The sequence below is a fragment of the Trichomycterus rosablanca genome, chromosome 26 (assembly GCF_030014385.1).
Source record: "Trichomycterus rosablanca isolate fTriRos1 chromosome 26, fTriRos1.hap1, whole genome shotgun sequence".
NCBI classification, from domain to species: Eukaryota; Metazoa; Chordata; class Actinopteri; order Siluriformes; family Trichomycteridae; genus Trichomycterus; species Trichomycterus rosablanca.
In genome coordinates, this window is record NC_086013.1 from 2662534 (window position 1) to 2906090 (window position 243557).

Sequence of the window (243557 nt, forward strand, 5' to 3'; positions counted from 1 at the left end):
AAACCATGCGGTCGAGGGTGAGAAAAAAGCCATTAGAAAGCATTTTCCTCCTTTTGGTTGCTCATTATGAGTCTATGAGTCTCTTTGTGAGGATAATTTACATGACTTTCTCAGAGAGAGTGTACATGTTCACTACAAAGCATGTCCCCATGACCTGGGTCAGCAGGAGGTTTCTAGCAATATAGTAAGATCAGCTGTTTGAACCATTATGAAAAATAGGAACACTTTGCTTTACTAACACTGCTTGTATATTTGTTTGTATGTTTGTTTACATGCAGATTTGGGACTCGTCCTACTGATATTCCATGATCAGTAGCCACCTCGCTAACAACTAACAAATAATGCTGTAGCAAACATGAATGAAATTACTTTTCTGTCGCTTTACATTGTCCTCAATTATTTTTAATATTTAGCAACCTTATTGTCAGATGTCTACATATTTTTGGCAATATAGTGTATTAAAATGTCTATAATACAAGTTTTTCTTTATTATTTATTTCAGTGTTCAGTCAGTTTTTATTAAGCGTGTAAACTGTCGTTGAAGTACTGAGACATGCTCATCCAATCATTTTACAGCAACCTGTTAAATCTGCCCAGCAACAGCTATCCTATTGGTTGAAGGGCAGTTTACTACCGTACCTTTCTAATATGCTGATTGGCTGATATGAGACATTCACTGAATTGCACAGAAACAGCTTTATTTATTCTTTATTGTTTTGACATTATCATTATTATTCTTTTATAATCATAATAATGTGACACCACGTTTAAATAACAGATGTCGTGTACATTCTTAGACACTTCTTAAAATGCTGCCTACTTTGACGCTTTATTCTGACCGAATAACGAGGGAGCGCCGTCGAGTGCAATCCCAGCATATTTAATAAATTAAAACAATATTTAATTTATTTATTTTCAAATGCAAGTAATTCTCATTCATATTAAATTTTTTGGGAATTTTGGGTTCATCAGTGACAGTTTAACAGTTTTCCATACAGAGAGATGTTAGCTGGCATGCTAACGGGTTATGCGCCTCAGCCCATTGGTTTGTATGATCTAATGCTAACTGTGTTAGCTTAGTAAGCTAAAACTGGGTGGTGGGTAGGGACAAACAATGATGCAATCACTGCCTAAGTAGAACGTCTAAATAATCGGCCTAAATAGGCAGCAAGACGGCTGCTAGGTTTTCAGACAGACCCACTGAATAAATGAATGAATTAATGAATTAATTAATAAAACGTGAAGTAACAGCACGGAGGACGGCGCCCTAGCACCCCTAGTTGATGAAAGTAGTAGTAAAGATTATGAAACATGAGCTGATTTTTATCCACTGTCTGGTGTTCATAACCCTGAACCACCGAATGCTAATCCGCGCCATAAGTGCACGTGTGGTCTGTAACGATACGCCGTCGAGTCCCGTAATTTCATGTCCGCATGGATACGTACTGATTAATTGGCATAATACAGGAGAGCATTCCCTCCGAAACGACTCCAGCGGAGCTATTTATTCCGACGCCGGGCTGAACGCGGGTCGATCCGGGCCCTGGTGCCGCGGTCGATACGGTGATTGTATCTGTGTAGCGGTAAGCACCTGAGCAGTCAGGCGTGAATTACGAGAGCAGGCTGCACGCTGGAAATTGACAGAATGTGTCGGATGCAGATAAAATGATGCATTATGGGCTACGTGTGTGAGTGTGTGTGTGAGTGTGTGTGTGTGTGTGTGTGTTAGAGCAGAACATAATGCTCATGATTTATCTGTTCGTACAGAGCGTGGTAGCTGCATTGAGACAGTTCATCATCATGTGTTCACGCGTGTGTGTGTGTTATGTGTTATGATCAGACTGTTCATGGTGCATGACAGCGAAAACTCAACTTCATTATGATTGATGGAGGTCGCTGATGGTCCACGTGAGACGATGTGGTGCCTCTATACCATTCTCGATATTCTGTGGTAAAGAAAAGTCCAGGTATGGCACGTCCAGGCTTGACCTGTCCATTAGCTGGTGTGGGAACTCTCTTTTTTTATCCCACCAGACCTTGGAGACATGTAATAAACCTGTAATAATACAGGTAAATAATAATGTAAATGTATAATGAATAATAATAATGTAAATGTAAATAATAAGGGATTTCCATCATGTACAGATTCTGCAGCCTCTGATGATCCTCCGTCCTCGTCTCTGCTCTCTCCTGCTAGGTACAAATGCTAATGAAGGTGAAGGTGGAGGTAGAGGCGGCGGCGGTCACAGACGTACTCCTGTCAGGTCATTACCATGCATTAGCCTCGATTCATCTCCACACTAATTCCTCATCTCCATAATCACATTTGGGATTTCCCCTCCCATGAATGGAGATTCGGGATCTTTCGAGTAAATATAATCTAGCCTGATTGAATATGAGACACAGAAGGTGTTAACATCAATCCGACTGCTAACGAGGATTATTCTGCTCAGGAACGGAAACTTTAAAATGAGGAATTAATTCCAGTAAGGATTTAGATTTTAATCATTTCTTATAAATGTAAAGAATTGTTAAAAACTCAATTTTCTTTTATTAATTTAAGTTCAGAAAAAATCTGTATGTTAAAACTGATTCAGGAGCAGGTCCACTGACAGCTTCAACTCCCCGGGTTTGAATCTCAGCAGTGCTGAATAATGCAGTCAGACCAGATATTACATACCACTGATCAGATTTTCTCATACATTCCTAAATGTAGCTCATAATTTTCACCACAGCTGAACTAATGATCTGTAAATGTGAATATAGATCTGCATATTTCAAATGTTAAACTTTATTCATAATAAAACAGGGATTTGTTTTTAAAGCATTAAAATAAGCATCCATAGATAATAATACATTTATTAATAATAATAAATAATAATAATAAAAATAAAAATAAAAATAATAACAAATATAATAATAATAATAATAATATAAACATTAACAAAAAATAAAAACAACTACAATAATGATAATAATAATAACAGTAATACAAACAAACAAAAAATAAAAATAATAACAAATATAATAATAATAATAACAAACATAAAAAAATTAAAAATGACAACTATAATAATCATAATAATAATAATAATAACAATAACAATACAAACATAAACAAAAAATAAAAATAATAACAAGTATAATACTACTAATAACAATACAAACAAAAAACAATAACAAATATAATAATAATAATAATATAATGATTAATAAAAATAAAAACAATAACAATAATAATAATAATAACAATACAAACATAAACCAAAATAATCATAATAATAATAATAAAAATACAAATATCAATAAAATAATAAAGACAACAACAATATAATAACATAATAACAATAATAATAACCATTCAAACACACTCTATACAAAACCAAAATATATACAAAAAAATCACCCAGCTGTCGTAAAAAAAACATCAGTGAGACGTATGTGAAAATGTTTGCACTACAATTGATGCTGAGATTTTTATTATCTACATGATAAATATTATAGTTCAGATAAAGTGCTTATTGTTTACTCTTTTACTATTTTACTATTTTAAATCGTCAATTTCAATACTTAAAAACTCAAAAAACGAAATCTAATATAACATTTCTGTCAAGAACAAAGTAAACCTCTTGACTTTATGATGACTGTTTGGTCCGTCTGGTTCACGGGGTTAAAGAGGTCAGCTCATTATCTCCCTGAACTTCTATTTTTAGCATGACATTGTGAATCAGGTCTTTCCCTGATCACAAAAAGCATCTGTCAAAAGCACAAACGTAAATGTAAACATGCTTCTGTATCTCTGTATGAGAGACAGACAGGTGCCCAGCTGCTGGCTCCGCCCCCTGCTTGAAGAAGACCCGCCCCTTTCTTTACAAGAGCTCATTTTTGAGTGGCCATCTGTAATCCATTCATCTCATTCAAAAAGCCCTGAGAGTCACACACACACACACACACACACACACACACACACTCACACACACACCTCACAGCATGGTCATTAGCATAAACTCACACTGACATGCGCACACACACACACACACATGCACTAATACACACATACATAATCATACTCACACCTCTGTAAGCACCCTCGCACTCACAAAAGTAAAGGTACCCTGGTGTGAAAAAGTAATTGCCCCCTTACTGATTGGCTTTATCTTTGTATATTTGTCACACAAACACGATGAGTAAAAACGTAACATATTTTAAATATTAGAATTTATTTAGTTATATGGCTGAATGTCTAAGGACACGTCTCTGAATTTCTGATTTTAGGAACTCTACACAGAAAGGACCCGAACCGCTCCACCTAGGAATCGAAACCAGGACCCTCTTGGTGCTACCCACCAAGCCATCAAAAAGCCCGGTGTATGATGGAGCACCGGGTTCTCTGGGTCCGTACGGAGCCCTCGGGGTTCAGCGCCTCGGCTCGTCTGTTCCCTCAGGAGTTCACGTCCTAATCTGTTTTCTGCTGAACGCTCGTCGTGGCCGAGGGCACAAACCCTAATGAAACGCTCTTTTAGCCGGCCGTCATTAATTGGTCACAGTTAGAAAGTGAATGTCAACACGGCTGCCATTATTGGCTCTTAATCTTTAGGGAGCCGGAGGGTTTCACACCAGTGTTTAGGGCTTTTTAGCAAGAACTGTGGACCTGACAAAACAAGACGTGAAGAAAAGCTGGTTTAAGAAAACCATATTGGCCTGCACAGAGCATTGGAACATCAACTGAGGATTTCTTGACCAACATCAGTACCAGCATTGTTTTTGAAATGGAACGTCCAACAAGCTTTGGTCGGGTGTCCAAACACTTGGCCGTTCGATATATGAACTTAATATGTATTAAAATAACAAAGTGATCGAGTGAATAGAGTTTTTATTCCAGATTTATAAGCTTGGCCCAACCATAAAAACGACTCCCCAAAATTCTCCCACTGACCTTCTCATAAATGTATTCATAATTTAAAACAGGAACATAATTCAGTTTTAATTAAAAGTTCATTTATTTAGCGGAATGGAAGCTTAACTTCACGAGCGAAAGTAACTCAGTTTTAAAGGCTCTACAAATTGCTTACAAATGACGGGTAGAAGTCCGTCACCGCCGCGCTAATAGAGCAGCGTAATTACTTTCAAAAGTGAATTATCTTTTACGGCCGGTTATCAAAAGTTTCTGGCCAGGCCGGTGATTATTAAAGCCTTAATCAAATATGGACGGTCATTTGTTAATTGAATTATTCCAGCCCATCAGAGAGCACTCGCAAGTGAAAGATGAGGAAGGGAGATGAAGGAAGGGAGACAGGTAATAGATACGAGAGTAAATCTGACTAATCTGAGTGCAGATAGATCAAATATAGCTGATATACACTACATGGTCATAAGTATGTGGACACCTCATTCTGAAAGGGGTATAAAATGATATAAAATAAATAAATGCCTTCTATTTTGTTAGCAACAGTTTGGGGAAAGTCACGTGTTCCAGCATAACCCATAAAAACATGGACTGACAGGTTTGGTGTGATGGAACTACAGTGGCAAATACTCTTTCAACTGAATGGCCACAAATTCCCACATCCTCCCCTATGGCTGAAAAGGGGGATTTGGGACAAGAACATGTTTTAAGATTTCCAGTTCAAAAGTGTAGCATTAATCAATCAAATCAATCAGCCAACCAATCAGCCAATCAATCAATCCGTTAATCAGTTAATCAATCAACCTGTACTGGTGCTTTTAATGACATGATGTGATTTAATGTGATTTAATGAATGAATGAATGAATGAATTTATAATTTGGTGTTTGTTCTCTCACCAGCTTGTTATTCTGTGGTTGATTTATTCAGACGTTCATGTGCTGGGTACACAGTTAGTCCAAACCCTGTCTGATGATGCAGATGTAACATTTGTCCTGTCAATAACACTATTTGTTCTTCATCGATTAGCTGTAGACCAACAGAAGGAGGTGGCTGGAAGCTTCCTGACAGATCAGGAGTAAGAAAAAGAGAGAGAGAGTGAGAATGAATTAGCTGTAGTGTAGTGTAGCTGTAGTGTAGTCGGCAGTGTAGCCTAGTGGTTAAGGTACTGCTCCAGTATTCAGAAGGTTGCCGGTTCAAGCCTCACCACTACCAGGTTGCCACTGTTGGGCCCTTGAGCAAGGCCCTTAACCCTAAATTGCTTAGACTGTATACTGTCACAACTGTAAGTCGCTTTGGATAAAAGCGTCTGCTAAATGCCGAAAATGTAAATGTAAATGTAAATGAAGGAGAAAAAGAAAATGAGAGAGAGAAAGAAAGAAAGAAAGAAAGAAAGAAAGAAAGAAAGAAAGAAAGTGAAGTAAGGAAGGGATAAGGAGATAAAGAAAGATAATAAGGAGAGAAAAGTGAAGAGTGAGAATTAAGGAGAGAAGAAAATGAGAGAGAAAGAAAAAGGGGGAAAAGGGCGAGAAAGAAAGAAAGAGAAAGAAAGAAAGAAAGAAAGAAAGAAAGAAAGAAAGAAAGAAAGAAAGAAAGAAAGAAAGAAAGAAAGAAAGAAAGAGAGAAGCGAGAGAAAGAAATTAAGAAAGGACGGAAGGAATGAAGGAAGAAAGATAAAGTAAGAACAATAAAGAGAAAAAAGTGAAGAGAGTAAGAATGAAGAATAAAGAGAGAAAGAAAAAACGAGAGGGAAAGAGAAAGAAAGAGAAAAAAGAAAGAAAAGTGAAGAAAGATTGAGAATGAGGAGAAAGAAAAAAACGAATGAGAAAGAGAAAGAAAAAAGGGAAAAGGGGCGAGAAAAGAAAAGAAAGAAAGAATGAAAAAGATAGAGAGAGTGATTTTTGATTGTTGAGTGTGGATTGTGTTGGTCTGTTGATGAATGAGAGCAGATTCATTGAGGGATTGTATCAGCTCATACTGACTGGCAGGATGATGCTGTGCTGTGTGTGTGTGTGTGTGTGTGTGTTAGTATTACATGGGAGGCTCAATCACCAGACTCTCGCCTGCAAATCTCCAGTATTTGGGGCTAAATCCCAGTAATCCTAACTTTGGTTTTGACTGTTCTAGACTTTTTTTTGGCCTCATGTGTGAATCCACCAGAGACTGTGACAATACACACATCGGAGGGAGCGTGTGTCAGGCGAATATTTACCCTCCTCGGATTGGCTATGCTAAATTATGCATAGAGAGAATGCATAATTAAATGTTATTTTTGGACAAACGAGCATCTTTAAGCTGTTTATGTTTCTTTATTTGTTCCTTTTCCAAACTTGCTCATTAATTGTTCTTGTAATCGAACCATCACCCATCACACGGCGATTTCACCTCAGCACGAAGGCTTGCACCTTCAGCCTCGTCCTACGTACCTCACGCTAAGCTACCTGCATCACCATCAGTCAATACAAGGCTACGATCCATAACTCGCCCATTATCACCCCTGATTAAACGCACCGCGGGAAAATGTCCATCTCTGCCGGGTTTGACAGTTCGTAATAGAACAAGCAGCGTCAAGGTGAGCGAGAGGACGGCGCTGATAGCGCGAGCAGGCCTGTCCGCCCAACTTCATTACTTAAGAGAAGTGGCAGAAGTGACCCGTGGCTGAGCAGGATACGTCTTCATCCACGATCGCGCGTAAGATCCAGGGTGGTTGAAAGAACCGGCCCGCCCTCGGCTCCCCTCGGCTCCCGTCATCCGTCTGCGTATTAATAAAGACAGGCCAATTCCTCCTCTTAACTGGGCAATGTGTGCAAATGAGCGGCTGACTTTGAATTTAGAGTGTTCATTAATAGGATATTACGGCCGGTCGAGGATCGGAGGGGGAAACGGGGTCTGAGGACGAGGACGACGTCTGACACGGGTGTCACCAGATTTCTTAAATAGGTGTGGAGGAGGAGAATATTCAGGATTTATCATCTTCTTATTGCTTAGGGTTTTATCAAAAAATCTGATAAAAATCCATAAAGGTGGACACTGGGTGTTAAAAAAGTAATCACGCCTTTCTGATTTCTGATACTTTATTATAAATTGTAATTTAGTTTATTTATGATACAAAGATGTAAAATACCCTTATCACCCTTGTTAAAAAAGAAAATCATCAGTTCATTACTTGGTTAACCAATTGATCACAATGGACAAGAGCACCATTCTGACCGCTTTTCCAAACTTGCTTGGCCGTGATGACCCTACAAGAAGCATTAAGCTCCTGATTACACAGCCCTGTGGTTCACAAGATCACAGATAGCTATGATATGAAGCTCAGATTAAAAAAAATTGGGCACTTGGTTTTATCTAAACTAAAGAAATCACAAGCACCTACATCAATAAGCAACTGGTCAACCTGTGTGGCATAAAGCACCAAACCAGTGGACTCTGGAGCAATGAAACTCGGGAAGTTCAGAATCCCAGTGCTGGTGTGCTAGAGGAAGATCCGCTGTGCCACCTGGGCACACCAGTAATGTACCAGATGGCTACGAGAGTCCTCCGAAGAGCGCTAGCTGGATCTGTATTCATAGCCCCGGCACACCTTTGATTCTGAAGAGGATTAGACCCCGTGTTCAAACACGCCGGGGCCCGGGATGCCACGAGGAGCTCGCTTAAGGAGGTCTACATTCTAGCTTAACTCCTTACGCCTCATTACGCCTAATCCTTATTAAAGAAGGAGTAAGGCAGGTCTGAAAGCCCACCAGCGGATACGAGGACATGTGTTACCATTGTGGTCGGGTGTAGCGGGTTAATCCCGATTCAGACGCGCCGAATCCGGTCCCCCCCTCTCGCGCCCTCCCCGGGGGTCTCGGGAGGGGCCCCTGTTGGCATGGAGACGTGCGGTGCGCGGCTCGTCGGCGACCCGCTGGCACCTTTTCTGGCCGTATGCAAATCGACGAGCTGAGGAAGACGTAAATGCCACGAGAGCTTTTGATTAAGATACAAAAGCAACAAAATGACTTTGAATAAAGCTGGGTGACCGGGGACATGTCGGGCGAGGTAGACTCAGTTCTGGACCTTTTGGATCTGTGACACTTGATTTAGGGTAATTACTAGGTTTCCAGGAGTAAAGTTTTTACCCCCCCCCCCCCCCCGTTTCCTTCTAAGCTAGTATTTTAAATTCCTTCCTACAATTAAAAAAACATGTGTTTTTGATCTTTCCCCAGTCTTACATTGCTTCTGTCCTGTTTTTTTAAAACTTTTTAATTAAGTAATTAATGTATATTAACAAAATAAAATCAATAAAGTCCATAAAACAAAAGGGTGATGGAGCAAAACATAAATACATTTTCATTGTGCTGAATTCAATTAACTAGCTGTACAAAACAGTTTACAAATCGCCGCTTTCTAGTTTCCCTTTAAATCCGGCTCGTCGACTCTGATCTCGGCCCTAATGAGCTTGAAGTTCACTTGCAGCACCTCAGCGTTCCAGATCGGAAATTAGCGCCTGGTGTTAAAGCCTATGGCCGGAGTGTTAATGGCAACCCTGGCAACCCAGGATCTCTAGCTCAGGCTGTGTGAGCAATTGCTGATTTATGCACTTTATGGTCAAAACTATCTGGCTGCCTGAACATGAGTTGTAGGAATTTATACGTAATCTTGGGAGGGTCTTCTACAATATTTTGGACAATGTTTTTGGATCGTGGACCTTCCACACGGGCACCCGGGTGGAACAGTGTAATATTCCGCTACCACACCAGTGCTGGTACTCTAAACTTTCAGAGTGTGCATCTCAGCGCCCCATAGCAGGCACAACTGGCAATGCCTGCAGCAGACAAAATTGGCCACTTGTCTGCTGGTTCAGATGGGTTTTCAACATTGTGTAAAAACCCTGGTTAGTAGCCCAAGGCGCCTGCACAGAACTGGAGATACATGGAGACTGGCGCATGACTCTCCATGCATGAGACTGACCCCAGGCACAAATACACCAGTACAGGCGAATAAAAAGGGGTCGGTGGTCCCCAGCAGTGGAAGACTAATCGGCTATGCTAAACTGGGGGAAATGGGAGAAAATGCATAGATAAAATAATAATATAGACCTAAATTAGTTATTAGAAGGGGTGTCCTTATTCTTTTGGACATACTGTATAGCTCTGTGTCTGCCATTGCTGCTTACTAGCCTATGAACCCAATGCACACGTCAATGTCGTTGAGCCGGTGCTTTCTGAATGCCAAGTGTGACGATGTGAACAGATGTGATTGTCATAGATGTGAGTCTCAGCGCGCCACCAGTTTATCAGGAGCATGTTTGACTCCGCTGGTGCTGATATGAGCGTGAACTGAGGATAGTGTCATCTAGTAAGGTCATCAGTCACACAACAAAAAGCATTAGATGCATAAAAAGGGACGTACGGCCTATAACTCCTCGTCTGTCACTCAGGGGGCTGAGGGTTCATCACCTACTAGATGACATGTGATCGCTGAATGATTTATGGAAAACGTACGTCAACGTCTACTGTAACTTCATCCATTCATTGACTTTTAAAAAAAGATGCTGTTTGAAACCTCACTGATGGCTTCTTCTCAAAACCGACAGATCACTTGATCATCTGGTACGTTATTTTTGACAGATATTTGGTGCCTGGAGAAGAATCACCCCCGCCAGGGTTTAAACACACACTGCACCACATTAAAATGTAATTAAATTACAATCTGATGATACACGCCGGAGTGGCGCCGCTTGTTTGTTTCTTCGTTATCAGAGCAGAACCGTTTCACGCTGAGAATACGATGACAGACGTATGATTTTCACCCCTCGCCTCAGCGGGCAAATGTCACTTGCCGGGAAAAGGGGGTGCAAGTGGGTTTTTTGGATGCAAGTTGGCTTGGTGGATCCCCAGATCTCTGCAGTAGTGGGCTTATGTAATTTACTGCTGCTTTATCTGATCGCCTACAGTTTTACCATATATGGCATAGTTAAAATCTATTGGTCGATGCAGTAGTTTCAGCCAATCAGAGGTCCTGTATAGTCGTACAGGACCTCTGATTGGTTTGTAGATGCCACAACAAACTGTTTATTGAAAACGGTTTTCTGAGGTAATGACAGAAGCAGGTTGGTTCTGTAATACAGTTCAGTCTCGGGGATCAAAGGTCACAGATATTCAATACCGGATTTTGGATTCTCTTAATCTTTTAATAATATAATGGACTGTAGATGGTGAAATTGGCAAGGATTGTTTTTAAACTGTTGGAATATTTACTCAGACAGTTTTTCCTAATCTAGTTTTGCTCATGAGCTCCTTTTATACTTAATCATAATAGGATTACATTGGCTAGATTTTTTACTATGATTTCACAACAATTCTGGTCTCGATTCACCCATGTTTCATTTTTTTTGCATGTGTTGCAAGCATCAAATGTAAAATTACCATATATTTATAAAACATAGAATAGCTTTTTTTGCATTTTGTCCACCATCCCATGGACAAAAGTCATGTTCCTTCACCCTGGATGTGGAAGACACAATGGGACGAACTCAGTCTCTTAAAATAGAAAACATCCCCATAATACGTCTTCGCTAACAGAAAACAAGCCTCACCACTTTTTACCAGGTTGACACAACAGCCCCTAAAATGACCCACTTAAATTCTACCTGCTGCGCCGATTTCCGCTCCGCAGTCGCTCGCCCGCTTTGTTCGCCTTTTGTACCGGACCGGTCTTTGTTTCGGGCCGATTTGCCGTCGTATTTCTTCTCTCTTTTGGGGGGCATTAGGAGTGTAAAGGAGGCACGGCGAGCGCTTTCGGGTGAGGCCGAGCTGTGCTGCGGATTCACTTTGGTGACGCGGCTGATAAGTGGGCGTAATTGGGCATGGCGGAACATTGTGGCTGTGTAAACAGTCATTATGATAAAACAGGTCATTGTGAACCACGTGGTGGGGAAGGTACAGGTGAAAAGGAAACACACGGCACAGGAGAAGCAATCTGTCGTAATAACCGGACAATTTCGTAAGCGCCGAACAGCTCTCAATTTTGTTATTTTGAGTGTGTGTGTGTGTGTGTGTGGGGGGGGGTGATTTGCTGACTTGTAAACACATTTTGTGGTGTGTCGGTTCTTTTTATTAAGCAACAGTTGTTTTCCTTTATGGTCACAAATAATGTGCGGCTGTTTATTAAATAATAATAATAATAATTTGAGTTATTAATGGAACAAAGCTACCCAACACCTGTATCACCCTCAGCTAAAGAACCCTAGGTGGTTGCACCAAGTTCAGCAGTAATGATTTTAACTAAACACTTTTTTAATTTAGTAGAACTGGCATCCATGTGATTGGCACAGATGCACCCTGTACCATACATTTTTATGTTTTAGCATCGTTTCATCCTGCCTGGTCAGGTCATTTCTGCAGTATTTAGACGCCCCATATCAGACACATTTGTCATATTAGGTTAAATATAGTTAATATCAAAGTGGGATCTACTTTTATTGTTTTGGTCATCTTTTTTCTGTGTATATAAGCTTGTTTTGGAAGCTGGGATCAGAGCGCTGGCCCAGCCATTATGTGGTAGTACAACATCACTGGAGCAGACAGGGTTAAGGGCCTTGCTCAAGGGCCCAGCAGTGGCTGCATAGCCCTGGCAACACAAACAATGCATCAATACAAAACACAAAACGAAATATACTTCATTAGTAAAAAGGTGGCAATCTGGTCCCACTGTGCAAGAAGGTCCGGGGTTCGATTCCAAGATGGAACCATCTGTGTCCTTTCTGTGTGGAGTTGTCTACGTGAGCTTCCTCCAACAGTCCAAAGACTAGCAGTCTGTGATGGACTGGCGACCTGTCCAGGATGTTTCCTACCCTTCACCTGGTGAATCGTACCCACCGTGACCCTCAATAAGATACAGTGGTGGTAAAACAGACAATGAATGGGCCAGTGAAGCTATATGACCGTGTTTTAACCTCCAGATTTTGGTGAAGCCGAAGAACTGGACGAGGAATCAGAACCATTGATTTAGTCCACAGCTCCCCTTTAATCAAACTAGCCTGTTGTGCCTATTTCTCAGCAATCCGTTCAGTATCGGTTCTTCCCCGAAAGTCCTGAAAGTCTTTATCCCGGCGCTGTGTTTACCAGCTGATTAATACATTAACCTGCATGACAAACAGTTTGACGGAGGACCCTCGTCATCCCGCTCGCTGCCTCAGAGGTACGAGGAGCTCAGACCGGCCTTCATCAATATCCCTGACCTCTGCCTTCATCCCTCCATCCCGTGAAAGCGCTCATAACTCTTCCGTGCAGCCTTCGCCACAGAGGACGGCCATATTTCCTGCTTAAGTCATGTGACCCCCGGCCCGTGACAGGTCCCTCAGCCCGGAACGGTCGCTGAAGGACACCGTGAGGTCAGTGGCAAAAGATGCAACATAATGATGCAGAGATCTTATCGAATTCTAACATGAATTGGCGTTTTTGGTTAGAAAAAGGTTTTTATACCCAGGTCATATTTACACCAAACGCTGAACAAAGAATGGCATAAATGGGAAGTGAAATTAAGGGTCTAGGTCACTTTGCGTTGACTTAAGAGTTGACTAGATACGTCCCAGCGTTGGTGAGCTAGCGGAATGTCCTGCTGTGCCACCTGGGAGCCAACAGTCTAGTTTAAAATACTGTAGTTGTGGTATTGAAACTGAAACTGGAACTTTTGCTTATGGACTTGAAACAGTTACCTATTGTACTTAAATTGAAACCCTTGTTTCTATAATAATAATTGTTATTATTATTATTATTATAACAGATAACAAATCAGTAAAAGGAGTCACATGATCAGCTTAAGCAGATCTAATATGACAGAATGAGGGTGTTTGCATCAATTAATTGATTCTTCCTAGCTGAAAAGAGTCCAACACGGTGTTCCACAAGGTGCGCTTCTAGGACCTTTATTTTTCTTGCTATATAGCCAGATGCTGGGACTGTATCCAAAATGTAATGTTTAGTTTATTAAGTTTTTTTATTAATAATAATAATAATAATAATAGTAATAACAATAATATTAACAATAATAATAATTATTATTATTATAACAATAAGAATAATTGTAATAATAATAATAATAATTATTATTATTATTATAATTATAACAATAATAATAAATGGAATAATAATACCAATAATAAAATAATTAATAAGAATAAGAATAAGAATAAGAATAAGAATTAAATCCAACATTGCCAAATAAATAATAAAACATAATAATAACACAACATAAAACTTAAATATATAATTTAAATATATTTATATAATTAATGATAAATTATATAATTTAAATTAAATCTTAAAACATTTAAAAAAAAAAGTCTCATTAGACCTGAAATAGTTTCCTAATTTGACTCTTACACGTAACGCCAGTGCTCAGTCTGACCGCGCTCGGTCTACACTCAGGAAATGGTTGTTTCTTCTGCCTCCATGTGGTCTCTCTTGTCCCATTTAGCTGACTGACTGATTGGAGGGTGATAATGAGCGATAGAAGGGTTAAATAGAAGGACGTCTCCTGATGGAGCCGTCACGGACCCCTGCTGTCGCAGCCCATTAAGGACGGAGGGAAACGGACGGCTGGAGGGCCCAAGCTTCTCTGGGGGGCCACTAACCAGATTTACTCTTTTAGTTATTCTCCATTAACCTCAGCGTGGCGTTCGCAGCCGCGCTCGTTTATGGGAGCCGCTGTACCGGCGTGTTGTGACGGCGGGGGTGGAACATTTTGGGCGTCGAGATGCTGATTAGTGTGAAGCTTAACAAAACTGATCCAGCCCAGTTTGTGCATTATTTTAATTTGTCCATGGATTGTGGTTGTGGTCACAGTCCCAAAAAGTGCTTGTAGGACATTGGCATAATTAAGAGAAGCCAATGCACCTACCGACAGAGCTTTTTGAGACCCTACTGTTGCATAATGTTGGTTTTGGAGCACAAAACCTGAACCCCTGAACAATAAAAAAGTTATTGGCTTTGTATCTTTGGTACTAAAATAACAAATTAGCTATTCAAAGTTCTTGCCTGGTTCAGATCTAATTTGACAGCCTAAAAAGTGTAATATGGTGTTCCACAAGGTTCGCTTTTAGGACCTTTATTTATATATATTTTTTTTTTGAGTACTGCTTTTTGCCAGCATTGAAAAGGTAAAAGGGGCCAGAAAAAAACATGGACCCAAGGGGCTATGTGGAAATAACAGACCCTCATAAATCAAAGCGGAGGCACGGAGTCGTCGACGAGAGTTAATCGATACGAGAAACTCAGATCCGTCACGAAGAGAACCAATCATATTTCAGCTTGTTTTCCGATTTGCGATTGTGAGCAGCTGGGTGATGCCGTATGTTGGCTGTTTACGGTTGCAAAAAGTTTGTGAACCCCTCAGAATGACCTGGCTTTGCTTTAATTGTGCATAAATATTTTATCTAAGTACTTCGGATTCGGATTTCGTACAATCCTGAACCGAATCGAACATTAAATCCAAGCTGTCACGACGTGCCCTCGTCCCTGTCGGCCTGACCCCCCCCAGACCATTAGCTGCATTAGCCGTTTCACGCTGTGGTCACACTCCCGCCGACACGGACTCAAATTGGGCCGGGAGAGAGGCCAGAAGCTACAGCCATTAGTCTCCCACACCTCCGGCACTTAGCGAGGCCGGGCACCGACGCCAGGGCACGTGGTAATTGGACACGGTCACCTTTGAGTACCTCGCTTTACATTGATCTGTCTCGCTCACTCGCATTTGAACTGGTAATGGGTAGAGGCAGGTAGAGAAGCTAAAAATCAGGTACAAAAAATAAAAAACAAAAAAACTAGGTTCATGTTACATGGCTGCTTGTATGGAGTTGCCCACAAACCGGCCATAAACATACTACAATGCTGAACGACTGATGCAAAAACACTGAATTAGCGTAGCATTTTATATTCTCACATATAAGCTTATATTTCACTTTATGTTGTCGTTTTGTTGGATCGTAGGGTCCCAGTGACCATAGTTTCACCTTATCTATGAATACTTATCATATCGCCTGATACACTCTAATCAATACCTACACACACATACAATTATTTGAAATCATAAAGTGTGCTGATTTTCTGTCTTTCTACCCAAAGACTGACATTTAGCCAGACTAACGCATAGCAGCGTTTATGAGATCAGAACCGGTTCTCTCCACAGCTAGAAGGGAACGTGAAGTGACGCTGATCGATAACACAGACACGTTTCCTCATACAGCCGACAGATGAGCTATTACAGAGCAGTGGTCCCCAACCAATGGGCCACGGAAGCTAATTTACTTCATATTTTCTTTTAGTTTTGCATGTTCTTCATTTTAGTTCTTAATAAGGTTAATGTTTTAATGATTTTAATGGTTTTAATTGCCACTGTGTATGAAAGATGCTACACAAATGAACTTGCCTTGCCTTCAACACATCGTTAATCGAGGAACCGTGCTATTATGATCTGGCTTCGTTTCTGCTACAGCAGGAGTCATGTGCCTCTTAAAGTCTCTGTTATGATTATTGATCAGGTCAGTCATCGATTTGTCAAACACCAGTCCCCTCTGTAACCACCCAGCAGACCGGAGAATCGCTCCTCTTGTGATCCTGTACAGTTAAACGAGACCTAATGGGCGTTGGATGCACGGTAAGCATGACATTTTTAGCATGAAGTTAATACAAATGCTCATATTATTTAGATGGTCTGCGCTGGTTGAGTTAAATCTGAAACCTTGTGCACTCACATTTGAATTTAGGGACACATGGAGGGGTCTGGTGGGTTTGCTGGCAGATATCTCTGACAACTCTGTTATTGTCATTACAACAGAATTGAACTAAATGGGCAAAAGTATGTGGACACCAAAACGCAGCTTGTTGGACATGCTGTTTTAAAACCACCTTTCTGCAGCTTTAACAAGCTTTTCACAAATGTTTGGTGTGTGCCTATGGGAATTCAGTCAAAGCAGCATTTGTAAGGTCATTCCAGTTCATCCCAGTTCATTTACATTTAAATTTTGGCATTTAGCAGACGCCTTTATCCAAAGCGACTTACAGTATACAGTTTAAGCAACTGAGGGTTAAGGTCCTTGCTCAAGGGCCCAACAGTGGTACCTGCCAGGGGTTTGAACCAGCAACCTTCTGCTTACTAGTCCAGTACCTTAACCACTAGGCTACAACTGCCCTAGTGGTTGCCCTAGAGTTCATCTGTGAAGATCGCTGAAGTTCCTCCACAACAGTATTTTAAGGGGCCTTCCTTAACATGTTGCTGTGACTAAGTGTGTAACTCTCTATATTCGAATGCTGTGTTTCCAGCACAGGCCCCTGACACACTGCATCCTCGATCAGGATGTACCGGATGCTGACTGGGACCAGCGGACGTGATGAGGCGAAGACAGCGGCGTGTAAAAGCACGCACTCTAAATACTAATCAAACATCATTTACGCCGTGCGGCGTTCGCCCGCCGTGGGGGTTTCTGGCTCTTCGCCATGGCAACCAGCGCCTCATTTCGGAGGTGTCATGCTGCATTATCGTCTAACCATCACACACACGCACACACACTCGCACTCACACACACTTTTGTTTTATGCTGTGTCTTCAATGCTCAGAGACACGGCTGGAAATGTACTGACTCAGAGCTGAATAAAATACTGTAATAATTACACTATATGGTCAAAAGTATGTAGACGCTCCTCCAAATGTTTGAATGCAGGTGTTTCAGCCACGCCCATTCCTAATCAGTGTATAAAATCAATTATATGCTTTCAACGTTGTAATAACAGTGAAGATAAGGTGTTTTCCTGTTTCATTATTTTATTATGATACAGCGGTACCTTGAAACTCAACGTCAATTGGTTCTGGGAGTGGCGTCGAGTTTTCAAGACGTTGAGTTTCAAGGTATTTTTTTCCAATAAGGATGGATGTAAAACCTGTGAATGCGTCTCATGGTCCAGTGGGACTGGATATATTTTAGGCTTATGTAAAATAATGAGGTTGTTTTGACACTTATACACTGAAAAACAAAACTATAATATAAAAACCACAAAAAAATCAATATAGAAATACAACAAAAGCTGCACGTTAGCTTTACTTCTTTATTGTTTCCTTATGCTTCTTAATCGTGGAGATGCTTGCTCTTGGAATACCGTATTCCTTACCACTTTTAACAAGTTCTCGCACACACGTCGAGTTTAGATTTTGAGTTTAGAGGATGTCGAGTTACAAGGTACTACTGTAATTTGTTTGGCCAAAAGTATGTGGACGCCTGTCCATATTAAGAGAACATGTTGTACACGCTACACCACAAAAGCTGAAAGCCTAAAATGCATTATATGAACTTTTTTTTAATATACACAAACCAAAAATAAAGCCAATAATTAGTTGGGGTGTTTACATACTTTTGGCCATGTGGTGTAAAAGAAAAGTAAAGTAAAAAATAGTAGACTAGGCCATTTATTTTATTAATATATAATTCAGATGTCTATTAATATGTAATAAAACGTTCCCAGTGTAGAAATTCATTTCCAGCAAATTCTGACAAATCTGAGGAGGATCCGCCTGCAAATCATTCTGCCTTGTAAAAATCACAGAACGGGTCATTACATTAAAGCGTCTCCTCTAATGTCCCATTCTCCCCGAGCTAGCCCCGGGCTAAAAAGGGAGAGGGAGACGGAGAGGTCTAATGGTCTATAGCATTAGCGGGTTAATCGTCCTGTCCCGCTCGCCCGTTTTACTTTAATTGTGAACCGTCCCGTTCTGGAGCGCCCTCGGTTCGGCGGAGGATTTGGTTCAGATTCAGACCGAATCAGTCTGGGATCATCCTTAACTAAAGTTTACATTTTACATTTGCGGCATTTAGCTGCCTCTTTTTATCCACAGCGACTTACAATCACGACCGAATACAATTTAAGCACAGGGTCCAACAGTGCCAACTTGGTGGTGGTATGGCAACCTTCTAATTACTAGGCCAGTGCCTTAACCGTTAGGCTACTCCTGCCCTGGCGAAGAGTAGGAAACACCCTGAAGAGGTCGCCAGTCCATCACAGGGCAAACACACACACGGCAATTTTTTTTTATCTCCAATGAACCTAAGTGCAGGTCTTTGGACTGTGAGTTAAGACCAGAGCTCCAAAAGGAGAACATACTTGGTTCTACCCACCAAGCCACCATGTCGCCCATGTCTCCGTGTTGTCTATGTTTAAAATCAAATGACGGACAACAAATATGTAGTTAAATATAGACACAAACACTGACAAAAAGGCTATAGACTGGTCTCTCTCAGTAACAAAACCTATAATATTTATAGGGGATTCAAACTTGAGTCGCATACCAAAAATCAGTCCTAAAAATGTACAAGTAGATAGTTATCCAGGTGCCAACTTTCTCCACATCCCTAGGGTATTACAAAAACTAAAACTCAACCCACAAACAGTGAAAGTTGTTCTAGCACGAGGTATTAATAATAGAGAACAACATCCACGCAAAACAGCAATTAAGCAATTACAGGGTCTATGGAGAGCAGCACTTCTTTCTCTGTCTGTTGTCTAAAAATAGTAATAATAATTTTTAAACACAAACAGGATCAGAACACTTTGGTCTGAAAGGCAACAGGCAGAAAAATATATTAAACAAAAACTATATTTAATAAAATACTCATAGCAACAAGCACCACTGGTTATTTTTTTAATGTTTATTTATTTTCAACAACTTTCATCAGTCCGTTCTGAATACCAAAGGTTTCTGTCCGTTGACATAGGATGTGGAAAGGCTACTATTGGAACTTCCCTCTCTTGCTCTATAAAATCCCTACAAACTTCTTAGTCCTTAGTCGTATTGTTTAATTAGCAAACTTTAAAACTGCATCATTTGTTCTCTCTGCGGCAGCGACGCCTCCAACATTTCCTCATCTGTTCATTCTTCAAAGAAAAGTCTAAGCGTCGCCGAACTTCGGATCGATGCTCTCTCGCGGGTCAATTAGCTGATGGCTAATTGATGATCTAATCCAGTCATTAAGCACCGCGGGGAGCAAATGGGACACGGTGCGAGTAAATAAACCATCATCATCATCATGTTCTTCCACAAAGCAGAGAATGCAGGAGGATTCCTGAGAAGAGAGGAACAGAATTAGGATTAAAGCATACAGCATTGTGGTTTGTTCGGGTGGTAGTTCTGAGCCCACCTGTCGCCACCGAGACGTTGAGCGAGTCCACGGCAGGGTGGAGGTCACTTCTGGCAGGGACGGTTAGAAAAACGTCACACAGCTCACGCAGCTCAGGACTCAGACCAGAACCTTCACCACCTACACATTCAAACAGCAGGGTCACCTGGGTCAACATTAATTCCTTCATTCGCTTTATCTTATTCAGGGTCACTAGGGTCAGGTGGGTGAAAGATTGGAAACACCTACCAAAGAACTAACACAGACTACCTTAAATACACATACCCATCAGGAGCAGGGTGGGTTTGGACATCCTGAAATCAGAACATGGAACGACAGAAGCTCCAGGGCCGGCCTCCTCACATCCAACAGTGCCAATCGCCTGCCATCCCTGTCTGAGTTTCACCTACAAGGTAAAAATATGGTTTCACCATTAGGTAAAATGATTATACACATAAGGCCAAAAGTATGTGGACACACACACACTTATTATCAAGACACATAAGGCCAAATGTATGTGGACACACACTGTTATTATCAAGACAATGTGTTTCAGTCACACCCAATTGCTAACAGGTGCAAAATAATAATTAATGAACTCAGTGTATGTTTTACCACGGCTTTATACTATTCAGGATTGTGATGGGTAGAATTAACTGGGCGAAAGGTAGGAAACACACCAGACAGGTCGCCAGTCCACGCCACACAGACCGCTCAACCTGGGAATCAATCCCAGAACCTTCCTGCTGTGAAGCAACAGTGCTACCCACCGAGCCACAGTGTTGCCCCAAAATATTATTTATATAAATTAAATGACATGCTTTTGGATGAGAATTATGTAAAGGAACTCCAGTGGATACCCATTGAACACCTTTGGGATAAACTGGAACGTTGATTGCGAGCCAGACCTCTAAAAAATGCTCTTGTGACTAACACTCCAATATATTTTGGAAGCCATTCCAGAAAAGTGGTGCCTGTTGATGCTTTTGGAATGGAATTCAGGCGTCCACATAGATTTGGTTATATAGTACCTCACAGGCGGAGTAATACAGAAATGTATCACTGATGTGTGTCTGCCCTCTAGAGGAGAGATCTGTTGACTGAAGCAATTTCCATACCTTTAACATTTCAGCTAAATTGTGGTAACCATGAACTTCCATCAGCTCCATCACACCAGAACTGGCTTTGCTCACTACAGGGGATAATGGACAGCTGTAACACACAGAAAAATAAAAATAATAGTATATTTAGCAGCTTTTTAAGGTAGCCAGGCCACCTTTACCAGGGTTTTGGAAAAGAAACCCAAACAGACAGAAAAATATGTGAAACATCTGGATGAAACCAAGGTCTCCAAGGCCCATGTTGCTGTGCCACCCCAGGACTATAAAATGCAAATCCAGAATTAAAATAGCTAATTTAAAGATCATTAAAAAAAACCTGTCAATTATAATTGTAGGTACACGTCAACCGGCAAAATAGCAAAAACTTGTCCAGTCAAGCCAATGTGGGACTGTGACTGTGGTAGTTGTGGCAATTTTTAAGTCAACTCCAGAGTTATAACTTTTTAATAAATAATATACTTTCTAAAATCTATATAAAGTACTTAATTAAGCCAGACAGGCACAAATGTGATGGAAATTTTGGGGATTTGAAGATTCCCCAATTGTCAATTGGAGTTTATTACATAGAAATTTCTTACTTCTTACATAGAATGACCAAAGGCAAGGTTCCAGGTTCAAGAATCCTGGTGCTGTGTGACACCCTGAGGATTTAGCAAATTTAGAACTTAATTTACAGAGATTTTTTAACCTTCAGGTCTATTTCAGTATTAATGACTTCCCGAAAGTGACCACTTACTACAGATTTAAATAAGCAGACTATGAAGTTCACCTGTTGCGAATGCTACTCGCCACTTGGTCCACTCCAAGAAAATACGCTGAACGCAGGATGGACCCAAAGTTCATTGGATCTTGCACACCATCCAAAACAAGCCACAATGGACATGAATTTCTGCTGCCCTTATTTCTCTGCTGACTGTTTAACCTCTCCTTGGTGACAAAGCCTAGTGGACTGGCCTGAAGGCACAGACCTTGATGGACCGCACCATTGGTCATGTTCTCCAACTCTTTCTTGGTAACGTGCTGGATAGGAACACCGTGCTTAACTGCCTCCTCGCAAACTCTTTCAATGGATTCCCTCTGACGGCCTTCCGAGCGCTTCACGAAGAGGCGAGCGGGCTTTCGTCTACCCTGCGCCAAGGCAAGTAGACAAGGGGTCACCCCAAACACCATCTCTGTATGAGTGAGACTGCTGAGACTGGTATTCATATCTCTTTGCTTCTGGGATTTCTTATTAAGTTTCTGCAATTTGGGATCTGGCTTTCCAAGGTCTTCCAAGCTGAGCTTCTGGAGCTCTGATGAGACTCTGCCTTCAGTTTCAGATCTGATCTCAGGTCCTGATGTCTTCGAGGCAGGATGGGCGAACCTTGAACCTTGGCCAGATGACCTCAAGGTACTACGTCTGACCCGTTCAGCTTTAAAACCAGTGTCTTTTGGTTTGAGGAGGGTTTTGGTAGAGTGGTAAGGTGCATGATCTGTGCCCCTAAAAGTTGGCAAGGTTAGTAGGTCCAAAAACCTGTGGCTTCTGATTGCATTTGAAGATCTACAGACAGTTCTCCACATTCTTGGAAATAAGATCACTAATATGCTGCAACAAGAACTGATTCCTTATATTTTAAATTAAGAAAGCATTAACTGGCACTTTGACATCTGCACATACACCAACACGGTACAAAGCATGTGCCTTTTTATATCTGCAAGAAAAACCTTTCGACATATAATGACATCTAAAACAAAACAATGTAAATCATTTAATACCATTTAAAAGCCTAGGTGCGATCATAGTTCTGATTATAACCTAACCAACCCACTTTCTAGCTAACTGGCTAACACTCCTATCAGTTACAACCTACAAACGTGTGTGTCTGTGCGTGGTTTTGGTTTGTCCTTGGCTGTGTCCCAATTAGCACCATGTTCACTTATCACTACACACTCCAACGTTTACTACTGGTAAACTCACAATCTTTTATAGTATATTATCAGAACAGCAGCACACCGCTGTGCAAATTTGGATTTCGAGAGTGCATCCGTTGTTGTATATTATGGTGAACTTGATAGTGAACTCTCAAAATAGTGCACTTTGTAGTGATGTTATGTGATTCCGGACGAACAGCTTTGAATCATTAAGACGCATGCGCATCAAACGCCTTAGTGGTTGCGTCCAAAAACGAATACATTAGTACTACATAGTATGCCAAATTAGTGCGCTACTGGTAGTGTGCGGTTTAGAACGCAACCAGCATAAGCCGTTACCACGCAACAAGACGCCGTTAGGATGCACTGTTTATGTGAACTCGTTAGCGTTAGCCAACGAATAAAATTAACTATTTTATATCTTAACCAAATTATAAAGGTGAAGTCTAAAATGCAGTTAAAATCAGAATATTAAATAACTACGTTTTAAATGTAGACATTTTTATGCTTAGGGCGGGAATATTAACTTTTGCTAATGAACACTTAGCAACATTAGCATTAGCTAAAAGCTGGGTACCGTTAGTAGCTATGGCTGATGGATGGTGCACCGACACCGGGGAAGCCGTGTACCGTTCCCGCGATGCACTCAGCCATTTAAAAATAAGGTATATGTATAAGTAATTCTATAAAATATAGTTATGTGTTTGCTGTATAGTTTACCACACCGTATAGTTGATTTAAGGTTGAGGTCGTATAAGGATTATATTATGAATATATCAATGATTTATGCAACTTTAACTAATTAAAAATAACTAATTTCCCCCCCAAATGTTTGTAAAATGTGTTCTATAACTATGCCATGGATATAAAGTATACTCATAGGAAGAGAATGCTGTATTTATATGGTGACTTTATATAAATAGGGTTAGTTTGACTGCACCCATTAAAAAGTACATGGAACAGTGGTCTCTTGGTAAAATTGCAAGGAATACCCAAACTGTCTCTTTAGGCTGATGGGAGTTTAGTCCAGATGGTCAGGTGTAATTCAAAACCATGGAAAACATGTCTGCTGTGAATTAGAATCTGCTGGAACACGGGTGACACTGTCCACAGTCAAGCAGGTTTTACATCACCATAGGATTACATGATGCCGCACTGTGTCCAAAGGAAAAGCAGGAGAAGGGGCTTCTGGTTTGTGCAGGAGCTTCTTCACCTTTGCGATGTAAAGCTCACTCAGATAAAATACACCTCACCCTAAGGTGACAGGTGGGGTTTTCTTCCAAACCTTGGTAAAAAGACCATTGTTCCATGTTCTTTTTATGTGGGCACAGAGAAATTACTGTTTATAGTCAATCATAATTGCTAATAAGGAATTACCAGGTTGTAACACAAAGTTAAATGACTATAGAACTTGTACATTACCAAATTAATAATTTTAGTAGATGTATTTATGTTTTGACTCAACAGATGACATACATCCATGACATACATAATCCCAACAGGTGTATCCAAACTTTTGACTTCAATTCGTATGTAATTTAATTTAGTTTATTATATAAAATGGTCAACAAAATACATTTAGTGATGTTGATTAAATGTCTTCTGCTTTGTACGCACCAGTCTGTTAATATTCTCCAGTCAGTTAAAAGTTTGGGATTATCTGCCATATGGATCGAGTATTTTAACACCAGTACAAGTCCAGTATCTGTTTTTGTCTCGGTTATTGTTTAATAATGCGTGTATAGGTACTACATTCATGACTAAATTCTTTAACAATACTTTGTCTTGGCTGCCTATAAAACATGTCTCATGTGTTTACTAATTAATTAGCTCTGTTTGCTATGTTGTAGAGTCCGAATTGAAAGAGTCACTTCAGCAGCAGCTCTCACCCGCCACTTACAACAACAACAACCCGGGCTGAGCCAATCAGATAGAGGCTCCCTCGAGCTTGACACCTTTATCTCCCAAACACGATCAGGTGCCAAAATGAACCCTTGATAAGTGCATTTCCATTTGGGCTGCACCCATTATTTTAGAATAATAGCAAAACTAAATGCATTGTGTGAGTTTTATCTCTTCTTGTTCTTAGTTGGTGATGAGGAGGAGCTGGTTGTTGGCTGGCAGGAGAAGTTTTTCAGTCAGGTATGAATTTACGTAGCTTTGTATTTTATGTTTGTTGTAGAATATTCGGTGTGTCATTGCTATCATGTTCATGTGCAGTATGAAGTGGACCTGTACCAGACCGAATCAGTTTGCCAAACCCCACTGGAGAAACAATATCACACAGAAATTGTGGAAATGGAAAGAGCCAAGAGAAGACAAAATCGGCGTATTTTTACCTACACAGACTTCGATCGCTTCACCAACTGGGAGGAGGTGAGCACTGTCTTCTATATAGGTCGTTTTTGGAAGATTATTACATGATTGCACAGTGTAACTGTCTCCTCTGTCTTGTTAGACATTCAGTTTAACCTAATTTGGGAAGCTCCTAGAAACAGATTACGTTTTAAATAGATGTTAAATATGGGTAGGGTGAAGAGGGATCAATGATGAGCATATTTGAGTTCATTTGTTGCCAATATTTAAACAAATTTAAAAAGTGTGATTCAATTTACTAGCACAGACAGTAATATTAGGTTCTCTGCTATGATGTAATCCAAAATCTTGTTTTTATTGTGGAAAAATAGGAAGCCATTAATACAATTTTACCATTAGATTGAGTTTTTTTAATTTATTTACCACATTTATCCATATGGTCACCAAAAGTCTTTATTGACCTGATAATACACTTACAATAGACTTGTATTTGATAAACCAAAGGCTTTGGAACAAAAATTGTCATTTTTTTGTTCACAACCGGCTAATGAGAAGTCAGCAAAGTTTAGTATTGTACTAATCAATCAGGAGGCTGCATCAGAAAACATGCATGTTAAATATTTACACTGTTCACAGTTTGTAAGCCATGTTTTCCTGTATAAGCAGCAGGCTCAGAGTTTGCTGACTCCAGCCCCGAGCAGGCCAACCTTCCTAGCCGAGCGCATGGCAAACGTCAGGCATCGGCGCCAAGAGAGACGGCCAGCGTAAGAATCAAACTCTTTCAACAAGTGCTTTCAAATTGAATGTAAATGACATACATTAATAAATGCATGTACTGTGATGTCACTGTGTTTTATAGAGACGCCACCATTCCTAAAGCTCGTTTGGTGGTATGGGAGCCATCCAGAGAGTTCATGAAAAACAGCCATACTGTCAACACATCGATGCAGACCATGCACGTTATGGCAGATCTGGGTCCTGCTGGAAAGTGAGTGATGTAACAGCATGCGATTATTCCACTGTGCGTTTAGTCCAAGGGTAATTCTGCTGCGTCATGGTCTTCACTGATTCAGGAGCCTTTGTATTTCCTTCTTCGGTGGGGGTGGGCCATTCCAAAATACTATTTCTTCTTCTTTTTATTACCGTATTAAATTATATATCCTAAATCTGCAATAAGATCAATGTGCAGGACACTTTGCTTAATTGAAAAATGCATTTTAAAGTTAATTTTTATATACATGTAATGGCCCGGGTACTTTGCTAAAGGCCAGGATCTATTAAGTGGGACTGAACTTGGAGTCCCAGTATTACAGCCACTAGTCATGGTGCAGTTGCATCATATCACATCAAAACAGCATCACATTGTATTACAAGCTCTAGTTCTTTCTCATTACTGAGACGTGCAAAATACAATGTAGGTGATTTTCCACAGTGCAGATTTGGTTGATGGGTAATGGTTGAGTTTGTTGCATTGTACAGACTGGGATTAAAGGAGAACGAATACCTGCTGTGCACCATAAGGGCCGACAGCAATGGAGTCATCACAGTAAAACCTGACTTCAACAACAGACGAGGACCCTACAGGTGAGTGTTGTGAGTGATGAGTTTCTCACTGTTTAGAAAACTCATCTTGATCTTGAACAGCCCAGTCATTGGGAGGTGCACTTGTCAGTGTGCGCTCAGTGCTGGTCAAAAGCCTGGATTAAAGTGTTTTTTGTGTTAATTCCCAAAGAGGTTCATTATTTTTCTTATTTGGGTGTAACAGTTCATTTGTAAATCTTACAAGCGTGCGCAGGCTTTGGTTACCTTAGCTGTACATGTCTTGTTGACACCAGGCTGGAGACAGAAGGAGGAAGGAGAGAAGTCTGGCGTCTCTTTATAGAAAACGCCTCCCTGCCTATCAGTTCAGAGGAGAAGCAGCGGGAGCAGCGCATGTACAAAGATGTGAGCATCAGTTTCTTACTCATAACATTCAAGCACAGCACTGTTTTTAACTCTAACCCTAAAATAAAAGCATTGCTGATGTGCTAAAGTGATTCTTACTCTGATGCTTCCCTCTTTAGCTCTACAGTCGGCATAAAGATTATCTCAACAGCCTTGTCGGCCAGGACTTTGAGATGGTAGGGAAACGATTGGTTTGCATTTGTAAATGAACAGTTTGTTGAATTAAAACATGCATGATAGTTTTGTGTTCATTATTTACCATCTCAGCCACCTCCAGGATTTCTTCGCCTGATTGTTAATGGGGAGATAGGTAAGTCATTATCTTTGGAACCCAGACAAACATTAGCACTTTATTCACTTACATGATCAGTAATACCTCTCCGTATCAGCTCCACTGCACGTCTTTCTTCATCACCAGTGACCTGTAAGTCTTGTTTTTATTACAGTTTCTGCACAGGGCTACGAGTACGATAACCTATACGTTCACTTCATCCTAGAGTTGCCAAACAGTAAGTAAACCAAACCTTACATTAACATTAATAGAACCTTTTCTGTATCACAGGATATGAGCTTCACTGGTAATACGCCGCAATTCCTTTTCAGACTGGTCCAGTGTGCCGTCCCAGAGCTTGTCCGGCGTAACACAGACGTGCCGGACACGGGCGGTGGGCAAGGTACAAAACAGACACACATGTAATGACTTTGATCAGGTTTGAACACGTTTTAAATGGACTAATGCACAATGGAAACATGTATTGTAGCCCAACGAATAAGGTTTAAAACATAGAATAGATAGATACTAATGGACAGTTTAAAAGCCACGGCCCATTAGTCCATTAGTGTCTTCATTCCCCAAACTATTAAGTGCTGTTAGAAAGGAAAGGTGATGTAGATGATTGTGACATTTGGAATGCAATGTGAGCATTAAATATGGAATGATGTTTTATTAGCATTAAGTTATAAGTTTATTTTTCACATACAGGGCATATATGCTATAACGAGCAGTGAAATTACACTAGTAATTAGTCACATTAGTACCAAAAGAACAAAGGTAAAAAAGAAAACTATAATGTACAAAATAGAAATGTTTAACTGATTAAACATACTGTTGGAATTGTTTGTGTCACTTTAATGTTAGTAATTCTGTGATGGAGATTGCTAAGCCCTGTAGCCTTGTGTTTTGTATCCAGGACAACGTGGCTTTCTTCTCTTACCCCTTCAGCTTCGAGTCCTTCTTCAGAAAAGAAGACGAGACAGAAGGTAAGGTCGATGAATTGAGGTTGCTATAACCTACTTTGCTATGAAGTGTATTTATGTTGGGTTTTGTTTGTAGAGTCGGTGCCGCAGTGGCCCGTGTTGTATTTTAAAGTTCTCTCCTTGGACTACTGGCTGCGCTACAGAACAGAAGGATATGGATACCTGGTCATACCTTCAACACCAGGTATTCTTCTGTTCCTCTGTTGTATCATAATTATTAAGGTCTGAATGGATGAATAAGCACTCAGTAATTCACTCTGTCGTAATTACAAAGCAAAGGTTATGACGGCCTTTTTTGGGACGGTGGGGGGTTAATCGTACAATCTTGCGTGTGTTTGTACTATTTAAGGATGTCATAAGGTGACGTGCAGCACGTGGAGGCCCCTGCAGCCCGGAACAGCGGCCGAGCTGAGACGCTTCTTTATCGGAGGAGCTCCGGAACTCGAGGACGTCAGCGATGTCAGAATACCCGGAACATTCAAGGTAGGCTGGTTCTCCATTTTTCTTCTTACTATTGCAAGTTAAGAAACAGACCTCCATAATATGGAGCACAATGACCTGCAGTTTGTGTTCGTCACATTATAGGTACCTCCATTTTTACCAAGAGCTATTTTGTTCCTCTGACCACTTTTCAAGTAGACCAATAGTTGTGTCATTGGTAAAAACAGATACTACTGTAAAGTCCAAGTGTTAAAGTCAAACTGTTGATATGATCATGTGATTTATTTCATTTATTAGGGGGATCGACTGAGTCGGTTTGGCTTCCGCACCCAGACAACAGGGAGCGTCACCTTCAGCCTAAACTGCATCCAGCACGCCCGGTCAGCCCGGTTATTAATGAAATCTAGTCCTGAACACATCATGCTCTTATTATTTCTATTTCCAGAATATTAATTCCATTGATTAAGTGTTTGTGTTTTATTACAGAGCGTTTGTTGATGCGAACACCCTGAAGAAGAGGCGACAGACCGTTTTGGACCAGCTGGGTGGCCACAGTCAGCAAGGATCTGTTTATAACGTGCTAGGTAAGGCCCGAGATACAAATATCTCCCCACACAAACATACACAGCACATCAACAAAACAGTTCAAGAAACCAAAGCACTAAAAATAATATATGGTTAAACTGTGAATGCTGGCTCGGTTTATCGATCCATTGAACAAGAAAAAAAGGTTTGACATTTTTTACCTCACCATCAGGTGGCGGGTGAATGTCAGAGCAATTTGAAAGTCAAGCGATGGAGAAAAATTTAAGCTTGAGGGACCAAATAAATAAAAATAAAACCAAAAGTTGACACTAAATGCCGAATATTCAACAAATAAGACATTTTACTTGCTAGCTAGTTTTTTTTTAATTTGAAAGGCAGATTTACTTTGACAGCATAGGCTTTTATCCAGAGCAGTTGAGGGTTAAGAGCCTTGCTCAAGGGTCCAACAGTGGTAGTTTGGCAGTGATGGAGCTTAAACCAGCAACCAGGATTATGTGGATACAAATATATGGATGGCAAATAATGTGTGTGTGTGTGTGTGTGTGTGTGTGTGCGTGCGTGTGCAGAAGCATTCCAGAGGGCTCGTAAGCGGATGCAGGAGGCCAGAGAGAATCTACCAAGCGATTTGATCACAACCACTGGAGCACTGAACTCTGAGTCTTCAGCCTGAAGTACATTATCAAGGCCAGAAATATGTGGACACCCCTACTGATTATTGAGTTCCAGTGTTTCCGCCACACTCAGAAAATGTATTTTTTTGTATGTTTTTAATGTTGTGGTAACAGTCTGAGGAAGTTCCTCTCCTGCTCCAGTTCCCCTGGTTAATAAAGGGAAGATTTAATGAGTTTGGTGAGGAGGAACTTCGGTGGTTTGCATAAAGCACTGACCTCAGCACTACTGAACACTCTAGGAAGAAATCAGGACATCATTTGTGGGTTGAACCTCAACTAATAGGCACAAATTCCTACAGACACTTCAAAATGTTGTGGAAACGTTTGCCTCCTAGAAGGGGCAAACACTATACTTATGCACATGGGTTCATGGTTATGTGTCCACATACTTTTGACCATGTAATGTATGTTACTTTCATTTGTATTTTCCCCCGTTTTCTACCAATCTAGTCATATCCAATTCCAAAGGCATATTTTCAGATTTGGATTCTGGCAGGTCACTTAGATACAGTGTGTATGTATTTGAATAAAAACTATATCTTTATGTTATATATTTTTTGGTTATGATTTTTTATATAGCACAAATAATCACAGTTAACTAAGAATAAAGAAACAAAACCAAAACAATAATTAAATGCTTATTGTTTGTAATACACACAGTGCACGACAGAGGGCGCCATTGAACTGAAATCGCCTTTATCCAAAGCGACTTACAATACTGTGACTACACAGTCTAAGCAATTGAGGGTTAGGGGCCTTGCTCAAGGGCCCAACAGTGGCAACCTGGCAATGGTGAAGCTTAAACCAGTGACCTTTTAGTTACTAGTCTAGTACTTTAACCACTAGGCTCATGTTATCACCAAACACATAATTCTGATCAGAACTGCCATGCGTCTGGAGCCATCCAGAAACACTCAGTTTACTGGCAAGTCCACATACTGGCATGTTTTTTGGGAGTGAGATAAAACTGAAGTAGCTGGAGTGAGACATTTTGCCCCCCGTATGGCCAGTATCACAGTCATAACACTTTTTAGAAGGAATGCATTCTATTTAAGATGTTATTTTTCTTATGATCATGACTTGTATAGTTTGAGATCCAAAAAAAAATCCTCTCAGACTCCAGTACAGAAACTTAAATCTGTCAACTCGGCGTCGTTTATCAGACTGTTACGAACAGCACAACAGCTCTGCACTTGGACCCTCGCTCACGGCCGTGAGAGTCCGGTGTTGACGAACACACGCTCCGTGTGTTTATTAGTGCGTTTAGGGTGGTGAGAGACCGAGAGTTATGGAGTTAAGAGGGGCTCAGGAACAGCTGTTCGGGGCCCAGAGAGGATCACACAGCTGTGGCTGACGGCTGTGTTCCTTATTTGACACACGACAGCTCTTCTGAGAGCCGGCTCGGCCTGTTAGTCTCCAGAGAGGACGTGACAAGACAGAGGCATCTCACAGTAATCTCATGACTCTGAGGTAGACTTTTATTGATACTGGGGAAACAGTATGACAAAATTGTGACTGTTGTTCACTCTGTTATACAAATATTTAAATGTACAAATTTGACGTGTATGTTCTGTATATATGCCCTGCGATGAACTGGCACCCTGTCCAGGATGTTTCTGTGTGCCTTGTGCCCATCGAGAGCTGGGATGGGCTCCACCATCTTAGCTTGGAACCGGCACTGACAAGTGCACTTCCCAAAGGCTTGGCAATTGTTTACTGCCCATTTGGCATCATCTACAGTTACTTTCTCCATAGAAGCATCATCTACAGTTAGTTTCTCCAGAGCTCCATCATCTACAGTTGCTTTCTTGATAAACAATTGATTATGTCTGTTTACTTTCTGCACTGATAGATACATAACATACAATAACCTTCTCCTGTTGGTCTTGACCTGCACCCGGTTCCTCTGTAGATTTCTCGCTGGTGGCAAGTTTTCCTTTCAGACGGTCTTTCCAAGGTCAACCAGAATAAAAGCATGGATAATTGAAAGCAAACATTGATGATGTCTCAGGGGTGTGAATTCCTGTCTTGAGAAATCAGTGCTAGCAAATAAGCACCGTCGGGTCGTTCTCAGGATAAACAAGCAGATTACATCTCAGCCTGGTTTGGATTAGTGCTAACACTCTGTCCTGAGGCTTTTCAATCTGACCTGACCTGCCCTGCCAGCGTTCTGTAGAACTGCATCATGTTTTGATGGCTCTGTGATCCACGGCCAAAAGTATGTAGACACCTGAAGTGTGCTTGATGGATGTTTTATTTTAAATTCATGGGAATTATGAGTAAAGCCTGGACCACAATCATTTCAGTTCATTCAAAAGGTGTTTAATGAGGTTAAACAGATCAAAGCATTAATTGTAAAGAAGTACACTGTAAATTCTAATTAAGAAATACAAATAATTATAACTATAATAAGTATTAGTAAACAGCCACTCTTAAAATAGCCCGTGCTGGTGTAAAACGGCTTTACTCTGAATGCCAGGTGACCCTTAGAGTGACTTCATCCTATTTTTGAAAGCAGAACACACACACACACTATCCCTTTCCCTTCATGCACACACTCACTTGGAGGCTCGTCATGCAATACCAGACGCTCATATTCATTTTCATGCATGACGGTGAGTACGGTGGCAATGTGACCAACATGAGTGCCAAGAAAAATCCCCCTTGTAGTGTGTGTGTGTGTGGGGGGGGGGGCGTAAACTCTACGAAAGGGGCATCCGAACCTGCCGTCCACCTCCTCAGAGACTGGTAAAAATAAAAATACAAATGATGACCGGAACTATGCAGAGCTTCAATTGCATACTACTCTACTAACTAGTATTCCACCAGTGTTGACTATTTTTACGATGAAATTTGTGACGCATTTTCTATTTACAGAGCCTGCAAATGCCGTATAACAGATCATTTTAACTACATTTCCCGGTAGCATGGTATTAGCATAATGAATATTTAAATCGTTTAGTTTGTGAGGATCATTGTATAGACGTCCATGCACCATAAAGCCTCTATTTTGGCCGTGTGTTTTCCTGGGTAACTGTACTTTTAATCCTAGTTATCTGAAGCGAGTCCTCCAACCTTCCCCCTCGTCCAGCATACCTGCAGCTCATCGCCATGTGATTTAGCTACCGAAGCAAAGCCTCGAAGAATTTTAGGGAGAGTGTTAAAATTGGTAAAGTATGAGACTCTGCTGTCCTCCCTCGCGATAAAATACATCTCTAAAAAAATGTTTAGCCAGCAGCTGTCTGGCAACACGTAGCGCAAGAAGAGAGAAGTAGAACCGCCAGCTGTGTTTTTAGTGTCGACTGCTACTGTTTTAATACAGGATTAATGGGTTTATTTTTACAGTTTTATTTAGTTATAGTGTTTAGATAGGAATAATCTTATTCAATCCATATTTAAATGACTAAGATCACATTTCAGGCTGTGACACCCGGTCCCAGGTGTCTGTTTGCTTGGATTTGATATTAGTAAAATAGTTAACTACAAATAATGCACCTTTTATATTAGGATTAATTTATTTGCAGTTACCTGAGTGCTATAATCGTACACCAGTGTAATATGATGTATCAGTGTTAAACACAGGACTATAAAGAGGTCACATCTGTATGAATTGTATTTCTTAAAAATAGCCAGTGTTCTAGTAACTAGACATGAGTTGTAGCAATTGGCACAGAGCCCATGTCCCCTCGGTGCCCCATCATGACTTAATTCTCCTCACACTATCGCTTTTAGTGCCAGGCTTGTTAAAACGCGTACAGCGCACAGTCTTTTTATTTTCATTTTTATCAGCAGCTTTATCTTGATCATGGTCACGGCAGGTTCGGTTCCACTGAGCAGAAAGCCATCGCAGATTCAAACCCGGATCTCAGAAGCAGTGGGCACCTGTCAGAACTTACAGTGTATCACAAAAGTGAGTACACCCCTCACATTTCTGCAGATATTTAAGTATATCTTTTCATGGGACAACACTGACAAAATGACACTTTGACACAATGAAAAGTAGTCTGTGTGCAGCTTATATAACAGTGTAAATTTATTCTTCCCTCAAAATAACTCAATATACAGCCATTAATGTCTAAACCACTGGCAACAAAAGTGAGTACACCCCTTAGTGAAAGTTCCTGAAGTGTCAATATTTTGTGTGGCCACCATTATTTCCCAGAACTGCCTTAACTCTCCTGGGCATGGAGTTTACCAGAGCTTCACAGGTTGCCACTGGAATGCTTTTCCACTCCTCCATGACGACATCACGGAGCTGGCGGATATTCGAGACTTTGCGCTCCTCCACCTTCCGCTTGAGGATGCCCCAAAGATGTTCTATTGGGTTTAGGTCTGGAGACATGCTTGGCCAGTCCATCACCTTTACCCTCAGCCTCTTCAATAAAGCAGTGGTCGTCTTAGAGGTGTGTTTGGGGTCATTATCATGCTGGAACACTGCCCTGCGACCCAGTTTCCGGAGGGAGGGGATCATGCTCTGCTCAGTATTTCACAGTACATATTGGAGTTCATGTGTCCTTCAATGAAATGTAACTCCCCAACACCTGCTGCACTCATGCAGCCCCAGACCATGGCATTCCCACCACCATGCTTGACTGTAGGCATGACACACTTATCTTTGTACTCCTCACCTGATTGCCGCCACACATGCTTGAGACCATCTGAACCAAACAAATTAATCTTGGTCTCATCAGACCATAGGACATGGTTCCAGTAATCCATGTCCTTTGTTGACATGTCTTCAGCAAACTGTTTGCGGGCTTTCTTGTGTAGAGACTTCAGAAGAGGCTTCCTTCTGGGGTGACAGCCATGCAGACCAATTTAATGTAGTGTGCGGCGTATGGTCTGAGCACTGACAGGCTGACCCCCCACCTTTTCAATCTCTGCAGCAATGCTGACAGCACTCCTGCGCCTATCTTTCAAAGACAGCAGTTGGATGTGACGCTGAGCACGTGCACTCAGCTTCTTTGGACGACCAACGCGAGGTCTGTTCTGAGTGGACCCTGCTCTTTTAAAACGCTGGATGATCTTGGCCACTATGCTGCAGCTCAGTTTCAGGGTGTTGGCAATCTTCTTGTAGCCTTGGCCATCTTCATGTAGCGCAACAATTCGTCTTTTAAGATCCTCAGAGAGTTCTTTGCCATGAGGTGCCATGTTGGAACTTTCAGTGACCAGTATGAGAGAGTGTGAGCGCTGTACTACTAAATTGAACACACCTGCTCCCTATGCACACCTGAGACCTAGTAACACTAACAAATCACATGACATTTTGGAGGGAAAATGACAAGCAGTGCTCAATTTGGACATTTAGGGGTGTAGTCTCTTAGGGGTGTACTCACTTTTGTTGCCGGTGGTTTAGACATTAATGGCTGTATATTGAGTTATTTTGAGGGAAGAATACATTTACACTGTTATATAAGCTGCACACAGACTACTTTTCATTGTGTCAAAGTGTCATTTTGTCAGTGTTGTCCCATGAAAAGATATACTTAAATATCTGCAGAAATGTGAGGGGTGTACTCACTTTTGTGATACACTGTAAAATATCTAATTGAGACACTTGGATTTAAGCCCAGTAACAGAGTTATGTACATGTATGCTGTTAAACTAGTATTTTTATTGTATGTTTGTGCATGTGGGAAATGCAATGGCACTGCTCCAACATTCCAGGTTCGAGCCCTAGTGGACTTTCTTATCTGGGAAAGTTCTTTCCTTATGGTGTCCTCCCTAATTCATTTAGTACCACAGTTAAACCAGTACAGAATGGTATGGAAGGTTGAATAATCTGTCTAGAGTACAGCAACCCAAACAAAATATAATAGAACACATAAAAATTAAAAATCATGCTAATCTTCTCATAGTCAGTGACCAAAATCCTTAAGACTCACATTAAGGACCAAGCTAGCAAACATGAAGAATTACAAGTGTGGAAGAGTGTGGAAAAGGAGAGGAAAAAATAATAAAGAAAAAAAGAAAAAAAAATTAACTAATCTTCCCTACATACAACAAAACATTCTACATCATCCCTCCTTCATTTAGCCTAACTGAATCACTGACCACACAGCAGCACTTATATAGCCGCCGATCAGACCACTCACACAGAGCGGGTGACACTAACACAATAAACTCTCATCTACATTAAAAAACAACAACACAGACGGGCAGTGAACCAACAGCTGGACTTATTTACACATCAGCACACAAAAAAAATGAAAATCTAATACATTTCAGAAAGAAATAGTCTGTAATACAAACTACACATATCACTCCTCCCCTGGTATGGTGGGTACATGGTAGAGTCCAATTAAGCACTTAATTGATTTAGCTGGTCTGGTTCCTGGAGCTCGTCCTTTGTTTCAACCTGGCAAGCAGCAGCAGTCAGTATTTTACCTCAGCAATAGTAATTTAAAAGAAATATTAATTAAAATAATCTTATTATAGGTTATGAAGTGTGCATGTTACAAATAGCAGAGATGTTAAGAGATGTTGAAGAGATATTAATTCATTTAACTATGTTTATTCTTTATTGTTTTATATTGAAGAATGTGAACTCTAAATAATGTAAACAACTAAAATGGTAAATATATTATGTGGCTGCATATGCGGCCATCAGGCTTTTGAGATTCTACAAATAGCAACTAGCAACTACCAATGTCCTGTAATCAGTGTACTGTCAAACTATCAAATGAAGTAATAATCATTTATATAACAATTATTATATTCTTCTATAGAGATTTTTTATAAAATATGTATTAAATAATGTGAACTCAATGTTTAAAACCTAAATATGAGTACTGTAGCCTGCACATGTGGCCATCAGGCTTTTAAGACTTGAGCGATCACATGATTTAAAACTGCAATAAACCAAGAGTCACATCCAATCCCACTTCTATACTGGTATCACTGATGATGTTACATTAAATATATGTGGCTAGGTTTGACTTCTCTATTAAATGTTATTATAAATTATAGACTAGTTGTACAATAGTTAAGTGTGCATGCTACAAATAGCAGCTAGCAATGTCCTGTACTCCGTATACTGTCAAACTATTAAATGAAGTAATATTGATTTATATAACAAAGTGTATAATCTTTAAATATGGTGGGGCTTGAACCAGCAACCGTTAGATTACTATTCAATTCCTGCCAGCGGTGGGGCTTGAACCAGCAACCTTTAGATTACTATCCAATTCCTGCCAATGGTGGTGCTTGAACCAGCAACCTGCCCTTACAACTGCTACCAGTAACAATAAACCAAGAGTCACATCCAATCCCACTTCTACACTAATGTCACTGATGATGTTACATTATACTGTATATATGTGGCTTGTTTCAACTTTTTACTAAATGAATTTCCTGGGAGAAAACAACACACAAGGGGGGATGAGTACCCGGTACGAGGAGCTAGTTAAACCAGGCAGGAGTATTTTTAAAAACAATGAGTTTTGACGTTTTAGGAGCCTGTGCTTCGGTATGGACACTTCAGCAGAACGGTGCCGGTGCCAGCTGTCCGTACGTATACGTGCAGGGTGAAAGTGACAGCGCAACAAACAAGACCTGACCCCTGCTCTCTTAATCTGGTTCAGGCGTCCCCGTTGACAGATGGGTTAACGGGAAAAATGCAGGCACGGGGCACTGGCGCCAACCCGTTTTATTGCCCGCTGGGTAAACTCGTAAGCTTTCATTGGCACGTGCGGAGGGGAGGGTGGCCGGCGGAGAAAAACGCTTGACCGGTCGGTCTCCTGGGACGCCGGCGCACATGCTCCGTTCTCGTAAACACTTAGGCATATGGGCTGGCATTGTGGTGTTAATGGCATGCGCTTTGTGATGGGGAAGTCGGCATGTGACCGTGTCTGTGCGGTCGAATAAAGACAAATCTGACTCTGCCCTTGCTGGCTGGCGTTTGTTCTCATGGTGGAATGTTTGCTGCTTCTTTATTATCCACCATTAGCTCTGCTAGGAGTGTTTAGCATACCAGCTGCCTCATAAGACAATTTAATGCCATCAGGGCCAACAATCCCTTGGATTAAAAACAGTCTGGGATGAAATGAAACTAGTGTTTGCAAACAGGACCCATTTTTCCCAATGCAGGTTGATATTTAACTCTGTTACCACTTAAAAAGTGTATAAACCAAAGAAAAAGGTGGGACAGCATGAAAATGCAACCCACAATATGACCATAAGTTGGCTATGTTGGTATCTGACCATTGGTTTGATGGACATCACGTTCCAAAATCATTAGCACAATAGTTGACCCCCAAAGCCCTTTAAGTTCCAGTCTATACAATCCTACTCTTCTGGGAAGGTTCTTCACAAGATTTTGGAGTTTATGTATAGAAATACTGTATGTGCCTATTCTGTACAAATATCTGGATTTATTCTATAAAATTGTCAAATTATGTCTTTTTAAACCATATCTTTGTAACATCATTATTTAAAACATCTATTTGCAATGAAGGTGTCTAAAAAGACTCAAACTCAATCATTTTGAAGCCTTCCATATATGTTTGGTCATTTAGACCATACTGTGTTTTATTACTAATTTTTAATGTGACTAAAACTGCTCAGTGAGTTGCGGTCTGTAGCAATTATTTGCTCATCGATGCAGCTCTTGCTGGTAGACGAGCTTCTGACCCTTAAGGAACGCTGAGGTTTTCATTTTTGTTGACACCGACTATCCATTCCCACATGAACATACAACGTGCTGTAAAATGAGCTCTTCTAGGAGAACAATCTGTATTATTCAGAGTGAAAATATTAAAACAGTAATTCTAGACTAAACCGAGTATTGTTAAACTGGGCCGGAATTCATGAGGTCAGGACAGGGTGGACGGCTATTCGGAATTATTCTGTAAATTGTTTATAAGAAGCTTCTTCATTAGGTCAAATTATAAAACTGTTCCTTCTTCAGCTAATAAACTGAGTACAGTGTTACACCAAACACGCCAGTGATAATACACCCCAACCGTACAAATATTGGTATTATAAACTGTATTTTATTAAATTTTAGTGTTTTTTAATTCAATATGCCGCTGAATATCTGACCACTGAGAAACTTCTTCCATAATACAGCAGTGAACCTCTGCTCTGTGTGCTCCCTGGTACGTATAAATGGGTAACAAATAAATGGTGTGGCGATGAACCATTAGAATAGTGCTGCTCTAAACTCCTGACCCCTACAGCCAAAACAGCTGAGGTGGGAGAGGCTTCTTTCAGACTAAACAATTTCGTAAAAGATTCAATTCAGACAGGAGTATGATAGTCCACCATCCACAGGTCAAAAGAGGTCATCTGATGGTTTGTTGATTATGAAAAACAAGCACTATAGATTTGGAAGTCAACTGATCTTAACCCAACTGACCACTGTTTGGAGATTTTGGACCGACAAGTGTGACCGTGCTCTGATCTTTTGAAAGAATGGCGTCCCTGTATTAAAACCACCTCCTTGTTTTTACACTTACTGTCCACAGCTCCACTTATCATATAGAAGCACTTTGTAGTTCTACAATTACTGACTGTAGTCCATCTGTTTCTCTACATGCTTTTTTAATCTGCTTTCACCCTGTTCTTTAATGGTCAGGACCCCCACAGGACCACCACAGAGCAGGTATTATTTAGGTGGTGGATCATTCTCATCACTGCAGTGACACTGACATGGTGGTGGTGTGTTAGTGTGTGTTGTGCTGGTATGAGTGGACCAGACACAGCAGTGCTACTGGAGTTTTTAAATACCGTGTCCACTCACTGTCCACTCTGTTAGACACTCCTACCTAGTTGGTCCACCTTGTAGATGTAAAGTCAGAGACGATCGCTCATCTATTGCTGCTGTTTGAGTCGGTCATCTTCTAGACCCTCATCAGTGGTCACAGGACGCTGCCCACGGGGTGCTGTTGGCTGGATGTTTTTGGTTGGTGGACCAGCAGGGACAGTGAGGTGTTTTAAAACTCCAGCAGCGCTGCTGTGTCTGATCCACTCATACCAGCACAACACACACTAACACACCACCACCATGTCAGTGTCACTGCAGTGATGAGAATGATCCACCACCTAAATAATACCTGCTCTGTGGGGGTCCTGTGAGAGTCCTGACCATCGAAGAACAGCATGAAAGGGGGCTAACAAAGCATGCAGATGCATAGATGGACTACAGTCAGTAATTGTAGAACTACAAAGTGCTTCTATATGGTAAGTGGAGCTGATAAAATGGACAGTGAGAGTAGAAACAAGGAGGTGGTTTTAATGTTATGGCTGATCAATGTATATATATATATAGAGAGAGAGATTTCATCTCTGAGAGCGAGGTGAGATTCTGACCATGTGGGATTGATTTATCCAAACCAACTGCTGCCCTGGCTTTTTTGAACCTGGCTTTTCCTTCCATTTTTCCCAGCTCGTCAGCACTGTTCGTACCTTGTAGTGAGGCGAGAGCAGTAACCCACATCCTGTTGAAGCTGGAGCAACACCTACAAGACTCCAGTCATCTCCAAAATCATCACTGCCTCCTTTCTTTAAGTCTCACTTGTGCGCACACATATCAGGCTAAAATAAATCATAACATTTAAAACATCTTGTACAAATACAGTACCAGTACCAGTTCTGACATCCTATGACGGCTAATTATTGGCACCCCCAAAATGTTAAACGTCTTACCAAATAATCATTTAAAATGCCATTACATTTCACTGCCAAATAACAGCAGAGGCAATTCCCCACAATCCTCTCTGCTGCCTTTAAACTGACCAGTCGGCTCGTTCTGTGACACCTCAGTTACCTTTACGAGCTTGGAAATGCTATTCGAGACATCGTTAGCATGATCAACCGATACGCGTGAGTCATAGCCCAGGCTAGGTGACGCCAGCCAAGCCCAAACAGAGAAATTCTGGAAGTTTGTGCCTATAGCATGGCTAGCGTGAGGGGTACTAACTAGCAGCACATGGCTTGGTTGGGGGCACTGCGTTTAAATAGCCCTGCGCGTCTTATCTCGTAAACAGCGGGAACACCAACATGCCACGGCCAGTTTACAAGGCCAGCAGTTGAGCCGTAAACAAACTGCGATATATATATATCCATATATATATCCATATATATATATATAAAACTCTAATGAGGTGTATTTTCCTCTCCCTGGACTGCCAGGCCTGTGCGAAAGCAAGGTCAGCCTCCCGTATATCTGCACGCTGGCCGGGCCAAAACGTTTTTACAGGGTCTGTAGGCTTTTCCCAGCAGCACCAGCAGTAGGACTCCTATTGAACACGACAGCTGTGTAAAAACAGCCTGATTAAAAAGGATGGTGCAGACTGGCCAGAGGGACCTGACAGTTTGGACAGCAATGAGACGGAGCGAGCGTTCAGCCAGACCACAAAGCCGTCTCTGTGCTGCCCGGTTCTGTGCCCTGGGCTCAGTAAAGGCTCTATTGTCAGGTGGAACCGTCTGGAGGTTTGAGGACTGACTGAATTAGACAGTCGACCTGCTCTTAACTGTCACGTCCAAACAAACGAAGGTAGAAAAGTGGAGACTCACGAGTCTTACAAGGAAACGCTATAAATATACAAAATGTGTTTCCTGGAACGCTTCCTCCAGAGACTGATCTGGACAGTTGGGTGAGTCCCAGTGCTAATATACTTAAGTATGAACTCATCTTAAAATGGAACCATTAGTTACTCATCAATCCTAGAAATTACTCAACAATACGTGTTGCTTTCTTTGGATATGGTATCGGGAGGAAGAAGGCTAGGGTTATAAAGACGTTTATTTAGGTGGATTCCTATACATAATCTTTAATTAATAATGAAGGGCAGTGGTAGCCAGTAACTAGTAATCAAAAGGTCAGAGGTTCAAGCCCCATCACCTTTAACCCTACATTGCTGGGACTGTATTCAGCCACAAATGTCAATCACTTCGGATAAAAGCGTCCGCTTGATGCTGTAAATGTAAATGAAATGTAAAGGGATGGATGGATGGATGGATGAAGGGATGAATGGTTGGATGGAGGGATGGATGAGTGGATGGTTGGTTGGTTGGTTGGTTGGTTGGATGGGTGGATGGAGGGATGGACGGATGGAGAGGAAACTGGAATTCCTGGAGGAAACCCAAAGGGCATGCCAACATGTCAAACCTCTCAAAGCAACTGGAGACAATTCTAACCCAGGACTCAAGATCCCTGGTGCTGTGCAGCACACACACTACTGTATGTCCCACCATGCTGGCCATTAAAAAAGTTTTTTCTTGTACACTTAGTATTTTATAATGTTTGTGGTCTAGGGTTAGACAAGTACACCCAACTAGCCAAAACCGAAAGCCCGGCCCCCCCCCCCCCAAACCCCCCCCCCCATAAATAAATACATTAAAGTTAGGTAACGTTTGGTTACACACCAACCCAGCTCCACTAACTCCCCTTGGTGAAATATTATTGGATGTTACACATTAGCAGGTTGGCAAATACGCTCACCCTAGTCTTACCTTACATTTTCAAGTCCAATGTCTACTATTTATCAAAAAACAAACAGTGTGTGCATGTGCGACCTCGAATAAAAGTAAGTGCGTCTGTGCAGGTAGGACCACAGCCCAAACCGAACCATCTTGGTAACGTAAGGTTCTCAGTGTTCTTTTACCATGGTCCCTCATTTCCACTTCAAACATCCAGGAAAAGGGATCCTACCCGTGGGGTAGGGGTTAATGAGCACTGCTCCTTTCTTCCTACGCTCTATTCCTCTGGCTTTCTTTAGAGGAGCAGGGAAAGTCCCCGACGCCTTAATGATCCTCCTGTTAAATGGACTCACAATCACGGCACTATTTTATCTTGTCTCATTCTCAAGCTCGTTTACAATGCCATTAACATTAACATTCACTTTAAAATGGGGTTGAATAGCAGAAAAAGAGGTTTCTTCTTCTTCCAACAAAGATTCATTAAAACTGCATCCAGGACATTAAACATCAAGCTACACAATGGAGGCTTTATGCTCAGTGCTCCTGATGGACGAATAATGAAGCCTGTTGCTGTATAAACTAAACGCTCTCGAGGCACAAACGCTGCCGTGTCAGACAAACACTTCAGCCCCGGCAGCGCTGTTGATCTTGGTCAAATTGGCATGACAAATCTCTTTTCTCAGGCTAAACGTGAGCTGCAGCCGAGAGGAAAACTTCCACATTTCTGGAGCTGCTAGTGTTTCCAACTGGCATCCAGCAACTGTAAACCTTCGCTGTTTTTATAGTACTTTTGGGCAGCATGGTGGCTCGGTGGGTAGCACTGTCACCTCACAGCAAGAAGGTCCTGGGTTCGATCCCCAGGTGGAGCGGGCCAGGTCCTTTCTGTGTGGAGTTTGCATGTTCTCCCCGTGTCTGCGTGGGTTTCCTCCGGGAGCTCCGGTTTCCTCCCACAGTCCAAAGACGTGCGAGTGAGGTGAATTGGAGATACAAAATTGTCCAAGACTGTGTTTGAGATTAAAGTGTGTAAAACATGATGTTAAAATCCTAATAAATAAATAATAATACATTTTTAATACTAGGTTTTATAAATTTTAGATTTATGTTAAACCATTTTATTTAACAAATTAAAATTTTTTATTAATTTTAGAATTTCATAGAATTCAGTCTGGTACCATAGTCATACCAGTTTGGTAAACCATAGCACGCAACAAACACATATGAATGAAAATTTATTATAAAGAATAAAACACAAGAAATATCTAATTGCCCTAAAATTCATGGTATTACACATTTAAATTGCTTTTAATTTGTGGTTTTAAGCTTCGATAACACGTGACCTACAAGTACAAAACAGTAAAGCAAATTCTGACCCAACACGTCTGACTTCAGGCTTCACATCTTTCCTATCAGCAGGTCAAGATCAGCATGATTTAAACTGATTTACTCCATTTACTCAGTAATTCTACTTACCTTAAATATTTTACCAGTGCTCCTCTTCTCCTGCACAACAATTAGTGTAAAAAACTATATAAGCACCTCAAGGAGACACCAGGCTGGCGCTGGCTATGTGGACCAGTCACAAGTTTGGTGAACTTGACCTGAGCTGCCAAAACGACCCTACAGTAGCCAAGACTGTGATCAGCTGACAGCAAACCTGGGAAAGACATACAGAGTAAGAATAACAGTGATGTCACTTCGGAAAATGTGACTGAATTTTTTCGGTCGGGTACAAAATAAGATTACCGTTTTCAGGGCGAGCAGAGGGTCAGTTTGTTATGGATGACACCAATCCAGATTAAACTTTAAAGCAATGATGGTTATGGTTAATGACAGGTTGGGTTGATTCTAAAAGCCCTGATTAGTCACGGGCTAATATATACTAACGATGCCAAGGATACACTCCTGAGGTATCACCCACTGACAAGCACGTGTGTCCTCTACTAAAAAGTACAGTTAGCTACGCATAAGGAAAGAAGGGGGTGGCAGAAGCCTCGTCATGGACTGGCATTCTGTCCAGGGTGTTCCCGCCTTGTTCCCAGACCTGCCGCGACCCTGACCAGGGAAGAATGAAATACGACCCAAATTTAGATTCAGTCTGAGTCTATAATAAAAAGAATAAATCTTCTAAAAGGAAGAAAAAAAAATTTACAACCCACTTCCACAATGAAAGGAAAGTCCGTGGACATAATGTCTTCTCCACAAGAATGTCGGACAATAAATGACCTTTCCCAGCAACCTGCAGGTCCGAGGTTGGGATATATGGAAAATGTATTTTATTGTACTATACACATGTAACTGTATATATGACAAAGGCATTCTATAACCCATCATGAATAAACAATATAGCGTCGAACACAAAACCCTACAATAGAAAATGTAAAATACCCTCAGAGGTAATACAGTTCTACCAAGGATCTGTTTTTAGACACCAAATTGAATTCATTATGGTCAGAGCGACATTCTAATGGTGCCAAAGATACACCCCTGAGGTATGATAACTTAAGAGAACCTTCTTTTAAATTATATTTATCATTTTACTCATCATACTCATTAAATTCTTGAGAAAGCATCATGAGAGGTTCTTTAAATACGGCAAATGTGATGAGTAGTGGCGCTTAGTAGACAGTGGGTCCAAGCCAGGGTACCTTAGAAAACAAAATCTGTCCAAAACTCATATGGAAGCAAATAATTCACCTTTGGTGACCCGGATTTAAATAATAATTTTTTATAAACACTGTTTTAATATGAAAATGTAAGAATATGCAAAAAAATATAGAACTTTATTGGTCATCCATACAGAAAATTGTAAGAATATTTACCACCCATCATTTTTATAATAAACCACACTCTGCTCAGGATCAGTTCTTCTGTACACTATAGGACACAATAAATAATAAATCCATTCATCTCTCCACAGAAATAAATCAGCATGCTTAGCTACAGTGAAAATAATCCCCCTACGAGGTGTGTTTTGTCTATATCTGGCAGCAGCTCATGTCAATTTCAGTTCGAAACACATCACACACGTGTCAGACTGTCTGCGTAAGGGTCCGTTTTGACGGCGTGGAGCGCCGTGGCAGCTGCTTTGTAATGGCAGTGTGAGCTGCAGCTGACACTCGGACAGGGCTTAGGCGTCGTCCTTGTTGACAACCTCCTGGAACACAAACCCTGCCAGGTCTGCAAAGTCTTGGAGCTCCACACCCACACACCGCTGGTGATGCCCACCACCAGGGACATGAATATCTTCAGCATGAACACGGCTACGTTGGGCACGGAAAAGTCCAGGGTGCAGTCTTCGGTCCTTCGGCCTGGAAAGGAGACGCACTTGCTCTCCAGCGCGTGGTAGGTCCAGTAGTCCATGTTAAGCCTCTCGTAGAAGTAGCAGATGATCACGCAAGTGGCCGGGACGGTGTAAAGGACGGAGAAGATCCCGATCTTTACCATGAGCTTCTCGAGCTTCTCCGTGTTGGTGCCTTCCGTCTTCATGATCTTGCGGATGTGGAACAGCGCAACAAAGCCGGTCATGACAAAAGAAGTGCCAACGATTAGGTAGCAAGCGAGGGGAATGAGAACAAACCCGGTCAGAGCGTTGGTGTCCATACTGCCTACGTAACAGAGTCCGGTCAGCTCGTCGCCAGCCACCTTGCGCATGGTCAGGATGACTATGGTTTTCATGGCCGGGACGCCCCAGGCGATCATGTGAAAGTAGCTGCTGTGAGCCTCGATGGCTTCGTGTCCCCATTTCCGGCCTGCTGCGAGAAACCAGGTGAGCGTTAAGATGACCCACCATATCGAGCTCGCCATGCCGAAGTAATAAAGGATGAGGAAGACTATGGTGCACCCAGTGCTCTCTAAACCCTCTTGAATGATATACGGTTGCCCGTTTTCCCTGTCGCAGGCGATGTTCTCGGCTCCAGCCACGGACCTAATGATGAAGGCCACCGAGTAAACGTTGTAGCACATCGAGAGGAAGATGATGGGCCGTTCCGGGTACTGGAAGCGCTGGGCGTCTAACAAGAAAGTGAGGACCGTGAACGCCGTCGAGACGAAGCAAAGAGTCGACCAGACGACCATCCAGATGAACGCGAAGTCCTTGTCCTGGCGGGACCAGAATACGTCCACGGTAGGGGAGCATTTCGGGGCGCAAGACTCGCTCCTTTCGACGTACTGGAACTTCTCATGATTCTCACAAGACCCCTCCGGTGTGCCATGCCCGCTCCCAGGCTGCCTAGGTCTGGCGGGTACGGGAAGCATCCCTTCGCCTTTCTTAGTCTCGGGCGCGGTGTCGTTCTCCGGGGCCTCGATGCACAGGGAGTTGGGGTCATTATTGGTGGGCAGCTTGGAGCAGTCCAGCGAGTCGGGCCAGCCGAAGCTGAACTGCTCCATGATGGGCGAGCATCTCTGCCTGGCTTGCTCGCACATCGGGCGGCACGCAGGGATGGTGGTCGACACCTGATCCGTGCACATGGGCACGTAGAGCGAGCACAGGAAGAAACGGAGGTGCACGTCGCAACCGTATTCCACCAAGGGTCTGAATTCGTTGAGCTTGATTTCGGCTTCTTGTTGACTTTCGTATTTCAATAAGTTAGGCATCCGGGTCATGTTGTAGCCGATCCCTTGGCACATGGGAATGGTGATGGGTTCACATCTCGCAGGTCTGCCCCATTCGCCATCGTAAAGTCCGATCTCCAGAGATAAAGTGCTCGCTAGCTGGCAGAGTAAGAGCACAATCTTGACATGGCAGGCCATATTACTGACCCTCCAAAGCGTAGGTGAACATTTATAATCAGATGTTTTTAATGTATCCAAGTTTCTTCCATGCCAGGTAATAAATATTCACCCCCTTTTAAAATGAAAGCAAATTGCATCTTGTCCCAAAATCCACATGTCCCGAGTCAAACCGAGCGCAAGACGGTCCGGTAAACTTCACCGGGCGCGCGCGACTCCACACATTAAGTCTCGTGCTGTCTGAGTGCAGCGCGCGGCGCACTGAACTGCACTGTTTATGTCTCTCACTGTGTGTGTGTGTGTGTGTGTGTGTCTCTCTCTCTGTGTGTGTGTGTGTGTGTGTGTGTGTGTGTGTGTGTGTGTGAGCGGGGCGGAGATGACACACGGCTCCTCCTCGCACGCGCATTGAGCCAAAATACGGCTCAAGAGAAGTCATTATAGTAAACGGCAATCCGACTCTTAAGTGACTCATGAACCGACTCGCAGTTCAACAAGAAGAGTCGACTCTTTCAGCTATCAATTGGCTCAGTGACGGAGAGTGTCGTCAAAAGCCAAAATGAATCATTTATGAACTTTGATTGTGTAGAACTTACTTATCTAATTTTATTTTAGATAAATCTGTCTGTCTGCCTGCCTGCCTGCCTGCAATGAAGACAAAGCATTATCAACATGCAAATGGCCAGTATAAATGTGATTGTGATTTGTTCGCTATAAAATTGTCATTATTGATACAAACACAGCCTTGTAATATTACAAAATATAAATACTATAATTTATCAGAATAAAATAAGCTTATTTACATTCCTGAAAAGTAGCCAATCTAAGCTTTCAAATGGTACCTTGTTTGCTGAGACTGTAAAATAAATGTGTGTGTGTGAAATGAAAATGTGTGCGTGTGTGTGTGTGTTAAATGAGAGTGTGTGTGTGTGTGTGTGTGTGTGTTAAAAAACAATGTATGTGTGTGTTAAATGAGAACGTATATACTGTAAGTGTGTGTGTGTGTGTGTGTGTTAAATGAGAATGTGTGTGTGTGTGTGTGTGTGTGTTAAATGAGAATGTGTGTGTGTGTGTGTGTGAGTTAAATGAGAATGTATATATGTGTGTGTGTGTGTGTGTGTGTGTGTGTGTGTGTGTTAAATGAGAATGTATATGTGTGTGTGTGTGTTAAATGAGAATGTGTGTGTGTGTGTGTGTTAAATGAGAATGTATATGTGTGTGTGTGTGTGTGTTAAATGAGAATGTATATGTGTGTGTGTGTGTGTGTGTGTGTGTGTGTGTGTTAAATGAGAATGTATATGTGTGTGTGGTGTGTTAAATGAGAATGTATATGTGTGTGTGTGTGTTAAATGAGAATGTGTGTGAGTGTGTGTGTGTGTGTGTTAAATGAGAATGTATATGTGTGTGTGTGTGTGTTAAATGAGAATGTATATGTGTGTGTGTGTTAAATGAGAATGTATATGTGTGTGTGTTAAATGAGAATGTATATGTGTGTGTGTGTGTGTGTGTGTGTGTGTTAAATGAGAATGTATATGTGTGTGTGTGTTAAATGAGAATGTATATGTGTGTGTGTTAAATGAGAATGTATATGTGTGTGTGTGTGTGTTAAATGAGAATGTACTGTATATGTGTGTGTGTTAAATGAGAATGTATATGTGTGTGTGTTAAATGAGAATGTATATGTGTGTGTGTGTGTGTGTGTGTGTGTTAAATGAGAATGTATATGTGTGTGTGTTAAATGAGAATGTATATGTGTGTGTGTTAAATGAGAATGTATATGTGTGTGTTGGGAGAGGGAGCTGAGTCTCAAGAGTCACAATTCAATACTGATATTTATATTCAGTGTGTCTAGTTTCACAATTTTAAATTTACAAATCTATAATTCATTTTATTTTTAATTATTTAAATACTCACCCTGCTTTAACAACTTTAATACCTTTTAAAGACTCTGTCCTTTTGATGTTTCCATGTTTGCAAATGCTAACAACCCTATACAAAGTACTAGAGGTATAAAATTATAGGATTATACTGTGAGGTAGATCTGCATCTTACTTCATCCCTCAAATAACTGAAAGATGTCCTGCTTATTGAATAAAAGCATTCCAACAAGGATTAAATCATTCCTGGTGAGGTGTAAAGTGTGGTCCTATGGATATTGGCACCTTTAAATTGATATTAAATAAATTGTTATTAATTTCTGTCAGCATAAGATGGCAGTTTGTGTTTTTTTTTTTACTTTTCAAGTTATTAGAAGGCCATGCCACAAACAGATCAGCAACCTGTTTCCCCTTTATTTCAAACAAATATACCTAAAGAAATGGTACAAGAACAACCCCCATCACGTCACCCTAACAATGCCTTTTTGTTTGGAGTTAAGTTTAATGTTTGGAGTCACGTACGTCCACCCTCAGCAGCCCGGTTTCATTTGCCCGGACTTGTTTAGTGCAGCAATGTTATTTTCATATGAATCCTTCTTTCATACCAAACCTGCCAGTTCAGCTTTTTATTAGTCTATTCCATTAGTATTCCATCTATCCAGATTGGTACCTGCTGGCAGCGCACCAGTGTGGGTTGAAGGTGAGGACAGCAGCACTTCTGTCACATCAGCTCTTCATTTGTATTCCAAACATGACATAAGTGGTCCTGGACCACATGTTACGCTTTCATTAGTCCTCAAGTCGAGGTCGTAGCAGGTCATGTCATGTCGTTTACACTTATGCCAGAACAGAGGATCGATTGTCGGATTTTCTCCCGACCGGCCGGTTGAATAAATGAAATGAGATTCCTTTAACCGTCTGTTTTTGTTTTGGCTGAGAGCTGCTTGACGAGGACTTTCCGAGGTTCGCTGCCGTGAGTCTCTGTCGTCTCCATGTGAAAGAGCCCATTCTTCTTGCTTAGTGAATGTAGCGAAAATAAAAGCAGTGTGGGCACATCTACAAGGCCGATCAGACAGAGTTACAATTGTGGGCATTAAAAGCAAGGAAACAGCTTTTCAACAAATCCAGTGTGCCTTGGAGGGGCGAAGATAAACGGTCAGGATGGCACAAGTTTTGAGATCTGATGTTCTTGAGAATGTGCCTTGTCTGTTCAGAACTAATAACAGTAAACACTTGTAACTATTGTCTTAATATAAATCAGACCATGTTTAACAAGGACTTAATGCAAAAATCAAGCTAGCCAGGTTTTTTTTTTTTGCAGCTGTATACAAATGACAAACAAGGAATTAAAACGTTTGTGACGGGTTACAGTATGTGGATGGCTGCAGTGACAGAATACCCATCATGAATATTCCCAGTATAACCAATAGCCAGGCCGAATAGGCCTGTTACCTTGGCATGCCTCTGGTTCTGACGCTGAAATGACTGCAATAACCCGTCAGCCCCGTCCAAAAGTATGAGCACAGCGTGCAACGCCAAGCAAAGCAAACAGTTTATGAAAATAAACGGCCCGGGCTGCGGAGCTCAATTCGCTCCATTTCAGGATGTTCCAAAAAGCCAGCATACTGGAGTATTCAAACCAGAACTCAATATTACTAATTCATGCTTGCACAAACCTTGCAAAGACATGAACAACTTCTCACAGTGACCAGAAGCAAGGATAGAACCATTCTGTTGGGGCTGTCATTGCTGTGCAGCACCCACTCTAACAGCTGTGACACACTGACATCCTTTAACCAAATCTAGAACAGACATTTGACCATATGGAAAGTACCTAAAGGAAACCAACACAGATGAAGCAAATATATACACAACGTCTCACAGAAAGTGACCAGAAGTGAGGCTAGAACCCTTCTATTTAGGCTGCCGTTGCTGTGCAGCACCCACTCTAACAGACCCCTGTTCAATTCTCACCTCTAGTAATTGCCTATGAGGCAGAATTCCCTGATTCCCTCTGATACTTTATACCATTAAACTGATAGCCCTAACAATATACTCTCAACCAGCCAAACCCGGGTCCCTCAGGTCACAGCGAGGCAAATAAGGGGTTGACAGGGGGTTCAGTACAACATTTTTAACATGACTACACCGTGTACCCCAGAGGACACAAATTATAAAACCAATAGTCCGACCGATGGCATTCCCTCTCGAGGTGGTATCTCAGTCATCTGATCCAGACCAGACCCGCTAGACCGTCGAGGCAGTTCTGAAGGAAGCGCCACTTTGAGGTGCATTGTCGAGATGCCTCGCAGTCCTTAAGGATGTGATATTCGAGTGCCTCCTTTAGCTGGTCAGAACGTAGGAGCCATAGCCAAGCGTTTCAGTCCTGAAAATGCCTACATATTGAAGACAGTTTGCGAGTTCGCCATCCTTTGATTAGGTTTCAGCCAAGAGACGGTCTTCAGAGTCACAGACAAGGAGAATGTCATTCATGTCCAAGTGGAAAACATACTTGACCAGTAACTGATGGAAAATTGGCTTGAAAATAAGCGTGACCTTCAGATCGTCTTTTTGGCTATGTACTCTAAGGCTATGGTGATTATTATTATTGTATATGGCAACAACTACTGAAATTCACCTTGGACAGGAATTAGCAGGAGTTCAAAGCTGGCAATCCACTTGCTGGTATGTCTTTGATTGGCAAGACATACACTGATGACTGAGGTGAGAAAGAAGCCAAGGGTTCGAGCAAAACACTCATAAGAAGGATTGTGGTTTTGTATTGAATTGGTAGCTCAGTGGTTAAGGTACTGGACTAGTAATCAGAAGGTTACTGGTTCAAGCCCCACCTGTGTCAAGTTGCCACTGTTGGGCCCCTGAGCAACCCTCAATTGTTCAAAAAATGCTTTATATAAAAATGTCTTGGGATGCTTTGCTGCCTTAGCTTCTTGATAGCCTGTAGTCACGTCAGTGAAGGTAGCTTAGATTTAAAAGCTAATCCAGAAATTTTGGAGAAGGTTGAGGTTAAACGTGTGATGCTAACTGCCTTGAAACCAATGAAACAATTACAAACAATCAGGATCTCAGCCTCATTCGTAAAAGAAATTCCAAAATGGTCTTTTCAAGCCTGCATGGTTAGCAGCTACAAGAAACAGTGTTGCTGCTAAAGGCCAAGGGTTCAACCAGTTATTAAATCAAAGGTTTCATACAGTTTTCCTGTCTGGACTGTTGGATGATCAGTGAAGGGGTTTAAGAACAAGTTATTATTATTATTATTATTATTATTATTATTATTAAGAGCTGAATAAAGATCAGACCACACTGTACAAGCAATCAATACAGAAACAAAAGATATCCCAAAGGGTTCACAAACTTTCTCCTTCACCCGTTAGCCGCGGTCACAAACCACCAAGCTGATAGAAATAAATCAGCAACAATTTGTTAACAGCATTTCTGTCAGTTACAGGATAGAGGACACCGCTTTTTACTGGCTGATTGAAATAAATAACGCAGCAATAACCCACCGCCCGGGCTCAGGTTACCGGCGGGTCATGCGGATCTAACGAGTCCTATTAATACAGCCGAGCTGACAGAGGAGTCGAGTGGCATCTTGCTGCTTCGGTCCGGTTAAGTTCACTGGGAAAATATGAGGACGGACACGGATTTAGTGCCAAATATGTGTCACAGCTGCGTTAATCACTGAAGGTTGCACCCCGAGCTGTCAGCCTTTTGAAGGAATGGATGAAATCCAAGACGCAACTGTAGCACGTCTCGGAGAAGCGAATGGAAATCAAAGTGACACGCGGTATCAGATCTAGCGGCCAAAATAGAGCCGGGATGAGAGTTAGAGCAGCGTGCTACCTACAGCAGGCTTTGGAATTATTGACACCCTTGGAGAAACATAAAAATACTTCTTGAATAAAATAGTCTTGTGTTTATTTTTTTCCCCAGTTTTTCTTCCTTTTCTCCATTCTGCTGACCTCCACTCCAGACCACACCTCAGACATATGGGTTAATATGGAGATCCGTATTGCGCACGGAGAGTCTCCATTATCTCCTGTCTCTGTGCAAGTGCCATTGATCAGCCCACTAAGGTAATAATTGCAGCACTTATGAGGAACTCCCACCCTCAGATCGTTGTTAGTATAGGTGCTGAGCCTGCCAGGTTAGATTTATTATCACACATAAACAAAATAAATGTACAGTACATTAAACATTAGAAGAGTGGCTGTTGTTCTAGCTGAAAAGATCACACAGTGGTCGGTCACCATTTCTTTATAAAATGGGACATCCAACAAGCAAAGATCCAGTTTTTGGGATCTAAGACTAAGACGTCTTCGTTCTACAAGTTGCTTTTGGGGAAATAATACAAATCAAACAAACACAGGATGACTAAGTTGTCCGTACTGACAGCAAATAGGACAAAAAGATGAACATTTATATTATCTATTCAGGTGGAACAGCGGGATGTGCAGAAAAAAAAAGATCTCAGACATCAAGACGACGAGAAACTAGACAGACAGAAACCACCCACAAAGGACTAGAAATATACAGAGGAAGAAAGATTCTACACATGATGGAGAATATACGGACAATAAAAGCTGATGTTTCCTGTCCAAACATGTCTCAGGTAGCACCGATGGCTTCCAAGTATTTAATCTTTCTGGGATGAAGGTGGTATCAGACAAGCTGGTATTTTAGCTCTGGTTTGACTGACGAATACACAGTAAACTGTAATCGATTCAGTTGATCAGGCTGATTTAGTATTATTATCAGAAATCTCTTTTAACTAAGCAACACTACAGGACAAGTATGTGGAGCAGAAATACAGTAGTTAGATTGGTTGCTAACACGCAGTTTGGATTAAATTTAAGACAATGTTTGCAACTGTATAATACTATATCCTCAGTGGTGTTATTCTTGGACATGGTGGTGTTTATATCCAATATAATAATCAATCTACATTTTCTCGAGTTACAGCAATAACACAAAGCTATTCATTCGCCTCGTGCCAGTAGCGCAACAGAAGACACATAAACGCCCCATTCACGGTTTATTCTCTCATTTGCTTCGTTCTCAGGAAACCAGATCTACTTTGCCAACGTTAAGTATCACAAAATGATGGCAATTAACTGGAGGCAGAATTCGGCTTGAGCGGGCGCCAGACAGCGGTCTCCGCTGGACGATTAAACCTCTGCAGGGTAGCTGTTTTCTTGGCAAAGTGGCCGTTAGCTGGACTCATTAAAAAAGTCTTTTCATTCAGGCTTGGTGCATTGTGAAAGACATGTTTTTATTGCTCCTACATGCAGGATTAACACACTTAAGTTGTTTTAATAGCACTTTTAATAGCCACACTCTTGTGGGCGGAGTCAAGGAATTAAAATTAACACTATTTTTCCTCTGTATTAAAAAAAAAAAAACATGTTTGTTTTTCCAAACATGGAATACGTGATGGAGGAAATTATTACATCAGTATTTGGAACCACAAATGATCATCACATCCAAAGTGTCAATATACAGTGACAATTAGGGGGTCACAATTTCTGGTCTCATCTGCATGCCTTCACTCCTGGTAATGGTTGCATCTTTATTAAAGTAGCATTGCATAAGCCATTGCAAGCCAATCACAAGACCAGACACCAGCGTAGAGTTAGTGGAAATCACAAGTTATTGGTTATTTAAGAGTTACGCTTATTTCCTCTGCTATGTTTTCCCATTTCCTTTCACACTAAATGAACTTTATGACGTCAGCCCACATTTACTGTAAGAATAATGTGATTCTGGTTCTGTCTACAGCTCCACTTTTCTTAATCAGATAGCTAATCAGAAGAATTTTTCCATGGAGAAACAAGATATGGCAGGTAGGTCCAAACGCTATCTCACACTATCTTTATTCTGAGATGCTATCGGACTTGGGTTTGCACGCAGGCCTTACTGAACAAGACTGCTGTACCTCTGCTAGGTCATCTTAACATAATGATCTCAGAAACGTTTCCTTAATCTTGATAATGATCTTCCTTAAACATTTATCCAATCAGGGTTGCGGGGGGTGCTGGAGCCTATACCAGCTTTCAATGGGCGCTAGGCACACAGTAACACCCTGGACAGGGCACCAGTCCATCGCAGGGCAGACACACATACACACACAACCATTCACCTATAGGGCAATGTCTCCAATTAACCTGACTGCATGTTTTTGGACTGTGGGAGGAACCCGGAGCTCCTGGAGGAAACCCACACAGACACGAGGAAAACATGCAAACTCCCGGGCCACCCCACCTGGGGATTCTTGCTGTGAGGCGACAGTGCCACCCACCGTGCCGCCCCTGACATGTACAGTCCAATCTTTTCATGAAAGGCTGAGCCTAGTTAGCTAGCTAGTTTAAAAAAACAGCACCTGATAAACCACAACAAGCCGTTTAGACCATTTTCTAGAGTCTAGCACAAGTCACAACTACAAGGAGCTCTACAAAGAGACGTGAGCCAGCTTGAAGTGATTACTGATGCATTAAGCTGCTTTATAGATATTGTAAAACAGGGATGGTGATTGTTTCTGTGATGTGTTAATGTGCAGCACCAGTGAACACCAGAGCTGTATATTTTTCTTACATAGTTTCTACAAATTATTCGAATAAATAGGCCGACGGGACGACCAAAAAGCCAGACTGTGGCTTTTCTTTTAAAAATGAGGCATTTTTACAAAGACAGCTGAACAAATTTCAACTTTTATTTAAATACACAAAATTATTATAATGAACACAAAAAAACATGTAACACACAGCTTCTTTGTAATGCTGGAAACTTCATACACATCAATACGATGCAAAAACACAAACAAAGAAAAAAAAACACGTTTGTACAACAAAAAATTTTTAAAGTAAATGAACTTTTGTACACTATATGGCCAACAGTATCCAGACACCATACAATGAGCTTGTTTAAACCCCATTCCAAAACCACAACACTTTTTTTAATTACAATGACAGCCTTTCCACAAGATTTGGAAGTGTGCCTGTGGGAATATATGCCTATTCTGTGAGGTCAGGTACACATGTTGCGATGCAAGCAAGGCCGCTCGTTCAATGTTCCACTTGTTCAACGTTTCTCCACACCAAACTGGAGACAAGGGAAACGACCTTTCCCAAACGGTTGCCACATATTTAGAGGCATATAACGTATTTCACAGAATTCTTTTCATATTGGTGTGTTCGAAATATCTAAAGTCAGTACTTAGTACAGGTGTCCCAATTCTTTTGTCCTATAGTGTATACAGACTATTCATTGATTAAACTTTTACTTTATAACAAAACTTATTTGAACCCCTGTGTCCTTTAGTCTTCACTTTTCTTTGCCTCCCGTCGGCTGTTCTGAGTTGTGTTGTACTGCAAAACAAATAAAATAAAAAATAAGACATTATTGATCTCTTTGGGGAAATTAACTATACATAAATAACTATAAATAAGTATAAAAACTATGAATATATATATATATATATATATAAATTACATATAAAGGTAAGCTGCAAATACTAAAGCCGAAAATATAACACTATAACAAATACATCTGAAGTACTGGCTAAGACAGATAAGGATCTTCCCCAAACTGTTGTCACAAAGTTAGCAAGATTATTGTTTATTTAAGTGTGTCCAGGCCACGCCTTTAACTGTTATGATAAATTATTGCTGTGGCTTGGTGGGTAGCACTGTCACCTCACAGCAAGAAGGTCCCGGGTTCGATTCCCAGGTGGAGCGATCTGGATCCTTTCTGTGTGGAGTTAGCATGTTCTCCCTGTGTCCGTGTGGGTTTCCTCCCACAGTCCAAAGTCAGGTTAAGTGGAGATACAAAATTGCCCTAAGTGTGCGTATGTGTGTCATGTGATGGACTGGCGGACCTGTCCAGGGTGTTTCCTAGCTTTTGCCCACTGAACTGCATCCACTGCGACCCTGACCAGAATTAAGCGGTGGTAAAACACATTCCCCAGTCCCACATTTCTTAAAATAGCCCCACTTACTTTCACTTCTCCTCCCGTGCAGGGGAAAACATCCTGGCGTACATGTGCTTCTCTTTATCCAGGTAGTCCTTGTAACAACTGCAAGCGTGAAAACAGGTTCAGGTTCAGACATCCTCTCCACATCAACATAGTTCAAAAGTTCAGCTCTGTATTAAGAACTCACACTGCCAGCTTCTGTAACAGACTGTTGATGTCGGCGTCGAACGGCTTCTTGGCTTGAGCCATCGTGAGGTAGTCGTGTGCTTTCTCGTAGTCGAACATTTGCAGGTAGGCCTAAAAAAGGAGAAGGGAGAAGAATCCAGCACACTGCTCTTCTAAAAACACAAGTTAAACTGATGCACTACGTAGGACCTATGATGTAATTTGGGACACAGCCAAAAATGTATAGTACTGCAAAAAGTAACCGCCACCTATCTCATAGCTGCTAAGGCTTATTTGCCACACAGGTTGGTTACAATGAATTAAATATGGGCAAAAGTATTGGGACACTCCTTCTAATTACTAACAGGTGTAATAAATTAATTATTGAAAGAAAATTACATGCTATATGATGTATTATATAACTCCAGTGGCCTGCACAGAGCCACTGACCAGCTTTGGAATGAACCGGAACATCAAATGAGGCTTTCTTGCTCAGCCATGCAAATGCTCTTTTGACTCACTGGGCACAAATTCCCACAGACATGCTTTAAAGTCTTGTGAGAAGCCTTCTCAGAACAGTGGCTGTTGTTACAGCTGAAAGGATCAGATGTCCAACAATCTTAGAGTCATAACAAATGATGTTTTATTCCATATAAATGATTTAGACAGCAATGCCAGTAAATGTCAGTATGTGGCTTTGTTACTGACCTGCCCACAGCGGAACAGGGCTTTGGTGTTCTCGGGGCTGATCTGTAACACCCTCTGGCTGTACTGCAGGGCTTTGTGGGGTTTTTCCAGACGCAGGTAGGTCAGGGAGAGGTTGAGAAGGAAGGGCAGCCTGGCTTCCTCCACGGCCTTCTTCTCGTCCCCGTCCACGGCCTCGCGGTTCCTCAGGAGCGTCATGGCCTAAAGCGGAGACAGTTAATAAGGAACGTTAGAAGAAAGAGTCCTGACCTGCAAGGACCGACAATTCCTGTCAGCTTTATGAGCAAGACGTCCACTCAATGCAAGGTGCTATCGATCGTTCGGGTGCCTGCATGGACATGGGTGGAAAATGGGCAAAACAGCCTAGCCACTGGAAAGTGCACTTATCAGTCAGGTATGTGGACCTGCGCTGACCCCTAATGTGTTTGTGTGAGCACCCAAAAGAAATAAAAATTCACAGATCGTGTATAAAACTGAATGTTTATAAAGATAAAAAAGAACCATTGTTACTGTTTGTACCTGTTTGTAACGGTCTCTAGCGTCTTCGTATCGGCTCTGGTTGAAACAGCGGTTGCCGAAGCTTCGCTCTGTTTCGACGACATTCAGAAGCGTGGAGAGCGGGGCCAAATTCTGCTCCTCCTGCCAAACAAATTTAAACAAACGTCTTAACTAAGTTACTTGTGTGATTTGAGACACAGCTGCTTGGAATGCTGTTGTTGGTTGCTTTTAGAGCAACAGGGCATCACACACACTCTCACTTACACAATACTGAAGTGGCATCGTGAGTGTGAGTGCGAGAACCTGGTTGTGGTTGCAAATGAAATAATAATAATACAAAATACTAACCAGTGTCAAGGAGAAGAATTCATCGACTTGGGCGGAGTCGAAGAAGTCGAGCACCTGCACCTCGAAAAGCACGGAGGCCATCGGCGGGATAAGAGGCGGGCAGCCCATTTCTCCGTAGGCGTATCTGGGTTGGAAGAGAAAACGAGAGAACTCGCCCTTTCTCATGGTCAGCATGCCCAGCTCCAGACCGTACAGAGCCATTTCTGATAAATGGAAAGCATCGAAGCTGACACAAGAGTAACAAACAATAATAAATACACGACTGCTTCAGAAATCCACTCACTGCTCACCTTTACCCAGCTTCATCATTCGGGGAAATTTAAGGTGCCTTGTTGACTCGAACGGCCGATCTGAATACTCCAGGAATCCAGAAAAATGAACTGTACAACATTTAAAAATGAAGGTATTAAATGTTAATACAAGTCTGAGCTTAATAAGGTATCAGGTGATAACAGCTTTGAAATGATTTTGATTCATTTCCTGCCCCTTGCTTTACTAACACGCTGGTGCTGCACTCTAACAAGCATAACACTAAAACTAGCAAGTTTTGATCATTTTAATACATATTTCATCATTCCTTCACGTTTTCGTATCAATGCTGTAGTTAACGCTAACGTATAACTTACTGGAGACTGAAGCGTCTCTTGGTATAGGTGGACCATCTCCTGCTTGCACTACTTCCTTCAGAATACCTCCATCTCCTAAAATATCTTGCATTTGCTGAGCAAGACGCTGGAAAGGAGTCTGTAACGTTACAACAAACAAAGATTTAGCAGCTTGGTGTCAGCTGTTTAAATGTACAGTCATCAATTTATTCTCAATTTAGAATTAGTTAGCTAGTTACTATCAGACAATGCCAATGTATGTGGCCAAAAATAATTGAGACTCAAAATTTAATCCATAATTGTTTGTTATGGATGGAGCACAGAGATCTGATTAATTTATTTAATCTCATAATTTACTGATGTTAGCAATATTGTTGTGGCTAAATCAGGTGAATTAAAAATATTAGAAGGGGTGTCCCTATACTTTTGTCCATATCGTGTACTTTTGGTCGTTTAGTGTACATGTTCCTTGTAAGTATTGTAAATTTGAACGTTTGGAAATAATTTTAGGTCTATTTATACAGTATTTACACCCTAAATGTACTAGTTTAAACCACTCAAGGGTGTAAACAAAGCGTCCTTCAGGAGCTCAGGGACAGAAATCCTGCTATAAACACACAGATAAATTCAGACAGGGTGTAAAATGCTTTATTAATTTCACAAAATCTTAATAAATCCGCATTTATTAGCGACTTTGTGTTAGTTTTAGCTTGAGCTTGGTTTACCTGTATTCCGACACGATGTCGCTCATCTGGATCAATAAACTGCATGATTCTGGAAGTTACACCGTTTGAAGCCATAATGATAAAAACATTAAGTCTAATTTAGTGACTAAATTCGTAAAGGAATTTTGATTTGATTTAAATGAACGTGTTGAAATGTGGTTTATATACAAACTCAAGCTTGGTTTTTTCCATAAACCATTCACAACACATGAAGTGAAGTTTAGAGAAACAGCAGCAGCGCCGCTCGGTGGTAGGTTTAGGGATGTGCGGATCAATCAAAATGTCAATATTATCGATACCAACGTTGGTATTGGAATCTAATCAATACTAGTGTGATGTGATCGACACTTTAGTTTTACTTTTTCTCCGCAACATTCAGTACATTTCTCCTGTTTTATCAGAAAGTAAAGACCATATTTCAGAAACATGCAAAAGTTTGTGTACAACATATCTAAGGTTCAACTGATCAGTTAAATAAGGTGAGTAAGTTCAACCAGGAAACAAAACCAACAACAATAGTCTTTTTCTGTCTTTTTCTTCTTCATTACAATCACATACAAATACATTTTAGAGAAGTAAATTTTACATTATTGATCACTCTTTATGAGATAGTCCATTATATACAGGTGCTGGTCATAAAATTAGAATATCATGAAAAAGTTGATTTATTTCAGTACTTCCATTCAAAAAGTGAAACTTGTATATTATATTCATTCATTACACACAGACTGATATATTTCAAATGTTTATTTCTTTTTAATGTTGATGATTATAACTGACAACTAATGAAAACCCCAAATTCAGTATCTCAGAAAATTAGAATATTGTGACAAGGTACAATATTGAAGACACCTGGTGCCACACGCTAATCAGCTAATTAACTCAAAACACCTGCAAAGGCCTTTAAATGGTCTCTCAGTCTAGTTCTGTAGGCTACACAATCATGGGGAAGACTGCTGACTTGACAGTTGTCCAAAAGACGACCATTGACACCTTGCACAAGGAGAGCAAGACACAAAAGGTCATTGCTAAAGAGGCTGGCTGTTCACAGAGCTCTGTGTCCAAGCACATTAATAGAGAGGCGAAGGCAAGGAAAAGATTGTGGTGGAAAAAAAGTGTACAAGCAATAGGGATAACCGCACCCTGGAGAGGATTGTGAAACAAAACCCATTCAAAAATGTGGGGGAGATTCACAAAGAGTGGACTGCAGCTGGAGTCAGTGCTTCAAGAACCACCACGCACAGACGTATGCAAGACATGGGTTTCAGCTGTCACATTCCTTGTGTCAAGCCACTCTTGAACGAGACAGGGTCAGAAGCGTCTCGCCTGGGCTAAAGACAAAAAGGACTGGACTGCTGCTGAGTGGTCCAAAGTTATGTTCTCTGATGAAAGTAAATTTTGCATTACCTTTGGAAATCAAGGTCCCAGAGTCTGGAAGAAGAGAGGAGAGGCACAGAATCCACATTGCTTGAGGTCCAGTGTAAAGTTTCCACAGTCAGTGATGGTTTGGAGTGCCATGTCATCTGCTGGTGTTGGTCCACTGTGTTTTCTGAGGTCCAAGGTCAACCAGGAAGTTTTAGAGCACTTCATGCTTCCTGCTGCTGACCAACTTTATGGAGATGCAGATTTCATTTTCCAACAGGACTTGGCACCTGCACACAGTGCCAAAGCTACCAGTACCTGGTTTAAGGACCATGGTATCCCTGTTCTTAATTGGCCAGCAAACTCGCCTGACCTTAACCCCATAGAAAATCTATGGTGTATTGTGAAGAGGAAGATGCGCTACACCAGACCCAACAATTCAGAAGAGCTGAAGGCCACTATCAGAGCAACCTGGGCTCTCATAACACCTGAGCAGTGCCACAGACTGATGGACTCCATGCCACGCCGCATTGCTGCAGTAATCCAGGCAAAAGGAGCCCCAACTAAGTATTGAGTGCTGTACATGCTCATACTTTTCATGTTCATACTTTTCAGTTGGCCAACATTTCTAAAAATCCTTTTTTTGTATTGGTCTTAAGTAATATTCTAATTTTCTGAGATACTGAATTTGGGGTTTTCATTAGTTGTCAGTTATAATCATCAACATTAAAAGAAATAAACATTTGAAATATATCAGTCTGTGTGTAATGAATGAATATAATATACAAGTTTCACTTTTTGAATGGAATTACTGAAATAAATCAACTATTTCATGATATTCAAATTTTATGACCAACACCTGTACTGTAAAACTGCTAAGAATTTCTGCAATGATCTGACCAATTTTATCCTGTCCTTACAAACAACTTTGACAATACTTAAAATACTTCATTCATTGTTGAATTCACATTTTAAAGTTAATTTACAGTACACGTGATGTCAAAACCTGTTATTGAAACATTCAAATCAGACTGTCCGAGCACAAACAACCAAGTTACGGTCAAGTTCACCCACATCTGTATGATTTTAAATGATCAGATGGACACATGTTCCCAATAAAGTGGTCAATGACCAGTACAAGTGACTTAAAAACACACAATGTCAAAAAAGTCAGACAATGACAGCCTGATTCAAGGAGGCACTCTTTACACTCTGAGATTTGCCCTTGGGTCTCTGGAGCTCTCCAGGAGGAATGAGTATATCTGCAGGTTTACTAGACGCATCAGGCTTGAAGCTTCTTAGAAAGTCTATGGTGGCGTACTCGGTGGTGGAGTCGTGGTGTTCCACGGGTTTCTGCTTGCTGATGGCTTCAGACTGTAGCACCTGAATCTCGGCATAGTGCAAGTTATCAGTGTCGGTCTTCTTTCGTTTATTCACTCTGGCGTATTGAGGCTCGGATGCTACATGGTCGTATATACGCACGTCTTTAGCCTGATGCAAAGAAGATAAGAGAGAAATTAGGACCTAGACAGAGTTAAATGGGAACTGTGGTACATTCCAGTATCTAATGAAGTAAATTTTCAGGTTTGCCACTTGCAGGACAAAATAATACACAGTGGCAGGGCTGGTACGCCCACCACTAGTTTCATGTCCTTGCAGTTATTTTTGCTAGTCAATTTCATTTCATTTTTCATTTCATTTCATAAACTCCTTTATTCTGACCAGGGTTGCAGCAGATCTGGTACCACTGAGAATACTCTACACATCAGAGAGCTATGGCCACCCCTATCTCTCAGACATAGCCAATCATATCTGTGTAGAAGCCCGGCCAGACAGTAGCACAGCTGAACTTGAACTTGTATCTATTTAAGAATAGAAGATGGCACACAGGAACCATTTACTATAATTGTCCAAGTGTCCAACTAGGGTGGCACTTGGTGGCACAGTGGTAAGTTATCCTTAGTAATTCTATCATCTGGTCGCACTGTCCAGTGATTCTGGGGATGCCAGACCCACGTGACCCTGACCGGCATAAAGCAGAGATAAAAGCTTTAATACAAATGACTGAAAGTGTCTTTTTAGAGGAATTAAAGTGGTTTTAAGAAGCAAATACCTTGTAGGATGAGGCAGCATGTGGAGCTGTTAGGAAAAAAGACAAACATTATTCTTGGGGTGGAGCTGTGGACGTGTAATGTAATGTAAGTTATAGTTACAGTTGGCCAATGTTTATCTACCGTAATGTTTGCCGCACTGTCTGTTCTGTTTGTTTAGCACCTACTTGTCATACGTCTGGCTCAGCAGTCAGTTTATGAAGAGGTTATCTCCTACAATCTGCTAATTAGCTCACTAGCAGGCTACAGCAAGGCAAAGCTTAAATGTTTTCTGACTCCTCCTGGTGGTATGACATCTAAACCTCACTGAATAGAATAACTATTTGGATTTAAAACTAATTAAAGTTCTTCTTTCAAGCTTACTTTTGAGATACGCTAAAAGTTGTCTTACCTTTGTTTGTTGATCTCTTTCCTTCAGGTTTCCTTGTATTTAAACCCCACCTTGGAGAGACATTTAAACAGTTAATCCCCTTCCAGTTGTAAAAAGGGTCACAAGGTTCAATTACAGTAACTTAACCACAAATTCTGACTTGCTGCTGCCTTTTATGTCAAAAATAATGTTTTACACAACACGTTGTGCCTTTGATGCACTGTGTCTGTATGTGAAACAGTGGACAATATTTTAGCTGGTTTGTATGGTAAGCTCTTGGTGTCACGTTTCAGAAATTGTTTTTTATAAGTGACCATTGTAAAACCGGTCTACTTCCAAACAATGGGCAGGGATTGATAAAGAATAAACTGCAGAAGTTATTGTTAGAATAGAATGCAACCAACCTTGAAAAGCATCCAGTTCAGTTTTTATTGTTTGCTAGGAAAGAATGGACTGTGAACTGGACTTCTCGAACATATAAATATATTGTATTTCTGTACGTTAGGCCGTAGGTGGAGACTATGCACTTACGGCATGCTGGCACAGCTCTTAGAGTGGGTTCTGCACAGCAGCATATATCCTAATCTGGATTCTCCTGTTTGATCAAATTCTTCCCAGGTTTGTGTTCTCTGGTTTTCTCCAAGCTTTCCCACTAAAATACCCCCCATGACCCATGGTGTATTCCTGCCCTGTTACCAGTGTTTCTGGGTGGTTCCAGACCCCAACCTTGTTTTTCTTCTTTGTTTTGAATAAATGAATGATTCCTTGTGTAGTTACTAAACAGTTTTACAGAAGACAGCTCATCTCACATCTGAAATTATCTTTCTATTACCAAACCTTTATTTATGTGCAGATTAACAGCTGGATTATTGTGGAAACATGCACCAAAAACATTATGAAGTTGCTTCAGGCTTCATGACAGATTCATTTCCAAACTATTCCACCAGTTTTATTGCAAGCTGAAACAACTTCACATTGTGTGACAGTGAACATGAAGTTCTTCCGCATATGCGTTCGGTGGTGTTCCTGTTTAGTGACTAACAGAAGGGATGTGACAAAACAAAATACCATTATACATATGATGCTCTTGCTTTCACGTAGGAAACGGTGATGGGCAACGTCTACACACTGATTTTATTAAATGTATTCTAAAGTAATTAAAAACTGAAAAACACAATAATAAAAACAACAAGAACAATAGGGTGGCATGGTGGCTTAGATACCAGCCTCTGATTACATGGTTTTGCATGTTCACTTTATGTTCGTCCAATGGATTGTTGTAGGGTCCATCTAGTAGATGTACTGGCTGCTGTTCCCACCCTGCGCCCAGTGTTTCTGTGTAGGTTTCTTACTGATATCTGGTCATCTGGATTTGGCATCCTCATAGCAACATTTTACATAAAATATTTCCTTGTAACTCAACCTGAGTCAAACATTAACCCCAAATCTAAGTATTTATCTGCTCATAAACTAATCAACCTTATTTTTTTATACTTCCCTGTTTTAAAATACAAACCACAAAATATTGTGGCAAAAATATTTGACTTTATTGTTTCTGCTTCAACAAAATAAGGAATTGTATTTCAAGAGGAATTACATTCTGTTTAAGGCAATGAAATGTGTTTATTTCTAATGCTATTCAATAATTTAACACAATCTATATGATTGTAAGTGTAATTTAACAATGCACTGGTCAATATTTTATACAAAGAAGAAACAAATACACAGAATTGTTCAAACAGTGCAATAAAAACAAATCTGAAGAAAAAAACCCAAAAAGCCGGTTTGGCTTGTTTCCGTTTCTCCTGATAGTTATTATTATTATAGTCGTGCTCTGAAGGGCCCTTCACTACAGAACATCCATCACCGCACACAATCACCGTTTTAATTAATCCCGGGTGTGTTAAGATCTAGACTCTTGGGTTTTCTTCACATTAAATTAATTAGAAGCTATTTAAACTGGACTCATTATTGTTGTTATTAATATTTGTGTTACACATAAATAGAAGTCATTAAAGTATGTAAATGACTAAATACATATACTCACTTCTGCAGGGTTTTGTTGAGCCTGTTCCCCATTGCTGCGCATATTTGAAGGTACAAACAAGCGGCCTCTTTGTTTTATTTCTCTCTACGTTTCCGTGTTCGGAGGGAAGCGAAGTGAAGTAAAGCTGCTACTTGGCAGGTGTGTGTGAGTGTTATGTGTGTGTGTGTGTGTGTGTGTGTGCACCTTTGTTCCTGAATGAAACACCTAAATAGCAAGAGCGTCTCTGTTGACCTTGAGCTGGTAACAGATTAACCAGTTCGTGTACAACAGTTCGATCCATTTATATTTACATTATCAGGATTTAGCAGACGCTCTTATCCAGAAGGACTTACAGAAGAGCTTCCACAGTAAACGTTTTCCTACTGTGGTTTAAGTAGACGACAGTTCGAGGAGAAAGAAATTATTTTTAACAGGATACCAGAACAGTTGGGGAACCAAATCCACCTGGGATGGGAACTGAATATTGGGGCTGGCAAAATCTATGGGGCGTGGTGGACAGGGGTTCCTGCCGTTCTAAAGCTTTTCTGCCATATCAATAACTATCGGGAACACTGATGGATCCTAACATTACGCAAAGCTATTGAGTGGAATATGTTGATTTATAATTTTTACATCAGTATATTGTGGGGGGGCATTTTAAGCATATCTGAATATTATGGTTTATCTGCTTCCCAGTTTGTCATCAGAGCAGCTTTACAGACCGGCGTTCACATACTTTTGGCCATATAGTGTATGTATTCCAATCACAGACAGAAGCAGAACAATAGCAGAAATCACTGAAATCCCAAACCTGTCATGACATTCATACATGTGTACATGGACTTTTTCACATCAACTGTGAGCATAAGTGCTCATCTATCAAGAAAGTCTGAATATGATCAGTTTTCTTTATCACAAACAGCCTTAAACCCTTTAATTTTGAGTAGAGACCCAGTCAGCATGAACGTTTCAGATGTAAAAGCAGCTTGGGGATGTGCCCAGATCTGGAAAATGCCTTGCTATCCTAAGAAAAATGGCTTGAACCCCACAGTCCATTTCAGCTGCTCTTCCCTCCTTTCTGATCCACGTTGATCTTGAGCTCCTTGACTTTAGGTTCCAGATCCTGGATCTTCCTCTGTGCCTGGATGCACAGAATCCCGTCGTGAGAGAGCGACACCTGAAGCAGCAGCGGATCCACGCCGATCGGAAGGATGTAGGTTCGAGTGAACTCCCGGGACACGAAACCGTGCTCGTCTGTTTTCTGACCGTGTCGGCCGGTCACCTCCAGCAGGTTGTCCACGGTCCGTACGCTCAGCTCGTCCGGGGCGAACTGGCAGACGTCGAGCTGGACGCGGTACCAGTCGTCCTCGCCGTCCACCTGCGAGAAGCCTCGCTCCAGCTGCTTGTTGATGCGGGGCCGGATGTAGTAGCCGTGGTACAGCACCGGGGCCATCAGGTCCTGAGGACTCAGAGCTGGACGGACAATAAAGTGACCGATAAGTGTCATGGCGAAGCGTGCTATAACACAATCAGCAAATTAATGTCATTTATTAAAGAACATTTGTAGTTTAAAGTATTTTTTGTATTATACTTCAATGGGGGCACTCAGCAGAGTCACCAGCCGGGCCACGTTTAAGGGAGGGAAGGTTGGATGGGGTCTTATCCCATTGCTGGTGCAATTTGTGATCTACAGGCTGGTCCAGATGCCTGGGCGAGCGGTGGTGGTGGGATCACATAGAGCATAGTGTGGCTCTCTCTATGTGATACGGCTGTGTGGAAACCCAACACTTGCAGGTGAAAAGAGGTGGTGATCCGACTGGGTCATGCAATCGGGAATTGGAAATGACTAGTCTGGGAGATAAAGGGGAAAAAATCCCAAAAATAATTTCATAATTGTTAGTTGCAGCTGTTGTCACCACTAAACCGTTTGCATTGCAGTGGACGTTGGGTTATTTTGGTTAAGTGGTGCTGGACTCTTTGTCATGCGTGGTATTCTAAATATAAGTCTTAGCCTGAGCCTTGGATTTTACTCCGGTTTGATACGGTGGGTGGTGCATTAGGAAATCGCTTCGTTTGGCAGTTTAGCAGATTCATTGGCAACAACTTTAAGTTCTTGTTGTTGTAGATCTATGCCAGTTGGCATTTCTATACAACTCTCATGTATTTGAGCAACATTAGCAACTGCTCTTCCTCCCGGGACCTCACTTACCCTCTGCGAAGTTCTGATCGTAGATCCGAGCCGGTGTGCACATCTCATAGTTCAGACTCATCGGGTAGGCATGTGGAACGGTCCGGTCGGCCATCCCAAAGGTATCTTAGGTATCCAAGATGAAAAAAAGAAACAAGTCAACCGTTTTTGTTGGTAGGATTTCAGTAGAGTAGAGACGAAATGGTAAGAAAGAGACAGAGAGGGTACAGAGAGGGTACAGAGGGGGTAGAGGCACAGAGACGTGTGTGCGTTTGCCTGGACTAGGTTGACAAATAGTTCCAGAAATAGTCTGTGGCACACGTGTTTTACTGCTTGGCCTGAACTGGACACACACAGGGTGCATTAGGAGGCGTGTTGCCATAATGGAGCCACATAGTGTAAACTTCAGTGTAAACAGAAGCGGACTGAGGATCGAGCCTGGAGGTACTACAGTGCCTTTAAAAGTATCCAGTCTGCAAATCCTTTTCACCAGAACTATTGTGACTATTAAACGTCGTCCCTCTGACCTCTCATATAATCCCTCAAATAATAAATACTTTTATTTAATTTTACATATTATACACTGGATTTACCATACTGATAGACCTCATAAGGAGATGTTATATTTATTTATGTAAAGGAATAAAAAGAAAAACGCTCATCCTGACATTTCTTTTAGAAATTAAGGTGAGCAAAGCTAGTCTAACAATTACAAAGAGTAATAAATAATAATAATAATAATTAATAAATAAATAAATAAAAATAAATATGTATCAATAAAATAAATAAATATGTAAATAAATACATTATTATTATCATTAATAATAATAATAAATATAATATAATATAAATGAATAAATAATAATGAATAATAATAAATAATAATAAATAATAATGATAATAAATGTATTTGTCATTATATACACTGGTTTGTAGATTAAAATCAAAGCTGACTGGGCATTAGGTCTGTGCCAGAACCTTGTGCCAGTCTGACTAAGCTCCCTTCAGCTGCCAGGCACCAGGGAAATGCTTCTTTAGAATCAGAATGCCTCTCTATGTGACTGTTTGATCCCAGTACCATTGACCAGCAGCCTTCAAAGCAACTGGCTACGCGCCCAGTGCTCTGTCAAAGCTGAAAGCTTTCAAAGAGGGCTCAGAGCCCAGAACCTCCCGGCCATGTCAGGGCACAGACACCCTAATCTGCCTCGGCATGGAGCGGACCTGCAGGGTTTACAATATCCATGCCAGAAAGACAGCGTCCCCCACGGGCAGTATTTAGAGCCTGCGGTAATAATCCTGCTGGCGTTTGAGTGAATGAAATCACACCACCGGTTTAGGGTGTCTGGATTAGAGGGACGAGGCGGCTTCCAGAGGTGGGTAGGAGGGACAGAACTAGGGAACAGTTTACATCATTGTTCCAGACAGATCTGGGCCCAGCTTTGTCTCTGTCACTACTGGTGTATATAAGTGGGCAGGCTGGGCAGGCAGCAGGTTTTATTGGAGCAGGATTGAAGACAGAATGGACATCGCCATCCAGCTTCCCTGGTTTCGCCGCTCCTTCTGGCCATCCTTCTTTCCCAGCAGGATCTTTGACCAGCACTTTGGGGAGCATGTCTCAGAAAGTGACGTTCTGGCACCCCACCCTTCGCTGTACTCTTCCCGTCCTTCTTTCTTTCGCTGGCCCAGTTGGGTGGAGAGTGGGCTCTCAGAGGTAAGAACTTGTACTGACGTCTTTGCTCTGGTACCTTTTAGCTGGTTTCTTACTGACCACAGCGATTATTATTATTATTATTTACAGTAAGAGCTTCTGCAGAGTCTAAGCTGATACTGTAAACAGTCTATAATCTTAGTATTTATGCAACACGTCATAGAATAAAAGGGATTTCAGTAACAGAGATCCTAATAAACCAGTCTCAAAACTGATGGCAGCAAATGTCAATCATGGACAACCAGCATCATCAGGTCAAATAAATTAAAGTCAAAGCTCACTGACTGGAATCAAGCATCTATGAGTTTCACACAGCTGGAATCCATAGGAGGTCTGGCATTAAGAAACCGTTTGTATTAAATAATGGGCAAAGATGGATAACCTGATTTAAGTGGGTCAAGCCTTGTGCCCATGGTTCAGATTATAGGGGGAATTGAGGGAATCTGACCCTCCTAATTAATACTTGGACCACCCCAAAAAAAACAGCACCAAAAAAAAACAACAGTTCAGTCTTTAAAAGTTAGCTAACATATAAAGCTGCAATGTGCATAGTCATGCTGGAACAGGAAGGGGCCCTCCATAAACTGTTGGTGCAAAGCTAGAAGCATTACAGCTGTTGAATTAATAAATTAGAAGGCGTGTCCCAACACTTTTGTTTATTGTGTTGTTAATTCAATCTATATATTCTGATTCTGATTCTGATATATTTACAATTAAAAAAATATATATTTATATGTATTTTTTTTTTCAAGTGTAGCTTTTGGGATTTGGGTATCATACTGTGACATTTACTACACCCAAATAAATCAAGATTCATAATAAAAAGATAAGACAACAGGGAAGACTAATATGCCTATAATAAAAAATGTCAATAAATTATGAATCAGGTAATATTTTGTTATTGTGGCAGAACTACTTGACTTATTTTAGCTCCTTGAACGTCCACCACTGGACCAGCCTAGTCCGACTTATATTATTTTGTCAAAACAATGTAAACACATGACGTTTTTTACTTTACTCATAAAAAGAGCCTTCAACTTTCCTTCTGATGTGAATATAAATGCTTTGTTTACTTTATTTAATTTATATTTGTTATGGTTTCATGTATTTTTCTTCCTAGATGAAAATGGAGAAGGACAAATTTACGATCAATCTGGACGTGAAGCACTTTACACCTGAGGAGCTGAAAGTAAAGATCAGCGGGGATTACATCAAGGTTCATGCTAAACATGAGGATCGTCAGGTAAACAACACCGACACAAGTATAACAGACTCAAATGTTATCATAGTCCTGGGAGTCCAATTATTTTTGCAGCTGTTTTATGTGACTGAATGATTGGAACATTAAGATTCCCTTATCCCCCTGTAATTTGACCCATGGGCACAAGGTTTGAGCCCCACACATCAGGTTGTCCATATTAATGTAATGTAGTGATCTATACGTAGTTTGTCCAAGCACTAACATGGCCAAAGTACCAGTGTGTGGCCCCTGAGTGAGGCTCTTAACACTCAACTTCTTGCATTGTATTCAGCCGCGATTGTAAGATGCTTTGAATTCCATCCCAGTGTAAATAAAAATGAAAAATTAACCAGTTCTGTTGATTTTTTGCTCCTTCTTCCTTTTAGGACGACCACGGTTTCGTCTCACGGGAGTTCGTCCGAAAGTACCGCCTCCCATCAGGAGTGGACCCTGCCAGCGTCACGTCGTCTCTCTCTTCCGATGGCGTGCTGACCGTTACAGCGCCTCGTAAGGTCTCCGACGCTCCAGAGCGCACCATTCACATTTCTCATGATGACAAGATCGTCGTGGCCGGCCCAAAGAAGAAGTAAAGCAGCCAGCCAACATAATAATGATTATAATAATATTCCCTGATTAGTTGTGTTCTCCCTTTATTCCTGAAGCTCTGAGAGGATAACCCACTAATCTACGGTGCCCCGGCCTCCTCTAACATTACAAGACGTGGTCAAGCATTGGACTTAAATCTTCAAGACCCGTCTTACCTAGATTTTTTTACATTCCTGGAACATAATCAATAGTATTGTCTTATCATTTTCAATTCCAGACCTTTAATCAAGAGACACATCACACCACAAGGGTATTGTTCGCGCCCCACGGCTGCTTGACATTCACCGAACAAAACACTGCCAAACAAAAGGGCTCTTTGATTCTCATAGCCGGTTGAGGATAAACAATGACCGCACAGTCATGAATTGTGTCTGCATGATGTAGGTAGACTGGGATTTTACACTATTTTGGACATTCAACAAGACTAAATGGTAAAACAAACATAAAAAGGACAGTATGTAAATGTTTTGACCTATAATCTTGCATTTTTAAGAAGTGAAAGGTGTGATCTTTATGGTTGGAAAGGTTTTGTGTTTCAAACACATCAACAGTAGGAGTTCTGTGGTCTGATTTGAAGAAAAGTTGATGACACTGCCTGAGACTCTAAACACCCATTACAGTATCACCTCTGTGGAGACAGTACCTTAACCAGACACTAGACGTCGCTACTTCGCGATTGTAATGAGTTTTAATGAGAACGTTGTTTCTACCAGACGATTTGATCCAACAGTTGATTTAACAGAGACAACTTGGCGGTGGGCATTGAACCAGTGACCTTTCGTTCAACAGTCCAACTCCAGAGCTAGCACTGTTAAGTTTAAATGTCATGAAATCCTCCACAGCAAAAGTAAACAGCATTCTTACATGTGGGACGGTGCTGTAGTATATAATGATGGTAAATAATCTCTGAAGGTCTGATGTATTCTGTGGTGGTTTTGACAACATAGCAAGTTGTAAATTAACGGTAGCAGTTCCGTTGCGCCTTTCACTTTTAGAGCATTTAAATGGCATACAAAACAGCACCAAACAGCACAGTTAGCCATGAAAATAAATGAATGTTGACGAGTGTTTGTAAGCGTAAATATTCAAGTCTTTTTGTGTCAAATACCAACATTGGAAAAGCTGCTAAAACTACATAACGACGCAATGCTAACACAGATCCATGTGCTGATTCATGTGACGTACTTTGGGTTCTGGTTTCATCGCTACGAGACCAGTTTCCTTCCCTGCAACCACTGGAACAAGTGCTGGTCTCAGTGTCTCAATGTCAGTGTTGAGGATTTAACCCACAGCTACTTCTTTCCTTCTTCCTTCACATTCCTGTTGATTCAGAGTGCTAAGCTAATGGCTACCTGTGTGCAGCGATGGCTACCAAATAAATAAATGCCGTAGTTATTAAAAAAAAAACAATATGTGACTTCTTTTTTTAGCTACACACATAAAATGGCCAAAAGAATGTGGACACATGACCATAAGCTTGTTTAACATCGTATTCCAAACCTTTTTTGCAGCTTTAACAGCCTTAACTCCTCTAGGAGGCTTGTCCACTTAGCACTTAGATGCCAAAAAAGTTGTTAGGCTCCAGTGTTTCCAGGTGACCCACTGCAACCCTGACCAGGTTTGTAAAACAAGCCATTAGTCACATAAGCTGCATTAGTGTTACATTAGTGTTTGTAGGTGGCAGTAGTCGCACAGTGATGAGGAAATTACCAAAGACACGTGCTTAAATAAATCATTTCATCTTCATTTTCATGTTTTACCAGCGCTTCATCCTGGTCAGGGTCACAGTGGGTCCGGTTTCACCAGAATCCTCTGACAGATAGAAACTTATAGCTTGTTGTTATAGCAAAAGTCTGAGGCGATGTTTAAACAGTACACTAGATGGCGCCGTTTCTTCAATTATTTTTACTATTAATTTTATTCTGTTTACGGTCGCGGTGGGTCCATAGGACCCATGTTGCTTTAGTCTACGGCATTTAAAAAATGTCTGTTTTATCTACCGAAATATCTTTAAAAGCTCGACTTGTTTTCCAGATTGCTGTTTTTTTTAATATTCCCAGTCCCTTTAAGACCACCCTTCAGAGGGGTGATGATCACTTCAGTATCACAACCATAACACCTGGCATAAAACAGCAAAAATCATTTTTGTATGGTAAAAATACACTACATTTTACTTTCTAAACCTCTTATTCATATACATATACACACAGAATTCCAGACGTTTTAGCAGCAGCTGGAGTTTATTGGATATGAAGCGATATATACATCATCATTGATGTTTTACCTTATAAGCAGTGTTTTTGTAAATATATTCTCTCTTCAGAACTTAAAAAAAAATGGGACAACACCAATCAGGCTAATCCAGTGTTTGTTCTTTTAATTATTCCATTTTTCCACTTATATGGTCATCAGAGGAATTATTGACCATTCACTGGTGGTTTTAAATCTTGTTCTTTACACACAAAGATTTCTCTCTTTGGATTTTCTGAATCTTTTAATAATTTCTGCACTGTAGAGGCTGAAATGCCAAAAATCCCTGCCAGTCACTCACATTATTAGAACCATTATTTCTAAACTTATGAATTATTTACTGATATATTTAGCTTCTACCCATTCGAAGTGACTTGAATACAGTTCAAACAGTTAAGGGACCCGACAGTGGTAACTCAGCAATGGTGGAGCTTGACCTGGCAACCTCCTGATTACCACTCCAGTACTTTAACTGCCTGATTTACAAATAGATTTACAAATACTTTAATCATTTTCTTTGTAATGCTGCCTGGTCAAAAATGGATTTACAAACCACCGCTCTCTGTTTTATTAGAGTACATACTGTCCAAACTTTTCTAGAATTGAGGTTCGTACCCACAAAAATGAAGCCTTTTCTCAGGATAATCATGGAATATAAGTGTTTGGTTTGTTTAAGAGAGTGTTTATATAATTTATATCTGTTAAAATAACAAAACTGTGTGGAACTGCATGCTACAGTATAGTAACAGATTTGATTAAGTGCAAAGAAAGAAATAAAGCAGAATCCACAGAATCCAGTCTTTGAAAGATGTCGGCGTCTCAGTGACAGTAAAAATCCCATTTCTGAAAAGATAAAAGTAGATTAGAAAAGAGTTCTCAACTAAAACAATCCTATCCCATGTACCTTCAAGTATTCCAAAAATAATACCAAAAATCTTGAGACACTCACGGTTGTTTTGACCTCGACCTCTGCAGGCATTAAAGCATGGGTCTCTTCAACAACGCTGCTGGGAAAATGTCCAATCCGGGCCTCCTGATCACTATAGTACGACCCCTGGACCTAAAAAAAATCCAAATCACACATGATCCATTATAATAGACTTACCAACTACAACCAACTACTTTATGACAAAAATGTACATCAATATGTTTCTAAAAACAGATATAAATACTATAACTTACACTGCCAGCCCAAAAGAGGTTGCCCTGGTCCTTCAGCATAGCGTAGACGTAGACGAGCTGGCCTTGTTGGATGGGAATAAAGCGACAGTCCTGGGGATAATAATCCTGCAAAGCTCTAGCGATGAGGATGGGATCTGGAGACGAAGGTCTCGCAATCAGACAATGATTCAACTTATTTCAGTGTATAATTAAAATTCAGGTGCAGGTATAGATTCAGTTACTAAAAATATATAAAACTAGATATTCTTGAATGCTTTTATTAATCTGTATCAAATTTTATACATCAGAGCTTTTTTTAAGAATATGAGCAAATTTACCTCCAGAGATGAATTTGGTTATTCATTATCAACATGCAACATATATATATATATATATATATATATATATATTTATAATTAAAGAAAATTCATATATAATCAAATTTTGCACTCTCTGCACTCTCCATGAATAAAACAATCAGTCAAAACAGACGTCCAGTTACATCTACACACCACCACACAGACATGTTACTCACGACTGCAGTCTTCATCAGCGCACTTCTTCTTGTTGGACAGTTTGGGCATCTGCCTGCCAGCCCGTGTGTGGACCGGCAGCAGGACACACAGAACCAAGAGCAGAATCCAGTTCATACAGCATCCCATCATTCCTGTTTCACCTACTTCACTGGGGCAGTTCAGTCTAAGAGGGGTTTGAGGGCAAAGATCCAGGCGGAGGAGGGAATCCGGTTAAAGCCCTGCCCTCACTCCACCCCACGACCACTGCCAACGCTCTGGAAATGAGAGTTCTTCTACAAAAAAAATGTCTGGAAAAGTAAACACCCCCTTCCTAAAAAAAATAAATCCACCTTAGTATTGCATATTTCTCACACAATCTACACTACTGGGTAGATTCACCTCTGTTCCTCCAAGTTTCTTGAAGGCAATAGCTCTCGCTTTGGTTCGGTGCAGTCCTAGCTGTAGAATTGTTCTTGTAAGTATTTTTCAGGTTCATATTATTAAATGTTACACCTCAGGACGTCACGATGGCACAGCAGCACAGTGGGTAGCGTAGGTGCCACACAGCAAAATGAATCCTGGATAGATTCACACCTGTTCCACCAAGTGTCTCTGAGATAATAGATCTCGCTTTGGTTCGGTGCAGTCCTAGCTGTGGAATTGTCTTTGTAACTGTTTATCAAGTTAATATTATTAAACGTTACACCTCTGGATGTCATGATGGCACAGCAGGTAGCATGGGTGCCAGACAGCAACATGGATCCTGGATAGATTCACCACTGTTCCACTAAGTTTCTTGGAAATAATAGCTCTCACTTTGGTTCGGTGCAGCCCTAGTTGTATGTCTTTGAGGCAAATATTATTAATCATGTAATCAATTCTGTCTTTGCCTAAAGTACTAGGTGGCGCATTGGCTCAGCAGGTAGCGTAGGTGTCACATGGCAACGTGGATCCTGAGGACCTGGGTACGATCCTCACTTCCAGTTTCTGCTTCCACCATCCAGCAACGCCCCCCATTCCCGAAACGTCCAAAACCATTCGAGGGGTGAATGGATTGCTCCTTGGTGTGAAAAGTGATCTGAGTGTGAGATACCCTTTGATGGATTGACACCCTGTAAAATAAGTAAATTAACCGATGACCTGAAGTACTCTTTAAGTGGATTAAATATTTATAAATCATGTATTTAAGTTCAGGGGTTCTTGTGATTACGCGGTTCCTTCTGAGAAAAACATGTTTGAGGTAAAAAAGAAAAACAGGAAGCACCGAGGCGAGTTCCACAGGCTCCTGATTGTGTGTTAAGACCCGACCCCAGCACTCACAAACACTCACGCTACTGTTTCTGCTGCTCCCTTAACACCCAGCCATGGATTCTGGACGCTACGCCAAGGACCAAACAGCCACCTTCACACAGGACAGAAAATAAACACGCTGCATTCCTGATGTAGGAACTCTGGCTGCTCTGGTGTGTTTTCGAAACTGTTTTAAAAGTTTATTAATATAAATGTTAATTATGAACTAATTAAGGCCATTTAATAATCGCACACATTCCATTTACACCTGGGACAAAATGTATCGGCTGAATGATAAGGATGCTTCAAACAAGACAACAACAGAGATCAAATTCGGCTCTTTATTTATTTATTTTGGTTATTTTTAATAACCACTTAACTCTGGTTGGGGTCATAATTGGTCGCCACTGGACTAGTAATCAAAAGGTTGCCGGTTCAAGCCCCACCACTGCCAGATTGCTACTGTTGGGCCCTTGAGCAAAGCTCTTGACCCTCAATTGCTTAGACATATGCTACTTAAAAGGCGCCTGCTAAATGTCGAAAATGTAAAAGACTACGATAAAGTGGTGGTAAAACAGGCAGTGAATGAATGGCATATGGGCAAAGAGAAGTTTCATGCTATGTACTCAGGATCTTGCCACAACACTGCACTTTTGACCCTAACTGTACACCCAGGTGAGGGTACAGTTCAGTTCACACCAGTTAACCAGTAATCTCAGTAATTAACCACATTGCTGGGCGTGAACCGGGCGCGCTGGCGCTATTCATTGCTGAACTGGGTTGGTTTCATTACCTGCAGTCTCACCTGAGAGAAGCTTTTGTTATTTATCTTCCCACCACAACCAGTTTCAGACCCACCCATCTGGGTGAGGTCATCACCAGTGGGCGGGGCCAGTTCTGTGTGTTACCTGCAGAAGTTTGGCTCCAAGGAAACTACAGGTGCCTCCCTGGTGGACTACATGACAGGAGCCGAGCAGGAACTCGTCAGGTGAGACAAACAGCAGGTAGAGACTGATTTATTTTTTAAATAAAGAAAGTTTTTTATTTATTTGGGTTCATTTGAACATTTTAAAACCACAAAGATGTAAAGAATCTGTGCAAAGTTTGCATTGTTATGATCATGAATCTGTGTAGGAGAGGGACTTGAATGATCTGATTGGTTTTGTTGATACATGAATTGTTTTCTGGTGGATCTGGTGAGCTGGATTTTATTCCCAGGCTACAGATTTTAGTCCCAGGCTACAGGTGGATGTACGTATAGGGTAGATATGCTATCTTCTACCCAGACTGCTTCCTTGACACTAAACTGAAGAGGAAACATTTTCAACAGCACTGATGAGCAGGTGTTTTAATAGCTTTTAAGCTAAGCTAAGCCTTGACAAGTTGTGTAAGACTGACTAGCTTGCCACAAAACCAGTCCGGCAGACCTTAGTGCAGACTTGAATGAGTGCTGGAATGTGGGAAACACTGCAGCTCTTGTTAGTTTGATCCTCCACACAGTTCTGTTCACAAAGGAAGGTCAGGAACAACAACAGAAACAACTGACTTTTAGCTTTAGTCATTTCCAATTTCCCACTACACTGGCAGAGGAGAGTCGCAGGCTAGCACACATCACTGTTGAAGTGTGGAGCCGCTTCTTTTTACCAGCCAGTAGCAGATTTCTACAGGTACTTTTCAGTGTCTAATGCACCTGACCGTTCCAGAGACCAGAGACCAGAGACTCAAACCTGGATTTCTGCAGTGTGAACCGCTGCACCACCTAAACACGCTAATGTACATTTTCATTCCTTGTTTTCTGTGATTGGGGGCAAAGTCTGTCTTTCTATCAGAATAAAAATATACAATCGGTCAGAATTGGGACATGTAGGCTCAAACCACACTAGCAAAATCCCCTGACAGTGCCACCACACCTTGCTTGCTGTCTGAAGGTCAGTCCAGTTAACCAATGCTCACTTATAATGTTGGGCTTATAAAGTCATTCCATTATTACGAAGCTCCCCCATTAATTGGTGGCTTAAGTAGTGTCCACTCCTCTGGAAGAGCTTTCTATTTGACTGTGGGAATTTGTGCCCATCCAGCCAAAAGAGCAGTTGTCACTATTTACTGTTCCATGATACTTTTGATATCTAGACCTCCGTGTTCCCTCACTTCAGTGCAAACGCCTCGTGCTATTAGCCAGGGTCCTTACAAAGCACTTAAGACCCCGTCCCTTTTTGTAGTCCCATCTTTTCCCACCCAGCAGACTTTAGTGGCCAATTTTTTTCTCCTGCAGGCACTGCCAATTGTGCCCACTGGGGGCGCCCAGCCGACCAGTAGCAGACCTGAGATTTAAACTCCATGTAGTGTAGGTGTTCTGGGGACACTGTCCACAGTCAGAAGAGCTTTCTTGCGCAATCGCTAAGGGTTTAAAAGCTAAAAGCTTAGCTGAAGCTTGGCTTCATTTCAGAAAACCCTCAATAAAGATTTACAAAGACGTTTCAATCACTTACTTACTACCTGTTGTGTGTGTGTTTTGTTCCAGAATTGTATCCACTTGCTACCAAATACAAAATGAAAACATCACCATTAACCATCGAGAGCTGAAGATAATGAACGATAGACGTCTTCTGACACTAAATCGACTGGATACATCCAAGAAGCCCCCAGAAAGAAGCAGCCCAGCTCGAACCCACAGGAATCCCTAATGATCTCGACACGGAAAGAGAGCATAACCTCTCCCAGCCTAGAGGACTCGTTCTTCCCCTTCTCCTCGTCGACCCCGTCCTCCAGGCGTCGCATCATGTGTAGAACGGACGACCTGGTGGAGTCACCCGAGGTTGACAGCAGCCCCAGCATGCTGGAGAAGGACCTGATCTTGGCTGCTGAGGTGGGCCAGGCTCTTCTGGAAAGGAATGAGGAACTGGAGGCTCAGATGGAGCAGATGAGGAGAGACGTGGAGGTACAGAATCATCCAGTGAAAGTTAGTGACTTTTGATGAATTACCCAATTTATCCCCCAAATAACCCCCCAATTTTGGTTCGTCTTTCTTTCAGGCCTTGCAGCAGGAGAAGCACATCCTTCAGAGGCGGCTGGAGGTAAAAGAACTGGAGGCGGGGCAGCGGGAGGCGGAGCTACAGGCTGACATCACCCTGTTACGTAAGCAGCTGGACCAGAACCACCACCAGGGTCGTGACCGTCGTCGGGAAGAGAACGAACAGCTGACGCAACTCTCCAGCCACAACCAGAAGCTAGTGGAGCAGTTAGCGGAGGTGACTATCGGAAGTCGGTAGTGGGGGGTGTTGGAGCCTATCCCAGCTCTCAATGGGTGCCAGTCCATCGCAGGGCAGACACAAACACATTCACATCTAAGGGCAATTTTGGTAGCTCCAGTTAACTGGACTGGACTGCTCATCTTTGGACTGTGGGTGGAAACCAGAGCTCCTGGAGGAAACCCACACGGACACTGGGATAACATGTAAACTTCACCCAGCTGGGAATCAAACCCAGGACCTTCTTGATGTGAGGCAACAATGCTACCCACCGAGCCACCATGCCACCCCTCCAGTAATACTGGGTGTGCTCCTTTGGTATGACCAAGGTTGCCATTTTAATTTAATAGCAAGGTTGTGGAAACCAGTACAAATAGAGTCAGCATCATGTGTAGTGTTGCCTATCTTTTGACATTATTTTCCCAAGGTTTGGTGCTGTTTAAGGTCACTAAAAGCATCATCTGTTGGCTCAAGTGCCTCTTATAAATCAAGTAAAACCCACACCCGGATGGCACGGCTGGGCAAGTCCCGGGTAGACACCGGAGCTCACCCAATCTCACTGGACCGCATCGATCTCCTGTCAGTGAATGACTTCTGTTTTTGTGACGCTGTAATGCAAGATGACGTTGCAGAAGAATGCAGAAATACAGGATTTTTATCTTCAGTCTAAAGTGACAGTGTCCAATTTTGTTATTTTTTTGCGTCTGTGCCCCTCAGGCGGTAACTTTAGAGCACTCTCTACGTCTGGAGCTGAGAGCCCTTCAAGAGGAGATGGAGGACACCAGTTTCACCCGGTCTATAAGCTCGGCTCGGCTCGACAGCCTTCAGGCAGAGGTACAGACGGTGTCTCAGAGGTCTCAGTCTCATTATGAACAGTGTTGTGCGATCATTTCCCTGCACTAGAACTGTCAGAAATATGTAGACACCTGACCATGCGCTTGTTGGACGAGCCATTCCAAAACCACAGTCGTTAATTTAATTTAAATGTGCAGGCTACTGTACGTCCATTAAACTAAAGTCAACAAATCGTGTCTTTATGGTTCTTACTTAGTCCACAGGGAAACAGCCTTGCTAAAACATCTTGCTGGGGATAGTGGTAGCTCAGTGTTAAACATACTGGCCTGGTAATCGGATGGCTGCTGGTTCAAGCCCCAACATCACCAGGTCGTCACTGTTAGGCCATTGAGAAAAGCTCTTCAGCCGTAATTGCTTGTATTGTATTAATTCGTAATTGTAAGTCATATTGGATAGATGCCGTAAGAACCATCCCAAATCTCTTGCCTTATTTAATATAATAGATTTTATACACCTGTTTGCCATGGGTGTGTCCACATATTTCCGTCTTGTAGTACTTCAGCATTGAAAGCTGTGCACATAAGTGCTCAGGTGGCACACCAGAGCTTACATCTCGAATTCATAAGTTCAAATCTCAGCTCTGCTACCGACAGGCTGGGCGCCTACACGGACAGTGATTGGCTCGTCCATCAGAAAGGATGCTGGAGGTGATTCCTCATAACTGATGCAATTACGACCTCTACTGGCTGATCGATGGTAACTGCACAGAGACGGGGGATAACGGGGATCAGTGCGTGACTCTTCATGGGCGACACTGAGCCCCGTGTGAACTCGCAGGTGCTCTTCTCGGTCAGAAATTGAAGTCAGCAGAAGTAGAAAGGACGGATATGACTAGATTGAGAGGAAAATTGTGGGGAAATAAGCTAAGGACATGAAATTATGACATCATAACGTTAAAATGCACTATGTTATGATGCAACAGAATCGGGTCCTACAAGAGCGCTGCTCCAACATGGACCAGCGGCTGAACTCGGCGCAGGACGACAACGACAAACTGCGCGTGGAGAGAGACCGACTGAGAGAGAGAGCCGCTGAGCTCCAAGATGTTGTCAAAGAAAAGGAAAACGAGGTAAGAGGCACAGAAAAGAGGGACGTGACCAAATTAGAGATGCAAATCATCGTCCCATAACTCATTATTACTGTCTGCTTGACGTCTGTAGTTTACAAATGAGAGAATTCTCCAACTTGAAACCTCCTTTTATTTAAAAGCACCTTTTTAAAAAAAAAAATACAATTGTGGCACATTAATCCTACATTATGATGCATCCTCCAGCATGCTTTACAGTCTAAATGTGTTTTTGTTGTATCATTCTGCTCCAAAAAAACAACAAAACACCATACCTATGTCTTGGTGTTTTGCTGTTACCCTCTTATTTTTTCTCATCGTTAAGCACAGTATGTTGTGCTTTTGGTGTAATCTTTACAAGACGCCCCGAGTATGTAGAGTAGCTGCTGTTTATAGTTGTCGCACTCGTTTGGGTTGGACATGCCAGTGATTAAGCTTGAAGAAAACATGTTAGCATTCCTGACCGGTGAGTAAAGTAAACGAAGGCTTGGCTAGTTCTGAAGTGAACTGAAGTAAACACTTTCTGGTCTGTTCACAGCTGGATCAGCAGCAAAGTGAGTCGTTTCAGTTGCGCACCATGAACCACAACCTTCAGCAAAAGGTCCAGGCTCTGGGGGAGGAGGCCAGTCTCGGGGAGACCACGAGCTTCCCCCTGTCGCTCCAGAACGAACTCCAGCAGTCCCAGGTAATGTGACAGTGTTCAGAAATGTAATACAAGCACTCTATCGAAACAGTACCACTACATTTTACCTACCAAGAATTATTTATTAATTCAGGAAGCACTAATGAGGTGCAGTCTTATTTAAATAAGGTAAATGCACTATTAAATAATGTGATAAATGCAGGATTATACTGAAACCCTGGTTCCTATAGTCGCTTACTGTTAATGGAAACGTCAAAAGTATTAATATTTAGTCTTTATTTTAGTTTGTGAGCTGGTGTGGTGTAATTGTAGGAGCCACGCTGCTGGTAACTACAGCGCCTGAGATCCGGGGGGTTTCAATTCCAGGCTGGACTCACAAATATTGAAGGCCCATGGTGGAACTTAAAAGTAGCAATTAAAGGGACACATATTGGTGTCCCCCTTGTGTCGGTCCTAAGCCCGGATCAATAGGAGGGTCGCTAACTTTGTCTTTCAATGTTGGGAAATGTAAATGTACATGAATTAAAGCCTGTGGTTTTCAATTAATGCCCGTTGACTCACCATTGATCCGTTTCGATCCACCAGGCCAAAGAAAGCATCCTCGCCCATTCTGCTGTCCTGCAAGACAGAGAGGAAGAAGTCCAGAGGCTAAAAGAAGAGGTCGGTCCATGTTTGCATCGTATTTCTGTTATAAAATCAGTGCTATGTTTCACCCCTCATGTGGTATCTTTTGTTTACTGCATTCTTAAAGCTGGAGACCAGCAAGGCTGAACTGGAAGCCCTGAGAGAGGAACTGATGCCATTCCGCGACACTCCTAACAAGCCAACATACAGGTAATACAATTATCTTATAGAAAGTACATTAATTTGCAGACACTGATGGGTAAAACGTGACGGTAATGGGTACTGGATGTTAAATCTTGGTCAGATGGTTGTTGCTCGTAGTTCTGATCAACTTAACAACCTGAGTGAGTATCTCCAAAACAGCAAGGGGTGGTGACAGGGAGCAGTGTTGAGTACCGCAACCTGCCGACAGATTGTTGGGCGCCCAAGACTCATTGATGCCAAAGGACATAAAGGCTATATTGTCTGGTCCAGACCAGTAGACGAGTCACTGTTGCTTAAATTGCAGATCATTTTAAGACTGGCGATGAAGTGAATGTGTCACAACACAGTGGATCGAACCCTTCTGTGTGGGGCTGCGTAGTCACAGGGAAGTCAAAATGCCAGTGCTAACTCCTACCCACTGTCGGAAGCACCTACATTGGACTGAACATCAGAGCAGTGGAAGAATGTTGGCGTTTTTTACCAAGATTATGTTGAGGGCATTTTGTTTATCCATGGAATAGATGCACCAGGATGCACTGTACGCAACCGCCTGACAACATAAAGTTAAAGAACTATTTTGTCCATATTGCGTAGCTTGAATAGAATGACGTTTTTGCTATCCAGGCCTGTAGGTGTGTTTAGGATAAAAATCAGTCTCATGCGTCATGACTGTGCTCTGATCAATGCCTCTATCTGATATTTCATCTTCAATGCCTTGTACAGACCAGCATGACTTCACTTTGTACTGAAATGTTAAGAAAATAAGTCCATAAGCTTCTATTTTGAAACAGCAGTGGTTAAGACCAAGCTCTTCGTACCTCCCGTAAATCAGGGCGGGACCTTGCTTCAAGAATTTCACCCACTGATTGTTCTTGCTGTGTTGTTTCCTCAGCGCTTTAGAAGAGGAGATTATTTCGGTGCGGCAGGAACGTGATATGCTCAACCAGCAGCTCCTCAACACCATCAGACACAAGGTGGCGCTCCGCCAGGAGGTCGAATCATGGCAGGTGGGTGAAACGTGTCTGGAATCTAGTATTTAAATCATTATTTTATTTTTTATTGACAAATGACCACATGACCACATGCTCATTGATTTACTCAATCCACCATCTGCATGTTTTTGGGAGGAAAATCTAATCAAAATTTTGCAAAGCTTTAAAATAAACAATTAAAATTAAGAACCACATAATTACACATTAAAACAATCTAAACTAGAGAAAAGGGACAGAAGTATTAGAACATCCCTTTAGGCAACAATTTAGGGAAGGCCCGTTTTTCCTCCAGCTTGACTGACTGTACCCCTGGGCACAAAGCACGAAAGTGGCCTGCACAGCACAGAGCCCTGACTGAGCAGCTCTGGAATGAACCGGAACATCAATAGAGGGTTTCTTAACCGACCAAACAGGCACAGATTCCCACAGACATATTTCAAAGTCTCATGAGAAGCCTCTCAAAAGAGCGGCTGTTGTTCTAGCTAAAAGGATCACATAGAGGTCATTCTATTTCAATACTGAACAGCTCTGGGATGAACCGGAACATCAGTTGAGGCTTTCTTAACCAACCAAACAGGCACAGATTCCCACAGACATACTATAAACATGTGTTTTGTGTTTTGCAGGAGGACATGCGGCTGGTGATATCTCAGCAGGTGAAGCTACAAGTCCGAGAGAAGGAAACCGAGCAGGCCGGATCGCCTCTGCAGAGGAGCGGCCGCACCAGCAGATCATTCCGGTTACCCAGAGAAGACGGCAAGAAGAGCTTCTTCTCCTCTCTGTTCGGTGGGGAATGAAAGACCAACTGAAAAGGACCTGAAAGAACTGCGGAAATTATTTTATTACTAGGTGTAAATGTCCAGATGTGTAAATATGATTGTGTAAACTAAACGTGTTGAATTACGGTGTGGAATTTGTTCATATTTATTTTGTCCTGATACAAAACATTTCTAGAAAATAACTTTATTAATAAATGCACTTGTATAAACTTGAAACCTGATTCTATTCTTTATTAACAGTAAAATAGTTGTATTTTTCCCATATTTATCAGCCATTTTTTCCTGATCAGGGTCGTGGTGGATGTGGGTGCACCAGGAAACTGATAAAAAGCACAGCAATCCGTAGCAGGGCTTTGGTCATCCTCATCAGACGTAGCCAATCGTGTCTGTGTAAACATGAAGTTCCGGGTGATATCAGGGCTGAGATTCGAACCCAGATCTCTGAGATAGGGGTTAGTGGTTGTTGTGCCACTAGACATTGTTATGAGTTACGTCTAGCTGTTCACCCGGGTGATTAGGGATCCTTAAACGGTCAGTCTTGCCCCCTTGTCGCCCTGATTGCTGGTGTAAGTATGAGGTGACACACAGGTGACCAAACTGACTTGCCAATAAACATATGAAGGACCAATATGTCTAAATATTCATAATATGTATGTTCTTCTCTTTTATTTTCATTTATTTGCTTTTTTTTTTTACCATAGGTTATTTTTGGTTGGTTTGAGGACTAATCCTCTTCTAGGCTGTGACCATATAGTGTTTAAAAATCCCAACAACACTGCTGCACTCAGTATGCTCATAGCAGAACTTACACACAACAGTGTCATTACCATGTTGGTGTCATTGCAGTGCTGAGAATGGTCCATCACCCAAAAAGCACTCGGTCAGTGAGGGTCCTGTGGGAGTGTAGAGAACGACATATACAGTAGACTACAGTCAGTAATTGTATTCCTATAATGTCTATCTATCTGGTAGAATGATAGATCATAAAATGGTCAATTAATATATATATTTAAGACATGTGTAACTAAGAAATTGCAAACACACACAGAATCACAAAAGTTAACAAGTTAACAAAGTAGTTTATTAGCAGATATCACAAATTGTGAGGTAGGTTTTTGGGCACCTTTACACTTTCAGGCACCAAATATAATATTTACACGTCTTATATCACACAAACAGGATACAAACATTTTGTAAATAAAATAATGTAGCAACTTGAAGAAATATTCACATTTCTTTATAACATGTTTAGCTTCATTTCAAAACACGGATCACGTGATCACAAACTCGCTATGCTACACTTTCACTAAAGGCAAAGACTGGGGTGCTGCCATTCCCCTAATTCACTAATCGGCCACACTAAATCTATACCTTTATCTATAGCTTTACCCCCCCTTCTCTGCCTAGTTCGGGTGGCTTTGGGGTCCGACCATTTCTATCGTTCACATTTAACAGCTTATATGGAAGATTCCCCACCAGGGGGCGCTGCCTACCAGTTAGAGAACATGAGCTTTACAGTTATGTTGAAAGGTGGGAAACTGCTTTTTGTTACCACAGGATCTGGTGAATTCGGCCAAAAGTATTCGGACACCTTGACCATGAGCTTGTTGGACATCCCAAAACGGTATTAAAGTAAAGTCACCACTGTGTGAACCCTTAAGCACAGTGTTTTTACTCTGTCTCTCCTTCCTGACACAAACTACCCGTATTTATTAATAGCTCGGTTCTGTATCTGTGAGCCTAGTCTGGGATTCAAACCCTTGGAGCTCAGGCACTGCCTGTTCCAGCGTGGCTTTTACAATTACCTTAAAGATGGGTGTTAATTCCACAAATTTAAGGGTCAAAGTTATTTACGTTGTATATATTTTAAGAGAGAAAATTAGAAAGATACCACTGTATATTTAACAGCCATGTTCATTTTAATGGGTCTGTCTGAAAACTGTCTGAGCTGCCTTGCTGCCTACTGCGTACCTGATCAGCTGCCTCAGTAGAGAGGATTCTAAACTTAAAAGGCAGAGTATTTGGACGCACTACTACTGTCCTCACAGTTTTCCTCACTAAACTAACACAGCCTCAGACTATTCAAACCGAGGGCTGAGGCGACACGACCCGCTAGCACGCCAGCTAACGTCTCCCTCCGTGTAAAGAAAACGGTTAAATTGTCCCTGACGAGCCCGAATTTACAAATAAATCAAAAATCAATGAGAGTTTATTTACATTTGGAAAGAACTCTATTGGTTGCTCTGCATTTGTACACTATATTTGTATTTTTTGTGAGAAAAGTTGTGCCGTACTGAATGCTGGGATTGCCTTCAAGGCTAAGGAAGCGTCAGACGCTCCATCATTATTCAGTCAGATTATCGCTCAGAATTAAGACACCTCAGCAGGCAGCCTTTTAAGGAATCTAAAGAATTTAGGAGAAAATGCGCCTATGTAGAGAGATCACTAGGTTTTCAGACAGACCCATTATAGAGCAAATTTGACTTTAAACACCGTAATATGCAGTACAGCCCTTGTCTACATACTTCTGTAGAGAAAAAAGTACTAATGTATTTGGAAAAGTGCTGTTTCGGATCACTGATACTTCCAGCCTGTGTTTAATGCCTCTTGAAGTCCAGCATCTGTTGAGGATCAGGTCTAGGCTCGTAGCCGCTACCTAAATAGTCCAAAAAGTCCGTCTCCTCATCGGATGGTTCTTCTCCTTCACAATGATAAGAAAATGAGCAGGACTGAACCTGCTCTTCAGTTTTTGAGGTTTCTTCAAACTCCTCTAGTTTTAAGTTCAGGAGATTTTCCAGCTCTGCAGTTTTGGCGCCTGGAACCAAGTCGAGCGCTAAAACACTCGATAAATTCAAGGTCTTCTCCGTCAAGCCGTACCCGAGGATTTCCTCCCGTGACGGATATTCGTCCTCCTCTTCCATTTTCAACGCTGTTGTGTACAAATCGAGGCCGCGGGGAAGGTCCTCGTACATGTTGTCCGCAAACTGGACGGCCTCCGGCTCTTCTACCGACCCGTTTGGTACGTTTAACCTCCCAAAGTAGCCTTGTGAGGCGACGTCATTCATGTCTTCATGTCCCGGATTGTAGCTGTCTGTGACTGAGAGTGGATGGATACAAGGTCCCTCAGGTTTCGATGCTAGGACTGTTCCGGTTCCTTTCTTAATAAGCTGTAAATACAGGAACAAAAGCAAAATGTTTAAAACCATTCAAATACAGTCCAAATATGAGTGTTTTGTAAAATCATGATTGATAAAGGTATAATTCTTTAAGCTAAAGCTAATCATCTTCTATGTAGCTGCTCAGCTGGGAATTTGAACCCTGGATCCCAGTAACAGTGGGCCATTGTAATTACAATTAATTATTTAACATTAATTACAGGATGCTACATCTTACAATCACTCAGTTTGAATGAAATTATGCAAACATACCAGCGCTTTTGGCACTTGGCTCATCTTTATATGATGCCTGATGTAGCAGCGTGTGGCGATCACGGCGACACCGGCAGACATCAGCACAAAAACACCCACACATATCGCCACCCATGTCCAGAAAGTGGCACCTTAAAAACAAAAAACGTACATGATCATTAAGAGATGGAAGTAACATTTTCATACAATCAGAACCTACACAGCGTAGCCAAAAGTATGTGGACGCCATTTCTTTTTTTGGAGAGTGTTTATGGAAATTCTGCTTCAAAAGAGCATTTTAACAGTCAGGGATTTATATTAAACAAGAATGCCTGGCCCATGATCTATGTTTCAATTATGGAGCTTCCTGAAAGTCCTGTTGCCCAAAACCCATGCTGGAACCTTTAAGAACCCTTTAAAACTGTTGGCACAATGTTGGTAGCGATCCATTAGAAGGTGTCCACATACTTTTGGTCAAACAGTGTAGCGTTCAGTAGTTTATTTCTATCATTAATTGAGAAAACTGCGTGTTAATGTACGTGGTTCATACCAGGCTGCTGTTGGCGCACTGAAACACACTTGGTGGTGTTGTGGTTGGGTTTGGACATGGCTGTATAGAATGCAGAAGCGGTGATGCAGTAGTTTCCATGAGGCAGCTTGGTGAACCTGGAATATCTTGACGTTCTGTTGTGTGCAATATGTTTCTAGAATAAAAGAAATTGGGCTCAGATCGTAATCGTGGTATTTAGGAAAGTAAACATAATCTTATCTTATCTCATCTTAAAGCAAGTGTGCCAACAAAGATGCAGCCAAAACTGACAGGGAGAAACTGTGATGTATGGAAGAAATTCCACCTGGAACAAATTAACACTCATGATGCCCTCTTGAGGTGATTATCAATCAAGAGACACATCAATCATCTGTGTCTCCGTGCCCCCTCAGTCGGCCAAAATGGCAATGCAGAAGAGCTCTGCTCCTAATCCATCGTGTACTTCTACGTTTACATTCTGGCCAGCAGAGGGGGCACGGAGGCACAGAGGTTTGATGTAATGTTTTATTTATTCTGACTGGTTCCAACATGATAAAGTCAATAAAAGCTCTTTTACCGGTGCTGCGTTATCGGAGTTCAACTGGAAGAGGTCAACGAGGAATTTAAGCGGGACATCAAAGACTGACTGGCTGAGGTTAACGGATATGGACTGATGATCAGCATGGACGGTCAAATGCGGAGGACTCAGCAGACCTACAGAGCGACACATTTTTGTGATCACTGCACATACTATTAAATTACTGTATAAAAATGTATACATGGCACATGGTCTTAAAGGTTTGAGAACACGTCAAGAACACATGCTTAAGTCCGTACTTACTGCATGAATACAGCTGGAAGCTGTCATCCGTAGTTTTCCATCCTGACCTCTGGTCTCTCCATTCTGCCATGACTCTCACAAAGAAATGTTGCCAGTGGTTGAGAATCAGGCAGCACTGGGTCGAGGTGATGTTGGTGCAATCTGCCGACCGGTTCCACGCCTTGTCTAAGCTAAACAAACAATAAGATTACAGTTTGCAAACTCTAATTTTAAGTTACATGCATGTACACATTACTTCAAAGTGGCTTATGGGTAGAGCATATAAGCATTACTACTCAGTGATGAGAAACACTGTTCAGGAACACTGTTCAGGCATTGTCCCACCCCCTACAGACACATGTGTCCTTGAAGGTGCCCGCCCGGCTGATAGCGTAGCTATAAGACACCTGAACTTATTCAAATAAAGCCTAATAATGCATGAACTATCAATGACATTGATAGTAAAACCTGTTATTAATAGGTGTGGATTAAATGCTTATCTATAACAATTAGGATGGGTGTCTACATACTTTTGACCTTATAGTGTGTGTGTGTGTGTGTGTACGTACAAATTCTTAATGTCTGTGAATTCAAGGTAGTATCTGGTTCCAGCTGGACTCCCTGGTCCGGGCAGCCATCGGACATACGCCTGGAAGTCCAACAGCTCCACGCTCAGATTGACTGGAGGTGAAAGGGAACCTGTCATGACACAACAAAACACAAGGGTGTGGTCGTCAATCACATGTTAATTGCGTGCAAGGGTGTTTGGGATAAGTCATTGTTTTTATTAAGTGACGAAGTGATTATCCGTCTTTTGAAGCCTCCGGAGTGAGTAGTACATGAACTATGTTTTTTATAGTAGTGCAGAAGTGTTGTTCTGGTTTTGCAGCATATTTTTTTGATTAGCTTGAATAAAAAAAGCTGACAAGCCCTTCGAAAACATTTAAAAGACCAGGTTTTATTTCTAACAACAACAACAACAGATTAGAGTGTGTGGAGGTACATTTACATTTGAGGCATTTAGTGGACACTTTTTTATCCAAAGCGACTTAAAATTATCATTGAATGGCCTTGCACAGGGGCCCAACAGTGGGAACTTGGCGAATGTGGGGCTTGAACCGGCAACCTCAAGATTACTGGTCCAGTAGTCTAATCTCTGAGCTACCACTGTCCAGCTTGCATATTCTCCTTGTGTCAGAGTGCGTTTCCTCCCACGTCACATTTAAAATGCAGTATAAAATAATAGTGTTTTCCTACAATGCTTGATAAGATAGGGGATTCAGGAGAGAGGAATCTAATAGTGCTTTCTAGTAAGTAAGTGGATGTGCTAGACTGGCCTGCCTGCAGTCCAGACCTGTCCTCTAAAAAACATGTGGAATATTATGAAGGACAATGGGCGACAACTGAGATCCCGGACTGTACAACAATTGGTGTCCTCAGTTCCCAAACTGTGGCCCCTGTCCTCACTTTTTAGGAACATGTTGCAGCCTAATTAAGTTAATTAGTTGAAACGTTAAATATCTCCCAACAATCACTGGGCACAATGCAGTCGTGACCCCTTAGAACGGGCGCCAATCCATCGCTGAGCCCCGGCTGTCTGTATGTAGACGCCGGTCCGACCGATATCATCACTGGGGATTTAAACCCTGGATCCCAGTGACTAGCGTAATATACAACAGGATGGTTTTCTGGTGGAACCAAGCCTGCCATACAGGCCTGCCTGCAGTCCAGACACTTGAAGTATTATGAAGGACAATGGGTGACACCCGAGATCCAGGACTCTACATCTATTGGTGCCCTCAGTTCCTTAACTGTTATAGTATGTTTTTGGGAAAGGTGATGTTACACAGTGGCCCCTGTCCTTTCTTTTTCGGAACCTGTTGCAGCCATCAAACAAAGTTAATTGCTTGATGTTGTTGATAAAACGTTAAATATATTCATTTTATAATGCATTAGCACCACTAGACAGGTCACCAATCCATCGCTGGACCTCAGCCACCTTCCCTCAACCCCCAGGAGACACAGCCAATCATGTCTGTATGCAGACGCCAGATCGGCCGATAGCACCACTGGTGATTTAAACCCAGCAGCACCAAAACGCCTCACAATATCAAAACATGTTTATGCAGAAATGAGTATAATAGTGTGGAAATACCTTCAGACGATGCTAGATACCTCAGGATCAGGGCCAAAACGGCGGCTAAGACACGCGCCATGCTGTCGAGCTGCCATCAAGCCCTCGAGAAGTAGCCAACGACCATGATTTCTGCCCTGCAAAACAAATGCGGAACATCACACATCCCGTTTGCTTCTAGATTTCTCACTGAAGGAAGCTCGATCTACGTAAATCTTCACTATGAAGCAACAAATCTGAACTTTCACATGCATTTTATTTAAAGAATCTGAACAGCGAGTCCAGACAGGTGAGTTCTGCAAGCGTGAGCAGGACCTTTGATTTGGATTACAATCCTCTACTCTCTCTCATACACACACACTGAAAAAAAAAAACAATCACAGACAAGCCGAAGCATTAGGAACTGAGAGATCTAATCTTCTACTTACCAGAACACTCCCCAGTCTTCGTTCTATCTCAGACCCATCATGACAGCTGCAGAAAGAAGAGGAAGTGTTCGCTCCGTGAACATCAGACAGACATTTACCACCAAGAGATCCAGACTGGATCCCACTCATAGACATCAATATTGACCTCAGGTGTCACAAAGTGCCAGAACATAAAACCTCAATGTATCATTTAGATCTGTTGCTTTATTCCCACATGGTCTGCCGTGTCTTGTTATGGACTGAATGCAAGTGTGTATTTGTGTGTATATCACAAATCAGAGAACAGGGCGTTCCTGCCGAACAGGTCCAATCTCACCTGGCTGCATTGTGCGTAAAGCATGCACGCTTACGTCATAAAGCCTCAGAAGATGCAAAAGCAATAAACAAACATAAACCTGCCCGACAAATAAACAGTGTAAGATTCTTACCTTAGTCCTGGTAAACACAAGAACCCTTTAAAGAACATGTCAAGTAGGGTTGTAGTTCTCGAGACTCTCCATTTTAGTCTTGGTCTTGACCAAAAGTTTAAAAATCTTTTTTATTTATTTATTTAATTTTACCCTGGCAGGTCCAGAATCAGCCAGGATCCTTTGTGAAGTTTTCGTGGGTTTCCTTCAGGGGTCCCGGTCTCGCAAACCGGACCACCCAAAGGCAACTCTTAAAGGGAATCCAGAATACCCAAATAAAACCTACACAAACACAGGGAGAACTACCTACTTACATACGATGGCAGAGGGCAAAACTGAATTCAGGTTGGCATGACGCATGCATAATGCCATGCAGCACCCGCTCTACCACGTGCTATTGGCCACATGTAAGACCCATTTTAAAGCTTAAAATGTAATAATATTCTAGTTTATTTGATAAAAATATTAATAAAAATGTATATCTGTATGAATCTATGTTGTACAATGCGCCATATTTTGTTTCACTTGCTTCACCGTGCTTCACAGTTGGTGTTGACGATGTTTTGGTGTTGATTTGTATTTTTTTCTTCTTCAAAACATAGCAATACACCCTGTCTAGGGTATACCTAGGTTATCCCAGGTCGGTTTCCTGGTGGAGCCAGGCCAGCCACGACCCTGACCAGAATAAAGTGCTGGATGAAAATGAAACGCCATACTTTCCATTATCCTTTACAAATAAATATTCCAGTTAAACATGTAATTACAGTCGGTTTAAACCTTGAGACGGGTCGGTTACAGTAAACTGTCAGCTGCACCAAATGCAAGCCGGCTAAACAACAACATTTCTGATAATAAATGCATCAAAATAATACATTGATTAATGAAAAAAAAAATAGAAATAAAGCAGCAAACAAACAACAATGATTAATTCATGTCAAATCCTCTGCATACATTTTTAACAGGTTATCACCCATGTTGCATGGTTCAGATTAAAGGTGCAGTCAGTGATTTTGGTGCACGCTGACTGTTTTGAAAGTCAAAATACAACCAAATACAGTCCACTTTATGTTCCATCAAAATCGCCTGACTTTTCTTAAATAAACACCGCTGTCCTGATGGGTTTGATGTTCTTGTTCCACATCAGCTGTTTTTACACATTTATATTTGACTGGCTGTTGCCAAAACGAGAATACAGCTCGTTACAAGAAATTACACTTACTTTGCCTAAATTTAGATGTAAAAAGCTAATCATTTATTTCTAATAATGAAAAGCTGCCATGTTTGTACGTAATGCATTGACTTGGAATCATTAAAAGCCTGATGTATGGCTTGTTACCTCACATTTGTACCAAAATATACTAAATAAGTTTTGCCTCTGTTGTTAAAATACTTTTACCTTCTTGGTTCAAACTGTAGTGTGAATGCATAAACAGCGAAAACAAGAACATAAACGAAGAGGCCATTAATCCATGCTAATGCTAGCAAGATAGCTCACGTGCTAACCTGACAGGATTTCTCAATGAATTTATCCCATAACGTCCAGAAAATGTGCTGCTAATCATAGCTCATTGGCTAATGTTTACTAACTGGACAGAATTGAATCTATATTTATTAATACTTATCAAATTTAAAGACTAGCATAGAGGAATGATTAACATAAGCTAACCTGGCAGAACTTAAGGGAGGAAAAAGCTCCCTCGTTTAAGGGTGTTAATGTTTTGTTCTATTATAAGATTGCATTCCTGACAGCAGCATATGCTGCAAATTGTGAAACTTTCTAAGGCGACATTCAACAAATAATTAAATATTAAAATATAAATATAAACCTGAGCTAATATTTCATTCAGGTAAATTACTTCAGTAACAATTCGGCTAATAGTTCCGTCAGTCGTTCCTGTTGTCAGAGTGGTTCCTACGTTGCACTGCATATAAAATTATAGTGATCATGATCAGGAAAATAAAGTAGGTGAGAAAAACTGCATTGCGCTTCATAGACCTTCAGGTTTTTCCCCAAGCACTCATTCTTTTTCGTACAGTCATTGTTCACTGTAGTTTAGGAACAACTGAGGACTTGGAACGACTGAGCTGTTGGTCAGGAAGGTCTCATTATTTGAAGAAGGACAGTCCCAGCATGGAGGTGTTTTTTCTGTAAATTCCTTTAACATGCCAGAAAATATCCCGGATTGGCAGAACAGCTTCCTTTCAGTTCGGCTGGACAGACCTGAGGAGTTTCCGGAACTTTCCCTTTAGTCCTGAGATTTAGCCAACGTTCACCCCGAGGCCGACCTGCAGCTTGTCTCCTCTGTGGTTGACAAAGGCTCCCATGATTAATGTAGCCGGAAGAGGGCACAGGCGTTTTTCCAGAACACCCCCGATGATACACCGACTGTCCACCATTCCTAAACGGAGAAACTGGTTCATTAAATATTGTAAAACTGTAAAACACAAATTAGTTACAGTCTTCTTGGTTCTGCACTAGAGCTATGAGACTAATATAAGTAACAAGTATAAGTCTGTCTCACCCAAATATTTACAATAAGACTTAATATTTTAGGCTGTTATCTATATAGAAGCGACTAAAGCGATTATTCATTTAAATATTTATTTATTAGACTGTAGCAAGAACGCATCTTGTAAAAGTTCCTTACCTCGAAAGACCATGTTGGCTTCGGGTAAATCCATTTGGTATCCGAAAGAGAATTTGGTCTCTTGGGTTCTAGTGCTGGCCTCAAACTCCACTCCCACCTGAATCTGCATGGATTGCACAAATGGAAAAGGTTCTTACTTGCCAAATATTGTGATATTCAGTTGGGTTGAGGTCGAGGCTCTGTGCAGGCCACTGGAATTTCTCCACACCAAACTTATCAAATCATGTCTTAATGGACCTTCTTAAAAATCTAGTAAACAATAGATTCTGCATACCTTTAAGCACCTGGTGTGGCAAAATCATTAAAGCTCAATAATTAGAAGGGGTGACCATATCATTTTGGCCACTATGTATATTTATAGCCCTTAAATATAATTGTGTTCATAGTTTCATAGTTGATAGTCGGTCCTGGATTCTGTAAAGTTGCTTTGAGACGACGTCTATTGTAAAAAGTGCTATACAAATAAACTTGACTTGATTTGATTTGACTAGTAGCTGCTACCAAGATCCTACCAAGATTGTGTAAAAGCCTGACGAGTCTACATGTCAGAGTTTAGTGGTCAGCATACCTGCTTGTTCGCTTTGTGATAGTAGCTAGCATGGGCGCCTCCTTTACCAGCATTTAATGTGGCTACCCAGTTGGGTCCTGGAATAAAAGAAGCAAAACTGTCATGTGAACTTCTATGTTTCATTACCTGTTTATAACCTTTCATCCAGTTCTATTTTAAAACTTTCGTAAAGTCAGGGGGTGAGGTCGGAGTTTCTCCACACCATACTCGCCTTTAAGGACCTCGCTTTGTATTACTGATGCAAAGGGTGTGGCTGAAATAACTGAGCTAAATAATAAATGTACATAACAAGCTCTGCTCCAGACCTGAGTATTGTCCGGCGAGGGTCAGGATGCCGCCTTCTTCGGCTCGCCCTCTGTGATACACCAGCTCGCCCCCGAGAACCAGCTGTGGAGACACGCTCTGGAGGAAGTGAGCCACCATGATAACTGTCAATGGATAAAACAAAGTATACATGAGCTCCTCATGGACCTGGGTTCTAACTCACTCAACTACTCACACTTGCACATGTTTAGCAGGCAAAAGTTGGTCTAAAACCTGGAATTTAGAGTTTTATTGACAGTGTCTTAAAAAGTATACCTTTTTAGTTTAGGAGGGTGAACAGCTTTTCAAGGCATTGTATGAGGAGAACTTTGTTATTACGAAACATGAACTTTAAACTGAATGTTGGAGATCTCACCAGACTCTCTTACGATGTCCGGATTGGCCACTGTGATGGCAGCAGTGAAGTCGCTGCCCCTGTACTCGGTCTCAAACTGCCACGTTACGAACTGGGACTGCACAGTCTGAAAAAAAAAAACACACCTGTATTAAATCCCATTTGAACTGAATTTACCACTTGTCTGAGTTGACCAGAACTCACCTGAAACACCGCTTTGGCTTTTACTCGTTCACTCAGGTGGAATAAAGAGTGAGCGTTCAGGCTGCCCGAAGAGTCCATTTCCCCAATCAGCATGGGAGAACCCTAGTGATCAGAGGTAGAACTTAGATATACATTCAGTGACGTCATTAATCTATTGATACTAAAATGCAATCAAAGTATTTTAAAGCTTACTGTTTCTTTGCTTTCTGTATCTGACTGTAGATGCTCTACGTGGAAGCGGTAAATCGATGGTGCAACAGCACTGAGGTGAAATGTGTGGCTGACCTGTATAGAAAAATGTAAACCTGTGTATTATAACCTACGCAGTGCATATTTGTCCCGTAAATTATACGCAGAGAGAATCATTTTTAATTTCCACAGATTATAAACAAGTTTCAGGTAAATAGGATGTGCATTTTTTTCTCTTAGTGGAGAAAATGTGCTATAAAAATCAAATAAAAAACTGAAAATTAATCAAATTCTCACAAATTTGTATGTGTTATGAAATAATAAATAATAGTGAATAATTCCAACCTTGAAAAAGCTGCTGAGGGTTTTGTTTATGAGCATTTTAACTCCTTCAACCTGCTGTGGAAATACATCTAGGTAGACACAAACGGCTGGATGTCATAGCATTGCTATATATTATATAACAGAAATCTATTTAGTCTTTTTACGTCAATTGTTCAAATATGTGAGCAGTTTAGATGTTATTATGTTTACCTTTGCAGCTTCGATGAAGACCATCAAAGCTGCCTGGGTTTGGTAGCCTTCCATCTCTTTTGTCCCACCTTAATATGGGTCTGTCCTGAGGAAAAGGGGAATTCTGACGCCCCGGGCGAGAGGACAAGGCCAGCACACTGCCCATGGGAACCAAGAGCCAGAAGAGACGGTCACTTCCAACCTGATATGGTCAAGTTATCTGGAAAATAATGCATAATTAGTGGCCATGCATAGACACAATGTTATAATAATAAATGCATACAGACATTATGCAATATAAACAATATGCATTATGCACATACAAAATACAGTGTAGTATAAGCACATTCCCAACACAATACACACAATTTAATACACTATGCAATATACACAGATATAATAATGCACGTACACAATACACAATAAGAAGCATCACTTGTACCTGTACTGCAATGATGCTCAGACATAAGCTATATTTGTCATAATTAGCTATAATTCTTAATGTATATCAACATGGATCACACGAATAGTGGATGAAGCATTCATATGCAGAGATTCATTAATTTTACACTAATATTTAAAACAAATCAAAAACAAAATCAATTTCTCAAGGATGCTGAGGGATGACAGATTTCAGAAATAGAACGGTAGAACAAGAGCCGAATCCCAAACTACTCTTTCTTTCTAACAGAGTGCACTAGGGTGTATAAGCCAATGCTTTATATGCTGAATAGTGCACTTGTATAGGTTGTAGAAATGTATTTGAGATTCGGCCCAGATGTTCAATTCTGCGAATTGACGTAACGTGTAACAGCAAAATGCTTCCGTATCATTCAAACATTATAATGGCATTTTTTTTAAAACAAACTTTGTGTGTTGAGGTAATTAATAAAACGATGCCCTTTGTTATAAAACAAATATTACATGTAGACATAAGTTTACGTTTTACAATATAGCACATTTACTAAAAACAACTAAAACGTCGACAAGCCAGTCATAGGTTAGGGTGCGTCCCGAATCGCGTAGTATTGCCTATATAGTGCACTAGTATGAGAGACTTATACTAATACTGCGCATTTAATGAAATATCCTTTACACTCTGGAAATCGTACAATTTAATAAACTTGCCGAAATAATTAAACATTGAATGAACGCGCATAGCAAGCTGAGGGCACTTCACTGATTTTAGGGAGCAGGGAGGGTGATGTGATTTGGAACGCACCCCCGGCTTTACTCAGCTAGTCACAGTCAACATGGCAGACGAAGCCACTAGGAAAGTAGTTTCTGAAATACCGCTTTTAAAAACTAATTCTGGACCGAGAGACAAAGAGTTGTGGGTGCAGAGACTACGAGAGGAATATCTGGCATTAATTAAAGTGAGACAGATGTGTTTGTAATCGTAGATTAGTTACTACAGTTCCTGTTTAAGCAGTTTCTATCCATACGTGTCATTCTTTTCTTTCACAGGCTCAGTCCCAAATCACACTGTATTACACTTGAAGTACACTTGATTCCGTTTAAACGTAACTATTTTGTATAGCATGTAGTGTACAAATGTAGGGAGTGTGGAGCCGTTTGTATTTATCCACATTAAATGACGACTATGACTCACTGTAGCATGTATAACAATACTGTATGAAATAAAGACACCCAAAATTAAAAAGAATAAATAATTTAAGCTTGTCGAAGCATATAGATAAAGTCATATTTACTGTCAATTTACGCTAAGTGAGCAAAAGTATGTAGACACGCAAACATCACAACAATGATGTTTCTGTTGAACATGAATAACAGCTTCTTATTATCTGATAATTTTATTAGATTTTGGAACATAACTGCAGTCATTTACTTCCAATCAGCTTCACCGTAAATCAGTGAGCTCTTGCCAACCCATTTTATGAACCTCATTTAGTCAATGTGGCAGACATTCACCAAAACTCCAATTCACACTGGATCCAGTGAACAAACTTTGACAGCTCAGCACCAGAGTCTGATGGCAGTGTGTTTTACACCACATGCAGCATTGTGCATGTTGATCTTAAGCTTGAGTGAGTGTTTATATGAGCACATATGTTTTTTCCCCCCAAATAATATGATTTAGCAATGCATGATCCTAGTCTGTACATTTAATTTGGCTTTCCTCCTTGTGGTGGATCTGTTGTTGATCCTGAATGTTTTCACTTTACAATAACAGCATTTAACAAATTAACCTGTTGGAATCCTGTTAAAAGTCAGGGAGTTTTGCAGCTTGACCATGTGGATTGCATGGCTGTATGCCTAATTTTATACATTATTAAGTGTGATTGAGATAGCTAAAGCCAATAGTTGAAGGGTACTTTCACATACTTTTGACTTTGTAGTGTACACTAATAATTGGTGCAGTGGTAAAGATGAAACATGGCACTTGTACAAGTAACAGTATGCTGTAGTTTATTTGTAACCTTTCTGTGTTGTAGTATGTTGAAAATAACAAGGCGGCTGATAACGACTGGTTCCGCCTCGAGTCCAACAAAGAGGGAACGAGGTAGGTTTATGTTGATACAGACGAATACGTGTTTTTATATTACGTGTGGTCTCAAAACAAGGTTTTGTGAAGTAACCCTGAATGTGAAATTGGTGGCACACATCAAAGCGTTTTATTATTTTCAGGTGGTTCGGAAAATGCTGGTACATCCACGAGCTTCTGAAGTACGAATTCGACGTGGAATTTGACGTAAGTAAAGCCTTACGAGTCTCTATATGAGCCCTGTGTGTTAGAAAATTCTGATCTGATGTCGACATGCGTTACAGATTCCGGTCACGTATCCAGCCACGGCGCCTGAAGTGGCGATCCCAGAGCTAGACGGCAAGACGGCCAAAATGTACAGGTCTGTACGACCGAACGACTCTTTTGTGCATCTGCTCTGTTGAAAGCCAAAACGTTTAACGACTTTGATTTCTGTGTATCCTTAAAGGGGTGGTAAGATCTGCCTGACTGATCACTTCAAACCACTGTGGGCGAGGAACGTGCCGAAATTCGGATTGGCTCATCTTATGGCACTTGGAGTAAGTGACAAGCCTCTGTTAAAGAGATCTGGTTCGGATCTAACGGTACATGTAATGCGGCAGCACTGTGACACTGCTGTTAGGGTGGGTGTCGTACTGCTAGGTGGGCCCTGAAGGCCTGGGTTTGATTCTTGCCTCTAGTCAAGCTCTGTGATGAGTATTCCTGTGTTTTCCAAGTCCTCGTACGTCTACTGACATTATTTCTATTGTGTGTGTTTCTCAGCTGGGACCCTGGCTTGCCGTGGAAATTCCAGACCTCATTTCTAAAGGCTTAATCCAGCACAAAGAGCAACAGAGCAGCTGAAAATGGATCCGGCGCTTTCAGGAACGGAGAATCACTGTCCGGTCATTATCATCTGACCCCAGACCAGCTAAAAGACTTACGCACACCCTAATGACGACATACACATGACGTCCCAAACAAGCCCTGACTGACTGACCGACCAGTTTTGATATATTCTATTCTCCTGTGCATTCTGGCTCCTTCTGCTGGTTACACGACCCCCTCTCTGTCCAAGCAGAAATCCAAGAACCAGAATTATATATTATGTTATATTCAAACTGTTGTCAGATCTGATATTTCATGAGTAAATAAACTGTCACGTCGAGTTGCCCAAATATGGGACCAGTCGACATGATGGATTTGTTTTGTTTGTCATTTTGTCCTCTAAAGTATTGACCACCGAATAAACAAACTACACAACAATAACGTTTATGTCTATTATGTTGATGATCACACTAATGAACTATTTGTGTTGTTGTTCCATACTTTTACACCAAGTTACATCATAACATAATGTTAATTGTCTCTGTTTTGTGTAGCTGTAATCCAACAATGAATGATAAATGATTTCTATCGACTCCTCCCATTAGAAGTCGCCACAGTGAATCATTTATCGGTATATTTGATTTGGCAGTCTTTACACTACATGCCCTTCCTGACACAACCCCCTTTTATTTAGGGCTTGGGACCGGCACTAAGGGTGCACTGATGTATGTCCCACCAATGGCTGGGTTCACGTAACACCATGCGCCTTCTGTATTTGTGAGCCCAGCCCGGCACTTGAACCTTTATCACACTGTAATCTTAAAACAAAGTGATTCAGCTTCACCCGTTCCGGTTAATCTGGTTATTCATGACAGTTTGACAGATGATTATTCTCAGAGTACATGGATCACATGCATAAACTGATAATAAAGCGAGTTATTTTTAGGCTCATGCGTCACAGAAGTCGCACGTCTTTGGCAATCCGAAAGGACGTAACTGGCTCTGTTTTATGAAGGATGTATTCACTGAACCAATTTTGACCACCTGTAAAATCAGAGGTTTGATTCCAGAGGTCCAAGAGAGCATAATTGATCTGGGTGGGAGTCTGTCTTTGCTGATTGATCAGATTGATCAGGATCATTCATAGTCACTGTAGAAACAGCTCCACTCGTCTGGCGTTTCTCGTTTGTCGTGAACAATATAATTACATCACACAGGTCAAATACCTAAAACTTTAAAAACATTGTTTTATTTTTAAACTTGGTGAAGATGTGCCAACTGTAAATAAGAACGGCCTCGACCGGTTTTGTTATACGTCTGTTTATTCCCCAATAAAATCACTTTTTCATGGCAAGGATTGTACATGAAGGCAGCTATTGCTATAGAACATAAGAAAATATTCAGTATTTCTTCTTCATAAACAGTCGTTGTAGTATCACTATAGCATACAGTACAAATCAGGCACGTTTATGTGTAAACTGTAAGAGCAGAACACAGATCGCTCGGCACAGACGTTGTAAACAAAGTGCACACTTGCATAGGAGTTTAAAAGAAATAATCCTGATCTCTGTCCAGCTCATCTGTAATGTACAGGTGATTTATAAAAACAATAAACAATAAAATACACTTTCCTGTACACTTTCCTTATAAGGCCTGGAGACTCCACTACTGACCTGAGACAAGATCAAAATCTGTGCTTCTGTATTAAATGTTTATAAATGTGTGATTAGTCTAAATTTGCACATAGTCCTAAGTAGCAACATTTGCTACATGCCATGCCATAGCAAGGAGCTGGAACCTGATTGGCTTTGGGTGGGTAGTGGCAGTCCAAATCACCTCTTCCTTATTTCATCTTTATGCATATACCCCCATGTTGCCACTTCTTTACCCCCGTGTTCTACACAGCTTCATCACTGTGTATGCCAGTAATTGCACTTGTGTTCGGTCATGAGAGTGCAGATGTTGCTGCCGCAGCCCCAGCAGGCGTGAGTGATGTGCGCTGGTCCTGTTTTCCTCTTGCACAGCTGACAGGTTCCGGCACTGGAAGCAGCAGCAGTAGCACCGGTAGATTCAGCATTATCGGCGATCAGCTGCCTGAGCTCTGTCAAGATGGTGGAATTGGGCGCCAGGGCAACATCAGTGACTTGAATCCGCTTGGGGTCCCACACGCAGTCCTCTTCAAGACCGCTCGGAACCGCCTTCATGCCGCAATTGGGTGGCACCCAGGCCGTGTCGTAGCCCGCACTGTGCCAGGTCATTTGCATCGGGTGGTTATCAGTGTCGATTTTCTTGACCTCCCCGACGTCAACGCTTAGCTTCAGAACCACCTTGTCATTGAAGTTCACGTTCAGCGGGTAACGCTCCGCTTTCTTTTGGTTGCGGCTCACGTAGACCCCGGGTCCCAGCATGCCTTTTGGAGACTGACGGAAGCCGCTCTGGATGATCGTGCGCGCCGTGTCGACCTTAGTTCCATGGTACATGATGTAATTTTTGCCAGTCTGTGGCTCTTGTTCTGATTTGAGGTGGTGGACGCCATCGTGGTGCACTTTCCAACCATAGAAACGAACAGACATTTTGTTTCCTGTTAAAAGAAAAATATCAAAACAAACTCAAAAACTGTGTCAATAGGAATGTATATCTATTTAATTATGAGAGCATTTGTGGCTCACAGTCACTATTCCAATTCACCCCAAAGGTGTCTAGGAGGTCTATGGTCTACAAATTCTATGGACCTTGGTTTGTGTATAGTGTCACGGTTCTGCTGCAACAGAACAGGGTCTTAGACCAACTACCCCAAAACTCTTTTATATATTTTTGCTCTTTTATATTTAAAGTGTATTTTGCACTAACAAACAATCATAAATTATTTTTTAACCTGAAGTTGCTGAGAAATTGCTCATTTTACACGTTTACAGTAAAAAGTTTGAGGTTTAGTGTAATGGCTACAGTAAAACAAGCTGTATTTATAGGAAAACAAAAAAGCCATCAGCTATGGTCAGACATAACAGCTAATTACACATTGTATTTTAATATATGTATATAGTATAAATATAAACTACACATTATCCATAAATACACTTTTGCACTACCTTAATAAAAAGCAATTATATATATATATATATATATATATATATATATATATATATATATATATATATATATATAATTTAGCAGATTTTGTCATCGATTAGGAAGCCCACAGTAAACTGAAATCACATGACATGACATACAGGCCTCTGAGGTGTGTGGAAACTTTTATTGTAATCTGTACAAATAAGTTAATAAAGTTCATCCATTTAAATAAATATATAAAATACGTCGACATCTGTAAATCAAAACAATCTGTAAATCAAAACAATCCACAATAAATTAATAGACTGACCTGGTTTGGTGCTCCTGCTTCACAGTCTAACAGTAAGTCTACAGAAATAAACTTTCATTTTCGTTTCTTTTCAGCTCCACGTTTTTATTTCCTCTTCCTGGAACTGTAGGATATCATTCATCTGTATCATATTACTCTAAACAATAATCCTACAATTATATGTTATGCTAATATATATAATAACACGTTTTACAATAACACATAGACGAATGTAATTGTAATATAAATAATAATAACAGCATATATAATAATAATAATAATAATAATAATATCAGTTTAGCTGGAGGTGGAGCACACTGCTGTAGGCTGTGTTTCAAATGGAAACTATTCCTTTCTCCCTACATACTACTAAGTGTTTCATTAATATAGGGCCAAATCTATATATTTTAAAAGCTATTGAAGTTAATAATATGCGGAATACTTTAAATGCTATTGAAGTTATGATTAAAAATCTGTTTTTTTTAAATAAAATAAGAGTTAAAAGTGTCAGTATAAGAGTTGTAGTATGTAATGTGGGTTACATTCGATAAAATACAGCTTGTTTTGGAGCAATTTGATAAGTATTTTAAAAGCTATATTTTTTATATGCTGAATATTTTAAATGCTATTGAAGTTATGATTAAAAATCTGTTTTTTGATTATGTAAAAAAGGGTTAAAAGTGTCAGTAAAGGAGTTGTAGTATGTAATGTGGGTTACACTTGATAAAATATAACTTGTTTTGGAGCAATTTCATGCATATTTTAAAAGTTATTGAAGTTATTAATATACTGAATACTTTAAATGCTATTGAAGTTATGATTAAAAATCTATTTTTTTTATAAAATAAAAAGTAAAAGTGTCAGTACAAGAGTTGTAGTATGTAATGTGGGTTACACTTGATAAAATACAACTTGTTTTGGAGCAATTTGATAAATATTTTAAAAGCTATTGAAGTTCTTAATATGCTGAATACTTTAAATGATTCGGCCTAGTTAATATGTGTATTGGTTTGATTATATGGGGAAAAAACCCCTCATTTTTACACGACAAATCAGGTCATAACTGATTGGAAAAATGTAAAATTCTCGAGCACAGAAGTAAACACAAGAAAATGCAGAAGATGCTTATGTAAGAGTACTCTTACATAATGCTTAAAGAAAATGTGTATGAATGGTGTGATTTAATACAAAGGTTATCAAAACAGGTGTTTCGTAAATAAGAACCTGCTGGAACATTGGTTGACACTTTCCACAGTCAAGTGAGTTTTACATTTCTGTGCAAGAATGATGCTCTGTTCTAACCTTAGTCTATTCCATACTACGCAAACCTGGCTGCGTCCAAAAAAGCACCCTGCTGCCTACTCTTGACACACTACAAATGACATTATGGGCGTTCATCCTAGTTTATGGCACTTTGTGAGTTCCACCTTTATGCAGTACTTTTGTTCAGTACATCAGGGGTTTTAATGTTATTTATGTAGACGTTTCTTGTAAGTGATACACATATCAACGCAGTGTACTACAGAGTGAACACAGTACGGTTTAGGACACAGCCCACTGGTTGTTTCAGCCCGGATTACAGCGCATGTTACGCTTCACATGGGTTTCCAGTATTGGACATACAATGAATGAAGTGTTGTTAAAATGATGTAGTAGGTATGTTTCATGTACTGATTTTACTAAACTTTAAATGAACCAGAGTTAGAATTGCAGTAGTGAGCTCTGCTCTACATTTACAGCCAGCTCTCTCAACATGGACAGTCCAGACTGTAGTGTTAGGTAACTAGTACATATTCGGAACATGTGAACATGTTAGGAAAGGCTTTTAATCCGCATTTAAATTGCACTCTGATAAAAATATACTAGTAATGATGTCAGAAGGATTGTCGGTTCTCCTGGTTGGAGAAGGAAACTTTTCTTTCTCAGCGTCTCTAAGTGAATCGGTTCATGCTTTAAGAATCACCGCCACCTGTTTACAAAACGAACAGCAAGCCCTGCTTCAGGAAAACGCTTCACTGAATATACAAAGACTTCAAGACCGAGGTAAGACCATGTTACTGCTGTTTAACGCGATTTCTTTACAAATCATGTGAATCTCAGGGTTTACAGCCTAGCTCAGAAGGAGTCGATTCTTCGTATGTAGGCATTAGGAATTTAGAGTCGATTCCAAACGCTTGAGTCGACTCTGAACTAACACTTAACTGAGGTGATGTTAATGAACATTTTCATTAAAACTACAAATCGTATTATTTAACTAGCTCAATCAACATCGCACTCGTTGTTTTACAAAACAGGTTGTTTTATTTTATGCGAACAAGAATCGTCGTTGAATCGACTCCGTTTTCCCCCCAAATAACTACTGCGGTCAAACCAGCCCCCACTTCGAAATGCGCAGTCAAATCAGCCCCCACTTTGTTTCTGAGGATGTGACTACATCAGTTATAAATTTATCAGTTACAAATATAAAAATATATCGGTTACAAATATATATAAATATATCACTTAAAAATATGAATATATCAGTTAAAATATATATAAAAATATCACTTAAAATATATAAATATACCAGTTAAAAAATATATAAATGTCAGTTAAAATTATATAGATATATTAGTTAAAAATATATAAATATATTAGTTAAAAATATATAAATGTATCAGTTAAAAATATGTAAATATAATAGTTAAAAAATATATAAATATATCAGTTAAAAATTGAAAAATTTAATGAACCAATTTCTTCCTGCAAACTGTATTTGGGATACAATTTCAAGCTTTGAAAAAGAGAGTTGCTAATAACCTGACATTATGATTTTACTTTAAATTTAAAGTCAACTAAAATGTAATCTTAGCTCTTTAATTTTTATTGTTATTAAAAGGAATCTACTTGTTTCCACACAACAATTTCACTTTGTAATGATAATACACCATCTGTAGTTTACACTCAGTTAATCATAAAAGTCCTTTATTTAAAAATGACACATCAGAATGGTTTGAAATGAACTGAGTGACATCTACAGATGGTGTACTATCATTATGAAGTGGAATTGTTCTGTGGAAACTAGAGAATTGTTTTTAATAACAGTCTAGACTGAAAATAATAGAAAAATAACAATATAAAAGTCCTTTATTTAGAAATGATACATCAGAATTACTTGTTATTAACTGAGTGACATCTACAGATGGTGTAATATCATTATGAAGTGGAATTATTGTGTGGAAACTAGAGAATTGTTTTTAATAACAGTCTAGAGTGAAAATAATAGAAAAATAACAATATAAAAGTCCTTTATTTAGAAATGATACATCAGAAATGCTTGATATTAACTGAGTGACATCTACAGATGGTGTAATATCATTATAAAGTGGAATTGTTCTGTGGAAACTAGAAAATTCTTTTTAATAACAGTCTAGAGTTAAAATAATGGAAATATTACAATATTAAGACTTTTATTTAAAAATGACACATCAGAATTGCTTGATATTAACTGAGTGTAAACTACAGATGGTGTAATATCATTATTAAGTTGAATTGTTCTGTGGAAACTAGAACATTCTTTTTAATAACAGTCTAGAGTGAAAATAATAGAAATGTGAAAATATAAAAGACTTTTATTTAAAAATGACACATCAGAAATGCTTGATATTAACTGAGTGACATCTACAGATGGTGTACTATCATTATAAAGTGGAATTGTTGGAATTGTGTGTTAGAAATGACACATCAGAATTGCTGTCACGTTATTACCAACTCAGTTTGCAGGAAGAAATGGGTTTATTTATTTTTATACATTTTTAACTTATATATGTATATATTTTTAACTGATACATTCATATTTTTTTAACTGATACATCTATATATTTTTAACTGATATATTTCTGTATTTTTAACTGATATATTTATATATTTTTACCTGATATATTTCTGTATTTTTAACTGATATATTAATATATTTTAACTGATATTTATGTATTTATAACTGTAGTCACGTTTATAAATGTAGTCACGTTCAGGTTGTCAGGTTGTTGACTTTTTTTTATCAGTTTTACCAGACGCTATTACTGTAATGTTTAGTATACGCACATCCTCAGAAACAACGTGGGGGCTGATTTGTCTGAATCCTGTGAATATTACAGTTTATACAAGTACTTGATTCATCTTAATTGATCATCTGATCTAGGTACAGCATTAAGAACTGAATTTGAACCGATTCTGAGCCGATTCTACTCTGTGTTAATGATTCACCTAAGTTTATGTGTGTATTGGTGTGTTTATTTGAAAATGCTTCATTTTTACACAACTGTTCAGGAAAATAATTTTTAATGGTGTGATACAAAAATTATTAAAACAGGTGTTTCGTAAATAAGAACCTGCTGGAACATGGCTGATGCTGTCCACAGTCAAGTGAGCTTTACACTTCTGTGCAAGTATGATGCTTGTACTGTTTATATACTTTGTAATGGGTGAGGTCAAACTAGCCCTATTTGTATGGGCACAAAGAAGTTAGCAGCTATAGTCGTATTGAGCAATTTGAAATTGCTGTACACTATGTGTTTTTTTTTAACCTAGCAGGTTTGGCCATACTAACAGAAAAAAGCAGCGGTCGTGCGTTAGGTCTTGGTCAGTAATCAGCCCATACAGCACAATGTGGGCTTTGCTGTGTGACTAATTTCGTTCACACCACCTCTGTGAAGAGGCTTGTAAAGTGGTGACTGTATGGTGACGATGGTGTCACGCGTCCCTCGATGTAGTGCGATAAGCTGTTGGATTTGCATACTAGTGGCCAGAGCACAGCTTTGTGGAGGCAGTTGCTATGAAACAGGCTCTTAAAACTTGATAATGGACGAAGCACGTTTCTAATCTGTGTGTCTGCAGGCTGTCCTGTGCTTTTTGAAGTGGACTGCACACGATTGGCGGAGCACGAGGTCATCCGGCGCCACCCGTACGACCGCGTCATCTTCAATTTCCCTCACTGCGGACGCAAAAGCGGAGTCAAGAAGAACCGTGCACTGCTGGCTAAATTCTTCGTGAGGTGAGGGTCATACCAGGCCCCATGATGTTATGTAAACCCCGTTAGTGTAGCACAATAGGAACAGTAGGCAGTTCTTGCTGCTTAGGAACACAGCGGTGTTTTCTTAACCTCATTACTATGGAGGTAAATATGTTGCAAAACTTGCACACCTGGGAAAAACAATTTGTACCTGTAAAATAAAAATCTATATCTACAAAAAAAAAATTATGGTTGGGGGGTGTTTGGTGGCAAGATTTTGACTGGTCTGCATCCGGAAACAATATAAAGGACAGAATAGTTGTTCTAATTATATTACAAATGTATGCAGACAATGTATGCCACTCACATAATTCATTTTTGTTTGTTCCTAGCTGTGTCGAAGTGCTCAAGGCCGACGGAGAAGTGCACGTGGCTCTGTGTAACGGCCAAGGCGGCACTCCACACGACAACCCGTTGAGAGAATGGCACAACAGTTGGCAGGTAGTCGCCATGGCAGCCGAGGCCGGCCTCATTCTCGGCGAGATCCGTCCGTTCGGTCACGTCGAACATCAAGGATACAGATGCACGGGATACAGGTGAGAACGCGTGTCTGTCTAGACATGTCTGTATATTAGTTTTGACACATTTCTGATGACTGCCTGCACTTACTGTTCATGCTGGTTCTCAGCTCTGCTGTCCTTGGTTATGTCTGAGGGAGGGTGGGGTGCTAGCCTGCAGCCCTTTTTGACCAGGGTGGGTGTGGTGCATGCTGCAGAATTAGAATAGTAATTACTATAAGCCAGGAAATTAGGAAATTGGGAAGGAAAGAAAGAAATTTCCCAGAACTCACCTTCTCTTTTATGTCTCTGTAGGAGTCAGGATAAAGGGTTTCATGTGGATGGGGCACCGAATCATATTTTCACCAGAAGTCTCCCGTACACCGTGCCGGTAAAGCGGAAAATGAAAACAACAGTCGGAAAAGAGACAGTTTGCTACGAGCTTCCTGAGGAGTTGAGTGAATATGTCAACAGGTTTGTATTCAAATGATCAAATGAATTATTGCATGGTTTGGGAAATTCAACTGTGTATTATTGGCTACCATATTATATGATTAACCGGGACACCAACCAGTTCCAGCCAGAAATTATCATTAATATTTTATTTATATTTTTTTCTGCATTTTTCCCCCCATATTTCTCATTGCCGGGTCCCTTATTATACAGTTTTCCCAAAATCACTGGGTGCAAAACAGTAACACACTCCAGACAGGACATTCTCCTATAGTGACCCCACCCCCCACTTGAGCACCTATAACCTCCAGATGCCTTTATTAAATGTAAGCCAAAAAGACATATTTGTTCGGCCATCATTCATAAGAATATTCATTCATTTAATCATTCACTGTCTTTGAAAGGTCTAATGAAAAGTATATGGACACCCCTCTTAATTATTACGTTCAGGTGTTTCTGCTACACCTTCTGCTTGCATTATCATGTGCATAATCCTCATAAGCATATGTAAGTATATTTTGACTTCTCTGGTTGGCAGGGATTTCCTCGCCCAGCACTCGTACCACCCCGTCAAACTCGTCCTTGAGCAGCTCCTGAGGGAGATCAAATCCTCGTGGCCTGTCTGCACAGTGGGCGGCAATTTCCCCGAGTTGGTCAGCTGCTCCCAAGAAGAACCCCAGGCCTGGTGCTCGAACCTGAGCTCTTCTGAAATCTACAGGATCAAACCAGTAGAAACCCACCCCTGTGAGCGTAGTGGAGGTGGTCAGAGGGACTGCGAGTCCATGGAGGGGGAAGCGAGCCCCATCAGCAGCTACGTGCTTCGACCGTCTCTGTTAATGCACGCTGAGGAGATTGTCCAGCGTGATGATTTCAGTCCGGGAACCTTCCATGCTCTAAGTGGTCTGGTTTTCCAGAGAGTTCCCATCTCTCCGAATTGTTCTCCTGCTTTCCATCAACTTCTTCTTATTACTGTTGTACCTTCTGAATCCCAGCCTATCCAGCAGGTTCAGAACTGTCTGGAAGCCTTGCTTTCACACTACGACATCTCCTTTGAGAGCGAGCAAGTAGGTGTGGAACATCGAGTCCTGATAAGCTCTCGAGAACTGCCGAATTTTGGGCAAATGACATGCAAGCCCGTCCCTGGATCCAAACACCAGCTTTGTGAGAGCTCGCTTTTAACCCTGCTGCTGAATCTGGACCACCTAGCCACCCTTGCTTTTTCAGTCCCAGATTGGCGCCTACTGTGGAGCGCCGATCCGCGCTTCCTAGCATGTTTCCGACCTGGCACGTGGTTGCCCGGACCCTTCCAGGCGTTCTCCCTTTACCCTCCGAGTTACACCCACGACGTGAGCTTTTGGATAGAACCGGACGTTTACGACGAGCTCGAGTTCCACCGGGCGGTGCGTATAGTTACGTGCGGAGCAGTCAAGGACGTGCAGCTGGTGGACCGCTTCTGCCACCCGCACATGGGTCACGCCAGCCTGTGCTACCGCTTGGTGTACCATTCTCTCGATCAAGCCCTGTCCCGTAGCAGAGTGCTGGACCTGCAGAATCGGCTGCGTACGCTGCTTCCTCTCCGTCTGAACGTCACCCTCAGGTGAATCCAGGTGGTTCCTCTTGCAAGTGTCCACATACTTTTGGTCAATGCTCACCCCCAGCCGAGCACATATTAAAATAATTATTAATATTGTATTTTATACATTTATTTATTATTGTTGTTGATCTCTGTTTGGAAATATGAAAAGATGTAAATATCAGCTGTGGCATAATTCTGCATTATGACTTATCATGATAAACAGCCAATCACATTTCAATTTTGCGCTTTTGTTATTTTACGTGATTTAAAAAGCGTATTTTTTGTGATGGTGGTTGAGTGGGTGACGCACAGCAACATCAGGTATTCCAGTTTTTCCCCTCTTCCCTGGTACATGCAGAAGATGAACTGATTGCTTTAAATGCAATTGGATTTGAGCGGGTGAGCAAACGTGTAGGTGTGTGGTCATCTATGAGAAAGTGGTGCCTATTTAGAGGTGTGGTTTTGCCTTGTGCCCTGTGTTCCCAGGTGATGTATTGCTGGACTCATTTTTATTCTCGTAAGGCTGAAACGACTGCAACTAATAAAAACTACTGAAAATCTGCTAGTTTTTGTGTTTGTTTAAAACAAATTGCAAATAAATTCATTGTAATTTGGGGTTTGTGTGTCTTAAAATAGGAATAAATACCCCTTGTGCTTTAATCTTTGCAGTCACTGTAAGGGGTGTCTGCATGGGTTTCGAAAGTTTCATTTTACATCTCAGACAGAAGATGCAGAAGATAACCTGGCTACTCAAGGTTTGCCAAGTGTAAGTGAATGTGTGGGGTTAACCTTGAGAGTACCGGGACAATTATGAACAACGTGTATGTTCCTGACTTGTTCCACTCAATGTTTTCAAAGGAAGTCAGACCCAGCACAATCTTGACCGGAAAGAAGTGGTCTATATTTATTTTCATTTTTGTTTTAAAAGAAAGAGCTACTTTTCAGATTACTAAATTTATCATTAATACACATAACTGTTGTTTGGTTAATCAGTGTATATACACCAACCATCCAAATCATTAAAACCACCACCCAAAATTAAATGTTGGACCGATGATGGTATTTTCTCAATAGTTCACGTGTTGAAAGCATCAGATACGATTAACACAAAGACCAGAATGACCTGAGCAATGCTTCCCCTCCCCCAAATATACCGAAGTAAAAGGGCAGCTGTAGTCTAGTGGTTAAGGTTCTGGCCCAGTAATCAAAAGGTTGTTGGTTCAAGCCCACCACTGCCACGTTGACATTTTTGGTCAATTGAGCAAGGCCCTAAACCCTTAATTGATTAGAGTGTATACTGTACTGTCACAGTACTGTAAGTCGCTTTGGATAAAAGCATCTGCTAAATGCTGAAAATGTAAATCTAAAAATCATAAACATATTCTAGGGTGGCTCGGTGGGTAGCACTGTCGCCTCCAACAAGAAGGTCCTGGGTTTGATTCCCAGATGGAGCAATCTGGGTCCTTTCTGTGTTGTTTGCATGTTCTCCTTGCGCTTGTGTGGGCTTCCTCCTGGTGTTCAGGTCCCCCCATCGTCCAAAGACATGCAGTCAGGGTAAATGGAAATATTACAGTCCCCCTAGGTGTGAATGTGTGTGTTCATCTTGTGTTATGGAATGGTGACCTGTCTGGGGTGTTTCTGACATTTCACTTAATGAATTCCAACCCTGAGCAGGATAAAGCAGAGGTAAAACAGGTAATGTATAAATAAATCCATGCATGGTGGCTCGGTGGGTAGCACTGTCGCCTCCAACAAGAAGGTCCTGGGTTTGATTCCCAGGTGGAGCAATCTGGGTCCTTTCTGTGTGGAGTTTGTATGTTCTCCTCGTGTCCAGGTGGGTTTCCTCCTGGTGTTCAGGTTCCCCCCATCGTCCAGAGACATGGAGATAATAAATAATATAATAAATAGGTATGAGTGTATGAATGTGTGAGCGTTTGCCTTGTGATGGACTGGTGACCTGTCCGGGGTGTTTCCTACACTTCACCCAGTGAATTCCAACCCTGACAGGATAAAGCAGTGATAAAACCGACAATGAATTAATGAAATTATTAGTTCATTTGTGGGCAGTAGACACTATTCTGACTAGCCACTGTTATGGCCATTGTGGTGGTATGGAAGTAGCCACCCTATTACTGTAAAATGTACCAAGCTGTGTACTGTAGTGTCTAGATAATATGGTTAATGACCAGATAAATGAATGAATGAATGAATAAATGAACGAATTCCACCACTGCTTGTGCTAGCATGTTGTTTTGAGGACTGAGAGAAACTCCGCCATGATGATGACGCGCCAGCACTAAACATGGCGGCCAAAGGAGTCCGTCAGAGAAACAGACGGGGAAGCAAACAAGATACAAACAGCACTAACAGTCCCAGTGTCGGTGAAAATAAGACAGCAAAGGAGGAAAAGAGCTCAGAGGAGAGCAAAAACAACGATTTATTAAATGAGTGAGTACCTTTATTTAAAATAAAATGTCTTTGTTTCAGTGACACATCAGTCTATAATGAATCCAGTCATACAGCAAACTAGCTCATCTATACTAAACAATACATTTACTTTACATAATAACATGTCGGTTATAACATGCACACACCTATTTATTTTATTTATGTGGAAATATGTAACGTTGTAATATTTTGCGAGGTATAAAAGGACATTTCATTCATTCTCCCTTATCCTGGACTCGATCTCTGAATGATTTCATTAATCAAGTAACTTTATTACAGTAAATGTATCTATAATCACATGTGCATGTTTTACTGTATGGATTCTACTTCATTTAGTAAGATTAATATCAATAATCATATATTTACATGCGACTAAACGTCAAAAGCAGGTTGGCGATTATCATGTGTCTGTTGCGCATGCGCACACTCACCTACATGCCAGAATCCAGATCTGGAGTCCCCACTGCTCCTGCTTCAAGCTCATCAGATCCAGATCTGTGCTTCAAACCCAAATTCTAGCATGATTTACAGTGTTTACTATCTACCACTGTAATAGTAAGCAGTACTCATACACTCTTAACAGCCTACGTATGAAAGTATGGATAAATACCCACTTCTAACCTCTTTTTATTTCATACAAGATCTATATTTCATTTCTTTGCTCTGCTTTACACACCTTCTGCTTCTTAGATATTTCCCAGTTAAGCACGTCACCGTCCTTAGCCCACCCTGCTCTCGTTTCAGGTCCTCCAGTAAGGCGGGCCAGGTTTGGGCTCCCGAGGGCTCCACCGCTTTCAAGTGCCTGTTGTCGGCTCGCTTCTGCGCGGCTCTGCTCAGCAACATCTCAGACTGCGATGAGACCTTCAACTATTGGGAGCCGGTAATTAAAACCGTCCTGTTGGTTTATGTATGATTTTATATTCCAAGTATTCTGAAACAGAACAGACAGTCTTCCAATTATCAGTGGTATCAGGTGGGATAATAACTCCCCTCTTTGACCCAGTCTAGAGGTTTCCATTTCCCCAATGTAGATCTGCTGCCTCTTGCACCACCCTCAATGTTTACACAATAGCCTGCCGCTTCTTTTCACCTGTATGGCATACGAAGAGACTAGAGAGGGTGCTATGTGTCATGTGACCCCCACCCGACCTTCCCCAGGATCAGTTGCCTGCAGTTTGTCTGCTTGTAAGAACTTTTTTCCTTTTCATTTTTTTCCAGACTCATTACCTGCTGTATGGAAAAGGGATGCAGACATGGGAGTATTCACCAGCCTACGCCATTCGCTCCTATGCGTACCTGTGGTTACACGCCCTTCCTGCCTGCTTTCACGCCAAGATACTGCAGACCAACAAGGTGAATAAAATCATCTTCATGTTGCTGTGTCATAAAACTAAAATCTACAAACCTTCATGTTGTTCTGTTCCATTGATGCGCTCTGGGAATCCTCTGGAATGAAAACGATATAGAAAATAATAGACAATGATGTATCGGTTGAAGGTTTTGCAAATACATGTATAATTATTTTGTTAATAGGGGTCCTGAGGGAGGCGTGTACTAGCCCTCTGTCTCTCCTCGGGCCGGTGTTGGCCACCAGAGTTCACTGGGAAGTTGTGGACATGTGTAGGATGTGACCCAACCCGTCACCACTTCTTTTCTCTTTCAGGTCCTTGTGTTCTACTTTCTCCGCTGCGTGTTAGCGTTTGCCTGCTGTGTGTGTGAACTCTACTTCTACAAGTGAGTGCAACCACTGGATGTTACCACCTGATTTAGTTCCTGCCTGGCGGTCGATCAAAATTACATGAAAATGTTCTTCTGTGTAAATTGTAGGGCTGTGTGTAAGAAGTTCGGCCTGCACGTCGCCCGCCTCATGCTTGCCTTCCTGGTTCTAAGTGCGGGGATGTTCTGCTCCTCTGCAGGTAGGTTTGGACACCCTTCGACCCCTTCCCCCCCACACACAAACAAATACACATATAAATATATACATATGTGTTTGTGTGTGTGTGTGTTTACAGCTTTCCTGCCCAGCACTTTCTGCATGTACAGCACAGTGGTCGCGATGACTGGCTGGTTCCAAGGGCAGCCCAGTCTGGCCATACTGGGCGTGGCGGCAGGTGCTATTGTTGGTTGGCCCTTTAGTGCTCTGCTCGGGTGAGTACCAGCTACGAGACCCCGTTTTCTTATCTAAGTAAAACTGTACTCAACAAAATCAAATTAAAGAGTAATTCAGGTTCGAGTCTCAGAGGGACTGCCAGCCTGGTTGGCAGCGCCTGAGGGAGAAAAGACTGGATGGGGTGTCGCCTTGTTGCTGCTCGAGTGAAGGAAGAGTACTTTAGTCTATCGTTCTCCTTCATGTAGGAATCTGCCAGCGCCTGATGTGGGATGTGCGCTAGTCTGCAGAGGATTTGGACATGTCTAAATTTATGAAAAAACACCTCAGGAAGGGGAACCCTAGGTAGAACCCACATTTCCAGCTGTGGCACTTCATCACATCTTCATGTGTTGCACTATCTGAATGTAATATTGAATATAATAATGTTCTTGTTGTATGGTAGACCACTGGCATGTTTCTTTGACCTTATGGGTGTACTTTGGTCTGTTTCAGGTTTCCTATTGCTTATGACTTTCTCCTGATTAAGAAAAACTGGAAAAGCTTTATTCTGTGGACACTGGTGGCTCTGGTGCTCTTTCTGGTAAGAACAGTGCAGGTTGCTGCCGTCATTTCTTTATTAGATTTGTAATAATTCAAGAAAAGTAGGACTTGAGATTTCAAATCACATAATAAATTGATGTGTGACCCTCAAATTGTAAAGCCAAATCTAATCCCTAATTGCAGAAAGAATTGGGACAGTACAACAAAGCAAAATCAGAAGGTTTGTACATTTTCCTAGAATCTAATATGCACACTGTGTTCTTCAGGTGCCTGTTGTTGTGGTGGACAGTTATTACTACGGCAAGCTGGTCATCGCACCTCTTAATATAATACTGTACAACATGTTCACTCCTCACGGGCCGGATCTCTACGGTGAGTACTGGTACTAAATACTCATCTTCACAACAGTACTTTGTAGTTGTAGGCAGTTGTAACCACATAACTACACAGAACATGAAATGAAACCAAATAAATCGCATTTTTTGCAGGTACTGAGCCATGGCATTACTATTTCATCAACAGTTTCCTGAACTTCAACATCGTGTTCGTTTTGGCTCTGTTCTCTCTTCCACTCACGGCTCTGATGGAGGGGCTGCTTCAGCGCTTCAACGGTGAGTTGTGTAAGCGAGTAAAAGCTACTTTTCCCCCCTCAGTGTTGCCACATCTCCTAAATACACCTAAACTCCCACAATCCGCTGTTTCCTGCAGTGCAGAACCTCGGCCGTCCCTACTGGCTGACCCTGTCGCCCATGTACCTCTGGATGCTGGTGTTCTTCACCCGGCCTCACAAGGAGGAACGCTTCCTGTTTCCCATCTACCCCCTGATCTGCCTGTGTGGCGCCGTAGCCCTCTCCTCTCTTCAGGTAAGACAGTACGGGCGTAGCTACCATCTCAAACACTGCGCAAACACTCACTGTATTACACTGTATTTAAATGCGTCGTGTTTGGAGAGACACGCTACGCTCTCAAGATCGTCCACTGCTAGCGCAGGTGCCTCGACCAACATTACTCCGGCAATGAATTTTAACCCCATATAGGCACACCAATCATGCCTATGTGAGCATTACCAAAACTCTCTCTAAGACTCGGAGTTAGCGAAACGTCATTGTATGCTTGCTCAATACCACTGAGATCCTGGGTTCGAATCCACAGCAGTGCTATTGGCATCTATATACAGTGTTTGGCTATGCCTAAGTAAGATGGGAGGGTGTTTCCGAGGTCCCATGATGGATTGGCGTCCTGTCCAGGGTGTATTACTACATTGTGCTCATTGATTCCAGGGAAACCGGATCCCATCACGACCCTGATCAGACACATGTGCAGTCACTGGCTGCTTCTTTTCATCTTTTCACCTGCCAGAGGTGGATTGACACCCAAATGCTGTAACATTATGCCTTACATGGATTATTCGCTACTTGTTTGCTTTGATCAGTCACATTAGTGCAACGCCAATGACCTCTCTCCTTCAGTCGTGCCTGTTGAACGCTCGTCAAGGTGCTATCGACCTCTTGTTGTTGGCTTGTTGGTGGCAGGGGCATCACTGCTCTTTATTTAGCCATCTTGATTCATAACATGCCACAGCATGTGGTTTGATGGGACCTTTCTGTGTTTTCTGACAGAAATGCTACCACTTCATGTTCCAGCGCTATCGTTTAGAGCACTACACCATCTCCTCCAACTGGCTGGCCCTGGCCTCTGTTTTTCTGTTCGGTGTGCTCTCTCTCTCCCGCTCGGTGGCTCTCTTCCAAGGTAGGTTCCTGAATATATACTGTATACACACAACTCTGACTTATTTGCATCCACCTTTGCATCCCTGCAGAAAAATCTTACGAGGGCGACCTCTAGCGGGCACAATTGGCAGTGCCTACAGCAGACAAAATTGGCCATCAAGTCGTCTTGGTGGGGAAAAAAGTGGATTAATAAGTGGGCGGAGTTTCCAAGTCTAAACAAATAAAATAGCCAAAAAAGGAAAACCTCAAAGCTCACAACAATATATTTGTTCTTGTTCTTATGTTTTTAATGTGCTCGCAGGTTACCACGCGCCTCTAGACCTGTATCCCGAATTCCACCGCATCGCTAAGGACCCGTCCATCCACGCGGTGCTCGAGGGCAGGCCGGTAAACGTGTGTGTAGGCAAGGAGTGGCATCGCTTCCCCAGCAGCTTCCTGCTGCCCAACAAGTCAGTAAATCTAGATGCGCTGATATCTCCTGAACGTGAATTCAGTATCTGACCTGATTCGATTCCTTCTTACCTCACTTGTGTTTGTTTGCTGATAGCTGGCAGTTGCAGTTCATTCAGTCGGAGTTCAGGGGGCAGCTGCCGAAACCCTTCGCTTTAGGTCCGGATGCCACCCGTCTGATCCCCACAGACATGAACGACCAGAATCTTGAAGAGCTGTCCCGTTATGTGAGTGACTCCTACGTTTGTGATAGAGCTTGTAATGTTAACAGCTATAAATATGATTTGTTGATTATATAATGTAATACTGTAATGGGACAATAAGCAGAATGCAAATGGAAACAAAAAGCAGTGTTTTTTAATAATAATAGTACAACAGTTTTTTACCTTCTACAGTCCATAATATTATTGAAAGATACAGATAGTTCAATGAAGTTGCACTTTTCTAAATCTCAACATGCGTGTGTAAAAAAAAGATAATCATTTGGGATCTGGAAAACTTGGGAAAACCCTGTGCCAGACAGAAGGTTCATCCCTGCATACACAGATCCAAGTTAAGACCCTGCATACCCTGCAAAGTGCCAGCCATATATCAACAACATCCAGAAATGCAACAGAATTCTCTGGGCCCAAGCTCATCTGATATGGACTGACGCAAAATGTTCGTGTTGTGTGGATGCGACAGGGTTACCACAGACCACAAGGCATATGAATTTGTCCAGTTTAGGGACAAAAAGGGGATGCACCAAAAATCTGGATCCCTAGCGTGTGACATCATTAAAGAAATTGTGTCATATATTATATTTCTGTTGTGTTTTATGTAACATAGGTGGATCTGAAGCAGTGCCATTATCTGGTGGATTTGGCCACAGATACAGAAACTCCACGAGAACCACGGTACGCGGCTAACAAAGACGAGTGGAGCATCGTTGCAGAAAAACCTTTTCTAGATGCTTCAAAGTAAGTTTTTCATAAGTGTGTTATGCTTTGCAGAACAAAGCCTAGCTCAGTATATTCTACAGCTACTTAGCTACAGTTTTTATGCTGGATGCCGTTCCTAAAGCAAATCCACATTTTTTTGGGATGGGCGTTGGGTCCACAGAGAGATTCGAACCCCGGATCTCAGCGGTAGTGGGCAAATCTGTTTTACCGGCCAAACACCACGGTTCTAAATATCCCTATAATATGGTCAGAAGTGTTTATTTGGGGTAATCACTGATTAACACACACTTTGATAATGACGCCTTTAATAAATGTCCAGAAGGGCGCGCCAAAGTCCAACGTTAATGCTTTACACCGTCATTGCTCTGAGTTTATTTTTTATTTGTGGAACCTTTTTTTACCCTTAGTACCTTTTTGAGCCGACTAATCATCCCAGTTATTACACTAAGTACAAATTCTAACTTCGTGAAACACAATATATGGCCAAAAATATGTGGACACCTGACCATGAGTTTGTTGGACATTCTGTTCCCAAATCATGAGCATTAATATATTGTTTGTTCCCCTTTTTACTCTACTGGAAAGGCTTTTTACAAGATTTCCTCATTTGTCTCATCTGCAGGTCATCCAGGTTCTTCAGGGCGTTCTTCGTTCCTTTCCTATCTGAACACTACACCGCCTACAGCAGATACGTCATCCTCAAACCCCGGCGAGCGAAACACAGCAGGAGACGAACGCAACACTAACACCTTGCTTTGTTTTTTTCCTTCCTCACTGTTGCGTTTCTTTATTTTCTTCTTCTTTTAGAAGATTTTCTGCAAAATGAACATTCATTTCCTCAGTAACAGCATGGATACATAAGCCATTTTGCACACTGTTAAACCATTCCATCCATCCATCTTCACCATAGTGCTGCAGACCTTTAACACAACAGGACCCTCATTTCAGGTTCAGCATTCCCTTTAAGATCCCTTCTTTTGTCGTTCCGTCTACTCGAGCTGGTCTTGGACAATGCACTGAACTCGCACCAGGTCTCACTTTACATCTGTCGCCTTGTCAGTCTCAAGTCTTAGTGGAATACGTGGATTTGTGTGTGCTGAGTGTGACCCTGGTCCCATCACATTGCGAAAAAAAACTATATTTTTTTGTTTGAACAAGCAGCAGGAATTACGGGCCAGGGTGTCAGTGGGCAAGTTGGTGTCAGTGATGTCATGTCTCGTCCAGATAAAGAATCATATCGGTGTTTTTGATGGAGTGAAATAAAGAGTGTCTTGATAAGTGTGCTGAGCACTGTCTATTCATTACACCATACAAATATAATTAAGGTCAAATGTTTACATACACTGTTCTAGACATAAATAGTGCAGTAAACTAGCCTTAATCACCTAACAAGTAAGCACCTACAACATATTTTTATTTTTCAAAATAAGTCCACAATGATGTTTCACAGAGTTGTTTGCGGATGAGGTCAGCATTCTCTGGCGTGAGTAGGTCATTTGTCCACTGCCTTGGATATTAGGTAGGTGATTAAAAGGGTGCTGGCACTGCCAAGTTGTGTGTCAGGATCAGCCACCTGGTGCTGTCAGCATAACAGCAGGAATTACCCACGCTCTTAACTTTAAGCTGTTTATTTGTATATGGGACACTGGCTGCCGTATTTGTGTTGTCATTCTGACACACTGTAGACCTGTGAACGTTTTTCTAACTAGGGTTGAGGATGCTATTGTTTAGTGAAGGTGTCCATAAATGGAGCACTCTAATAAAGAAGCCATCTAATTTCTCACATCAAGAGCCCACCACTGTGGAAAACCAATTTATGTTGCATTAGTTGAGGTGTGCAGTCTATTCACAAGGAACAGTAAAATGCTGATTATAGGTGGATGCAACGTCTTCATTTCGGCTGGGAGGCATTCAAGATTCTCATTCACAAATGCCAAACAGTAAATCTTTTGGAATTTAAACTCGTAACCCTCTTTCAGTAGCAAAGACCCGTATACTTTGAGTTACCAAGATCTGAAGCCTTTGAGGAAAAAACATTACTGAATAAGATAAAAAATAGTATGCAGACATTATAAGCTGAGAGTTCAGAGCCTGACCCCAGATGAGTACTCGATCCTGTGTAATAATGTGCTTTAATAAAGCTTATTTCAACGACAAGGGTAGGCAATCTGAATAATAGGAGCTGATTTGATTTAATTGAGTACAAATTAGCAGTTGAATGGTATGACAGATGCCCTGTGCATATTTTAAATGATTTTAAATGGATTGGTGGGCGGCACGGTGGCTAAGTGGGTAGTCGCCTCACGGTCCGGGTCCTTTCTGTGTGGAGTTTGCGTGTTCTCCCCGTGTCCGCGTGGGTTTCCTCCAGGTGCTCCGGTTTCCTCCCACAGTCCAAAGACGTGCAAGTGAGGTGAATTGGAGACACTAAATTGTCCATGACTGTGTTCGATATAACCTTGTGAACTGATGAACCTTGTGTAATGAGTAACTACCGTTTCCTGTCATGAATGTAACCAAAAGTGTAAAACGTGACGTTAAAACCCTAATAAACAAACAAACAAACAAATGGATTGGTGATAAGTTAATGATTTTAACATATGAATGTACTTTCATAGACTCATAAACTGCAGCCAGACTTTTAAAGAATTGAGTTTTATGTCATGTTGTGAGACACTTTTACATTATTTACCGTTTTTTTTTTTATTGTAATTATTATTATTTGAAAGACTGATGCCTAGTAGAACCTTCACTAGCAGACCAAGCTCTATAGTATTCATGAAAAAACCGCATACTAACATACTATGTAGTACACCAAGCCAGCGAATGCGTACTACTTTTCCATACTATCTAGTATGTTAGTGTGCGTGCTCAGGAAGAAACCCCGTAGTAGGTTCTAGAGCCGACCATAACAACCATAATACAAGATGGCGGGTGCCGACGGCGATGATTCTCTTTACCCCATTGCGGTGCTTATTGACGAATTAAGGAATGAAGATGTTCAGGTAAGAATTTATAACAATATACGTTATATTATAACACAGGAAAGTGGCAGAGTTTTGTCGCGTCAATGTGTTTAAATGGGGGGTAAACCAAAGCTAGGTCGTGTTAGCTTGGTAGCTAACCAGGCTTGCATGCTAACCCGCATTCCACCGTACTGAATTGTGGGTCAGCACAGTAACGCCCATATTTAAGCTTATTGTTTTGATAAATTGTCTAGTGTGATAATATAAACCTGGTGTATAATATCAACTATATTCCTGTCAGAGCTAACCTAAATAACATTAAAGCAACACATCAGGCAAACTCTGCAAGTGTTTATATGCATAATATATGTAGTTACTTGCAGTATTTTGAATGACAAGACAAGCTGATAGATACTTGATCAGTGGGACAACTCCATAAGTATTGGACACAAAATGTTTCCAATGTATAAACAACGTAAAGAAGTGATAAGTCATCACAACATCTGACGTGACTGACTTTTAGCTGTAGTCCAAGTTTCATGACAGGCAGAGCCACCTTTGGGGCAAGAAGCCCCATGTCAGGTAAAACCTACTTTTGGACTTGGTTGCCAGTGGCAAGCAAACCTCCTTTTTGTAAGGTTGACACTGGCGGGCAAAGCCACCTTTGGGGCAAGAAACCCCATGACAAGTAAAGCCTCCTTTTTGGACTTGGTTGCCCCTGACAGGCGTGCCTCCTTTTTGTAGGGTTGACCCTGGCGGACAAAGCCACCATTGGGGCAAGTAGCCCCATGACAGGCAAAGTCTCCATTTTTGGCAAGGAGCCCCATGACAGGTAAAGCCTCCTTTTGGACTAGGTTGCCCACTGACAGGCAAACCTCCTTTTTGTAAGGTTGACCATAACAAACAAACCCTCTTTTGGACCAAGACCCCCTATGACAGGCGAAGTATTTGTGTAGGTATAGCTGGTGTGTAGCCCTAGGTCACATCTCTGCACCAGCCAGCGGGGGATTAATACAGAACCTCAGCACGTATGAAATGAGGGCCACCCACCGACCTCAACCCCAGCATGGTTGGTAGCACTGCTGGGATTGGAATTCATTGTATGTGACTGCTGCGCCACATGAGCACCCCAAACATTTGTCCTCTTTAACAGTAAAAACAAACACTAAACATATGTGGGCACATGACTATGACCTTGTTGGACATCATATTTGAAGATAGTGTGCCCAAAAAGAGCTTGTGGTTCCCAAAGGCATGCTCACATGTTTCTATAAATGCTTTGCCATAAATGTAAACATAACTGTACATGTGTTTTTACAACAGTTGCGGCTGAACAGCATTAAGAAGCTTTCTACCATTGCCCTGGCACTGGGAGTGGAAAGGACCCGCACAGAACTCCTTCCCTTCCTCACAGGTTAGCTCTTAAATTTGGTTTTAAAAATGGCTCAGAGTTGTTAGTAGACTTAGGATTAAGTGTGTTGGGACTTTTTCACATACAATCTAAAATAACATGAACATAAAATACTTAAACATGTCATTTTTCACTGGAATTTCTGCCATTAATCTAGATACAATCTACGATGAGGATGAAGTGCTTCTCGCTCTTGCTGAACAGCTGGGCAACTTCACCATGCTGGTTGGAGGCCCTGAATACGTTCACTGTCTCCTTGTAAGTGCGAAGCCCAAGTCTACACCTTTCTTGATGTCTCTTCTTATTCTGTATCTCATCATTACAGTCATCTGTCGTGTTTTTAGCCACCACTGGAAAGCCTGGCCACGGTGGAGGAGACAGTGGTGCGGGACAAGGCGGTGGAGTCCCTGCGCAAAATCTCTCACGAGCACTCGCCCGTGGACCTGGAGGTGCATTTCGAGCCTCTCGTGAAACGACTGGCCAGCGGTGACTGGTTCACCTCTCGCACCTCAGCCTGCGGCCTGTTCAGCGTCTGCTACCCGCGTGTCTCCAGCACCGTCAAGGCAGAGATCCGCCAGTGAGCAGCCCTTCTGATTTTGATTCTGTAAATCACTAGAGATTAATTCAGTGGATGAAATCGAATTGACAATGTAGGATAAGTTTTGGGGAAAATGTGTATTATTTTGACATTAAAAAAGTGTATGAATTGTTTTGATTATTATTATATTATTATGTATTTTGATATAATTTTATTATTTTAATGTTTTTATATTGTAGATTTTTATATTTTTACCTATATTTTTGTTAACATTATATCATTTTAATATTATTACTTTTTATATACTATTTATATATACAGTATATATAATGTATGTATGTATAATATTTCCATATTACTGCCGTTTACATTATACGTGTATATTTTATAGCATTTATTAAATGTTTTAAACGTCTAGACATTTCCGTAACCTGTGCTCTGATGACACCCCGATGGTGCGTCGTGCCGCGGCCTCCAAACTCGGCGAGTTCGCCAAAGTGCTGGAGCTGGACTACATCAAGAGCGACATCATTTCTCTCTTCACTGCACTGGCATCTGATGAGCAGGTAGGTTTGTCGTGCCCTTCCACGTGCCTATAAATGTACAGCTTTGTTTTCTTAAAGCAGGGCTGGATTGATTACAGATGATAACATTCGAATGAAGTACTTGCGTTTATTGTACGCGTATCACAGGACTCCGTGCGCCTCCTGGCTGTGGAGGCGTGTGTCAGCATCGCCACACTGCTGCCTCAGGAGGACCTGGAGACACTGGTCATGCCCACTCTGCGGCAAGCGGCCGAGGACAAGTCCTGGAGGGTGCGCTACATGGTGGCAGACAAGTTCTCAGAGGTGAGTGCTAATGTGCTCTTTATTTTGATGGTCAGTGTGTACTATGTCTGTTTTATGTGTTGTGCTTGGTCACATGACTGATGTTTCTAATAAAGTGCTCAATGTAGATTATAATACAAGGCTTTTTATTATGGTTCCAGGCACCCACAGCATGGCTCTGTGTGTGCACACTGGAACTAATTGGAACTGACCTTTGTTTACATGTGGGAACGACACTATGGTACCAGATAATCACTAATCAATCACATGCTGACATAATTTGCAGTTACAAAAGGCAGTTGGACCAGAAATCACAAAGAACGACCTGGTACCAGCCTTCCAAAACCTTCTCAAAGACTGCGAGGCCGAGGTGCGGGCTGCCGCTGCGAACAAGGTCAAAGGTGAGTAAGCTTTCGCAGCTATCGAACTGCCAACTGCCTACTGAGTGGTCGAGTATTAATGATTACTACGGATGTCATTTCAGCTCATTAATGCGAAGCTATAATGTCTCTCTTTTTTTATTTTAAAATCAGAATTCTGCGAGAATTTACCAGAGGACAGCCGTGAGACCATCATCATGAGTCACATTCTGCCCTGTGTCAAGGTACGTTACTCATCACATCAGCCCGTTCCCTTACCTGTCAGCTTTTCTACTGATACGGACCAGCAGTTCACTCTGACTCAGCGTCTGTCCCGGGCGTAAGCTTTTAAGATGTAAATAAGATTAAAACGGTCTTAACTTTGACCTTTAAATTAACGGAATGAAGACGAGACTGACGGGTTGAACAGCTATTGCGGTTGTACTTTGACAAGAGGTTACTTGCTCTGGCTTGCTTGTTTTTACCAGTTTATTGGTAACAATCATTTGGCGTCTTACTAAGGTGTTGGGACGCCACCTTGGCCCAGATCGTACAACTTCGTGGAACTGTACTGAAGGATTGGAACACCATTCGTCCAAAATCTTATTATAATTTTTCATAGGTGATTGATTGAGACTGTAAAGTCCATAAGCATGCGATTTACGTCATTACATATCTATGAAACCATTTAGTGATGGGCTGTCATCATTCCTGACAGTAAATCGGAATAGAAATCATCCATCATATCGATTGGTGTTGATTTGCATTGACACTTCTTTTTTTAAAGAACCACTGGACCCACACCATGCTACTAAAATCCTCGGCACAGTATTACAGAGCCACTGAATACACTAGGGGCCAAAACAGCCTAGCCATTGGGAGGCTCACTTGTCAGTGCGCTCTCAGTGCCGGTCCCAAACTCGGATGGAAATAGGAAAATGTAAAGAAAAAAAAAAAAAGCAGTGCCAAGTCTGGAATGCAGCCCAGATCCTCTGTGATGACCCCTAAACATGGGAGCAGCCAAAAAAATAGTATTATTAACACAGTCATGGTGGAAGTCATGGAACGTGTACGTGCACAAGGGCAACTTAAAACAACAATAGTAGAATTTCTCAAGTATATGCACAATTCAAGCCTTAATGAAGGGTTTTATTTAATCTGGGCACAATTACAGGTATGATCTAATTGTTAAAACAGCTTAAAATTGATTGTTTTTATTGCATGTTTGCAGGAACTGGTTTCAGACACGAATCAGCATGTGAAATCTGCACTGGCTTCTGTGATCATGGGTCTGTCGACCATTCTGGGCAAGGACAACACCATCGAGCACCTGCTTCCTCTGTTCCTGGCTCAGCTCAAAGATGAGGTAAAGTGTGTGTGTGTGTGTGTGTGTGTGTGTGTGTGTGTGTGGCAGTGTAGCAGCCCTCGGTAAGGTGATCTGCGTCATCTAACCGCAGATAAGTGGCCTTTACGACTGGTTACTTTGATCCTGTGGATCTGCAGGAAGCCTTGAAGTGAGATGAATGAACGTGTGCTGAGCAGTTCTGTCTCGTTTCATCTCCTGTTGTTTTTTGCTGCGTGTGCATTGTTGCCCTTCTCCTTAGCTCGGACTTTGAACTATCTTCTCCCTCGTATGACTGACCGAACAGGCTGATTTAAATGTAGTCTACTCGGGTTTCAGTCAGGAACAACTAAAAGACTTCACAACGTTGCAAATTCAGAGATGATGAAAACATGAGATGATATTTTGGTCTGTCTCGATTATTTTAGGGCGACCTGTCTAAATTGCATCATTATCAATGATGAAGACGGCATGGATTTATAATATTTGAAATGGACAGTGTATTTTCTTCCTTCCAGTGTCCAGAGGTGCGACTCAACATCATCTCCAATCTGGACTGCGTGAACGAGGTCATCGGCATCCGCCAGCTTTCACAGTCTCTGCTCCCGGCTATTGTCGAGCTGGCCGAAGATGCCAAGTGGAGAGTGCGACTGGCCATCATCGAATACATGCCTCTACTGGCTGGCCAGCTGGTGAGATTCCCAGATCTGATTAACTTCACATTCTGAGTTTGCGAGTGATGTTGCAGGGTTATGCAAAATAAAAAATCAATGGATTTTGGTAGACTTTGATTATCAAGCATAATGTTTATTGCTTAAATACTTTGTCTTAGATCTGAAGCGTTCGTAACCCACTCAATCAGACGTGTTAAGCAGGTAGAAGTTTTGAGAACGTATCATCCCTAAATGCTTAAAAAAGCCGTCATATTATGTAGCCCTGTGCTGCCAATCAGCTACTTATAATTAAGGCCCCACCATAAAAATCGCCTCACGGTGCGTGAAATGAGCAATGTGTAGTATTCAGTGTGCTATAAAATTCACAATTTAAGGTTTGTGTTTAGCAATTGTGTTGTTCATAAGTGCCTCACGTTTGCTGGTTAATCTGCACTATGAGGCGTCCTAGCAATCCTACGGCAATTCAGTTAGCAATCGCTCAGTCGTAATGTCCGATATGTCGAAGTATAAAGGAGCTAAAAACACGACTCGGGTACCCGAGTTTGGAGAACTCCCAAACAATTCCGTCGATGGACGAACTGGGGGGCGGGGACGGACTTAGAGCTCCAGCTCTAAGTATTTATCTCTTCAACCTTTTTGTTCAACTGCACTCCTATTAGTTTTATGCAGACGATTTCCCTTGATTCTGCCATTAACGGTAATTTATGCTGGTTTGGTGGATGTAATCAGGTGCGTAGATCTGAGCTGGCCTGTGTATGCACTCGTAATCATGAGCAATTAGTCTGGATTGCCTGTGTGAAGGTCGTTGACCTTGTTTGACCTCTTGTTTTTGAATCGACGGTTGGGTAATTTATTAAAGCATGTTACTCATTTCTGTCGTCCTGTTTAGGGCGTGGAATTCTTTGATGAGAAGCTGAATTCCCTGTGCATGGCGTGGCTCGTCGATCATGGTAGGTGCATACGTTGACCTCTCGATGCATTCAGATGGGATTATGTAGTAGGTAGGCCTGTTAGCAATCTACTTAACTGGAAAAGAAACTGCCAGTGTTGTTATCACTATGATGTTTTATTTATCTTTCAATTTGGGAAATGAGAACTCCAGTGCAGCATTAAAACCTCGTAAAATGGTCTATTTTCTGACGTTTGCGTTGACAGTCTACGCCATCCGAGAGGCGGCCACCTGCAACCTGACGAAGCTGGTGGAGAAGTTCGGGGCGGAGTGGGCTCAGAACACCATCGTCCCCAAGGTGCTCGGAATGGCCAACGACCCCAACTACCTGCACCGCATGACCACGCTTTTCTGCATCAACGTGAGTATGCGCCCGCATACTTCATGACCCCCAGTAACTATGGCAACAGTCCCAAGGCTTAGACACACTCTCTGGCGCAGGAAGTTTAGGTCAGACATCGGCGTCTGTGTGACTTAACAGCCTCCGTTTCCGTCCGTCGCTGACTCACCGGGTTGGGTGACTAACCCTCCGCACGGAAGGATGCACACGCGCGCTCCCTGTACGTGAGCACTAACGGCGCCCTGTGTGTCATTCAGGCTCTGTCGGAGGCGTGCGGCCAGGACATCACGACCAAGCACATGCTCCCGGTGGTCCTGAAGATGTCCAACGACCAGGTGGCCAACGTGCGCTTCAACGTGGCGAAGTCTCTGCAGAAGATCGGCCCCGTTCTGGACAGCAAGTACGGCTTTTCCCGTTCCTTCTAATAATAATAATCCACCTTTTATCTGTTACTCAATACCGCCTTGCTCCCTCAGCTCTCTGCAGAACGAGGTGAAGCCTGTACTGGAGAAGTTAGCCGCAGACCAAGACATTGACGTCAAGTACTTTGCCCAAGAGGCCATAAGTGGTAAGCTTGCAGCATAGATTGAAAGAAAATGCACATTCCAATCTAGTCATACCATAATACCCGATTGTACATCACATCCACTGCTGCAGAGCGACACTCCTGACCAAGTGGGGTCATATGGGGATCCGTATGGAACACGGAGAGTCGTGCACCGATCCCCATTATCCCCCGTATCTGTGCAGACGCCACTGATCAACCAGCAGAGGCCACAACTGCAGCAGTTAGGAGGAAACCCTGTAATCAGAAGTGTGTGTTGTTCTGGTATCAGGTGCAGCAGTGTTGTTGGGATTTTAAGTGGACACTTTCTGATCACTGGATAGGGCAAGCTGAAAGAAAATTGGTTCCAGTTCATCCCAAATTATGTGTCCTAACTATTTAGTCGTTTTGAGAGTAAATTCACTTTGCAAATAAGCCAGGTTCGATTGCTTTGGGCTGTCAATCGGAAGATTGTCGGTTCAATCCCCATATCTGTGCAGGCCTCACTGATCAGCCAGCAGAGGCCACAATTGCAGCAGTTATGAGGAATCCCTGTTTGGTCATTACATTTACATTTTCAGCATATAGCAGACTCTTTTATCCAAAGCGACTTGCAGTACTGTGACAGTATATTATCTAAGCAACTGAGGGTTAAGGGCCTCGCTCAATGGTCCAACAGTGGCAACCTGGCAAGCCGCTCAGGTGGCGCAGCGGTAACAATCACATTCTGCAACCAGGGCTGGATTTCAGATACATGGTATCGAATCCCGGTTCGAAGCCAGGCGGCTGTATGAGCAACGATTGGCCGGTTGCTCAGTTGGGGGGCGGGACAAAGAACCGGATGTGGGTCTCTCTCTGTCAGAATGCGATTATTAGAGGCGCCTGCACAGGGATGAGGAAGAGTGCCCTTAGGGTGTGTCTCTCCGCACGCAACGCTAGGTGGCGCCAAACTCATCAATGTGCGGGTGGCAAAAGGCATCCGGCTTGCTGCTCATGTGTCGGAGGGGATACGGGTTAGCTTCGATCTCCTCGGTCAGGGCGGGGGTCGGCATAGACGGAGAGGAAGCACGATGCAAATGTGGCAACCTGGCAGTGGTGGGGCTTGAGATCTCAGCACTGGTGTGTTAGTATATTTACAGCCACCTGAGCGGGCTCTCATCGATCAGATCAGGTGGCGGATTCACAGTCAGGGATTAGAAATGACCGAATTGGGAGATAAACATGGCAAGCCTGGATTCTCACTGTTTTCCCCCACTGTGTATCACCTGTATGTTCCAGTCGAATTATTCTTTTTGTTTGTTTGTGTCTTTTGTAGTTCTTGCCCTGGCTTAACGGATTCCCCTGCTGAATTCCCCATCTCGAGCTGACCTCCCCTGTAATCATCGGTTTTCAGAATCATTCATTGGACTGTTTTTAGATTCCGCTCGGAAGCGTGAGAGAAAAGCTTCTTTTCTCAGTGTTCGAATCGCTGGTTTCCCAGCCTTGAACGATCCTGAACGCTGCGCCGTGTCCCTCGTTACTAAACTACGCTGAGGTGAGGTGGGGTACTAATCACACACACCATACTTAAGTGTGTCCAGCTTGCCTTTCGTCTCTCGTTAATCCTCGTAACAGACAGCACTTTTAGATGTCGTACTTAATGAACTGTCGTGATTAATACTTAGTGCAACCTTCCACACTGCGTACATTGTCTGTTTTAGCGGCGACGTTGTAGATCCGACGTAACGACTCTGTATCCTTCACGTTTCTATAGTGTAAGTGTACTATAAACCATCGTACGGACAGGCGGTTCAGAGTTCGCATGGCTTGCTTCGAGTCTCGCCCGCGCATGCGAATAGCCGACGACAGAACTGCTGTTAGCATATAGCCTCCTCGGCCCAGGTCCTCGAACCACGGGCTGCAGTAATCTTTTGTTTCTAAGCCACTTTCTTCTGTGCGCTATCGTGACGAAACCCGAGTGGAATGCCTGTGTTCTGTAAAGGGACCATTCCAGACATAATCGTCTGGTAACGGTCACCCTGAGGTCACGTAATTCCTTCTCTGCCTCCCTGTGCCATAAACTACACTTTAATACACGCGTTCCGTGTTTCGTTTCGATGGAACAGATCTACGTAAAGCTCCGATCGTCCTTCGTTAGCTTCTGCATGAGCCCCTGAACTCAGAGCTGACCCTCGTTAGCACCGGGATCATCGTTAGGCTTGGTCCTCTCCTAGTCAGTGCAGTCGCTTTGCCGGTAAATGTGCTCGCTCTTCAGATTGAGGAACAGAGCAGTACTTTATTTTGTTTGTTGTTGTCGTGATGATCCGAATGTGCTAATGGTTTTATATGAATGTGAGATCGCGCCGTCCTCGGGCAGCGAGGAGAATAAATAAAGAATCTGACACAAACCTGTTCTGCTGTTGGAAGTTTTCTTTAATTGCTTTTAAGGTCCACATCTGGTTTATATACAGTATATTCATTGAGTGCTTTATTGGCAGGGCTTAATTGCTGCCTTATTTAGCTGATAGGTACAGCGGGGTAGATAAAAGCTGTATAATTGTAAGTGTTTGTTCTGGGAAGGTCGTGTAGCGTCGGGATTCGTGTGTGCATGAACGGAGTGTCGTAGCTGCATCACGACTCACCGTTCTAGTGTCATTCACTCCGTCTATTTAAAGAGAACTGCACGATCTGACTGCTTGCTTGGACAATTGATGCATGCACACTTAATGATGCCTTGAAAAAAAAACCATGTCGGGGAAAAAATGAGGTTTCAGGTTTCTGATTCAGCTTTAGATTTATCCATAGCGTCCATTTATTTATCTTCGGACACGACTTTTTGCCGATAAGGGTCGGAATGGGTCTAGATAGTTAGATGGATAGACAGATAGGTAGACAAACAGATAGAATAAAAAGATAGACAGATAGATAGAATAGACAGACAGATAGAACAGACAGATATGTAGATAGATAGGTAGATAGATAGACGGATAGGTAGATGGACAGATAGAATAGACAGACAGATATGTAGAAAGATAGACAGACATAGGTAGATAGACATATATGTAGACAGACAGACAGATAGACTAGACAGACAGGTAGATCGATAGACACATACAGATAAAACAGACAGATATGTAGATAGACAGATAAGTAGATATATAGACAGACAGGTAGGTCGATAGACAGACAGATAGACATATGTAGATAGACAGCCAGAAAGAATAGACAGACAGACAGATAGGTAGGTAGAGAGATAGATAGATAGATAGATAGATAGATAGACAGACAGACAGGTAGATAGACAGACAGACAGGTAGATAGATAGACAGTTAGATACTTTATCCCGAGGGAATATGGCCTACAGTAGTTTAACAAAAATAACAAGAAGAAAAAGTAACAGGGTGGGTGATATAGGAAAAATATAAATAATATAAGATGTACCTGGTCTGGACACAACCTTCAATTACTGCAAATACTGACTAATTGGCTCACTCATCTTCACACATAAAAGCTAGATAAAACAGCCAATCTATCTTCTGCATGCTTTTGAGAGGTGGGAGAAAACTATAACACTGGGTGCTGGTGCAGATTCAACCCAGGACCCTGAAACTGTGCAGCAACCACACTACCTGCTGTACCACCAAGCTGTACAGGTTTCTATTATTATTATTTTTTTTTTTACTATTTTCAGAAAACCAACAACCAAAATCAAAGAACTTTAATTTGATTTAATCACATAAAAAGGACAATTGCAGATATCAACAATACTGTGTGTGTGTGTGTATTAGTTGCATAATGGACAGATTTATCTGAAGGAGCAAAAGACCACACAGTTTCTTTCTCCACCCCATCTAAGTTTTAATACCAACGAAATGAACGTCAACAAAAGCTCGACTGCAAATTCTCGGTGAAATTATTTTCACTTGTGTAAATTGCACAATAAAAGTAAACACGGCTGCTATTGATTTCAGGAGGCAGAACTATTACTGGAGTTGTACATATTGCTATTATACTTTTCAGTGCATGTTGTTAACAGCAACAGTAAGAATCCCTTGTATGAATATGTGGTGCACTACCTAGGTGTAGAAATGATTTATTCAGACTGTATGTGGAGTTAAGGAGGCAGGTGAGGAACACTGAGCTCGCTGGAAATCGGCCCATGTTGATGATATCGATATCTGACGTCCATTCACATGGTGGACATAAATCAACATAATGTGAATGGGACAAAGCGGCACATCACTGGAACTCTAACAGGTTATTTACTGTCATATTATTAAACCCCTTCATTTTAAATTGCTAATTCTCTGGCACCAAGCGCCAGTGGCAAGATCCTAAGCTCCCGGGTTCGAATCTGGATCTGCTACCGGTCGGCTGGGCACCCTCTAGCAGGCACAATTGGCCTCCAGTCTGCTGGGTGGAAAAGACCGGACTAAGAGGTGGTCTTATCAACGCTGGGTAAGGACCTATACTGAAAGTGGGGTGTGGCTCTCTGTACGCAAAGCTAACCTCGCTTGCAAATCCACGCACACACGTCGGAGGGAGTGTGTGTCAGGCGAATATCCACCCTACTTGGGCACCTCTTATTATTGTACCCTTTATTATCCTGGTAGCTACTTACATACTGTGTTTAAAATTGACATTTGAGACATTTTGCCTGCATTCAGGGGTCACCACAGCGAGACTTGGCATTATTATTACACCGGATGACCTTCCTTAAGCAACCCTATTTCTATCCAGGCTTTGGACCGGCACTGAAAGCGCACCAACAAGTGCGGACACATTAGCCAATTGTGTCCGTGCAGACGCCCGACAGACCGATAGCACCGCTGAGATTCGAACCCTGGACCCTGGCATTAGAATCAAAATGTATAGTGGTGGAAACTGCAGTGACAGGTGGATTTCAGTGCTGCTTTATGTTGATGCTGCATGTTAAACTGAACCAAATAAATCTGCAGATGTAAGTGGACTAACTCAAACATGTAGTGCTAATAAAACAGTTTAAACGACACGACTCTATTTTTTTATATTATTTCAGGTCTAACATATTGCTTTAATACTGACACGAGAACTACTAGATTTTCTACCTGTGCTAGAATGTGCGTTCTGGTTCCTTTGTGCTTGTCAAGCTAATTCTGTAAAGAAATCCAGCTCCACCAGTCCTGTCCTGTTCGTACCATGGAACTGGGATTCCAAGTCATTCTGTGTCCATTAAAATGTAACATTATTAATACGACGTCATCATATTACGTTTGTCGCCTGAGTTCCAGCCCCAGCGTTCTCTTCGTGTCTTCAGTTTACTAGCACGCAGCCTCCGTGCTGCGCCTCCACCGTCTCCATCGTTTCACAATCCGTGGCCACGGAGGCCGGCTCTGGGCGGGGAGGAGCGCCAGGCTCCAGCAGGGGAGCGAGGCTCTGCGGAGTCGGCAGTAACGCCGGGCCGGTGAGAGGAACGTCGGCGCGGTCCGGTCCCGGTGTCTGGCTGAAGTAGGCCTGCAGCTGCGGCTGCTTTTGCAGATGGAGCCTCTTCTGCCTGAGCCTGGAGACGACAGCAGATCGTTCAAGTCGCTCGTCTGTTCGCATCGGTAAAGGATTTGGAATAAGTCGGGTGATTGTTACCTGTATTCCTGCAGCTGCTGCTCCAGGGTTCGAACTGGAGGCTCCTTGCAGAACATCTGCCCGGTGCTGGCACCGCTAGTCAGCAGACTGGCCCTCTAAAAGAACACAAATACAAAAATACAAAGGCAGTTCGCATCTGATCGGACGAAAGGAAATTGAATATGCATTTGTGCTCCACATGTATCTGTGTTTATCTGGATTTTCTTTACTGTTTCACTTTTAAACTTGTTACAGCTCGAGGTTCTGAGAAACTGTGAGAATCAGAATCAGCTTCTCCCAGAGTCTAAAATGCTTCTCATAAAAAAAAAAGCTTAACATGCTTTAATGTAGTAAAAGTACGACACAAGAGCACTAAACTTCTCTTCATTATTACTGCTCATAAGTTCTCTTCACTAATGAAATTCCTCACTTGTTGTTTTAGTACAATAAGTCCCGTTAAGTTTTGATCATGTTAAACGTTCAGCCTGAGTTGCTTTTACCACCTTATATAAAACAGTTCGTCTCATTGGAGGTCAGCGGCAAACTTGATTAAAGTTTAACCAGGTAAAACAACAACACTTCTCATGTGAATGCGCCCTTAAAGATTTAAAGTGGCAGCCCAGTTCAGTGGACATACCTGCAGTCTTTGTGCGAGATACTGGGTTTCCAGTGACTGTCTCCTGGACAGCAGATAAGGATGCATTTTGGTTGAGAACCCCGTTTGGTCCTTCCCACCACGGCACTGGTGTCCTTCCACCTGCACAAACACACAGAATGAACCACTGGTAAAGGAGCAGCCCAAAACACTGCCAGGTCGGCTTAGTGTTCTTACTAAAACTCTGGGTACCTAGCAGTAGGACTGACTGCTTTTCGTCATTTCCAGTTCCCTATTACAATTTCCCTGGTACAGATTAGCACCCGACCACTCTGCAACCTCTTCTTTACACCAGTCAGAAAACCGTGTGCCTTTACTACTTGTGCCAGCGCCCTGACTAAACAGAAGGTGTCGCTGTTGCAGGGGCGATAAAAAGACACCATGTCTGATCTTTGCTTCCTCAGACATGGCCAGCTGTAGCTGTTGAGTGCCAGGCCAGGCTGGTAGCACCGTTTAGACCGGGAAGCTTCACCACAACGTCATTGCGCTCGATGTATTACATGTAAACGCTCTTACCCATTTGAACCCTGGACTAATTTCGACTAGCCAGTCAGCATACTGGCCTGTTTTTAGGAAAGTGGGCGGAAAACATAATGCCCAGTAAATAACCAGTAACCCAAAAGGACAAACTCCAAAAGCCAAACAGACAGTAAAAAAAATCCTAATAATCAATAAACAATAAACAAAACAGAGGCAATAAAAAGGGGGCAATTACTTTTTATCAGCAGTGTATGTAAGGAATAAGCATGGCACCACCCGTCATTGATGATTTTGGAGTATGTGAGGATGTTCATGGTTTCACTGGGGTACTGTCCGGGGTGTGTTACTGCACTGCACCCGGTGATCCCGAGGTAACCGGACCCAGTGCGACCCTGACCGGTATAAAGCTGTGCAAAATCCCGAAAACGAACCTGCTGCTGAAGCTCCAGGTTTTTCGCCTGAAATCTGGCATCTCCGTCTCCAGATCCCAGCACCACCTGGGCTTTGTTCAACTCCATGATTCCTTTGGTCCTGGCCAGGTTTTGGAGGTGCTGCCGAAACGCTACCAGACCTGAAAACAAGCAGAAGGAGAGACGGACGGCTGCTGCTGTTACGAGAACGATTCACAGTTTGATAATGAAAGAACTGAATCACCGGGGTTTTTTTTTAGGACGTGCATTATTCATCGTTAATGGGAGGTCGGGAGGGAGATGTTATTCAGTGTGGGCTGGAAAATAAAGGAACAACTGGGTTCTTCAAACCACCTGACGTCCGGCTGCCAGTACGGGTTCGAACACGGTACGGTGTGGCAGAACCTGTACCTTGCGTGAGCGAAGTGTCCGAGGCTCGTCTGCCCTCGCGGAAGCTGACCGATGAGTGATTGTGAACTTTCCGTCCCTCTGGGGTCAGGGCCTGCGAGGTGAGGTTAGCAGGTTTCGTGTATGGAAAGGCGGGGCCTGCTTGATTGACGGGTGTGGCAGCCAGCGTGCAGCCGGGGGGCGGAGCATCTTCGGGCAGGCTGAGGTCACTCTGTGTGGAGCCCATGTCGTAGTCGGAGTCCATGCTGCCCATGGACGGGTTCAGAGCCATGGAGAGCAGCTTCACTACAGAAACATAAACACAAACAACACAAGCAAGTATCAAGTATTGGGACACACCTTCCTATACCCATCTATCTATCTATCTATCTATCTATCTATCTATCTATCCATCCATCCATCCATCCATCCATCCATCCATCCATCCATCCATCCATCCATCCATCCATCCATCTAGCCTTTTATAGAGGTGAAAAGGTGTGTGATATTTTTACACACCCGAGGTTGGCGTTGTACCCGGCTGGTGCGTACCCTCAGACAGGGCGTGTCTGCTCTGCTCCTCCTCAGCCTCGATGCCCTCATCTATAGACGGCTCGGCGGTGGTGACAGGCAGCGACCCGCTGGCTTTACGTGCCACCCTGGGAGGCAGCGGCTCCAGCAGACAGCCGTCCACCTGCAGAGAGGCATCACATACAGACTACTGAGATCCCCCCCAAAAACACCCCTCAGCATTCGACAGACAGGAAGGATTTGGGAGCAGACGACGACGCTGCTGCTATTTTTGTAAACACGACAGAAAAAAGAAGGTTTTGCAGGGAAATTAGAGACCCAGACGTGCAGAGCGTCACATGCTAAAAATAACACAGCAGGAAAACCTGGGTTTGCATGAAGGCAAATCATCTTATTGTGACAGTAACCTTTTTTGCTACATATTTCCAACCTGCTTTAGATCATTCATTCCCCATAGATGCTAGTTTGGCGAGTAGTGAATGAAAACTGAAAGGACTGCGAAAAGGCTGAGCCCCGGCGCCAGGAATTAAATATTCTGTAGCTATGGCGACCGTCGGATTTAGCCGAAACGGTGGCGTGCAGCCGCACCTCCTGACAACCGAGAGAGATATACAGAGAGAATGAGCAGCTAGAGCTCTGCTAAGCGCTAGTCAGACGTCTAGCAGATGCCCAGTGTAGCTGGACTGGCACAGCAGTGGCGCTTTACTGGCTGGTTAAACAAGACGGTAACTCGGCTCGGATCACTGACTAAACTAAACCGATCATAAACCTCCGTAATTAGCTGTAAACAGGCATGTTTTCTCTTTTATTCATGTGTTTATTATTCAATGAATTTTAGAATTCATTCATCCATCCATGTTCACAAGTATTCATCTATTTGGCTTTTTATGGAGTCCTGCTTACTTACTTATCTACAAAGCATTCCATCCATCCATCCATCTAACTATCCAGTCAGCAATTCAATCATCCATTTATCCAGCAATCCATCCATCTGTCCGGCCCACAAGCCAGCAGTCCATCCATCAACCTTTTCATTTTTCTTTCTATCAATCCATATTCAGTCCTGCATCCTTCTGAGTATCAATCTATCGATGTATCCATCCATATCCATTAGTCCACATGTTCATCCATTTGTCTATCTATGGATACATCCAAGCATCTGTCTATTAATTTGTTCATTTATCTATCCACACAACTACACACATTCTATCAATCCATCCACCCATCTGACCATCCATTCATCCATCCATATATCTGTCCAGCCAGCCAACCAGCCAGCCAGCAATCCATCCATCATCCAGCAGTTCATTCATCCAGCCAGCCAGCAAACCGTCCATCCACTTAACTATTCATCCATCCATCTGTTCATCCATCCATCCATCCATCCACCCATTCATTCACCCACCCATCCATATTTCGGTTTATCTTTAATCACACTTCCATCAATCTTATTTATTCAGTTGTAAATGATAACTAAACCTATTCATCCAACCTCCTCCGTTATATTTCTATATCTACCAGTCCTTCTAGCCGTCAGTCTACCAATACATTCATCCATTTATCCAGTCATTAACCTGTTCATCCAACAACTCTTCTATCTATCTATCTATCTATCTATCTATCTATCTATCTATCTATCTATCTATCTATCTATCTATCTATCTATCTATCTATCTATCTATCTATCTATCTATCAGTCTTTTAGCTTTCTGTCCACTTATACATTCATCTGTATACATACATACATTCTGACATCTTTGGATTCATCTGTCTGTTCTTTTACACACTTTACCAACTTGGTTTTAAATCATTTCCCACACTGGTATATAAAGCAAGATGGAAAGAGTAAGAGCAAATGTGAGGCTCTTCGTTATCTGCTGTCTCTATGCGGGTGTTATTTTAGGAGATCGGAGCGAGGATGAGGATCCATGAACGGTGGTGAGTCATGAGGAAGAGTCAAGGGTGGCAGAGCAGCACTGGAACTTCACGCAATGCAGATGAAAGAGCTCTGGTCATTAGCGCTGCCCCAATGAGTAACGGTGCTTTTAAAAAAGAAAAAGCCTGATGCACTCGTTCATTCCAGAAACTGACCTTAGGTGTAGCCACCTCCTCCTCCATGAGGGCCTGATCTGTTGAAGCAGAGCATTGTGGGAAGCTGAAGGTCTCCGTGGAGGTCTGGAGGAGAAGTGGTGAGCGCAGGTGACGTGTGGGCTGTAAGGCTGGAACAGAGGCCTAAAGAAAGACAGAGACAGTGTCTAACTGGACTGTTAGAATATTGGCATGTGTCATATCATATGTCATTTACAAGGATAAACCGCCCGTCTCTTTGAGTGGTCATTCAGTATAGTAGAGACTATCCACAAAAGAGTTTTCCGAAGTACTTCCAAACCCATGAGGCTATATTTGTCATAGCTGTACACCATCTGAGGGGTCGAAAGTCCCTGCATGGACTGTGATTCTCCAGATTCTGTGAATCTTTTCACTATATTATGTACGGTAGATGGTGAAAGATGTCAATTTTTGTGCAAAAAATTCGGCTACCTTAAGGACAGTTTGTTCAGCCACTGTGCTGGGTCGTCGCTGGACAGCGTTCAGTCGCTGTTCCACAGGAAAACTGCTCCTGTGGGCCTTCAGTCGCTCCACCAGCAGATAGTAGATAGCAGCAAAATGATTGTAGCTTTTGTTCTGGAGGGACTGCAAAGAGGAAAAAGATTATTTATAATTTTTTTATTTAGCATTTAGATTCATGTATGTCTCCTAAACAGTCCACTTACCTCTAAGCTCTTGTGCTGATCGATACCCAGACTGTGCATGAGGCGAAGGACCTGCTCGCTGTACACGCCCAGGGCTGGCCGGTTGAGCTGGGGCTTCTGGGGCGGGACCTCCTGCACCATCCAGCGGTGCAGGCGGATCTGTCTCAGGGCCAGACGCTTGGCTGGGTCCAGAACCAGCATCCTCCTGATCAGATGTTCGCAGTCTGATGAGGCAACAGATTCTGACTATTTAAGTTGTTCATGTACTGACCCAGCAGACCCCCTTGTTCCTTCCAATTTAGTCGTTTCCCATTCCCCTGCTGTAATGCTCCTGCCTGCCAGAGGTGGAGTCTCCCAGAGATCTGTATCACGTACGGTCACTCTGCGCTCTTCTGTGGATCATCCACCTTTGGTGGCCTCGATTAGCCAGCACGGGTCGCATTTGCTGCAGTAATAAGGAACCCTGTTGACCCTCCACAATCAGGCACAGCCAAATGTGCCTGCTAGACGCCCGGCCTCGATAGCACAGCTAAGATACAAACTCAAGAGCTCACAAAGGAGTTAAAGAAATAGTTATAAAAGAACAACATCTTACCCTCAGTCATGAAGTAAGGGATGCGGAAACGCCCCTCCAGGACCCTCTGTCTCAGAACAGGCAGGCTGGGGCCATCGAAGGGTAGAGCGCCACACACCAAAACATATAAGACCACGCCCATACTCTGCAAACAAGAAATTTGCTAATTAGAGTATAGCATACAGTATATAACACACAGAGTGAATAATTATGGCCCGGTCACACCGCAAACTTGAGACTGGAAGGTTAATTTCAGCCAGTATTGGGAAATAAGAAGCGGGTGCTGATCTGTGGCCCTCCTGCGCAAGCATGGAGATGAAGCAAGGGGTAGAAAATTGTAATAAGGAACAGGAAATGACTAAATTGGGGGGAAAAAACTGAGAAAACTAAGTGTAAGAAATCTTTGGCAGATTTTACTTGCACCAGAAGTTTTGCATCACTGGTGAATAATGGAGAGCAGTGCGTGACTTCACTGGCAGGTGAAAAGAAGCGGTTGGCAACTGCAGGGTAGGGATCTGCAGTAGTGTAGGAAAGATACAACTAGATTAGGAAAAAAGAAAGCAATGCCATACATGGATGTGCCAAAGGTGGGCCCTGAATTTGTTCTACCACATGGAAGACCCTAAGGAAGATCATTTTGAGCAAGACTCCCCGAACTGCCCAAGAGTGTCCAGGACTCCACAATGCTGGACAATCCTCCATGCTTGGATTTTACCATCTAGATCCATTAGGAGTGCTCTTGGAGAGCAGAATAGAACTTTGGGTGGTAGCTGTAGAGACTGTTGGAGATCGTCTTACCCAGATATCCAGCTGTGGACCTTCGTACTTCTGTCCTTCAAAGACCTCGGGGGCTGCGTAAGGTGGGCTGCCGCACCACGTGGTTAGGGGCTCCCCCGGCTGAAAGAAGTTCCCAAATCCAAAATCTGAAAGGAATAGTGAAGGGCAATGGTGATCAGATGATTAAAGTGACTTTCGGGTGTTATTTTAGCTTGTATATTAGCACATTCTTAGTGAACAAAGTGACAACGAGGTAAATCAGCATGATGAGCCCAAGCAGAAAGGTAACTGGTATGAAAAAGCAGCCTGGTTGCTTGTTCACACCTCCCTTGTTCACCATGACTGTGCTCCTGGTGTTTAAAACACACCACCTGATGAATTGCAGGTGTTTGTTCAACCTGACAGAGGTTCAGTAACCTCTCTCACAATTGTTCATCTTTAATCTAAAAATAATTCACTTCCTAAATGAAAGAGGCGTGTGGGTAATGATTCCTTCTCTCGAATCTTTGTAGCTCTAAATAAACTTGTAGAGCATCAGTGATTCACCGGGGTTAGTCAGAGTTACAGCAGTGTGTGTGTGTGTGTGTGTGTGTGTGTGTGTGTGTTTGATGTCAGAGCGCACTGGTTCATTCCTCAGTGCTACTGGTGTCACTTCCAGTTGACGTCACTGGGTAAATATACGATCCAGAGTGGGTGAGAGGCTGCTGCTGCTGCTGATGTTTGGTGTGTGATGAAAATGACAATGGTGTGTGTGTGTGTGTGTGTGTGTGTGCTTGTGTGTGAGAGAGAGAGATAGAGTGTGTGTGTGATGTCCGAGCGCACTGGTTCATTGCTCTGTGCTACTGGTTTTACTTCCAGTTGACGTCACTGGGTAAATATGTGATCTGCTGCTGGTGATGATGAAGATGATGATGTGTGTATTTTGTTTTTATTACATGGGGACGAACGGAGTGTGTGTGTGTGTGTGTGTGTTTGATGTCAGAGTGCTACAGTTTCATTACTCAGTGCTACTGGTTTTACTTTCAGTTGACGTCACTGGGTGACTGCTGCTGCTGTGAGTGTGTGTGTGTGTGTGACTGCTGCTGCTGTGAGTGTGTGTGTGTGACTGCTGCTGCTGTGAGTTTGTGTGTGTGTGTGTGTTTGATGTCAGAGCGCACTGGTTCATTCCTCTGTGCTACTGGTTTTACTTCCAGTTGACGTCACTGGGTAAATATGTCATCCATGGTGGATGAGAGACTGCTGCTGCTGCCGACAGTGATGATGCTGATGATGGTGTGTGTGTGTGTGTGTGTGTGTGTGTGTGTGTTTGATGTCAGAGTGCGTTGGTTTATTCCTCTGTGCTACTGGTTTTACTTCCAGTTGACGTCACTGGGTAAATATGTCATCCATGGTGGATGAGAGACTGCTGCTGCTGCCGACAGTGATGATGCTGATGATGGTGTGTGTGTGTGTGTGTTTGATGTCAGAGCGCACTGGTTCATTCCTCTGTGCTACTGGTTTTACTTTCAGTTGACGTCACTGGGTGACTGCTGCTGCTGTGAGTGTGTGTGTGTGTGTGTGTGTGACTGCTGCTGCTGTGAGTGTGTGTGTGTGTGTGTGTGACTGCTGCGAGTTTGTGTGTGTGTGTGTGTGTTTGATGTCAGAGCGCACTGGTTCATTCCTCTGTGCTACTGGTTTTACTTCCAGTTGACGTCACTGGGTAAATATGTCATCCATGGTGGATGAGAGACTGCTGCTGCTGCCGACAGTGATGATGCTGATGATGGTGTGTGTGTGTGTGTGTGCGTGTTTGATGTCAGAGTGCGTTGGTTTATTCCTCAGTGCTACTGGTGTCACTTCCAGTTGACGTCACTGGGTAAATAAGTGATTCAGAGTGGGTGAGAGACTGCTGCTGCTGCTGCTGACGAAGAAGATGATGACGCCGAAGATGGTGTGTGTGTGTGTGTGTGTGTGTGTATTTGTCTTTATTACACTGTATGGACCACAATCCATTTGCACACTCACGCACTCACGAGTGTCCCGATACTTTTGTCCATACAGACTTTTGACTTGCCTGCAATCTTGATGTTCATGTTCGCGTCCAGCAGCAGGTTCTCAGCCTTCAGGTCACGGTGGACGATGCCACGCTCGTGGCAGTACTCCACAGCCGAGAGGATCTGCCAGAACTTCCTGCGGGCTTCTGCCTCGCTCAGCCGACCGCGACCGGCCAGGTAATCTGCCGAGGCAAACAAATACACACACGTGTCCTGTTGGGTTCACATGCACAGAGACAGCCGCCAAAACAGACGCTTAAATAAAATTATTTTACCGCATATCCCAACAGTAGGTGCATAGCCTGGATTAGAACCAATAATCTTTAGATTGATAGCCCAAAGCTCTTCTCACTATGCTACCATTGGTATTGTATTACTGGCTGCCCAGGTCGGCAGTAGGCAGCAAGGCAACTAGGTTTTTCAAACAGACCCAGGATGTTGGGATTAAACCCAGATCCCCTGGACCCATGTTGGACCTGCTGCACTGCCACATTTCCTGACACTCAAACATCTCAAACATCCCCACCAACCAACCTGTATTAAATGAACGGTGGTGAATATAACCACCATCTAATTCTAGTTCTAAGAAGCCTTAACAAATCAACTTTTAATTTAGGACCAGGACGCCCACCGTGGCTAAACAGCTGAGATGAACAAATGGCATCTGCTTGGCACATGCGTTAGGATTTCGGAGGGTTTGCAGAAGGATCAACACCCAGCACACACAGATGGTGAAGTGCCTTCACACAGAGAGTGATAAGAGTAACATGCCAACTATAAAGGGTCTGGAACACAGAGAGAGGGAAAACACGCGCACTTACCAAATATCTCCCCGTTCTTGGCATATTCAGTCACCAGGTAGAGCATGTTCTTGGTCTCCATCACCTGTCGGAAGCAAACGAACGCACTGTAATCAGAAATGTGGTTCTGAATATAATGACAGGATTTCTTATTCTTAAGTGCTGACAGTATATATCTTGTTGGACATTCCATTCCAGAACCATGGGTATTGATATGGATCCTACTCCATTATGCCACTATAGTCTTCTTCTTTTCCTTGGCCTTTGTCCCGTTCGGTTGCGGGGTCGGCTCTCGGCAGATCATGATCCGCCCCGATTTGGCACAGTTTTTACACCGGATGCCCTTCCTGACACGACCCTCCCTATTTTATCCAGGCTTGGGACCGGCACTACAATGCACTGGTTTGTACATCTAGCGGTTAGGTATCTATAGGACAATTCAGTGTTTCCAATTAGCCTGGTGGCATGTTTTTGGACTGTGGGAGGAAACCGGAGCACCCGGAGGAAACCCACACGGACACGGGGAGAACATGCAAACTCCGCACAGAAAGGACCCGGACCGCCACACCTGGGGATCGAACCCAGGACCTTCTTGTTGTGAGGCGACAGTGCTACCCACTGAGCCACCCTTCATTATGCCACTATAAAAGGCTCAATTCTCTTGTAGGAACGCCTGGCTTGTAAACGATATTCCAATTAATCCTAGTGGGGTTTAAACTCGTCAATCCACGTATTTATAAACATTATTTTGTGCACTTGGGGGACAGTGGCTATCAATCCAAAGGTTGAGAGTTCGAATCTCAGCTTTGGCATGCAGCCACTGTTGCGCCCTTGAGCAAGGCCCTTAAACCTCTTGGCTCCAGGGTCAATCGCTACAGACCTCCAAACTTCACGTTGCCTTCAGATTAGCTCAAGATCAGTGTGTAGAGAGCTTCATGAAATGGGTTTCCATGGCCGAGCAGCTGCATCCAAGCCTTACATCACCAAGCACAATGCAAAGCATCGGATGCAGTGGTGTAAAGCACGCCACCACTGGACTCTAGAGCAGGGGAGTGGAGTTCTCTGGAGTGACACATCCATAAACACATCCATAAAGACATGGTGAGCGAGTTTGGTGTGGAAGAACTTGACTGGCCTGCACAGAGTCCTGACCTCAACCCGATAGAACACCTTTGGGATGAATTAGAGCGGAGACTGCGAGCCAGGCCTTCCCGTCCAACATCAGTGTCTGACCTGGTCTGAGAACGGTAAAAAATTCCCATAAACACACTCCTAAACCTTGTGGAAAGCCTTCCCGGAAGAGTTGACGCTGTTATAGCTGCAAAGGGTGGACCGACATCATATTAAACCCTGTGGATTAAGAATGGGAGTCACTCAAGTTCATATGCGTGTGAAGGCAGACGAGCGAATACTTTTGGCCATACAGAGTACTAATAACAAGTGCTAACAATACAGTTCATCAATCCCAATTCCTGTGAAGCTTGAGATACAGGGTGTGGTGTCTCGGGAACAGAGGTTGTCCATTCTGAATGTTGGAAACCAGCAAACAAAGCAACACGGCGGACATTTAGTGGTCACTTTTGTGGGACTCGATGGTTCCAGTCAGAAATACTAGCACACTGGAACACACGAGGCAGGATTTATCAGAATTAACCCAAACGTTTGTGTAAATGATTCATTCCAGCTGTTCTGTTAACCATTATAACCATTACATTATTATATTAACACACACCGATGATGCAATAGAAGTTAAACAGAACAGTGAGGGTCAGCAAACGGTGACAGATTGCTACTGACACTGGCAGCGTCCAGCCTCGGGCGACCTCAAAACGTTATGCAACAGAAAAATGCTAATACAAGCGAGCAGCCACAACAGCTGTGGAATTCGTCTTCCTGGAAACTGATTATGACTAATGGTAAAGATCTAAATGCCGCCCCCGCTGATGCATAACCGCTGCTGTTGTTGGAGACCGATTCAGATAGACGTTTATTTAAACCCACACAAAAGGACGTACTTATATACTTAGATACTTTTATCATTTCTGCTCACCGGTTGAATTTTAGTTGGTTAGTTGCTTTATACTTGACGTTAGGATTCCTGGCTTGGCCATGTGTGAGGTTGCTTTGATGGTGCAGCGGTCTAATATGCTATAAGTTTTAATCTCGGCTGTGCTATCGACCGGACACTGGCTGTGCCTGCGGGGGGTGTGGTCAAATGGGTTCCTCATTGCTGCTGCATTTTAGTCTATGTTGGCTGGTATAGATGCCTACACTAGGGATGGTAGGTTCACAGATAGTAGTGTGTACGCTATATTGCTTTGTGTGACTGGCAGGTGAATAGAAGCGGTTGTGCCAGTGCGTGCCAGTCTAATTATAAGCTCGTTGTATATGTTTTTAGCAGTTTGTTAATGCTTATAAAGTGTCTACACCAATCAGTCACAGAGAACCAACCCCCTCACCACCAAAAGTAAAGGGTGTGTAAACAAACAAGCTGCTCTAACCATTAAAGGCAACGAGTTAAAAAGTACTTTCTAAAAACAGGTCATTCTGTAGACTAGACACACATGGACTAGAAGAATTTGAGGTCTGGAGGACCTGGTGTACCTGGTAAAGCTTGATGATGTGCGGATGATCCAGCAGCTTCATGATCTCCACCTCTCTGTAAATCTTCTCCAGGTTCGCAGCGTCCAGCTGAGTCTTATCGATGATCTTTATGGCGACCTGCAGTTTACGCAGACAAACGTCACATGTCCTACCATCTTAAAACAAAGCATGCAGAAGGTGGGTTGGCTGCTCTAAAATGCTCCTGTGAGTGTTTGTTTGTGTGTGTGTGATGCACCGAAATGAATCGCCGACTCGATCCCAGTGTCTTCAGGTGGCACTGCGCCTACTGTGATCCTGACCACAATAACTAAACTGGTGAGCGAGAATAAATGCATGAATGAATGGATGGAATGAATGATGCTGAGTGTGTCCGAGCTCTGTGCGGAATACAGTGACCTTAAGGGAACTGATGACCAGCAGGAAGGAGTTTTTCACTTTTTGTGATGTCCTGCGGTTTCACCGCCAAACAAAGCATGCAGAAGGTGGATTGGCTACTGTAAATTGCCCTTGTAGAAAAGTGAGTAAACGTGTGTGTGTGTGTGTGTGTGTGTGTGTGATGCACTGAAATGAATCGCCTCCCTGTCCAGGTGGTAGTACTGACTCGACCCCAGTGTCTTCAGGTGGCACTGCGCCTACCGCGATCCTGACCACAATACTAAATGCGTACATGAATGAATGGATGGATGAATGATGCTGAGAGTGTCCGAGCCCTGTGCGTAATACTGTGACCTTAAGGAAACCTAAATGACCCTCTGCTCTAGACTTTGCCAGCTGTTCTGTGCCAGGCGCTGCCACCCGAACATCTGTATGTAGCTGACATACACACACACACACACACACACACACACACACACACACACACATACACACACACACACACACACACACACACACACACCTCGGACTTGGTGATCCGGTGTCTCGCCAGTTTCACCACGGCGAAGTTTCCTTTCCCCAGCGTGCGCTCGATCTCATAGAATCCCACCCGGACCGGAGCCCGCTGGCTCGGCTTACCGCGCTCCGCCTCAGCCATGCCCGACACTTTCTGTGGATTCTGTCCGACACCCGCAGCTGCGCGTCCGGCCGAAAAGTGGGGAAGAGTCGCTCCCCGTCCGGCAGGCTCAGACACCCATGTTCGCTCTGCAGGGAGCCCGGCTTGGTCCGGTCCGGTCCGGTCGGGTCCGGTTGTGTCACATCGCTTCAGTTCGGTACTTCAGTCTCCTGCTCACACACACACACACCCAACACCTGCACAGTGCACACACACACACACACACACACTTGCAGGTGACGTCAGTGCTTATGGGAGGGGGCGTGGTCTGCCTGTGCCTGAGACGACCGTTGGTAACCATGGCAACTTTATCCGCTTCTTACGTCAGTCGGACGGTTGGCTGGAGCTCGGCACGATGAGGCGGCGCTCAGGTGCAGTCAAGTCAATCACACAGCAGGCTAATGCTGCTAATGCTGCTAATCATTCATTCATCTATTAAATTATTCATTCATTCATTCACCTGTTACATAATTCATTCATTCATTCACCTATTAAATTATTCATTCATTCATTCACCTATTAAATTATTCATTCATTCATTCATTCACCTATTAAATTATTCATTCATTCATTCATTCACCTATTACATAATTCATTCATTCATTCACCTATTAAATTATTCATTCATTCATTCATTCACCTATTACATAATTCATTCATTCATTCACCTATTAAATTATTCATTCATTCATTCATTCACCTATTACATAATTCATTCATTCATTCATTCATTCACCTATTAAATCATTCATTCATTCATTCACCTATTAAATTATTCATTCATTCATTCACCTATTAAATTATTCATTCATTCACCTATTAAATTATTCATTCATTCATTCATTCACCTATTACATAATTCATTCATTCATTCACCTATTAAATTATTCATTCATTCATTCATTCACCTATTACATAATTCATTCATTCATTCACCTATTAAATTATTCATTCATTCATTCATGAATTTACCTATTAAATCATTCATTCATTCATTCACCTCTTAAATCATTCATTCATTCATTCATGAATTCACCTATTAAATCATTCATTCACCTATTAAATCATTCATTTATTCACCTCTTAAATTATTCATTCATTCATTCACCTATTAAATCATTCATTCATTCACCTCTTAAATCATTCATTCATTCATGAATTCACCTATTAAATAATTCATTCATTCACCTATTAAATCATTCATTCATTCATTCACCTATTAAATCATTCATTCATTCACCTATTAAATCATTCATTCATTCATTCACCTATTAAATCAAGCATTCATTCACCTATTCATTCATTCACCTATTCATTCATTCATTAAATCATTCACCTATTAAATCAATCATTCATTCATTCATTCACCTATTAAATCAATCATTCATTCACCTATTCATTCATTCACCTATTCATTCATTTACCTATTCATTCATTCATTCACTTATTAATTCACCTATTAAATAATTCGTTCATTCATTCACCTATTCATTCATTTACCTATTAAATCAATCATTCATTCATTTATTCACCTATTAAATTATTCATTCATTCATTCATTCATTATGCTTTCAGTATGCACTACTCCTGTATTTCAGATTGTTGTTTACCATCTAGTACATCAATCTAAAGTACATGTTTTATTTATTCATTCTTTTAATCACCTATTAAATAATTAATTAATTAATTATTTCATTCATTCATCTGTTCATGATTTGCACTACTGCTGTATTTCAGAACTTAGTCACATTTACATTTATTAATTCATTCAATCATTTCATCATTCATTAGATCATGATATTCACTGCTGCTGGATTACAGGACAGATTAAATTCCTTATGTACCTGTCAGGCCTGTGCGTTTGAATATACATGATAACGTGATGTTACTGTACCGCCCTCTGCTGGTCGATATCAATAATTATCTCATACAAATCTCTAAAAATACTAATGACCTCACACAAATACAATAACAATAAATCGAGCAAATGTACCATAAATACAGCTGCCAGCTTTGGAGGTTGTGATAAAATACAAATCTGTGGGTTTCCAAATCAAAGTGGACGTGATGCTTACATCCATATAAATAACATGTTTTTAATGTGTGTGAATTTACACATAAAATCAGTTTGACATTTCTGTTTTATTAACAGATTTTATTATTATAATTACAAATGCATCCATACTTTTTGGCAAAAATGGCAGAAGATATTTCTTTGGTTCAAGTTTCAGGCAAATCTGTCCACAAGTCATTTTAGCCCATTTAAATAGAGCTGTTTTAACTGCATTGATTCAAAAATACATGGAACAGTTGCCTCTGATTCACAGTATGCTGGATGGTCAGGAGTAAGCCAACAGCCATTAAAAAAAAAAGAGGTCTGCCATGAATAAGAAGCTGCTGAAAGGCAGGTAAAGTGGTTTGGATATCTAGCAAGGATGACTTGTGGAAGCATAGGATCATATTTATGCAACTTGGGAATGCCTGGGGATCCTCTACCTCAGAGGGAGCTGAAATATGTGGCTGAGAGAGGTGAAGTCCGGGCTGCCACCTTCTGCATGTTATAGAGACGGACACGGGACAGAAAGTACAAACCAACCTTCTTACAGACAGAGACCAGACGCAAAGATCGTACCCAGGTCCGTAGGTCCTGATGCGGTGCAGCATCCACACTTTAGTCGCCACTCTCCAGTATATAACGTACACTGCATTACATGCTGTCGAGTGTGGTCGTGTGCGGTGCGTAGACAGTTCGAAAATACCAATTTTTACTACACAATTGTAGTTCGTAAAAACTCCTGGGTCATTATTTAAGCCTGAATCCCAAATGTTACCATATACTGTATAGTCTAAACCAAATGGCTCAGACTAGAGTAAGATTTGTTAGCTATTGAGCTCCAGCCCGGATGATGCTTTTATGGATTTTTATGGTATTTCTGGCATGCTTAATATTCATGTGGTTCACACGCTGCATACTACTGTACATACTGCTGGCCAAGTATTTTGTGCTAGAATATGTGACATGCCATTCCTAACACTTCCATTGTCGCCTAGTTGATGCAGAGCACCCATAACACATGTTGTATTATGTAGGTTATGGAAATAGGGAGCAATTTTAGAGTCAGTCCGTGCATAGCTCAAACTTTAGGCCTCATTGGTCATCATTGGCTTTAAAAGGCAAAAAGTTCTTCTCAACTCTTCTGGCTTTAGCAGATCATTGTCTGTAGACACCAATGTAAAAAGTTGAGTTTGCCTCAGCACATCCATGACCCGGATCCGTCCGGGATCTCTGGCTGCCAGAAGTATAGAGGTTCGTTCATCCGAGTCCTACAGGTCTGGTTCAGTAGCCGTAGAGCTCGTTATCCAGCCAGCCGTGCTCCTTGTAGTACCTGGAGCCGGTGCGGCCCTGGCACGCCTCATAGATCTCGTTAGGCACGAAGCCGCTCTCGGTGCTGGCCAGGGTGACGAAGCCGCTCTCGGTGTCGCGGGTACCCAGGTTATCGTACTCGCCGGTCGGCGTATCCGGGGAGGAGCCCAGAAACGAGGTGTTTTTGGTTTGAGGTCGGGTTTCGCTCAGATCGGCGTCGTGCTGCCTCCGGATCACGTTGTAGACGTCCGGACTCGGGCTGCTGCAGCGCTCTCCGGACACCCAGGGGAAACGCTCATGGGGAGGAGGAGCTGGGGTGTCCTTTCTCCTGCAGATGCAACCACACAAATGTCAGAGCAGATTAGCAACCATCCACAAATTGTGAGTGAAGCATGGATACGTAAGTGATAATAATTTTATATTAGATGTAAACGTTTAATTTCAGCTCATAAACTAAATTATTTTTCATTATTGTTTCCTCCCAGTTTAGTCACCTACTGCAATTACAGTGTGCACCTCACATAGTGGATTTTTACACAGAGCCTTTAGAATGTACAGAGGAACACGTTTTGCTCTTTGTACTCATCCACCATTAAATCAGACAGCAGTTGATCAACCAGAATGAATGCTGCTGCAGTCTTCTCTCCTTCAGATAGCCAATTGTGTCCCAACTATTTTGGTTTAACATTCTAAGGACTGATTAATTAAAAATATATGTATAAAAAAAGAAAATACCTTTTAGAGAAAAGCCTGAAGCAGAAAACTCCAACAGCTACGATGAGAAGGAGCAGAAGAGGTATCGTCGGGAGAATAATGTAAGCAATGTTGAGAGCGTTATCTGAAATAATATTAAGGATAACACAGTCAATCAGCTGGTTTATTATCAGGATTTGGCTTAAACCTTATCTCTAATCCTAATCCTAACCATTAACCAGTACTGAGTCTTTAATTCTAAGAAAAGCCACATTACTGTCAATTACTTTATTATTAATGTTTGCCTGTCATAACTATGAATTTAAAAAGTACAATAATAATAATAATACAAACAATAAAAACAATAATTATAATAATTATATTAATAATAAAAAACAATAAAAACAATAATAATAATAATTATAATAATAATAATAAAAACAAAACAAAAATACTGATAACAACAACGTATTATTATTATTATAAAAACAACAATATTGATAACAACAACAATAATAAACAATAATAATCATAATAATCCTTTTTAATAATAAAAAGCTTTACTTTTTAAAGAAAGTTTCACAAAGTGCTTTAAAATAAAATACAATTTTAGAAATAAACAATTAAAAGACAGAAAAAAACCAGAAACATATTTAAAACTGCAAATTCACAAAGCTGGAATCATACGATTCATTTTGTACAATTGGCTTTCACAAGGTGGTAACCAAATGTGGCTGAAACATTTCAACTCAGTAATGACAGTGGTGTCCATAAACTTTTGACCATAGAGTGTACATGCTACAAGACATGAACCTTAAGAATCAGGTTGGGATCTGTCAATATACCACTAGTGTATAACTATAAAACTTGAATAAAACTTGTGGTAGTGACACGTTTACTCAAGAACCTCTGGTAAAGTAAATGGAAATATTGAAAAGTCACAAAGTATTTAGATACGTACATGCAGATTAAATGTCACCAAGATTATAAAATGCTAATATAAGCCCTAAAGCGCAGGTTTATCCTGCTCTTATTGAGCTTTAAAAAGTAATTTGACTGAAACTTTGTACCTGTATGTTCAGAAACACTGTTCACATCACCATTAACAACCACTGATTTATTTTTGGTCACTTCTGCTGTTGGCCGAGACTGAAGAACTGAAGGAAAACAAACGATATAAAAATAAAGATATGAATAATAAACAAGGACATCCATTTAATTTAGAGAATTTAAAACAGAGATTACAACTGGAATTGCAAAATATCACATAATATTAGAACATGTGATGAAACAGAGCTGCTGAATTCCACTAAAGCACTTGTGTCTTTCTACAGATAAGTCACATTTATGATACTACTGTATGTTAATGGAGAAAACATATTCTGCTACTATAGTTTCTCTTCTAACCCTGATGTCAATTTCTACCCCATGCACCTTTAAACAGATTACCTGTGCGTGTTCTGTTTCGTTCAGCAGGTGGAACAGGAGCTTTATCTGAAATCACACCACAACAGTTCATAAGTAAATTAGATCTGGAACATTTCTATGAGCAGTTGTAAGAACAGACATGGCAGAGGAAACTCTTGGCAGAGGAATGTTATAATTGATGTATGGGGTCAGGCTGTGTGCATATTTTCTGCCACCCACACACTGGTGAGCCATGTCAGTGATATAACGGACAGATCAGAACACACACTTGTAGTTTTCATAAGAATGTAATTTGCACATCTGGTTTGACTAGATTTAAAGCTCTGTGCTTCATGCAGGGTTTGCTGGTGAAACCAGGAGCAGTTTGCGTGATGACCTACAGCTTTAGTAAATTGAACACTATTACTGGCTGCACAGGAACCTCTGTGCAGATTGTTCAGTATTACAAAGCATTACTTTGTCCTATCACAACTAATCACAACTAAATATCTACCAAAAGCAATCCAATAGACTTCTAGAGAGAGTCCTTGAGAATAGGTCAAATATATATTAACCCAGGACATACAGAGCTAAGGCTGAAAATACTAATGCTGGGATTATGTTCGATTTAAAATAAAAGCAGAGAGAAAATGAAAGATCTGGCAACCGCTCCCATCATTGAAAAGGTGAAATACTGCATAAAAATACAGCAAGTTTACTTTTATTATTTAAATCACACCATTATTATTGGATTGAGCCTCCATGCAGGTAGAATTCATTTGTTGAGTTGTGGATCTGATGCTACAGGAACCCAGTGATGGAACCCAGTGGTAGAACCCCAGAGTGCTGAAGTGCTGTCACCTTTGGTGTACTTGCAGATGAAGTTGTTCTTGGTTTCACAGTTGTCATCATTCCACTGGAACATGTAGAGACCATCTGGACCTGAAGAGGCCGACGGCTGGTGGTACATCACCACGCACACCTCGTAACCACAGGAGGGTTCGTCCCAGTGCCAGTTCCTGTCCACACACGTTCACAATTGCACAAAATTTGAGCCTTGAACATGTTTAGTAAATATGTTTTTCTATACACCTTTGCACTTTAATCATCAGTTTCTGGCGTCTTACCTGAAAGTTGAACGACTACCATCCAGCCAGTAATACTGAGACGTGCAGTCTCCAGAGCTCTCCTCATAGCTGGGCTCTCTGCGTAGCCCGATCCAGAAGTCGCCGTCTGACGCTCTCAGCTCGTGTATAAATCCCTCGATGAGATTCTGCTCGGCTGACGATTCGATGCTGAGGAGTTCTCCTCCATCTCTCTGGCAGGCCCGTCTGGCCTCCTCGAAGTTTAATTTGCGCTGGTTCTCCTGGAAATAGCCGATTTTGTAGCAGGGTTTGTTGGTGCCTAGCTTGCAGATGCGCTGGCCTTCGGAGGACGAACGAGAGATGTTGGATAAAGTTTTGGAGCAAAAAAAAATTTGCAATTTACACAAGCCCCACTGTAAAATATGATGGTGGTAGTATCAGGATTGCAGTTAAAGTGAATGTTGCTTGTTTTAACATCAAAGTCTGAACTCTTTGCTTTCTCAGAAGAGTGGAGGCTGTTATAGTCACAAACAGGGAACCAACTCAGTGCTCATGGTTTTAAAATAGAATGTTCGAGAGGTGTCTATTTATATTTGACCACAGGATGTATGTGTAGCTACCAAAGTTGGCTAAAACCAATCCTCACAGACCGCTTCATCATGAATGTGGTGGGACTGGAGCCTGCTCGGGAAGACTGGATGAAAGGCGGAACTGGACCCTGGACATGAAACCAGTCACAGGGTATCACATACTTATGGTCACTCCATATCGGTTTTGGTTACCTAAGACTGACAGGGTTCAGCCTATTTTCCATGAAGGCTGTGTCCCAAACCACATGCTACCATCATTAACAATATGCAAAATAGTACTATATAGTTATTTACTATAGTAACCAGCAAAAAGACAAACCAGAGTAAAAGTCATAAGTTTTCATACACTGGGGAGGGAACTGAATGCTTTTAATGATTTCTGCTACTGTAATTACATGTTTTGTTCATTATTTTTGTTCATTATTGTAAAAAAACATTAAATTAATTCATTTATTTAGTAAAATAAAAAGGATGTTTACTAAAATAATTGAAATTCAAAGACTACAAAGATCCATGTCTCTCACAACTCAGTATCCAGAGAGTTCCTCGTTATCCCGTTAAAGAACATGAACACATTTAATAAAGAAATAAGAACAGACTTCTGACTTACCACTGAGCACCTTGGACGGTGATGCTGGTACGATGATTACCAGACCAATAAAGCCCAGCACTCGGATCCAATCCATCTCATCCAAGTTTAATATTAAACCTCCATCACTGGTACCAGTTCCAAAATGCAGCACAGACACTGAAGTCTGTATAGAGTCTGTAGAGAAGTGAGATCTCGCTCTGTTTCTCTCTCTCTTGTTCATTCACTGAGTGCTCTCTCCGCCCAGTGGGGGCTGGAAAAAATGTGGGCAGAATCTGGGGGGCTAAAGCAGCACAGCCTCGTTAATGACCACCAACGAATCAGCCTGACCAATGAAAAAGCCTCCGAAAGCCTTTGATTCTAGTGCTTTATACTGTATAAATACTATAAAATGTAATGTATATATACATATAATAGATAAATAGATAGACAGATAGATAAATGCTTATTTAATTTAAAGCTTAGTTAAAAAGGCCTTATGGGCACTTTATTAAGCGGCTGTAGACGTCTGACAGTACTTGTAAACGTCTGCATCTGGACCACATGCTGGCTTTATGAGCAGTAAAGAAAGATGAAACACTTCAATCTAAATGATCAAAAGCAACACGAAAGGAACACGGCTATGAAAAAGTACCCTTACAAGTAAAAAAACAACAAACTGTTACCTTGCATTAACCCTCATGTTCTGTTTAAGCCTCCTTAACAGCTCATGAAAAAATTGGAGCCTTTTATTAATCAGCTTGATGCTTAATAACTTTTTCTAATGTTCTAGAAGCTGCAAATAAAAAATATCATTATATTGATATTGTGATCCAAACACCCCCAGATTTATACACTTTTGTTTGGGGTCTTAAAGACTCCAGCAAGAATACATAATTAAAGGTAATATTAGATTCTCTTTATATGTTTTTAGTTTCTGTCTGATGTCTCTGGGATCCCAAACTCAAGGTCAACAGAACACAATGGTTAAGAATTTGTCCGGATGGTCTACTGTAATCTAAAAAACCACAAACTCAGTAGAACAAGCTTTACATCACCGCGGGCTTGATGGCAGCTCAGTTGAAAAGAAGCCCCTGCATCTAAAGCTGCACATTAAAGCTTGATAGAAGATTTTCAGATAGACAAAGCAAAGAAAAGCAAGAGTAGGAGCGTCAGATTTGTACAGCAGTGTAAGTTGCATGACAATGTTGAAGCTCATTTTAAAACTGTATGTCACCTACATTTGATTAGCTTCTAAATCATAACACACCCTAATTTTGGTACTATTGGATTACGTCTGACCAGCCAAACAAGTATAAGAGTTATATAAATGTTTCCAAACTACACTAGTGGCCGTTTCTAGTATTGGAGTTTTAGTAAATGCATTTCACCATCATATACTGACAATAAAAACTTAAATCTAAACCGTTTTACAATCTACCATACAGACCCAAGCGGATCTAATAAATATTGGTCATTTAAATATTTCTGAGGGTAGAATTCCAATTTAAACTCACATTCTTGCTCAGTTATAGAACAGAAACAATGCTTAAGCTTTTACATGTATTTATAGCAATGCTTTATTCTAACAATCATGCTTTCGTAGAGAAACTCTGGTGGCTGCTTCCATTCTTCAGATAAGCTCCCGGACTTCCATCACATCCTGGTTCAGATCCTCAGAAGGGGTCTTGAAAGTAAACCTTCAGAAACTGTGTAAATAAAACACACTCCGCTGGCTTGTAATAATAAAAAGAACAACACTTTAATTAAGCTTTTTTATAAACACTGAACATGGTGTTTTGAGCCTTGTGTATGTACCATTGTCTGAAGTATAGGGACACACATCTGAGAACCTCTGATTTAGGATATTACAGGTTTAAGAAGGAAACTGTTTGAGGTTGGTGTGGAAGAACTCAATCCTTCTATTTGTAAGAACATATCTGATATGAGTTGGTACACTGACTGAGAGCCAGACCTTATGATTATGAACCAACATCAGTACACATCTTATGAACACTTTTGTGGTTGAAAGGTAAAACCCTACAAGAATTTCCATTTACATTCAAGCAACTGAGGGTTAAGGGCCAACCTGGCAGTGATGGGATTTAACCCAGCAACCTACCACTGCCCATTACACCATCAGAAATACCCTTTTACTACATTTACTATTGCTGCATTTGGCAGACGATTGTATTCCAAACTGTCTTACAATTATGACTGAATACAACTTGAGAAATGAAGGGGTTAAGAGTCTTTCCCAAGGGCCCAACTGTGGCATCTTGGTGGCAGTGAAGCTTGAACCTGCAACCTTTTGATTACTAGTGCAGTACTTTCACAGACCTGTTCCAAAATCTACTGGGAAGCCTTAGCAGGGAAGTGGTGGCTGTTTCTGCTGTAGCTAAATGATACGTTATATTAATGCCCCGTGGTTTGAAAAGAAATGTCTGACAAGCACATAATGTGATGTGTTCGGATACATTTGGCCATGAAGTGTATATTTAGCATCCAAAAAGGAACTATATGCTGATGACAGGAACCGTATACCAAGACAGTAAATCAATAAATTGAACTCTAGTTTTTAGAGTCGTAGTTCCTGTGGAGCTGCCAAATCAAAAACGATATTACATATATTAGATGCCCGTTTAAATTAAAAGCATCGAATATGCCATAATTATTGGCATAACATGGATTTTGGTATCCTTAATGCCTTCCATGCCTTTCATTTAGTCACACACGTGTATCACTGTACAGTTTAAGCGATACCTTTAGGAAAGGATTAAAACGACGTATTATTTGTTTGGCTTTTTTAATTACAGCAGATTTATGGCAGCAGCATCAGCGAAACGGCTTCCCCTCCCACCTTCCCTTGCAGTAAATCTCCCGGTCAGGAGTGGGATTACTGGCTCTACATCCTGACGATCGATACAGGGCTCTATCACCCACCGTGCTTCCGACTGTAAGCTATTCATCCTGTATTTATTACCGAAGGAACCCAATATTTGACTGTTCGGTGGTTTTCTTTTACCTGTGAGTCGGCTCAGACGTTCTTGGCTTGTGTGGAAGCGAGACCAACTCTTTCTGTGGAGAACAAACCCATACAAGTTCAATATCACGATTAAACACGGTCATTCCTGATAGGCAAGCAGATTGTAAATATACAAAACACCAGAACAGGACCTTATTTATTTGAGTGTCCAATTAGCTAGTGTGATTTTCATGCACATCAGTTGACACAGAACGGTGAGAAAAGCAAAGAACATCCAGAAAGCATCAATTCTGAAGAAATGATAGACTAGTTGAAGCTTAGAGAAATGCTCTGCTCAGTTAAATAATCACACTGAGCAGAATGGCGTCTCAGAACCCACATCAAACCAAAAAAAAAAAGAATCGGGTTCTACTCCTCTCAGATTGAAGCATGAACTTCTATACTTCTACATGGCTCCATCTACACTTATGGAGAACTATAGCTTGCTTGGCTGTGGACAATTTACCTATGTACTGGACCTACTCTTTATGGCAGACCTGTTTTTTGATGGTTCTTGGATTGCTGGATATGACCATAAGATGTCAGCTTGGGTTTTCTTCCCAACCTTGGCAAGAGACCACTTTTTATGCCCTGTATATATGGGCGCAGAGAAGTCCCCAGCTATAGTCCATCAAAGGAGATGGCCATTATAGAACCTTTTACACAGTGAAGTTGAAAAGTTCACAAGTCATTTTAAATAAAAACACGTTGACTAGAAAAAGGTTGGAGGGGCACTGATACAAATCACAACATTTAATGCTGAGTGGAAGTTAAATGGTTTTAATTTGTTGGCTTTAAAGAAGCATTTCAGCTTCTCTCTCATCTTCAAAGTCTGTGCATGCCACTGTGCTGTGGTCGGGTTAAAAGGTTAAAAGTTAAAAGGTTCACAGGAGGGTGTTATAATCACTCAGTCAAACAAAAGCCACAGTTAATATGTCATTAAAATCCCAAAACTGGCATGACATACGTGCTCCTTACAAGTGTGTAACTGTCAGCACTGACGGTCTGACTAATCATGACTAATATGATTGCTGTTGGAGTAAATGTCCCATAAATCATCACTGTTTCCCCAGGGAGACTTAAATGCTCCGCGGGGGCTGCGTTCCAGATCGTTCCACTCCCCCTACACTCCTGCAGTCGTGGGCCATCTTGAAAATGCTGAGGCTCTGAGCAAAAGTGCTGATGATAGAGCAAGCTCTCTGACGGATGGCAGAGAAATAAAGCACTTGGCTGTCCGTACGATTCTTCTTCTGTCCGAATGTGCAGTGCTGAACGAACTGTTGAGTGATTTATCTGCCATCGTACTGGCAGTTAGACGGAAACGTGAACAAGCGATATGGTTTTATGAAAGTGACCTGTGGTTTGACCCTTACCTTGATTCGGTCTTCTCTCTGCTTCTTCAGGAGGGCTATGATCTCATCTCGTTTTTTTGCCTTCGACAGAAAGACACAAGCAGTGAGCTGGGTGAAGGTAAAGACGGGACGTCTGTCATACAGCTGCTGTCCAGAGCCACCGGTGTTTCCAGCTGGCATGGAAAGCAGCGACTTCTAAACAGGCCTCATAATTCTGATTTACACCCCTGTTCTCGGGCTACACGCCACAGCTGGATGCTAATTCAGGCCATTTGATTGATTTCATTCTGAATACAGTCTCAGTCCCCATTCATCAAGCCATGTGGGTTAATCAGTTACAGTAATGTAATGCAGTATGATTGGTATCATTAGCTATAAACGTTATGTCCGCCGCGCACCGAGAAAGCACTCGTAATGTGGAAACAAAAGCGGGTTTTCACATCGAATGAACTCATTTTTGCTGTAAATTTGATTTGATGTAGATTTGTATAAATCACCAGACTCAAATTTTATATCAATACAAAAAAACATAAAACATATTTTGTTACACGTGATTACATTTTTGCACAGAATGCAACCTTACTGCGTCTACAAACAGGAGGAAAAACAGAAAATGTTTCATCCTTCACACCCATGAATAAAAAATGCAAAAGATTATGTTAAATATAGATGAAAATGGCAGGAGAGAAAGAAAAAGAACTAATGTACTGTGGGAGGAGTGTCATTATTGGGGAACAAACTGTAGGAGCTTTACACACAGACAGTGGTTAATGTACTGGACTAGTAATCAGAAGGCTGGAGGTTTAAAGCTCTTGAGCAATTGCTTAGATTTTATATGGTCACAACCACTGATGTCAGTTACTCTAATCTGATCACATTTTTCAGTAACAAGTAATCTAACGCGTTACTATTTCCAATCCAGTAATCAGATTAAAGTTACTTATCCAAGTTACTGTGCGTTACTATTTTTGCGTCTCGGAGAGTTACGTCTGGCCTATGCGACAATTAAGTCACGAGCTGCGTCCGGAATCGCATACTTACAGAGTATGCACTAGATTGGAGGAAGTACGCACTACTCGGCCGGTAAAGAAGTCCATACTTTCAGTACAGAAGTGTGCAGTATGCACACAACACCGCTACGTACTACACGTGGGGACGTGATGACGTAATATCACCATAATTACAGACTCATTACAAACCCCACTCGCCAAAATTTTGGATATTTATCGTCTTTTTGTTATTTATTTGTCTCTAAAAATTGTATTTGATTTATCTTACTTACACTTGTGAACAGAGGACTTAGTTTTCCGCGTCTTTCTTGTTTCTTATTCCGCTTCAATCGCCTACGCAGCTCCAGTTGCATTACGGCAGCTGCTGAATGTAACTAATAAAGTAACTTGTAATCTAACTTAGTTACTTTTAACATCAAGTAATCAATAAAGTAATTAAGTTACTTTTTAATGGTAACTATGCCATCACTGGTCACAACTGTAAGTCGCTGTGGATAAAAGCATCTGCTTAATGACAAAAATGTCAGTTTAAATGTTGCTGGTTCAAACCCAACATCTACCAGCTTGCCACTGTTGGGCCCTTGAGCATGGTGCTCGACCCTCAACTGCTTGCAATGTATATTGTCTAAATTGTATAATTGTCTCAATTGCTTTACATAAAGGCATCTGCTAAACACAGAAAATGTAAAATGTGAACAGGTGTGACTAAAAGTGCTTTTTTGCAAATAAATATCTCTTTCAGTTCTAAATCCAGAGTCCAGGGTGTGAATAAGGATCATTAGTTAAGAGTAATGGTATGAATGGGAGCTGGTCTCTAGAGGGCTGTGCATCCTGCAGCTCCCAATTCAATTGCTCCCAGTGCAGGGATGTGGAGAAATAAGAGTGAATAAGAGTCATGTGAAATGGAACAGGGACCCTCCACAGGAAAACAATACCACATCCAGCATAAAGCACAGTCCAGAAAAGTAAAGGCTTGTATAGCAGGTACGGGATGTCCCATGTCCCCAAGGGAGGTAATGGTCAGGTGTCCAGATACTTTTGGCCATATAACAAGGCCTAACCAACATTGTGATGTTTAATTGTACCTTAACCATTTCAATGCGGGTCAAACTCATTCTGCATCAGAGATAATGAGAATAATGGAGTCTGACCGGCCCATTTGATATTCAGATGTAGTTTCTCAGGTCTCCTGGTCTGCTAATCGCTCTTATCCAAGAGGTTTCAGTAAACTGAGGTAGGACTTTTAATTCAAGCTAAATTCTTTTAGAAGAACTTGTGCCCTGAATCGTCTGTAATCCCTCCCGAGTAGATCGATCTGCGAGCGCACACACTGCGAGCCCTGGGCCCGCTAATTCGATTAGCATTGTGCTTAGCGGGCTGAAGCAGGGGCCAGAGAGTCCGCAGACGCATTCATCACCGCAGAAGCAAGGATGAGTGGAGCTATTGGGAGCTGGTGGGAGTTGGTTCAAGACGCCCATCCTCTGGGATTGCATTACCCGATTGGCTCCCTGCTGAGCCGCAGTGGCGAATTTAACCCCCCCCCCCCCCCCCCCCCCCCCCCCTTTCCTCACCACCACCACCACCACCATCATTCTACCACTTCTGTTTTTTTTTTAACACAGCAGTTACAGTGGGGTGGGCACAGAAGGTAGACAATTACTCAAGAGTTTTATGAGCTTGCAATATGAAGCATACAGGAATCACGGTGTGTATTCAGATGTAACCCCTTCAAGACCATGAATTTTTTGAGCTGGAGGTTTATTGATTTTGGGGGATGGATGCACTATAGTGCACACAGAGTCAGTATTCATATTCATCAGAAGAACACGATGTGTAATACCGGCTCTAATTCAGTGCGACCACCACGGTTAAGGACCGTTCCATCCAGTGAGACCGGGGTCGTGCGTCTGATTCACTTTACATCGTCATCAAAAGTGCGCCGTTGTGCTAGCGGGAGCTTCATTCCGTTAATGCAGTCCGCTGAGGCGTTTTGCCTCAAGACAGCACATTTTGGCTGCCAGATCCAGATGCTGCAAAAGTCTGTCTCATCTCGAGTTATCTCTCATCACAGACTGGAACTGCAAGCTGGCTCACAGTGCATACACGAATACTACAAAGAAAATAATACTTGACTTGTGGCAGCTAGCTGGAACGTGCATTTAGTGATTGTTTTATAAAATACTCCCATCGTACTGATGAAATTTGTGGCTCAACGATCACTGACTGTTGCCCATCACGCCCACTGAAGGGCTTTGGAATGAACTGGAACATCAGCTGAGACTTTCAACTGGGACAGTTGTGGCCTAGTGGTTAAGGTTCTGGACTAGTAATCCAAAGGTTGCTGGTTCAAGCCCCACTACTGCCAGCTTGCCACTGTTGGGCCCCTGAGCAAGTTTACAGTCTAAATTGTAAGTCGCTTTGGATAAAAGCGTCCGCTAAATGCCGAAAATGAAAATGAAATGAAATCAGTGCCCAGCCATAAAGATACTCTTCTGACTGAATGAGCACAAATTCCCACAGACAAACTATAAAGTCTTGTGAGAAGCCTTCTCACAGAGTAACAGAAAGCATCGCATAGAGGTCATTCTACCATAATACCGTTTGTTTTTAACACGGGACGTCCAACAAGCTCATGAACAGGTGTCCAAATACTTTTGACCATACAGTCCACAAGGAATCAAGGTTCTCACCATTTCCAGATATCTCCGCTTCTCCTCCTGCTTCTGTAGCTGATACGCCCTCTGGAGGAACTCATCATTCGCTGGTGAGAGAACGTGTCAGATTGGGCAAATCAAAGAATAGAATTTAAAATAAACATATAAATAGAACATTCAATAAAATAATACTTACCGGAACATGGTGACGTTTTGGGACCGTCACTGGAGGCTTAGAAAATAAATGAAAAAAGAGAACTGTATCTTATATAGATCTTCATAATTAAATATCAAGCTATCATTAAATAAAAAATAATAGGTATTACTGTTTTACATGCATATTTTATTTAGCAAACACTCACACACAGGTGTCCAGATACTTTTGGTCATATAACAAGGTCTAACCAGCATTGTGATGTTTAATTGTACCTGAACCATTTAAATGTGGGTCAAACACATTCTACATCAGAGATAATGAGAATAATGGAGTCTGACCGGCCCATTTGATATTCATACACACACACACACACACACACACACACACACACACACACACACAAAGGCAAAACACACCAACACCAACCCTATCCCAGCTGTGAAGCATGGTGCAGGTAGACATAAGCGATAAAAGATAAAGAGCGGGACAGTGGTAGCCTAGTGAATACAGCTTTGGGCTATCAATCGAAAGGTTGAGAGTTCGAATTTCCAGCTCTGCCATGCTGCCACTGTTGGGCCCTTGAGCAAGGCCCTTAACCTTCTTGGCTCCAGGGGCGTCGTACAATGGCTGACCCTGCGGTCTGACCCCTGCTTCCAAACAATGGGTGGTGCAGCAGTGAATTACGACAACCTACTATCCAGGGTTCGAATCCCTAGAGGTGCTATCGGCCGGTCGGGCGGGTGCATACAGATTCGGTTGGCTTTCTTGACCAACATCAGTGCCCAGCCATGAAAATGCTCTTTTAACTGAATGGGCGCAAATTCCCACAGACATACTTCAAAGCATCATGAAGAGCATTCTCAGAAAAGTGGCTGTTAGATGTCGCTCTGTTTTAATACCATTTATTTCTTAAACCTGGATGTCCAACAAGCCCATTATAAGGTGTCCAAATACTTTTGGCCACAACGTGTACTCACTCTGCGTGTTTTTGGCTATCCTGAGGCGCTGTGTGATGTCCACAGACTCGAGGCTGGACTCCACGGGCGGCTGTAAACACAGAGAGCTCCAGAACACTTTAGCATAAGCGACGTCCTCCTGCGACGAGCCTTCAAACACCGCGTAATACAGTCTGATGTCCGAAACCATGTCCGCCATAATGTTTACATCCTTCACTACACTCGCCGTATCACTGCTGCTGACACTGTTACCATGGTAGCGAGGTGTGTTGTCATGGAGACAGGACGCTCCAGCGCCGGCACGACTCGTGTTGCCAGATCTGCTGCTTTCACCTAAATGAATGAATATGGTGTAAAGAAATGGGCAACGTGTTTGGTCAAAAGTTTTAGGACACTTGCAGGACACGTGTATGTCAGAGCAGCCCTTAGTTTAGGTTTACAATAACTTCTACTCTTGGACTGTTAATTTTCTGCAAGTATATGACTGAATGACCGGAGCTCCCGGAGGAAACCCACGCAAACTCCACACAGAAAGGACCCGGACCGTTCCACCTGGGAATCGAACCCAGGACCTTCTTGCTGTGAGGCGACCCACCGAGCCACCCAAAAGAACAAACAAAGTGCAAAAGTTTTAGGACACTTGCAGGACACGTGTACGTCAGAGCGTCCCTTGGTTTACGTTTACAATAATTTCTACCCTTGAACTGTTTATATGACTGAAACACCAAGTCTTTGTCTAAAATGTATTATTATTTTTCTTTTATTAGTGTGTTAATATTAAACACAGTCATGGTCAGTATGCGTATCTCCAATTCACCTCACTTGCACGTCTTTGGACTGTGGGAGGAAACCGGAGCTCCCGGAGGAAACCCACGCAAACTCCACACAGAAAGGACCCAGATTACTTCACCTGGGAATCGAACCCAGGACCTTCTTGCTGTGAGGTAAGAACTACCCACCAAGCCATAGGGCACCTTTATGTCTCAGCAGCCCTTGGTTTAGGTTTACAATAATTTCTACTCTTAAACTCTTAATTTTCTGTAAGTTAATGACTGAAACACACACACCTCTTTGTCTAAAAATGTTACTGTCAAAAATACACTATACATTATTATAAAGCCCCTTTTCCCTTTGCATTTATAAGACTCTACACTAAAGCTGGGAAGCTGTTTTTCTTTTTTTTTTTTTTTAAGATTTTGGATCATTTCTGTGGGAATATGTGCCCATTTTGTCAAAGGAAACTTTCTGAGGTCATGCACTCATGTTAGACAAAAAGGCCGCCTACATTTGGGCATACAGTGTATACATATAATGCGTGTATACGCCTCTCTTTACCTCAACCAGCCAACAAGGTTCTGGTCTTTGATGACTTTACCTGACCTGACAGGATTGATAGAGTTCAATCAAACTTGTCTGCTACATTTGTTTAGGACTTTCTAGGGGTGCCAACAATTGTGGATTGTCACATGTTGTGTTGTTGAAGCTGGACTACCATGACACTCAATGAACGACACTAGAGAAAATGTTTAAGGCTCCTGGTGGAAAGCTATGCAGACACGGGGAGAACGTGCAAACTCAGTAAGGACCCAGACCGCCACACCTGGGAACCGAACCCAAGACCTTCTTGCTGTGAGGTGACAGTGCTACCCACCGAGCCACTGTGCCTCCCAACTTAAAATTAATGCAATCTGGGTAACAGTAATGTGTATAGATGTCTTGATGTAGGTAAGTTCTCAGACAATACATTTTAAAATTGCATTCTAAATCACTACGTCAAATATCAAATATATTGGAAAGACTTGGTTGATGCAGAATAATGTATTAGAATCAGAATCAGAATCGGGCTTTATTGGCCAAGTATGCTCACACATACAAGGAATTTGTTTTTGGTTACACAGATGCTTGCAGTGCACGAAAAATACAATACAGACAATCTTATTCACACAGCTCACACTCTCTCTAACACACACATTCATACCTGTAAACATAGAAAACATTGTAAACATTTAGCATGTGCAATTTACATTGTAATTTTAAAAAGGTGCAGTTTTGTGCAATATAAAAACTATATAGAAAATATAAAAATATATAAATATGAAATGGAAGTGAAGGTGAAAATCCTGTGTATGCCATTACATAAATGAAATAGGTAGTTTTTGATGTGCAAGTGTCCCGAGTATTAACAGTACAGTAGTGTTCAATTGTTCATGAGCGTAATGGAGTTTGGATAAAAGCTTCTCTGTAGCCTGGTCGTTCGGGTCTTCATGTGGCTGAAGCGTCGGCCTGATGGAAGGCACCGAAACATGTGATGACCAGGGTGAGACGGGTCAGTGATGATTTTCTCTGCACGCTTCCTGGTTCTGGAGGCATGCAGGTCCAGCAGTGTGGGCAGCTTTACACCGATGGTCCTCTCTGCAGACTTGATGATGCGCTGCAGTCTCTTGGTGTCATGTTTTGTGATAGCGCTGCCCCACACTGTGATTATTTTATGTAATTCACAATGATTCCTGCTTGAAACATGACTATTGAGGATTGTTGTCTTGGGTTAAGCATAAAGCCGTAAATAAATATTCAGCTATATTATTCAGCTATAATATTTGTATTTTAATACATCTCTAGTCAAAACACCTCTAGACAGATCATGTTAGGTACACCACAAAATGGTCATGGTCACCATCACCACTTACTTACTCCAAAGTCAAACACTCAGACACTGAGATAGATTAAAATAGAGTCTTTTTTATTATTTATTAAGAACACACACTTCATTACACACTCATTTACACACCAGCAACACATTCAGTGATGAGAAGTTTAAATCTGTTGTTCTGCTGGTAGTGAAGTTAGTGATTACTGTAGGATTTGTAATCAGCTAACTACACTGCCTGATGACCAAACAGCATCTGCTATCAGGGGCTACAAGAAAAACTGTAACACCATATAATATCTCTAGATACTCTGGAACATGTAATTATCCAAACACAATGCAGGTCCGACTGTATCTGACAGTGTGTGTTTGCTTGCAGGATGTTGTGTTGGCAGTATGGTTAGTGATTGTAGTCTGACTACAACAATCAGCTAACAGCACTGCCTACAAACCAACCCCAACAGGTCGACGAGTGTGAGATTCCTTTACCACCGCAGCTGGACGTACCGTATCCGTTCGGGACTCTTCTAACATTTTCAGGCACTAAATATACATCAATGTATATAATATATAGATTAGCTCACATTTTGTCTAGGTGACATGAAAACAATACCTTTGCTGTAATACAGGGCTTTTCAAACCCTCTTGGGTGGGTCACGAGCCAAAAAAATGGGTCGCAGAGAAAGATAATAATAAGTAAATAAACAAATTTTAACAGGCACATAAACACGAAATGAACTTGTACACAAACGCCCCCTTGTGGAGGCTTTATGTCACATCTTGTAAACCACAGTGGGACCCGATTGACATCTTTTTTATTAATTCAGTTAATTTTGCCTGGGTCGCTTGAAAATAAGTTTAAAAAAGCCTGCTGTAATTTGTAGCCTATATTAATACAGTACGATTAAATCCTGGAGGGGTTTATAAGGCTTGCTCAGATCTGAACCATCAACTTAGTCACTGGTAGCCATAAGCCATGCAGACTGAGCCACCTCAATTAGGGAACAGAAAAATATAAAGCCTTGTCTTTGTCTAGCAGTGTGGTTAAAATCTTAGAAATAAGTTTTACAAATAAATGAGGGACGATATATGGTGAAATATAACATCAGCATGTTTTCATGCTACAAATATATTCAAATCATGTTTTTATTTAATGCCTACGACTATAATAAATCTGCTAACTGCATAGATTTAATCGTCAAATTGTCCTGGTTTCTGAGATAAAATATATTACTAGTAACATTCTCAGAAAACTGATCATGACAGAACGTATTGATTTTAATCATCATTATGCCCAAAATGTATTCTAAACATTCAGCAAAGTAGAAATAAATTAAAGTGGGCAAACAAGCACTGTGCATAGCTTACCTCCACAGCAGCGTCTGAAGGAGTTCCAGCTCACACCAGTGTGTTCCTTCTCTCTGCGGTTTGTATCTATTGTGGTTACGTCTTTTTGTGTGTATTGTATTTACCTCGCCTTACTGCTGTGTACCGCAGCTCGTACCTGTCAACCCACCTGGTGACGTCAAGTCCCCACATGGAGTCGGACTGAAAAATGAACGGATTGATATTTTTTTAAAGTATGTTAAACACAATAACAAACATAAATAAAGACGGTAAATTACTGTCATGAATGTAATTCACTCACTAGATAAATGTTTAGCAAAAAAAACATGGATTTGCTTGTAAGCTCTGGATCACACAAGGAACTTATGGTCCCCAAATTACAACTAAACAGTTTTATAATTTATGCTAATTAAATATTAACTGTTTGTATATATATCCTCAATATATGTGAATATTACACAGCTATAAAACATATACATGAATGCCTGAAAATAAGAATAAGTCATATGTTGGTATACAGCAAATACATGGCATATATAAATTAAATATATATGCTAACATATACAGTATGTATATATGTAATCCTATAGATATGTTTAATATATGTACATACACACATTGTATTATTATTTATCTTACACCTACAGGTAACATATATGTTAAAACCAGTATTGATATAGAGGTAAATATGTCATTTATTACATTTCTGTGTGATTTTCTGGTCTGTGGTTCAGAACTGAAACCAAGACCAGTTTGATGAGCATCCAAACCTCATTTAAAACCACCAGACCAGACCAGTCAGACCAGCTGAGGTCATTAGCAGAGATAAGTTTGTTGGCCCACAACGTTTCACATTAAATATGTCGCGTTAAAGTGGTTAAATTAAAGTAAAAAGTTGTGACAGACTCACCAGAAGTAACTGAAGGGTCAGTTGAAGGGTCGGCTGAAGAGTTCGGTTGTGTTTGACCCTCCAGTCACACTGACGGTTTTTATACCTGCAGCAGCGCTCGCGCGTCTAATCTGAGCGGCCGTTGAGGCGCGAGCCGCTGAAGGCGGGAGCGAGGCGCTATGAGCGCGTGGCGGCCGAAATAACGGCCTACCACAGGGGTTCACTAACTTTATGGTAGCTCTAGACTGGACTTGTTTACTTGTTGTTGTTGTTTGCAATATTAAATGTTAAATTTACGATATTGACTCTTTTTAAATGGCGGTGACGTTAATGAGCTTCTATTAAACTGTTACTCGAGTCATTTAAAGCTCAGCCCACACAGAAATGTAATATATGACATATTTATCTATATCAATAATGCTTTTTCCATATATGTTACTTGTAAGGTGATATATTATTATAACATACATGTATTCTCTGGATACCCATAGTATATAGTGTGTATGTACATATATTAAACATATCTATAGGATTGCATTATATATGGTATTATACAGTATGTTGTATCCATATATGTTATATATATACAGGGGTTGGACAAAATAACTGAAACACCTGGTTTTAGACCACAATAATTTATTAGTATGGTGTAGGGCCTCCTTTTGCGGCCAATACAGCGTCAATTCGTCTTGGAAATGACATATACAAGTCCTGCACAGTGGTCAGAGGGATTTTAAGCCATTCTTCTTGCAGGATAGTGGCCAGGTCACTACGTGATGCTGGTGGAGGAAAACGTTTCCTGACTCGCTTCTCCAAAACACCCCAAAGTGGCTCAATAATATTTAGATCTGGTGACTGTGCAGGCCATGGGAGATGTTCAACTTCACTTTCATGTTCATCAAACCAATCTTTTACCAGTCTTGCTGTGTGTATTGGTGCATTGTCATCCTGATACACGGCACCGCCATTGGATGCACATGGTCCTCCAGAATGGTTCGGTAGTCTTTGGCAGTGACGCGCCCATCTAGCACAAGTATTGGGCCAAGGGAATGCCATGATATGGCAGCCCAAACCATCACTGATCCACCCCCATGCTTCACTCTGGGCATGCAACAGTCTGGGTGGTACGCTTCTTTGGGGCTTCTCCACACCGTAACTCTCCCGGATGTGGGGAAAACAGTAAAGGTGGACTCATCAGAGAACAATACATGTTTCACATTGTCCACAGCCCAAGATTTGCGCTCCTTGCACCATTGAAACTGACGTTTGGCATTGGCACGAGTGACCAAAGGTTTGGCTATAGCAGCCCGGCCGTGTATATTGACCCTGTGGAGCTCCCGACGGACAGTTCTGGTGGAAACAGGAGAGTTGAGGTGCACATTTAATTCTGCCGTGATTTGGGCAGCCGTGGTTTTATGTTTTTTGGATACAATCCGGGTTAGCACCCGAACATCCCTTTCAGACAGCTTCCTCTTGCGTCCACAGTTAATCCTGTTGGATGTGGTTTGTCCTTCTTGGTGGTATGCTGACATTACCCTGGATACCGTGGCTCTTGATACATCACAAAGACTTGCTGTCTTGGTCACAGATGTGCCAGCAAGACGTGCACCAACAATTTGTCCTCTTTTGAACTCTGGTATGTCACCCATAATGTTGTGTGCATTGCAATATTTTGAGCAAAACTGTGCTCTTACCCTGCTAATTGAACCTTCACACTCTGCTCTTACTGGTGCAATGTGCAATTAATGAAGATTGGCCACCAGACTGGTCCAATTTAGCCATGAAACCTCCCACACTAAAATGACAGGTGTTTCAGTTATTTTGTCCAACCCCTGTATATATATTTAATGTATATATGCAATTTTATAAACATAACATTCATGAAAAAGGATGTTTGCCAACATATCATTGTTCCATTTTCCAGTAGGTTTCATATATAGTTTGCACACATATGAGCATATATATACCTTATACATGTACATGTATTACATTCGCGTATGGGAGTCAATAAAGGCAGGAAGGGGAGAGCAGGTGTGGTTGCTATTCCAGTCCACACTTTACACTTGAGCCACACATTCTAGCAACAAACTGGTCAAGTTTAACCAGATTTGTTGGTTTTTGGGGCATACTTGACGTTTTAGTACAGGACAGACTTTGGGAAAGACCATCATTATAATACCAGTCTTGCTGGAACACCTAATTACAGCTGAGATTTAAGTCTCATTCTTTAAGATTATTTATGTCCGATTTCTGCAATACATCCCTTACACTGGCAGCAAAATGGTCCCACAACACAATACTACCACACTTGGAACTTGGTAGTGTGTTGTAGGCTTTGAATAGCTCACTTTTGTAATGCTTGTGGTCAATACACATAAGCATAGTATATATGGGGGGTCAATAAGTGGCTGCTGAATGAACCACAAGTGGTAGATTCAATTCATATTAGATGTTCAATAATGTACCTTGAACTTGTGAATGTTGAATTTCTTGGACAAAGAATAAAAACAGAATAAAAAACAGCTACCAAAAAGACCTGACATACTGGACAAGTATCTTGCAAATATATGTGAACATTTGATTTAATTAGAATACCTTCTAACTGACTACACTGGTATTTGTATTGCAACAGAAATTCAATTACGCCGTTACGGTTTTATCTGGTTTTATTTTTTTATGGAAATAGCAATTATAAAGATGAAATATTTATTAGTTTATTGCATGGGTGCTCTACCAGTTTCCACCAAAGAATTCGGTCACCATTGAGCCAGCCCCGTGTCCTGAATCACTCTGACTCGCTATATTGAAGGATTAGGATAACTGCTGCTTACACGGACAACCAATCCAACTATTGTTAGTTTAAAGAGAACGAACAAAACAAGCTCATTGACTCCTTAGATACAAACTAATCCAGCACTGAAGCTTTAATCACCGTCAGTGTTGTTACGCTGTTGGTAGGGTATGTATCATAACACGCGCTGTGGTAATGGTGGACAATAGCTTCGTTGGTGTGGAGTTACCACAGAAACTGGTAACTTAACATCTCATTCCTTTAAAGCAGACAGGTCCAGGCTTGTTCTTAGTGGTATAACATTTACCATTATTTTGTTGCTAGTTGCTTTGAACACATTACAACGGCATCAATTCTACATGTTTTGCTACGTCACTGGATAAATGGAAAACCATTATTTTAAAGGATTTCCTTCAACTGCTGCTAAATGATATTATTGTAACTGAAGCTCCTGCCATCCATGCACCATCCATGGACCAAAAATAAACCCTCCTTCAAAGTCACCTAAATGTTGATCTCTTAGATGAGTTAGAATGTTAATATACACATTACAGGGGTAATCTATTGGATTCGGAAACTGGACCATTAAAGAGTAAACAGTACTAAATTCATTGTCTTTATGCTATGTTTGAGATGCTGGATGTAGCTATTAAAGGATAAGTAAAATTGTAACAGTAAAAGCTGTTCATCATTTTATAAGTTCATATTATAAATACAGCATTTAATACTTGAACTGCAGTTTTACACAATATGGATAAAATTATTGGGACACCTCTTCCCATCCATTTGTTTCAGCCTTAAAAATTGCTAACAGATGTAATTAATCAATTAAATAAAGAAAATTAGATCAAAATGCTTGCAAATGCTTTTTTGACTGAATGGGCACAAATTACAGACCTCAAAGTCTTCTCAGATCATTCGAGGTCACTCAGTTTTAATACCATTTTTTAAAATGGGATGTCCAACAAGGTAATGGTAAGGCGTCCAAATACTTTTGGCCATGTAGTGTAAGTTCACCATTTGGCAGCTAGAGCTACATTTTATTTTGAATAAAAAACAAAGCAAAAGGTTTGAAACTTGAAGTGTATATTAGTTGTTCCTCTCAGGATTGAGCAGACTGGAGGGTCATTAGAAGTGAAGTGTTTTCTGCTCTTCAGACTGGAATAACTTTGGACTCATTTGGAATAAGAACGCAGGAATGGACCTCAGTTCTTTACTGTGCTTCCATCTAGCGGCCAATGTAAGCAAATACTTGGATGTTACAAAAAACATGCCACCCCCATCCCCTCCCAAAAAAAAAGGCCTTTCTAATTAGAAACACCTGCTGAGACTAATTGCCAATTAGTGTGACCTTAAGAACCTCATCCAATCCCTCTGCGTTTTATCACTGTGTACTTGTTTTGGTCTTTTAGCAGCACTCTGGGCACTTCTATGCTATAACCTTGGTTTTATTGTAGTTTTTATTTGGTTTTTAGACTTTAAAAAGGTGTAGATTGTCTTGTACAGAGGAGATGAAGGAAGAGATTGCAGCTACAGTGTTCTTTGTGGCCAGACTGGCGAAAAAACATGGTAAGCTGGACCACTCACGCAGAGAGAAGTTTGCAGTGGCTTTTACCTCAGTCCTGTTTGATAACTACAAAAACCACTGGTACCCTGAGAAACCATGTAAAGGACAAGCCTTCCGGTGAGGAGCTTTTGTGCCAAAGCTTTACCTGCTGAAGTATTACACCAAACACTTACTTATACGTATGCTAATCTTATTTAGGTGTCTGAGGATGAACAAATCCCAGGTGACCGACCCTGTAATTGAGAGTGCTTGCAAACAGAGTGATGTTAAGTATGAAGACCTGGGCTTGCCTAAGGAGATAACCATTTGGGTGGATCCTGGAGAAGTGTCATGCAGGTAAAGTGTTTATTATAGGTCATAATCGCATGAGGTTTAGTAGTTGTTGGGCTGGTGGTATCTTCGCATTTAAGCTATTGGACTAGTAATCACAAGGTTGCCAATTCGAGCTCCACTACTACCAAGTTGCTGCTCTTGGGCCACTGAGCAAGTCCCCTGTATTTGGTCATAATTCTAAGTCCTGGATAAAATTATCTGCTAAATGCTGCATATATAGTAAAATATCAGATGGGTTAATTAAGTCATAAACGATCATAGTCACTTTAAACATATTGTGATGTTTGGTTGGTGCATGTGGCTTGGGTCATGGCTCAAGTTTGCCAAAGTTTGGGGTGTTTTTGTAGCTACTGATGTTAATGGCCTCCCCCCACCACCAAACTACTTGTTTTAAGCTGTAAAATGTCAACTCTAAGGCATTAAAGTATATTTATGACCCTGTGACTAACATCACTTGTCTGCTGTAATGATGCGCCAACTAGCCAAATGCATTTGTGCTAAAGTACAATGTTAAAATGGTGAGTACTGGGATGGGAGTTGGTGGGCAGGCTTAGGACCAAGTACGGGTCCAAACCTTTTCCTGTCGCTTCATGCTGTGTATGCTAACTGAGTCCTGCTTTTTCCAGGTATGGTGAGAAGACCACACCGTTTTGTGTGACCCTCCTACAGGGTCAAAAGGGCGACAGTGAGTTCTCACGCAGGGTCAACAATGCTGTGGAGCGTGCCTCCTCGGACTACTACTCCGGCACCTCGTCGGATGAGGAAAGTGCCAACAGCAGCATGATCAGCAGCGTTAGTGGCAGTAGTGGAAGTAGCTGCAGTAGCGGTGCAGCACCAGAACCCAAATGTATTCCGACTGTGTCCAACCCCAACAGTGTGTATCAGGTACCTTTCACATGGTTTCTATTAGGTTTTGATCCTCGGTGGTGCTGCAAAATGTACTAGTGAGTCTCTGACATGCAGGGCATGATGTATTAGTCTTGTTTCTGAACAAATAGTACAGAATTGGTCCTGAGTTTTAGTCTGGTTTAGGTATTTCGCTATTTCTATTTGTTAATTTGTAACTGGTGTCCCACAAGGTTCTGTCCTTCATTCCTGTCCCTTGCACAGTTATTTGTGCATGTAATAGGTTAACCTAACGTGCATTTTCTCCAGTCTTGCTTGTGTTTAATGTATCTGCTGAGTCTAGATAAATCACTTGCATGAAACGGAAGTCTGTAGCCACCAAATCAAATCTTGACTAGAGGAATTTGTGGTGTACCACATGTGCCAGTATGGTTCCTGATGTTGGAGCTTATTGCTTTGCAAAACAGAAAGCAGCTGTTTAAGACCTTGTTGCTGGGACCATGCTTATTGTATAAGGAACCTATGGCTGAACTTCTAAAGCAATGTAGCCTGTTGAATACACTTGTTCAGATAAGGGAGGAAGGACTTTTATTAGTCTGTAGGGTCAATGCTGTTCCTCCTAATGGTCATGTAAACAAAGCTTGCTTTGCCAATGCTGTACAGTAGGTGAATGCCAACAGTAAGGATTGTTTAGGTAGCATTTTAAACAAACCAAATTGCTATTTCTGATCAGATTTGACTGCAGGTATTGTTACTTTCTTCCTCTTTGCAGTTCAGCGAGTTTGCTCCGCCACAATCCATACAGTCCTGGGCTCCTTATCCCAAAAGAAAACCTTACGCTGGGGAAGGTTACCAGCAGCATTCCAACGGGCCACACCCTCCACACAACGGCTTCAAAAACTACAGACCCTCCTACGCCTTCTCTGGTCCTCGTGTGGACAAGTACCACTGGGTTAGCAAGAACCGCTCATAAGAACCTTTGTGTTTGAGATGTTTAAGTGTTTAAAAATTATTTATGAAAGTCTAATGCAGATTGTCAGTCAATGGCACTTTTTAAATATCCAGTTTTAATAAATTATGCTGTAAATTAAGTAGAAAACATTCTAAATAAAAGCAGTTTTTAAATACCTGCCTGGTCTTGATTGCTGATTACAGTTTCAGAGCTTACACTGGGTGGCAGCAGGGACCCATGAGTTCCTTCAGCATTTTGGCTGATGGTGGGAGGACCTGAACTCCTAAGTTCAAAATTCGACTTCATCTTGTGTTGGTTCATTTGTGCGTTTATTTAATTAAATAAATAAATACCAAAACACACGATTGCCCCAAGTTCTGATGAATTAAAGTCTTGGGTTGTGAACATGCCAGTTTTATTTTTAAACACAATTCCCTACATTAGGGGACTAGATTGCTAAAAGTTTTACTATGGTGATTTATAATGGTACAGTTAACTTTTACAGGAGTAAGTGCACCCTATGGGGGTGGCTCGGTGGCTGGCACTGTTGCCTCCCAGCAAGAATGTCCTAGGTTTGATTCCCAGGTGGACTGGACCAGGCCCTTTCTTTGAAGTTTGCATGCTCTCCCCATGTCCATAGGTTTCCTCTGGGAGCTTTGGTTTCCTCCTACAGTCCAAAGATGTGCAAATGAGGTGACTTGGAAATACAAAATTGTCCATGACTGTTTGACTTTAAATCTTGTGTACGCAGTAACGTCCTGTCATGACTAACCAAAGTGTGCACAACCTGTAAAAATCCTAATAAATAAGTGTACCCCATGGTGTAATGCTTCAAAGTCCTGTATTGTGTAATTGTGTAAATACCAAAATTACGAAAATGATGTCTTAAGTTGGTGAAATGTAATTGCTCTCTAGTCACACATGACCGTGTAGGTTTACAGAGTTTAAATGAGTTTAAATGTTTTCTTTTTGCTTGGCTTGGATGTGTGCTTTTGTGGTTTGAGCAGTGCAGTTGTGGCCAAACCGACATGCTTTGACATGACCCACTTATCTAGAAAAATACTTCCTTGTGTAGGTGGATAAATTATGATGATTTCTCATCAGGTTTTGGCTAAACTGCTGCAGTCTGTGGTGTTTGTACAGTCTTGCAACAGACTGTCGACAGTCCTTGGCAGCTTGGGGTCACTGATTTTAATTTTTTGGGCTGTCCATAAATCCCACTGCATCCCACTAAAGATGATGTACGGGCTTGGTCAGGGATCGGTCACGTCAAACTATAACAATTTCTTTATGAAGCTTTGTGCACTGGGTCATTGACTTAAGAGAAAGAATAGCTGTTTTTTTCCCTAAAATTGGAAGGTTTGAATTTCATTGTGTGCTTGAGAATTAATTTCCCTCACTAAAATAAAGACCGCAACCTAAACAGCCCAAAAGAGTTAGTCTATTCTATACAGTTGGCACTCGTACTTGTCTTCTAGATGGTCAAGTGTAAATCAGCAGGTAGCTGAGCTCACAACTTGGAGGTGTTTTCACCTAGATGCAGGACTGAACGCTACAGGAGGTCTTTCCTAACAGCAGCCATCAGACTATTCTATAATATATATACTGTATATAAAATCTTGCTTGTGGATTTTAGAGCCATGTACTACTAACATGGATGATAAATACAAGAGGACCCAAAACTGATCTCTGTGGCACACCCTGAGATAAACGAAAGAGGTCCTAAAACTGATCTCTGTGACAAAACCTGATTGACTGGAGCTAAGAGTGATTACAATTTACCAATGCAAACGGCTGCCTTTAGGTATGGTTACATTTGAATCAGGCTAAGGCAGTGTCACAGATGCCTAGGTAAGATTTGAGAAGTGAAAACGCAATATTGTGGTTAAGTGTGACAAATGCAGCACTTGGATCTAAGAGAAATGTAAGTAAAACGTTAATAAGACCAGTATCTGCACAGTAGAAGGGTCATTATTCACCCATAAAAGAGCCGTATTTATAGTGAGGTGGCGACGGAAAAGACATCTAAGAGAAAGAGCAGATTAGACATAGGTCTGTTATTAGAAGGGTCAGTAATGCCAGGAGTATGTTTAAAGACAGGGGTAACTGGGAGTTTTTAAACAGAGCGAGGGACCAGGCTAGAAGCCAGAGAGCAGTTTATTATCTAAAAAATGGGATCAGTGATGACAGTGGGACAAGAAAACATGTTGATGTGTGAGTTTCTGACCAGTTAATTCATATACAATGACCAGGCATAACATTATGACCACCTCCTTGTTTCTACACTCACTGTCCATTTTATCAGCTCCACTTACCATATAGAAGCACTTTGTAGTTCTACAATTACTGACTGTAGTCCATCTGTTTCTCTGCATGCTTTGTTAGTTCCTTTGCTGTTCTTCATTGGTCAGGACCCCCACAGAGCAGGTATTATTTGGGTGGTGGATCATTCTCAGCACTGCAGTGACACTGACATGGTGGTGGTGTGTTAGTGTGTGTTGTGCTGGTATGAGTGGATCAGACACAGCAATGCTGATGTAGTTTTTAAACACCTCACTGTCACTGCTGGACTGAGAATCATCCACCAACCAAAAATATCCAGTCAACAGCGCCCCGTGGGCAGCGTCTTGTGACCACTGATGACGGTCTAGAAGATGACCGACTCAAACAGCAGCAATAGATGAGCGATCGTCTCTGACTTTACATCTACAAGGTGGACCGACTAGGTAGGAGTGTCTAATAGAGTGGACAGTGAGTGGACACGGTGTTTAAAAACTCCAGCAGCACTGCTGTGTCTGATCCACTCATACCAGCACCATGTCAGTGTCACTGCAGTGCTGAGAATCATCCACCACCTAAATAATACCTGCTCTGTGATGGTCCTGTGGGGGTCCTGACCATTGAAGAACCAGGTGAAAGCAATCTAAAAAAGTATGTAGAGAAATAGATGGACTACAGTCAGTAATTGTAGAACTACAAAGTGCTTCTATATGGTAAGTGGAGCTGATAAAATGGACAGTGAGTGTAGAAACACGGAGGTGGTTTTAATGTTATGGCTGATCAGTGTACACTGGATTGGTAAGTGTAAATTAAAAGGTTGTGCTACATATTAGAACTTTCTACACCACCAGATTAGTTAGAAAGTTGCTGTATGTATATTTTCTACCCACAAAAACTTACAAAAGTATTTAGTTGGCGTGTCCAAGTGCTCCATTTTTCTCCATTGTTGAGCCCGTCACACACAGACCAGACGTGACAAATGTCAGTATTGTGTTTTGCTTAACGTGGTTAACATCACTGTGGTTCCCATCACCCAAAGATCGTCTTACTTCCTGTTGTCACATCACCTTAAAAACAATGCGGAGGAAGCGCTTCATGATGCTTTTGATTTCATGTGTAACCAGATTTTTGGCCAACCCTTCTTTCTCCATTTTTTACACCTGGGGTGATTTACAGGAGCTGATTCATGTGTGTGGGGAAGGAAGTTAAGCCAGAATACCTGTGGGAAACAGACAGTTAGTAAAGGTGAAGTTGTTTTACCACGGTGCTATGCCTTAAATCAAACGTTTCATGTTTGGCATAGATAAATTATTAGTGTAGGTAAAACAGGTAGAAGGAACCAAGAGGAAACTGGCCACACTTCAGTTACAGTCATATGTAGGGCATTTACAGAAACCCTTCCCCCCCCCCCCCCCCCACACACACACACACTTACACACACACACACACACACATACGCGTTTCCATGTCAGACGGGGACCAAGGTTCTGAACGTCACTTGCGGGGACCACCCTTTCTACAGCCTCTAGAGGGCTGAAAAAAATCAGGCACACTAAACAGATTTTTCTAAGCTCATACATGCGTTTAAACATCAGAATTGAAGAAGTCATGTCAGGACCGTGTTTAATGGGGACTTAGAAAAATCTTATAAATACGATTAATGGGGACCTCATTTGCATAATATTAGCATAAAACACACAAATGTGATTAGTGGGGACCTTGCAACAACACTGAGTGCATTACAATTAATTTATATTACCATTAAAGGGCATGTCATTATTTCAAGCTAATCTACAGATTATCTTACTTTTAAACAAAAAAGTTTAATCTACATCTACTGTATGTAAAATCAAAAGATGCAAAAATAGTACATAAATCACATTTAAAATGTTTAAATTTAGATTAGCTTACTTGTTCATATATTTTGTAGTCTTTGCATAGAACATCTAGTGATGTGCAAGTAATAATCTCGACAACATAGCAAGATTTATGTTTCACATTTCTAGATTTACAGCGAATATCAGTGTAATTAAAATATTTATTAATAGATGAATGAGTTAAAATCTATCTCTACTCATGTACAGTGGATTGGAAGAGTGGTGAATTATTGTCTGGATACTTTTAACTCATATAAAATTAAACCTTAATATCAAATCAAACTTTTATTTTTCATTGTTTAAGTGATTCTTTCTTTAATGCTTTGTCATGAATTGTTTTGTACCACAATAAACCACCCAGAATCAGCTACTATCCAATCACTGGATTATTATTACCACTAAAATAAAGCTATTACTTATAAAACTATACAGGCATTAAACACACATTTAAATGGCAAAACTCAAGATTTAATGAGTTCAACTTCACAAACGAACTCACATATGAAATTGTTCAAACTTCAAAACATTCTCCTGTTGCCTAAGTTTAACAAAGGGATTCCTCATTTAAAAATAAATAAATCCTTTTATAGAACTGCCAATTTACCTACACTATATTGCCAAAAGTATTCACTCGCCTGCCTTCACATGCATATAAACTTGGGTTTATCCTGAAAAACTTACCAAACTTTTAACCTGCTTTCACCCTGTTCTTCAATGGTCAGGACCCCCACAGGACCACCACAGAGCAGGTATTATTTAGGTGGTGGATCATTCTCAGCATTCGCTGCTGGAATTTTTAAACACCGTGTCCACTCACTGTCTCAGTCCACCTTGCAGATGTAAAGTCAGAGACGATCGCTCATCTATTGCTGCTGTTTGAGTCGCTCATCTTCTAGACCTTCATCAGTGGTCACAGGACTGTTGGCTGGATGTTTTTGGTTGGTAGACTATTCTCAGTCCAGCAGTGACAGTGAGGTGTTTAAAAAACTCCAGCAGCGCTGCTGTGTCTGATCCAGTCATACAAGCACAACACACACTAACACACCACCACCATGTCAGTGTCACTGCAGTGCTGAGAATCATCCACCACCTAAATAAAATGCTCTGTGGGGGTCCTGACCATTGAAGAACAGAGTGAAAGCAGGTTAAAAAGCATGTAGAGAAACATATGGATTACAGTCAGTAATTGTAGAACTTAAGAAGGTTTTTTTTTTTTGCGTGTGAAGGCAGGCGAGCAAATACTTGTGGCAATATAGTGCATTATTGACAGTAAAAAAAAAAAACAATATATTGCAAAATGTTCAAATGCTTTTTTTCTTAGATTCTGCTAGATTATATTCGCAACAGAGAAAACTACACTCACAATGCTGCAGTTATGGAGTCAGGACAGGGGAAACTTGTGCCCTTTACACAACCATGTAAAGAAACATTGGGAAATGACTTCATGCACTGTGCATAATGTCAAGCACTTTTTAGTGCTTTTAACAGTATGTGTGAGAGCAGATGCGAGAAATGGGAAGGCTGCTTCACAATGCCAGAAAAGTCACCACCTAAAAGAAAATGAAAGATCTTATAAATCCAAAAATTTGCTGATCTTGGCGAGCTGTAGGGTCTTCTCAGGCAGTCGATAGAACTCACGATGGATTCTTATGTCATGTCCAAGAAAATTGGCGAGCTGGTCCATTTGTGTGTCTGTCATGTTTAGCACAGTTGAAAGGGTTGCAGCATGCTTTCTCAGTCTGGTAGATGTCAGTGACGTGGGACTCTTTGCACCACACACCTTTGCAAAGCCACGGAGACAGTCTGATCCTCTAAAATGTGTCATAGCTTCTGGTCTTGCAAACATATAACCATTGTCTTTAAGAACCCCACAAGCCTCTCTCTGCTTAACAAGGAACTCTAATGCACAAAACATTTTTGGAGTCTGAAGAATTGGAAGTGGGCGACCACGTTTTCCCCTGACAACAATCCTTGAGAAGTGTCTGCAGAGCTTTTCTTCCTCTTCAGACAGTGCCCAGTCCACATCATCATGGTGATCAGAAGGGTCTCTTGATAAAAATGCAGATAAGGGCATGCTGGCAACTTCTCCTTCCCTGTGCCGGTGAAAGAGAATGATCTGAGCCAGGCACACCTTATTCAGCCCCATCCAGACTTTTGCAGAGGGACTTTCCGAGAGTGAAATGTACCACTCATCTTGTACTTGACCGAGATATGCATGCATTTTTTGGATGTCTTCAGTAAAAGGCATGAGAGTCGGTACGTTCCACTTCTCTTATGTTCATAAATGTCGTGGCTGATATCAGCTCATTCCACTTTTCCAGATGGATGTCTTGAAACTCACTGGCATTCTTCACAAGATGTTGTTTGTTTGAGAATAAACCTTGAGCTTTTAAAAGTTTGTTTACTTTAACCAGGATATTTCCAAGTTTGTTTGCTAATGATAAAAACTTGTTTGTTTCACTGTCATACCCACATGTCAACTTGACAGCTTTGACTGTCTCCATGTAATTTTTTGGATTTATAAGAGCTTCCATTTTCTTTAAGGACTTTTCTGGCATTGTGGACCAGACTTCCCATTTCTCGCATCTTCTCTTGCACATACAGTTGATTCTTGTCTGATTTCCCACCTTTGTTTACAAGTGCTGCCCAACATCAATAATAACTTGGTCATTTTTTAATAAATCTGTAATTGGGCCAGGATTCATGGCACTGATTACTTTCCAGAGTTGTTTACTCACATGTGTAGGCACAGGCCCCATGTATGTACACATGACCTAAACACGATTCTTTCCTGGTTTGTGGGCGACCAATCCAGGTCTGAGTGTATAACTACGCATACGTCGCCATAGGACCCTCCTTCTAAAAAGTGCTTGACAGTATGCACAGTGCATAAAGTCATTGCCCAAGGTTTCATTACATGGTCGTTTAAAGGGCACAAGTTTCCCCTGTCCTGACTCCATAACTGCAGCATTGTGAGTGTAGTTTCCGTAGTTTCTCCTTTGGAAAGCTTAAAGCTTTGGCCACATCAGGTTCATTTTCATGCACATGTTCGAGGTGCCTTGCCATCTTGGCATAAGCCTTAGAGCAATACAAGCCGTGTCGTACACCTCTTTTTTGACTTGCGCTAACAACTATTAATAATAATAAGTTCAACTTATATAGCGCCTTTAACCAAGCTCAAGATCATTTATGTTCTGACTTGAACTGGGTTCTTCTTCTGCTTCAGTGGCTTCAGGTGTAAAGCTGTGCCTGTCAAAGGTCATTTTGTCTGATGTTGTGGAGTCACAGACAGTGGAACCCACTGAGCCAGAGACATCCAGTGTATTATTAAAAGACTTGTGCTTAGTACTTTGGTTTGGTTTAAGGCTAGTGTCAGTGTCACAAGTCGTATCAGGTATGTAATCATCTGCACTTTCTGATGAAGAATCAAATAGCTCACTAGAATCGTCAGGATTTGTGTCTTTCATCTACAAAAAAAGAAATCATAATAAGAAAAACTTTAATACTTAACCCTAAATTGAATACTTAAATCAGTAAATTTACATATACAGTGTATCACAAAAGTGAGTACACCCCTCACATTTCTGCAAATATTTTATTATATCTTTTCATGGGACAACACTATAGAAATAAAACTTGGATATAAGTTAGAGTAGTCAGTGTACAACTTGTATAGCAGTGTAGATTTACTGTCTTCTGAAAATAACTCAACACACAGCCATTAATGTCTAAATGGCTGGCAACATAAGTGAGTACACCCCACAGTGAACATGTCCAAATTATGCCCAAAGTGTCAATATTTTGTGTGACCACCATTATTATCCAGCACTGCCTTAACCCTCCTGGGCATGGAATTCACCAGAGCTGCACAGGTTGCTACTGGAATCCTCTTCCACTCCTCCATGATGACATCACGGAGCTGGTGGATGTTAGACACCTTGAACTCCTCCACCTTCCACTTGAGGATGCGCCACAGGTGCTCAATTGGGTTTAGTCCATCACCTTTACCTTCAGCTTCCTCAGCAAGGCAGTTGTCATCTTGGAGGTTGTGTTTGGGGTCGTTATCCTGTTGGAAAACTGCCATGAGGCCCAGTTTTCGAAGGGAGGGGATCATGCTCTGTTTCAGAATGTCACAGTACATGTTGGAATTCATGTTTCCCTCAATGAACCGCAGCTCCCCAGTGCCAGCAACACTCATGCAGCCCAAGACCATGATGCTACCACCACCATGCTTGACTGTAGGCAAGATACAGTTGTCTTGGTACTTCTCACCAGGGCGCCGCCACACATGCTGGACACCATCTGAGCCAAACGAGTTTATCTTGGTCTCGTCAGACCACAGGACATTCCAGTAATCCATGTTCTTGGACTGCTTGTCTTCAGCAAACTGTTTGCGGGCTTTCTTGTGCGTCAGCTTCCTTCTGGGATGACGACCATGCAGACCGAGTTGATGCAGTGTGCGGCGTATGGTCTGAGCACTGACAGGCTGACCTCCCACGTCTTCAACCTCTGCAGCAATGCTGGCAGCACTCATGTGTCTATTTTTTAAAGCCAACCTCTGGATATGACGCCAAACACGTGGACTCAACTTCTTTGGTCGACCCTGGCGAAGCCTGTTCCGAGTGGAACCTGTCCTGGAAAACCGCTGTATGACCTTGGCCACCATGCTGTAGCTCAGTTTCAGGGTGTTAGCAATCTTCTTATAGCCAAGGCCATCTTTGTGGAGAGCAACAATTCTATTTCTCACATCCTCAGAGAGTTCTTTGCCATGAGGTGCCATGTTGAATATCCAGTGGCCAGTATGAGAGAATTGTACCCAAAACACCAAATTTAACAGCCCTGCTCCCCATTTACACCTGGGACCTTGACACATGACACCAGGGAGGGGCAACGACACATTTGGGCACAATTTGGACATGTTCACTGTGGGGTGTACTCACTTATGTTGCCAGCTATTTAGACATTAATGGCTGTGTGTTGAGTTATTTTCAGAAGACAGTAAATCTACACTGCTATACAAGTTGTACACTGACTACTCTAAGTTATATCCAAGTTTCATGTCTATAGTGTTGTCCCATGAAAAGATATAATGAAATATTTGCAGAAATGTGAGGGGTGTACTCACTTTTGTGATACACTATATGTTTGAAGATCTCAAATACACAAGTACACTTGTTTTTGCACACAGACAGATGGTAACTGCAATTTGTTACCTTATACTACTTGTATACTACAACCTCTCTTTTGTCATGTTTTAGTATTTTGGGTTTTTAGTCAGTTAAAAGAATGTAATAAGTTACTTGTGATGATAATCTAGTAAGAATAATTGTTTATTGTGATGTATCTACAAGGTAAGTTCTAGGGGAACATTTAGGGCAGATTTTAACTTTCATAGGGATTTTTGTCTTGGATAATTATCACTTTATTCTGAACACTTACGGCGTCCCCACAACACACCTTCAGTTAGTGTATGAGTAGAAACTGTGTGTAGAAACTGACCTGGTCCCCACAATGACTGTAACATTGTGTGTGTGAAAAGGTCCCCACAAGGAACGGTAACATTGTGTGTATATGTCAAAGGACCTTTCACACACACAATATTATCGTTCCTTGTGGGGACCTTTCACACACACAATGTTACAGTCATTGTGGGGACCAGGTTAGTTTCTACACACAGTTTCTACTAACTGAAGGTGTGTTGTGGGGATGCCGTAGGTGTTCAGAATAAAGTGATAATTATCCAAGACAAAAATTTCTGTGAAAGTTAAAATCTGCCCTAAATGTTCCACTAGAACTTACCTTGTAGATACATCACAATAAACAATTATTCTTACTAGATTATCATCACAATTAATTTATTACGTTCTTTTAATTAACTAAAAACCCAAAATACAAAAATATATGACAAAAGAGAGGCTGTAGAACTTAAAGTGAAGATGTAGACGTGCATGTACCTGTTGAGGAATGCTGTTTGAAACAGAAGCATCATCCATCTGAGTCTTGGACAGGACAAAGGATTGGGAGTCGTCCTCCACCATGGCTCCAGCTGCAATGCTGGGTGTCTGTAAACACAATTTAAAATAACTATATCAAAGAACATGAAAACATGCACCAGACTTTAGAAAATAATTTCATAATAAAAAAATATATAATCTTTTGCCCAGTCAAGCAGTCTGTGTTCACACATCCAATGTTACAGTCATTGTGGGGACCAGGTCAGTGTCTACACACAGTTACTACTCATACACTAACTGAAGGTGTGTTGTGGGGACGCCGTAGGTGTTCAGAATAAAGTGATAATTATCCAAGACAAAAATTCCTGTGAAAGTTAAAATCTGCCCTAAATGTTCCACTAGAACTTACCTTGTAGATACATCACAATAAACAATTATTCTTACTAGATTATCATCACAATTAACTTATTACGTTCTTTTAATTAACTAAAAACCCAAAACACTAAAATATATGACAAAAGAGGGTCTTGGACAGGATAGAGAATTGGGAGTTGTCCTCCACCACGGCTCTAGCTGTAATGCTGGGCATCTGTACAAATTTTATGACAATTTTTTATTTTTATTGGGCTCCCTTAAGTAATCACACAAATTAAACACTTCATGACAACTTTTCACAGAATGCCTGACTGGTCAATGTACCTGTTGGTCAGTTTTTCCATTGTGCTCCTGCATCTGAACTTTTAAATGGCGGGACTTGCTGATATCTTCTACATTTATATCACTGGGTGCTTTTGTAGCCACCTGTAAACATATTTTCATAGATAATCAGACTTTAATGCATTTGGTATATTGGTTCTTTAAGCATTTTAATTTTAAATCTTATTCTGCAACTCTATGAGCCAGTCTGTACACCACGTACTGTGCAACATACTTGTGTTCTTCATGGGCAGTCTTCACATTCATTTCAAACTGCAGGAAATTAAAAAAAAAACAAAAAAACAATTATTGTACTGGATTAAGTCCAGGTCTTTACAGTTATTATTATATGACTTATGCAGTTTTTTAAGTATTTTAAAATACGAGGTGCAATTAAGCAACAATGCAAGAAAAAGGGACAAAAACTAAAATTATAATAATACAATTAATTAGTTATTTATTAGGGTTTTGCATTAATTATACCGTACAGTACAAATCTGTTTGTATTTGGTGTGTAAACTCAGAGTCTGCTTAAAAAGTTTAAATGTTATCTTAAAGTCCATTCGATCATGTTCATGTTGTTTATTAGGTTTGTGGGTATAAAACTTATCATTTACTCAGTGACGCGTCTGCAGACGCGCACCAAACAACCTGTTCTGTAAACTACACCTGAACACACTGAAACGCGCTAGAAAGCAACACAATACACACAGATTAGTTTTGTACAAATAAACATAATGCACTACCACTCACTGTAGAACATATTTTGTCATTATAACGAAATCATTTATAAATGTCTTTGTTGAAACGAAACACTGAAGTTGTTTCTCTGCTTGGCAGTAATACGCGTAAGAACGCCTGCTTTCACTTTTCCTTGTCCAAACATTTATCGTTTAATTTTTTAATGCATTTAATTTCATTTTGTAACAAACTTGCCTTACAGTTAAAGCTCCGAGTTCTACTTTTACCCACAGAACAGAGACTGAAATCCAGGTTAATTAGTGAAGTAATGCTACACGTGTGTTTCAAATTAAAGGCCCCAATGGAGACTGCAGCCGCACACAGATATTTAAGTCTTTTTAAGTTACTAAAAATTTGTTGTCATTTTGTAATTTATTTAATGGAAAATGTATATAAATTTATCTGAATATATCTAAAAACACGTAACCATTGTTATGTAACCCCTGCACTGTCACAGCCCAATTGAAAACAAGAAGCTTTATTTGCATGATCATTTACACTGATCAGCCATAACATTAAAACCACCTCCTTGTTTCTACACTCACTGTCCATTTTATCAGCTCCACTTACCATATAGAAGCACTTTGTAGTTCTACAATTACTGACTGTAGTTTATCTGTTTCTCTACATGCTTTGTTACCCCCTTTCAAGCTGTTCTTTAATGGTCAGGACAGGTCAGGTTTTAATGTTATGGCTGGAGAAGGAGAAGAACTGGTATTAAAGAACAAATAATTATTCACTAACAGAACTAATTAACATAATTTGAGGGTTGAACAATTGTTATACTGGTTTGACATGCAAATATGCTTACCTTGTGTTTCATTTTTGGTCCTCTATATAAGTTCTTAGCTTCTTAGCTGGTTTCTCCTGCATATAATCTTCTTTTTTGTCCACTGTGAGAATATCCATCTTTAACACTGAAAACGTCTGAAATCGTTCCTAATGGGGACCAGGAAGTGGGTGGTTCCCAACCTTATTTGGAATCCGTGTGTGTGTGTGATTCCGGCTATAAAAAAAAGGGGGCGCAACTGAGCACAACCCACACACTCACACATTCACCGAAAAACATGCGTTTTGAGCCAATGCTAAAAACCACACAGGCACCATTAGTAGGCCTCTGTATCCATTTAAAATAGGTTTCCTTTATGGGGACTAGACTTTAGGTTACTGCAAGAGGTCCCCACGACATGACTGTGTAAACAGATTCATGTCCCCTCAATGTGATGAATACCAGTTCACACACACACACACCTCTTTTTCAGTGAAACTGAACAAGCAGAAAGGATTTTTTGGCTTGTAGCATCAAGGAAACCCAACAAATCTCATGGGTGCAGCTTTGGGAACCAGTCCAATTCCTGTAATGTGTACACACATATAAACAGAACATAAATAATAGGTACATATATAGTGTGTGTATCGACGTAGCTGTGTATATATGATGTATTTGCGTACTTTATTGTGATGTATTTGGTACTTTTCACTATAAATGTACACTGTTATCCATAAGGATGAAAATAAAACCACATACTTACAGTTTGTCTAATGTATAAAAAAATCTAACTTTTTCATGAACGTATTCAGACCCTTTATTCAGTTCTTTGTGGCCGCCAGTTTTCTCGGATACCGAGCACCATACAGCAACTATGTTGAAAAGTGATGCATTTGTTTTGAAATTCTTAATAAATCGAGTTCAAAAAAGTGTGGAAACTTTTTGAAGAACCCTCGTATATAGTGTGTGTATCAAATTAATCATTGCTGTGTTCACTTTTTGCTAACTTTATTGTGTTGTTTAGATTTTAAATAGATAGAATTTTCCCTATAGATTTACTCTAAGTTATCAGCAAAGAATGAAATTAAAACCACAAACTTACAGTTTATTAAAAATGTATAAAAAAATCAAACTGTAAACTCTCTTCTTCACGGACATATTCAGACCAGTAATTTGATTCTTTATGGGCGCCCCTCTTCCAGGAAACTGATGTTTTACCCCTGGAGATGTTAATTTCATACAGCTGTGATGACGTAACATCATGTTAAACCTTTCATGCTCATGAGAGATCTTTGACCGTTTTGAATTCATGGTGTGATCAATCTTCTGGGTGAAATCTAAACACAGAAGGTGCCTTGCATGCTGAAGCTAGAGGCGGACGTTTGTGAAATGGAATGCTTTAAGCCAAACAAACGTATATCCATCAGTTCAGTTATTTGGATTAGCGAGACAGTTTATGTAAAGTGAGATCTAGGCCTGGATACCGCTGTGTACGGGCGTAGTACATGAATGTGAGCTGTTACTGAGTGAGCTTAAACTCACCGAGTATTTAAACACACGACGCTTGTGCAGTGAAATGCTTCAGCGGAATTAAACTTAACAAACATTAAAATAAAGTTCTACTATCTGCACCAACGGCTGAGGCCACAGCATTTAAATGATGCACTTTGGTGTTTAAAAATACAATTTATTCTCACAAAATAACATGTAAACACATTTCTTGGAATGTTGGAATTAGTGCGTGATTGCGCTCCAATTGAGGAGATCTAAACTAACACACACCCCCTCCGACACGTGCGCAGTAACCGACTGCATATTTTCACCTGCACTAGACGAGTTCATATGCGGATCAGCTTTGTGTACGGAGAGCCACACCCTGATCAACGCACTCTTTTCCCGTCTCTGTGCAGGCGGCATCAATCACCCAGCATGAGAAAGTTCCTATCCGGCTTAATATCCCACCCTGCATGAACAACAAGCCAATCGTTGTTCATGTAGGCGCCCAGCCCAGCCAGATGACAGAGCTGAATTTCTAACCGATGAGTTGTCAGCTCTGGTGTGCTAGCGTGTTTTCACCTGAGCGCCGTTATTAGTTCAGAATAACCAGAGTTTTTAAATCAAATCTCTGGATCCATTGTGACCCTGATCAGGATAAAGTGGCCATTAAAGATGACGAAATTTCAAAGGTTCAAAGTGGGAAATTGATGATTATTACATTTATGCAGCGCAGGGTGTTGTGTCCTAATCCTATATTAAATAATACATTTGTACTATTATTATTAATTTAATACACTCGTGCTAGCCTTTTACATCACACATTTCTGTAAGACCGTGTTTATGTGGATATGGGGTGAATGTTGGCATTTAGAATAGAATGTATACATATACAGGTGTACAGTACAACAGAATTCCTTTTCCGCATATCCCAGCTTGTTTGGAAGCTGGGGTCAAAGCGCAGGGTCAGCCATTGTACGACGCCCCTGGAGCAAAGAGGGTTAAGGGCCTTGCTCAAGGGCCCAACAGTGGCAGCATGGCAGAGCCGGGAGTCAAACTCTCAACCTTTCGATGGATAGCACAAAGCTCTACCCACTAGGCTACCACTGTCCCAAGTTTCTACAAAGTGAAAAACAAAATTACAGAAACAGCATTCAGCAGGTCACTGCTTGTGCTGTTCAGGATCCAGGTAGCGGTTTCTGTGTCCGGAACATGAACAATGGTAAAAAAGTAAAAAAGGTGCCAGTGAAACTTGGTTAAGAGCTTATGGTTGTAATTTTTTTTTTTAATTTACATAAAAACTAAAGTTCTGATACTGTGTGTGAAGCTATGCAGTGGTACACAAAAACTAAAAATGGCCATAGTGTGTTAAATAGACCACAGAGCTGAAAAATATTACTGGATTTGCTGGTGTGAGGTTGCCAAGAAATGTTGCTTCTGGACTTTTTTAAACGTTTTAACCCAGCTGACAATAAATATTGTTGGGAAACATCAGTGTCTCATGTGTACTGAAATAATTCAACACTACTGATAGGTAGAGAACTATAAAATGTCTATTATATGTGGTGTATTTAATCAGTGAGGAGTCTGGTACAAGCGTCTCCAGGCTTCTCGATAATGAGGAGTAGAACACAGCCAACCACATTTTTGTGAGGGGGTCGCAAAGGGGGCTGAAGAGAGGAAGAGAAAAACAGAGTCTGTAACCCAAAGCTTATTTTGTAGGCTTTTGTTAAATTAAACAGTTAAATTATACAGTTGCAAGAAAGAAGTTTCTACAAAGTGATGAACAAAATCACCCAAACAGCATTAACCAGACCACTGCTTGTGCTGTTCAGGATCCAGGTAGCGGTTTTTGTGTCTGGAACATGAACAAGGGTGAAAAGTGCCAGTGAAACTTGGTTAAGAGCTTATGGTTGTAATTTGTTCTCAGATCAATATAAGATTAACAATTTAAGATTATTACATTCATGTAGCACATGGTGTCGTGTCCCGATCCTATACTAAATAATACATTTGTACTATTATTATTAATTTAATACGTGTGCTAGCCTTTAACATTACAATTTTTGTAAGACATGGGGGATATGGAGTGAATGTTGGCATTTCCAAACCGTTTGCAAGAGAGAAGTTTCTACAAAGTGAAGAACAAAATTAACAAAACAGCATTAACCAGGCAAAAAAAGTAAAAATGTGCCAGTGAAACTTGGTCAAGAGCTTAACATAGTTTTAGATTTGTTTTTAATTTATATAAAAACTAAGGTTCTCTTAAAATACTGTGTGTGAAGCTATGCAGTGGTACACAAAAACTAAAAATGGCCATAGGTAGAGAACTGTAAAATATCTATTATATGTGGTGTATTTAATCAGTGAGGAGTCTGGTACAAGCGTCTCCAGGCTTCTCGATAATGAGGAGTAGAACACACCCAACCACATTTTTGTGAGGGGGTCGGAAAGGGGGCTGAAGAGAGGAAGAGAAAAACAGAGTCTGTAACCCAAAGCTTATTTTGCAGGCTTTTGTTAAATTATACGATGTCCCGTCTCTTTATCTGTGGTTCTCTCCGGATACCAGTTTACTGCTGATACTGGTTGTATTTGTGTGCATGTGTAGTGTTTTTATTTTTCCCTGCATGACCAAGTCAGCAAAGGTTTTGACTGTGGCTGTTTGTAGCTGGTCAACTCCCAGTGAAAGTGGACAGACGGAAGAGCTAATCAAGAACAGGAATGAACAACACCTACAACAGGGTTAGGCGAAGGGAAATTCTTAAAGAGACACGTCTCAACTCAGAACAAGCACGCATTCAGGAAGAAAGAATTAGAAAGTTAAAATGTAACACACACACACACACACACACACACACACACAGTTTAAATACTAATCAAGCAAATACAGGAAATATGTGAGGACGATAAATAAAAAAACCAAACAAACCGATAACTGGACAGAGAAAAAACAGGACTGAGTTATTTAAGATACAGTAGACCCTTGACTTACGAATGTAATTGGATCTGAAGGGCTGTTCTTAAGTCAAAATGTTCGTTAGTTAAACCTATTTTTCCCATAAGAAATCATGTAAATAGAATTAATCCGTGCCAGACCTCCCAAACCCCCCTTTCCTAACCTTTCTAACGTCTTAAATGCTCTTTTTTGTTATAAATACAAGTATATTTCCCTTAAATCTTAAATTATAGAATAGACATTACTGTAATAAACAATAATAAACAACAATACACAGTAATACTGTACTGTACATAAAACAACACACATCACATTTCAGTACAGTACGTGTGCTGTATCATACACCATAATACATTTCCTTCTTTTTATATAAAATGTATCTACCAGAAGCAACAATAACTCTCATATTTCTCTATTATTTCCTTCTTTATTTCAGTAGTGTTGTATTTTGTAGGTGTAATTGCACGAAAGAAAGAATACTTTACTGAGCCGAATTCCTTCTTCTCTCTCACTCAATGTCCCCTCTGTCTGATACACAGTGACACCTACTGGCAGGAGTAATTATACAACAACAAATAGTAATAGATTTATTTATTTTCTCACCACTACGCTTCCTCTGCACCTTCTTTGGGGACATTTTAATATAGAATTTTACAAAATATAAAGATAACACCGGAAAAACACCGTCCTCTGTCCGAATGTTACTTGCATTTTTGCACACCTCCTGGAAATGCACAATAATTTCTGCACCTTACTTGTATTTTGCACCATATTTACTTTTTAGGCACCTTATCTGCATTGCCAATTTTACGCTGCTAATGTACAACATGTCACTACCTCATGAACCATTGTACCATCTATTCACCATCATGTACTAACACTTGTCTTTAGTCCTGTCTTCTAAGTACTTGTTTAGATTAGGGATAATTAGGAATATCTTTTGTAGTTATTTATTATAGGATTTTTTGTATTTATTGTTGTATTTACACTGTTTTGTATTGTCTTGCACTTTTTGTACCGTGTTACACCGTGATCCTAGAGGAACGCTGTTTCGTTTCAATATGTACTTGTATGTAGCTGAAATGACAATAAAACCTCTCTGACTCTGACTCTGACTCTGAATGTTCGCTCACTGTATATATGTAGAGAGAGAGACAGTTGGAGTCAACTTGTTCGTGACGTCACATGTTTCGCGAATTTCTGTTCGTAATCCGAAATTTGAACGTTAAGTTGAAAAAGATCGTTCATAATCCAAAATGTTCGTATGGTAAACTGTTCATAACTCAAGGGTCTACTGTATAAGAGCTAGAGAGGGCGGTAAGCATTAACCCTAACTTACGTCAGTGGGTTTGCCACCAGTCACTTGAGAGTAGCTTTTTTTTTCTATTTATTTCTGCATTTTCTCCCAATTCAGTGTACTAAATTTGTCTTCCACTGCTGGTGGCTCCCTGATTGCATTCGTGGAGGGTATATTGCTGCTCACGTCTCCTCCGACCCATGCACAGTCCTAGTGGACCCCTTATTTTTGCCCATGCTTACTGCGGCGCCTCTATCTGCTAACCAGTGTCCTTACATAGCATTTGAAGACCCCACCCACATAGTCCGGTCATCCCGCCCTAGCAGACACGGTGGCCAATTAGCGTCTGCTGCAGGCACTGTCAATTATGCCTGCTAGATGGTGCCCGAGAAGCTCAGAATCTGGGCGCTGGTGTGCTAGCGGAATATCCCACTGCGCCACCTGGGCGCCGCTTGACAGTAGCTTTGTGATCTGTAGATCCATTTGCAGAAGTGATTTGTAAAGTTAATTAATTAATTCATTTATTAGGATTTTTTTACCATCATGTTTTACACTCCCGGACCCACACAGACACGGGGAGAACATGCAGACTCCTTATAGAAAGGACCAGGACCGCTCCACCTGGGAATCAAACCCATGGCCTTCTTGCTGTGAGGCGACAGTGCTACCCACTGAGCCGCCCTGAGTAGCATAGTAAAAAAATTTGGCTTAAATAAAAGAAACATTCCGTAAAATGCAATAAAAACAAGAACGTGTGATTTGTTGATTCTTTTAAAGCTCTATTGAACTAAAATACAAAGAAATGACTTCTAATGTTTTGACTGACCAACGTTTTGGTCATTTTGTAAATATAGTATATGACATTCCACAATACTGACAAAACAGGAGCAGTCAAAAGAATGAAAGAAAAAAATATACTGGTAGTCATGGACCAGTATCCCTGAGGAACTGGTCGTGCCATTGTGAGGCTGCCAAGGAATTCAGCTCTGGACTTTTTACTCCAGCTAACAGAAAGGGACTGTTGGGAAACAACACTGTCCACTGTGTACTGGAATGGTTTATGACACAAAAGACAATCGGCTGAGGTTGAAATGGTCAGATTTATGGTAAAAGAGCAGAGAAAGAGGCATTGTTCAGTGTATAGATCATATTTAATTCATCAGGATTGTAGATGACAACATTTGACAAATGAGGCTGCAAGATTTCAGGTAGGTATAGAGGTATAGATGCTGATCTATTAAAATTACACCAATCAGGCATAATATTATGACCAATTCTAATATTGTGTTGGCCCCCCTTTAGCTGCCAAAACAGCCCTGACCCGTCAAGGCATGGACTCCACTAGACCCCTCAAGGTGTGCTGTGGTATCTAACACCAAGATGTCAGCAGCAGATCCTTTAACTCCTGTAAGTTGTGAGGTGGAGCCTCCATGGATCTGACTTGTTTGTCCAGCACGTCCCACAGATGCCTGATTGGATTGAGATCTGGGGAATTTGGAGGCCAAGTGAACACCTCAAACTCGTTGTTTTGCTCCTCAAACCGTTCCTGAAGCATTTTTGCTTTGGGGCAGGACGCATCATCCTGCTGAAAGAGGCCACAGATATCAGGGAATACCGTTTCCCGTTCCTGTTACGGCTGAAAGGGTTACATGGTCTGTAACAATGCTTAGGTAGGTGGTACGTGTCATAGTAAGATCCACATGGATGGCAGGACCCAAGGTTTCTGTGTCTGGAACATGAACAGTGGTGAAAAGTTCTAGTGACTCCTTCTTGATTGCCTTGTTAATTTGATCGACACAGACTGATGCACATCATTAATGAAGCCAGACGTTACACCAAGGATGGATGTTTTATGCTGGATCTTGTGGAAGACAGAGTATGAGTAAAATGTACCCAGTAAGGAGCACCAATATGCCATGTAGGACCATCCACATTGTAACATACAGGAACTAAAGGTACTGCTGGAAACATCCTGTTACCAGAAACCACAAGAACCCTTCAGAGGTCATGTGGAGTCCAGGCATCTGTGGTCCAGAGCTGCTCTGACGGGAATGTTAGGTGGGTGGGTCATAATGTTTTGACTGATTAATGTCATGCTTTTTAAATTTCAGAGCTTTCTTTGACATCCTCAAATCGCATCGGTAAAATCAAACGTCTCACTAGAGCTCGGCATGAAAAGAACAGAAAAGAAAAAAAGCCCAAATAACATGAGTAACAATTTTTACTTTTTTCTGCTTCACAGACATCTGCAACCAGTCACTTTAACGATCCGAGTCCGAGTCTCTTGTAAACAAGACTTCTCATTGGCTGGGAGTGTAGGAGTGGGTGCGCTCTCTGGGACTTTACTGAGATCCGTGACACGGTGCATAACAAAGAAAAGGCACTTAATCCTGTTAGTGTTTATGTTAGCACTGAAATGATGGACGGGTGCCCAGAGGACTTCTCGTAAGAGCGGAGAGGAAAAAACACAGTTCTCTTAAAAAACACAGTTGTCTTAAAAAAACACAGTTCTCTTAAAAAACACAGTTCTCTTTTACGTTTCTGTGTGTGTTTATGTGCACCAGAGAGACTCTGTGGATTCACTTATAAGAGGAGAGTCAAAAATTCTGCTTTTTGAAAAGCTTGAACAAAAACAGAAAGGCTCTTTTTGGCTGGGATTCAAATGGAGGTGGGCGTTTGAGCATAGTTTCCATCAGCATATCGTTTTACAGACCTCCTTCATCAGAGGAAACAGTTCCAGATGTGTTGGAACTTTCCCAGAGTCAGTAAATGTGGCTCTTTTCCTGTTTTCAATATTTATTGAGAGAAATGTATAAAAAATCTTCATACCAGCAACTTTTCCTGTAAAAATGTGCAGAATATAAAGTGGCTATAATGTACAAAGTAGGTGCGATTAGATATTAAGCTAAAGTCTCATAGACAGAGACAGATACACAGATCAGCCATAACATTAAAACCACCTCCTTGTCTCTACACACACTGTCTATTTTATCAGCTCCACTAACCATATAGAAGCACTTTGTAGTTCTACAATTACTGACTGTAGTCCATCTGTTTCTCTACATGCTTTGTTACCCCCCTTTCATGCTGTTCTTCAATGGTCAGGACACCCACAGGACCATCACAGAGCAGGTATTATTTAGGTGGTGGATGATTCTCAACACTGCAGTGACACTGACATGGTGCTGGTGTGTTAGCGTGTGTTGTGCTGGAGTTTTTAAATACCGTGTCCACTCACTGTCCACTCTATACCTAGTTGGTCCACCTTGTAGATGTAAAGTCAGAGACGATCGCTCATCTATTGCTGCTGTTTGAGTCGGTCATCTTCTAGACCTTCATCAGTGGTCACAGGACGCTGCCCACGGGGCGCTGTTGGCTGAATATTTTGGGTTGGTGGACTATTCTCAGTCCATCCGTGACAGTGAGGTGTTTAAAAACTCCAGCAGCGCTGCTGTGTCTGATCCACTCATACCAGCACAACACACACTAACACACCACCACCATGTCAGTGTCAGTGCAGGGCTGAGAATGATCCACCACCTAAATAATACCTGCTCTGTGGTGGTCCTGTGGGGGTCCTGACCAATGAAGAACAGCATGAAATGGGGTAACAAAGCATGTAGAGAAACAGATGGACTACAGTCAGTAATTGTAGAACTACAAAGTGCTTCTATATGGTTAGTGGAGCTGATAAAATAGACAGTGTGTGTAGAGACAAGGAGGTGGTCATAATGCTATGGCTAATCGGTGTATATATATACATTGACAGATATATATATATAGATAGACAGACACTCACTATCTCATCACTGCTAATATCTCGAGCTCTTGAGTTCGAATCTCAGTCGTGTTGTCAACCGGCTGGGCTCCCACACAGTCATGATTATCTGTGTCTGAGGGAGGGCTGGTCGAACAGGTTTCTCATGCTCTGCTGACTGATCAGGGCACTTGCACAAGAGATGGTTGATTCACAGATGGCACACATGTTGAAGCAGGGGCGGAAGTTACAGTTGATAAGGTTACGATTAGTTCACAAACTATACAGATTGATTTGTTTGTTTATCTTTTAGATGCTTTATCCTGGTCAGGGATGTAGTGAGTACAGAGCATAATTGCAGTTTCTTATTGGTATAAGGTCCACTGCACAGAATTACACAGTTCAGAGTTGCCACTTGTAAGCTTTCCTTTGTAACCCGGGGCAATTCGGTTTCACTAAATCATCCTACAGTAGATGTTGTCCAGGGTCTATTCCTGATTTGTGTACAGTATTTCTGGGTCGGACAGTACACATCCCAATCCCCATAACTGTGATGCAGCTGGTGGAGCAGATGCCTCATCATTCCTTTCATAAACTATCGAGCTACACTGAGTTAAAAAAAGGACTTTCCCTGGACAGGGTGCCAATTTAAATTTACTCCCTCTGAGAGTTAATAAATAACAGCGGGTTAATGTTTACACGTGTTTGAGATACCTGGAGAGAGTAAATACCAATTTCCGTACAGACAGTGAGCAGATGTGAGGTTTGTATAGGGCGCCGGTGAAATGCATGGTACCACACACTTACCACACTTATAAATATTCATTACTAGAGGTCTTATCTATAAGCTGGGCTAATTTTGGGGGGTGGGAGGAAACTGGTGGTTCTGGAAAGACGTCAAACTTTGTGCAAACAGAAACCAGAGGCAGTGAAGCGATGCAGCTATACTGTGTTGTACCACCTCTTCCAACATGGAGGCTACCACTCATCACGTCGTGATAATCCGTAACATGAAAGACAAGAGCAAACTTAGAGCGTGCCCTAACACATAAACTCTACAAGGTCTGTTTTCAGAGATAACATTCCAGACTCCAGAACTCCCATCATTGTCATCACATTTCCTGTAAGAAGATAACACTTTTCCCTAGGGCATCCTCACATTTCTCACAGAGTAGCACCTCCCATTATTGTAAACTGGTTAATAAAAATAATTTCAACATCGTGGCAATAATTTGCAGAAGTCACATCATGTCACAATGTGTCATCATGCCTGTGTCTTTATTCACAAACTACATTCCTAAAAACTGGTTTAAAGGAAATTTCCTTGCCTATGCAGCCATCAAACTGATTATTTCTATATTTACAAATCATGTTGGTCAGCCAAAGCATAAAAAATCCTTTCTTTGTACAACCCCAAATCAGAAAAAGTTGGGACAGTATGGAAAATGCAAACATGAAGTTGAGCAGAAAGAACATGAAATATCTCAGGTTCATCCTCTCTGACATCAAATATAACTCAAAGTAAATGTAAATGTAATTTATTATTCGCTTTTTCCATTCCATTTGGGGTTGTACTTTTGTGCTTTTTGTTAAATAAAGTTAAATAAAGCTTGAAGAGTGATTTTGTTTTGATTGCAATGTTTACTGAATTTCCTGGATTGCTGGAACCCTTGAACGTTTACTGGAAGAATGTCATCAGCGCTGATTTATTTAATGCAGCTGGTTTGTATTGAAACTTGAGAACAGCTGCGAGGACTTTAGTACAATGAACAAGATAAATTATGTTACAGTTTGTTTCTGTCTGGGTTACAGTAAGTTTACTTTGTTTTCTTAACACATATCAGGACTGAAACGTGAGCATTAAAGGTATTAAAGGTATAAAACCTGACTGTTGCTTAGGAGTTGTGTGTTACTGTGGTACTGATAGTGTAAGGCACAGTTCCAGCCGTGGATGTGATTAAGATCTGTACATATTTTTGTGTGTTTTTTTTCTTCCATTATGTGGGTTTCCTGCCCCGTTTCTGTGGGTTTCTGGGTAATACAATACTCACCAAAACTCTGCCCAAGATAACAAAGGACAGGTTATGAAACGCTGTGTAGGAATCAAATTACATTTTCAATACAATGTAATGTAATTAGTGTAATTATAATTTAATGCGATCACATTTTGCTTACATCCTGGATATGTGTAATGTGGATAATTCATGCTTCCACAGATGTGGTTTTGGGTGCAAAACCGTGCATTAAAACCCTGCATTAAAACCCTGCATTAAAACCGTGCATTAAAACCCTGCATTAAAACCCTGCATTAAAACCGTGCATTAAAACCCTGCATTAAAACCCTGCATTAAAACCGTGCATTAAAACCCTGCATTAAAACCCTGCATTAAAACCCTGCATTAAAACTCTGCATGAAATCCCTGCATTAAAACTCTACATTAAAACTCTGCATTAAATCCCTGCATTAAAAGTAGGTATTTTTTTTTTCTTCAGGTAAAAAAAGGTCAGACATCACATGTTGCTCTAATAAGGAAACATTCTGTGCCCGTATAGGGATAAAAGTGCAAACACACGCACTCACTTCTCACATGGACACTCACCCCTCTCACACACACACACACACACACACACACACACACACACACACACACACTCACCCCTCACACACGCACGCACACAAAACAATCCAGACAAAACACTCACACAAAGTTTTGCCTCTTTTAGACATCAAATAACCAAAGTTCTTTTATTCATCTTTATTTCACTCCTGTAATAAAAATATAAGTCTGTATGTTGATTTGTTTAGTAAAAAACAAAGACACTAAATTGGGTGAATTTTTTACATTTTATTTAATTTGGTGAAAATTCCATACTTTGATATAAAGAAGGTTTCTTATGTGAAATGAATACAAAATGTATTTATATAAAAATAGAAAGGGTTAACCACAAAATAGAAATGCACTTAAAAGTGAAAAAAAAACATTAAAGTAAAAGAAAGAAATTTTTGACCACTTTTTTGGCTTGAATTTTAAAGGTTTAAAACCATTTACATTGCCGACTTCAGCCGTCAAGCCGTAAATCCAAGGAAAGGAGCTGCGTCAGAGATATCGGGTTGCTCAGTGGTTCAACCGAGAGAGCATGGTGGCATAGATGGCGATAACAATAACCAAAGCGATGATGCCAATGACCAACGATGCAATATTCAGTTTCTTTGCCATCCGGGAATGTGCGCTAGCTCTTGTTGCATCTCCAATAGTGTTAGCTGTGTCAGCCTATGATTTAACAGAAAGAAAAAAAGGGTTTATTTATGTTTTTAATTATTATTCTGAACTTTTTTTTTTTTTTTTTTTTTTTTTTTTTTTACAAATTTGCACAAGAAGAATGAATAAAATAAAAGCTACTAATAAAGAATAGATTACTGTACTTACCCTGCAGGAAAATACAATAGCAACAATTCCAATCGGCATACAGCAGCAGAGCGTACTAAAGATGGACCAGGCCAGGTAGGTGGGGGCATCGGCAGACATTGATCTTCCAGGTGCTTTTCCGTCCATGTTGCTGTTGTTGCTTTTCGGCGTTTACTCTCAGAGAAAGTGAGGCTTCGAAAGATGGAGTGCAAAATGGCTGGGAAGAACTCGGGCTGAGCAATATGCACCATGGGCCGGAGTTAAACGGAGGAGGAGTGGCAGAGGCATGAGGAGAAAGTAGTTACGTAATAAGTTTTGCATATAGACATCACCCACATTTTTCTGTACTGTATTGTTACTGTGCTGGGATTAGTATCGTTTTGTCCCATCTTTACATTCGTTTCCTAGGAAAGACCAAAATTCACCCCCCCTGTTCTGTGCTTCAGTAACCACTGCACCTTTTTTGACAGTTTGATTCAATGTTTGTCCATTTTTCTTTACAAAATGTTCCTATATATATATTATTTTTATAATATCACTATATCATTTTTCTATATTACTGTTTTTACACACATGCACACAAAAACAATCCAGACAAAACACACACAAAGTTTTGTCTCTTTTAGACATATCTTTATTTAGATGGGACTATAAAAATAGAAAGGTTTAACCACAACATAGAAATGCACTTACAAAGGTGAAAAAAAACATTAAAGTAAAAGTAAGACACTTTTGACCAGTGAAGTGGCTTGAAGTTTAAAAGCATTTACATTGTCGACTTCAGCCGCCTGTAAATCCAAGGAAAGGAGCTGCGTCAGAGATATCGGGTTGCTCAGTGGTTCAACCGAGAGAGCATGGTGGCATAGATGGCGATAACAATAACCAAAGCGATGATGCCAATGACCAACGATGCAATATTCAGTTTCTTTGCCATCCGGGAATGTGCGCTAGCTCTTGTTGCATCTCCAATAGTGTTAGCTGTGTCAGCCTATGATTTAACAGAAAGAAAAAAAGGGTTTATTTATGTTTTTAATTATTATTCTGAACTTTTTTTTTTTTTTTTTTTTTACAAATCTGCACAACAAGGATGAATAAAATAAAAGCTACTAATAAAGAATAGATTACTGTACTTACCCTGCAGGAAAATACAATAGCAACAATTCCAATCGGCGTACAGCAGCAGAGCGTACTAAAGATGGACCAGGCCAGGTAGGTGGGGGCATCAGCAGACATTGATCTTCCAGGTGCTTTTCCGTCCATGTTGCTGTTGTTGCTTTTCGGCGTTTACTCTCAGAGAAAGTGAGGCTTCGAAATGGCTGGGAAGAACTCGGGCTGAGCAATATGCACCATGGGCCAGGTTTAACCGGAAATGGGAGTGCCAGAGGCAGGAAAAGGAAATAGTTATGTAATACGTTTTGTATATAGACATCAGAATATCTATATTTTTTGTTTATACATTTTCTCCCCTTTTTCTCCCCTTTAGCGTGTCCAAGTGCCTAACCTATGCCCCCTCCGACACGTGGGCATCAGCCGTATGCATCTTGTCACCTACATTTTGACGAGTGCAATGCGGATCAGCACTGTGCTTGGAGAGACGCACCCTGACACTCTCTTCACATCTCCTTGCAGGCGCCATCAATCAGCCAGCAGAGGTCGTACTAGCATTAGTTATGAGAGAGTCCCTATCCGGCTTCAATATCCCACCCATATCTGAACAACAGGCCAATCGTTGTTCATGTGGCCGAGACTCGATACGATGTATTCCAGATCCCAGCTCTGGTGTTCCAGCGTGTGTTTTCATCGCTGTGCCACCTGAGTGGCCCTCGTCGTACCGTTTTAATGCCATCAGCAAAGAATGTGTTTGGTTGAGCGTGTAGCCACTGATGCACCGCTGCTTTCACATCATCATCACATGAAAATCTTCTTCACCTTAAAGCTTCTTTGGGCGTTTAAACAGGTGGAAATCAGATGGAGCTAAATCCGGACTATAAGCGTCTCTCAGTTTCTCAGACACGACCGATTACTCCTCCTCCCACCTTAAAATATATATACATACACCAAAACATACACCTAAATATATATACATACACCAATCAGGCATAACATTATGACCATCTTCCTAATACTGTGTTTATCCCCCTTTCGCTGCCATAAGAGCCCTGTAACTGTGATGCTCTGTGTATTCTGACACCTTTCTATCAGAACCAGCATTAACTGCTTCAGCAGTTTGGGCTACAGTAGCTCATCTGTTAGATCAGACTTGTTTGTCCAGCCTTCGCTCCCCACGTGCATCAATAAGCCTTGGCCGTCCATGACCCTGTCGCCGGATTACCACTGTTCCTTTCTTGGACCACTTTTAATAGATACTGACCACTGCAGACCGGGACACACCCCACAAGAGCTGCAGTTTTGGAGATGTTTTGACCCAGTCATCTAGCCATCACAATTTGGCCCTCGTCAAACTCACTCAGATCCTCACTCTTGGCCATCAACTTTGAGGATAAAATGTTCACTTGGTGCCTAATATATCCCCCCCACTAACAGGTGCCGTGATGAAGAGATAATCAGTGCTATTCACTTCACCTGTCACCATCCAGAAATAACGAGTGCCAGACAGAAATACAGCCATGCTCATAGTCTTTAAAAAAGGTGCATAGTGTTTAGAAATGGTTGAACTATAGTGAAGAACACCGGGTGCTGTACCAACAGAAAGGGGGCACTGTTGCTTCTTTTATCGTCTCTATATTAGACCCGAGGCCTCCGAACGCCGAACACCATCTCAATAAAAGGTTCGACCTTTTACACCCAAGAATTTATCACAATAAGGGTGTTGACCTCGGTGAACCACATATCAGATGTGATGAAGCTACTAACACTCTGACATGTGAGTTTTATTTCAAAAACACATTTAATCCTTCCATTTCTCCTGGGTTCATGCCACTGGATTCGGCCACATAACTCAAACCGGCGCTCCTCATGGTGACCAGTGATCTGTGGGAGCATTAATCATGAAGGGATGAGTTATGGCACCAGAGAAGAAATTCCTACACTGCATTGTTTGCATTTCTCTTTCTAATCTGATCGGAAAAGTGACGCTGAAGGAGAATTATGCGCTCATGCAGCACTTGATCTTTATTTCCCCTTTCGACCGCCCTTCGGTTAGCTGACACCAAGCTAAATATCACAGTCCAGAAATATTACTTGTTCTCTTCTCCAGCACCCATCTTTAATGTCTCTAAAAATACAACGTTAGGGGTGAGTTTTGTGCAGCTGTCTGCACTTGACACCCCAAAATAAATATTCTAATGAGCAGCACCTTCTGCTAACCCACTACCGCTTCTGCAGCTGAGGTTTGAGGTTGTCCCCATATTCAAAACAAGTGCTGTTTTGAGTTATTGTGGGCATTTAAGCAGCTCAACCCAATCTGACTGTTCTCAATATTTGCTTATCTTACTGACAAGGGATTTGCACACAAAACTGCTGCTCACTGGATGTTTGAGTTACTGTAGGCATTTAGGGCGGCATGGTGGCTCGGTGGATAGCACTGTCGCCTCACAGCAAGAAGGTCCTGGGTTCGATCCCCGGGCAGGGCGGTCCGGGTTCTTTCTGTGCAGAGTTTGCATGTTCTCCCCGTGTCTGCTTGGGTTTCCTCCGGGAGCTCCGGTTTCCTCCGACAATCCAAAAACATGCAGTCCGGTTAACTGGAGACACTGACTTGCCCTATAGGTGAATGGGCGTGTGTGTGTGTGTGTGTATGTATGTGTGTCTGCCCTACGATGGACTGGCGCCCCGTCCAGGGTGTTACTATGTGCCTTGCGCCCATTGAAAAGCTGGGATAGGCTCCAGGACCCCCGGCGACCCTAATTGGATAAGCGGTTAAGAAAGTGAGTAAGTGAGTGAGTGAGTGTAGTCATTTAAGCAGCTCAACCCAGTCTGACTATTCTCAATATTCACTTACTGACAAGGGATTTGCACAAAAAAATTGCCGCTCACTGGAAGCAAATCGCTTGTGTGCAAATCGCTTGTCAGTAACAAAAGTAAATAATGAGTTCAGTGGGACTGGGTTGAGCTGCTTGAATGTCTACAGTAACTCAAAAAAAACATCCAGTGAGCAGCAGTTCATGTGCAAATCACGTGTTAGTAAGGTAAATAAATATTGAGAATAGTCAGACTGATTGGAGCTGCTTAAATGCCCACAGTAACTTAAAAAAACATCCAGTGAGCAGCAATTTTGTGTGCAAATCCCTTGTTAGTAAGAAAAGTAAATATTGAGAATCGCCAGACTGGGTTGAGCTGCTTGAATGCCTACAGTAACTCAAAAAACATCCAGTGAGCAGCAATTTTGTGTGCAAATGACTTGTCAGTAAGAAATATAAATATTGAGTATCGTCAGACTGGGTCGAGCTGGGTCGAGATTTTTGGTTTGATGTTTGACTTGAGATATTTTATTCTGGATATAATTGATCTACCAGTTGTGATAAAGATCAGTCAAACGGTCTCAATCATATTGAATGTGTCAGTAAAGATCAGACATGTTTTAATCGCTTCCCGTGTAAAGACGAGATTGTGTTCACTTCTAACACCAGTTTTTAATCATGCAGACAGTATGTGTGTGTGTGTCAGACAGAAATTTACACTTTCACTAACAGTATAATGTATAAATCATGTTTTACATTTCAGGACCCTGTTTTGCCCATAAAGTGTGTGTGTGCTACTAATTTATAGCAAGCGAGCGTGTTCCCGTTTGCACAGACGGAGGTGGGTGGGTGGGTGGCGCGTGTGAAGAAAGTCAGTTAAACAGAAGTCTGGTTTCTGGCATCGTTTATCGGAAAATGAAACTTAAACTGCAGAGTTTAATATGTTAATAATAATTTTGGTGAGCTGTGTTTAAAAACACACACAAGCGCTTCTTTACACTCAAGGAAATAACGTATCCACATAATCCAATAAGTGTGATTTTTAATCATTACAATTAAACATTATATGGCAAAAACATTATTATAATAACATTTCTAATAATAAAAGTGAGCACTTAGTCTTACAAACGTTCCTTCTTGTACTATCAAATAATTCTTAACTTAAGATGTTGGAAACATTCCTGTGAGATGTTGGTCCGTGTTGCCGGAAGCTTATAAAGTGATGTGGGTTTGCTTTTCTCTACTCTACTTCATCAAATCAATAAAAAGCAAAGCCACATCACTTTATATTTATTTATTTATTTATTAGGAGTAATGTCATGTTTTACACACTTTGGTTACATTATTGACAGGACAGGTAGTTACTGCTTACACAAGGTTCATCAGTTCACAAGTTTAATATCAAACACAGTCACAGCCAATTTATTATCTCCAGTTCACCTCACTTGCAAGTCTTTGGACTGTAGGAGGAAACCCACACAGACACAGAGAGAACATGCACCTCTCAGGGCCGCTCAGGTGGCGCAGCGATGAAAACACACGCTGGTACCAGAGCTGGGATCTCGAATACATCGTATTGAGTCTCAGCTCTGCCCGCCGGCTGGGCTGAGCACCCACATGAACAACGATTGGCCTGTTGTTCATATAGGGGTGGGATATTAAGCCGGATAGGGTCTCTCTCTCATAACTGATGCAAGTACGACCTCTGCTGGCTGACTGATGCCGCCTGCACAGAGACGGGAAAAGAGTGCTCTCAGGGTGTGTCTCTCCGTACACAGTGCTGATCCGCATTGCACTCGTCAAAGTGTAGGTGATAAGATGCATACGGCTGCTGCCCACGTGTCGGAGGTGCTTCGTTCTCCTCAATCAGAGCAGGATCGGCATTGTTGGAGAGGAAGCATGATGCAATCGGGCAATTGGACGCGCTAAAAAGGGAGACAAAGGAAGAAAATGCATAAAAACAAACTATATAAAATATAATATAAATTATTATTATGAATCACAACTGCTGCCCAAACAAATCAGAATTCATTTCCCAATATAATTTATACACTGTACAGAACCACAGAATTATATTTGTCTTCTTTAATTAACATCTGACCCAGTGACATTGCAGAGGTTGGATTTTGTGGCTGAAACCTTTTAATGTTTGTTGCTTTCGGTTCAGATTTGAGGCGTGGCTGCTGAACTTGGACACGATTAAAAAAAAGGCAACAGTGCCCCCTCCTGCTATCCCACTGTGTTTTTGTTTCAGACATCACTATTGTCTTTTTTTACAAAATACATCCTGTAAAAAGCTTTTTAAAACACTTGGAGGGTCACCTGAAGTTCAGATGGGACCGAAGGGACGGAGACGATACAGCCAGGAGTATCTGGTCACCTGAGCGTGAGCTTGTTGGACATCTTGTTTCAAAAACGTGTTGCCTCACTTGCACGTCTTTGGACTGTGGGAGGAAACCGGAGCTCCTGCAGGAGAACATGCGAGCTCCGCACAGAAAGGACTTGGACCGTTCCACCTGGGAATTGAACCCAGGACCATCTTACTGTGAGGCGACAGTGCTACCCACCGGGCCACCTCATAGATGTCCTCATATTTGAGGTCATGTACTGTACACACATGTAACATCGGTACTGAGTGCTCATTTTCCCTTATTCATATTTATAAGCTTAAAGTCAGAAGTCATTACGTGTGTCATTTTGAAATGTCCGTCTGCATTGTTGTGCTTCTGGGACACGGACGTGAACCGCGGAGGCTCGTCCTTATCTCGTTAAAGGGCATCCTCCTCCCAGAGAGCTGCTTCAGATCACCCATCCGACTTGAGCTTGATCAGGTTCGACAGATTATGGCTGCGAGCAAAAATGAAATTGGACAGGTTCCGTCTCTACCTCTCACGGTCATCTTATTAGGGGCTCGAGTGCTTGTATTAGCTAATATTTGATAGCCGTTCTCTGACAGCGTGTCCCGCTCAATTCTGTGGCCCAACGGTGCTCCAGACATTGGTAAGATCTAAACGACTCTTGGGCTCTGGGCTCAGTTTATGAAAATGGGCTGATAGTGAGAGTTCAGTATTAATTATTTGATGATGGGTCCTGAATGTATGACTGATTTTATTATAATAGCAGGACTTATCTGACAAAGGAAAGCCGTTTTTGATTATGTATGCATTTTCTCCATTTTTCTTACAATTTATTGTAACCCCACCCACTTATTAGTCCTGTCTTGCCGACCGGCAGCAGAGCCGAGATTCGAACATTGGAGTTCAGCAGAAAAGCCATTTTTAAATAGTGTAAACAGTGTAATCTAAAACACAGTACAATACACACGACTGTGACTTAAAGCTTTTGCTAAAGAGCCCAACAGTAGCTGACTGGCAGTGGTTAAACCCAAACCTTCCTATTACAGATCCAGTACTTTCACCCCTCAGTTCATGTTAGCATTCTTTATCATGCAGCAGGGCCTCATCACATCACACATCAGACCGCACTGGTCGCGCCCTCTTCCTGACTTCAGCCAGCTTGAGCTTTGGATTGTGTCCCAGTTCAAGGTTTTAATAACATTTGGAGGAGGGGAGTAAGTCAAAATACAAACATGGAGGACTGAACGGAAAACATGCAGAACTCATTACAGTCGGAGACTGGAGCCAAGATTTCAAAACTAGGTCCCTCAAATCCTGGAGCTGCCACAGTGCCGCCTTTAAATAAAAAAAAAAAACATTATGTGACTTTTTAAAGGTCTTAACTGCTCTAGATTCTGCGCTGTGATTTTTTCTGCTTTTATTATCCTGCACATTCCATAAATATATAATTATAACCTAATTTTAAACAATTTACTTTTTATTTGCTACACATTAAAAGAGTTAGTCAGTAGTGTGGATTCAATTAATCACACATCAATTATCAATAATTATAAAAATCAATTATTTTTATAATAAAAAATAATAAAATAAAATAATTAATTAATAAGTTAATAATTTATTTTAATAATTTAAAAATAAATTATTAAAAAAACAAATTAATTAATACAAAAACAAATAAATGAATAATAAATAAATTACTATGCTTACTATGTCATAGTAAATTTTACCAAATGCACTTCCAGCTATGAAATAATAAAATAAAATAAATTAATAAGTTAATAATTTTTTATTAACTTTTAAATAAATTATTAATAAAAAAAAATAATAATATATACATAAATAAATAAATTATTATGCTGTTATAGTCAATGTTACTAAATGCGATTCCAGCTATGACTGGCCGAATGACACCCTGTGAGCCCAATTTTAGCCTATAGCTCTATATTTGATCCTGATGTGCTTGGATTTTATTTTACCCTAAACAGGCTACCCTAAAAAAGTAAACAAATAAATGCCAGTAAATTATAGTCTCATTCATTCATTGTCAGTTTTCTCACAGGTTTATCCTATTTAGGGTCGCGGTGGGACCAATTTACTGGACGAAAGGTAGGAAACACTCCGGGCAGGTCGCCAGTCCATCACAGGGCACACACACACACACACACACACACACCTAGGACAATTTTTGTATCTCCAATAAATCTGACTGCATGTTTGGACTGTGAGAGTAAACTGGAGCCCACAGAGGAAACCCACGTGGACAAGAGAAGAACATGCTCCACACGGAAAGGACCCGGACCGTTACACCTGTGAATTGAACCCAGGACCTTCCTGCCACCCACGAAGCCATTGTGCCGCCTTGTAAATGACTGAATAATAAAAACAGTAAATTTCACCAAATGCACTTCTGGCTATGACGAGTGGGACAGTGGTGGCCTAGTGGGTGAAGCTTTGGGCTATCAACTGAAAAGTTAAGAGTTCGAATCCTAGCTCTGCCAGGCAGCCACTGTTGGGCCCTTGAGCGAGGCCCATGTGAAGAAAGAATTTTGATGTACTGTACATGTGTATATGTATATGTGACAAATAAAGGCTTTAGTTCATTCTACTAGCAGATAACCATGAAGAGAAGTGGTGTGTGTGTGTGTGTGTGGATTGATGGATGGGGGAGATTGTTCTCAAATGCTTCATCCACCTTTATATCCCCAAACCGCCACCCTGCGACCCCAATTTCAGCATCTAGTTCTGTATCTGATCCTGATCTGCTTTGATTTCATTTTACCCTGTAACTGACTCAAAAAACCAAAAACAATTTAGCAATTAAGTCCACGAGGACGATCTGAAACCTCCCTCATTACTGCTGCAGGACCTGCATTTGCCGTCAGCGAGAACAGAGGAAAGATTTATTGGAAAAAAAAATGACACAATATTCTCCGGCGTGTATTGATAGTCGAGGAAGAGATTTCATGTCTGTCGACTCGCAATGACTCAACATTATTGATCGACTTCCAGGCCGGAAGGACACAAAGTTCCTTTCAGATTTTTCAGATCTCGGCGTTCTTTCAAAAGCTGCCAGCTTTACAAAACCAGAGGGTCCCTCAGGGAAGCGTTTTTTATTTATTATTTTTTTGTAGGTGGATTTTTTGGTCCTTCTGCTGACTGTCATTTCCTCCGGTCTGTCTTGGTGTACCTACTCCGAGTTCTTTCTCGGAGAACTTGGTACTTTCTCATTGTTATTGGATCACACGTGGCGTTCTTCAGACGTGAGAGCTTACTGCTAAAGGAACCGTGATAAACCTGACAAAATGACGGAAACCCTCTTTGTGACGACGACGCAGATCCCTGCAGGTACGCGGCGGTACTGAGCGAGTCATTTTAAAAATGCAGTCGGATGAGCCGCAGGTTATAAAAATGTAATCCGTCTGCGCTGAAGCTGCTATTTTTGCACCGTATAAGAAGCTTTACACTAAAGCTACAGCTATTATTCATCCTCTTCGTTTTATTAACCCGAGAGCGGAGCACGATTAGGGTATTTTTATTCATTAACGTTTACAAAACACAGAATCCTCTCGCTCACTCACTTTCTTAACCTCTTATCCAATCAGGGTCGCGGGGGTGTGCTGGAGCCTGTCCCAGCTTTTCAATGGGCGCAAGGCACACAGTAACACCCTGGACGGGGCGCCAGTCCATCGCGGGGCAAACACACATACATACACACACACTCATTCACCTATAGGGCAATTCAGTGTCTCCAATTAACCTGACTGCATGTTTTTGGACTGTGGGAGGAAACCGGAGCTCCCGGAGGAAACCCACTCAGACACGGGAAGAACATGCAAACTCCACACAGAAAAGACCCGGACCGCCCCGCCTGGGGATTAAACCCAGGACCTTCTTGCTGTGAGGTGACAGTGCCGCCCACCGAGCCACCGTGCCGCCCAAAACACAAAACCTGATTATTATTTTTATTTATTGATACTCTGTTTACACAGGACACATCAAATGTTTTTTCTCTTTTATAAAATAATTACAGGCTAATAAAATATATATAATTAAATTAATGAAGAAATTAATTACAAATTTTTTTAGCTGCTGCCGTATTTATGGGTCGCCACAGTGGATCTGATTTAGGGTTAGGGTTAGGTACAGTTAGGTACGTCGGACGCCCTTCTTGATGCAACCTTGATGTTTTTATCTGGGCTGTGGGAGGTGGCACAGTGTTTCCTCACAGTGAGAAGGTCCTGGGTTCGATTCCCAGGCGGAGCAGTAAAGGTCTGTGTGGGTTTCCTCCGGGAGCTCCGGTTTCTTCCCACAGTCCGAAGACGTGCAAGTGAGGTGAACTGATCTGATAAAATCCTAATAAATAAATGATCTGGGCTTTGGACCTGCACTAAGAGCGCACTGATAGCCAATTATGTCCATGTAGACACTCAATCGGCCGATAGCACCTCTAAGATTCGAACTCAGAGTCTTTGGATCTCTGAAGCAGCTACTTCCACACAGCTTAATAACAGATTACTTATTACAATACTACCACATCATGCTCATATCATCCACTGTTTTAAGCTTAAATATGAGTGACACTTATGACATCAAGAAAGCGAAATGATCCGGCGTATATCATTACCGCTCGAGTGCTTTTACACTGTTAATATGCTCGTGAGAAATGACAGCGTTTCCACCGGCTGATCTTTAATAAAACGCTTCTGAGCTCTTTCAGATAAAAGCACCACTGAGCCACATCACTGTCGTCCACACGTCAGACTGCTGATTACTGTTCTACAGAAGCACGAGTGTGAGGATCAGAGCAGACGTCTGAGGCACTTCATCTCAATATCATTTTCTTGAAATGGATTTAATAAGATTAATTGCAAACTATTTCAGTCAGTGGTCACAGAGAGGGCTCAAACGGAAAACCGGGACTATGTCAAGGGCCAAACGGTCAACGTTTATTAAACAATAAATTTTATTATTGTAAACTACGAGGGATCTTCAAAATGTTTCCGCACTTTTATATTTTGGAGAGACGCTTATAGTCCGGATTTAGCTCCATCTTTCTGGACGCTCAAAGAAGCTTTAAGGGGAAGAAGATTTTCATGTGATGATGATGTGAAAGCAGCGACGCATCAGTGGCTACGAGCTCAACCATAAACATTTTCTGCTGATGGCATTGAAAAGTTGGGTGGGCGCCCAGCGGGATATTCCTCTAGCATGCCAACACCAAGACCCTGAACTCCTCGGTTCGAAACACAGGTTGGCTGGGTGCCATCTGGCGATGCCTGCACCGTATCTGCAGGGTGGGGACCGGACTATGTGTGGGGTACGTAAGTCGGTACGGCGCTGGGAAAATGCATCGGAAGGCGACTCCACTGCCGACTGAGGAGCTTCGACCCCCTCCGACACGTGTGCAGTAGCCGACTGTTTCTTTTCCACCTGCACTAGGCGAGTTCATATGCGGATCAGCCTGGTGTACGGAGAGCCACACCCTGATCAATGCATTATTCCTCACCAGCAGAGGGTGTAATTGCACCAGTTATGAGGAACCCCGGTCCGGCTCCCACGCTATATGAACAACAGACAGTCAATAAAAAAAAATAACCCTACTTTGCTGTATCGTTCTTTGCACTTTGTCATAACTTGGGGATGTTTTTAAGGAACGCAGCAGCAATGGCACACGTGCACCACCAATATTTTCATTCATCTGTTTGTTTGTAGCGTGTTGCTAATTGAACCCAGCTGTCGTGTAAAGCTGTTTATCAATTCCATGACTCTTCATTAAGCATAACTGTGCGCATTACGGATCGTACTGGCAGACTAACTTTGCCCCATTTTCTGTGCGATCTTATTATGCCAGTGCCAGGCTTGTCGGTATGAAAGAAATGCTAGGTATTTACTTGGGCTTAGCTGCCATTAGCTAGTAATTTATTGCATGGACAAGTAGTAATACACTCTGAAGGAATGTTGGCAGGTGATTAAGTTAGCGCCTAGCGCACGTTTGCCTGCCAAGAAATTCACTGAATGAATTAAATGTTTAAACTGACTTTCAGCTGTCAGTAATAACGACACGCATGACACAAGCGGTACAGAAGAAAATAAACAAAACGATGGGCTGTTTAAGCATCGTCATGCAATAAATCACCATCAAAACAATCTCCATGAGATAATTCAGAGCAAAAGCACTTAAACGAAGCAGCATTTCACCCCGTGCTTCCATTTCAGCGCAGCAGCTTTAGAAAAACAGTGTTGATAGTAAAGAAGAGAGATTCACAGCAGGCTAACCACGCTTTTACTGATTAACCGTCTGCATTGTCTAGTTTTCTGTCGCTTATCTGCAACACGAAGATCGAAGATTAAACCCAGGCGATTATTCAGAACAGAACAAACAAACAAATCCGACTGGTGATTTAAATGAGGTGCTTTCTATACATGTGGATATTCGGATTAAAAAGCCACAGCACCATTATCACCACGGGGAGTTCAAGCTCTCGAGTTCGACTCTTGGGGCGCATTTACATGAGAAGCGTTCTGTGGCACAAACCGTCGCTTTGTTGTTCAGCGCTAAAACGCCATCAAAGTGTTAACATGAGACGAATCTGCGTTTGTGTGGAGTAACCGTCAGATCCAATCTGAAAGCTCCACATGTATCTGTGTTTATCTGGATTTTCCTCACTGTTTCACTTTTAAAACTTGTGTTACAGCTCGAGGTTCTGAGAAATGCTGAGAATCAGAATCAGCTTCTTCCAGAGTCTAAAACGCTTATCGTTCAAAATAAAGCTTAACGTGGTTTAATGTAGTAAAAGAAGGAGACAGGAGAACTAAACTTCTCTTCATTATTACTGCTCATAAGTTCCTCCACTAATGAAATTCCTCACTCGTTGTTTTTCTCTCTCCCTTTTTTCTCCTGATTTAACATAGTCATTTTGTCTTCCGCTGCTGTGGATCCCTGATTGCATTCGAGGAGGGTACACGCTCACGCCTTCTCCGATCCCTGTGCAGTGCTTAGCAGAACCCTTCTTTTCGCCCATGCTTTCTGCACAGGCGCCTCTATCCTCTAACCAGGGTCCTTGCACAGCGTTTGAAGACCCCACCCCCTTAGTCTGGTCATCCCGCCCTAGCAGACACAGTGGGCAATTAGTGTCTGCTGAAGGCACTGCCAATTATGCCCGCTAGATGGCACCCGAAGAAGTTTTGAACCAAAGAGTTCAGAATCTCGGCACTGATGTGCTAGCGAAATATCCTGCTGAGCCACCTGGATGCCCTCGCTCGTTTTTTTAATACAATAAGTCACATTAAGTTTTGTTCACATTAAGCGTTGTTCGTACGGCCTAAGGTGATTTCATCAAACAGTTCATCTCATTGGAGGAGCTTTGAAAAGGTCAGCGGCAAACTGGGTCAAAGTCATAAAAAAATCTGTAAAAGCTGTTTTGGACAGTAGTGTGTGTTCCAACATTTAGTCAAGGACAAAACAAACAGCTGCCATGTTTAATATGGAGAAAATTTCATATTTACCAACAAACTAAATTTCTAAACATTGTTAATGAAAGTGTGTGAGTGAGTGTGTGTGTGTGTGTGTGTGTTGAGGATTATACTATTATACAAATTACATTTAACAAACTAATTAGGTCCAAATGTATTCACTACCTACTTCCTGAACTGCCCTGGTCCTTCTGATTAGGCAGATTTGTGCACTTTAAGAGGTGCACATTGTTCCTATCCACACACCTATGAGGCCAGCATGGTATAATTACTAGACAGAGTACCCTCCCGTCCACTAGGAGAGCAGGTCCAGGGAGGACGGAGATCCCTGATGAGTCTGGTTCCTCACAAGGTTTCTTCCCTGTAATATCCGGGGAGTCTTTTCCTCCCTCTGTTGCCCGCGGCTTATAGAATCTGTAGAACTGATTTAAGACAGCGTCCACCATAAACACACACAAAAAAAGCACTATATATAGTTTCATTTGACCAGTCCACTCCCAGACTCAACAGTCACACAGCAGGGAATTTTAAACCCCCCAGAAATGGGTCGCAGAGAAAAAATATAATAATGAAATAAAAAAAACTTTAATATCAGTTTACATTACTCCTTGGCTCTGATTGGTTCCTTTATGAGAGCTGGTCAACCGCAGCAGAACAAAATCCCAGATATTCTTCTCTTCATCTTTTTCTTTCTGTGACATTTCTGCTCGATTTTATCGGAGAGGTTCCCCCCCCCCCCCCCCCCCCCCCCCGTGGCTCTTTGTGTGAGAGCACTTTTAATTGCCTCGACTAATTGTTCATTTCACTCTCCAGACTCATCTATGGCTCAGTGGGGTTGCAATGCGAGCGAAAAGAGTAAACAAGGACTCAACACACACACACACACACACACACACACATGCGCACACACTCCCCCCCACACACGCGCACACACAAAAACAATCCAGACGAAACACTCACTCAAAAAAAGTTTTGCCTTTTAGACATCAAATAACTAAAGTTCTTTTATTCATCCTTATTTAGTCTTTTGTACACGTCTGTAATAAAAATGTAAGTCTGTATGTTGATATTCAGAGCTTTCGAACAAAAGTAAAAAAACAAAGACACTAAATTGGGTAACATTTTTACATTTTATTTAATTTGGTGAAAAAATAAAGTCCATACTTTGATATAAAGAAGGTTTCTTATGTGAAATGAATACAAAATGTATTTATATAAAAATAGAAAGGGTTAACCACAAAATAGAAATGCACTTAAAAGTGAAAAAAACATTAAAGTAAAAGAAAGACATTTTTGACCACTTTTTTGGCTTGAATTTTAAAACTTTAAAAGCATTTACATTGCCGACTTCAGCCGCCTGTAAATCCAAGGAAAGGAGCTGCGTCAGAGATATCGGGTTGCTCAGTGGTTCAACCGAGAGAGCATGGTGGCATAGATGGCGATAACAATAACTAAAGCGATGATGCCAATGACCAACGATGCAATATTCAGTTTCTTTGCCATCCGGGAATGTGCGCTAGCTCTTGTTGCATCTCCAATAGTGTTAGCTGTGTCAGCCTATGATTTAACAGAAAGAAAAAAAGGGTTTATTTATGTTTTTAATTATTATTCTGAACTTTTTTTTTTTTTTTTTTTTTTACAAATTTGCACAAGAAGAATGAATAAAATAAAAGCTACTAATAAAGAATAGATTACTGTACTTACCCTGCAGGAAAATACAATAGCAACAATTCCAATCGGCATACAGCAGCAGAGCGTACTAAAGATGGACCAGGCCAGGTAGGTGGGGGCATCAGCAGACATTGATCTTCCAGGTGCTTTTCCGTCCATGTTGCTGTTGTTGCTTTTCGGCGTTTACTCTCAGAGAAAGTGAGGCTTCGAAAGATGGAGTGCAAAATGGCTGGGAAGAACTCGGGCTGAGCAATATGCACCATGGGCCGGAGTTAAACGGAGGAGGAGTGGCAGAGGCATGAGGAGAAAGTAGTTACGTAATAAGTTTTGCATATAGACATCACCCACATTTTTCTGTACTGTATTGTTACTGTGCTGGGATTAGTATCGTTTTGACTCATCTTTTACATTCGTTTCCTAGGAAAGACCAAAATTCACCCCCCTGTTCTGTGCTTCAGTAACCACTGCACCTTTTTTGACAGTTTGATTCAATGTTTGTATGAACACACGTCAATCACAACCATTTCAATCAAGTGCATGAAATCAATCACATAAAACAAATTCTCCAGCAAGTCCTGTGGTCAAAACGTCTTTGGGATTAGTTGGGATGTTAATTACGAGCCAGGCCTAAGCATCCAACATACAAATCAAACACAACAGATCATGTAGATTTTAAAATCAGTTGTTTCTGAAGAGCACAACAGTTCAAATAAAGAATGATACAAATTCCAAGTATAAGGATTTAACAGTAGAAGATTTATGGACGCCACTCTGTATATGTAAATTGTCTTATTAAGACGCCAGCCATAGTGCCTTGGGAGCATTGGTTTAACTTCGCTTTTGGTTGCTGTTTAAATGATTTTTTGACCCCACAAAAAAGGCTAGAAATAATAGATTTTTATTAGGGAGTGGACAAAGTTAAATGGGGATTCTAATTGGATGCCCAACAAGCTAGTGTCCAACCACTTTTATGCTTTAGTATCAAGCCAATTAATCAAATGAAAGAGATCACGTAGATTTAAACATCAGAAGTTTGTAGTGGGGAAACCAACAGGGCAGCAGGTATAAGGATTTAACAGAAGAAGATTTAAGTATATGTAAATTGTCTTATTAAGATCCCAGCCCTAGTGCCTTGGGAGCATTGGTTGAACTTTGCTTTTGGTTACTGTTACAGTTAATTTATTTTTATTGGGGAGTGGACAAGGTTCCCCAGTCAGAAGTTTGTACTGGGGAAACCAACAGGGCACCAGGTATAAGGATTTAACTGCAGAAGATTTAAGGACCCTACAAAAAGGCTAGAAATAATATATTGCTGGATGTGATTTCTAATGGGATGCCCAACAAGCTCATGTCCAACCACTTTTATGTTTTAATTTAAATATCATTTCATTGTTTCTGAACAGCACAACACTTTGAATAAAGAATGTGAGGATGTTAATACCTGGAATCAGCAGGGCGGCAGGTATAAGGATTAACAAGGGCATAATAAGATGACAGAAAAATGTTTACATAAAAATAACTCCTTGGTTAATATTCATTATCAGAATTAAAAACTCTCCATGAAGCCTGATCATCCACCTTCACAGCTTGCATGACGACAATTACACAGACGCTAATTGTTTTATTGAAATTAAATTATTGCTCAAGCCTAATTCATTGTCATTAAGCACTTGCAGAACGAAGATGAGAGCCGTCCTGGGTTAAAGCCTCAAAAACAAATCTTTAAAACAAAGGAAATTTTCAGGATCAAAGATCATAAAAAAAGAAAAAAAAAATACAAGTTTTTCATTATGAATTCATGATTAGAAGAGGTAACCAGTCCTATTCAGCACTTCAGACCTTTCCGTCTGTCAATCCAACGGAACGTAACGTCAGTAATTATCAGTAGTTGTGTGGGATGATAATTACTTGGTGCCAATCAAGTCATCAGTGAATGACAAAGCAACCTTCACTTTTTCGTGTCCTTTTATTTCCGCTTCGCTCATTGATTCAGCCGCTGACAGCCCTGACCTACTTGCTAACAGAAATGAAACTGAACTTGCTGCCATAAAAATGTGTATATGATTTAAGAGCATGAATTAAAGGTTCTAAAGGTGATACGGTTGAAAAAAAAAGTATATATATAATATCAGCCATTTAAAAAAAGTGGCTAATATGCCAGTTCACCACTGCTGAGTGTTCGATCTCTCGACTGTACCAACCTGCTTACAAGCTTATTGGATTGTAAAACATTTGAAGTAAGTTGTTTTTAAGAACACCCAGCATGGGGAAACAGGCAGCGAGCAATGATTAATGTTGCTTAGTGATGCAGGACGATGGACGCACCAGCACACGGGGTGATTTTTGAATAGAACACGATGTCCAGTGTTGCCCCAACCAATCAGCTTCTGTTTCCTTCTGTGTCAAGAACTGCTGCTGCTTTCAGTCAAGACTCTCAGACTAGTCTGTCTGAAAACTTAGTGAGCTGCCTTGCTGCCTATACCTGGGCAGCTGCCTCAGTAGAGAGCATTCTAAAAAGATGACTAAACGAAATCATAAGGCAGATTATTTAGACGCACTACTTCAAGATTACGATGATTATTTCACCGCAGTTTCTCTTACTAAGCTAACACAGTTAGCCTCAGACCATTCAAACAAAATCTTGTTTGTTTAATTGTTTCCATCAGTGTATTTTAATCAGTGATGGATAATTAACTAAAGAAGGTTTGTGGGTGTAAAATAGTGGATACTTGATCATGTGCAAAGAACGTGCAATCTAATATTATAACGGGTTCTATAAAGCATCTATTCATTAATTTCTTCTTTTATTTATTTCTACTAATCGCTTTCTTTAGGTCAGGGTCACATTCAGTCCGGCGCCACACAGAAACACTGGACGAAGGGCAATAATGCAATGATACAGTCTGGACTGAGCGACACTCTGTATATATAAATTGTCTTATTAAGACGCCAGCCCTAGTGACTCGGGAACATTGGTTGAACCTTGACCCCATAAAACTAGACTAGAATTAATCACATCACATGGGGGCATAAGTAGCTCAGCAGTTAAGGTATTGGACTTCCCACTGTTGGACCCCTGAGCAAGGCCCTTAACCCTCAATTGCTCAAACTGTGTTCAGTCCTGATTCTTTTTTTTTATTATTCTTTCTCTCCCCCTTTTAGCACATCCAATTGTTCAGTTTGCATCGTGCTTCCTCTCTGTCTATGCCGAACCCCGCCCTGACCGAGGAGATCGAAGCTAACCCATATCCCCTACGACATATGAGCAGCAAGCCAGATGCATTTTGCCACCCACACATTTATGAGTGTGGCGCCACCTAGTGTTGCATGCGGAGAGACACACCCTAAGGGCACTCTTCCTCATCCCTGTGCAGGCGCCTCTAATCAGCCGACAGAGGTCGTAATCGCATTCTGACAGAGAGAGACCCACATCCGGTCCTTTGTCCCTGATTCTAAGTCGCTTTGGATCAAGCGTCAGCTAAATGCCGCGAATGTAAATCAATCAATCAGATGGCTCAGCTTAGAGTCCCAGGTGGGCTTAACAAGTGTTGATCCCGGGTGTAGCGAGTAACGCTTGATGAGGCGCAGGTAACGCTTCAAAGAGAACTGCACTTTCCGTCAAACTGCACCTCACCCACATCCCTTTCTCCTCTGGGTTCTGTATGTTCACCCAGTGTCCTCCAAAGCATGCAGAAGGTTACTCTAATGACTCTAAATTACTCCTTAGTGTAAGTTAGTGAGTGTTTGAGTGGATGAATGTGTTTTTTAGTGGAATTGGACTCACGATGACCCTGAACAGGCTGTAGATGTATGAGTATCTAAGCAGGTTATACGTTTGGGACCATTATGGTGAGAGAAAGACTATAAAATGAAATAAAAATGGATTATGTTTGGTATTTTTCAAGTGTTAAAAGGCTACAATAATCGGATGTTTGTGGCACTTAGTTGTATATTTATGTCATCTGTCATGAACCTCATTAAGTGTTTTTTTTATTATTATTTTAGCCAAAATTGTCTCACAAATACTGACCAAAGTTTTGGATGGCATTTATTTTTGTATCATTTTGAATTCACTACATTTGCTGTGAATGTTTAATCTACATTTAGCCTCTAAATGGGATTTCTGTGCCTTCAGGAGCTCTTATAAAGCATCTAAGTTAAAAAACCCAACACTATACCTGTAATACAGATCCCCAATCCACCCACTCCCTCCCTCCCTCTATCACACACACACACACACACACACACACACACACACACACACACACACACACACACACACACAGAGACATTTAGAAATGTCATCGCAACATTATTTTAGGTCAGCCGCAGTCTGGATTGGTTACGAAGGCTTTGTCATCGTCAGCGAATAACAAGGTCGCCGAGAGACGGCTTATTTTACGAGCAATTACCCGACCTGATCCGGTCAGCCGTTCCATTAAAAAAATTACAAACTGGAGGAAAAAACACGTCCGTGAGGAAGAACGGAACACCACGTTCGACACCGAGTTATTTATCACGCCTACGACGACCGGCAACGACGTCGCAGGATCACTTTCAGTCAAACGTAAAACACATTGTTCTGAACGAGTCAGAGGCGGCGCCGTCCGCTAAATGATCACGACGTCGGGATCAATGATAGATCGTTATATAACGCCAATTATCTGTAATTAACCCCCCCACACTCCCCACACCCACAAACACACACCGGCTACTAACCAAAACATAAAGTATATACATACAGTGTACAAAGTCTGTGGAGGAAGAATCAATTACACCCCGGCTGTAATTAAATCTCTCACAAAGTGAAACAAACCAGCGTGACGCCTCTCGAGGGGAAAATGTTCCCATCAATTAACTGACCCGGGAAAATACGGTGCACCGCACCATCCAGTTCATTCGTGAACTTTCTAATCACTGAACTTAATGTTTATTCGGTCTGCATGGTTTTTCAGATGTTTAATTCAGGTACCTTGGTAATACAGCAGGTAGTGTAGTGTTGGTGCTGCACAGCTCCAGGGTCAAGGTTTTAATCTGTGGCACCGGTGTCCCCAAGTTAGTCTGAATGTCCATATGCCAGTTAGGATTGGCTTCTCTTACACAACTGGTCACTGATGATGCAGTAGGTAGTGTTGGTGTTGCACAGCTCTGGAGTTTTATGCTCTTTCAAAGTTAGTATAGGTTTTTTTATTCTTCAAACTGCAAATTTCTCCCAAAAATAAACCAGTAAAAGGACTGACTTCTTTAAATTGTTTTAGAGAATTTAGCAGGTAGTGTTGGTGTACAGCTTCAGGGTCATGGGTTCAATCAACACCATAGTCTAGCAGTCTGGAGTTTTTTGCTCTTTCAGTGTTAGTATAGGGTTTTCTTATTCTCTAAATGGCCATTTTTTAAACACACAAAAAAAAAACATGCCAATAAAGGACTGACTTTAAGGAAGGACTTTAAATTGTTCTAGAGAATTCAGCAGGTAGTGTTGGGAGAGTGCACAGCTTCAGGGTCCTGGGTTCAGTCTGTGACACCATAATTTAGCAGTCTGGAGTTTTATGCTCGTCCAATGTTCGTATAGGTTTTTTTTAATTCTCTAAACTGCAAATTTCTCCCAAAAATAAACCAATAAAAGGACTGACATCTCTACATTTATTTGCAGAATTTAGCAGGTAGTGTTGGTGGTGCACAGGTTCAGGGTTCTGGGTTCAATCTGTGGTACTAGAGTCTATAAATGTGGAGTTTTTATGCTCTTTCAAAGTTAGTATAGGTTTTTTATTCTGTAAACTGCAAATTTCTCCCAAAAATAAACCAATAAAAGGACTGACATCTCTAAATTGTTTTAGAGAATTTAGCAGGTAATGTTGGTGGTGTACAGCTTCAGGGTCATGGGTTCAATCTGTAACACCATAGTCTAGCAGTCTGGAGTTTTATGCTCTTTCAGTGTTAGTATAGGGTTTTTTTATTCTCTAAATGGCCATTTTTTACCTCCCCACAAAACATGCCAATAAAGGACTGACTTCTTTAAATTGTTTTTAGAGAAACAGGTACTAGAGTCTATTGCTTTTCCAGTGTTAGTATAGGGTCTTTTATTCTCTTAAATGCAAATTTATTTCAAAAATAAACCAATAAAAGGACTGACATCTCTAAATTGCCTTTCTTGCTTCTCTTGCAAAAACCTTTCAGAGACAGAATTCTCATACATCACAGACAAATTAATAATTCTTAAGCATTTTTTCATGACCTGGAAAGCATTTCCTTCTATTTAGTGAACAAATGTCTGTTTAACTGCTGCAGTTTGCTAAATCAAATAAAAAAATGATAATAGAGTGGCCTTTTGTTAAGTGTTGACTCATAATAAATGCCACCATCAGTTCTTACACTCTTTGGCTGTCGAGTCAGGCTTCGTGGTGCCTCGGTGAAGAAGGATTGTGTTACCTGAAGAATCGGCCTCGCATAAAGAAAGTCGTTACTCCTCTGATGTGGCCACATTATGTTTGCTTAAGCAGCCGGCTGAGACCTAAAGGAGTGGGTTGGTGTCGGGCTGTTACTCAGGCGGCTGTCAGAACCCACCGTCACCTTCATTAGTCACCGGGCGGTGATAAACGAGCGAACCCACTTCTGCTGAGATGGCTTCAGCCTGGCCCCGAGACCCAGAGCCGGGCGGGTGGGGACACCATGCTGTTGTGTGGACGGACTTTCGAAACACTTCTGCCTGATGGGCTGATCATGTTGTGGGAAGCTTCAGGAACGGAGTGTCAAGGGGTGGTGCAATATTCATCCAGAAATATGGGGTCTGGATTCTGTCAATCCTGTTAATGGAGTAGTTGCTGTGGTAAAACGTCATCAAAGTACGAATATGAGACGAATCTAATGTCTAATAAACATCAATTCCAGCCAAAGCTCCACATGCATCTGTGTTTATCTGGATTTTCCTCCCTGTTACACTTTTAAACTTGTGTTACAGCTCGAGGTTCTAAGAAATTGTAAGAATCAGAATCAGCTTCTCCCAGAGTCTAAAACGCTTCTGGTTAAAAATAAAGCTTAACGTGGTTTAATGTAGTAAAAGAAGGAGACAGGAGAACTAAACTTCTCTTCATTATTACTGCTCATAAGTTCCTCCACTAATAAAATTCTTCACTTGTTGTTTTAGTACAATAAGTCACATTAAGCTTCGTTCGTACTACATGAATCGCTTTTACTACGTCATATTAAACAGTTCGTCTCATTGGAGGAGCTTTGCAAAGGTCAGCGGCAAACTGGGTTCACTCAGGTAAAGTTTGAGCTCCAAGGCAAGAGTAAAAATCGCAAGCGCAATGTGCCGCACTCCACAGGAGACAACGACACAGCCGAAGCAAAAGCGATTTTGCCACTTCTCATGTGACTGCACCCTTACAGTATCTGCATAATGACTATCAACTTACAGCCCTGTGAAAACGTATTAAGCTCTCAATCCTTTTGTGACTCCTGATCGTTACAATAGGTTTAAATTTTCAGGTGCTGGAGCCTTTCCCAACTCTCAATGGGCGCAAGGCACTCAGAAACACCCTGAACAGGTCAGCAGTCCGGATGTGCTTTATAATCAGTGTAAGCTATATTACTCACCGGGCGGCACGGTGGCCTCACAGCAAGAAGGTCCTGGGTTCGATCTCCAGGTGCGGCGGTCCGGGTCCTTTCTGTGTGGAGTTTGCATGTTCTCCCTGTGCCTGCATGGGTTTACTCTGGGAACTCCGGTTTCCTCCTACAGTCCAAAGACGTGCAAGTGAGGTGAATTGGAGATACTAAATTGTCCATGACTGTGTTTGATATATAACCTTGTGTAATGAGTAACTACCGTTCCTGTCATGAATGTAACCACAGTGTAAAACATGATGTTAAAATCCTAATAAATAAACAAACCACACCACTCACTAACAAGAAACTTGAGCAAGAGATTCTTCCAACCAAATGTTATTTTTCTTTAATAGTAGTTTAATATCAGGATAAATTGGCGCTCTTTGTTTCTCTCTCTGTTTTTTACAACACATATACAACACTGCATTTTTATAGCCGCTAACAGCTTTGTGAGTGTGGTTCAGAGGATGATTATGGGTATTGTGTGAAAACACTTTGGATCTGAGTCAGCAGCAGCAGCGGATTCTGATCTGAAGGAAAAATGTCCTACTCGGTAAAAAAGAGCATTACCAGGCTTTCTCACTCCAGTGTTCATCATTCGTCACTGTGACACTTTCTCCTGCCCTGGTGTCCTTCGTTTCACATTGTATGCACCAGTAAACCATGGATTGTTTGTTGGATTACTCCAGAGACCACGATGTGCTTTGGTTCCCGTTCCGAACTCGGATGCAGCTCTGTTTCAATGATTTCTGCAACTCCAATTTTCCTCCCAATCTAGTCGTATCAGATTACCTGATCGCATTACCTTTCCCTCTAGTGCTGCAGACCTCCCGACCGAGGAGACCCGTGACTAACACCCCCTCTCCGACACGTATGCTTCGTTTCACCTGAAAGAGGCGGGTTCGTTTGGGGATCCGTATCGCGCATGGAGAGTCATGCATCAACCTCTATTATAGTCTTCATCGATCAGCCAGCAGAGGTCGTAATTGCAGCACTCATGTGGAATCCCCTCCGGCACTCCCACCCTCCAATGAGCTGAGACTTGAACATGCGGGTTCGAGATGTCAGCACTGGTGTGCTAGTGTGTTTTACTGCTGCACCACCCAAAGAAGAAGAAGAAGAAGAAGAAAGCCTTTATTTAAGACATTATCCCAATTTTTTTTGGAAGCTGGGGTCAGAGTGCATAGTAGGACAATCTTCTGTCTGATAGCCCAAAGCTCTATCCACTAGACAACCGCTGTCCCCAAATGCCCTAACTGTTCTTTTTCCTGAATATTAGTGTTATGCTTCTTGTGCATTAAATCCTGAGTCATGTGGTTGCTTAAGATGTGGCGGGGACTAGAGCAGCATAAAGGGAGGCCCACAGCTCTGTTCCTTGTTCTTCCACGATCATGCCAATAAATTCCTCCAATCCAGTCAACTGTAATCTTTGTCTTCTTTTATCATCTCACCATCTTAAGCTTGAACTCTTTATATCTTTGGGACTCTATTCTGGACTTTAGGGGCGATTTCCTCTGGCTGAGCTGTGAGTGATTTTAGGGATTAACAAAAGTCCTGTATCAGCTAAACAAAGAGGTCGAGATAAACTACTTGGCTTTAAAAAATCATTAGCCTATAAATGAGCTACACAATGCTATAAAGGACATTAACAGGACTGCAGATTTTTTAATGCATCCCTCCCAATCTAGTCGTATCTAAATACTAAATCATATTTCACACACCCCTCTCATGTGTGCAGTAGCTCAGGGTTGTTCAAACCAAAAAATGGGTCATAGAGAAAAATAATAATAATTAACTCCCAACCAATTTTAACAGGCACATAAACATAAAATTAACTTGTACACGAATGCCCCCTTGTAATCTTGTAAACCACAGTGGGACCAGACCACCTATTTATTCATTAAGTTTATTTTGCTCTATGTTTTTTTTTTTTTGATGCATTGTTTGTGTTGTCTGGGTCGCGGTAAAAATCATGGACAAAATGTGTGTTACCTGAAAACAGTTTGAAAAACCCTGCAGTAGCTGACCGCTGACCACTTCTTTTCACCTGCACGATGCGGGTTCATATGCAAATACATATCATGCATGGAGGGTCATGCACCAATCTCAATTGTCCTCCATCTCATTGTACAAGCATCATCGATCAGCAGGCAAAGGCCTTAATTGCAGCAGTTATGAGGGATCCCTTCACCCTCTCTACCCCGGACAAGCCGATTATTGTCTGTACAGGTGCCCGGCTGGCTGATAGCAGAGCTGAGATTCAGACTCAAGAGAAATCTGAATGTAACAGACAGTGTAAACTGAGTAAGACTGGAGTAATATAATTAGACTTTCTTTTCCACCCAGGCAGCACAAGAATGCATTTTACTCTCTCTGTACAATCTGGTTCCACTGTGGTTTACAAGATGTAACATAAAGCCTCCACAAGGGGGCGATCACACACAAGTTCATTTAATTAGTATTATTTTTCTCTGCGACCGATTTTATTCGGCTCGCGACCCTTAGACTCTGGGTTAGACAGTATTTACTCTTATTATACAGTAATTTAAGCTGCCTGTCGTAACGTGGATGTCAAATCGTGGTATTAAGTAAGTAGTTCAGTTTTAATTCCAAAGAACGTTTTGTCATTGCTCCAGAGACCAACAGGGTTGTGCTTTGGACCCCACTAATGAATGCTTCCTGTTCCGCATAGGAAACTTTAGCAAGTTGGGCATGGAAACTCAACCCGACTAAACACAATTTGGATCCTCATAGATTTTACACATTGCTGGACATCGAAATGAGTTCCTGAGAGAGCAAAGCAGAAGTCCAACATCAAACACACTGCACCATAAAATCAACTATAAAAACACAAGTAGCACTAGACATAACATCAACACTACTATCAACTCTATCCTGCTCCATAAAAACAACAAACATCAGCATTAAAAAGCGGCCCCTGAAGTAAAACAACTGCTATCGGCGGACGTAAAGTCATCAAACACACACGTACACACCCACACTTTTACTACACAAGCACATTAATCCTGACCTGAAGCAAACGACAGCAGTCGTACCAGCATTTTTATATTTTTAACAGCAGATATAAAAATCAACACGCGCATGTAAGAATCGCTCCATAATAGTTACAACTCAGATGCAATCACACAGTTTAAAAACAATTGCAGCATCCAGAATGGCGAGGTCCGGAAGGCCAAGTGTTCCCTGCTAACCACAGCAATCACAGCAATGAAACAGCAATCAGACATGAAAAGTTGTGCTCATTCTTCCTCGTGCCTTCTAATAAAACATGAATACCTGGGTTAGAAGTTAGTATTGTGATGAACAGCTGCTGTAGAACAGCATGTGCGCTACGAATCACAGGCTGGGTTTTAAACACTCCGCTGTATTTTTTGCAATTTGGCTGTATGGTGAAATAAATAATAAATGATAGCTTCTTTTCCACCCAGTATCACAGTTTCTCATAATCTAATATAAACATTGATCTGTTTGTGCTGTATTCCCATTAGCATTCTTTTATTGCCTTTTAACCCAGTTTAATTAAAAGCAAAACTCAGATTTCTGAAACAATAAGCAAATAAATATTCAAGTCAAGTCAAATTTATTTGGATTTTGTCTCAAAGTGACTTTACAGATTCCACCACCCCTGACGAGCAAGCCCAGGGCAAGAGCATGGGCAACTGCATAAAAATTACAAGCACAAAACCTTCATAATAACCAGATAATCATCAGCACGACCCATCCTCCTTTGGTGGTCTAGAAAATTGATAAGAGTTAATTAGAATTTGATTAAATATAAAGACGAGATATGTATAGATTCGATTATTTTTAACAAAAGTAATCAAGTGAAAAGCATGAAGGATTTAATTAAAGTTCTTTATCACTCAGTCCAGTTTTAACAGAATAAGGTCTGTTAATGAGTTCTGGACGTTGTTCTTATCACATCAAGTAGTCCAGAAAGAACGGCACACAGCAGACACAGCAGCGCTGCTGGAGTTTTTAAATACCGTGTCCACTCACTGTCCACTCTATACCTAGTTGGTCCACCTTGTAGATTGGAAATTTTTGGTTGGTGGACGATTCTCAGTCCAGCAGTGAAAGTCCAGGTGTTTAAAAACTCCAGCAGTGCTGCTGTGTCTGATCTGCTTATACCAGCACAACACACACTAACACACCACCACCATGTCAGTGTCACTGCAGTGCTGAGAATGATCCACCACCTAAATAATACCTGCTCTGTAGTGGTCCTATGGTGGTCCTGACTATTAAAGAACAGCATGAAAGGCACTACAAAGTGCTTCCATATGGCAAGTGGAGCAGAAACAAGGAGGTGGTTTTAATGTTATGCCTGATCGGTGTATATTTTCTGACTGGATCTTTCTGAGATACAAGAATGGAAAAACAATGATTTTGTCATCAATTTTTTCAGTGATGGGAGGAGAAAATCGCTCCAAACTAAATACTGTCGGTAAGACGTCTGACATCTGAGGAGAAACAAACCACAAACTGCTGACAATGTGTTGCGCTGCCATGACTGACTGATGCCAGAGAACAATGACAGCAAACATGACAGCATAAAAGCAAGTGGTCAGAATTCTTCGTCCCATCATTATATACATAAATAAAAATCCTAAATGAAATACGTTCGTTCGGTTTGAGATGCCACAGATCGTGTATGACTATGTAATTGTACCATGCACTTTATTGAAGGTCCTTAAGCACCTCATAAAATGTTCTAAAACTTTTAGCAAACCCTTTAATTAATTCAGTTTGTTAAAGTCTAGGTGTTATTAGGTCTAGATTTGGTCCATTTAATCCTCTCTTACATTGATTTTGGATTTAAAGTGTTTGTTTTCTCTCGCTTTGTTTTTGTCGTGGTGTCACTCACGCTCCCCGTTGGCGTCTGGGTTCCTTCATTCAGGATTAAAGCGATCATGTAAATTTTAGGAGAAAAGACAAAACGAGTCTTTTTTATCATGGGAAAAAGTTTGATGTAAGGAGGGATATAAGCAACTGCTGTAACGTGTCTTCAAAAATGGTAGCTATAGATCCTGGTGCAGAAAACATTTAAACACAATATTTAAATTCATGGCTTTATCTTTTTTCATTCAAATCATGTGTATTTACCTACATTATATATAATATATATACAGATCAGCCATAACATTAAAACCACCTCCTTGTTTCTACACTCACTGTACATGTTATCAGCTCCACTTACCATATAGAAGCACTTTGTAGTTCTACAATTACTGACTGTAGTCCATCTGTTTCTCTGCATGCTTTGTTAGCCCCCTTTCATGCTGTTCTTTAATAGTCAGGACCCCCACAGGACCACCACAGAGCAGGTATTATTTAGGTGGTGGATCATTCTCAGCACTGCAGTGACACTGACATGGTGGTGGTGTGTTAGTGTGTGTTGTGCCGCTGCACCACCTGGGCGCCTCATATATTATATATTTGAGTATTAATAACATATAGGAGGACCTGGTGGTAGTGCAGATAGTGTAGGTACCACACAGTACCAGGGGTCCTGAGGAGCATGGTTTGATCCTTCAGCTCGGTGATTGTTGGTTTTTATTTGGGCTACTCCTCTTTCTTTCCTACCTCACAAAAACATACAAATAAATAAACTGGCCGCTCTGAATTGCCACTGACTGTAAATAAATGAAACATTTTCCCTTTTTAACAAGTTAGTTCATTAAGTTTCTGACCTACATGACCTGAACTGTAAGTGCTCTAATGCAGTAACAAGAAAATATCAAACAGTAAGAACAACTCATGAAACAGAAGACTAACAGAAACAAGCTAACAGAACGTTACCGACGCCGAACGCTGAAGTTTCTAACTGCCTTTGAAAGCACCTGCTGGTTCATCAGATTTAGTCTGGAGATGCAAATCGGCAGCACTAATCACAGAGGAATATGCAAATGTGAGAACAGCAAAGCCTGCGTTCGTCAAAGAGAAAACACACTAATTAGCCTACAATTTGTTTTTAAATAATTCACAAAGTCACACATCGTGGGAGCGTCTCATTAATCCATTTAAGTCATTTTTAATGACGGTATGTTGTAAAATCATGGTAAGGCTAATGAACGCTGTAGTTTAAAAGGAGCACAAGCTAGCAGCAGTGTAAAACCGCAGTATAGTGATCCTTGCGCCCATTGAAAAGCTGGGATAGGCTCCAGCGCCCCCCGCGACCCTGCTGGATAAGCGGTTAAGAAAGTGAGTGAGTGAGTGAGTGAGTGAGTGATATAGTTTATAAATATAAAACAGTGTAGCCTGATCGCTGTTCAAGTCATAACAAACACATTATGTGTCAACTAATAACTCACAAAGTCAAGTCAAGTTTATTAGTATAGCGCTTTGTCCAATAGGCATTGTCCTAAAGCAACGTTACAGAATCCAGGACCGACAGACCAAAAACCCCCAGTTGAGCAAACCAAGAGCGACAGTGGCAAGAAGAACCTCACTTAAAACTACAGGAAGAAACCTAGAGAGGAACCAGAACCAGGGCCTGCAGAAAAGCCACTCAAGTACTTTTTAAAATCTCTGTTTATGTCTAGAAACATTAAAGGATTTTAGACTACACTTGATTACCCATAATGCCAAAATAAAAGCCTGTTTTCTGTTTTTTAAGTCTTTTATTCACACACACACACAAAGATCTGCCTTAATTATCCTTGAGATGTGTGTAGAACCCAATTTAGAATCCACACGTTTGGAAAGTCACCTTGGTCTATAAGGGCCGATAATTTAAACTGCACTGTCAGGACAAAAATCAATCCATGAACTCCAAGGAACTGGAACTGTCTGTGGATCTCAAACTGTGAAAAGGGCAAGATTAAAAAAAACAATATCTAAGGTTTTAGGTGCCCCCAGAATCATACAGGCCTCAATTATTTTTAAATGGTGGAAGCTTGGCACAACATTAAACCATCCTAAAGTTTCAGAGAGGTAAGAAAGAACCCTGCACGGAGATGAGAGAACCTGTTGGAGGAACAAACATCTCTGCAGCGCCGCATAAATCAGGCTTTTATGGCAGAGTGGAGAGACGGAGGTCACGGTTGAGTGAAAGGCGTGTGAAGGATTTTTTGGTCTAATAAGAAAAAATTTTTATTTTCTGGGCTGAACAGCAATGATGCCTGGTGAAGATTAGAAACACGGTGGTGGCGGCATCATAGCTCAGTTTAACACCCCGCTGAACATCTATGGAGACGAATGTATTATTTGAAAACCTGTGAAAAGACGTCTAACGTATAGAAGCACTTTGTAGTTCTACAATTACTGACTGTAGTCCATCTGTTTCTCTGCATACTTTGTTAGCCCCCTTTCACCCTGTTCTTCAATGGTCAGGACCCCCACAGGACCACCACAGAGCAGGTATTATTTAGGTGGTGGATCATTCTCAGCATTACAGTGACACTGTGTGACATGGTGGTGGTGTGTTAGTGTGTGTTGTGCTGGTATGAGTGGATCAGACACAGCAGCGCTGCTGGCGTTTTTAAACACCTCACTGTCACTGCTGGACTGAGAACAGAATCCACCAACCGAAAAAATCCAGCCAACAGCGCCCCGTGGGCAGCGTCCTGTGACCACTGATGAAGGTCTAGAAGATGACCGACTCAAACAGCAGCAATAGATGAGCGATCGTCTCTGACTTCACATCTACAAGGTGGACTGACTAGGTAGGAGTGTCTAATAGAGTGGACAGTGAGTGGACACGGTGTTTAAAAACTCCACTCATACCAGCACAACACACACTAACACACCACCACCATGTCAGTGTCACTGCAGTGCTGAGAATGATCCACCACCTAAATAGTACCTGCTCTGTGGTGGTCCTGTGGGGGTCCTGAGCATTGAAGAACAGCGTGAAAGGGGGCTAACAAAGTATGCAGAGAAACAGATAGACTACAGTCAGTAATTGTAGAACTACAAAGTGCTTCTATATGGTAAGTGGAGCTGATAAAATGGACAGTGAGTGTAGAAACAAGGAGGTGGTTTTAATGTTATGGCTGATCAGTGTATTTAATGCTGATGGTTTCATTCCCGCAGAGTCGTGCTTCACCAGTAGGGGAACCAGTTTCCTCCTGACAGATTTTGTAGCCCGAGGTGTAAAAATTCTCTCGTTTTGATTTGCTTTTAACAAGCTCTGAAGTTCATTATCAGTGTTGCGGCTGATTCAGCTCGGCGCTGGTGCCAGGGCGAGGATGGATGCTGGTGCTTATTTTACCTTGACTTCACTGTTGTTGTTTTTTTTTTTTTGGATCCAGTTTAAGCGAGCGCCTCTTCGTGCTTTGTGTGTGTGTGTGTGTGTGTGTGTGTGTGTGGCATTTGCGTCATCGTGAATATGAACTATCACCATTGTCTGTTTTTCTTTTCCACAGACTAAACCAATTACACAGATAACATCATCTGGCCGGTGGGTTTATGGAACGGGATAGGTGTGGTGGAGGGGGGTGTTTTTAGTTGGATAAATAAACAGGGTTGGGTTGTTGAAAAAAACCATAATTGAAATTGTTGTGCTTCATCATCCTGCACGTCTCATGGGAACAGTAAAGAGAAAAGTTTGCAGAAAGAAATAAAAAATATTTATATCTAGATCTGATAGCAGAAGTAAGTAGAGAGTCGCGGGGGTGAAATACTGTATATAAGCGAAAGAGAAAAAAAGGGTTATTTTTTGTTGCATTTACATTCGGTACTTAATTGCGGTGGCTTTGCAGTCAGATATTAAACACCAGGAACATAAAACAGCAACGCTCAGTGCTGAGTTCCAATCTCAGTTCTGCTATTGGCCAGCTGGTGCCACAAGCAGACATGACTGGCTGGTTGGTGGCAGCTGCACACAGACGTGGAATAATGTCTAGCAGTGCGTAAATCTTCGTACGCAATACTATCATTGTCAAAAAAAATCACCGTTTGTATTTGCAGAAATAATCTGTACAAAAAAATCTGACCAAATGATCACTGACCTGAAGATCTGTCCGGAAGATCTGACCTGAAGTTCTGACCTGAAGTTCTGTCCTTATGTTCTGACCTGAAGATCTGTCCTGAAGTTCTGACCTGATAATCTTCTGATCTGAAGAACTGTCCTCAAGTTCTGACCTGAAGATCTGACCTGAAGTTCTGACCTGAAGATCTGACTCCTACATGATAATCTTATAACCTTAAGTTCTGACCTGATGATCCTCTGACCTGAAGATCTGTCCTGAAGTTCTGACCTGATAATCTTTTGATCTGAAGATCTGTCCTCAAGTTCTTACCTGAAGATCTGACTCCTACATGATAATCTTATAACCTTAAGTTCTGACCTGATGACCCTCTGACCTGAGGATGTCCTCAAGTTCTGTCCTGAAGATCTGACCTGAAGTTCTGTCCTGAAGTTCTGACCTGAAGATCTGACCTGAAGTTCTGACCTGAAGTTCTGTCCTGAAGATCTGACCTGAAGATCTGTCCTGAAGATCTGTCCTGACGTTCTGACCTGAAGTTCTGTCCTGAAGATCTGTCCTGAAGATCTGTCCTGACGTTCTGACCTGAAGTTCTGACCTGAAGTTGTCCTGAAGATCTGACCTGAAGTCCTGACCTGAAGATCTGACCTGAAGTCCTGACCTGAAGATCTGTCCTGAAGTTCTGTCCTGAAGATCTGACCTGAAGTTCTGACCTGAAGTTCTGTCCTAGAGATCTGACCAGAAGTTCTGACCTGAAGTTCTGTCCTGAAGTTCTGTCCTGAAGATGTGTCCTGAATATCTTCTGACCTGAAGATCTGACCTGATGATCACAGACATAAAAAAGAAATCTGTGATTCACCTTCTGAGCTCTTAAGTCTTTTTTATTGTAAAGCATATGGCTCGGTCTAAATGATTCAGTTAAAATAGCCATCATTATTCGGGCACAGAGAAGTCACCAGCTGTAGTCAATCGATCACTAATTAAAAATGAGAAACAAAAACACACCACAATGTGAAATGAAAGTTTCTGCAGCCTGTCTTTATTAAAATTCCACTTCTCAAACACAGCCCGGCTCAATTAGGACACTCCAATCTCTTGTTTGTTTGATTGTTCCCTGGGGAACGTTCCCTATCTCTATAATCGGAGCCGGTGAATGACTAATTCCGACATCCTCGCCATCTACCCTCATCCTGTCACGTCCGTCCAGATTTGTGGCGAAGCAAATCGTCACGTTCTCGTCCAGATGGGCTCCGAACAAGCGCAGTTAAGCCGCGGTAAGCCATAAGATAGCACTGAGGAAAAGGAGGAGGAGGAGGAACTGAAAAAAAAAAAGAAACCAAAGGAATAAATGGATGCGAAGGAGGGGATCCGGTTCGAACAGGGGTAATAAATCAAACCAAGGAGCCAAGAGGCAAGAGGGAAATCTCAGTCAGGCTTTGGGCTGCCTGTTTCGTCGGGCTCATCAGAGGGGCAGCCGAGCTCTTTATTCGTTTTGGGCGAGCACGTTTTTAGCGTGCGGGTGTTATTGGAGGTGAGGGATGGGAAGTCAATGAGGAGCTTTAGATGCAGAACTCTTGAAGAGGCTCTTAAGGTGCAGAGCGCCCTTTATAGGAGTCTCAAATGCTGCATTTAGGGTCCAGTAATGCTGCTTCAGCACACGCTGCCGAACGACAAGGTCTGTTTGCGTATCCATCATCGTACAATGTTTTTATAGGTCCACACTGTCACCTCATCCACATGGATTTTTGTTATACACAGATCAGCCATAACATTAAAACCACCTCCTTGTTTCTACACTCACTGTCCATTTTATCAGCTCCACTTACCATATAAAAGCACTTCATAGTTCTACAATTACTGACTGTAGTCCATCTGTTTCTCTGCATGCTTTGTTAGCCCCCTTTCATGCTGTTCTTCAATAGTCAGGACCCCCACAGGACCACCACAGAGAAGGTATTATTTAGGTGGTGGATCATTCTCAGCACTGCAGTGACACTGACATGGTGGTGGTGTGTTAGTGTGTGTTGTGCTGGTATGAGTGGATAAGAGTTTTTAAACACCTCACTGTCACTGCTGGACTGAGAACAGAATCCACCAACCAAAAACATCCAGACAAAAGCGCCCCGTGGGCAGCGTCCTGTGACCACTGATGAAGGTCTAGAAGATGACCGACTCAAACAGCAGCAATAGATGAGCGATCGTCTCTGACTTTACATCTACAAGGTGGACCAACTAGGTAGGAGTGTCTAATAGAGTGGACGGGGTATTTAAAAACTCCACTCATACCAGCACAACACACACTAACACACCACCACCATGTCATTGAATAACAGGGTGAAAAAAGCAGGTTAAAAAAGTATGCAGAGAAACAGATGGACTACAGTCAGTAATTGTAGAACTACAAAGTGCTTCTATATGGTAAGCGGAGCTGATAAAATGGACATTTAAAAAAAAATGAAGCTTAACGTGGTTTAATGTATTAAAAGAACGACACAGGAGAACTAAACTTCTCTTCATTATTACTGATCATAAGTTCTCTCCACTAATGAAATTCCTCTCTCGATGTTTTAGTACAATAAGTCACGTTAAGCTTTGTTCGTATAATCTGAGTCAATTTTACTGCGTCATATCACACAGTTCGTCTCATTGGAGGCGCTTTGAAAAGGTCAACGGCAAACTGGGTCAAAGTTCAATCAGGTGAGATTTGAGCGTCATGGCAAGCGCAAAGGAAACTCCATAGAAAACACGGCACAGCTGACGCAAAAGCGGTTTTGCCGCTTCTCATGTGAATGCACCTTAACTCTCTGATTCTGACCCGCCCACTTGCTCAGAGTTAAATTACACACGTGTCCGTTCTCTAACCCTCTCTGAAAAGTCTCCACATTGATACCCGTCAGAACCATTAGTCTTCAGTCCGTTTCGCATCAAGACCTTATTATTTAATCAGACGGTTAGAAGGAAGTACGGAAACTCCAAATCCAAATTACATAGCAAGCTGTAAAGGTCATCAGTCTTTTAATCAAAGCTGCCTGACTCTATCACACTGTTCCAGAACAGAATAGCGTTTTTTTTTGTGCCGGCGGGCAGAACTTTAGCATATCGCTCAATACCAATTGCCGGTTACAAGAGGTAGGTACTTTAATCACTCGATATCCAATTAGGCTGCCATTTGCTATTGTGATTTTGAAAGAGCGTGGATGCTAATTGAAGCTAAACCGGGGTGCTTTATTGCGTTCGAGTGCTTCCTAAAACCCTGATTAGACTCTACTGAGAGTAGAAGCTATGAATGTAAAAATAAGAAGCGGCGAGCGCTGGATTCATGACATTTAAGTGCATAATTGGGATCGTGGCTCCTCTGAGCTGTAGTTAATGGGTAAACAAAATTTTTCTAGATCGGAGCAGACTTTTATTTGGAGCACAGCCGAGCATTTGGGAGCTGGGAGAATGCGTACATGTCCTGCCATTGCTTGACATCAGCTTTGGCTAACAGCCTCGTCGATGACTAAACAGAAAACGGGATCGATATCTGTCCAGGGCTGAAAATATTAATATTAATGACTAAAAAATAGTCACAGAGCCATGCCCTACACTTCAACACTCATTTATTTTATTCAGGTATTCTAACCACTTAACATTTTATCACGATCATGGTCCTAGTATGGCCAGAGCCAACAAGGCTGGAACAAAACCTCATAAGGGGTGTCAGTACACGTCAGATCAACACTCACACAAATAAGCACTTAACAGTGAGGCACTTATTAGTGGTGACTTCTCGATACCTACTTAAATAGGGCTAGAAAACTGTAACGAAAGGCTATAAACAAGAGACGAAGGCGTACACACACACACACACACACAAAGACGTTATATAGGGTATTCATAATGACAAGGGACAAGACACACTAACACATAAACTAAGCTACATTTGAACTCTTAAGCTTAATTACTATTATTTTATCAGGATTTTACACTTTTTTATGCATTTTCTCTCCATTTTTCTCCCAATTTAGTGACTCAAATTTGTCTTTCGCTGCTAAGAGATACCAGATTGCATCCGAGGAGAGCACGTCAGTGCACACGCCTCTTCGATACGTGTACAGCCCTCACACACACACACACATATAGTCCGGCCCCCACCCTGCAGATACGTGGCCAATTAGTATCTGCTGCAGGCACTGCCAATTATGCCCGCTTAATGGAGCCCAGCCGACCGGGTTACATTCATGACAGAAACAGTACTTACTCATTACACAAGATTCATCAGTTCAAGTTTAATATCAAACACAGTCATGGACAATTCATCCAGTCTATCTCCAGTTCACCTCACTTGCACGTCTTTGGACTGTATGAGGAAACCGGAGCTCCCAGAAGGAAACCCACGCAGACACGGGGAGAACATGCAAACTGCACACAGAAAGGACCCAGACCGCTCCACCTGGAAATCAAACCCAGGACCTTCTTGCTGTGGGGCGACAGTGCTACCCACCGAGCCATCCTAAACCCTAAGCTAAACCCTAAAAGCTGACCCGAGTATGTCTGTGGGAATTTGTGCTCGATCAGATCAGTCAGAAGAGCATGTGTATGTCTGGGCACGGTTAGCAGCTGTTGGGGCTGAAACACATTAATTCAAACATTAGAATGTAATGTCCCGATATATTTGTTCATATATTGTAGTGGTAAACTTCTGATTTGAAGGCGTATTAATGCGTCTCCTAAATTCTACACATGCACCGACCTCCTGCTGTGATTCTGACTTAAGAGAAATTTGATGTTCTCGGGTTTGATTTACGACTATAAAAATATGGGGAAAAACAATATTTTTTTCTTTATTAGGACAAAAACCCCTAAAGCAAAAATAAATATATAAATAAATAATAAAAAAACATTGTCAGTACATTTATTCAGGACGAGAGAAAATGCTTGGGAACGCAATGATGCTTTAAAAGATTGCGAGCTGCCTTTGACGTACCATTAAAACAAAAAACTCAATCTACAAAAAATGCATTACGCTTCAAACGGTTGTTTGCACAGACGACTTCAGCTCCAGAGTTTTGTCTCTGAGGAGCATCGTTGCAGAATACAGATGGAGGCAGTTTGGCGGTACATTGAAATATATTGAAGATAATAATAATAAAAATAATAAAAACTAATGTGCTGTAATGTTCACCAGTCCTTTAAATGTTTCTACAAATAGAAAATATTCCGTGTATACTTTGGGTCGGTCTGAATGTCACGCTTCCCAGTCCCTTCACAGACTTTTCCACTTTAATAAACTCCAACTCCCAAGATGCACCAGCCCGTCCTGTGACTCAACCAGCCAATCAGAAACTGATTGCTAAATCAGCCTCACCTGAGTTCTAACTCGGTTCAGCTGCGAACTCCTGTATAACAACTAGGGCTGGCTCGATACCACTTTTTTATGTACCGCAAATTGAGTAGCTGCCGATACCGATACCAATCCGATACCGTCATTTCTCCTCTCAAACAACTAAGCAGTAATAATACACGTCTCAATGCACCATGGTTAAAGTAGCTATCTAAATAACGATGCTCAGACTGTGAAAGAAATATTCTATTTTTATTTTCTTTATGCATCTTCTCCCCTTTTTCTCCTTTTTAGCGCGTCCAATTGCCAGATTGCGTAATGCTTCCTCTCCACCAATGCCGATCCCCGCTCTGATTGAGGAGAACGAAGCTAACCCACGCCCCCTCCGACACGTGGGCAGCATGCCGTATGTATCTTATCACCTACACTTTGACGAGTGCAGTGCAGCTCAGCATTGTGTACGGAGAGACACACCCTGAGAGCACTCTTTTCCCGTCTCTGTGCAGGCGCCACCAATCAGCCAGCAGAGGTCGTAATTGCATCAGTTATGAGAGAGAGACTCTATCTGGCTTAATCCCACCCATATCTGAATAACAGGCCAAATGTTGTTCATGTGGCCGCTCAGCCTAGCCGGCAGGCAGAGCTGGGATTCGATACGATGTATTTTATACGATGTGTTTTTACCGCTGCGCCACCTGAGCGGCCTCCTCGCTTGTACTACGTTTTTTGGTTTAGCCCTGCATATTAAAGCCCCTTCTATATTTTACCGGTCTGTGACGTCACACTGAAAACCTGGTGATCTCTCTACATAGACGCATTTTACATCATCCTACACTCCTGAGAAGAGGGCATGTCTAATTTTTTCATAATCTGACTGAATAACGAGAGAGCGTCAGTCTCTTCCTTAGCGGTAAAGGCAATCCCAGCATTCTCACAAAAAATGACATATGGTGGATGAATGTGAATAACCTTACTGAACACCTTTGGCGTGAATTGGAACATTGACTGCAGGCCAGACCTCGTCATCAGTGTCTGACTTTCTGACTCGGAACAGTCCAAGACGTTCACGGTCCGGTTCCTCCCACATCGGCTGTATATTGTACAAGAACTTCACAAAACCGGAAATCGAATTCACCTGCAGCTGAACAAGCCAGTTTATGTCACTTCGACCTTCAGCGTAGAATCCAGTCCCAGTATCGTGTGAAATCGATGCTAGGGTGGGTTTACGACGTATGTGCTAGTGATGATTTATATACAATAGTAAACCAAAACGAGACCCCGTGTTTTTATACTATTTCACCCCAGTGCAGGAACTAATATACCTGTCCTATCTCCTCCCCCCTGTTTATACTTCAGCAGTTTAATCTCACTGTTCCATACGGGAACGGACAGCGTGATAAGCTCAGCAATTACACTGAAAATAAGCATCGGTTCCTCCATCACACCCGCCAGCTTTACTCATCGTCAGATTGGTGCCTGGTATAGGAGTTTAACGGTGGCCGAGTGGGTCGCGGAGCCGAGGGACTGGTAAAGAAAATGCCATCTGCAGTGGATATGTCAGATTACATAAGACATTTATGGAGTTAGTGGTTATTCTGAGAGGAACTGCTAGAAAAACTCCAGCAGGATGAGAAAGTGGTGCAGAACCTCCCAGGATGAAGCTGTTCATGAAAATGAAATAAATTGAAATTTTAAATTGAATGATTTAGAATATTTTCAATGCATTTTCCCCCTTTTTTTCCCAATTTATCGTAGCCAAATGGCGTCTTTCAGACGTGTGAGCAGTCCACCAATCCCTTCTTACTCACCCAGAGCCACGGCTCGATCTTTGTGCTCCTCCACTTTCTGTACAGGCACCCTGGGCAACCAAGGTCCATACACAGAAATGATAATCCCACTCTGTAGTCTGGTCTCTCCCACCCAGCAGACTAGAGAGCGCCCAGTCGACTGGTATCAGAGCCGAGATTCACACCGCTGGTGTGCTCATGGATTATCCTGCTGGGTGCCCTTGATTAGGAATTTTTTTCAGTGTCTACATTAGTACACTATATACTCTATTTGGAAAAGGTTATCAGTGACTATTGGTAGTACCTATTGGCAGTCAGACCTTCACCCAAAAAAGTTTGGACACCCCTGCTGTAAGATCACTCTTCCCAGCAGTTATGAAATATGTGCTACAGTAGGAGCAGAAAACACACTGTCAATAACACAGATCTAAAAAAAGTCACCAATGGGCGGGAATCGTCGGAGGACACTTTTATTTCAAGTCCCGCTCTGTAATTTAGACATCTTGATCTATCAGAAAGAAAGCCTCCACGCGCTTGAGCACGGCGCACTGTAATTATTAGACGTCTCTGTAATTTCTCTCGGCCCCCGTTATAATGGAAAACGTTTGCGCCTGCTGGAACCTCATTTACATTCTGTGATTGCTTCTCTTCCTTTCTTCTCAGGAACACGATCAAACAAACTCGTTCCTGTAAAACCATCGTGTGTTTATCACATAATCAACTGATAACAGTATCAGAAGCTTCATGTAGTTACAGAAACGCAGACTTAATAATAATGCAAATGAACAACGTGACCTGTGCTGGGTGGCAATAAAGCCTGCAAACCCACCACTGCTGAGTCTTGACTTATGAGTCTTAACTTAAATTCTGAGTCTTGACTTTGCTTCTAAGTCTTGACTTGTGAGTCTTGACTTGTGAGTCTTGATTAGACTTCTGAGTCTTGACTTTGCTTCTGAGTCTTGATTTCTGAGTCTTGACTTTGCTTCTGAGTCTTGAATTCTGAGTCTTGACTGCTTCTGAGTCTTGATTTCTGAGTCTTGACTTTGCTTCTGAGTCTTGACATCTTTTACCTCAGTTGGTTGGAAGCACTGTTTCACTATCTTCCTCAGATTGCTCATATAGATCTTCTGCTTTGGTCACATGATCTAATAATCTGAACAGTCTAAAGCCTGATATTTCTGAGGTTGATGCGATGCAGTGATGGCACTTCAGATTGCACTGTAATTGCTTGGAAAACCTGCAATTCTATTGCTTCTATAATTGCTGGTGCCTTTCAAGCAGTCTTAGCTTGACCCTTTTCCAACTGTTGACCTTTACCAGCAGGAGATTTATTTTTAGCTAATAGGGTCCAATATAAAGGGCAAAAAATACAGTGGATGTATGTCAGGCTGATTTTATTTAGAATAAACAGAAGAAGTTGGACGCTGAAAATACACAAAGACTTAAATATCAAAGCCATTATGATCAAACATGTAAAACAGCTTAAAATATTTATCTAAGTGTCTCAAATTGGACATTTTAAATATACTAAGGTTTTATTATTTCTGTTGATCTGAGATCAAACTTGCAGTCTTTAATTGATTAATATTCACAAAAAGTCCATCTCTAATCATCACTTGGAAGAGACTCAATAAAACACACTTTGTGAGGTGAAACGAGCCTTCAAAGCAAAAAAGAAAAAGCAAAGATCTACAAACCACCAGACCCGAAATCATCTCGATTTTGCAGAATGGACCTCAGATCAAAGCCACAGTGGATCATTCTGGTCTGCAACCTTGATTTGGTGCAGCATTTACGCCAAGTGCTCCTCCTGACACAACCCTCATTATTTTGGGAGCAGCAATGAGAGCGCACTGACAGATGCACCTTCGAATGGCTGGGCTGTTCGGACACCTCCCCTCCCT

General features: G+C 41.5%; 19 protein-coding genes and 1 long non-coding RNA gene across 21 annotated transcripts; 8 read left to right on the forward strand and 12 right to left on the reverse strand.

Annotated features, from left to right (window-relative positions):
• Positions 1-19569: 19569 nt before the first annotated feature.
• Positions 19570-22910, reverse strand: mrm1 (mitochondrial rRNA methyltransferase 1 homolog (S. cerevisiae)). The gene is made up of 5 exons (XM_062988841.1): positions 21943-22910; positions 21171-21264; positions 20338-20458; positions 20074-20193; positions 19570-19998 (listed from the first exon to the last, which is right to left on the reverse strand). The coding sequence occupies exons 1-5, from the start codon at positions 22731-22733 to the stop codon at positions 19961-19963; spliced, it is 1164 nt and encodes a 387-aa protein (XP_062844911.1). The 5' UTR covers positions 22734-22910; the 3' UTR covers positions 19570-19960.
• A 528-nt stretch (positions 22911-23438) lies between these two features.
• On the forward strand, positions 23439-30808 carry mks1 (MKS transition zone complex subunit 1). The gene is made up of 18 exons (XM_062988640.1): positions 23439-23749; positions 24935-25062; positions 25174-25226; positions 25305-25460; positions 26067-26164; positions 26260-26388; positions 26880-26984; positions 27236-27344; positions 27464-27520; positions 27612-27654; positions 27791-27853; positions 27948-28018; positions 28535-28604; positions 28678-28785; positions 28951-29084; positions 29340-29422; positions 29529-29626; positions 30155-30808. The coding sequence occupies exons 1-18, from the start codon at positions 23589-23591 to the stop codon at positions 30256-30258; spliced, it is 1770 nt and encodes a 589-aa protein (XP_062844710.1). The 5' UTR covers positions 23439-23588; the 3' UTR covers positions 30259-30808.
• A 14664-nt stretch (positions 30809-45472) lies between these two features.
• fzd9a (frizzled class receptor 9a) lies at positions 45473-47568 on the reverse strand. Its single transcript, XM_062988518.1, has one exon. The coding sequence runs from the start codon at positions 47429-47431 to the stop codon at positions 45701-45703; it is 1731 nt and encodes a 576-aa protein (XP_062844588.1). The 5' UTR covers positions 47432-47568; the 3' UTR covers positions 45473-45700.
• Positions 47569-55991: 8423 nt separating this feature from the next.
• Positions 55992-60484, reverse strand: fkbp6 (FKBP prolyl isomerase 6). Its single transcript, XM_062988814.1, has 9 exons — positions 60318-60484; positions 59614-59731; positions 59278-59367; positions 58988-59190; positions 58661-58780; positions 58145-58342; positions 57459-57568; positions 57296-57373; positions 55992-56666 (listed from the first exon to the last, which is right to left on the reverse strand). The coding sequence occupies exons 1-8, from the start codon at positions 60390-60392 to the stop codon at positions 57298-57300; spliced, it is 990 nt and encodes a 329-aa protein (XP_062844884.1). The 5' UTR covers positions 60393-60484; the 3' UTR covers positions 55992-56666; positions 57296-57297.
• A 2023-nt stretch (positions 60485-62507) lies between these two features.
• Positions 62508-66464, reverse strand: zgc:193711 (uncharacterized protein LOC569781 homolog). Its single transcript, XM_062988771.1, has 4 exons — positions 66208-66464; positions 64182-64231; positions 63793-63818; positions 62508-63170 (listed from the first exon to the last, which is right to left on the reverse strand). Exons 1-4 carry the CDS (start codon positions 66237-66239, stop codon positions 62850-62852), a joined length of 429 nt encoding a protein of 142 aa, XP_062844841.1. The 5' UTR covers positions 66240-66464; the 3' UTR covers positions 62508-62849.
• Positions 66465-66593: 129 nt separating this feature from the next.
• On the reverse strand, positions 66594-68537 carry hspb2 (heat shock protein, alpha-crystallin-related, b2). Its single transcript, XM_062988770.1, has 2 exons — positions 68396-68537; positions 66594-67659 (listed from the first exon to the last, which is right to left on the reverse strand). The coding sequence occupies exons 1-2, from the start codon at positions 68487-68489 to the stop codon at positions 67244-67246; spliced, it is 510 nt and encodes a 169-aa protein (XP_062844840.1). The 5' UTR covers positions 68490-68537; the 3' UTR covers positions 66594-67243.
• A 1301-nt stretch (positions 68538-69838) lies between these two features.
• Positions 69839-73329, forward strand: cryabb (crystallin, alpha B, b). The gene is made up of 3 exons (XM_062988603.1): positions 69839-70085; positions 71203-71325; positions 71709-73329. The coding sequence occupies exons 1-3, from the start codon at positions 69894-69896 to the stop codon at positions 71910-71912; spliced, it is 519 nt and encodes a 172-aa protein (XP_062844673.1). The 5' UTR covers positions 69839-69893; the 3' UTR covers positions 71913-73329.
• Positions 73330-74963: 1634 nt separating this feature from the next.
• mia (MIA SH3 domain containing) lies at positions 74964-76001 on the reverse strand. Its single transcript, XM_062989171.1, has 4 exons — positions 75875-76001; positions 75361-75494; positions 75128-75238; positions 74964-75021 (listed from the first exon to the last, which is right to left on the reverse strand). The coding sequence occupies exons 1-4, from the start codon at positions 75999-76001 to the stop codon at positions 74998-75000; spliced, it is 396 nt and encodes a 131-aa protein (XP_062845241.1). The 3' UTR covers positions 74964-74997.
• A 3826-nt stretch (positions 76002-79827) lies between these two features.
• On the forward strand, positions 79828-85677 carry bicdl2 (BICD family like cargo adaptor 2). The gene is made up of 9 exons (XM_062989051.1): positions 79828-80082; positions 80177-80392; positions 81110-81226; positions 82170-82316; positions 82852-82998; positions 83542-83616; positions 83708-83790; positions 84677-84791; positions 85403-85677. Exons 1-9 carry the CDS (start codon positions 79828-79830, stop codon positions 85571-85573), a joined length of 1326 nt encoding a protein of 441 aa, XP_062845121.1. The 3' UTR covers positions 85574-85677.
• Positions 85678-95149: 9472 nt separating this feature from the next.
• Positions 95150-98276, reverse strand: si:dkey-71l1.1 (uncharacterized protein LOC569883 homolog). Its single transcript, XM_062988888.1, has 9 exons — positions 98082-98276; positions 97893-97960; positions 97551-97643; positions 97359-97460; positions 97176-97281; positions 96802-96924; positions 96497-96573; positions 95929-96031; positions 95150-95679 (listed from the first exon to the last, which is right to left on the reverse strand). Exons 1-9 carry the CDS (start codon positions 98224-98226, stop codon positions 95540-95542), a joined length of 957 nt encoding a protein of 318 aa, XP_062844958.1. The 5' UTR covers positions 98227-98276; the 3' UTR covers positions 95150-95539.
• Positions 98277-99311: 1035 nt separating this feature from the next.
• ufc1 (ubiquitin-fold modifier conjugating enzyme 1) lies at positions 99312-101814 on the forward strand. Its single transcript, XM_062988818.1, has 6 exons — positions 99312-99436; positions 100517-100584; positions 100710-100773; positions 100851-100927; positions 101015-101105; positions 101329-101814. The coding sequence occupies exons 1-6, from the start codon at positions 99314-99316 to the stop codon at positions 101407-101409; spliced, it is 504 nt and encodes a 167-aa protein (XP_062844888.1). The 5' UTR covers positions 99312-99313; the 3' UTR covers positions 101410-101814.
• An 837-nt stretch (positions 101815-102651) lies between these two features.
• On the reverse strand, positions 102652-104826 carry gig2p (grass carp reovirus (GCRV)-induced gene 2p). The gene is made up of 2 exons (XM_062988820.1): positions 104756-104826; positions 102652-103954 (listed from the first exon to the last, which is right to left on the reverse strand). Exon 2 carries the CDS (start codon positions 103944-103946, stop codon positions 103284-103286), a length of 663 nt encoding a protein of 220 aa, XP_062844890.1. The 5' UTR covers positions 103947-103954; positions 104756-104826; the 3' UTR covers positions 102652-103283.
• Positions 104827-106605: 1779 nt separating this feature from the next.
• On the forward strand, positions 106606-112861 carry fdxacb1 (ferredoxin-fold anticodon binding domain containing 1). Its single transcript, XM_062988938.1, has 5 exons — positions 106606-106777; positions 109610-109766; positions 110117-110320; positions 110597-110755; positions 111273-112861. The coding sequence occupies exons 1-5, from the start codon at positions 106606-106608 to the stop codon at positions 112333-112335; spliced, it is 1755 nt and encodes a 584-aa protein (XP_062845008.1). The 3' UTR covers positions 112336-112861.
• A 1751-nt stretch (positions 112862-114612) lies between these two features.
• On the forward strand, positions 114613-121807 carry alg9 (ALG9 alpha-1,2-mannosyltransferase). Its single transcript, XM_062988570.1, has 15 exons — positions 114613-114758; positions 115503-115638; positions 115977-116111; positions 116422-116492; positions 116586-116674; positions 116771-116906; positions 117361-117448; positions 117675-117780; positions 117897-118019; positions 118117-118271; positions 119028-119157; positions 119440-119587; positions 119686-119815; positions 120417-120547; positions 121152-121807. The coding sequence occupies exons 1-15, from the start codon at positions 114613-114615 to the stop codon at positions 121273-121275; spliced, it is 1848 nt and encodes a 615-aa protein (XP_062844640.1). The 3' UTR covers positions 121276-121807.
• A 1632-nt stretch (positions 121808-123439) lies between these two features.
• ppp2r1ba (protein phosphatase 2, regulatory subunit A, beta a) lies at positions 123440-132863 on the forward strand. Its single transcript, XM_062988563.1, has 15 exons — positions 123440-123531; positions 124816-124906; positions 125061-125161; positions 125248-125480; positions 125860-126007; positions 126134-126289; positions 126555-126669; positions 126802-126872; positions 127859-127993; positions 128488-128661; positions 129533-129593; positions 129799-129953; positions 130190-130332; positions 130409-130500; positions 131792-132863. The coding sequence occupies exons 1-15, from the start codon at positions 123454-123456 to the stop codon at positions 131806-131808; spliced, it is 1770 nt and encodes a 589-aa protein (XP_062844633.1). The 5' UTR covers positions 123440-123453; the 3' UTR covers positions 131809-132863.
• A 1306-nt stretch (positions 132864-134169) lies between these two features.
• Positions 134170-149275, reverse strand: sik2a (salt-inducible kinase 2a). 2 transcript variants are annotated; one of them, XM_062988825.1, is made up of 15 exons: positions 148956-149275; positions 148058-148174; positions 145475-145538; positions 144674-144835; positions 142642-142766; positions 141865-141988; positions 141291-141493; positions 141058-141210; positions 140608-140748; positions 138538-138679; positions 138010-138291; positions 137620-137759; positions 136691-136810; positions 136075-136169; positions 134170-135994 (listed from the first exon to the last, which is right to left on the reverse strand). In XM_062988825.1, the coding sequence occupies exons 1-15, from the start codon at positions 149088-149090 to the stop codon at positions 135748-135750; spliced, it is 2250 nt and encodes a 749-aa protein (XP_062844895.1). In that variant the 5' UTR covers positions 149091-149275; the 3' UTR covers positions 134170-135747. The 2 variants fall into 2 exon arrangements, with proteins under 2 accessions (XP_062844895.1, XP_062844894.1); XM_062988824.1 differs by having other exon boundaries at positions 138505-138679.
• Positions 149276-150820: 1545 nt separating this feature from the next.
• On the reverse strand, positions 150821-157109 carry layna (layilin a). Its single transcript, XM_062989172.1, has 7 exons — positions 156858-157109; positions 155700-155997; positions 155434-155591; positions 154600-154659; positions 154236-154322; positions 153208-153310; positions 150821-152800 (listed from the first exon to the last, which is right to left on the reverse strand). The coding sequence occupies exons 1-7, from the start codon at positions 157057-157059 to the stop codon at positions 152446-152448; spliced, it is 1263 nt and encodes a 420-aa protein (XP_062845242.1). The 5' UTR covers positions 157060-157109; the 3' UTR covers positions 150821-152445.
• Positions 157110-158364: 1255 nt separating this feature from the next.
• hoatz (HOATZ cilia and flagella associated protein) lies at positions 158365-166217 on the reverse strand. The gene is made up of 6 exons (XM_062988995.1): positions 165991-166217; positions 165053-165088; positions 164893-164963; positions 161214-161273; positions 159841-159893; positions 158365-158524 (listed from the first exon to the last, which is right to left on the reverse strand). Exons 1-6 carry the CDS (start codon positions 166166-166168, stop codon positions 158518-158520), a joined length of 405 nt encoding a protein of 134 aa, XP_062845065.1. The 5' UTR covers positions 166169-166217; the 3' UTR covers positions 158365-158517.
• Positions 166218-175154: 8937 nt separating this feature from the next.
• On the forward strand, positions 175155-177422 carry btg4 (B-cell translocation gene 4). The gene is made up of 4 exons (XM_062988968.1): positions 175155-175327; positions 175409-175546; positions 176170-176428; positions 177162-177422. The coding sequence occupies exons 1-4, from the start codon at positions 175155-175157 to the stop codon at positions 177360-177362; spliced, it is 771 nt and encodes a 256-aa protein (XP_062845038.1). The 3' UTR covers positions 177363-177422.
• Positions 177423-217427: 40005 nt separating this feature from the next.
• LOC134303415 (uncharacterized) lies at positions 217428-235341 on the reverse strand. The gene is made up of 4 exons (XR_010007644.1): positions 234565-235341; positions 225581-225716; positions 218021-218232; positions 217428-217873 (listed from the first exon to the last, which is right to left on the reverse strand). It is a non-coding gene; the product is annotated as an uncharacterized LOC134303415 (long non-coding RNA).
• Between the last annotated feature and the right edge of the window lie 8216 nt (positions 235342-243557).

Excerpts from the sequence above, each read along its gene's own strand:
- fkbp6 (XM_062988814.1), bottom strand. The coding sequence starts at position 60,392 with ATGGCTTCAAACGGTGTAACTTCCAGAATCATGCAGTTTATTGATCCA. Across the intron at positions 59,732-60,317 it reads GACATCGTGTCGGAATACAG|ACTCCTTTCCAGCGTCTTGC; the intron begins GTAAACCAAGCT and ends GTAACGTTACAG. Across the intron at positions 59,368-59,613 it reads AAGAGACGCTTCAGTCTCCA|TTCATTTTTCTGGATTCCTG; the intron begins GTAAGTTATACG and ends AATGTTGTACAG.
- ufc1 (XM_062988818.1), top strand. The coding sequence starts at position 99,314 with ATGGCAGACGAAGCCACTAGGAAAGTAGTTTCTGAAATACCGCTTTTA. Across the intron at positions 100,928-101,014 it reads AAGACGGCCAAAATGTACAG|GGGTGGTAAGATCTGCCTGA; the intron begins GTCTGTACGACC and ends GTATCCTTAAAG. Across the intron at positions 101,106-101,328 it reads CTCATCTTATGGCACTTGGA|CTGGGACCCTGGCTTGCCGT; the intron begins GTAAGTGACAAG and ends TGTGTTTCTCAG.
- mia (XM_062989171.1), bottom strand. The coding sequence starts at position 76,001 with ATGGGATGCTGTATGAACTGGATTCTGCTCTTGGTTCTGTGTGTCCTG. Across the intron at positions 75,495-75,874 it reads CGCTGATGAAGACTGCAGTC|ATCCCATCCTCATCGCTAGA; the intron begins GTGAGTAACATG and ends CTTCGTCTCCAG. Across the intron at positions 75,239-75,360 it reads ACCTCTTTTGGGCTGGCAGT|GTCCAGGGGTCGTACTATAG; the intron begins GTAAGTTATAGT and ends GATTTTTTTTAG.
- hoatz (XM_062988995.1), bottom strand. The coding sequence starts at position 166,168 with ATGGCGGACATGGTTTCGGACATCAGACTGTATTACGCGGTGTTTGAA. Across the intron at positions 164,964-165,052 it reads CAAAACGTCACCATGTTCCG|CGAATGATGAGTTCCTCCAG; the intron begins GTAAGTATTATT and ends TTCTCTCACCAG. Across the intron at positions 159,894-161,213 it reads AGAGAGAAGACCGAATCAAG|AAAGAGTTGGTCTCGCTTCC; the intron begins GTAAGGGTCAAA and ends TGTTCTCCACAG.
- mks1 (XM_062988640.1), top strand. The coding sequence starts at position 23,589 with ATGCTTAGGGCGGGAATATTAACTTTTGCTAATGAACACTTAGCAACA. Across the intron at positions 26,389-26,879 it reads GATCTGGGTCCTGCTGGAAA|ACTGGGATTAAAGGAGAACG; the intron begins GTGAGTGATGTA and ends TGCATTGTACAG. Across the intron at positions 29,085-29,339 it reads GAATACCCGGAACATTCAAG|GGGGATCGACTGAGTCGGTT; the intron begins GTAGGCTGGTTC and ends TTCATTTATTAG.
- bicdl2 (XM_062989051.1), top strand. The coding sequence starts at position 79,828 with ATGATCTCGACACGGAAAGAGAGCATAACCTCTCCCAGCCTAGAGGAC. Across the intron at positions 83,617-83,707 it reads TCCAGAGGCTAAAAGAAGAG|CTGGAGACCAGCAAGGCTGA; the intron begins GTCGGTCCATGT and ends GCATTCTTAAAG. Across the intron at positions 84,792-85,402 it reads AGGAGGTCGAATCATGGCAG|GAGGACATGCGGCTGGTGAT; the intron begins GTGGGTGAAACG and ends TGTGTTTTGCAG.
- si:dkey-71l1.1 (XM_062988888.1), bottom strand. The coding sequence starts at position 98,226 with ATGGGCAGTGTGCTGGCCTTGTCCTCTCGCCCGGGGCGTCAGAATTCC. Across the intron at positions 96,925-97,175 it reads GGACATCGTAAGAGAGTCTG|TTATCATGGTGGCTCACTTC; the intron begins GTGAGATCTCCA and ends ATCCATTGACAG. Across the intron at positions 96,574-96,801 it reads CCTCGCCGGACAATACTCAG|GACCCAACTGGGTAGCCACA; the intron begins GTCTGGAGCAGA and ends CTTTTATTCCAG.
- hspb2 (XM_062988770.1), bottom strand. The coding sequence starts at position 68,489 with ATGGCCGACCGGACCGTTCCACATGCCTACCCGATGAGTCTGAACTAT. Across the intron at positions 67,660-68,395 it reads CGATCAGAACTTCGCAGAGG|CTCTGAGTCCTCAGGACCTG; the intron begins GTAAGTGAGGTC and ends TTGTCCGTCCAG.
- fdxacb1 (XM_062988938.1), top strand. The coding sequence starts at position 106,606 with ATGTCAGAAGGATTGTCGGTTCTCCTGGTTGGAGAAGGAAACTTTTCT. Across the intron at positions 106,778-109,609 it reads ACAAAGACTTCAAGACCGAG|GCTGTCCTGTGCTTTTTGAA; the intron begins GTAAGACCATGT and ends GTGTGTCTGCAG. Across the intron at positions 109,767-110,116 it reads CTGGCTAAATTCTTCGTGAG|CTGTGTCGAAGTGCTCAAGG; the intron begins GTGAGGGTCATA and ends GTTTGTTCCTAG.
- cryabb (XM_062988603.1), top strand. The coding sequence starts at position 69,894 with ATGGACATCGCCATCCAGCTTCCCTGGTTTCGCCGCTCCTTCTGGCCA. Across the intron at positions 70,086-71,202 it reads TGGAGAGTGGGCTCTCAGAG|ATGAAAATGGAGAAGGACAA; the intron begins GTAAGAACTTGT and ends TTTTCTTCCTAG. Across the intron at positions 71,326-71,708 it reads CTAAACATGAGGATCGTCAG|GACGACCACGGTTTCGTCTC; the intron begins GTAAACAACACC and ends TCTTCCTTTTAG.
- zgc:193711 (XM_062988771.1), bottom strand. The coding sequence starts at position 66,239 with ATGGGGAACAGGCTCAACAAAACCCTGCAGAA. Across the intron at positions 64,232-66,207 it reads CTCAACAAAACCCTGCAGAA|GTGGGGTTTAAATACAAGGA; the intron begins GTGAGTATATGT and ends TGTCTCTCCAAG. Across the intron at positions 63,171-63,792 it reads ATGCTGCCTCATCCTACAAG|GCTAAAGACGTGCGTATATA; the intron begins GTATTTGCTTCT and ends TCTTTGCATCAG.
- layna (XM_062989172.1), bottom strand. The coding sequence starts at position 157,059 with ATGAACAAGAGAGAGAGAAACAGAGCGAGATCTCACTTCTCTACAGAC. Across the intron at positions 154,660-155,433 it reads CATCTGCAAGTACACCAAAG|ATAAAGCTCCTGTTCCACCT; the intron begins GTGACAGCACTT and ends GTGTGATTTCAG. Across the intron at positions 154,323-154,599 it reads CACAGGTAATCTGTTTAAAG|TTCTTCAGTCTCGGCCAACA; the intron begins GTGCATGGGGTA and ends GTTTTCCTTCAG.
- fzd9a (XM_062988518.1), bottom strand. The coding sequence starts at position 47,431 with ATGGCCTGCCATGTCAAGATTGTGCTCTTACTCTGCCAGCTAGCGAGC.
- btg4 (XM_062988968.1), top strand. The coding sequence starts at position 175,155 with ATGAAGGAAGAGATTGCAGCTACAGTGTTCTTTGTGGCCAGACTGGCG. Across the intron at positions 175,328-175,408 it reads TGTAAAGGACAAGCCTTCCG|GTGTCTGAGGATGAACAAAT; the intron begins GTGAGGAGCTTT and ends AATCTTATTTAG. Across the intron at positions 176,429-177,161 it reads ACCCCAACAGTGTGTATCAG|TTCAGCGAGTTTGCTCCGCC; the intron begins GTACCTTTCACA and ends TCCTCTTTGCAG.
- alg9 (XM_062988570.1), top strand. The coding sequence starts at position 114,613 with ATGGCGGCCAAAGGAGTCCGTCAGAGAAACAGACGGGGAAGCAAACAA. Across the intron at positions 116,112-116,421 it reads AGATACTGCAGACCAACAAG|GTCCTTGTGTTCTACTTTCT; the intron begins GTGAATAAAATC and ends TTTCTCTTTCAG. Across the intron at positions 116,907-117,360 it reads CCCTTTAGTGCTCTGCTCGG|GTTTCCTATTGCTTATGACT; the intron begins GTGAGTACCAGC and ends GGTCTGTTTCAG.
- mrm1 (XM_062988841.1), bottom strand. The coding sequence starts at position 22,733 with ATGTGGAGAACTGTCTGTAGATCTTCAAATGCAATCAGAAGCCACAGG. Across the intron at positions 21,265-21,942 it reads GCGAGTAGCATTCGCAACAG|CTGTCCATTATCCCCTGTAG; the intron begins GTGAACTTCATA and ends TGTGTGTTACAG. Across the intron at positions 20,194-20,337 it reads ACCCACCCTGCTCCTGATGG|GTGGTGAAGGTTCTGGTCTG; the intron begins GTATGTGTATTT and ends TTGAATGTGTAG.
- gig2p (XM_062988820.1), bottom strand. The coding sequence starts at position 103,946 with ATGTCTGTTCGTTTCTATGGTTGGAAAGTGCACCACGATGGCGTCCAC.
- ppp2r1ba (XM_062988563.1), top strand. The coding sequence starts at position 123,454 with ATGGCGGGTGCCGACGGCGATGATTCTCTTTACCCCATTGCGGTGCTT. Across the intron at positions 126,670-126,801 it reads CGCTGCGAACAAGGTCAAAG|AATTCTGCGAGAATTTACCA; the intron begins GTGAGTAAGCTT and ends TTTTAAAATCAG. Across the intron at positions 129,954-130,189 it reads CCACGCTTTTCTGCATCAAC|GCTCTGTCGGAGGCGTGCGG; the intron begins GTGAGTATGCGC and ends TGTGTCATTCAG.
- sik2a (XM_062988824.1), bottom strand. The coding sequence starts at position 149,090 with ATGGCTGAGGCGGAGCGCGGTAAGCCGAGCCAGCGGGCTCCGGTCCGG. Across the intron at positions 145,539-148,057 it reads ACATCATCAAGCTTTACCAG|GTGATGGAGACCAAGAACAT; the intron begins GTACACCAGGTC and ends TGCTTCCGACAG. Across the intron at positions 142,767-144,673 it reads CATGAACATCAAGATTGCAG|ATTTTGGATTTGGGAACTTC; the intron begins GCAAGTCAAAAG and ends TATTCCTTTCAG.